This window comes from Simochromis diagramma, unplaced genomic scaffold (assembly GCF_900408965.1).
Source record: "Simochromis diagramma unplaced genomic scaffold, fSimDia1.1 OVJJ01000131.1, whole genome shotgun sequence".
In the NCBI taxonomy this organism is placed as follows: Eukaryota; Metazoa; Chordata; class Actinopteri; order Cichliformes; family Cichlidae; genus Simochromis; species Simochromis diagramma.
The window spans coordinates 2,364,166-2,616,224 of record NW_024387200.1 but is presented as its reverse complement, the minus strand read 5'-3'; the positions used below and the strand labels follow the sequence as shown (position 1 = coordinate 2,616,224).

Below are 252,059 nucleotides of genomic sequence, written 5' to 3'. Positions count from 1 at the left end.
AGTTGCTGACAGTATACACAGTGCCAGGTAGGTTACCACACCTACTTTTCTGGCACTGGGTTGTAAATAGTGGCCCTCTGGCTAATGTGGTTTAAACTGTGAACAAATGGAGAAAACTATGATTACCAACAATAAGGACTGCAACAGGACTGGTTAAATCATTCCTCTTAGTAGAATTTCTGTGTTCAATAATTCGTTCTTTTAGAGGGTGGGATGTTTCTCCTATATATATTTTATTGCATGGGCACTGTATCATGTAGATGAGTTTTTAGTTTTGCAGGTGATAGAGCCTTTTATGTCAATGATGTTGCCACTAATAGGGTCTTTAAAAACCCACATTTGAAATTACCTGGTAGATTATGAGTTATCAAGATTTTTTCTGGAGTTTTAGGGTCCCAGAAAGCTCTAACAAACCTATCTCTAATGTTTTTACTTCTCTTATAAGTTATCATTGGTGGTTCTTTAAAAATCCCTTGTAAATTTGGATCTCTTTGAAGTATTTGCCAAGACAAACGAGCAGCTCACTAGCCGCAGCCACAGACATGCAGCCCACCAGCTGCAGAAGGCTGGAGCGGTCCCTCGGATCCTCCAGCGAAGACAAACGAGCAGCTCACTAGCTGCAAAAACAGACATGCAGCTCACTAGCCGCAAACACAGACATGCAGGGACTCGTGTCCGGGGAACCGCTCCAGTAACAGTGTAAAGGCTGTACAAAAATAGGATTTGATTTAAGTTTTGGAGGTTTTTTAGTTTCTAACTCCTGCTTTTTGAATCCACCTTCTTTTCTGCAGATCTTAGCCAAGCATCTTTACAAGGGAACATGTTCATATTATTTTTTACCACCTGTCATACATTTCACTTCAAAACGTATACAAAATGAGAGAAAAGAAGACTTAAACTTATGAAAAATAACTGACATTACCTTCTTTTGTCATCATCAGTCATCATGTACTAACAGACATTCCCCACCATGCAGAGTCCTCCAAAGTCTTCCAAATGCCAAGAAGAACAGTGGGCACTCAGCCACCTCTTTCAACATTTGGAATAAAGTCATATTACTCAAAGAATATCCCAGCTTTAATTGCTGAGCATATTCACAGTACAACACTTGTCAATGAATTATGAGTGAAGATCCAAATAATAATAATAGTAACAAGAAGTACTCCAAGAGGGCAAATTTCTGCCAAGGCAGCTCAGTATTTACTTTTAAAGGAATTGTGTTTGGGATATTTTAATACAATTTTCTTTATTCTTTTTAAAGATATGTTAAGAAGTCTATAGTGCAGCAAAAATTATAAAAGGGTAGCATAACAGACGTTTACGTGAATTCTAAAAACAACATGCATGTGTAGGTATTGATTATACTGAACATGTTCATATTGCATCACTCACCTGATATACATTTCACTGAAAAAGAAAAGGATGCAAAATGAGAGAAAGGAAAACTAAAAACTTATGACATATAGCTGACATTACTTGAGTTATCATCATCAGTCATCATGCACTGACAGGCATTCCCCACCTTCCAGAGTCCTCCAAAGTGTCAAGAAGAACACTGGGCGCTAAAAGAGAAAGACGAGGTAACCAGTCCAAATACACACACACAAGTGCCGATGGATGACAGACGTTCCCCATCTACGCCATTATTGACAAGCTGTGACAGGCTAATGCGATTGAGTAGCTTTCTGACATTGTTGTTATGATGCCAGCCTTTGATGAATCCTGTTGGTGATCATGAACGATGGAGGGGAGTACTGTTTCCTATCTAGATGCACGTGCCTTACCAATAATTTTAATGTCAGTATTAATTCATGGTGGAGGCAAGTAACTCTGTTATTAATGGAAGAGTAGGATCTTAATCTGGTTTTAGAAATAATTTTATTGCATCCGTGCTCATATAGGAAGGAACTAGACCATTGTTTTTGATCTCTGTCACAGTTCTGATGAATAGTGGTACCAGCATGGAGAGTTTTTAGTAAATTCAGCAAAGGAATCCATCACCGCCTGTTGTCTTGCCATTAAGCTTTTGGTTTAAGGCATAGTGTAACTCATTAGTAGATAAAGATGAGACTATAGATGAATGAGATAAATGAAGTTTAAGTTATTTAAGTTGAATATCATCTGTATTGCATTTTTACAATACTAGCTATAAATGATATGATTAATTTGTATCATTGTGATTGTGTGTGTGTTGCCCAGCCAGATCTCTTATTATTATGAGTCGTGTATGTATGTGGTAATTTGTGTTATGATCACTGCACAATCATTACGCAAGCCTGTGCCTTGCATCACCTATTAGTAGATAAGACACGCATACGACATGCAAAACAAAAAGTGCCTCGATGTTGCATGCATCTGCACAAGCGCACACAAGAACAGCAGGGTTTGAGTAAAGAAAAAGAGAGATGTCTTTGAATTCATTTTAAGGGTGTATCTTTAGAAACACACAGGCACGCATACACTTATTTAGTGCACACATACACCCACATTCCATGCTCGGCCATGTCATTATGTCAATCACTTCCTGCTTGAGTGGTACCATCTGCCCTCTTATAAAGCCACACACCATGTGGATCACTGTACAAAGCCCCTGCTTAGCCCAGTTACATAGCACATTGCCCAGAGTTAAGACTCCCTGGTTAAAATTACATTTGTTGCTTTTTATATATCCCCCTCTGCTTATCCTTAGATGCTTAGCCTTTTACTTCACAAAGAAAGAATTCTATTCTTTGCATGTGTGTGTAAGATTTTGTAGATTTTTCAATATTTTTATGCTCAGATAAGCATGTGTAACAATGTTCTTAGCATGCATAATCCTAAACTGTAATTCACATCTCTTAGATTTTAATTCTGTGTTTTCCATGGGATGTTCTCCTTTCTTTAGGGCTGTTGAAACAACAACCAGCCTTTTACTTGATTGAGAAATTATACAGCGGTGGATTCATCCCCTGAGCTGAGGATTTGAATCTATTTACTATCTATTTAGAGGAAGTTGGAGTATTATCATGGAAGAGTGCAGCCACATTTGTCAATGTATAGTGAGCATACAGAATGATGACTCAGTTAGATACACATGCACACAAAAAGCCTGCGGCAGTTTATGAAATAGCCACATAATTGAATCCATTGGTTTATGAACACAAGTATTCCATAATTTTAAACCCATTAATTAAGAAAGCTGGAATAATTTAATTTTAACACTTTTGTTTTAAATATGCGCTTTAATTAGGCTTTAAACAATCAAAATATTCAATTGGCCCCAGGCATCAAAACTACTTGGTGAAATTTACGAAATATGGTGTATTATGGGTTGCATCTAAAGCACACTGAGTGGTCAATAAGTCGAGAAAAACACTAGATAAGATCGTGGATAGTGGTTCAAATAGAATCTTACACAGCGTTTGTCACACAGAAAGCTATTAGGATGCCCGAGCAACATTTCCAGCCTAGCTGTTCTGAGTTGAATTATGTGGGATGTCTTGTAGTTTTTCCATAGTTCCTCCCAATCCTTTCAACATTTTGAATCTTGTTTAAAACAAGAACTCTGTCTTTTGCTTGTATAGCAATATTTTTAGTAGTGTCTACTTCTTGCTGAGAAACACATTTTTGGAAGCTGCTTGATCACCAAACCTTACATTAATTAAAATATTTGTGTTTTCTATCAAGATATTCACAGTTCAATATCAGAGAGTCACTATGTAGAGTTCTTTATATTGATCCGTGGCCTGTATATACTGATCAACCAGAACAAAACTGGTAATGTGAATAATATCTATCATCTTATAACAAAGCAGTGTTCAGCCTGTCATTAATGTGTAAGCTATTTTGACATGCCGTGCTCCTCTTACTGTTAACTGTAGAGGCCTATGTCAGAAGACATATGGAAACATCACAGAGTTGTGTTTTTTCAGTTAAATTAAATTAAATTAAATTTTATTTATACAGCGCCAAATCACAACAACAGTCGCTTCAAGGCACTTTATATTGTAAGGTAGACCCTACAATAAAACATACAGAGAAAAACCCAACAATCATATGACCCCCTATGAGCAAGCGCTTTGGTGACAGTGGGAAGGAAAAACTGCCTTTTAACAGGAAGAAACCACCAGCAGAACCAGGCTCAGGGAGGGGCGGGGCCATCTGCCGTGACCAGTTGGCGTAAGAGATGGAAGACAGGACAAAAGACATGCTGTGGAAGAGAGACGGGGATTAATAACAAGTATGATTTAATGCAGAGAGGCCTATCAACACAAATTACCACATACATACACGACTCATAATAATAAGAGATTTGGCTGGGTAACACACCCACAATCAATGGTACAAATTAATCATACCATTTATAGATGAGTGAGAAAGGTGACTGAGAAGAAAAACTCAAAGCATCGTGGGAATCCCCCAGCAGCCTATGCCTATTGCAGCATAACTAAGGAGGATTCAGGGTCACCTGATCCAGAAAGGAAAGTTTTAAGCCTAATCTTAAAAGTAGAGATAGTGTCCATCTCCTGATTCAAAACTGGAAGAGGAACCAAGTAATTTAGTTTAGTTTAAGTATTAAGTAAGTATTTCGTACTTTTTGTTATCTTGTTACTACAGTAAATCTGTTTTTGCAATGTATTCATGGAATCTCCACATGAACCAGTTGTCATTATGTTCCTTCTTGATACGCCTCGTGCGTTCTTGTAGCTCCTCGTCTTGTTTCTTTTCATTTTTCCCTTTTTTCAATTTTCATGTTTAAATTTACACATGACTTTTTTGTGAAACACTAACACTACTAAAACGCTACAAAAAGAACTCACAGAATATTTAATAATAACAGTTTTCAGGTTAAAGGGGAGACTTCTTTAGGCAGTGTGCATATACACATTTTGAAATATACATCTCTGCTTGTTAATGTAATGACAATCATGACTTTATTATTTCCACCCCTGCTTGAGGCACATGTACTCCACTCTTTTTATACTTTGGCTCTGACTGCTTGTCAGTGTTACATTTCATTACAAACTGAAGAGACTGACAGGACAGATGGCATGTTTAATGTATATGTCTTTTCCAAGCAACTCACGATTTACCCTCAAGCTGCTTCTTCAGGAAGCACACTGGAGGTGTCTAGGTGTGGTCAAGGAAAAAGTGGACATGACTCTTAATGCTGTCCACCAATCTGGCATAAAAGAATGCGGCTTCACAAAATGAGAATCAATAAGGGGATATTTGTCCATTCTAAATGCAGTTTTATGAAATTACAGGGGAAATTAATAAAATGATGATCTTGTGTTATAAGAAGTGACAGACTTCAGAGCTGGTTTAAAAGCACTACACTGCAAAATATGATATTTAAATGAATTTTAACCCTAAATTACGACAAAAATTACTAAACTAAACTTAAACCATGTAATGTAAAGTGATGCCCACTGAGAAGTCAAAATATCATGTATTTCTTTTACAAGATTCATTTAAAAAAAAAGACAAAAAACATTGTGGAAGCATATCACACTTCCTATCATAACAGACTTAATATTTTATCTCTGAAAGCTAATTAATCAAACCTGACACGTTGTTCCTTGAAGCTCAGCTTGCACTTTAATACAAGCATGACAAAAATGCTTTCTTGCTTGATTTGCTTGACTGCATTTTGTGTTGTTCTCTGAGGGTTATTGGAAACATAACCTCTTCAGCAAATATCAACTACACTATATGAATAATGACAGGCGACAGGCGAAAAAAATGATCATTATAATTAGACAGACAATCTGAGATACTAATCTATAACTTATGCTTGCTCAAAGCTCGAGATGTTATTACAGTCAAACAGGTGGGAAATTATTTTTGGCACTACATAATGGAAAACAATAAAATAAAAGGTTAGCAACATCAGGATCTGAGAGCTGATTAGGTTAAAACATGATATATTTCATATGTGACCATAAAAAGGTCTTCAATACTGTGTCTCATTTTTGTTTGATCAGCTTTTTGTTTATTAGTGTGCTTTGCTTTTCCTGTTTTTTATAGGTTACTGAAAACCTACATTTGGAAGGGGGTAAAATAAAACTGAGGGGGCAAAACAAGATCTGACTTAAGTTGAATATTAGTAGTTCAGACGGTGCCATTTTTGTGGCTTGTGCAGTGATGATAGAGAATTTAAAATGAAGTGGGCAGGGCAGGCAAAATGGTGATCAAAATAAGAAGGCCTGAATATGTGAAAGGTAAGTCCAGGGTTTTCCTACTGGCTATGATGTGGAGAGTGCCTTCTTTTTGATGTGATCTGCAACATAAAATTCAGGTTGATTCCTCATAGCTCCTGGGTGAAAGTGAAAATATGTAAAGAGCAGTTGGCCAGTGTGAGGCAAAACCTCAGCTGCGACATTTCATGTAAAATATCTCACTTGAAAAGAAAACACCCACTCTTTTTGGGGATCGAGATTGCCTTGTAACCAACAAATTGAGCGCAGCTAAAAGGGTCAACACTATAGAGCCAAAGACAGAGGATTAAAAAGAGCCCAGGGCAACGTTGCACATGGAAATGGGCTGTTTGCAGTTTGTCAAGGTCATTGGGCAAAATCATTATCAACACAGATGAGCTCCACTTTGTTTCTTATTTTTCAGCTTCATATCAGAGTGTTGAGGATGTTAACAGTACCCTCACTTCTGAAAATGCTTGTAGGTGTTATGCAAAAGCTTGCAGTGTTTTATATGTGGGAAGTCTTTTATCCAAACCATATCATATTTTGCTGCTTTCCTCTTGACATTTAGAAATATTTTATTATATGGAGCATGGGTTTAAATCTGAAGCACTATTTCATTACTTTGATTTTTTTTCTTTCTGTATTTTACACCCATTTCAGATGGATTTAATGTAGTTCCTGAAGCACAGCATTCCAAAAACTTTGTTGGAAATGTATTCCTTATAACTTTTTCATGTATTTTTTAGTCTCTTCTTTAGCTAAAAGTGGAGAATAAAGATATTAAATATGACACCACATGATAAATTTACAGGTTTTTTTTTACCATGAAAACAGAAGCATCCTACATGACCTTTCAAAGACATGTGTTAAATGAGTGAAGGGGCATTCATTAATCACACTGGCCTCTTGAACCCTTTAGAGTGCTTCTTTACAAATTCAAATGTAACACTTTGAGCAAAGACTGTGAAATGTTCTTATCTTTGACATGGCTGGACATGACGAAAATGTAGAGAGGAACCCTTTAGCTGTGGAAACTGTTGAGGTCAAGTTAAAAACTCTGGTTTTAAACATTTGTTTTTTTTGACTGCCACAGTGGAAACAATATGGCCAGATACATTGTTGTCCATATGAGTGTGCTTTCACCCATTACAAATCTAGAACTTCATTCAATTGTGGGTTGAAATTGTTTTCCAAAATTCCACTAAGGCATAATAGTGGGCTCTATGGGGGTGGCAATAATTTCAAATGCATAATCTATAAGTCAGAGCATGAGCCCACTGGTGCAATTGATCTTTGAAACTTTTAATTCCAAGAACGTGTTCCAAATGAGCATGAGTGTGAATTCTGTTCTGTAGTGAAATGATGTTAAACAGTTGATGTAGTTGTGGCAAACAAGCATAATGGGTTCTGAATTTCTGTAAGAACATGGTGTAAAATGACATCCTAATGCCATTATTTAGTTCATTTTTAACATTATCCGCATGTTTTAAAACCTCTGAAAACCACTTCCATTTTTATTTTAACATAACTGTTATAAGGATGATAGATAAATGTTTATTTGAAAATTTAAAAGCTGGTTTTATGTATAGTTTGTGTATTTTAGTGTGTTGCATCTGCTGCAAAACCCTGCACCCGAGGCTCTTTGTTGCTTTACCATTACCATTTATACTCCCTCTGCAAAATAATTGCTGCAGGTATTAAACTCAGGCTAATCAGTAGTGAGCTACGGTCAATCAGAAAGTTTAGAAAAATTAACTTTGAAAATGCCACCACTACTTTGTTTTGGTTGTTTGCTAGTTTTTAGATTAGACATAACCTTTAAAAAGAGAAATTAACACACAACAGTTATCACCTAAGGTTAGCAGTGGATTGCTAGCTTGTTAGCAAGGCGTATCAATAATTCAGTATGATTTTAGTTGGGATGTTAAGCTAAAAATATATCTCCCTCTCACTCCTGTTCCTCAGGCTTGGGTCCTCTACCAGAGGTCTGGGAGTTTGAGGGCTTATAGGAGTATCTTAGCTGTTCCTAGGACTGTGATCATCTGAATAGAGACTTCTGTTATGCCTGGAATTTACTGGAGCCACTTCAGGGTTACAGATCCTAATCCTACTATACCACTGGGGCCACTTTACCCTTCACATCTGCTCCAGTTATTCCTTCAGCTCTTAGTACTTTTGCATTTTCTCTGTCCTTCTTCCTGATGTCACTCTCTACTGCCACATATATCAAAACTGTGTTCTTCTGCTCCTTGGCTCAGCCACCACTATGTCTGGTTGAAACTCGAAGTCCTAAAGGACCTTAGCCCTGTTTTTCTCAACTACTTTTGGTGGTGTCTTTTATCAGTTTTGGGAGACTTCTAGTCCATATGCAGCACAGATGTTCCTGTTCACTATCCCAGCCACTTGGTTGGGCTTGTCAGTGTAGACAGTTCCAGTTTTCATCTTACATCTACAGAGACCAAAAGACTATAGACGCATAGACGTGTTTCTGCTGTAAAGTCTTCATTTTGTACAGAGATCTCACAAAAGTTTTACATTTGGGAGATCTCACAAAAGTAACTCGGGATCTTGCAAAAGTTGTGTGAGATCTCGCAAAAGTTCATCCTTATTTATTTTTTTTCTCCAATGTCCCTTGTTATGGACATTTTGACATGGGTGACTGTGGGGACTAACCTCTAGGAGAAAACTCCATGGGGTCATGTGAGAAACTCTTTGATTTAGATAGGTCAATATTCTCTTTCCAGTTCATCATTTGTCATCAAATATTATTCATTAATTGAGTGGATAAATAACATACCTACTTTAAACAACTGCAATCCGCATCATTATATGGCTCAACAATGTTTTTCATGTTTGAAATCATCAGATTCTGCTGCACACTGTATATTTCATCTCTTCTTTCAGTATCAGATTTCAACTCTGTGGTTGCTGAGTTGATCGCACAACTTTAGAGACTTGCTACTTTTCCATCCAACAATCAAACCATCAGGGACTAATATACAAGAGGTGAATGCAAGGTGAAATCCAATAACTGCATTTAAATGTAATTAAGCATACTTACGCGGCATTAATCAGCTATCAGAAGCATGTTGTTCAACTCACAAACCCTAACAAAACATTTTGCACCGCAAAGGTAAACAGAGAAAAAAAGCACAAGACAGAGAGTTAAACTCTGTAGAACCTGATTTAAAGCTAAAAGATACCTCTTAGGAGAAGGATAAATATAATCAGTTCAATTTCATTTATATACCGGGAATTCAGAACAACAGTTACTTCAAGAAGCTTTATACAGTACGATAAAGACCATGCAATATTATAAAGAAACTCCAACAACTATACAATATCCTAGAAGCAAGCACTTGGTGACAGTGGGAACTAATAACTGCCTTTTTTACAGGAAGAAACTTCCAGCAGAACCAGACTCACAGGGGGGCAGGCAAAAAACAAACTAGAGAGTTTAATAATTGATTTACTTATGATTAAATGCAGTAAACTCATCTCTTTTCACTCTATCAGAGAGTGAAAAGAGATGAGTAAAGAAGAAAAACGCTCACTGAATCATGAGAAGCTGCCACAACAGCATAAGCCTTTTGCAGCATAACAAAGCGATGGTTAAATGTTACCTGATCCAGAGAGGTTTATCAAGAAGGAAAGCTTTAAGCCAAATCTTAAAATGAGAGAGAGTGTTTGTCTCCAAAATCCAAACTTGGAGCTGGTTCCATAGTAAAGAGGCCTGAAAGCTCTGCTTCCCATTCAGACAACTGCAAAGAGGCATGTCGAACCAGATTCCCTATATTGCTTCCCAATAGTGTACAGTCCAGTACTTATCCAGCCAAACACAGTATAGACACTTCAGCACTAGTTCTCACAGAAGGTAAACAAATCACCCAAATCACAACAACAGTCACCTCAAGGCGCTTTATGTTGTAAGGTAGACCCTACAATAATACATAGGGGAAAAACCCAACAATCATATGATCCCCTATGAGCAAGCACTTTGGTGACAGTGGGAAGGAAAAACTGCCTTTTAACAGGAAGAAACCTCCAGCAGAACCAGGCTCAGGGAGAGGCGGGGCCATCTGCTGCAACAGGTTGGGGTGAAAGAAGAACACACTGCACGCAGCCAATCTCCAGTCTCAAAGTTTAGTGCCATTTGAACTAGGCTTCTGTTTTGGCTGCCATGACTGCCCTTCACCATCAGGTCTGTTTACTCTGATGTCAGCAACATGTTCACTGGAACCAGGTATGCTGTTTGTACCAAAGTAACCAAGACAACCACTTACTGGCTTACTTGCAACAAACACTGGTTAAAGAATGGAATGCCATCCCACAGCAATGTGAGACCAAGTTGGAGACCAGCATGTGGAGGAGGTGCCAGGCTGCTGTGGCTGTGTATGATTCTTCCACATGCTACTGAGGCCCCTATTTGTTATGAATACATTTTTAAGTTGCCAATATGTCTTCTTTCTTCAGATTCCAATCATTCAGCAGGATTAGTTGTTTATTTACTGTCAGAGAACATTTGGCAAGTTTTCATGGGTGCAACCCAGATAGTCCACTGTGCTGCTTATACTACAGGTGCATTTTAATTGTAAATGAGAGAGAATTTAAAGGGTAATAAACAGTCTCTCTAGTGGTATAAGACTTATTGCCATGAAGCATTGTTACAACAAAGAAATAAACGACCAAACACACATTTCTTTACTTTCTGTGTAAAGTTTAGTTTTTTGGAGTTTTGTTGTATTTTCATGCTTTCTGTGTGCAGCATCTTTTGTTTAACTGAGTCAGGAGTAAAGTCTATTTTTACCATCTGGTCATCAGTTTTGTGTCAGCCATTGGGTCAGGACTAAGAACTTTGCCCTTAAGTTGACATAATTAGGTCATTCAGATGACAATTCGAATTTTAAGGGAGGTGAACAGCAGTGCAATATTCATGCAGCTCTTCTCAACAAGGGACTTCAATTTTGTGTTACTCTTTGTTTAAACATCCACTTTCTTACAGCAATGACTGACATGTGAAAGTGCACCTTAGACTCTTATGCATAACTCTTTGTTCCTTTATTTCTATTTTGCAATAAAGAACAGATGAAAGGTTATAATGATAAAAGCATCATAATGTATTTTTTTTTTTTTCATATCAAATCAACTAAACCATCAGTTTTTGGTGGTCTGAGAGAGAACGGGTGTTTACCTATGGTAATATTAGGCTGGGCATGCATAAAGGCATGGAGGTAGTTTCAGCTTTTTCTTTTATGTCCAGTGACTTTCTTTTCCTCTTTGAAGTCTGAAATTACTGATCATATCCAATGTAGAGGCTCCTGAGTAAAAGCTCACCTCAAGCTGACAAACAATTTGTGCCATTCCCTTAAGTGTGATCACTGCATTCAATTCAGGGTCCGTTTTTTTTTAAACTGAGGGGAAACATGACCCATATACCAGAGCTGTGATCAAACTGAAATCTGTAAAAAAAATAAATATTTAAAAATTAAATAAAAAGCTGGAATTTAAACTCTGAAGATAGGGATAAAAGGATGTGACTCCTATCAAAGATTAACATTGTTACAAAAGCCAAAATACCAATGACTACTTATGTATGTTGTGTGCATTTGGCTGTGAGGAACAGAACAAAAGCTGTGCCTGTTCTGGATTCATTTGTCCAGTTCATATATTTTCATGGTAATTTATTGCATATTTCTTATTTCTTTGTTCATATTTCGCACACTTTCTGTCATTAACTCTGTGAGTGGTAGTGGCTGTGTGTACCAGTTTGCTCACATTATCATAATGAATATTAAGCAGATGCAGTGTTTACCATATTCACAATTACAAAATCAAGATGTACCTTTTATTCTAAAGGTAAGCAAGCTTTTCTATCTTTAAATACCTTATTTAAAGCAAATTTCATAGATTAGATTTGACTTGCATTAATAAGCAAAAAACATGAACTTAATTTAACATTTCATCCTTTTGTCAATCTCCAAAATAATGCAATTTATGAAAAGGTTTATTGGGAACCTTTGGTCAGATACAGGCATTAATTGTCCCAGTCTTAATAGCCTGTATGATGATTTCTGTCCACATCCATCTTTATTCTCCTTATTTCCTATCCATGTACACTCACACTTCTAATCCACTATTTAGTAAAAACATATGTATGTTCGCTATCCATTTAAAAAATGGGCTTTAATGTTTTCTTTTAGCTGTTTGAATACTGACCAACAAATTAAAGTTGCCCCCAACCTGCCCCCAAAGACTGAAACCTAGTTCAAATGGCACTAAACTAATTAGTATGGATGTATTGAGTTCTGAGGTTTTAACAAGCTAATAGATTTTATCATTACTGTTGCCTCACAGCAACAAAGTTATAAAGTAAATACTTTGTAGATAAACCCTTTGCATCCCTACGATAAATGAAAGGGTATCCTGTAGGTGATGGAAGAACAAATAGACCGTCAGGACTTCTGAACGTGGACAACAGCTTTTAAAAGGCAGCCTCGTAGCTGTAAAAATCCAACAGATGATTAACGAATTCAACAAGACCTAATATTAATAACTCAGCTTGTAAATTGCCCTGTGTGTGTGTGTGTGCGTGTGTGTGTGTGTGTGTGTGTGTGTGTGTGTGTGTGTGTGTGTGTGTGTGTGCGCGCATGTGTGTGTGTAAATGTAATCCTTCAAATTACTGCCACGAGCTATAATAAAATAACATCAAATAAGTTCAGTTGGCCTTCCTTGGTCAATATCAAGAGAATAATAAATGAGCTTTCTAACTCTAATGTCAGTGCAACATAAGCTGCATTAATAGCAACGTTAATGATGTCTTGGGGCCTAACGTGAGTCATACTGTTTGCTCTTTTTTTTTCTTCTCTTTTCCATCAATCTATTCTTGCAGAGCAAACAAGACAAAAACTTGAATAAATAAAGTCAGTGGACTTCAGTGGTATTCTTAAGGGCAGGTGCTTCGTCATATTTCACACTTTTAGATGTCAGATGCAAACTTCACACAAACAGCATGAACTTATCACTTAAATTTTTTATTGACTTTTTTTTTCCTCTTATGAACAGTAGAACAAACCCAAATGCTGCACAAAAAACACAAACTTTATATCAAGGCCTGCAAATGTATTTTTTCTTTGACATTCAGTTGAACAGCAGAAACTAAATCATTTTTGAAAGGGTAGAAAACTTTTATAAACTTTACTGTACAAATTATACAAATGAAGTTCCATTACAAGCTTGAATGATAGATAGGCTCTTTTGAATGAGGACAACATTATGTGTTTTTGCTGATGTTGTTATGAGGATGATAACGCTGATGACCACAAACAACATGACGGTGACTTTGATGATGAAAAAATGTATGATTTCTCTTTTTTTTTCATAATCAAAATCAGAAATCTGGAGGGGGGGGGCATCAAAGTGTTGCATTATGACAGTTGCAGCCAAGCATTTTAAGGTAATGATGGCAACAAAAGAAGCAAAAAAGATATGTTTTACAGTGAGATGAGGCCTGGACAAAAATAATACTCATATACAACAAACAGTATCCACTCAAATGCTAAAGACAGATTCAGAGTACATTTGAATCAGCAGTATGAGCAGTTGTCATCAGAAAGGAGGTTGTTGTGTAAATTCAGGATAATATGTTCTCTCCTTTTGGAAAAGCTGCTTGTATTTGACATCATCCTGTACATTCTCAAGTTTGACTCATTTGATGACAGATAGTTGAGTTTAAATCTTTCCAAACAAAACTCTGGGAAAAAAATGACAGAAGTATTGTAAGAAGCCCTTTCAATGCACTCCCTGGTATAACAGTCAGATTGAAACACTTTCATGGTGTTTCTCAGCATTCCCCATCACACTACAAGGCTGCATCATTCTCACATGTTTAGCCTACACATCAGCCTCATATGTATCCAGAGTTCCACCTCTCTGAGCCTGCCTTGTTTGTCTGTCCTCGATGCTCTCGACAGTGAACCATGAACAGTTCTCAGCAGGAAAAGAATCACCTTCTCATTTTCTCAACTGCATGTACTCATCTGTATTTGTCATGGAAAGTGGGTTTACATGGATCACTGTGTTTTGGGTCACCTGAAAATATTTCATTGATCAATTAGGCATGCAGAGGAGCTGAGAACACCTCATTTTGCAGTCTGGTGCTGCCTTTCTTCTTCTGTGAATCATTTTTTGAAGCCCTGCCACAGTGTTTGATCTCCACGGTGCCCTATTAGCCAAGTGCATGTAGGAAGATTAAGAGGAACTGCTGAGAAATAGGTCTAATGGTGGTTGTCCTCTGACCACATTGTGTACACTCACACAGGATGCAGAATACTTCATTGTCTGAAAAGCACTGTGCTAAATCAGCTTCCCCCAGCTAGGACTTTCAGACTTCTCACTAGTGTGGCTGATGTTCGCTTCACAATTCAAATTAATACCAAAGACATGGTGGAGATGTTTACATGAAAAATGGAAAGTATATAAATTGGTCTTTTTTAAAATCTTGGATTATTAAATAAAACTATTACCACAAGATAGGGAAGTGAGACTTGAACTAACAAGTATTTTATTTCTTGGAAATTCTTGATTGCTAGAAAAATAGACTCACCATATACATCCTTTAATGCCAGGACACACATGGAACAGAAAAGTTGTCATTTCTTTAAGCGATCCTGTTCCAGGTGTAAAACTAAGGCAGTAAAAAGGCAGTACAACTTCAGGCAGGATGCACATAACATAAGAGCTTGTTTGTGTCTCTTGGTTGCCACTGCCTCAAGCTTTTTAGTGGAGCATACTGAAAAGAAAAAAAAACAAACCAAACCAACAAAAAAAAACTTTCCCCTTTTATGTTCAGCCATCATTTCACTTTAACACACACACACACACACAAACATAATACATCAATCACAAAAAAGATTTCATTAATTGGGGAGGGGTGGGGGTGCTGTCACAGTATGAAACCACGTCAAAGGCTTAATCAGGCTCATGCTTTGCTCACATTATTGGTAATCATGGCATTATTGTGTGCATATAAAAGTAGCCATTCAAACAAACAACTGCAAAGCAATTTCAGGCAGAACAATTCTAATTCATTTTGTCCAAGGACGGACATGTTTACATTTGAATTCTTTGCAAAGGGAACAATAGAGCACTATGCCATATTTAGCTATGTTGTGGCCATGAACTGAGCAGTACAGCGCCAATCCTTAAAAGTATTCTGCAGGCAGCCTCTGTAGACACTTATATGTTTCTAGTAGTGAAGCTTATGGTGGATGTGGCTTTAAGTGTTCTCACTAAAGAGTGCACAGGGAGGTCACTGAAAGCTCCATCTTAATTAGCAAAACATCATCCTTTGAGGATATGTCTCAAATTTTCTGCACTATGAAAAAAAGTGACACCATCCATCAGTTCTATGTAAATGTTACAGGTGTACTCAAAGACAAAAGTTGACTCTGACTGCTAAATAAATACAAAACACAAAACTGTCACTGATGATTATTTATGTCCATTGCTTTCATTGCATAGCTGTGAGGTCATTAGACACCTGCATGTGTGGGGAAAGTTTCAAATATTGTCTTGTCTTTCATAAACACAAATATAAATATTCTGTCCAAATAGCACATTTTTTGTCTCTGTAATTTGCTCACATAGCATGTACACAGCTTCAAAAAACATTTCTCATCACTCACAGATTCTAATATTGTAGAAGCAAATCTCTCAGAGAAAAGCAAAAACTCGCATTCATTTCACTGGATGTGAATATCAGCAGAGGTATTTTAACATTCGTCTCGTGGGTATGGAGTTTTTGGAATTCATTCCATTCTTCTTCACTCACTTGGAAGAGATTAATTTGTCACTCCAGACAAATGGGTGTGTCGATTTCCAAGTTAGTAGACCATGTAATGGAATCAATTAAACTGAGATGCTCTCATTGGAAGGTTTGATTCCCTCCACCAGCACTGCACCTCTCCATTTTTTTTTTTCAAAAGCAGTGACTTGTTCAAGCTTGCCTGGTAAATTTGAAAATCTTGGATTAGATTTTGAAATGCAAAGCTTTCTTTCAATCTATAATTTCTCTGTGCAAGAAGAGAAATAGAAACTGTCTGATGCGATGATTTCTGGTTTGTACAACCAGTAAAGTTCTCACATTTGGATTCAGATAGAAATGCCGAAAATCAACTGGGACAATATGAGTGACAAAAAAAAGAGTCACCTTTTTGCTTTGCTAACCCCTGCTGCTGAGATGTCCTTGAAAAAGGCACTTGACCTCCCAACTGCACAGATACAGCTGCTTAGTGGCCACAAGTTGTGTGCAGAATGTTCAGACGTTTGATGTTAAGAATCACATCAACCCAGCCTCTTAGAAATTTTACATATGGGAACTTATGAAACATGATCACTGCCTTTCTTGAAGCCTGCGTACAGGCAATGTCAAGTGTATGACGCACTACATTTTGTAGTAGTGCAACATGTATGTACTGGCATAATATGCAAGTGCTGTATGGCTGGGGTTGATGGTGGGTTTTGTTCTATAATTTATATTGCAGTTGTGATGCCAAAGGCAAGCATTTCCATCTGTATTTTAGCGGTGACAGCATGTGTGGTTAAATAAGAGCAGACCTTACAGTGGTTTTTTAAGACATTTTGCCCTTAAATTAAAACAAAACAGCGATCTTTTTTTCTTTAAACACTGACTAAAGCTTTGTGTCATACTACATCTGAGTTATTCATTTGCTGCAGACATTCTATTTCATCGTTCTCAGTATGTTTTATAGAAATGCATTTTTTGTGGCAAGTTTGAAACATGTTATTGGTATTTCTAGAGGCCAAGTTTGTTAGCTTAACTGTGGGACTATTACTGGTTACAAGCACAGAAATCCAGAAAAAAATGAAAAATCAAGTGGTGCAGTGGAAATTATACATAATTTGGGTAGGGTTAGGGCCTTCAAAAATGATTTACAAATCAGTTTAAAGTGTCAGAAATATCAAAACAAAACAAACAACAACAACAACAAAAAACAACTTGCAAAATGAAATGTTGCAGTTAACAATTTTGTAGCGAGCTGCCGTGAAAATGTCCCCCAAGAGCAAAGCTTAAAAAGCTAAGAAGGATATGTTGCACAGTCATGATACTGGAGAACATACTTGCAGCTGAAAATGAGTTGCAACGTAGCATGAATGGTGGTGTATGGATTGTTGAAAGTGTTCAACAGAAAGACACAGGGTGTTTTAGGGAAGGGCTTCAGGCATAGAGCGGAGAAAGGCCTCTCTGTTTGAAAGTCTGCGGTGTGTTTTGTCACCCACTCTGGGAAAGTGGGCCAATACTGACCGCTAAAGGGTCCATTCAGGCATGAGGGGGAACGTGTAAGAGCTGGAGCAAGAAGAAGGAGCAGGAAAGGTGGGGGTTGTGGAAGCAAGGTGGGACAAGATAGGGTGGGTAGGTGGGTGGCAGGCAGGCAGGCGGTGGAGCAGATGTGAGCAGAGCTGAGGACGAGCTTCACACAAAGACACTGTCCCATCGATGTCTCCATTACAGCCTGGAGCAGGAAGGGGAAGGAAAACAAAAACAAGATTAAATTCTCCGTCTTAACACACAGCACCACAGGAGTCCACACTGTTAGATGTCTAACTGCTGTCATCTAACAATGCAGAACACATGGAAATCAAATTAAACACATCCTAGAACTGTATTCCAAAGAGTCTCTTTCAAATTGTCACATACTGGCACTTTTCAGAATTGGTGTAAGTCTTCAGATCTTGATGCACTGTCAAGATGTGAAGGGTGTGCCTTCAGACTTGTAGCAGATTTAAAGCAGTCATTTCTATATGTTGTGCAGATAAGACATCCAAACTTTGCGTCCATGAAAGTGACAATGGATCTTTGTGAGAAGCACTGTTGTTACACATTATCAGCCAGATGGGCCAGCATAGGGCCTGCTGGAGGGGAAGACAGGGTCACATCCTCCATCCTTTGGATTATGTAAGATTTATTTTTGGGATCTACAGTTCAACCAGTGTGGGTTTGCCAAGTGGATGTCAGGCAGTGAACCACTCTCAGGCTCTTGAGCATGATGTGAAATTACCACAGTTTGACCACCAAAAACTTCTTCCCCAAACATGTCACACAGACTACCCTGCTGGTTGCAATTATTTAACATTTTCACCTCATTTGATGGGAATATTTATGATAGAAGTTTTAAGTTTATTTCCCTACTGAATGAGTCCCACTTTTGCATGGGATTTAGTGCTTACAGGTGTTGCCAGTCTATTTTGTCTTGGGGGGGGGGGGGTTAAGCTTCAAAGCTTAATGAGTATTTTCTAACTGGCACGACTTTTGGCTCAGGCAAGCTAAACCTTTAGGACATCCCCATTGTATGGCACACTTTGTAGCTCTTCTGCTCTCTCTTTCTGTTTGACTTCCAAACCCCTGATCTAATGAAATACATCTCCAGCATAATAAACCATGTGGGTGTCTTTAAATGAATAAAGAGAGCCCTGCAGTCCTTGGAGGCTGTGTGACAGAGCTAATCTAAATTTGCTATTTTCGAAATATTTATGCTGTGTGTTTTTGTAGACCTATATTATATTTGCAAAGGTGAGCACAGAGTTGGCATAATTAGACTCATTAAGCCAATGAAGTGCCAAGAAGAACATTACATGACAAATAGGCTTTGACGCAACTATGTTTGCACGTTTAGGTGCAACGCAACTGGTGGCTGGATCAATTTCAGTGGCAATATTTTTACTTTTTTACCCCTATTTTTAATGATTGAATGGGAAGAGTTTGGGGTGGATCGTATACCATATGTGACTATGTTTAGCCAAGAATGGCACGTTGGTTGAGGTTATGGAGAAATTGTTCTTGGGGCTAAATATAAATAAACACATTTTGCAAATAACTTTGGATTTCTTCTGCATTAACCCATACCACAGTTTTTCTGTATCCTTCTATGATAGCCAATCATTTAGGGAGAAAAATTGTTTTAGCTTATACACCAAAAGAGCAGCTACCTTTGCAGTGATTTTTGTGTCATTTTGAAACACATTCAATTCTCATAATACATCTTTAGTTACACCCTCTAAATCACTCTGCAATTAAACTTTATTGAAATTCTGCTGAGAATATAGTGTATAATTTTCCATTCCCTTTATTATAGTGCATGGTTCCTGTTTTGTGCTGCCATGAGGACCATCAATATTCCGTATATGGAAAGCATTTTTTAGTTTTATTACCTGCAGCCGTGTTGCTCTTACAGTATATTTTCCTTATGATTAGCTCTGAAAGTACAACGATCTCAAAATGGAATAAATAAAAAATGAAGATGATGGACAAAATATTACGAAGACATGATCAAAGGTATCAACCCAATGCAAACATCAGAAAAACATTTTATTTTAAATGAAATAACTTTACATTTATAACAGGAAAGTGATTTTCTTTTCCAATAATAATGAATAATTTCCTAATTGAATTAAATTAAAATTATTATTTTAATATAAAAGCATCCACTTGCTTTTATACAGTCTTGACAATAACTTTTTCAAACCTCAATTTTTTCAAATCTTATTTATGAAACGTTGAGCGCAGAAAGAATTACAACTTAGTATTTGCAAGAACTTGCGTATCACTTTAGAAAGCTGTTAAGCCTGCAAATCCATTGTTCCTTTAGGTTTTTTTAAGGAGCTGTGTTATTATTGTTTCTTTTTTTAATTAGGATTTTACTATGATAGCCATCAAGTGGATTATCCATAATAATCACAGCAAAGGAACATATTTACTTTAATGACCTTGTGAATCCCTGTTGTTTTTATTTTTGCTTCTTATGTCAGTATATACTATAACAAGAAATGCACTGAACCTTATCGGGTTTTAACACTTTTAAGAATGTCGACAGAAACCAAACATTCATGCTCTGGTGGGCTTCAGGCCTTCCTGAGATTGGGTGATGTGGATTTTTTACACTTCGGTGACTGAGGCTGGACTTTAATGTTGGATGTAGAGGAGGAGGGCTGGTTGTCCACCTATCTATCATTTCATTTTTCTGCTCCATGCCCTCACTAACTCATTCTGTCTATTCAACCAGTGAGTCACAGGTCTGACACTGTATGACACAGATACTTGCACACACATGCACACACTATCATCAGTATGCCAGTTTGTGCACGAAAGACTGGAAATAAATGAAAGAATTTTTGTACTATTGGAACAGCTTCACTGACGTGAATGCCACGATACATGTTCAAAGTAATTCTGATGTATATAAGGTTGATATATTCAATATCCTTGGTTTCCTTATGTTTGTCTAAAATGTGCTATGAATAAGCTTCCAACCAAGGTACACAAAAAAGTATCACAGATACTCATGTATATAAGTTTAGAGTTGTGAAAAGTTAAGATAAATGTTCATTGAAATCAATGACCCCATTTTTGCACATCGCGCATTGTTATATGATCATTATCTTGATATCTTCATCAAGTATTGTTGAAGTCAGATGTTAGTGCCCATGGGGATCTTTCATCATTACCTTCCTACAGCCTTTGAAATAAATGGTTTCTTTTCATTTTAGGGGACAAAAGACTTCAAGACAAGGACAAACTGATACAGTCTACTGTCCTTTCCCAAAAAACCCTCATATTTCATTCACAGTAGATTATAGAAAACATCAAATATTTCAGCTGAGAAAATGCACCAATTTAAGAAAAATATTAGCTCAATTTAAATTTAATGTCAACCCTACATCTCAAAAAAGTCAGGATAGGAGAACAAAGCACTGGAAAGGTAAGTGGTACTAAAAAAGAAACAGCTGTAGCAACATTTTGCAACTAATAAGGTTAATTGGCAACAGAATGATGTGCCATCTTCGAGAAGAAAAGTTTCTCAGATGTAAAAACAGGCAGAAGTTCACCTATCTGCAAAAAAAAGAAAAAAGAAACAAACAAAACCCAACCCCAAACTGCATTACAAATTCTGGAACAATTTCAGAAAACTGTTCCTCAACATAAACTTGCAATGACTGTAAATCATAACCTACAGTACATAATGTCACCGAAAGATTCTGAGGATCGGGATAAATCTATGTGTACATGGGATAAGGGACAAATTAATACCAAATGCTCTTGAGTTTCAGTTCCTCAGTGGCACTGCATTAAAAACAGGCATAAGCCTGTCATGAAAATCATTGCATGGGCTCAGGAACACATCCAGAAAACACTGTTTGTGAACACAGTTCGACATGGCACCTGTAAATGTTAAGCTTCATCATGCACAGAAGAAGCCATATGTGAACATCATCCAGCAACACTGGTATCTTCTCTGGGCCATATATGCTTGTTTAAAATGGACCGCAGCTAAGAGGAAAATTGTTCTGTGGTCAGACAAATCCAAATTTGAAATTAGTTTTGGTAAGCATAGACACTGCATCGTCTGGACTGCAGAGGAGAGGTATCATCTGACTTATTATCAGCACTCAGTTCAAAAGTCTGCGTCTCTGATAGTATTGGTGTGTGTTAGTGCCTGCCTGCTGTCCACACATTTCACTAACTGAAAACATTTGGTGCATTATGAAACACAAATACAAAAAAAGACCTAGGACTGCTGAATAGCTTGAATCCTAAGACATATAGGACAGCATTCCTCACCCAAAATTCCAACAATTAGTCCGTTCACAGATGTTTATGGCTGTTAGGGGATGGCAAACATGACCAAATCCCAGCTTTTTTGAGATGTGCTGCTGCCATGAAATTTAAATTGGAGTTTATGAAATTTGCAGATCACTGCAGTTTCCTTTTATTTTTACTTATCTGAGCTCATTTAGAGTTGGGGTTGTACATTATTTAATAATGGATTGCATTTATATAGCGCTTTACAATTCCACTATTCATTCACTCACTGGTGCAGGCAAATCACAGCTGTAGCCAAGGCTGCCCTGGGGCAGACTGACAGACGCGAGGCTGCCATATCGCGCCATCAGCCCCTCTGGCCAACACCAGTAGGCAGTAGTTGAAGTGTCTTGCCCAAGGACACAACGACCAGGACAGAGAGAGCTGGGGGATCGAACCAGGACTTTTAATGAATTACCCATTTATTTTTGATTTTCTAAAAAGGGCAATGGATTGTGTTATCTTACTGCATGCAGGCTGAGGCATTTCCACATGACAGACCCAGCTAAACTTAGTTTATGGGTGTCATGGAAACAGTTCACTGGTAGAAAAAGTAGAAATAAACCTGTAGATTTCAACTGATGTCTTTAACCTCTTAAAATAATGGCTCATTTAATAGATCTTGTTGTGGATGTGAAGTTGGTTTTAGCCTATTCTTACAAGATTTTCTTGAAAGAATATCACTTTAAATTGCTTTTCACTCCAATTGTGTGCTGCTGATTGCTTCAGTTAATTTTTTTTCCAAAGGATGGACAGCTGGGAATATTCAACAACTAGAGAATTCATTTAGCTTGTGAGCACCTGCAGAGTGGCTGCGTGCTTTGGCACTATCTGACTGCACAGCATCTTACAATAAAAAACAGGATGTTAAGAGTTGCGATGGTTCATTGGTATTTTATCTTCATCTCTGTATTATTTTTCCACCATAGAAACAGCACATTGACTAAAGCTACTGTTCTATGTGACTAACAGCCATCTTATAAGCCTGCAAATTATATAAAATAGATATTTCAATTTTATTGTGACAGTTTATTAGAATTTGAGAGCAGATCATTGAAATCTACATTTTACTTTTACTATATATGACTGAATTTTAGGAAGTGCATTTGTTTGTGAAGATGTGTTAAAAAATTGAACCAACATAAAATATGGATAAGGGTCGACTAAGATAAAAGATGTCATAAAAGAAAGAGAAAACGTCCAAAATGAAAACATCTTTTTATTGTCATACACTTTTTAAAGGATGAGTGCAAATAAAAGAGCTTGTGATCAAAATCTACTCATCACTAAGCCATGGACCATAAGGCATCATTAAATACAAGCTTTTTGGAGCTATCATCTACATTACAGGGACGGAATCAAGGAAAAGAAACAACACAGCATCAATGCTTATGCAATTAGAAGGAAAATGAAGGAAATAAATTAAAATGAACAGATAACAAAGGCAACAAAAAACACAACACAATTTATACATTCAAAAGAAAAAGTTCAAAAAGTTCACAAGGAATATTATTATCACGGCAAGTGACGATAAAACATTGTCTACAATCTGTTATGTACACTTGGCACTAATGTTATATCTTTGATTGTTGTCCAGTCGGTTTGTTGTCAACTTTAGCATGTGCACAGGTTGTAACTTTTTAAATTTTAATTCTAGTATAATCATTTATATAATCTATAAATATGCTGCAACAATCATTCTCTCGAACAAAGCTGTTGAAAAGTTTTGCAAAGCCTGATGTAAAATTTGAGATCAAACTGCTCAATGGACAACAGGTCATCAGAAAAATGCTCACATACTTTTTATATATAGTATTGAAGGATTTTTTTTTCTTAACAAGAATCAATCTTTGATAGTCCATCTCATGCACTTTAAAGTTGTAAACAGTACAAATATAAATGATCCACTTACAATATTTGAATCTGAGCAATTCCAAAATAGACAGACAGACTCCCAAAAACAGCAGCAGATTGTTTGTATGCATTTTCCAACACTGGCAGATGTGTATATAATGAGGTGAAAATGGCTATTTAACATGACTGGATTGTCTCCATCTATTCAACGTGGCTAGACAGAATCAAGCAGTGTACAGCTCAAATTATGCCACAGCTTCCAATTTCATGGTGATATGACTTAGCTAGTTCTCTATAACATACATTTAAAATATATTTTGATATACAGTATGAAGTAGAAAAATGGCCAGGGGTGGTCTTCAGCATCCTGATATGTTTTATTTATTTTTTTCCTGATATGTTAAAGGGAAAATTCAGCCAGATTTAAGTTACATGATTGCAAGTTTCAGATTATTTTTAAATGTGCTCCACAGTCAGCTTTATACCAGTGTTGTTGTCAAAAATAACCCATTCAAAGCCATCATTGTAGACACAGATGGAAAAGCTGTTGTGTCTAATTAAACAATAAACCTGGCAAAGAAGTTAACACTATCAAATCTTGCCAATTATCACAGCAAATAAAGACATATATTCATTTTCTACTGCTCCAGTTTTTCTTATCCTTTAGAACTTTTATAGCATCTGATGGCAGGTATATTTAAAACAACATCTAAGGGCAAACAAAGATTTTTAAGTCACCATCAGAGAGGAACATTACATTTTATCTGCTTGCATTCACAAGGAATGCCATATTTCTGTTATATTCATAAGGAGCAGGTAGCTAAAAAAAATCACACTGACTCTGTATACCAGCTGAGAATTAACTAAAATCTTACAAATGATAATTTTTTTTAGCAATGCAAAGAGTGGTGCAACCATAACTTACGGTGGCTGACATTAGCAAAAAGCAGATTTACCAATTTATGCAATACTGGAAGAAGTAGCTTTAGCATTATCTCGTAACTCCTTAACAACAGTTGCAAAGTCCTGCTTTAATTACCTACATCTTACAAGAATGTATCATTTGTATGCATCTCTTCTCAGATATGAATGCAGTCAAGCTGCCTGTAAAATTCATTTTGAACACACAGCTGATTACAAGATTATTTATGCAGCTTGGAAGAGCAGATCTTAAAACCTGCCATCCAAGAACAGTGCAGAGGGAGGGATTTCAATAAATATTTAAGATTAGGAAGAATTTATTTGAAGCGTTCAGTTTCAAAGTGACTGCAACACTGCTTTTAAGAAACTTTGTAACCTTTTTTAAATTTTATTTTGCTATTCAGAAGCCACATTTTTCTCAATCCATGTCCAACAGTCACTTCAGTGCAGAGATAGGGATTTTAAGCTCTTTAAATCTTTTCCATTGGATACACATATTGAGAAAACTAATGTGTAACTTGTAAAACTTTGTGATTAGGGTCTACAACTTTAAAATAACTTAAAATTACTGTACCGACTACACTGTAACAAGCTTTGGATCTATATTATACTGTTATCTGCCATTATCTATTTAAAGAAAAATAATATACAATGATTTATGGGAACTGGGGAATGGTTTTTTTTGGGGGGGGGGGGGGGGGGGGGGGGCTCAGTGATAGCACTACCGAAAGGTAATTAGTTCAGCTGACGAAAACTACATTTCAAGTGTCAGCAATTTCACAGAACATCGTCAAGTAGGGGATTCCTGGTCTGACCGGTGGCTTTTTTTTTTCTTTTTCTTTTTTTTCCCAAAGGCTGTTATTGTTCAAACATCTAGCTTATGTTCACAGGCAATATTCAAAGCACAGGCTGATCAGAGAACAGTCTCCCATCAAAGAACTGGGCCAACACATCCCCACACAAACAGGGATGCTGGCTTCTTCACATTCAAATGGTACGGTGTAAATAAAAGGGCATTTTCAGTTAGACAAAACATTTGAGACAAAGATGAAACCTGGACATCCACACATGAGACAATGAGGTAACGCTGACAAAATGGTCTACACATTTGACAGACATAAGGAATGGCAACATAATGTTATGAATATATACAATATGTGATGTACAACGTTTACACTCATTCGAACCAAATGAGAATAAAACATGGAAAAAAAACACAAAAAACAACATTTGTTCAAAACTTTTTTTTAAGTCCAGGATGACGTGATCTGTTTGAAATTACAAGCAAGATACAGCCAAGAAATAAATATAATGACGGGAACAAGTCAATAGTAAAAGACAAAAAGATAAAGGAAATATATCCAGTATGGTGTGAATCAAACCAAAGAAAATATGAGTCCCGACTGCTTTGAGAAACTGGACAGTCAACGTATCTGTACACACACATGCCAACATTCCATGAAAATACACACAGCACGGGCAGTTTTCATCACTGGGCTGGCTTTTGGATTCAGTGCATTCTTTAAGGAGGTGGGTTATTTATGTGGAGTTATGGCGGCTGCTTTTTTATACTTGCTGATTGTTTGCCGTTTTATGTCCCTAACTTATTTGACATACTCAGCTGACTTCCAGAAGTGCCCTGGGTGGGAAAGGCGGCGGTTCCTTTTTGGCAACTTTTCCAGTAAATCTACCAGCTTGGAGAAGCTGGGTCGCTCCTCTGGCTTGTACGCCCAGCAGAGGAGCAGAATATCCTGGAAAGCAAAGACGCAGAAAAAAAACTAATTATTTGATCTTATTCAGATGCTTATGTGATGAAAGAAACAGGTGTGTCCAGGTTGTCTAAAAACTTCATGAAGCTAGTTGGTGTAATTTGGCCTGATTATCTGATAGTGAACTGTAACACAAGCAGACCCAGCAATGGTTTTGACTTACATTTCATACATGCAAACAAGGCTGGCTGGCATATGAGCTAAACCAAGAAGATTGAAATTTGTTCCTTAAGCTGGGCTACACAACCTAAGTGTGCAATCTGTAAAGAAATATTTTAGTTCAAATGGCATTTGACAAACTTTACAACCACATAAGGGACTATCAAGACGAATGCAAAGACAAAGCCAAATAAAATCTTCAAACAAAGACGGACAGTGTTTCCAAGCAGACTGTGAAATCTGACTTGACACCCTTAAAATATTAGCACACTGTCATCTTTACAGAGATTTTTCAATTTCAATTAAAAGCATTCTTCAAATACCTTTTGTTGGAGTCATGTGAAAATCTACTTCAGGTGAATCCAACCTGCGATTGCTTGAGCAGTTTCTACACATAAACTCATTACAATGTGAGGAGAATCAGGACACTGTCTCTGGTCGCCTTTCTCACATTACTGTAAACCCAAATAAGATGACTGAACTCAGACAAGTTAAAGCAAATGATTGCCTTTAATTTTTCAAGTTGATGAACTTGAAAGTCAAGTGTTTATGCTACATGTAGTATTTAATTACCGTTTAATTTAAGTATTTACAAAGTCATAAGCTCTTGTCGAGCCCAACATATAACATTTCTCCCACATTTTGCAGATGGGAGAAATGTGCCTTTTAACATATGCTTTATATATGCTGGGAAAGACCCGAGTCTTAATTTATTGACTAAAACCTAACAAAATAGCATCAGAAAAAGCAAAAGTAAAATAAAATGCAAAAAAGAGGGGAAAAAAAGAATAAGTCATCCCAGTTGGGACTCAAACTCTGATTTAAAGCCCATGTGATTAAAGTATCTGCCACCTCACCTGCCTCCTGAGGCAATGTTATGACAAGTTTAGATTTCCCTCACATTGGAATACTAAATGGATATCCCTAATCATGGAAATTGGCTAGCAGCTTTCTAACAAAGTGTCCATACATGCTAAGCTGGGAGTCAGAATGTCATGGAAGTCAACATTAATATACTCAAGTCAATAAAAAAAAAATATATATATGTGTGTGTGTGTGTGTACACATATAAATATATACACATACAAATATATACACATACACACATATGTGTGTGTGTCTTTATTTTCTTTCTTTTTCTTTTTTATCTATTTAGTTTTTTACACTAAAACAATGTAATATTACAATTTCACTGCTTTAGGTAGACAAAAGTAATGTTAACTAATTAACTTCCTAATAAAATATTTAAAAAGATGTATTAGTCCTTTGACTGGCATGAAACTTTAATGGTAAGTGATGACTCATGCTTGACAAACATCAGCACAGCAGTTTAAGGTTCACTTCACAGGTCTTCATTTTAGCACTGAGCAGGGTATCACTCTGTACATTAGTGACTGTGCTAACATGGGGACCGTAATTAACCCAACAGCTCACTTCATTCATGCTACCACAGCATCACTATTCTAACAGGAAGAACTAAAAAACACAATTATGCAAATGAACTGTAAATATACTTTGCTCCGTTACAACAGAACATCTACTCAGGAAAATCTATTATTAAGAGACAAGTGCGGACTAGCAGACAGATAGCAGAAATGGTACAGTAAAATGAAGTTATACTTGGAGTTTACTTAATCTGCAAAATCACAAGTTCATTTACTTAACAACAACAGAAAAAGTGACAAAAACGTAATAATTAAATTCAAAGAATGTTTTGAAAATTTTCACACTACTTAATCTTTTTACTAATTTAAACATTTTGGTTTACAATAGCACACAGCAGGAGAATTTTCACACCAAATGCATTCTCTGAAAATAGTCAGTTTGGCTAAGGCAGGGGTGCTTCATGGGGAGACAATTACACTAGACAGCTACTTGCTCTCATGGGATCAATCACGCATTGCACAAACTTTGCAACTGGGAGCCAGAGGAGTAAAGACATCTACACTTTTACATAAAGCTCTGACAGATGATGTACCGCATGTGTGAAAATGACCTTCCTGTCTTTATCAGGCAAGGTAATCTTTCAATGAGTGCTTAAACACGAAAATTATAAAGTAGCTAATTTTGAAGGAAAAGGTGATTCATAAATAGTGAAAAGTTAAAAAGAAAAAAAAGAAGCTCTTACTAATATCTCCTTCCCCATGCCAGTTTGTGCAAGATTGGGTTTCATCCCACTGCCGATCTGCCATATGATCACCTCTGCTGGTTGACTCTTGTAAGGCCATTCACGTGCGTGTAACTCGTACCAGATGGTGCTGAGAAGACAAAGAAGCAAAGTGGATCAGTGTTTTAAACTATCTGGTCATAAGAATAACAGCGTCTTCAAAAAACACCTATGGAGGATTCTTATCCAGGCAAGAGCAAGCAAAACTATAAACTGACAAACTTTATTTTTACAGTTGAATAAGCAGCTGTAGATGATGCATAATTGGATCGTGATACGTGCAAAAGCATGATTTTGTGGAGGACTTTTTGTCAGTTTAAATTTTTGAAAAACAATTAAGCTAAAAAACAGTACATTTTTAATTACTACTCATGGAAAATTAGCATTCACTACCTTCCCTGTGCAAATAAGGTGTTTTCATTCTGCTCCTACGTGTCGAGTTTGAGTAGAATAAAAATAGCTCTTTGCCAGGAGTAAGGGGAAAAAGATGATGGCTGATTGGTGATGAATATGCAAAAAAGCCATGAGGGTCACCTCTAGGTAACACAAATGCTAACAGAGCAGCTGGACATGGTGCACCAGTGTTGCACTCTTCTTCCCTTTAGAATAATATAGTGATGAGACCTCCATATGGGGAACCATCTGAGAAAGCAATTGTGTTAGGAGTCAACAGAGCAGGGTCCACCCCCTCAAATGAAGCAGTAATGTCACTGGAGAAAGAATAGGAGCCAGGGGGGCTTTTTTAATCAAGTTAGGATGAATTTAAAATCGGGCTTCAGAGGAGGAGCTGGAGGACACCTTGGCTTGAGAAACCAGAGTGACACTCAGACAGGAAATCTGTATGTAATAATGGAAAAAATCAGTGAGATGTTTTCGACCAAAAGGAGCGCATGGAAAAATGCATCATGCGTCTGAGCACACCTTCAGTCACAAAACTTGTTTAGTTTCTCTTCTATTCAGTCCTCCTGCTTAGACGACTCCTTTAGTTTCTCACCATCACTATTGCAATTATTCAACCTGCAATTATTCAATCACTTTTGCACATGTGCAAAGGCAACCCCCTCTTGGTTCGCATTATTTGCTCAAATAAGATTTTAACACACACGGGTGCACCAGTCGCTAATCAGTGTGCATTTTATACTCCAATTAGTTTTCCCAGTGTTCTGCTGTCTTTCAGCTGCTATTGCTTATTTGTGCATTACCCTAGCCCATCTTTATCATAAATATAGATCCAATCACTCAGTATTTCAGTCAAATCACATAGATTAAGTGTTTATTAATCAGGTGAGCAATGCCAAGTGGAGTCTATGCCAAAATCATAATTTTACATAATTAGGTTTTAACACTGTTAATCCCATTTTCAGTAAATGCTTATGAAATGGATGTATAAAGACTGGAAATAGCATAAAAAATTTTCATTTATTATATCAGATTACTATATTATACATGTCTTTGTACACTAGTCTTTGTACAGCAGTAAAAAATCTCTATCTATAATGAGATCTTAAAAGTGTTAATGAGAGTTGCCTCATGTGGTGCAGAGTATTTATTAAGTTCACACACATATTTGGAGTTTGTAAACCCTCTTTGTCAACAGTCTGCTATAATCCTCCAGGCTCGGATGCCGTCTGGACAAACAAACTAGGGGGCATCTGGTAAGAGGACTCTCACCCAAAAGCAAAGACATCTGACTGCTTGGAGAAAGGAAGCTTGTCCTCTTCTGTTTCTGGAGAGAGCTGCTGGATGATTTCAGGGGCTAGGTGGCACAACCAGCCGTTGGGGATCCTCAGTTTATCTTCTCTGCGGCTGTAGAGAGAGAAAATGTGCAGATGGAGACTTGTCAGGGCTTATTGATCTACTGTATCATGCTGCCAAGCTATTACACTGATTCATTTTCATTATAGTACACTGTAGATACAAAAACCACCAATAAGATGAATCTGTAATGCTTTTCAATTAGTGTTTCATATAGCTATGAGCGTTATTGTTGCTGTTGCATTACTGGTAAGTTGATGTAATTGCCATTCTATTTTATAAACATCATCTTTTATTTTTCTGTTTAACTGTTACAGTGGTTTTATCTTTGAAATAAATTGGTGATGTGTAAATGACAGTTTTCAAAGTTTTTGCAAGTCACACTGCAGGAAATTAAGTCTTGATCACAATCTGTGTTAAAGTTTTGAAGCGCATCAGATTGTGGATTTAAAATCCACTGAATTGCAACGCTACAATATAAAAACAAGAAAAGGAGATAAACAAAGACTTATCATTGTCTTACTCTCAATGTACAGTTCTTATGTTTTAACAACACAACCAAAATACTCACAGCTCTTACCTTATTGGCGTCACTTGAATTCGTGAAACTTGTTATGATTAGTGTGTGCGTTACCCATGCTAAGATGGTACACTTATGTTACGCTGATAATGGCAATATATCCAAATCTCAGCAGATGTTGTTAGAATGCTAGTGGGTGAAATTTGATCATTATTCATAGTCACAGTGGTCAAGACTACATAAAGTGCTCTGGCTAGTATTTATCATAATTGTCCAAACAGATCAGCCAGCTGTGAGGGTGACAATTTAATAAAATCACTGCTTCAAAACAAGTGACAGGGAAATAATCTTACTTCTTTTCACCAGTATTTAACTGAGAGCCATGCTAGGTTCAGTGAGACTCTGCTGACCCTGCCCCGCGGTCATGTAGGCTCTCCACAAGCTTGGTTTTCTGTTCTTTGTGTGTTTGGATTAAAAAATGTTAGCTACCGCTCACCACTCGTCTGCAGGCTTTATTTAAATGGAAAACTTCCACAACACCATGAAGATCTTTCATCACAAAAAAGCTCTAATTACCTTCGTATAAAACAAGATTAGAGGTATTTGGGGGTGTTTGTTAACTTTGGGAATGACCAGCTTTCTCCAGTTTATGCCAAACTAAGCAGCTACAGATCATAGCTTCATATTTATAATGCAGATGTCATAATGACATCATTTTGCTTCAAATGAGATGCCAAATAAGCTTATTTTTTCAAACAGAAAATGTTGATGTTGTTGCTGTTAATATATTGGCATTTGGTCTGCTTTTAAAAACACTAAATGTAACCACAGATTAAAAATAACTTATCCCTTTCAACTAGTGCAATTACTACAAGTGCAGTACGTCGTCGAAGTTTTGAACACCATGTCTGTTTTAATGATAATATCTCGCAGTAAGCTTCCAGTGTTTATGCTATACAAAACTCATTAACACTTGGCTCTAGTGTCATGATGAATTGCAGATTTGAGAGAGATGAACATGCAAAAATCAATATGAATAAAATGCTTTCGTACACTCAGGTGTACGAGGTGGACTGGGAAGTTTTGCATAAACTTCTGCATAAACTCTGCTGTGATCAAATGTGCTCTACACATAAGTTGTGTTAGAACAGAATAATTTTTCATAAATTTAAAACTGGTTTTTTTTCACTAACTACCCTTGAAACTTGGGTTCTCTTTCAGAGGCCTGGGAACATGAGGGTCCTTTGCAGCATTGCTGTTCCTAGGACTGTGCTCTTCTGGACAGAGATCTCAGATGTCATTCCTGATACCTGTGTGAGCCACTTGCCCAATTTGGAGGCCACTGCTTTGGGTGTTCTGAGTACCATGAATACTACTGTTGATTTTACCCTCCTCATTTCCTCTAGCTCCTCTCTGTGGTATTTCTCAAGCTTCTTGTTGATTTTATGTTCCTTCTTCCTGGTATAGTAATCATTTGGTATAGCAATATCTATCTACCATGTCCAGTTCGTTAGTATCACCTGTTTGTCCGTCTGTATCTGAAAGTCCCACAAGATTTTAGCTCAGACATTCTTAACTACCCTAGGGGGCATATCCCATTTTGATTTAGGGACTTGTCACAGATGTTTTTGTATAATATTCCAGCCTGGTGGTCTTGCCTGGTGTGGTAGACCCCAGCCTTTATTGATCTAGTGCTTAGAGCTTGTTCCTGCACTGCAATAATTATTTTTCTCAATTTTCTGCTGGGTGAGGTATTCACTAGGCACATAATCAGGTGTGGCCATTTTCCTGATTAACTCATAGATATATGTTGTTTCATCATGGATAGTGGCCCTAAGACTTTCTCTAGTCCTTGGCCTTCTTCTTTCTGCTTAGCCTTAGTCTCAGAGTTGAGGGGTGACAGCTTCCTTGGAGTTTTCTTGTCTTGATGTCAGTGGCTTCTATCTGCTGCTTTGGCTAGCAGGGTATCTGATCACTGGCACTGCTGATTGCCCAAATCTTGTTCTTCCCATTCAGCTAACTCCTTAGGACTTGCCTTACTCATGGGAGATATTTGGTAATTGCGGCTTTCCTAGCAGGCTCTTCATGACTCCCATTTGCTTGTGGGATTCCCAGGTACTTGTAGCTGTCTTCAGTGTCTGCAATGTTCCCTTCTGGTAGTGCAATCGCCTCCATTCTGATTGCATTTCCTCTTTTTGTTACCATCCAACTACACTTCTCCAGTTCAACTGTAGATAAAGTATTGCAATTTCAGGAGCAGGAACACGCCTCCAAACATGCTCCTTCCAGTTCTCATCTATATAGGTTCCCTCAGTTCTACAAGCTGTTCATTCTCGTTTACGTGCCTCACCCTCCCTCCCCTTTTCAATCCTTTAACTTCTTCACTTCTATTTAGTACATGGGGATCTGCCAGGCCCTGGAGCCGCCGCCAGTCCCCTTCAAGGCCTTTCCCAAACCGCAGCTCAATTCATGCCCAAGCCATTCAACTTTACCTACTAAAACGTTATCAAACCTAAAATGAGGACATGGGCCCAGCTAGTGAAATGGCAGCCCGAATTCTGTAGATCCTAGTCGTGTGCATCGGTGGTATAGAGCTTGATGTCATCGATATAGAGGAGAAGGCTGACATTTGCGCTATGCTGTAGTCAGTATCCTAGTTAATGATTTATCTGAGGTTATTTAAATCTATGCAGAACAACAATGGTGACAAAATATAAACACACTTATGCAACTAGCTTAAGGTTTACCTCCAGTGTTTTCCACATCCCCCACTGAATTCCTGTTGAAGGCTCTTAGGGTCCTGTTGATCAGTTCTAAGCATTCCAGGATCCATGTGTGAGACACTGAGTCATAGGCATTCTTGTAGTCAATCCAGGCAGTCCACAGGTTGGTCAGTCTGGTTTTACAGTCTCAAATGACTGATCTGCTACCAGTAGTTGGTGCTATGCTGATTCCTTTCCAGCCCAAACTGATGAACTGAGCCATGTGCTTGTTCATCTCAGCCACTATGATGCCTGACAAGGCACTAATGCAGATTATCGGCTAGTAGTTGGATGGAACTAGGCCCTTCTGGGGATCCTTGACTATCAGGACTGGTTTTCAGTTAGCCATTCCAGGTGGGTCTCATCCATTAGCAGCGGCCAGATGTTCATGGACCACAGTTAGTTTCTTTAGTCAGTAGGTGTGAATCATATCAGGTCCTGGTACTATCAAGCTTCACGCTTGAAGTTGTTTCTTTTATATCTGCCACTCTCATGGTTACTGGGTCCTGTTCAAGGAAGTTGCTGTGACCTTCTCTTAGATTTGCAAGCCACTGAGCATTGTTGTAACGTGTTGCAATATTCTCCCATATGCTCTTCCAGTATTGCTCTGTGTTCAGCCTTGGTGGGGTTGCTCTCCTATTGTCCTCTACCACTGAGAGTACACCTTGGATGGTTCAATGGAGAACAGCTAGTTTATTCTTCCGGCTTCTATCCCTCTGGTATAACTGAAGATGTGCAGAGGTCAGTCTTTGGTTGGGCGTTTCTAAGGCCTAGGGTATGAGCAGGTTGTTGCACTTCTCAGGTAACCCTTTCTTCATCACACTTTTACTATAGTTTTAATAATTTTGCTAACTTCCCTTTACTACCTTGAGCTTATAGCAAAGCAAGGATCACTGTTGGGATATATCAACTAGTTGGTTTTAGTGATGGTCGCAGTAGGGATTGTCTATAATGCTGCATTCACATCTCTTAGTAGATTTTCAGAGGGTACTTCATGTAGTCATGTAGTCAGACTCCAGGTTTCCAGCTTAGCCATGATCTTCTCTTTTAGGTCAGCTCCATTAACACCTCCAACCCACCAGTTCTTCTTGGGGCTCTGTACCTAATTTTGGAGGGTGGTAATGATGATATCTCCCCCTGGATCTGATGTCCTGGCTCACCATTGCTGTAGTATAGTATGTGTAGTAGTATGTGTTGTACCTTGTCAATCTCTAGTTACAATGCAATTGTTTCTTACAGATGTTGAAACACTGAGCTACTAGTTGTTTCGATGTTAGTCTAGATGTTGGGTGTCATACATATATATTTTTTCATTGGCATGGGAAATAATTTTGAGCATTTTAACCATTGCTGATGATTCACAGAACAAATAGTTCTGCTGTACTGTTTGTAAGGGCAAATTTATCCAGCCATTATTGAATTTATTTGCTCCTCCTTGACCTGGTTACTCATGTTTTCTTTATATCTTGGACATTTCTGTTTAACACTGTTTGAGTTTTTGAGGGGACAAGTGTGAAGCTTTTATGGGAACTGTAATTACTTACAGAAAAAAAAACAGTTTTCAATTATTTGCGCATGAATGTAATCTTAATGACAACCGTTATGTAAATTAGACATGTTGGAACAGAGGTTTTCAAAAACAGAAAAGGAAGCATCACCATTCATTATAATTGAACAGTGTTAAAAAATGTATGCAGTAATAATAAAAAAGTAGGGTTTAAATACATAACAAGATGACATTTTCATCACACAAATGTGCAGCGTATCCACTGCATGGACCAAAGGTTTTGTTGTCTCTGCACTACACGTGTCAGAACTTTCAGTTTCTCTCCAAGACTAATTCATGTATTGCAAATGCTAACGAAAGCGTTCCTGTCCCATAAGTGTATTGAACATAATTACCTGCCAGCCTGCAGAACTCCAGATATGGTGAAGAGCCCAAAGTCAGTGATGACGACTTTGCCATTGTCATAAAACACATTCTTGGACTTCATGTCTTTGTGTAAGATCCCCTTTGCGTGGAGGTAGCCCATCCCCTGAGGACAGAGAGAGGGAGGGAGGGTGGGACACCTTGTAATACGTGGCATTCTGCTGAAGTGTTTTGGAAAAATCAGTGCAGAGTTATTTTACCTTGACCATCTCTTGCGCAATCTGTCGTGTCTTGTTAACATCCAGGACAACTTTGGCATCTCGCACTACAGAATAAAGTGTCCTGCCTTTACAAAAGCTGGAAAAGACAGTAAAATTCAGGGTTTACATCAATGCCAATAGGTAATACAAATTTGATAAAATCACTACATTATTTAGATGTTACAAGTCAATCTTAAAAAATTCCTTTCGAAACTTTTAAATGAGTATTTTCAGCTTAGTTTGTCACTGGTTTCCTGTCATTCCAATATGTCTCAATCATGCTTTGTACATCAAAGTTGCAAAGAGAAGTGATTCATGAAGCTTGTAGAAAGCAACTGATAAGTGGAGGGCTAAAACCTCGTATACAAAGAAGTTAAAATAAAGGACTCCTGTACTGCTCTCCTAAGAATAAAAGAAAAAAATTCATACAAGATAAGTGAATATGGTAAATGGACTGATACTTATATATTGCTTCTAACAGAGAATTCAAAATTGTTTTGAAATCATATTTTAAATGAAATGGAGCAAAGAAGCAGAAGAAGCAGGGAACTCGAGCTGCACTGTTTTACACACATATCGTGCCTTTCTGTCCTCATTTCATATACCAAACATGGCCTCCCATTTTGGTGGTCTAGTTAAGCTACAAAAAATCTCCAATGTGTCCCTCTTACATGTCAATGTCCACTACTCAGCATTGCAGCCTACTATTTAAACCCCTCCACTGCCCCAGTATCCACCTGTAAACTCAGGGGAATAGTTAATTATAAACCCCCAATTTTACTTACATATTGATGAGTGGTGAGCTGGGTGCCTAGACTGTGAACACACACTATGCTGTGCTGCTGTAATTAATCATCAAAGTATCAACAAGCGCCTGACATGTCTGAACAATGTGATGTAAACTTAACTGCAGGCTTGAATGAGTCTCTTTGTCATCCCTAATAAAAACAAATACATAAGAAATGAGACCAATACTGAAACAGTCCACAAAATGGTTAACTGTTAGAGTGCTCAATTTTCACCTCTCTCCACTTCATCTAATCCTCATCTTTTAAATGTTCAGTGTTACATAAAAAGAAAAAATACTTGTCTAGAAGTTCACAAGTGTGAATGCATTACTGGAGTTTGAGACACTGTTAGAGGATAAAATGCCATCCTATGAACTAAAAGGGAAGTTCACTGTAAGCCAGAATGGAGCTAGACTGTATTTCAGCTAGACAGTGTGATATTTCTGGAGGGGTGCCATCAAAATGGCATTTTAATAGGCAGCTCAACAAACACCCCCTGCCTCACACTTGAAGCCCTCAACCCCGACTGTGCCATGCAGGTGACCAACAAAGGACCCGAAGCTAACAGCTCATACATATTCATTCCTGAAACAATCTCATGACAGCCTCATTTTTTATATTTAAAACCTCTCTTTACACATCTTTTATTAAACACAGAAATCTAACTAACAAATGCTGGCTGGTTAAATCTAAAGCCAGTTGAAATTTTTATGCAGACATTATGTTTTATGACAGTTACTTTTATACCTACGGCAAATATGATATGGATAATCTAGTCTAAGAAGAAAGGGTGTATTTAATGGAAGACAAGATGATGGAAAACTAATGAGTCCACCTTAACATTCTGAAAATCACCTTTGTGCTTCAAAATGAATTATGCAATTTACATGAATAAAATCCAGCAGTAATATCACTGTATCCTCTATGCCCAACAAAATCAACCAACATAAAGGAAAAAGTTAAAGGAAAACATTTCAATCAATATTTATGTTCCTATTAATGCAGCCTGAAATCTTTAATAAACCAGTGTGCTTCGTTTTGCACTTTGGTCTACATGATTAATATGAAGACTATTTTGTAGTAACTTTTTTTATCCTTGTGGTGTGAGAAGCAGAGTATTAGTGGATAACAAAGCCACCTGTTGCACTGACATTCGCTATTATTTTCAGCAATCACCAGCGAGGATTTCTGAGAAGCAGCCAGCTCACCTGTTAGCTCCCCTGTGCATACAGCAATTTCAACTGGCATCAGATGCAATATCTCAGAAATCATACAACTGGTCATTTAAAACAGTAAATATGATGGAAGGGATTAGTGCATTTGTGCTAAAGCATATTTAAAGTTGTACATTTAGTAAGAGATGGACAGTCCCTTCAAAACAAATATATGCAGAGACAATGTATAAAAATTGCAAGACTTCCTTGTTGTTCACAGCCTATGTAGATGACAATAGGACGGGCAATAATTTCCTTCTGAACGTCATTAGCTCTGCTAATTAATTAAATGAGAGTACTTCTCGTGATGTTCTTTAACAAGAAAACAACCTTTCTCTTAATTGTTATAAGTGGCAAAATACTTACAGTACTTAAATCTGCCTAAATGTAAACACTAATACATGAAATAATTAAAGAGAGAGAAATCTTCACGTCCACTCTAACCTCATATTATCTGCTGTTGCACTGTAGTGAAGACAAATGCACTATTGCTATGGTGAGTGGTTGGTTCATCTATTCAGCAACAGCAGCAGCCTGCTCTAATCATAACCTCTCCACATCCCATTGTCAGACACTCTAAACTCATATTTCTAAAGGAGGGAAGGTCTGTGGCTGATCTAGAATGAATGCTAGGTGACCAGGACTGACTGTCAAAGCCATAAAATGGTCATTCTCTCAAGTTCAGAAGCAGACCAAACTACACATTTTAGAGCTGTGAAAATGATGAATGGATGGATGGATGGACGGACGGACAGACAGACAGTTACCCTGGTTAGAGTTGTATAATTTTTTTCCTACAGATAACCCATATGAACATTTCTGCATTTTATCTGCGATGATCCATTTATGGAGTCTCATTATATTGCTTTTTATAATTGCACTGTACTTTCATTTGTTTTATGGTCAGCATTCTTTTCATTGCCATCTGTATATTATTTTTGCAGCCTGCTCAAACATGAAAGCTCAAATGAACCATTGTGTACTATAACATATTCTAATATAGGGCTATTGATGGACACCATTATGACTGCAATTATAAAGAACAATAGAGGTCGTTTTAAAAAGTTCTTCAAACTCAACTTGTATTATTTTAAAGTGGCACTTTAACTGACCTTTTAGGCCATGCAAATATTGTAGTTTCCTTATTATTCAATATTATTTCTTGACATTAAACTGTAAGACATGACGTGTTTACAAGTTAATTCTTTAAGGTACTCAGATTACTTTCTCGTTAATTCTGAAATTCAAGTCATTTTTTATTTAGTTTCTAAATTAAGTAATCTGTTGCTGGTAAACTGTTTGCTTGTATCCCTTTTTCTTTGCTGCCACGTAACAAAACAAAATATAAAATCCTCAGTGCATTTGTTCATGTTTCTCTCCTAGTCCTTAACAGGTACAGTACCTACATTCAAGTGTTCATTAGCTGCTTTTTGTAGTGAAGCTCAGCTTGTGAGCCGGTAGAGAGGACAATCACACAATATAGCAAACAGTACTTAAGTGTTATCAATGTCTGTCAGAGGTGTAGAGCTTTATCAAGAACACCTTAATTCAAACTTAGATCTTTATCCTTACCTGGTAATGATGGCCAGATGTGGTGGGCTCATGCAGGCCCCCATAAAGAGCACCACATTTTCATGGCGAGTGTTTCGGTAGGCCATCACCTCACGTTTGAAGGCCTTCAGCTGGTCTTCGTTATCACGCTCAATGTCAATTAAGCGAATGGCGACCTCGCCATGCCATCGTCCATGGAAAACCTTTCCAAAGCGACCCTTACCAATCATCTCCCCAATCTCTAGTTGCTCAAAGGGGATGTCCCATTCCTGCAGGAAGATACTGGTCTGACTGGCCTTACGTGGGAAGTTTCGAGCCGACAGGAGCGACAAGTTCATCTCCTCAAACTCATCACCAGAGTCCTCATCATTGCCTTCCTCATTCTGTGATAAAGCAAAATTGAACTGTGGGTAGCTTGAATTTCCTACACATGTATGGAATCAAAATGCCATTATACACAAAAAGATAGTGTTAAATCATTCCAGCAAGATAGCAGATGGATGTTTTATTATTTTTTTTATACAAATGCCATTTAAGAGAAGCATAATTATCGGCAAAAAGCTTCTCCAACCCACCAAGCTTTAGATGTAGCAAAAGCTCTGTATTCCCAGGATGAACAGTTTTTTATCAGATGGTAATGTCAATTTTTCATTTTATACATACATACATACATAAATAAATCATCTTTCCTTGTAACAATATATATTTTACAATGAGTATAGCATATGATGTGATATATTTTAGCTTATAAGTAAATGTATTGAGTACTATTTTACTTATAAACAGGATTGTATATGAAAAAAAACAAACACATACTGTATGTCTGTGTTGCCTCTCTATATAATGATTTTTCTGTGGCTGTTTGCACTTGAAATACTGACTGTTTAGACTGTTACCAATAAAAAATAGACTGATAAAAAAAGGGAAAACAACCACAGGGAAAAGTGGTTGATTTACTCTGATTTGATTTTAAATATAATGCACCGCAAGAGAGAAAATGACCTACTCCAAGGCGCCTGCTGGAATATCATTCAACGCAATCTGCATCACATTTTCTCAAATTATATCATTGTTATAGAAATAGCAATGACGAGCAGCGAAGATGTCTTTTCCTTCTTGTTGCTTTTGACGCATAACTTACCTAAAGGCTCCTCACAGAGCTGAGACAAATTATGCTAAATGAGAGAACAACGCAAATGACTGTGACAAGTGTTGGTGAGAGTGGTATTTAGTCTTCATTCGCATTCACCAGCAATTACACACTGATATTACTGGCATAATTGTCAGTACTATCAGCAATGCAAGGACTGAACAAAACTAGATCCGCACACGCTGAAAGCACAACAAAGGTCATACTCACGTCTGATGTAGGTTCAACTTCGATTTGAAGCAAAGGGTTGCCCTCATTGCTAAAATAAAAAGGAGGAAGAGAAGAAATATATTCATAAGGAAAAATATCTTTGCAGGTTTTAAATTCTTTATTGAGTGTATACGTTGATTGTGTAGTATTAGTATTAGTATAAGCATGTTCTAAAGCCATCTATATGTATGTGCATCTGAAACCAAAGTATTTCCATGTAAAACGCTTTGAGATTCAGTGCTATATAAAGAAAACTGAACTGAACTGAGTTAGTACTGCTGTAATATTTGTATGTTTCAAATAGTTATTATATTAAATAGTTTTCATGCGTGCTGGGAGCAGAGATGGTTTTGCGGTAGATATCAGTAATGTAGCCTCTACACAGAGATGTGGTACTCACACGTATGATCAGTCAGGCTGATTTTTATCTGGACGACTATTGTGTGTGCACTGATGTGTGTCATTCCATATGATGTGTCACCACTATAACCTCTAAATCATTTCACAAGCAGATAATGAATATGTCTGAATACCATCTGTGGATGGCAATATACTAACGCCTGTGTCATATTAAGTCATGACAAATGTTTAGGTTCTCACAATAGTTTCCAACTATCGAGGAAGCAGAAAAGTAAACACAAAAAAGAATCAAAGATCACTACAAAAACTACAACAAGAACTGCTGTTGCAGTTTTTTGTCTCTATACCCAGTTGAACTGATTGCACCTGCACCTGATATATTCTAATTGGCAATAGATAACTTCTCTTGACACCCTTTCCCCTGTGTGTCTGTCACAAAGACTGAATTGCGCTCTGTTTTACAACACCTGGTTGTCTCTGACTAAAAAGTAGGAATTTTCTTTGCTTTGTTTTTTGCTTTTTGTTTTTAAAGTTGCTATTAAAGTAGAAATGACTGAATGTCATTTGTGATGCCTTTTGGGTGCTGGAGCCCTCTCCATCGATTAAAATGCTTGTCCAGGGTTCACTGCTGTTTTGTTTTGTTTGTACTTCTTTGTACCACTTTCACAACATTTTTTTTTTCTTTTACAAAATGTGTTACTTTGCTGTCAGTCGATTCGACTTCCTACAGAATAACAGCAATAGATCAGTCTCGTGTTCCTGAGAGATTTTGTAGAGGCAAATGTGCATATCAGAACCAGTGATTTTGGCCAGTGTTAAACCGATCTCGGTACTTAGCATGAGAATGGCACATGAATATTTTTAAAAAGGTCTGAACCCAGAATCATTAAGCACCAATGAAGCTCTGAAGGTCTGAAATATTTGGTTTTAGTGATACTTTTTGTGCACTTTTAAACAATGCAATAAATATCTGCAGGCAGCTCTGAGACCTGCAATTTAAAAGCTGCATGCCACCTTATTTTCTGAGCCGGTAACCTTTCTATTGTGCTTTTACCTAGACACCAAAGAAGAGACATGCTGTAGATTCAGAATCCCATTATAACACATAAGGTCTTTTATAGAGGCCATTTCAATGACTATGAGATGAGCTGGTCTTTGTGAATAGATATTTTGTTATTAGATTTGTCTTATTTTAAACATTAAAAACCAATATTTCTTTTCTGATATTTCTAAATACTAGATACAGATTTTTTTTTTTTTTTTTTTTACCTCTCGCAGCTAGTCTATCTCCAGTGTTTACTTTATTATTAATCGTGTTTCCTTTTGTCAGTGTGTTTTTCAGGAGTTACATTTTATTTTTGTATTTTTTTTTTCATTCTTTAGCATAATTTTTCTTGGCAATGTGTCTTTTTTCATCAAAAAAAGCTATTATTTTTATTTTTGCACACATTACAATAAAAAGAATTACTGAACCACAGGCTTTTATGCTGTGAATCATCTGCAATGTCTCAGGTGGCAAAAACACAATGATACTGAGACCATTTAATAGATAAATAACTACAATGTGAACAGGGGGAAATGTAAGAGAGAGGTCTTCTCATTAGTGGCAGCCTTTTTCTGACCCTAATTTTTATTTTCACATTCATTTTACAAGTTTTTAAGTGCATTTGCACCCTGTGCCCTTATTAATTTCTGACCCAGGCGCGTACATTGTCACCTACAGCCACTCACATGACATAAATGAACCCGTTTCCCTTATTCCACTCAACCCCCACTGTCCACATAATCGTCTGTGTAACATCAGTGTATAACTCCCCACATTCTATGGTATATTAACACTTGTTCGCAGAGCAACCCTTGACTGAAAAGACCATAGGTGAGGCAGCATATAAAATAATGTGATTCCTGTGGCGCCAAGGGCTGCTACCACCGGTTCGATCTCTGCTCTAATGAGGGAATCCTGCAGGGCGTTCGGGTCTAAAACAGGCCCTCATTAACCCTGAGATGAAGCTATTAAGGGCAAAGAAATCTGCCAGCTGCCACTGTAAGAGCATACAAAGAAGGGACAGGAGGGGCGATAGCATTAATTAAATCAGAAGAATGTGGGTTTTATAACCACGCTTGTGCATTCCCATTTGTCAAAAAGGCAGGGAACGATGAACGGGAGTGAGAAAGGGGAAAATGGAGAAAAGGTGCCAAAGATATGGGTTTTTAAATGAGTTTTCTCTTGCTCTTTTCTCAAGAGATTCATGATTCCTAAATATTTAGCTGTATGTGAATGCCCAAATCAAGAATAAATACAGATATATTATATGTTAAGAATCCAAGGTAAATTATGATGCATTTATTGACTGAAACTAATGGAGAATTGTTTTGGGGGGCATTCAGGTCAGAGTGTGCAGCCTTATGAGTCAGCTAGCATTTCTCAGTAGTAGTTGTACATTTTGTTTTCTTAATTTACTGTAGTTCATGCCTTTTCATAACTTCCTACAAGCTGGCTCTGGTAGAATTTGTTCCCAAGTTATGAACACATTTCTATGAAAAGCAAAAATAAAATACAATGTCTCAAACCTTGAATGGTTAATATTGGGAGAACAGGTAATGACTCTTATCTATTTCCCCAAGAGAGAGTACAAGGGGCTTTTCTTTGTCATTTAATTAGTGTTTTATATACAGTCTCCTGCTGCTCTGATTTCAATAAATGTTAAAACACCATTTTTCTTGTTGACAAACTAATATCAAGTCTTTTAGTTCTTAGCTGTCACAGTCACATGGGTGTTGTTAATTGTTAAAAGCCTAATAACAAAATAGTTGGCTTTTCATTGTGGGTTGTACACATTTTCCTTTCCTGTATACCCTTTTGGCTGTGAATAAATTCAGTCTATTAGTCTCAATAAAAATGAATATTTTGTCCTCAGTGAGATGACAAAATTTGCCAGCTGCAACTCATTCACAATCAGCCCCGGAGTGTACACAGAGACCAGTATAACAACAAAACAAAACTCATATGCATGCATTTGGAGCACCTTGTGAAAAACTGACAGTGAAGCTTTACAGCTCAACGCCTGAATGTGGTTTCAAGATACAGAAAACAATATTTCGCGTCACATTATAATGATTATGGTAATGAATGTAATGCTAAATGCTAAACTATCCCACACATGGAGTCTATTGTTATGTATGCATGCCATTATTTTTGTATGATTCCTATTATTTCCAGACTTTGCCTGCCTGTTTTTTAACCTCAAATATGGCAGCTGCTATATAAATGAGGACATGACGACATCAAAGACAGCTTGTACATGTACAGCCCCGTACCTCAGTGTAAAAGTCATACTTTCGATTTTTTCCCAGTCTTACTACCATGTTGATTTTTTTAAAATAAAATTATTTGTTCTTGATGAATCTACTCCAGTCTTTCAGCATGACCTGTATTTCATTACAACTGATCATCTTCCTATAGATTCTTGCCCCGTTTCATGCGATATATTGAGATCTGATTTAATTAACATCTGGGTCGAGAGGCATCTCATCACTAATCCTTCTCTTCCGGTTGTCTTCCTATGACCACTGGCTTCCTCAAAGAGCTAGTGAAAATCCACTTGGCATCCCAAGTGTAGCGTGAACTAAAGGCCATGCTAACATTAGTCTCTGAGTAATCATCATGTCGTCCCTCGCATTGAAATTGCCACCCAAATATCTGTGCTCCAATAAGTTCAACTTGGCCTCTGACCAACTACCCCAGAGAGAAAGGGGGAAGAGGGGAGGAGGAGAAGGAGAGAAAGCATGCAGATGAGGAAAAGGCTGACTGACAGAGAGAAAAGATGATCGGTAGTACTTTCTTTCTTTAAATGCATTCATGTGGTTCTACTGAACTATTTCTGTCATTGATTTTACTTACCCTGGTTCAGAAAGAACGGGATGCAGAATGACCTGCGGAGCTCGGCTGGGAGGAGCCTCGGGAGCAACATCTGGAAGCATTCGAGTTACAACACATCAAATTAACGAATTGAAACAAAACTGCATTCATTAAAAGTCATTTTTAACATTGGTGGTGCTGCTTATCATGTAATAGAAAAGCTAGGGAACACCAGAGCCACAGTGGTGACCGAAATACCAGCTGTGTCAAAACTGTGATACTATTACACAAGGCAAGAGTTTTTCTTTCCCAGTAAAATGCAGTAGTAGCAATGCTATCATCATTGTAAGCCTTCTGTTTTCAGCTATCATTGCTAACTATCATAATGGAAGAAGGAATACTATTATTCCAACTGTTGTTGTGATTTGGCGCTATATAAATAAAACTGAATTGAATTGAATTATGGTGTAATATCCTACTTAATGACACAAGGTAACTCTTCCTACTGCACTTTGGAAAAAATAATTAAAGCATGATGTCATCTACCATAGGGCTAATCCTGTGGCATTGCTATGAATAGGTGAAATCTGATGCCAAATTATAAATTAACTCCCATTAACCTCTCCCATTAAACAGGATTTGAAGACTTCCAGGGTGCCTGTGAGTACATGGAAATTTTCAAACACACTTGGCGTCTACAATACTTATTCACACAATGAAATTATGACCTTCATTATGTCAACAAAGAGACTGACTGCCATTCTGTTTAAAGAGCACCTAAAAAAACTATGACTTTATAGATTCTAAATGTTTACACAGAATTTTTTCTTTGTGTGTAAAAGCTGTCTATAATGATATGCAGTGAATTGTGACACAAATTATGAAAGGCAACACGCATTCTGAAACTCTCACATAAATACATTCTCCTTTTACATGCTCGCACTGTCATTTTTATATCATTTTCTTTTTAATTCTCACATTCACCCCTTTTACTTATATATTTCAATGCACATATTCATACATTTTTATTCTGACATTTTTATATTTTTCCTCATATGTAGTTCTCATGCACATTCATTTAATATGCATTTAATTCTATAAAGGATATGTGGACGTAAGAAGAAAAAGTGTCATTTATTTGTGTCTAACAAAAGAATACACTAGATGCTTAAAAGCACTGGACCACCTACATATGACATCGACAGGAATTGCCTAGTCATGCAAATGCATATTTAGTCAGCAGAGCTTGGCGAGATTGGAATGTAACTTTACGTGATCTATCACTTCTTGGCTAGGTTCCTATAGTTCCTAAATGCTTTGCAATAATACCACTTATAGTTCCAAATGGAAGAAAATTCATGAACTGACTTCTTGCTCAAATTCAACACAATCTTTAGAATCTTTATTAGACCCATTCTTCTGTTTGCAAAGGCAGATTGTATGACTAGGTGCTCGGTTTTATACACCTGTGGAAACTGGGGACTCCAAACACAAGAAACAAGGAATACAGTGGAAATGGCATGCAGGTCATCCAATAAGAATTTACAGATTAAAAGATGAGCTGAGTGTAGATCGGTTATCACGTTGAGTTATTTTTTTACTCTAGGTGATCGGTTGCTACATTGGCCTAAGCAAAGCTGACTTATTTTATTTTAGGTTCTTCATATATAAGATGTATTTTTTTGCAGGCATATGTTTGTCCTCCTACAATAAGAAAAAAAACTATGTGATCAGCTAATGAAAATTACATGTTCTCTAACTATAGCTAAATAAGCAATACTGTGATAAACAAAACAGCAGTAAAGACATTTTTTAACATTTACACTTACATTTTATTATATCCAGGCTACTGACTATAAGGACAACACAGGTTCAGTGGGGCATGTGCAGAAGATTGACACTCATATCCATCTTCAGACAGTTTCACCACTTCAACAGCTGCCTTCCTACCAGACTGTACTCCAGATTGTGGTTACTCCTCATCACTTGAGTGTGAGAGTTATTCATTCAAACTTCTGCCTTGAACCATCAAAGCTGTATCTCACCCAAATACAGCAGGACTTACAAAGCAGGTTCCTTTAGCCAGCAGCTAGTATGCTCATTGGAAATCAGCCCTTCTAGTTTCCAGCCTTCGATGTCATCATTTGGATGTACAACTTCAGTAGTTTTAACTCTGGCACTCACATCTCAAACTAGCTCAAGTTCACACTGCCAGACTCCATTAAATAAAATTGCTTTGACAGTTTGATTTTTAAAATCAAGGATAATTTTTTAAGATGCATTATTAAACTTCATTGCAGTATTTTTCATCATAAAAAAGCTTCCCACCATAAATTTGTAGGGAATTTGCATGTATTTATTGTTAACATATGACTACAGGAATAAAATTATTTTTCCCCACATTAATGGTGTAGATTTAATTGCAATGTTTGATTTGTCATCATTATGCTGTAATGTTTAGCAGTCAAATATGACTATTTTACTGCTGCAAAAGCCTTTAGGCAGATACTTCATGATACTGAAAACCATAATCAAAGGCATTAGAATATTTTTGGAGGAAGCAGTATACTTACGATAAACACAAATAGAGCAACAAAAAATACATTTGTGTATAAAATAAAATGAAGTCATAAATGGCTTACAGAATTAAAAAGATAAATCCCCAAACATATATTCCTATCACAACTTTAAAGTACCATAAAATTGATGACAATCTTTGAATAATGAAAAATCAAGCTGCATCTAAGATCTGGATCTTTGTCTGGTTTTCAGAAGTCACTAGAAAATGAATTCATCTAAGCATAGGGCCCTAATGTATTGATAGCGTCTGTATTTCTTGAACCATGAGATTCTCTGGGAATATGTAGCACCTATCTGCTCAATACATTTTAATACATGAATGTAATTTCAGTTGCTACTTAATTCCTGTCAGAGACCTGTATGTGTTAAATTGAATGTATGTATCTGAGAACAAAGAATGTATAAGGATGGAAGTCCAAAGACTCATACGTAAGAGGTAAAACTATGTATGTATTGAAATGAGAAATATATATATACACATATATATATATATATGTAATTATGAGTCAAAATATATGCATGTGAAAGGAGATTGAAAGTAGCTACAAGCAGAATCTACACATACAATATGTAAACGGAGAATGTGTGTATGTAAGTGTGACAATTTATAAATATGAAAGGGAAATGGAAATATGTGCGAGTGAAGATTTATGCATGTGAAAAGAGAATATCTTGATGTGAGAGCATCAGAATGGCTTATATGGGCTCTTGTATCAAATGCTGTATCTAAAGTTATATCCAGCATTTATTTTTCAACTCATCTGCTGTTTTCACTTAAATGCTTCGAAGATAGCTCTACAACCAAACTTTCTGACATTCTAATAGTGGTGATAACACCATATTCTGCTGTATGAAGCACATAGAAAATAGTTTGCATAACGTGTTATACTGGTGGAGATGCGAACAGGTTGGATTCTCCCAACTATTTTTTGCAAGCATTGATCTTCAACATGCAAGACAGAGTAAGGTCAGCTGTGCTGTTGTATCCACCTCTGAAAGACATCAGAGGATTCACTGCTAGACTTGTTGTCTGTATTGGCACACTTTGACTTTTTTTTTTAATGCAAAAACACAAAGAGTGAGCCACAGAAACTGTTCTCTTTGTAGCATGGTGCATTATAAGCTGGCACCATCTCCTCACAGCGAGGGACATGTTTTTATTTTCTGTGTGGAGTCTGCACTGATGTTGTTGTGGATTTGCTCCAAAGACCTGCAAGCCAACAGGGCTGAAAGCTCTAAACTGTCCAGTGTTGGGAATCGGAGGCCCTCATATAATGATATCGGTGATCCATTTGATATAATGTCAAATTTTGTGTATCCCATGCCAGCAGAATCTCTGCAGATATATACTCAACCCCACCAAAGTGAACACTTGTATGAAGACCACATATTACTACATTTTTGTAGTCTTTTCAGAATAAGAGAGAGCAGTAAATTTGAGATGACTAAGACATTACATCCATGTATAGATTTTTTTGATTGATGGTGAACAGTAAGAAGTTGATGTGTTGTTACATAGTTTATAAAGGTAGCTGAAGTAAAGAGCATGTGTGGCAACAATAATCAGAACATGCTGCAGCTTGCTGAGCACTATAATTATGCATTTCCAAAAATCTGTCTCTTCAGATTTCACTCTTTACCTAACACCACTCCAGCTTGTCTCAGCTATAATAACCTGCCAAATGAGCAAAGACTGTATGGTACCAGTGTGGGCAAGAGCAAAGCGTCTGGATATTGACAAATCATTAGGAAGCCCAAATGAGACAGCATGAGTGGGTGTAGAGATTTTTCAAGCAGGCCAAGGTGAGGGGATGAAAACCACCAACAACATCAAAAGGGCCCTCCTTACTCATCCTTGGCTGGATGCAATGCATTATAGGAAGGGGAAATAATCAATTTTGAGGTACTTACCGGGGAATATGAACTGTTGCTTGTATTTGAAATAACTGGAGGCTGTGGAAGGCAACAAGAAGAGCTAGAGTTTGATAAAAGTTGGGTAGACTGTCCAAGTTCACATGGCAATTTGTTAGTTTAATATTCAAAGTCAAATTAGTTTGAACCAATCTATGTCGCAATATCTATTTATTTGAGTTCATAATTTCAACTCAAGGTTCGGTTCTCAATCCCTTCTTTGGCATTTTATTTACTTTTAGCAAAGGAAAATGCTTCTATGAGAAAAAGAAATTAGCTCACAGTTGCAATTACTTAATTTTGCTTCAGCTCTGACATTCACTTCAGTCATTAGCATAATTCTTGCATTGCCCAATGCTAAGCTAAAAGAGCCAACATACCTTCTTTTAGCATTGTTATTGTGGGCATGCACCAAATGCACCAAACTTTTAGAGGGGAATAGGAATTATATGTGTATTAAATAAAATACCTGTTAAGTTGAACTGTTTCTGTTGCCTTGCTGACTGTGGGGAGGGGTGCAGAGGGGAGGGTGGCGTGGCACTGCTGGGCAATGGAGGAGCTGGGGAGGAAGGGGTGGAGGAGGTGGTGGATGAGGGGTTACTGCTGGAGTCCGGTTGGTATGGGACTGGGATGTGATCCTGAGAAGAGACAGAACAGATAAAGATAAGCATAGGCTTTATTCAGACTTAAGTATTTGTAATTTTAAGGTGAATTTATAGAGTCAAATTTACTAAGTGGGGGCAAATTAGCGTGAGGCTGCAATCGCTAAAAATGCCCCCATGAGAGACGATAGCTCTGTGGTTGCTCTACGAACAATGAGCTCATTTAAACCACAGTTGAGGTAATGACCAATGTAATCTACCAAGAGCAGCAAAAATTAATGGAACAAAAATGAGCAGAGCCGATGAGGGAAAGAGTAATGTACTAACCAAAATAATATAGTGTGAGTGCAGGTTGCACACGTGTTTCTCTCTGGAAACAGCATGGCAATTAAGATAAACAAGAGGCAGTTGAAGAGGAATCAATGTTTTTGGCAAACTCTGTGGTTAGAAGTTTCCAGGGACAGTATGAGTGTATATATGTGTGTCATCTCTGGGTAAATCTGACAACTCGGGTGAAGCACACGATTTATCAAGTGCATCGCTGCCTTACCGCAAACTCTTCTACTTAAAAAAATTGAAATGTGTGTGTTTGTGTGTGCGTGACTTGGGTGCATATTAAAGAAGTTGCTGTTTCATGCATCGTTTTTGTTTTCTCTACACAGCCAACTTAAAATTTTGTAAGATTAGACATTCATATAACACACGTAAGTCCCTTTCAGCCCCATTAACTGTTGTTTGGCATTAATTGTAGACATGCAATAGATCCCATGAAGATCTAAAACAACACGTGGCTATAAGTGTGTGCGATGCAGAGAAATACAACACACACAGAAACTGTTTTTATTGTGAGTTTCTCTCCAGAAATGTGACCTAAATCTCCAAAACTGCAATGTACAATGTTGCAATCTGCAATGAGGCTGTCCACACCTTTCAGTTGCACAATTGACACTGCACATATTTAATAAACATCAACTGTAGCTTTTAAAATCACTAAAAGAGAGTTTTATACTGACACAGTTACCAAATCTGGCCCTCAGTTTGTTAATTGTAAAAGGCTCTCACTCTGCTTTATTGTTGAACTCTCTCTCCATCTAACTTGGAGCCTCTAGACTGATTTTCTACCTTCAAGGCAGAACTTTTTATTCATTTCAGTACAAAGTAAACATCAGAGACTTGGAACTTGCCTAACAGATGTAATCCATCACAATGAGCAATGTAGTCAACTTTACTTTTCTGCAAAATGTTTCTCATCTTCTCATCTTATTTTCATCACATCAGATCAGTTCTTCAGCCGAAGATTTTGCAAAAATCATTTCAGATCTAGATGACAGCCCCTGACTAGACTCCATCTAGTTTAAATTCAAATAGTTACTTAATATAATCATTTCATACTGAAGTCTAGTCATCCCATCCCATCACAAATAATTCAATTTATTTCATTTTCAGTGAAGTTCCTCCTGACTTTACAGACTTAAAATCAATTTATAAATTAAACAATTTGGAAATTTAATCCAGAAAACAAGTAAAAAAAAAAAGAAAAAAAGAAGAAGTACCTGATATTGATGAAAAATAGATATTTTTTTGCTCAGCAGCCAACTGTTAAATCGCAGGTGCCCTTGAAATGCACCAACACGTAGAGATTTCAAACTGTTATCCAAAGAGAATACACCAGACAAAAATTAGGCTTTTCAATATGATGGCTCATCTTCCTCAAGCAAATTTATATAGTTTCTGCTACTTGATTTTGAAAGCGCACTGGATAGAGAGAAATCAATGGCTGCCTGGAAGGTGGTAAAGCAACCTGAAGAGTTAGGGAATACTTTGTAAAAACAAAAAGAAAAATAAATCAGAGCATCTGTAGTTTGTAACAAATTATCAAAGTCTATTGTATAAGAAATATAACAATCAATCAAATGCAGGTTAGACTTTAGCAAGATATCATCATCTCCTACAGAAAAAGATCAACTCTGAAAAATTACATTAAAAAGTAAAGATTGTATCAATGTGGTATGTGCAGCTCGACTGGTGCACAGCAGATTGTGCACTTCCATATATTTTGATACCTAACATCATTAATTTAAACTATGATAGAACCACAGTTTGAATTTGCAATTTGAAAGAAACATACAAACACAAGAAAACTAAATGAATTTAGTTTCTAATTCTTTAAGTAATTATGATACGAACATGAAATAAAATCCAGGGGTTAAATGGTTATTTTTTAATTATAATCACTCCACAAGATAATTGTTCCTAATTATACTTTAAACTTTAAATTACATTCATCACATCTGAAGAAATTAACAGAATTTAGTGATACCACCATTTTACTTTACTTAATAATATTTCAAAGTTTATAACCAAGATTTGAGTTTTGGAAAAGTGAATCCATGAGAAACACAAAACATATGTGCGTTGACAAAACGAACACACTCCAGTTTCTGAAAACCTGAAACTGTTAGACAAAGGCATACATAAAAGTTGTGGCTTACTCACATGTTCACACCTGCCCATTATTTCCTAACAAGCGTGTTTGTTTCACAGTCTTTCCAGCATGGTGTTACCACCATGGGAATTTAGTGATAAACTTTTTTCTCTGGAACTGAGCTGAATTTGATAGATGTGCTGGCTGTAAAATATCCAGTGTAGGAAAACAAATCCATCTGTGTAAACATCAATATTGCTGAAGATATTTTCGTAAGGTTTCCTGATTCCAAATACACAATGACTCACAAAGCTCCCAAAAATAAATGAAAGCGATATGTAGGACAAGAAATACGCAGATTGTAATACACGGTTTATTTTTTACCCTTACCTTGTTGATTTTGTTGGTTTTGGGGAGCGTCTGACTGATGTGCAGGTCTGTGTACCTGAGCGGGTTGTTGATGTCACATGGCACTGATTCAGTCCGTACCAGACGAGCTACTGCAGAAAGAAAAAAGCATAAAGGAACAATGAAGCACTACGAGAGATTGACATTAAACAATAATTGCCTAACAGCTCTAGGAAAATTAGACAAATTCTTTATCAGACACAGCTTTTAATGTGAAAAAAATGAACAAACTGCCTCTCCTTTAACACTATCCATCTTTTATCACACACACACTCTTAAAACAAATTTCCTTAAGCAAACTATGTCATTAATAAACTGTCATTTTCTCTTACGAAGGCAGAGAAGACATCTAATTAGTGCTCTTTACCTTGAGTTGTTCCTTGATGATCTTATTTTGAGAAGAAGGAAAGGGGGAAGGCAGAGAGAGGACAAAAGAAAAAAAGAATCTTAATTCTCATTGCAGATAATAGGAATTTCTTCAGTGCTGTCTGTGTCAGTATAAACAGCTTGTGACGCACATTTGTCAAACCTATATGGCTTAATTAATCAGGAGATAGCCTATACCTGCAGAAGCAGTTTCACTTTTACAAATGAAAGCTGAAAAAAAATATAACTTCATTTGCTCAATGGAATCAGATATGTCCAAATTTAGTTAATCACGAGAGCTGTAGAGCCATGCCTTTGGGTTGCCTAAAACAAGCGAGAGCTGGATAGCTTCACAAGGCTCGACAAAGGCATTAATCCTGGCCGAGCGGGCTAATAGTTAGGCCTCCCGTACTCTCACACAACGGTTTTAGAAGTCTTGTTAACCATTTATTTATTGCTTAATTATCTGTTAAACATAATAAAATAAAAACTAATAGTCAACAAGTGTAAAATAATGTCTTGATGCACGCTCAATCATCCAGATAAGTAAATCCCAAAAAGTTGATTCTGTTCATCTGGACGTCACGTTTTCAGTGGGACAAATGTTTCGTCACTCATCCAAGTGACTTCTTCAGTCTCAGCTGACTGCAGGTTTCCCCAACCTTATAATAGTACACTGCACAATTACTGAAACCAGCCCACTGAATGAACGATTGGCTGTAAAGTCAGTTCCTTGATCATTAATATGCAAATTCTCATGGCCGTTGGTCAACAACTACTGATCAAAGCCCATTGATCAATGGCCATGACTACCATTCACAGAGAGTTGGGGAATGGCTGCAATCACAGCATTGTAAGATGGCAAAAGATGTACCCTTAGGCCCCCTCCTGGATTCAGAGATGGTCCTTCCATTTTCACATAAATGGCCTCCTTGACTCCGCGCTCAAACCTGGAACGCTTTCGCCATCTTGCAATGCTGACAACTCTCTTTAAATGGTACTCAATTATGGCCATTGATCAGTGGTTTTTGATCAATGATCATCAAAATGTGAAAGTCCGTCAATTTTGTATAAACATAATATCAACATTGGAAATTACATCAAAAAATACCTTTGAGGGATTCCCGTCCGCCTCGCTGAATGATCAGTAAATGGCAAGGTGGGGCTTCTTTGGTGCATTTGTTGTGGCACTTCAGCCTGAGTATGCCCGAAACAGAAACTTGATTAGTGTGCGTTTTGTTGTTATGTGGTGTTTATTACACAGCAATAACACCTATGCAAAGTGGGTGGAAAAAGAGACAGATGCAAATTGGAAATTTATTCAAGTAAGCTGAAAACAAAAGGGGTCACTGATGTGTGTCATGTCGAAAAACAATCAAAAGAGACAAAGAGATATAATTGAAAAACAAGCGGGATGGCACACTAATTAAACAAAGTAATGACAGGAATATAAGCGAATGTGTGGGATTAGATATTAATTACTAATGTGGACACTGACAACAATGGGTACTCAGCACTGACCAGTACTGATACCTACTTGCAGTTTTTACATTTCAGTCCAAACAACATTCCCTTTCCACATACTATGCATGTCTGGGACATCCAGTATTTCGTGGAAAACCTACAAGCCAAAAGAAGAGAAAGTGAGATTCCGAAAAAGGGCATCGATTTTTCACTTGTTGCACATCTATATGACATGAAGGAGCTGAGGATTACAATGAGAGGAACACGGGTTCTGACCTTTTGCCTTTCATAACGTTCTCTCATTCTGACAGAAGGCTTTTGGCAAACATATCTCATTCCCTGCCTAACCTTTCTGCAAGGATAATAGATGCCTGAAGAAGCTACTCCTCTGAAAGTGTTTACCTTCCTAATCTCCCTCACCTCCTGATTTAATTTGTGGCCATTTCATTTTCATCTTCCACTGACACTGTGCGAACGAATAGGCTGTATGGTTTTTACATCAATATAACAATCAGTTTGAGTAACGGGGGTTCACAGGCCTGTGTCGCTGCTGAGAATTCCAACACAGTCTCTTCTAAAATAAACAAATCCACAATGTACTTTGGTACCAACAACCAATTCCCTTCACACACTAAGTGGTCTGAGCACATATGTGACTATTGGCTGATGCAATGCCAGCAGTGTGGCTGGCTAATGGCAGGTGACTAATGTAGTCTGACAGAATCAAAATCTCTTTATTATGCCAATCTTTTTCATCAACTGAAAGGCACAACTTACTCCAACCAACTCCACCTGACTGATTTCTTTAGTAGGCTGTCAACTATGAGTGATAATATGAAATTAAGAGCCGATTCTGCTTAAAAAAAATTATCTTTCAGCACAGGAGAGGCTCTAAAGTGGTGGGTTATTCACTACTTTCCTAAATACATTTATCATAACATGCCAACAATATGATCAAGGGCACACTTCTGAAAACTGCAAACTGACATCAAGGAGGCTGCTGGATGGAATAATGGTATTTCTTAAAACCATTAATCACCTTAATCTTCAAATAACAGCTATATACATTACATTTGTGCTCAGTTTGGCTCCGTATAAAGATGCTTAGAGCTCCTCTTTCCACCTCACAGACTTTCAACAGGAAAAACACCCACGATCTCGAGGTTGCTAAAATCCTCCAACTAATACTGTAGCTATTGTTTTACTTTTTAGATCATAAGCACCCTGCTTGGAGTCAAGCAGGGTGAGAGTGAGAAAGAAAACTGAGTAAGTTACACAAGAAGCCCTTTTTAATTGGACTGCCATTCTATCACAGATGTGAGCATATGCACAGAAGGAACCTCATCCACACTCACCCACATATTTTCCTTTAGGCCTACCTGTGTTTTATTGAGTTTCCCAGATCTCTTCGGGGAATCTGTGGGGACCAGCGAGGCACTGAGAGAGTGTCTGGAGATAGAGTGGAAAGGAGAGGGCAGAGGCATGGTTTTTACTTTTTTAAGTCTGTCAGTATGTCTTTCAGAATTGACTAAATGTCTGGTATTGTGTATCACATTTAGCATGTATGGCATTTCAAGGAATAGACTGTTTTTGTAGCAACAAACTGATATTTTGGTGTCAGCTTTAATTAGCTGTAGAGAGTCAGGTTTAACGAAATGCTGTCCTTGTTATCAAGATAGAGTAGGTAGGTAGGTAGTAGAGGCAGAGGGAAAAAATCAATAGAGTATAGCGTCATGATATTTTGCATGGCAATATCTTATCGATATACTGACACAAAAAAATCCATATCTTATTATATAAATTGCAAATACAATTTGTTAGTACAAATGCTACAGAATGCTACTCTTGGCTGCTCCCTTATTCACAAGGGGTTATCACAGCAGGTAGTGATGCATGTTTGATTTAACAGAGTTTTACAATGGATGCTCTTAATGACACAATCCCAAATAAATTTGTGTCTCTTCCTGGGGGGCGTTCGCTTGTTAGGATAAATATAGTATTTAAACCACTACACCATAGATTAATAAAATCAATTAAAGTCCACCGGATGGCACTGTTAACTTTTTTCTATTAAGGTTAGCAGAGGTGACAATGTGCCGGATGAAGTTGGTAAAACAATATTATAGATTGGAGAAAGCCAAGGAAGCACCATCCATGCTTTAACAGGGACGAGACAAAGACGATGGATATGACACATCGCATTTACAAAGTCAAATCTCCCACACCACCATCATATGATAACAATAGCCAAGGACACCAAAGCAAACTTTAAATCAGCTCAAGAAATATGCAGTGAGTATTAAATGAAAACTAGTTTCTACAAAACCTCCTTAGTCTAATAAGGATCTCACTTTTTCCATAAAAAAGGAAAACCTTATTGTATCAGTGGATAATTAGCGGGAAAACCTGGATTCAAAGCAGAAGAACAGCTGTGTAAATAAATGATAATCTGATTGTTCTACCAGTTTTCCAGACAATTTAAAAACAGGCAGAATGCTGATGGGGCACCATCTTTGTGTATGGGTGTAACAACAACTGATTTCCAAATACCTGTGTCTCTCAGATCCTTCATCATTATTGTGCCTATACCAAAAAACATCACTAACTCTGGAATGTTGCAATAATTTAATAGTTTTGAGAACCTCTAATCCTGAAAAATACCCAAATTTAAAGTCTGTTTGATCTGAGCGCATACTGATGTCACTGACTGAAAATCCCTGAACAATCGTGGCTACTGAAATAGAGGTTAATAGACTGCATTACTTTTACCAAACTATGTATTAAGTTTCCATTTATTTGAATTTTGAAGGGTTTTTTTTCTTGACAATATCATCCTGTCATTTTATTTAACTGATCCCAATTTTACTTTGAGTTGCCTTCTCCTTTTTTTTTTTAAATTAAAGAAATCGGGCTTTTCCTTGCAACTCCTTTCTCTCTCCTGTAGCTGTTGTAACCAGCCACATTTATTGCAGCACTGGCGCTATTTTCATTAATCCAGGTCTCATATAAACATAGGAAGTCCAAATAGGGGCTGGGGATGATAAACTCCCCCACTTTTACACTTTATGCTAGTTATATTCAGATTCTTCCTGAAAGATCCTGCGGCTTAGCTTTAGAGCCGCAAATAACTTTGGAAAAATTTTTCTACTAGCAGTATTAACAATCCATGGTTTACTGATGCCTGGAGCTGGCTTTGAATCTTGACTTCTGAAACCAGAAAAAGTTGAACAATGATGTTTTAACATCATCTTCAAATTCACTGGAGTTTGCAATTGGCATTTGAACACTGTTTGACACCGTGCTGACCTCCTTATTTTTGAGTGGCTGCTTTTCACTGGAAATTCTTCATCCTCAAAGGCCACCTCCAGTCCTGCCACAGAGTTAATCAAGTCAACACCACACAGGTGAGCCAGGTTATACGCCGGCCGCTCCATTTGTGCTCCCTCTTCTCCAATAGCTTATTCTTAAGCGGTCCAGGATATGGATAGATATCCCCAGGGAATAGCAAGCAGATTGTAATGATCAGCACATTGCTCTGATGCACTTTGTGTTATATTTTAGCATATTACTTTTTCCCGTTGTTTATGGAAAACAAAGGTTTGTGGCCAAGGCATGCTCTCCATATCCAACACTCTTAGCTCCTTTTAATTGATGGTCGACTGTACTAAGTATATAACAGCTGTAACCACATGAAAAAGTATTACCGCAAACTTGAAATTGTTGTAATAGATTAAAACATACTGATGATTAAAAATAAACCAGTAGAATCACAACCAGAACTGATCCCCCTGTAACAATCTTAACATCTGTGCTGCACTGTGCTGAGATTTTTAACTGTCTTGAACGTTTTCCATGTGTGAATAATCTCTTGTAGAGGGGTGGACTTCAAATTGCTTGGTTTTATAATCCTTCTCAGACTGAGAAGCAGCAATAATTGCTTCATTGATCAGAAACCATTGCTGATACAGTTCCTCCTTAGCTTCACAGGCATCTGAATGCTCCTCGACATCCTCCAGCAGTGCCTCCACATGTCTGCATTCAGTGAAATTAGACTAGACTAATGCAAACACTTTAGTTTGTCAGTCACATGAATAGGTATAAATAATAAGTATTGTATGAAACGAGCGAGACTACACAATGTAATACATAATAAAAAACTTCTCTCTAATGCCCGTTGCAACCTTTTGGGATGAAAAAAGAATAAGCTGAATCAGTACCACCTGTTTGAATTGTTTGCTGTAGATATCCCTTGATAACCAAGCTACTTTAGTGTTATCTGTAATCTATTATAAAGAATTCTGGCTTAAAAAAGATTTTTACCACGAAAACCTTTCACATGGTCCATTAGTGCTTTCAGTAACTGAGCAGCCCGATTCATTCATAAGCCACCTCTTAATACCAGGTGAAAACAGCATCCAACACTGAATTGCCTGTGAAGGCGGCTGGATGTGGTAGATATGCATTGAGATGATATCAGACTCTAAAGACGTGCTGGCTGCAATAATTCAGTAAGAAAAGAGCAATGCTGAAAAATGCTGACATAGTCAAGGGTCATGGTGGAAAAACCCATAATAAAAGCTCATTTTTGTGTGTTATTTCAATTTCTGCAGAAACTGCACTACCACAAGTCCACAAGTAATTTTCAGTTACACTTTTACCAAAAAAATAAAGAGGAAAACATATCAAAAAAGCCATTATAACACTTACATATTTCTCAGAAGAGTATTTTTTTTTTATTAAAGATGTTATGTATGTTATGATAGGAATGCTAGCTAGAGCAGTCTAAAGCAGACAATAAGGAGCAGGCTGCAGATAGAAGGATGCATTTCTAATAATTATTTCTAATTTTCAATATTATTTTCACACTTGGCTCTAATAATTCAGCAATTATAAACAGAAATCTGTCATAATGTGTCACAAATGTACATGTCCCACATTGGGAGAATAAATTTGTTTCATGAAAACACCACAACTGTATATATGCAGTATTTTGAGATTGTCAGTATACACCAAAACACACTCCCATCTTTCATAATGATTAAATAATATTTTACACAAATGTAAAATACATATATTTTTCAAAGAGTCTTTATACATGTATTCATGATTACTCTCTTTCCTGTGCAATACAGAAGACAGTTAAATCAAATAGGCTGAATGGAAGGAAATAAGCTCGGTTGGTTGCAGTATAATTTTTAACTCATATGTATACTACTAAAAATAATCAAGTTTTCATCTTTTACACCCCAAAATTAAATATTTGTAACAACATGATGGGAAAAGAGTAATTGTTTCGTCAATCTGACAGGCGTACACCAAATCCCAAAAATATATGTCCTTTTTTACATAAGCCACTGATTTTCTATTCTAAAATCTTAGGCTGCCTATAAAATATATATTTAGATACAATGTTTCCTAATAGTATCATGATATTTCCCATTAGTCCTGTTATGACGCCTCCAGCTGAGCATTGTTTTTGTTTCCATCTTGGTATTGTAAAACCAAAGCAATATATTGCTTTGACACACACTCAGTGCTTAGTCAATGAGAATACCCTAGATAATCCACCTTTTTTGACTCTAAAAACAACCACAATTCATGAAAGTTTTATTTAAAATGACTCCCAGAAACTTTTGCACAACTGCAAATGCTTGTGCCACCAGAGCACGATGAATGCGAGTTTCAAAGCACTTCCATCTTTTATACAATTTATAGTTTCAATGCTCAACTTTTTATGCTCAACTGACTACCAGAATACACATAGTATTTATAGTTTCATAAAGATTTGGGTATCTACTATATAGCTAAGTTCATCCAGTCTTGCTAATAACACTTGCTAGCATTAGCGGATAACATAGCCCTACACCATCTCAGTCAAATACGGTCACTTTTGGCTTAAATAAAACCAACGTGGTGGTAATCAAATTTCTAACATTAAGGCATCCACATGCAGTTTTACAAAACTCTGTCCTTACCCATTCAAATCTAGTAAGGGTTTAAACATATTGGCATAAGCCTGATACCCAAGTCATTGGCATTGAAGCAAATTAAAGTAAAAAGAAGAAGAAAGTTTTATATTATGTTATTTTTTATAATGATTTATATTTACTAAATTACTAGGTTTTCTTTAAGTACATTAACAATTTTCTTAGATTTTTGTTACTCGAACAAGGCGTTTATCACACAAGTTTCTAAATGGCCTAATGTACTTTTAGTAACACTTTTTCAGCACGAGCGACTGGTGTTTGAAGTTTTAATAACTGCAAGTAAGAAAGATAAGGAATCTTATTTTTTTCATCTGTTGAAAGGCACAGTCAGTTCTATTAATTCATTACAAGGCAGCAAGTAATCAGCAGCTGTCGACAGTGCTAATGTCATGGCCCTGGTGCCTTGAGCATTTCCTGGTTCCTGAAACACCCTTCCTCCACTCCTCCTCCACTCTCTCCAGGGGCTTGGTATCTTCTCTCCACACTCCGATGCATTGCTCAATTACACTCAATCAACCTGATAACTCAATATAAAGGGAACTGACATCATCTGCTTCTTGTCCCCTTTGTTGGCAACTGGCAGATGATTGGGCTTGTCAGTGGTGGGGCCAGAGAGGTTTGTGTGTGGTTTTAACAGCGATGATTTTCTTTAACAAAAAATCTTCTATGATCCTGGGACTCTGACAAGAGCAGGTAATGAGCATTTATGTCAAGAGAACACAATGAAGGCAGTCAAGTAAAAGCATAAGCTTAAGACATGACAGAATATTCTGTTTCGAATATGCTTTGCCCTCGACGAGCTGGTGCAGTTGGCTTGTGTCTACTAATGTTATAATTTTTCAGTTTCACATTTGATTGTGATAAAATTAGGTATATATTAGATACAGATTAACTACATTAGCTTGAAATCCACAGGAACTGTCTCATGATAACAGCCCCCCCTTTTACTGTTCAGAAGCTGATCATTTTAAAGGCAGATGCCCTGTTGGTGCTGCTTCAAATTCAACAAAATCTTTAATTACACAAAAATCAGTGGAAAAGCTTGACTCTTATATTCATTTTTGTTTATTAATGTTAAGAAATACATGGAATAAACATGACATGAGCCTCAGCAATGAACTACAGGTGGTTGGGTACACACCTTCATCTCTTTAACAAGGTAAACAGCTTTACTGACCCCTGCTGCTGGGTGGAATCGACAGGTGGCATGTGCAGCATGAGGTCGTCGTGTGGCTGCTATCACTTGTCTGGCTTCTTTCATACGACAATATGAGGTTGCTTGACTGTACTGTTATATATCAAATATATCAGCTGCTCTTGTATTGCTCCATAAGGACTTGCTATACCATTAAGTGTACTAACTTGCACCATGCCTGAGAACCATTATCTGCAACACTACTCCCCTGCTGCAGTTACAATGTCCTAATGATCCAGGTCGTAATAACCTAAAGTTTGTTTCAGCATTACAGTTTTTGTCCGGGTCTAATGTCACAACTAAACACGCATTTGTTACACTTAGAAGTAGTCGTGCTATCTCACTACGAATGAAGGTGAAATAAATGCAGTGGAGTTTTAAAGACTCACACACAAACAGAACACTTGATCAGTAAACAGAAAATTAAACTAATTAAAAACTGAAATTGAGCATCTGCGGAGGTGCCACCATATCGGTTTAACAGTCCGGGGAGGAACAACAAAGTTGAAGCAATTTGACAGGGGTAAAAGAGCACATGTCTGCGTACGTGGTCACACATGGGTGACATCTAGTCACCTGCCGAAACTATCAAAACTTTGAAAAATCCAAAACCATCATAGAAATATAAACTAGGGTCCATTCTTTCTAAGTGTTTGCTTGTGTGTGCTTGTGTGTGTGACAGATGAGCCTCCAGGAGCTGACAAACCCCAAGGCGCCAGACAACAGTGTCCTCCTCCATCTTCTCTTATTGGCCTCAGCCTAATTAAGCTGAGGCCTTCCGTCCCCCTCCTCCACTTGCTTGTCATATGACACGCGTCAGGCCATGGGGTTGAGCGTGTGTGTGTGTGTGTGAGAGAGAGAGTGGATGTGTATGTGTGTGTCTATTTTTATGAAAGTTAAAAAGAAAAATCTAACTACACAGAGTCGCAGGGATACGCGTTTCTCTTTGTCCGTGGGTTAAACAGATGGGGCGGGTGTGTGCATGTGTGCAGAGATAAAGAGACTGCTCAAGTCTAGGAGCCTACTTACAGCCAAATATAGTTTATTTGACGTTAGACTGAGATGCCTCTCTACCTGATTGACTGAACGCTAAACACTATTCTCCATAGAGAAGAAATTTGTACTGCGGGTAGAGGAGAGAAAAGTGAAGCGAGCGACAATTGAAAAACACAGAACACAAACAACATGAAAAAAAAAAATCAGACACAAATTCTAATCATTCTCATTGTCAATGCTATTACCAAATCATCTCACCCACACCTACTCTCATCATTTTCAGAATTATCAAGGTCGAAGAGCTCAATGGACAGATTGCAGCACTTTGGCAGTTTGGATAAAAGCTTCAATCAAATGGTTGAATGCAATCAACGGCACACATAACTGGCACAGTACAATCAAGAGATAATCAATAGCTTACGTCTGGAATACCAAACAAATACAGCAGAAAACACCATTAGAGCAGACAGTTTCTATGAGAATGTGAAGCATGTTTAACAAGATAAGGGTCTGACATGAGGGTATACATACAACGGACTGGGCAGAGCAGCAGAAAAAGTCAACGGGACTGTAAAACTGTGTGGGTGTTTGCTGCATAATGTGCTGCATTATTGTACATGAGTGTTATAGGAGTGACATGTTGCACACTCCATCTTATTATTCTTATTGTTCCCCAAAAATTACACAGTTGAACAAAGTATTGTATTTGTTTGTGGAATAGCACAAGACATAAATGAAGGAAGGGGTGATATTTTTTTTTTCCTTTTCTATTCCCATGTGACAAAAAAAAAAAAAAAAAAACGAGGAACAGGAGAAAAGCAAGGTTGCACAGTTGCTATGACAACAGCAACACGCCGATCTGGCTTTTTTTTTCTTTGCAAAAAAAACCCATACATATACATATATATATATGAGTGTGTGTGTTAACATCTTTGATAAACAAGAACACATAGATACATAACTGCAAATAGCATATATGCACATGCACAAAAGCTGTGATACACTGACAATAGCAATCACAGCGCTGGAAAAACAGCAATTATCTTGAATGAAACAAGTATCTCAACACTGCCTTATAGATGGTGGGAGTCTTTTAAGATTGCCGGTTTAAGCATGCCAGTGAGGCAGAGGGAGGAGGGATGGGAGAACAGATGATGCCTGGAGGTCTTATGGCTCGGTAAAGACTTCCTCAGTTGGAGAACTCGAGCTTCTTGGAGCATGCAGACAAGCAACCCAACCAACAGGCACAGCATGTTTTAGTAGTGAGGCAAATCTTAGCCAACAAAAGGCTTTCAGGTTCCACCTTATGTCCCTATGCACACATGTTAAGGCCCATTGCTTTTGGAAAACACTGACAGCAACAGCTATTTATTGGAGTAAATACAAAAATTTGCTGAGCAAAGTGAGCCCTTATGCCCCCCCACGTGCCACTCCATCTTATATAAAACTGAATAAACAAAGTAAATTAGGGGAATGCTTCTGTGGTGCACATATCACTCTGTAACTTAGGATAACTTTAGAGGCTTTTGTCAATTTCTCAAAATCTGTTGTTTTTGTTACATTATCCTGCTGGCTAGTTGTCTATTAAACCATTTTGTTTAGATTAGCTGAGCAGTCAGTGGGATCTTTTGTACACACAGTGTTAAGAAAGACTCCTCTGGCTTGTGGCATTTCTTTCTAACACCTTTGAGCTAATATAAAGCAAGGATCAGTCTGACACTAACTAACCAGTGTTTATGGACCCATCTTCAGAGTTTCAGGGTAAGACCTCGATGAGAAAGTTTTAAGCCAGATTGAAAGTAAATTAGGTCCTGCTAACAAACTTTTACAGTCTGGAAAGCAGTTTTCTTACTTAGTAGTCTGATGGTACAGGACAAGACAATTAAATGAAAAGTTATTACATAGTTTTAAACAACAAACAAACAAATAACAACAAACAGTAGGGGAGCATTGATTGAGAGGCCAAAAACAGATACACATCCACACTTACAGCAAATTTTAGAATTGCCAGTTAACCTTGCATGTCTGCAGACTGTCAAAGAGAACATACACATGCAAAGGGGAAAAATTGCAGTCAGGGAAACAAATATGTATTAGGGCAAAGGGCAGTGCACTACTCTACCTTCTTTCAATGCTGTATTTATTTTTTTTATTAAAATATTCTGATTTTGTGGTTTTGATCAAGAATAAGAACAATTGTTATAAAAATGTGGTTTAGTAAGTTTTACTAGCCACAAAGCAACAAAGTGATGACTCTCCAAGCCTGAGCCATCATGTCAACATCTGTCTTTTCGGTTTCATGTACTAATGGCTGTGTATCTTTCCTAGAATACTGAACTGAGACCGACTAAACCGTTCTTCTTAGATAGCCAGTTTTCCTCACGCTGTTTTAATTTCAGTGGTTATTTAGAGCCCTTATCTATTTGCCAATTCTCAAAGGGACCTCCATTGTGGTACCACATTTGGTTGCTAGGAGATCTGTGACGCAACACGCAACTGCAAAGCATCTATGCAAGGTTAGGCAGAGTGGGTGACGTCACTGGCAAACATGTAGAATTAAAAAGAGTGAGTTGTGTACCAAGCACATGAACATTTAAGCCATTTATATCCACAAGCACACACTCTCAGACTCCCACACTCTCCATCCCTCCCTCTCTCGTTCCATCTTACTCACGCACAAATACACACATCAGTTTTGCAGCAGGCGTGTGTTTTGGTCCGTTGCCAGCGCTTGTACTGGATCTCCAAGTGGACACAAGGCATCATCACAAGCTAGGGAGTCTATCTAAGCCAACTGTGTGAACTCAAAACAGCCTGAGGCACTAGAGGTGAGCTGCCCATACAAAAATGTCCCTCTGTGGCTATCATAACTTTTCAGATTGGACAAACAATGACTTATCATACCACCTGGAGCAAGAACGAGAGCTCAAGAAAACGAACTCTCACTGGCATAGCCATTCTAATGTTTATTGCGTGTAGGTGTTTGGTTATATGTGGTGTACGTGTCAAAACGTCAGTAAATAGTTTCACTTTTTAGAAGCAAGAATTTTCCCCTTTTTTTTCTTGTTTCTCTGTTTTTTTGAAGGGACATCGGTGGATAATGAAGTTGCAGAAACCTGGGCACAAATGTTTGCTTGGCAAGAGCCACTTGCTTTTCAGTAATTAGACATAATTTCGAACAGGATAAACTAGTTCATCATCAAATCATTATAGAGAGCAATTTACCTCACCGGATAATGAAAAGAACCCATCACAATACAACTTCAAATGAAAAATAAAGCAGACTTTTATCTTTTTTTTTTTCCCCATCAGGAAAACTTTCTGCAACAAGATAAAAAAAAATAAAGTTCTTTAAACCAGCAATCACACTTACACTGTGTTCTCCGGGTCCAAAGAAGCAACATTACACTTTCACAGCTGTTTGTTATGTTGGCAGTTCAGCTATCCTGGCGATAATGTGAGGTTAAAGGAGTTTATGCGCTAATAGAGCTTTTTCACAGCAGACATTTTGGCATACCATAGCATGAAAAGCACAGCTGTGATTAATACTATAAATGATGAGTGCATTCCATTTAGGTGAGCCAATTCCAGAGTCCTAATAATGACCATGTTGGCATTGCTTTCTGACTCAGTTACTAAAACCCGACTGCTTTAAAAAAAAAAACATTTCACCTGCCATATTCATGCTCTGATGAGTCAAAATAGCTCCTCTTAGAGTACTGTGCAGTATCAAGCCATCCCTCATTTCTTTATGTTTTACATAAATATAAATACAGTATATAAGGCAAAAACAGTTTGCACAATTATAAAAAGCTTGAATGTCATTATTTAATTCTTCAACAAAGCCTGAACTCTCTTAGGTAAGCCGGTTTGTAATTTCTTTAAGTCGTCTTCGGGACTAGTTCTCCAGGCTTCTACAAAGCTATTCTTTGCATGTTGGCTGCCTTTTGTTCTGTTCTCTGTCAAGGTGATCCCACATTGCTTCAGTGTTGATGTCCAGGCTGTGAGGAGGCCAGTCCATGACTGATAGTGTTCCATTGTGTGTTTGTCTGACTAGGTATGCTATTACTGTATTGGCAGTCTGTTTGGGATCCTTGTCATGCTTAAAAAAAATGAAGCCGCTGCCAATCAGATGCTTTCCAGATGTTATTGCATGGCAGGAGAAAATATGATGGTACTTTTCTGTGTTTATAATCCCATAAACTTTGATGAGATCTCAGCACCGCTGGCTGAAATTCAGGCACAAACCATTACAGAGCCTCAACCGATGGTGGTAGACTCACACTATTATACTCCCTCCTTGCTAGATTTTTGCCTTTTTTTTTTTATTATGTGACTTTTAGATACTGTATATTTGCTCTAGATCATTTTTTAGGCCTCTTACTTCTTCTTTATCCTCCACTTAGTCAGTTTCCAAAAGTGTTTTAACCTCCTAAGACCCGAACTCTTCCACAGCATGCATTTTAAATCTCTCTTTGATATTTGGGCTGATTGGGGCCCGGTGAGTGTAAAAACAAAGAATTACCAGATTTTTTTTTTACCTGATTTTTGTTTCTAAGAAAAATGAAAGCCACATATGAGGATATTCATTTAAAATTTTGATAGAACAGTAGCAGTATAATGTCCTCGTAAGTGGATATCAGGCCCTTGTAGAGCAAAATCCAGTATTTTGGTCTAAATAACCCAAAATGTGATGTCCACATATGTGGACACCAGGTCCTAGGCGGTTAAGGACATACCACATGCTATACTGAGATGCCACGATTTTTTCTAATAGTTCTTTGGGAATCAACTTTTTTGTGCAAAAATACTGTGTTATCTTTGGCATTTTTCCGAGATTCAACTGAAGAAACTGGAGCATATTATGTGTTTATTATGTGCTTTTGTGGCAGGCTGCTAGGAAACAAAAACAAATCCTAAAATTAAGTTCAAACACATTTCTCTAAAAATGCACACGTACAAGGACCACACTAAAAATAAATGAAAAAGCTGCCAATGTCTGAAGAAAAAGTCCTTCAGAAGAACTATTGCTCAAGGCCTCCTAAAAATGAGAAGGAAAGTCCAGCACCTAGGAAGCAAAATATAAAGAAATTAGGTCTGACTGAAGATTTTTGCACAGTTCTGCATGCGATACACCAACGTGTACATGTAAGCTAAATCAATTTTATCGCATTTAGGACAGTCATTTAATTTCCCAGCCAAGTGTGGATTTACCATGTGCAGTGCATTTGAAGTGCATAGCATGATGGTATTATTTTTACTGGGGCTTTTTAACTCAAATAGCTCCATTAAAAACTCAGCTTACAAATATCCTCCCTTAGATGTGATGCATCAATTGGAATCATCCAGTAGGAATGGTAGAAATGTCAAAATGCAAGCGACAGATGATTAATAGATATAATATGATAGAATAATAGACTTATTATTTCAAATTGAATAAAGATCAACACATACAATAACCAGTAGCTGCAGATTAAATGAGAAGCTATCTGCAGCTTGTCTCCAGAACCTAACAATGTGCCAAGGAGTGCCTGAGCCGAAATACACCACTGTAATGGAATTATATTTGTAATCATAACCAGCTTCTCAAGGTGGAAAGCCAAACAAACTGCTGACGTCTCAGCTTCAACTGGGCACTGACTCATCCCTGGCAGACAGCGTTTGGTCCTGGTTACCTCAGCCAGTCTCGTAGCTCCTCCGCATGTTTTGATTCAAACGACTTGCAAGATAAGTAATAACACTGCTGGCTGGAGGGCCCTGACGTATGAGATGGCTGTGATACCATAAACCCAAACATAGACACGGGATGGATGTTTAGCCTGGCTGACCTGGCAGTCGCATACTTGCCCAAATGCTCACACAAGCGTTCACACACACAAACAGATTGCTGAACTACTATTCCTCTGGGCAACTTTGTAAATATTTGTTTTTTCTCTGCTCTGTTATTTATAATGAAACACAATGAGCAAATAGTGATCTGATGATTCACGCTGTCTTTTTTCGTTAAGCACAATTTTGCCATGCCGGTCATTGTGTCAGCTATTGTGTAAAATTTTGTTTGTTATTTTATCAAACAAGTACATTTTTCCACCTGGTTATCAATATGATAAAATAGATTAAGCAGATTTTGTAAAAGCTTACAGTTAATTTAACACAGATAGACGTACTCCCTTTTTTTCTTTTGCAGTCAGTGCTCGAGTTGTAAATAAATAAATAAAGTTCCACATAAAAACAGAACTTGGATGTTGCCCTTCAGCATTTAGTGTAATTGACACCGGCACAAACAGTCTTTCTAACAGTCAGCTGTACTGAGGAAAACTGCAAAGCATGCCTCAAGGAAATAGCTCACATTAAAGTGAGAAATCACAGGTGATATTTCAGAGCGAGCAAGCTCAATGACTCCTCCCAAAGAGCCTTAAGGGTGTATGAAGCTGTACGACTCCTTCAAACTTGTCCACAGTAGAGCGCTTATTTTGGATTGCGGGTATAAAGGCAGGTTTCCAAACCAAGCTGTGATACCCACCGTGTCTAATAATGCTTTCTAGTACAACAGGATAAAAAAAGGCAATGTGTACTTCCTCCAACTCCAAAACTCTTTATCTACGTAAGAAGTTTATTTGTGCTATAGCCTAGAGCAGACCGTGTTAACTTGGACGATGCAGTTTGGTGGTTTTTCAGTTCGCACTCCCACGACACATACGGGAGGGGACATATAGAAGTATTTTCAATGAGAATAAAACAGTAAATCCATTCTCTGATCGATTTGTGTTGTGTTTTTACGAACCGTGCTCACCTTACAGAAGCCACCACTTCTTATTTGGTCAAGCTTAAAGCTCACGTTGCAAGTTCTGATTTGCACAGTGTGAAAAAAGATACTTTTATTGTGGGTATTCACAGTCGTTTACAGCATGCTCACTTTAATGTTCTCCAGCTGCATAAAAGGATGTGCTGTGAGAGCAGATCTGTTGCTCAGGTAGCATGATGAGTTGACTGGAATCATCATCAGGACAAACCTACTCTTCAACATGGTGAGATAATTACTTATTTACTTAGAAAGAAACACTGCATCTTTTATATATTGTCTGTAGGTATAAGCCAGCATCTCTGGCTTAAAATATCTGTAAATAACTCACAATGGAGGCACCAGTTTTTCCATCTCTTATTAAGCTAATGGAAAAACAAATCTGAATTAGAAATAATTGTAAAACATACTTATTAATATTTTATTAATAATTTTCTATCAGAAATCAAGTATGAACCTCCTTAAACCAGAGATTTTTACAAGCTTCGTCCTTTTTATGTTATTAAATAACTGATAGCATTTGAGACTATGCCATTAAATTCACATATATCAATTTCCCCTTTCACCTCCTTTTTTTCTTTTTCTAAATGTGTGATTATTCCATGTCATGCCTCAACCAACAAGTATGCACAGCTTTGTCCCTTATACCAGTTAGTGAAGTTTTGCATGGATTCCGAACACTGAGTGTTATCCATTCATCACCCGTTTCATTGACAAGACTTCCATTACTTTGTTTCCCTGCATTTCCCCCATCCCCATCTCCTCCTCAATCTAATGGCTTCCGCAGAATGTCTTAATGTATCAGCCAATAAGGCTGCCAGTGTGCAGCAACACACAACCTCCGGTCATTATTGTCACGACCTGATTGTCTATTTATTGCATTTACCAGCAGAGCTGTACTTAAGCATTTTTTAACAAAAATAATTACTTTCAGCAGTTAAGTAAGAGCAGTTAAAGCAAGTGGTTTCTGCAGGTGGCAAGGCATAGTGACAAAAAACTGATGAACCAACTGAGACTTGACCCAACTAAAAGCAGAGCAACATCCCAGGAATGAAACATTGCCAGAGAACTAAATAATCAGAGTAGCAGTAGAGTAGATTATGAAAGGGATACGTTCAAAGTATTAAGAAAAATGTAATTTCATTTAAAAAAATCAGTGTGCGATATTTAAAAAAAAGATGTTCACTTACTTGCAGAGGGTGTTTCGGCATGAACAGGTGGTGTAGAAGGGATGAAAGAGGGGAAGAAGAAGGATCGCAGAGATCGTTCAGTGTGGAGGGGTGAGCGCTGTGTGGGCAGGTTCTCACAGCTGCCCACACTGCTGTGGATCTTAAGGTTCAAGGGCTTGGTCTTCTTCTTGGCTCTGGTGGACAACAGACAAGAGAAAAATATAAAATTGAGACATTAGAGGTGAGTGCAGCAAAACTAAACAAGAAACCAACATGTTCAAATGATATTTACTATAATTAAACAGTCTGGACTATTTGTTTTTGCAAAAACGCACAACTTCAAAGCTGGACAGGAAGGCTGCACAGTTTTTGGGGTATAGCTATTCCTGTAGTCACAACCAAGGTACAAACACTGCAGTCACCATCATATAGAAGAGAAAACAGAATTCTACACCAGAATAGTTCACATATGGAGAACATAATACAGTTTAGTGGCAAGAAATATTGCATATTAAGTAAGGGAAATGAAAATGTACCTATCAGTCACCATCATTATTATTCTCACACCTATATATAATGTACACCCTACACCTGAACGTAACAAGAATGCAGGTGGACAAGTACAAATAAGGCATATATATTAGTTTACGTTGCATATTGTGTATTATGCATTAGAGTAATATCAATAATGTACTTATAACACCGAATAACAAACACTTAGAACTTCACTGTATGTTCATTGTACTCCAGAATTTGGAGAATATTTTTTCTCCGCATCACAAATCTGCTAACTTAACAGAACTCGGTGCAAAGTACCAAATATATGTATTTTCTGCACAATCACATAAACAAACAAAGAGGTGCGACGACATCTTGAGCCACAGCAAGTATGGTGTACCGAAATGCCAGATCAGCATCATTAAGGGCTCTAGTATTAATGATAAAGTCAGGAAAGCTGGGAGTCATTTTCATAGCATGATAGCACAGCCATCGCTGTCATGCTAGAAGAAAACACACTGCTGTCGGGGTCAGAAAAGCAAGTAGGATCGAGGAACAGAAGATTAAACAAGACACTAATAAGAAAAAGAAAAACAGCTTTTTTTACTGCGATTTTATTCCAAAGTTTGGCGCCGACTCAACCATTTGTGGATGTTGGAAAACCCTATGGTACTGCTTTTTAAAGTTGCACACCTCCATATGGACACTTGCCACGTAAGTATGTAAGTGTGTTCAAACTCATGTGAAGTATCTTCATGCAATGCAATAAAAGTTACCATCTTGGCTATAGAAGAAGGGGTGGGATGAGCCGATAAATATAGGTTACAGACAGAAACCTGTAAGGTGCTTGAAAGACATCCTTTTTTAATTGACTAGTATTGAGTATCAAGTCAAAGTGAAAATCACCAAAATTTTCCCATGATCACTTCTGTTTGCCAGCCTGCTTCCACTGTGGAAGCTTGTCATTTCAGAGCTGAGGTCTGAATAATTAAGCTTGTAGAGCAATTTGTCTTTGTCAGCTGTCAATATGATTTTTTTCTAACAAAACTTTTGTGTATTTCAATAAGGTATTCCTTGTAAGTACACAATTCCCTGAAATATGAAAGACAGACAGCTGTGAACTGAGTAAACTAAGAGACAAGCTACACAGTTTGGGCTAATTACAAGAAAAGTGTGTAATTTAACTATAAATATCTCAAGTGACTTGCAGAACAGACTGTTCTAGCTACTGGTATATCTGGGTTTTAAAGTGGAGCCACTGGAAAGTCTGGAGCCATTGCTCATATTAAAGCATGGTTCACGGTTAACCTGCACTAGAACTTCAAACGATCACATTAGCCTCTTATCTAATGTACTCAGTCAGGCTGATAAAATGAACCATTATTCCTACAGGATCCTAAATACACTAACTTATGTTATTATTGCAGCTCAGGAGAACACGAGGTGACTTTGTGGGGATAATTGGAAATAAAAGTCGTCCTTCATTAGAGAAAATAATCCACAGACTGTTAATTACTTCCCTGTAAATTAGAAATGCAAACATTCGCTGTGATAGACATTATCGGCCATATTTTCTCATTTTAATTTCTCTACTTTTTTTGATGTGAGGCTAAATTTACTCAGGCTATGGAAAAGATTTTGCCCGTTTTGCAAGAATATACTGTACTGTGCAAATGTCTTTACATTTTTGTTCAGTGAGCCAGGAATTCTTGTACTTTCTCCAAATGGTATTGAGCAATAGTTGTCCAGGCTTTGTGAAAGTCTTTCATAGTTTTTCTTTGGGCACTGGCTACTTTTTCCACCCAAACTCTTAGACAAGTCTGTTTACCTGACCATTTTTAGAGAAACGTGTTTGGAGTTTATTTAGTTTGCTTGTTTGTCAATGCTGACCTATGAATCATTCATGTGTCATAACAGAACAGACAACTTAACAGAAAACCAATTTTATATTGTATATTTGTCACAGAAATAGCAGAAATTTGACCCGAAGATAAACTCAAAATACACATTTTAATGATGGTAGAAAAGTCTTTTTAAAAGTACAAAGTGCATGAAGCAAAACAACAAAGAAAATCCAACTCCAAATGGCAGGCAGTCACGAGGGAAGCATTCAGACAAAGACCAAAAGACTAGAGCAAGTCTATAAACACACACTTGAACAGACTGAGGGCTAATCGGAGGAATGAGACACAGCAGGGGAAATGAAGCACAGGTGAAACTAATTAAGCCAATGACAGGAAATAAAATTAAATGCAAGACCCAGAAGATACATGATTACCAAAACAATACAGGAAAATAATAACTGGAAGACTGGACACAGGAGAACTTGACACAGTAGGAAAAGGGGGGAGGGGGGGATCCAAAAACCCTGACAAAAGAACCGAGAGGTAAATCAGGCCCTTTAAGCTTCTGATCTTTCTGAGTTAGCTTTGATATTTTGATACTTCCAAACCATCAACATTTCTGTTAGACCTCATTCTTAAAAGACTGCTCAAAGAAGTCCTACTATTAATAATTCTTTGATCTTAGGTATGATCAAACCATATGTCTTTGAGGTGGTGGTAATTAAACCATTACTTAGAAACCATCACTTGACCCAACTGTCTTAGCCAATTATTGACCAATCATCACATTTTTTTAATTTCTGAAAGAGTAGTAGTAAAACAGCTAACGAGTCATCTTCATACGAATGTTTTATTTCCATCATCACATCATAGAAACAGTAAATATAAAGCAAAATGAAGAATTTTGCACAGCACTGTAATGTACTTTCAATATTTGGGATTACTATACAGCAGCTTTAGAATTTCTTGGTCTACTTTATTTGTTTAGTCATATTATATAAAAAAGTCATTATACTACATATTCCATTTACCTTAATATAACAGCTGCCTTTAGGCAACTGCTGTGATTCCATGCTATATAAATGAAACTGAACTTAATTTAAGTGAACTGAAATGCAAATGTTTGTTACTGAATTAGTCAAATTTCTTCATAGTTCATCTCATATTATGAAAGAACGAGAACTTTTCACTTTCATATGAACAACCTCATTGGTGTACAGTAAAGCAAGCCATATGTTAATGCCAGGTACCTGCTAACATAAGAAGGCAGAGTAACACCCCCACCCCCTGGTACCCCACTGTGCCCCCTCCAAAAGGAGTGCACAATGTCCCCTCGTTGCTAATTTTGGAGTAATAATTACTGCTCCAGTTTCAATTACTCTTTTTTCCTATTTTTTTCCCCCCAATCTGTCATTTAAATATTGTCTAGTAGACATTCTTATATTTGTAGGTGGATCAAAAAAAAAAAATAGCAGAAAATTAGAAAAAGACAAAAATGATTCTGAAAATGCCAACACTGGCATGTAGGTGTGTTTGGGAAACCACTCTTATTATAATTAAAGCCAGCAGAAGCAGAGACATCTTTGGTGCTACTATTCTTTTAAGTACTGAGTCTAACTAGTGAGAGTTTTTTCATATTTTTAATAAGCACCATTAAAAGAATGCCATATTAGCTATTAGCAGTTCCTGACTGCAAAGTACCCACTGCTGTACAAACAACAATCCCTGGATTACTTTAACAATGTGACAAGTGCCAGGCAGGTTCAACAAAGACTTTTTTTCCCTAAAATTCTTAAGCCGATTTATCGGTCACAATGAAGTTTGGAGATAATGATATCCAAAGGAAGAGGAAATAACACCAAATGGCATGAATATGAGATTTATGTTTGTGTGTCAGGGCTTAAGAACTGCATCGGCAGTGGGTTAAAGACTGCACCAGTCCTTCTCTATGTAGATGTAATTTACTTTAATTTGCTGCCAATACTCTTAAGCCCCTTGATGCTATGTACCACAGTTCTCTTCAATGTATCACTGAGGACAGTTTCAGCACCCTTCATTGTATTCTCCATGCAACAAGAACTGTCTTTTTTTAATTTACTAGGCTATTTTAAATAAACTGTCATGTTATTCATCATCCACCTTGTATGGGTTGCAGAATATACAAAAATGCATTATCTTTAATGGCCAATTTATTACAAAAAAACAAGGGAAACTGCAGTCTGCTGTTATGCATCTCATAGGATGAAGTGTTAGTTTAAAAACGTATTACTCCAGGGTAATTTCAGCTTCTGTTGGTTGATGTTTTATATAATAAATGTCCCTGCTTTTTGTAACTGTTTTTACTCTAGTATCCATCCATTCATTCATCCAAAGAACAAGGGAAATATGTGATTCTTTATATCCTCAAGTAATGTTAATCCTGTTTTAGAACTGCAGAACTTGAGCTGACGTAAATGAAACAGTCATGTAAAAATAAACAACTAATCTCCATCCATATAAATCCCTGCAGAAACATAAATAACCACACTGTAACCGGACATATCCTCAGGAATTTTACTTTAGCGACATTGGATTCACAATTGTAAAAAATTTGATGTAAGACTGAGATTTAGGATTTTAAGTGACACCGAGACTGAAGTTGCAGACTGATGAGCAAACGCAACCAACAAAAACAAAACAAAAGAGTTGCACTTGCACATAGAAGACAATGAATTTTAAGTGTCCAAACAAACACAGACCACAAGGAGACAGGTGAGAAAAGGAGACATGAGGAGAGTCTATCTGTGAAAAACTGACTTGTAAAAGTAGTAAAATGAATGCTGAGTTCTGACTTATCATGGAAAGTGTTAAATCCCACAGGAATATTTCCTCCCATGTCAGTCTCCCACTCCCTACACTGAGTCATGCAATTAGACCTGTAAACCAGCCCGGCACTTCACTCCCATCTCCTGCAATAAGGAAGCAGCCTGCAGGTTATCACTTCTTCGTCACAGAGCTTTTGTCAGCTATTCCGATTAGCCCACTTTATGCAATTTGAATCTAAATTAAACCATTCATCTCCCTGCATGCATGCCTTTATCCTCTCCCCGAAGATGTAGATGTTCAGTGAGGGAAAAGTGAAAATGAATGTGAGGAGTAGGGAGAGGATTCCCAATTTTCATTTTGAAAACGTTTGTCAGTGAAGGCAGGCGGGCGAGAAGGAGGGGGAGGAATTTAACTCTACGGTGGTTAATGCATCTATTCAGACGCCTCACATATGAAAAGTTCAAGAAAGGAGAAACTTAAAGAAAGAATACACAAAACAGAGAAGAAGGAGGAGGTGGGTTACTTGTCAACTGTCAAGAGAAATCAGCCACAGTGTGAATAGTTGAGATGTCTTTTGATCTTCTCGACAATTGTACATAGTGACGCATAACTCACAGATGGAAATCACTGCGTGTTTGTGTCACATTTCAGGTAGCATTTCTGAGTCTCTTAATCCTCCTAGATGCGCCGTACTGACAAAACAGGAACGCCAAAGCTTTTTTTTTCCCAAGTACCATTCAGTCAATTCGCCTAAAATATTGTAGTGAATAAGTTATCGTCTGTGTCATGTTTATTACCTGCTAATTTCTTATTCACACACTTTTTTCCAGTTACATCCTGTTATTATCCATCCCTGGGATCATTAAAAGGTCATTTGCATGTGTTTTGAAGTGAGTGAACGCGCAATCGTAAGCTTCCCTAACATATTAATAAAGACATCACAAATTATGATACTGAAATTGTACGCAATGGGGTTTTTTTTGCTTATACTATGCATGGAATGGACTTTGTCATCATATCTATAAAGGGAGTTAAAGTAATCAAGTAACATTTGGAGTACACAGAGTAAAAAAGAAAGTAAATTCATCAGTACAACATATCCAACATGTACTTTGGCCATACTTTAACTTTTTGTTTTTATGAAATTCACTTTAAATTTCCCTGATTGCTTACACGTTTTAGAAATGTGATTTGCTCTTCATAATATGAAAGCTATGGGAAAAAATAATCTGACATTCATGCACACGCATTCATCCACCCACACCCTCCACAGTCCCTTTCCCCACACTTGCAGAGATGCTAATTACAGTGACACCTTTAAGCAAAAGTTCCATTTGATCAAGGACAGAGGTGAGAGCAGGAGAGCAGTGATCCATCAAATGGCACGTTTCCTTTATATTCTGACATATCAAGAGGGCTTTAAAAATGCAGAATATTGCAGAGCTATCTGCCTAACTAGCTAGCAGTTGTTCACTATACAAATTATATATCTAAGTGATGCTGTGATCCTGCAATTCATTTGAGCTCTATCTAATTAACACTTGTGTCCATCTAGAGGGGTAATTTACTTGCAGGGTTCCGTCTGCATACCTACACTTTATTCATCAGAAATATGCAAGGGAGCTCTGCCGAGACTCATACGACACCCTGTTGCTTTTTATGCAAATGGAGCTGTGGAATAATATCTGTGGCAACCACTGCTCTTTGCTGCTTTAATAAAGTTGGTGGAAAATGAAATAAAGGTGGCTAGAATAATGATTGCAACAGAGAATTACTGTGAGCCCTTAGAGTCATCCTAAGAAGGCTGTATTGTTTTCAGACGTCTGCAGAGTCAGGCTTGTGTGGAATAAAAGCAGGCAGTCTGGCATGATATTTTTTAAAAGAAATGTTGCAAAGCCAATGTCCAAACTTAGCAGAACAAAGATTTACAGTTATTATACAACAAAGTGTGACGTAGGAAACATTCTATTATAATAATGCATTTTGAAAACAGTAAAGACTTAAATTCGTGTGATTAAACACCACGTACACGAAGGATTTAAATGATCTCAACACCAAAAGACATAAAGTGATGCACAAATTTCAGTTACACTTTAAAGTATGCATGTTACTTATTTTGTATATTAGGGATTTATTTGATTTTAGAGTATAAGTACAGGGGAAACAAAGCAGCCTTCGTGATATTCAACACAGACTTTGTTTTGCTTTTTCGAAAGGGAGGAGGTAGGATTTCACATCAACAAGAGTTCACAAAGTTTAAGCTGTGCGAATGTAACAAACAGCTAAAAATAACTGAGATAATGAAAAAAAAATCAAGCGGTGAAATGATCAGATGGGTGGTAAATAATATCCCCAGGTTAGCTAAACTTATGTGGAAGAGAAAACAAAAGTGAACTGCATTACTACATTATTATCCAAACTCTTGCACTGTTATTGAACATACCCTGTGTGCATACCCAAAAAGTTTTACTACAACAGTTCCAAGAGAACCGTGTTCAATTTTAATAACCCAAAATCAATGCTAGTGAGAACAAGTGGACATGTTCTTAATATACAATTAGAAAAGAACAACACTAAATGATAATTGTTTTCCAAATTCACAATATTGGTTGGTTATTAAAGCAGAAGCTGGACGTAAGACACTAATGTTACAGTAATTTAAAGTAATTTAAAGAAAACTCTCCTTAAGAACAATCTCAGCTTCAAATGTGAGGTGGCAAAACCTTCTCTCAAAGATGATCAACAACTGTGCTACCACTATTGAAGAAATCTCTAGACACTCGTGTGGTCTCATTTCAGACATTATTATTAAACTTAACAAATGTTAAGACAAGTCTTTCAAGGACAAAAAGAAGCTATGAGTGTGTTTGTGTGTGTGCACGGATGCGTGTAGTTGTGCATGACCACAAATTATGTTCTAGTTACCTGATAATATCTGTTGAAATGGTTGGTTGATGATAGCGCACAAGTGTTTGAAATCCCTCTCTTGTTATGTCCACATTAACTGCCAGCATCTCCTGCTAAGATATGGGAGGGGGTGTCATTTCACTGTCAAAGGCCAGGGAAAGCACAGTGCTCTCAGGACAGAAAGGTCATGTGTGTGGTCTGGGTTGGAACGTGAACATGAAGCTGAAGAGACAGCAAGACACCCAAGGCGAAAAAGGCGGAAAGAAACAAGGGGTCGTAAAAAGAGCAAGCCCGTGTGAAGGACAGAAAATGAGCAGGAGGAAGAGAGAATTCAGGAGCCAGTTGCCAAATGACAAGAGAGAAAAGCTGACAGGAAGGTGGACCGTGAGATTGTCTTCTCAGCAGCTCATCAGGAATGCATTTTGGTACACAATGACAGAGCAGATATTTTCTGGTTAAAATGTGCTATTTCTGCATGTGGTAGTATCACGAGAGCATGATATTAAATGTTGCTTATTTTTCCTTATACAAGCTTATCTGCTGCCATACCAGTTAAACAAAAGTTTGTCTGCATTAATAATCTAACATCTCTGTAAGCATAACAGGTGGTCATGGCATGATGCCTCTTTCTTCTTTCTGCTGGTTCTTTTAGGGATCACCACAGTGGATCATTTGTCTCCATCTCACCCTATTCATGCATCTTCCTCAGTCACACCAACCCTCCTTCACTACATCCATAAATCTTCTCTGTGGTCCACCTCATTTCCTCCAGCGTGGTAGCTTCATATTCAGCATCCATTGATGAATATATGAACTATCCTTCCTCTACACATGTCCAGACTATATCAGCCTTGCCTCTCTAAGTTTGCCTCCAGACTGTTGTCCATATAGTTGTTTCAAAGTAGCTCGCTGTTCCTTTTTCTAAGCTAGGGGCAGGATATTTTCCCTAAACCTGGCATCTTTCATTCCATTTAATTTCTGCAATCTTCAAGTGGTTTCTATCCCTTTCTTTTAACATTACTAGTACTCTATAACATCCATTTTTCAAGGCCAAGTCTTAGCAGTGTCATCCTGTCTCTATAACAATAGAAAAAAGCCTCTCGATCTTACTGTAACACTCATTGTTGCTCTTTGTAGGATGCACTAAAATACAGTTCCAACTAATGGCACAGAAGACCAAGTATAAAAATACAGGAAGGAGAAGAAGAGACAAAGAACATAGGTGATCACAGTGGACAAAGTTTTTCAATAAGATGAAACTGAGAGACTTTCAGTTTTCTAGTTGTGAAGTTTTTTTTTTTTTCTCAAAACAGCTACGTGGCAATAGTACGTGATGTACAAATTATTTAAATCTTCAATTTAGCATTACTTTTTCAACCATCGCTTGTCTGACACCTGGAAATAATTTGCTGCTTCAAGAGACATTTTGTGGTTCTACAAAAGAGCCTATATTGAACAGATAGAACAGCTCAGAATGACAAAAACCAAACAGTAATTCTCATGTGCTGAAAGTTTCATGATTCAATTCTAATTAAATATTCCTGGCGCTCAACTTTTGGATGTTTTCCACTAATGGCCTGGATTCAAAAACTGTCCTCCTGTCTTTTGTACATCCAAATTCTCTCTAAGTGTGTCTCATTTGCCACCAAATTGTTTGGGATAAATAGAAATGAAATGCAACTTTATTCTCTGGAGCTGTAGGATGTAAACAGGTGTACAAGCTGTCCTCAAAAAGTAATCACAGTTTTATATTGCTGGAATATTTCCTGTCTGATTTGCAAGCACGTCTTTGATTTGCACACAACAGAAATTACAACACTTTCTGTGTATCCTGCATTTTCACAACTCAAAGAAACTGCAATCTTATGTAATTAGAATTGTTCATGGCACTGTTGTAGTATGTCATATTTCCCTGAGGTAATATATTTAAAAAGAACTGCATACATGTCTATTAGCCATTATGCAGATGACAATCAGCTATAATTATCTATGCAGCCGGATGAAACAAATGACTTGTTTGAACTTAAAGCCTTAAAACCCTTAAGTTGGATTTGGCTATGAAAACCTCAGAAACAAATTGACTAGACCTACAGGAATCTTTGAGTAATTTTAGTGTACACTAATATCATTAAAATCACACATTCTCCTCATGCAGGTGAAAGCCTGCCTTCTTTCACCTAGTCTAGTTTTAAAAACTCTAAGGTGATGGTAATAAAGACTAGGAGTTCTTATTTTTGTCTTCATTGTCTCCCTATTAAATTCCTAATCCTTCACATCATGTAAAGCCTTAAACAATCATGCCCTATCATATCTTAAAGACCTCATAGTGCCTTTCATCATATGTTAGAAGTACAATAGGAGGCAGAGCCTTCAGCATAGACACCTTTAAACTTTAGCTTAAAATATGCATTTCTTTTTATAGCTAGGTCTGGCTCTGAAATATAATTTTAATGCTATGGACTTGTGATGCACTGATCACCTCTCTTTCAAATCTTCTCCCTTTCCCCCTCACTTATATGCCAATCGGTTCTCACTTTGTCTTTTCTTAAAAGGGAGGGTTTTTTTCCTACTGTCCATGTAGTACTTGCTCAAAGTAAGCAAATTTTGTGTTTCTGTTTAAAGTATAGTAAGGACCTTTTCTGTGAATTGGCACATAAAAAGTTGATCTGAACAAATTTTTAGAATTCAAATGCACAGAATGACTGATTGAAAAATAACATCAGTAAATAATTTTATGATTAATAACATTTTTTCATTAATGCAATGCAATTAGATCACTTTGTTGTTAGCAGTTTATGAAGCCTTTTAAAGTATACTCATTTTCATGTCAGTGGTGGCAGAGCAGCAGAGGCAGTATCTCTCATTGCACTGTGCTTCCTGAGATGTAATGGAAGAAATATAGACATAATTTCCTCGCAGAACTTCAGAGTTTAATTCTGTTAATGATTACTATAACAGTTTCACCTCATTTTTCATCTTGGGAGAACTGTCTTGACATATTTTTCATTGCTCACACATTCAGAAAACTTACAGTCAACTGCTTTATTTCATCTAACTTGGGTCTGAACTTTAAATAACTTTAATAAAGTGTAAATGTTTTGTTTTTTTAATATAGTGAAAACTACTGACATGACACCTACAAAAAGGCAACAACTTTTCCGTGAGAAGTCAGGACAGTGTTCTATTCTCCTCCTCATTACCTGCTCGCCAACAGGGCTGTGTGTGTGTGTGTGTGTGTGTGTAAGCATGCTGTGTATATTTATTTCAGCTTTAAATTTAATCAGAATTTATTTTCTTAATTCAGACAAAATGAAACCATAGATCAAACTCTAAACTTTGTGATACAGGTATGAAAGAAACAGTGCAAGATGCACGACAGCTGGACGACAGCTGGACAACAGCTGTGCAGGTTAAGTGGTATTTCTGAAAAACAGAGAGCTGTAAAGGGCAGCAACACTAAAAAGTAAGAGGGGTCAAGGGCAATGTGGGACCTGCAGCAGATATTATCTGTTTCGTCTTTAACATCAGAGAGCAAAACTGATATGAAAGCCTTCACTTGATGGTTAGAATGATAAATGATGGTAATAACTTCCTTTATGGTTGTTGGGCACTAAAGCAGTCATACTCTGCTATTTAATAAATCAGCAAGCAGCTGTCAATTCACCCTGCACTAGTTGCTTTGTCTCTGTCAGAGTGATGTTTGACATAATTTCCGCACAACAAACTTAGTATTAGATCTTCCCATATAACAGATTGAAATGAGACTTTAATGATCATGTCAGGAAACTTCATGTAATGAAAGGAAAAGCGAAACAAGATTCCCACAAAATTAACTAAATGCCTTGAGCACAGCGCAACTGCAATAAATCTTTCCTTTGTTACAATGAGGTAATTTCTAACATATGATTTTTCCTCTTCTTAGAAAAGAATTACTTTTAAGGATAACTTCTAATTGCCTACTTCAATCCTGTTATCCGCCCCAACAAGCTCCCACACGTTCACAAATCGCCACAGAAAAACTATCAGCCTAAATAAATCCATTTTCCACAAGCAACGGTGGCATTTAGGCTCACCTCCACTCCTAAACACTCATATAAATTCATAATCATGACTCCAATTTCTGGCCGCTGGGCGAGGCTGGGGTGAGCACTCATTATTGCCAATAGACGTGCGAATGGATGGAAGGGATAGGTGGGGGCGTCTAGCTTTTAACAGCTTGGTGGTGACATCCCCTCTCACCTGAATTATCATTAATGGCCAAGGGGCCAAAGACCTGATTAACATGGATGAGGTTTTGTCCACAGAGAAAAGCATCTTCACCCTTATTCCACACACATACATATTTTATTTCACAGCAGTGACATATATATAGCCTTGTGGAGTACACTTGACACCACAGTGAACGTCACTCGCCGGAGAAAATGCAGGGCCAATAATCCTCCGGGGTCAGAGGTTATTGGCTATTGCTGTGTTCTGGATTTCTTATTGGATCACGTGGAGAGCAGCTGCATTGATTCGATCCGAGCTTAAGTTTCAGGGAACACTCCAAAATGTATTCTTAAAGTAAAAGCAATAAAATTGTCTTCATTGTAATAGATCGACCCATGAAACAAAGCAGTAACGGGGGGGTAATTTCACTTCAATTACCAAAGCAGTAAGGTTTCTGCCTTAATTGTGAGGTGCTGTACTTTTTGTACCACTGGAGTTGCTGCTGCAGTAAGAGTGTTGTGGTTTAACATGTGAACAGACAAATCCAAAATTCCTAACAGACCATATAATTACATCATAGCTACATACCATACACTTTTGTTCCTGATTGGTTGTCTAATCCCATATTGGACAGTTCAAGCACAGTTCTAGTCAGTGGTATAACCTCCATTTCAGATCAGTGCACAAGATGTATTAAACTACAGGTAACCATAAAAAGTGGCACTTCTGCCTCAATCTGTATTACCAGATTAGCCTGGTTCCAGACCTCTGAACCATCACCCACATTTACGGTTCGTGTAGCAGCTCTGATGTTGTGCCCAACGACGGCTCTTTCATTCGGAGAATCAGCTGACCAGTCACAGCTTAGCAGGCAAAGATTGCGAATGGAAGTGTCACTTTGCTGGGTAGCAAGCAAGAGATTAACAAAGCAATATAAATTGGCTTTGTTAATCCAACTTCCAGGTATACCAACTCTGGAAACTTAGTTGATTTCGTTTTTTAATGACTGAACTCATGGATTGTTCCCATTTAATTGACAATGGTTTATATGAACTCTCAGCATGAAAGCAGATCTGAGATTTTAGATTTGTTGTCATTGTATTTCAGAGAATTCAGCTGAGCAAAACTTAAATTTGGGGACGGATGCTATAAAAAAAGACAAAAACAATCACTATATTAACATCAAAGTTCATGCACTGGCACGTTCCAGCTGTTTTAATGGTAAACGACAAAGGCAGGGTGCAATTTGTGGGGAGAAAAAAAGCATCAGAGACGGGAATATTTTTAAAACTTTCCTCCATCAGAACGATTCAGGAACCATAGTGGTCCTACAGATTATGATGCCTGCAAGTGGGATGAATAATGTTGCTCCTGTCATTAAAAGAATTTAGATATAAAAGTCAAGGCACTATTACCGAAAAAAGGTGAAGCAAACAAAAAGCAAGTAAAATAGCTAAGCTGGGTTAGAACGGACTAACAGAACAGCCTGATGGAGGCTACAAGCACCATGTGGGAGCACACAGAGATAGAACAGAGGGAGATATACACAAGAGGAGATACGGCAGAATGGACACAACTGGGGAACACAGCACAACACACAAAACACACATTCTGAGGAATAGAATTTGACGGACGAGACAGGGGAAGCAAAACTGAACATCGCACGCATGAAACAGACTATCAAAATAAAACGGGAAGTAACACATTCACTGAGGCCCACACTAAGACATGTCAGGATAAAAAACAGAAGGAATAAACACAGGGACCAGAACTAGAGATGACTGAATTTGACAAGACAGGGAAACCAGACAACCACGGAAACAGAGACAGAAGGTAAACAAATATGGAGACACTGATGACAGGACATGGAAATGAAACAATGGCAACAAAACACCATATCATAATCAAGCAATAAACCAAGAACTATATATATCAATAATAAAACTACATGGCTCTAAAAAATACTAAACTCAAGCAACTACATAACATAAACACTTAAATCCAAAAGAACGAAACATTACCAAAAACAAAATTCAAAATACAGGATCAGAGAGCTTGGAGCATGACAATTTCTGTAAAAGTATTTTAAATGTAATAATTTAATTTGCAAGAATATTTGACCTGTTTTAAATGTAACTAATTAATTTGTGCGCTATTCTCAGTCCAGTTTGTCATTTCCTCTTAATGTGGGTACAAGGAAACACATCAATTTAAATGTTTTAATGCCATTTCAACCCTTGGTTTTCCACTGCACCTTTCCATAATGTAAGCCACTTAACTTCAATATTATAAAATAATCTCAAAATCCAATAGCGCATGATGTTGGCCTGACTTCATAAATAATAAATGAATTAATAAAGAGTGTAGGTTTTCTGTCAATGAAGTTCCATTCTATGAATATCATTCTGACTTTAAATCCATTAAATTGCAACCACACCAGAGGAGATCATAATGTTTTGGCTCAGGTAATACAATTGAGGTTCACTCAGTTGTATAACCTGAGCCTGACCTGAATATCAGTTTGAAAGAAAGATTATATTTGAGCCCTCTGCAGGGGTTATTTGTTCACAGAGCTGGTGGTGCCGCAAATAAGAGCTTAAATGTCCAACTCAGCTGCTCTGGACATTAAAAAATCCTACCAGTTTACCAGAATAGAGTCTGTGAAATGCCCAGTATAGAAGCCAGGGTAGAATATAACAGTTACGTGAGTGAGTGAGTGAGTGAGTGAGTAGTACATGTCTTTTCTCCTGCATGCCTTACCTAGGTGGCATCTTCATGTACATTAGGCTTTCTAGATCTCATCTCTGCCGTTACCCAAGGTAGTGTGCAACAAGTGAGAAAGGACAACTTTGGACACATCCCCTCCTAATTCTCATAACATTTTCAGGAGTTCATGAATGAAAAAAGCTTTTAATGTTCAACACTTGATCCATCACAACTATACTACAGTTTTCTTTGAACTGCAGATAGAACTCAACCCAATAAAACATTATTTTGTGACAGGATTGGTACATGTTATGGATGGCTGAAAAATAACACATTGACAGCGGTTCAAAAGGGAACCATAATGAAAGGGGTGAAGAGAGAAAGAAAAGGAAACAGAGAACGAAAGGGGAAAGGAAAGGGGAGCGAAATATATGGTGTGTACACCAGTTCAGTGAAAGCAAACAGCTAAATTAGTCATGGAAAGGATGCAAATTTGCTTCCCCTGAGTGTTGCATGGTAGAATTACCCTGAGAGAAGCAGAGGGTGAATCATGCCAACCCCCGGCACCATGTGATTTATTAGCAAACATCCAATTCAATAAGAAAGTGCTTAACATTCAAAAAGCTGTGGAAGTCTCATAAGGTGGCATTAACTATAGGATATTACCATTTCTACTGGCAGTGGGAAGGCAAGACAAGAGACATTGGAAAAAACAAACACACCCACTTTCCAGAGTGATCTTAGTATGACGCGCCAAGTGGGACTGTGACAGACGAACAACTCACTTGGCCTTTTCCACGCACGAATGTTACTACTCATTAACATAGACAACGAGGTTCATTAATTGACACTCCAGCCCAAAGAGCCTCTCTGCTTTGAAAGGGCATGGAGAGGGGGGGGAGAGAGGGAGAGGGGGGATGCTGTAAAATAACTGTGAGGAGAGGAAGAGAGATAGACAGGGTGCTACATAAGCAAAATGAAATTGCTGTTGCACTCCTGCATAGAAATTAAAGTTTAAGTGGTCCTGGATATCCGGCACACTTATGTTTTCTAAGTAAAACTATTAACAAGTCTCAAAGAACTCTCAAAAAAGTATTCCACGAGCACGTACATTTACGTGGTGAGATATAAACAATTTCTTTCAGGAGGTGTTTTGTAAGAAAGTGTATTTTCCTCTCAACTGGTACTTTCATTGTTTACCAAAGGATTTGCAGACATGAATAATTAGAACCCTAGACAAAAAAAAACCAACATAATTTGGCAAAAAGTAAGAAACTACTTTTTAAGGTGTTTTGTAATCTCTCAAGTCTCTCTCAATGCTCCCAAGACACTATCTTTTCAACAACAACAAAAAAAAACCCTGTCAGAGCAGGAACCCAAGAACTCTTACAGAATCTCAGAAACTTTTTATATGTATTTCACAAACAGTAAGGGAGATAAATAAGAATAAATAAGAATAAGTCATTTGCTCTTGGACCCAAAATAATTCCTGTTCTGGCCTTAATGATTGAAACAACACTATTAAAGTGGTCAAACACTGGCATCAAGACTGTTGAAACCTTCATACAGTAGAAGCAAAATACTTTAGTCGACTTACTCAATAGCTGAAAAAGACTTTTGAAAAAGCTCAAGCAAAACTGTAATGATCTTCACATAACATTTTAGCAGAAATTTAGGTCGGGCTCTAATAACAGCTCATGGTCATACACTCGACAACAAACTTTGTTAGGTACAACGACCTCCTGAACTTCAAATCAAGTATCAGAATGGGTAAGAGGTTTATTTCAGTTACTTTGAACGTGGCGTGCTTGACGTGCTGCTCTGAGTAGCTGCTCTGAGTAGCTACTCAGTAGCTGAGTAGAAGCCGCTGAGGTTGTGGGATTTGTCCACACAACTGTCATACTGGTCGCTGAACCTAAAGAACAAAAACAGACTTCAAGATATAGTTACAATGTATCGTAAAATCGCACATGTGAACCTGAATGATCTTCCTCATCTGTACAAGGCTGACACCTTGAAGAAGGTCCATTGTTTCTGGCTTTCCTAGGCACCCTTGTAAAAAAAAACAAAAAAACAAACAAACAAAAAAACCTTTTCCTTCCACCTTGTTGCAGATACTTGTATGCCAATGCACAGGACAGACTCAAAAGCTCATTTGTCCCAACTTCCAAAGTTACTTGAATAACTCATTATGTTCTCAATATTAATGTTGTTTTTTTGTCTATATTTACCACTTGTTTATTGCATTTTGCTTGATGTGTGTGTGATCTGGGTGTATAAAGAATTCCTCCTTGACAGATATCCTTGAACCATCTCTAGGGTTTACAGAGAATGGTCTAAAAAAGAGAAAGCATCCAGTGAGCAGCAGTACTCTGGGCAAAAATGTGTCTGTTGATGCCAGACACTAGGGAGAAATGGTCAAACTGCTTCAAGCTGATAGGTAGGCAACAGCAAATCAACTAGCCACTTAATGTAAAACCAAGGTTTGCAGAAGAGGATCTGTGAATGCACGACACATGGAAGCAGATGGGCTACAGCAGTAGAATATCACATGAGTTCAGCTAACAGCAGGAAACTAGGCTACAATTCATAATAATCAAAACTGGACAATACACATGGGAAAAAATTGATGAGCCTCAATTTCTGCTGCAAAATTCATATGGTAGGTTCAATATTTGTGTGTGTGTATCTATCCTGCCTTGCTCAAGCTGCTGATGGTGGAGTATTGTTGTGGGAGATGTTTTCTTGGCACACTTTGGGACCCTTAATGCCAACAGAACACTGGTTAAATGCCAGAGTCTTCAGGAATATTGTTATAGACCAGTTCCATCATTTTATGACCACAGTGGACCCAACCAATGTACCACATCACAAAGCTTAAATCATCTCTGAGTCATTTCACTATATTGAATAGTGACAATTTAGTTTACTGTAGTGAAATGGCCTCTACAGTCACTAGATGTCAGTCCAGTAAAGCAGCGGTCCCCAACCACTTTTGCGCCACAGACCATTTTATGTCCGAGAATATTTTCACAGATCAGCCTTTAAGGTGTCGCGGATTAATGCAACAAAGTAAAACTACCAAAAAAAGAAGATTTATTCATAACACACGGGAAAAGACCCAAGGAAACCGAGTTAACGATAAAACACAATAACAAAATAACAATACAAACCCTGAAAACCATAAATTTCACACCGGAGCCTCAACTCTCGTGACCCAGTACCAAATGATTCACGGACCGGTACCGGTCCATGGGCCGGGGGGTGGGGTCTGCTGCAGCAACACAGTGAAACAGGAGACTGGCATCATGGATGCACAGCCAAACACATATCAATCAACTCTGTGATGTTAACATACCAGTATGGATGAAAATCTCTGAGAACTGTTTACTGTGACTTGTTGAATCTCTGTCACAAAGAACTGAGCAGTTCTGAAGGCAAAAAAGGGTATTTTCCCACATTCCCCCTTTTATCCAGTATCTCTTTGTAATAAATGCAAAGATACTATAAAATATAATCTATATTATCTTTAAATCATTATTATTTGATAGCGGTAACAATTTAGGTGTCTCAATTTAACAGTGACAACAAGAAGATCCAGGTAAAAGACATTAAATAGTGATTAGAACACTTGAGATGTGTGTGTAAGCATCACCTACAATGTTTGTGGAAGTCTGTGTTTTCAGTCAGGTCAGTAGAAACTGATTGTAAAAACCAGCTCTCACATTTCAAAGTCAGATTTGTATATGAAGGGGCAAATGATGGAGTCATTAAAAATGATTACCTAGCTGACAAGATGTTAAGTATGCTACCACGAAAAATGTAATTATCTATGTCTGTCTCTCAAGGATATATGTGCACGACGAGGCCGATTGAAAAAGAAAATTCAGAAACCTCTGGTGAGCCACTCTTTTTGATATGTAATTTAAAATTGATTTTGATGCTGCACATATTCAATCATGTCACGTAAGGTTAACAGTGGTTTGATGGCAATTTACCAGCAACACTAGGAGTCATTTCAGTTATCACAGCAAAACAAACAGTAATATTGCCACTGTATTGATACAGCGGTGCTCTTTAACCCTCTCCGTGGAAAATTCTGTCTTGAAAAATGGGTTTCCAAGCTGCATGTGTTGACATCAAGTACACATTATTTGACAGACAGGCAGCATATTATGGTTTCTACAACCCCAAAGCTAAAAAAAAAAAAAAAAAAAAAGAAGTTAGGGCATGAAGAACAATGTCAATAAAAACAGAATGAAATGATTTACAAACCTCATAAACTCATATTTTAAACATAAAGGAACACAGAATACATTAAATGTTTAAACTGAGACATTTTACTCTTTCATTAAAAATATTAGCACATATTGAAATTGAAGAGAGCGATACGTCTCAAACACATTGGGGCCCTCAGGGTGCACTGCATAAAAATGGGCACGGTTCTGTCATGGAAATCAGTGGATAGGCTCAGGAGCTCTTCCAAAAATCATCACTGCTGAAAGTTATATACAGGTTTTACAGCAACATATGCTTTAATCCAGATAGTAGGGGGAAGGCCTTGCATAACATACTGTATGTCTTGCATGTTTCAGCAGGACAATGCTAAACCACATACTACATCTATTACAACAGCATGGCTTAATAGTGGAAGGGTCCACATGCTAAAATGGTCTGCTTGCAGTCCAAACCTTTTACCAAATTAAAACTGTTTGCACATCACAAAACAAAAAATACAGCAAAGAAGACTCAGGACTGAGCAGTGAAAATTCTCTATCAGTAAAGAATGGGATAATATTCCTTTCGCAAAAGTCCACTGGTCTCTTCATATCCCAGATGTTCAAACAATCTGAAAGAACAGAGGATGCTACATTGCTGTGCCCAAGAACAGCAAACCCTCATCCCTGAACGATTACCGGCCAGTTGCACTGACCTCGGTAGTAATGAAGGTGTTTGAGAGGCTGCTGAAGAACATCATCTCCTCCTCCATCCCAGACACCACAGATCCGCTGCAGTTCGCCTACAGATCCAACAGATCCACAGAGGATGCCATCGCCCACGTCCTACACACCACTCTCAGCCATGTGGACAAGAAACAGGGTAACTATGTGCGAATGCTGTTTGTTGATTACAGTTCAGCGTTTAACACAATAGTGCCCTGCAGACTGTTCACAAAGCTGAGGGATCTGGGACTTAACAGCCGTCTGTGTGCATGGGTGTTGGACTTCCTCACTCGCAGAACTCAGGTGGTGAGGGTGGGCAGGTGCTTCTCCAACAGCATCACCATCAACACAGGAGCACCTCAGGGATGTGTCCTCTCGCCACTGCTCTACTCCCTCTACACTTCAGACTGTGTGGCCACCCATGGCTCCAACACCATTGTGAAGTTTACTGACGACACAGTGGTGTTGGGTGCCATCTCCAACAACGATGAGACGGCCTACATGGATGAAGTGAAGAATCTGGCATCATGGTGCCAGGACAATCACCTCCAGCTGAACGTCAGCAAGACCAAGGAGCTGGTGGTGGACTTCAGAAGGAGTCAGCACAGAGACTACAAGCCCATTATCATCAATGGAGCTCCAGTGGAGAGGGTGCAGTCCTTCAAGTATCTTGGTGTCCACATCTCCTCAGACCTGACATGGGCTGCCCACATTCAGGTCCAGACCAAAAAGGCTAGGCAGCGCCTGTATCACCTACGACAACTGAGGAAGTTCAGGGTCTCTCCAAAGATCCTCAGGATTTTCTATACAGGCGCTGTGGAGAGCATCCTCACACAGAACATGACATCGTGGTTTGGGAACAGCTGTGTGAAGGACCAAAAAGCTCTCCAGAGAGTGATCCGTACAGCAGAACGCTGCTGCAGGATTGCTCTCCCCCCGCTTCAGGACACCTACACCAGGAGATGCCGGACTAGAGCAGCGCAGATACTGAAGGACCCGTCCCATCCTGGCAACAAACTGTTCCAACTTCTGCAATCTGGTAGAAGGTTCCGCATCATCCGGGCAAGGACAGAGAGACTCAAGAGGAGCTTCTATCCCCAAGCCATCCGTGCCCTAAACACACACACCCGCCCTCTCACATCATCTATAATTGACTGAGACAGGACTCTTCCAGACACTAAACCAAGGCACAATGTACATTTCAAATTCCTTTTTTTTTTTTTAAACATGTTTATATTGTCTATCCTGTAAAATAGTCAGATGTCTATTCATATTAATGTACAGAATCCACCTGCTTGCTGCTACTACTGCACATTCACCCAATGTATATACTATATATATATATATATATATATATATATATATATAATGTTCTTCCTCTACACCCCCCCCCAATTTTTTGCACATGTCGAGGAGCGTGTCAGGCTACATTTCACTGTGTGTTATACTTGTATAACTATGCATGTGACAAATAAAGAACCTTGAACCTTGAACCTTGAATAGGTGTAAATATGGCCATGACCCAACTTTTTGCAGATGTGTTACTTCCATTGATTTCAAAATGTCTTGCTGGACTGTCTCACTGACATAAAATTGTGGATGCTGTTACATTTTTTAAATGTGGATCAGTGAAAAACAGAAGGGGTACTCTATTCAGACCTTCTGAACTTCACTCGTTGTTTAAAGATCTTGACCCTCTGGAAAATTCCCAAACATCCTTGCAAGGGTGTGAGGCTGCTTTTTCACAGCAGTTTCACATTTGAAAAACAAAGAAATGCTGTTTAATATAAATTGTGAAGGATAAGAAGTTTCTCTCCTCTGCTTACTTCACTTCATCCACCCTTGCTTATTGGAATAGCCTCTTGTCCACAGTTTGCTCAAAATGTGGCAGCTCGACTCCTGACAGCCACAGGCAAACAATACAATATTTTGGCCCTTTTACACTGGCTCCCAGTGTGTTTTTGAATAGATTTTAACATTTTTTAAGTGACTAAATGGGTTAGCATCTCCCCATCATTCTGATCTTTTAACCAAGTGTGCTCCTTTAAATTAGGACCTTACATCTTCAAAACTATTTTTTTGAACATAGAACATGGGTTTATGAGATATGCAAATCACTGCATTGTTCAGTTTTTATTTACATTTTACACAAGTCCCAAAGTTTTTAAACTGGTAATGTATTTAGCTGGGAGGTTAATTCATTTTGTATTTTGATCATTTATTTATTTATGTCATGTATAAAGCAAGAAACTTGCAAGGAAACATCTGCTCGTGATGATAAAAAGCAGCATAACAAATGAAAATTAATATTAGCACTGTATTCTTCTACTCTATATGCATATTTATTGTACACTATTGTACATAGTGTACACTGAATGACTCCGACAAATTTCAAACTAATTACTTCCCTAATTCCCCTAAACTTGGCACCATCCCTGGACTCAGCATATTTTTTTATGCTAAGAATAAACTCATTAATTATTGGAGAGGGAATACGTTTTGCTACTTTGTAGTCATCACAAATTAATATAGAAGAGAAAAAAAAAGCTGTAAACAGGAGAGTTTACTGTAAAACTAATATATCTACTTGAACTCTTCTTGCTCCGGGCGATTGTTTTCAGCTTGAACAACTGTTTTGGTTTGCTCACTAAGATATCTGTTTTCAAAAAGTGAAACAAATGCAAAAAATGTTTTAGGGCTAAATATGATGTCAATGTAGATCTGAACTTTTTCACAGTAATAGAAAGGTCACTTCTTTTTAAGTACCATGCTTATCATGCATTAACTGTCATGATTATTCTACTTGTTAAATTCATGCCTGAAGATCTATTTGTACATTACACTGATAAAACAGAGCCGTAGCCGTAGATACAAAAAAAGAAAAGGTATCTGTTCAACATCTGTCTCCAAAGATGTGAAGAGACATTACAAGATTTTCATTGTGTCTTCATTTTCCATTAAAGCAGTGTTTCTCAAATGGGAGTAACATACAGTCTATTTGGGCTGCTGGTACCACTCAGCACCCCCTATTTTATGAAAAATACTGAAAAAAAATCAAACATACATAGTCCTAAAATATTCAAACTTTAATTTGTTCAACCAGTCCCTGGTTTCAATTCAACTCTTAGGTCTCATAATCTGTCATTTACTAAAAAACCTCGAAGAAGAAAAACATGAGCAAGTCACTTTTTAGTATTTAATCACCACAGTAATTGAATTTTCATTCAAACGAAGCAGCAATACAGGTGAAAATACAAAGAAGTAATCCACATCTGTGTCCTTTTCCCTACCCTGTGCCTGGAAAAGAGTTTGATCGCTCAGTTACCTCCCTGCCGTAGACTGTGACAAAATTAGTTTGAAACATGGGCTTTTGCTTCACTGCAGATCTGATACAAAATCTTTGGGCACCTGACTGAAGGTCAGACAGACCGAAACGTAATTTAATTAATACTCTTGCAGTAAGCGAGACAGTGTGTGGGAGTTCCGTTTGATTGCTTTTATGAAGTGCAACTTATCGGAAAGACTTATTTAAATGCAACTACAATGTCATCTTAGTGTCACTGCATGATGCCAAAAGACTGGTTTGAACTGAATTTAGTGATGTATTTTAAACATTTTCAATGCAGCATTTAATTGGGGTTTTTTTTTTGTGCTTGTTTGTTTGTTTGTTTTAAATAAATAATATAAAGGCTTTTTTTCTCAAAAAAGCTTTAGTAGTTGGAGGAAGTTCTTTGTATTCACAGAACAATTATTAAATGTCTGTGAGCAGTGCCTCCCTAGTCTTTTATTTGCATAATGAAATTATTACCTTAATTAAGACGTGTTTCTATTTAGCTTGATATCATTTACACATTAACACATCTGCCTGTTTTTGATACACGCTTTTTCATTTTGTGGCTTCCTTTTGCAAAACAAAGGTCTCTTCTTGGAGACAACAGCTGCAGCCATATTTAAAGACACAACATTGTTGTTTGTCCATGAACGGCACACATTTTTTGATCTAATGGCCTATTAACTGAAAAACTGTCTGCGGAATGCAAAAGTGTTGAATCTGTTAAAATGCAAAACACTTATTTTCCATCCTTAATTCTTCTTGGAAGGTAATGTTTATATCACTGTTGAGTCATACCTCTTAGCAAAACGATTCTCTGTAATGTTAATGAGTTGGTTTTCTAATAATTCTGCTTTGAATCGACACCTCATTAGCATCCTTAGAGCTTTCTGTTTTTTAAGCTGCCAAAAATGACCTTATTGCCAGTTGAAAACGCCTACAAGTAAAGGCAGTGAGCAGCTAGCAAGCTATCTGCATCAAGAGACACAGGACAAAATCACTTCTACACAAGACTGAATATATTTGGACTAGCACTTGACAGGTGGTGAGAAAGAAGACTCCAATTTCCCCAAAAGGAGAAAGTTTCCCTCTCTTATGCATTATGACTTGCAAAATTGGCAGCGGTTTCATTCCAGGGTGAGAGTTTCTTGAATTCATAGATACACATCGGTAAGGAGGCAATTTGCTCATTATTTCTATGGAGGGATAGAAACCATCCTGTGGTTCACTGCAAGCTGAAAGGAAAACACATTATCACACAGACAAACACATTAAACCAAGAAGGACAAAGCTATCAAGCAGAAGACGAGCGTCCACACCAGCAGGCCACAGTATTTGCTGAGCTTTTCGATGAAAAAAAGCATTCGGAATCAATTTTCAAGCCATGATTGCAAAAATGTCAGTATCTCAAACCTATCGTGTGAAAAAATAAAAAACGTGGAAATGGAGGCTAATATACATTAGAAAGGATATCAAGATGCTTCGAAAGCCAACTTTAGAGAACGTGTACAATGCAAAAACATTTCTAAATGATTTTAGATGATATATATGCCAAAAAAGAATAACACTAAACATATCTTGAAATTGAAAGCACTCAGATATTAATAAAACTTTGCTTTCACACTGTGATGACGACAACACACCATGAACATGAGAGGAAAAATGCTGAAAGCCGAATATGATTACTTTCCATTCATATCCATGTTTTATCTCCTTTTTAAAATCTTTATCTCTGAGTTAATGGTTATAGTTGATTGCATCCAAGATAAGAAAAAAGATAGCAAGAGGAACCCTTCACATTTTCACACATTGAAATCCCCCTTATCTATCATATCATATCTGTCAAAACCAAACTCGAGTTTTCTTTCAACAAAGTATGGGGGGGGCAGTCTTGCACATTCAGCTGCACTGTCTTTGTGCAGTGATAATCAGAAATTAGATAATGAGAAATTAGCCCATATCTCATTAAGATGAAGGGAGAATAATGTCTCTTGGGGTCAGAGGGTAATCCCTGCCTATTGCGTCCTGGCCACATTGCCAGGCAATTAAGCACAAGAAAATGAGAACCCAAGGAGCACTATGCACTTATTAAAATCCTAGTAACAGGGGGAAATGTGGGAAGTATGGAAAGAGCATAGCAAAAAGATTTTTTTTTAAAGATTTTAAAGCTTTTTATTTAGCTTCAAAAAAAAGCAAAAACTTGTGTGATATTTTACGTATTTTTATCAAGGTTTTTCCCTCTGGTGGAATATTTGTAAGATTCTCATCTTCCCAAATCTTTAAGTGAAAAACCACATGACGAATCGTGATGCAGCATTTAAGAAATAATCAAACTGTATGATTCAGTCTTCAGTCTCCTTTGCATCAAGGAAGAGAAAAACAAACTGATACCTACTACTTCCTTGCACAGACATAGAAGAAACAAGAGACGCCAGAGACGAAAAACCAACCTGATGCTTGCCAGCACCATTCTGCATCCAATTATGATGTATTAGGAGAGGTACTAAGCTATCAGAGAAGCCAGCAAATCTGCCCTGTCTCAATGAGTTGCAACATTTCCAGGCATACATTTTCCATTGATTAGAGTAGCTCAATTCACAGTCTGCAGTTTATCACTGCTTTGGGACCGGTAATCAATTCTCTAATGCCGTTTGAGCCTATTCACTGGAGCTATGATCCAGTCGTCACCAAGCAGATACACACATACACACAGCCATGCCCACTGATATTGTGGATGTAGCCCTGTGTACATCCAGGCCCACACCACATATAACCCAGATGGCCATCATAAAAGCAGAGGACAGCTCTAAAATATTAACTTACCAAGTGTAGCAGTGATGGGGCACTGTCATCTAATGGTATTATCAAAATGAGTGCAGCTCTCCTGAGGCAGACTCTGGTTCCTGATTACCAAGCAGTGGTGGACCCTGTTTGTGACCAAATCTGATCAGCATAGCACCAGACATAGGGAAGGCCAGTCAGGAACTCAGCCCGAAGGCCCCTTATCTCTACCGACAGGCCGTTGGTCCTTTATAGGCAATGATGTCCTCCCAGGAATTAATCTGATTGGGGTCTGGTGGAAGATTAAGTTCCAGTAAAACTGCTAAAGGAAAGGTATGGTCCTAACCTCCCTTCTAAGCCATTCCTTTCTTGGATCAGATGGAATTACATTTTGAGACTTTGTACAGAGCAGAGGGAGGACAGGACTGCATCTCTGAATGTTTGCTTCAGGCAGGGCTTCAACTGAAATTAACTGACCACCGCTACCTTAGACTATTATCACTGAGATCATTTTTACACTGAAATAATTTGGTGAAATAGGAGCCATGAAGCTTCAAACCTAAATTAAAACAAAGCCTTACCTAATTCTGCATTTGATCCATCATCATCTGCCTTGCAAACAAAATATAATATTAACATTCCTCTCCTGGTACTGATTAAATCCCTAAAACCCTATCACAGGTTTTCACATTTGTGAAAATAAATACTTTTAAATGGCTTAGATGTAACACTGCCCCTCTGCCTTTATCAGTTTAAGTAGATGTGTGAATATGCAACATTATCAATTCTTTTATCCCCTATGGTATCATACAGCTTCAAATTTTGACTGTCTATAAAACAGCATAATATAGTTTTGAAACCCATATCATTTGTATCTGTGAATTATATCTGACAATCAAGAAATCACTGAAATAGGACCAAGTGAAGTAGACTAAAAGATACTCAAAAGCCAGACATTATGGCAGGGTCAAAGGAAATTCAGGAAGAAATGAGAGATACAATAATTTACAGCAATTCTGCAAAGATGAGTGGGCCAAAATTCCTCCACAGCGCTGTAAAAGACTCATTGTCAGTTCTTGCAAACAAAGGGCCATGTAGGTTTGGATTTATTTCCCCCCTTACTAAATAAACGTCTTCATTTAGAAACTGCATTTTGTGTTTACTCGTGTTATCTTTGTATAATATTTACATTTGTTTGATTATTTGAAACATTTAAGTCTGACAAACATACAAAAAAAAATACTGAAAACACTTCAGGTGCCATATAATGACACATGTAGGATCTTGGTCAGGCTTTCAAGATAGACAGCTGCAATCCATATGTTTTTGACTAGTAAGCTTAGTATATAGGTTTGGATGCACCAACTGTGACTTCACCACAGCCTCATAAGCATTTAAACTGGCGCACAGGGCACACTGGACTCTTCCCCTGAATGATTAATGTTGCGACTCGGAAACAAAAAATAGCAGCAGAAGAAGTCAACACAAAGCAAAGCAAGTCATAGACTCATATTGCTTCATGAAGGTAACAAAAATCAAGAAGTGCATGACAAACCAAAACAACACCAAAATGCAGTGTGCACCAGCTGCAAGTGTATACTAGGTGTAAAGTCCCTTCTTTTCATGCTGTGCTGAAAACTGTTGTGTAAAAGTTTCAATTACCGTATTTTCCGCACTATAAGGCGCACTTAAAATCCTTTAATTTTCTCAACAACAAAAGATCGACAGTGCACCTTATAATCCGGTGAGCCTTATGTATGAATTCTGTGCTTACAGACCTCGAACCGATTTTATGTGGTACACGGCGCTTAAAATTCTGTCAAAAAATGTTTTAGTGTGACTTTGGGAAGCTACGAAGCTGCACCGCTTGATGGATTGTCGGAGCATTACGGCTCCATAGTCAAGAGCCTCGCAGAGTAATCTGGGTCCAAAACTCAGTCTGCTTCAGGTCCCAAAGTTAAACGAGCAGTGCGGCATCACTGAGAGTTAAATACTGTCTAAATTATTTCATCTTTAATAAAATGATCAGTGTTGCTGCTTTACCAGGTGTAACAATGAAGTTTAACATCCAGGCATCCAACAGAATTTATTAAATTTAACGGAGTTAGAAGTTAGCAGAAAGTTAACTCGCTAGTTTCCACCTAAACATGATCTGACTGAGAGATTTCTGAAAAAATTAAAACGTACAGCTCTGCTATCACTTCCAACATAAATGAAGACAGAAAACTAAACAGCAGTGGCGTTTGTAGGGTTACTGAAGTTGGACTAGCTGGTATATAATGATGTGCTACATGATCGCTCGCACACAGCTATGTTAGCATAACATAAACAGTGAAGCTGGAGGAATAATGCTAACTTTTTTCCACTCAATAAAAGTTAACGTGAGGGTTCCCGATGGTCAGGAACAAATGCAATCGCATGGCAGGATGCTGTAAACGGACCAAACTTCAGTCAAGAGAACAAGTGAGATAATCCATCCACAATACGAGGTTAGTCATAATGTACTGCAACAACATGGGAATAGAGCAGCTGCGAGAGAATTCAACATTAATGAATCAATGGTACGGAAGTGGAGGGAGCAAGAAGAATGAGTTGAGTAAAATTTGACTTATCTGACTGTTTTGTTTCGCTTAATGTGCCTTATAATGCGGTGCGCCTTATGTATGAAAACAGTGCGTCTTCTAATCCAGTGCGCCTTATGGTCCGAAAAATACAGTGATTCATTCCATAAATGTGGTAATAATAGCTCATAAAGGAATTGCCTATTTGTGTTTTAATCACAGATGGTTACATTTTGTTGTTGTCTTTATGTTGTTTCTGCTACTTTCTTATTTTTATTAGGGTAAACTATAGTGTCTAAAGTAAAGTCACAGGCAAAAATTATATATTTAATAATACTTTCATTCAGTGGATTAACTTGACATAAATCAGCCCTTAATTGTTTATTGTTTAGTCACAGAATTCTTTAAATGATATTTAATCCTTGGTTCTGATGCCCAAAACTTCCATATAGAGGCTCATTTGCAAACATTCCAAAAAAACACTTTGGAATACATTAATAAAATTTAATTTGTTTTCTCCCATGGTTTGGGAATGATAAACGTAAATACCAACTTCTGAAGCCTAGAAGTAAAATAACCTCTGTATTCACTCAAAAACACACACAGTGCTCCAAAATGGCTGCCACTATTTGCCATTAAAAATCCAGAGAAGCACAAAACTTACTTTGGTGTCTGTGTGTCATCCAAGCGGTTCCCCAGCTGGAACTCATGGGATTTGCTGCGGTGCAGAGCGGTGAAGCCTGGCAAAAGATGGATAAGTTTGCGGCTTGGCGGAGGTGGTGTTCCTGGGGCCTTCACCTTATTCCTTCGCCGCATGGGAGGAGTGCCAGGTGGGGTCATGGTGTTGACCACCAAATGAGTCCGAGGAGGGGTGTGACCAAAATGCCTCTGGCGGGGTGATGGGGGCAGGGAGCGATGACCAGAGTCCAAGGGAGGGAAAAGCCCTGAAGAGGGGCTGTCGACAGTGAGTCGATCGGCATACAAAGGGGGGGCCAGGGCCTGTGGGCTGTGGCACATGTGCTGGTTGTACTTGGACTGGACTTTGGGGCTTTGAGAGAGCTGGAACCGAATCCACTGACTGGCCTCTGGCTGGCACACCGGAGTGTTTTCTTTGCCAGATTCTGATGTGGGCCACTGAATGGACCAGTCTTGTTTGGTCTGGCTCCCTGTTGAAAGTCCACAAAGACAGAGACAAACATCTGGTTGTAACATGTTGCTAAAATACATTTTTCACAATTTTACAAAAATAACAAAATAACATATTTTAGCTGCACGTAGTGGTTTCAACTCATGCAAATAGTTTTGGTTTAGTTTGTCCAGGTGTGGAGATATCCGTCTACAATTCAATATCCACCTACAGTACTGTACGAAAGTCTTGAGCCGTCCCTCAATTCTTTATTTTTTGCTGGGAAAAAGTGGAATAGGTGCAGTGATTCATTGACTCATCCAACAACGAACATCAAAAGATATAAGGCAAAAACAGAGTTTGTACAAATAAAACAAGCTTCATGTTCATTCTTCAACCCAGCCTGAACTCTCTTAAGCAGTTAGTCTTCAGGAATAGTTCTCCAGGCTTCTTGAAGGACATTCAAAGCTCTTCTGTGGATGGTGACTGCTTTTTGCTCCACTCTCACACTTCTTCAGTAATGTTGAGCTCTGGGCTCTGGAGAGGCCAATCCATGTCTGATAATGTTCCATTGTGTGTATTTCTATCCAGGTATGCTTTTACTGCTTCGGCAGTATGTTTGGGATCACTGTTATGATGAAAAATAAAGCTGATATATAACAGCTCTAAGGCCATGTTCAGAAGGTACTGCATGTTGGCTCAAAATCTGAATGTACTTTCCGCATTCATAATTCCAAAAAACATTACATACACCACTGGCTGAAACGCAGCCCCAAACCATGACAGAGTCTCCAACATGTTTATAGACGGCTGTAGACACTCACTCTTGTACCTCTTTCTCGACTCGCTCTGTACCTCTAACAATTTGAGTTAACGTGTTCAAATTCTGACTCATGACTGTATATGACCTGTTGCCACTGAACTGATGACTCTGTCAGGTCTTGTGCCTTGCTGGATTTCTTCCTATTTCCTTACATGACTGTATGTACTTTTGTGTACTTAAGTACAAGAACTTCACTGAAAATGAGTGAAAAAAACAGCCAATTTAAAGATCTTAAAAAAAAAAACAAACCCTGAATAACTATAGCTTAAGACCATTCTTAAAAATCACTAAAAACTCCTTGGAAAAAAACAAAGGTTTGAGGGGTGACTCGTGACTTTTGCATAGTACTGTGTGCAATATATTTTACATGGAATAATAAATGGAATTCTGTTCATGTTTCTCACAGCTTTGTAAAAGACTACCCATGAAAAACTAAAATACAACATTGCTCTGCAAAACAAAAAATACTTACATTTTTTTTTTAAATGAACCCAAAACAAAAACTGTCTGTATATCAAGACACAACTTAGATTAAAGGAAGAAGTTATTTTTTTGTAATTTGAGCATTTTGCAATAAAATGGTGCAGTTAAACTAAGCACGTTCTTCGTGTGTGTGTAATACTAAAATATCCATAAGCATTTTTTGTCTTAATTGAAGCATTTGATGAAGTCCTAGAGCAAAGAATATATTTACAACAAGTTAACTGCATTAATCTGAGCAATGAAAAATACATTTTTTCCATTATCTGATGTGAGCACACGAGCAGCAGTGGTGTTCAAATATGCTGGCGTGGAGCAGATTAAGCATCGCTTGATGGAGGAAGAGAATGAGAAATGGAAAAGTGCTCAAAAACAGAACAGGGCAAAGCTGCATGAGTTAAAACACAAGCTGACTTTTACTAAAACTAAACTTTCAGCTGAATGACAGAGAAAGATCAACAGAGAAAAAAATACTTGAAAGTGAGCAGCCAAAATGAGTGTTTTTGAGTTCAGATGACAATACTTTACCTCCATTATTGTGCAATTTATCCTCCTCAAGTTGTTCTTCAGAAAGAAACAAAAAAGGAATGTGTTTATTGATCTGGAAGAGAAACGACTGAAATAGTGTGCAGTATTCTATCCGTCTATCTACACAACCAAATGCACAACCAAAAGGCTATTTAGAAAAATAAAACATAAAGTACAATTGATCCTGGGTACATCAAAGCAGATGCAGCATCTCATGCATGACTGAGTGTGCACAAACTTGACCTCACAGTTTAAAAAAAAATGTTTTTGACCGTCAAGCCACCATTAATGCAAATTTTCTGTCAACAACCCCATACTCTCTTCTTTTTGTGTGCCATTATTTTTTTTCTTCCATCTGACATTGTCTCTAAGGAACTATAAGCAATGCAAATGCACACACTTTCACAATGGCAACATCAAATGAACCACGAAAATATCAGCAATAAAAAGTCCCAGAAGAATTGCAAAAGTTAGAGGAGGGTGGGGGCGATGGGGGTAGTGAGCAGCTTTTCTATAATGTTATGAAGAAGATGCTGGAAGAAATGATGAGTTATGGGAAGAGACAACTGAAGACACAAGAGTCCTAATATATGGCAAGTTTCAAGGGTGTCTTTTTTTTTCTTTAAATATTTTCATTTGTTCTGCATCTGAGAATTTTTAATAGTTGCTAACACATCACCACCCTACAGAGAGCTGGTTCCACAGGAGAGGGATCTGGAAGATAAAGGCTCTTCCTCCTATTCAACTCTTAAATACCAGTACCCAAGAAACGGCAAGTAAACCAGCAGCGATCCAGAGTAAAAATCTGGTTAGATAAGATTTTTAGGGGTGAGTACAATAACCTCAGTTTTATCTAAATTTAGAAGCAGAAAAATTAGAGGTCATCCAGGTCTTCATGTCTTTAAGACATCCCTGCAGTTTAATAAATTGAGGTGTGTTATCTGGCTTCATAGATAGATAAAGTTAGATGTCATCTGCATAGCAGTGAAAATGTATGCTATGGCTTTTAATGACGGTATCAAAGGAAAGCATGTATGATGTAAAAAGAATAGGTCCCAGTACAGAACCCTATGGAGCTCTATAGTTAACCTTTGTGTGTGAAGAGTGTGTTAGATAGATATGATTCAAACCACAGCATCACTGTGCCTATAATCCCCATGCCGTTAATGCCGTTTCCCTATTGTAATGAGCTGTGAACCCTGATTGAAACCCCCCCCCCCCCCCAAAAAAAAACTCCCCTGATCAGACAAAAGCAGATTTTCTGGGAATACTGTTAACTTTTCAGTTTCTATGCCATATCTCAGAACAAGATCTAGAGCGGGATTAAAGTTATGGGTGGCTTCTTTTAAATTTTGAAAGATGACTATCTAGATGGATGTTAAAATCACAGACAATAATGTGTTTATCTGAGCTGACCCCTAAATCAGATAAAAACTCTGAGAAATCAGATAGAAACTCTGAGTAAGCACCAGGTCAACAATACATAACAACAAATAAAACTGTTTTTTAAGTTTTCCAGTTACAGTGGACAAGGCTCAAAGTCAGGCTTTCAAATGAATTAAAACTCTGTCGGGTCTTTGGTTGATTAATAAGTTAGAGTGAATGATTGCTGCCATGCCTCTGGTATGAAAACCTTTGGACCAAAAGTCCAGTTAATTACATTTTGAGCATGATTATCTTCTAGATTAGTGACCAACAGGTATTAAATCGCTGACCAATCAAATCGCTGTAAAATAGCTTCACCATTCGAGGAAAATCCCTTGGACTTCTATGTATGGACAGCCGGAAAGTTTTTTAATAGCACCCAAAGTCTTTATGTTTCCCTAATGAACTTTGGTGATAAATATAGCTGAAACTGTTTTTTACTGTTAACTGTAAACAACTTTATAAAAATTGTATTGTTCTATAAAGATTCACCTTTGGTCCTAAAACAGGACACCTATATGTACTTGCTGATCTTACATCAAATTTACATTGAGACTAAGGAAACATTTGAATTCTGTTTTTTAGATTTATTGTTTTACTTTCTCTCGAACTGTTAAACACCACCAAAGCTGCAGGTGAAAAAAAACAAAACAATTTTCTCCTGTGTTTGAATGATAATACTGTGATATTGATACAGTAAGTCTGTTAAATAACCAGCCAGCCTTTTTCTTGGCTTTGAATGGGCTAGACTTTACTATAGTAGATCTTTAGCGGTCGTACTGAAGAAAACACATTCTTGCAGCACTTTTAACAGTAAACTGCTGCACACATTCATGCCACTGCTTTGTCTGCAGGAGCTGTGTTGCTTTCCATCTATATTATTTGTGTTATCTTTTCATATTTTTCATACAACATAGTTTTATCTTCTTCTGCAAAATCAGCTGATTTGATAAAAATATAGATTTACATTTGTATGGATTGGTCAGATGCCACCAGTGCCACTTCTTTCATGTTACCACGCACTGAGGTGCCTTTTTAGAAATATAACTACATGTCATGGAGAGGCGGATGGAAATAACAGTTATTGGTTGTATCTTGCTTGTTCACAATACAAAGTTCAAGGTTCTTTATTTGCCATTTGTGCATAAAACCCTCAGTCAAGGCAAATGGAATTCTTGTGTAGATCGCTCTCAGTCTGTATAGTATAAACACAATAGCCATGTTACACATATATAGTTTTCTTTTTCAGTTTCAGAGTTTTGACAATCCTTGCATAGACTGAATCAGTTCTAAAGATCTCTCTTTTACTTTTTATTGGTCAATATTTTTTTAGCCGTTGCGTGCTTTACTACTACTGCTATTTAGACACTCAGCATAGTGCTTTAAATCAAAAGAACTAAAATTCTGCACAGAAAAAATAACCTGGATTGTTACTGTTCTGGTTCATTCATAGTTATTTTAACCAATTAAACTGGAGATAACAGAAGGTAAAGGCTAAACAACCAGTAATATGAATATATATATATATATAATAAATAATAATTTTATATTATATAAAAAAAAAAAACAGTGTCCCTGATTAGTTCCTGCTCTCTGGCTGACAATTATAATCAGGGAACCTGGTATTGTCTTGGTTGTCATAGAAACCAATTGGTTGTCAGCACTGCCTGGCACGTGGTTATGCATCTCCTGCACAGAATATGTTTCCGAGAACAATGGCAAATCCAAAACTATGATCAGAATATTTATCATGCTGTAGCTGCCTTTCTGCCCTCAGTGAGGCTGCCTGAAGATCACGCTTACATATATCTAAAGCCACAATTCATAGCTGCAAAATCCTTTAGAAAGACAGGCTGTAAAGGAGTGCTCATCCACAGATGTTCCTCAATCATCCCTTCTTTATTAGCAGAAATAAAACCATGACAAGCCACTCAGAAGTGTAAAAATTCTGCTTGACCCAACATGAATAATCAAAGACCACCGATAGGTTTTATAGCTTACGGGTGAGAGACATTAGATAGCAGACTGGGGCTGATTGAAGGGTGTTTAATACCTTCGGACTGTCCAATTACCAAATAGGTAGCTTTTGGATATGCCAACATCGATGATTTAAATTACAATATTCCTTTTGGCAGTTATACTCTTGTATAAGCCTGCCTCACTTAAAAAATACTTTTGACAGTGTTTATTAAGCTGATACCCAGTGAAATTTCTCTGCATGAGAAGCAATGAACTTGAATCACACTAATAAAACTGTTGCTTCAAGTCCTGATTCAGTCCATGAAGCACACTAGTATCTTAGCAACAGCTTTAGCAAAATAGTAACAGGAGCTGACTGATGAATTTCTTGTTTCAGATCATCTCACCTAAGCAAAAGCCTGAGGCAAATCAAAAACAGCTCGCTGCTAAATTAGATGAAGAACACATACTGAGCGTAACCCCTTTGAGATCTGTGATTTAAGTTAATTTGTGTGTCTTGTGCTCGTTAGACAGTACATTTTTGAAGTTGCATTTCATGGAGAGTTTTGATATTAAAAATGCTCTTTATATAATGTGTAATTAATAATTTAAATAACCCTAACTTCATGGGGCAAAAGGCATATCAACAAGACAATAACCTGCTGACATCAATGCTTTGCTATTCAATCGTTTTTCTGCTGAGGCTTTCTTCCAGTGCCCTTAAAACTGCATTATTTTATGGGTTTTTTATTATTTTATTACTAAACAAAACTATATTAACTGTGTGAAACTGTAAAATGATCAAAATATACTTTGAGCCACTTTTGATTCCCAATTGATGAAAATGAATTGATGATGATGATCTGAGCAATAAATCAGTGTCCAATTCTTAAGCCATCATATAATATGAGAGACAGTCCTGGTTGATTTCTGCTTTCATTAGCTCTGAATGTCATAATGAGATCAGATATTCTCTTTCATTTGAGGCAAAAAAAAAAACAGGGTAAGTTTTAAATGTGATTTGATTGGAAACTGTAAAGCTAATTAATAATTCTCTTCCTGGTTCTTTTGTTTTTACATGGTGCACATTCTCGCACTGTAATAATACTAAGGAGAGTGTAGACTTATAAGTGCGGGTTGTTAGTGGCACTAGATGATAAGATTATACAGTGTGAGCAAAAAAATGTTTTACCATAGAATAAAAAGGGTTTTTTATTTTAAGAATTATAGCAATTTCTAGTACACATGGCTCCGTTTTCTCCATTTTGCTCAAAATTAACTGGACAAGCTTACTGGACAAATTTAAACTCAAGAATTGTTTTTGATACATGGATGAAAATCCCTAGCAATCCATGGACACCCCTAAATGCTCTGTTTCATTTCTTGAGATGTTGCTCTCTTCCCCTCATTCTGGTACAAGTCAATCTTGGTCCTTCAAATTATTTTTTCAAAACTGTGCAGGTCTTTTTCGATGCTTTCTGATAAAATCTGATCTTTTTCTTGGGTGGTCTTCTTGTTCTTTGCACCTTGTAGCAAACTATTTGTAATTACATTCATGAAGACATCTCTTGATTGTTGATTGTTATAGTGACAAGCCAGCCTCTTCAAGCATGTGCTTTACTTGGTTAGACGTTGTGAATAATTCTGTCATTATGCACTTTAGCTGTCTTCAATGGTCTTTCAGGCCTTTCACTGTTGTAGAGTTGGCCAGTTTATTATTTTTTAAGACTGTCTTATACTGTTGATTTGGCCACTGCTTTGATACATCTGACAGGTTTATTTTGTTTTATCAGCCTCTGACTCTTTATATCTTATATTTAAAATTCCAATGAAAAGCTACAGATTAAAGTCTTTAAATCAAGCTCAGATTTTGTTAATTGAACACTGCCAATCGGCCAGTGCTCATCAGACCCAGTACCTGTCATGATGCTGGATCTGTAACCCGGTGGTTCAGTATTTGGACAGTTTGAATCTGGTTGAAGTTGTGAATTCTGAGTTTAGTTATACTCTGAGTGACTTATGTTTAGTTTTCTTGTGCTTACAAGCTCTGATTAGATCGTTTAGGTCCTTTTGCATTTCCACTTTGATGTCTCTCTGTCTCCTTCCTGCGTTCTTTGTATTTGGTCTGTCATGTCTATCATGTAGGATAAGTTCGGTCTGAATGTTTATTCATCCGTGTTCCAGTCGTGTCTCTCGCTCCCTCTATTCCTTGTATTCTGTCAGTTCGTGTCTCATGTTTCCGGTTTTATTTTGATAGTCCCTTGTCTCGTGTTCAGTGTATTCAGTTTTTCTTCCTCCCTTTCTCGTTATATCTTGCCTCAGAATTGCTATTTATAGATAACAAATTCCTAAAAGGTGTATGTAAATGCATAAAAAGACAAAAGGCTCTTCCATAAGATTCCATAACCTTCTCGGGTTTAAAAACAAAAACAAACAAACAAAAAACAAAACTTTCTTTATGGTCAGGCCTTTAGTTTAATGAGCCCTTTCTGTGTTTCACCCCTTTTATTAGCAGATGTTGGCCATGTTTATGCATAACTTCAGATGTAATTCTGGAGCCACATCATCATCAATCTTCCACTCTCTGCTCTCACCTGAATAACCCTGCATCTCCACATCAACTGTCGAGAAACTGCAGTGATTAATGCAAATAGCACGCCCCAACACCATTAATGGTGCGAGCTTAACACGTGGCGAGGCTTTGAGAAATGCAGATAACAACCTCATAATTGGACTAATTACCTCTAAATGTGTTGCTTCTTTAGGCTAAATGGCAATGAAATGCCACTGGGACAGTAGCTGGTCTATCTCACCGCCACTGTAAACAGGATTTGGTGAAAAGGGCAATGGCTGAGTTCAATATATGCAGTCTCCCTTTTTAATCTTGACTCTTTTGAATTGGGGGTTTGTGGATGTTCTTGCAGTGTAATCAGTGGGACTCAAAGTTAGAGTCTGCTAATTAGTTAACAGCCAATAGGGACCACCTATGGGTGTGCAGGAAGACAGGTGTTGGGGGTGGGGGGTTGCATCTTCTGGTCGCTTTCCTTTCCCGATGCGTCTGCTTTTTTTCTTCGCAACATGAAGACGCTTCTTCTTCACCTCCCGTTGTCATCACCTATGTCTCGCCCTAATTTTCTCTCCTGATATTGCGCGCGCACCCCCATCCCCATACATACCCTCTTCACTTTCCTGTCCACCTCCGATTCCTTATCTCGCATCTTCTGTGCCTCCCTATCCACTGCTTTTACTCATCTCTTTTTCTTGCTGATGGCATTTGAAGCCAATTAGGTGTTTTTATGCATGTAAAGCTGTCTGAAGACAGGGCATGAGGACATTCCTTTCAGATGTCAAAGATTACAGAGAAAAAGCACAGAGGAAACCTGTCGTGCTGAGCAAAGATCAGCAGTATAGCTGCTCAACACAAGGACACGAATTCAAAAAAAAATATTCTTCACGTGTACGAGAGTTTGTGTGTGTGTGTGGACTTGTCTGGAGGGGTGGGCTGGATAATGTGTGTATATTGCAGCACAAACGACTGACCGGCTGCCTTCAAATTGTATGACTCATCCTCATTGCAGCTCGTGGACTGCAATCCCAAGAGCCAGTAGTGAAATATTCTATTAACTTGCATTAGTTTCCTTCCTTCAACACCACATTGCAGAGGAACATACATTCACTTGGTATGTTTTGTACTTGTATGGTTATGTGATATATAAGCTGGCAAGACTGTAAAGTATATTAATGTCCGTGCCTGCCAATTTTAACATAATTCCTGATGACTCACAAACTGGAGCAACATTTTTTTTTTTTCTGCTTTCATTCATGGCAGTTGAATAAATATATATATTTATATGGATTTTTGCAACAGCCTACAGATTTTTAGAAGAAATATATAACTATTAAAAAACACGTAAGAGCATCCTCCACTTCTTGCCTCGTGTGCTAAATGTTCTCATGGGGCTCATTAACCCTTAAAAAGCTTTTGCATGTGCTCTATTTATACAGATGTTCTGACAAACAGGTACTTGCACAATACCATTAAAATACAGAAACAAATACAGATGCGCAAATGTAGCAGTGTTCTGAAGCTATGACACATCTCCTTCTCTCAGCTCGTATTCTCAGCAAGAATATGAAGAACGCTTGTGTAAAACCAGGTTTTTCTCTCAGCCCAAAGTGCCTCTCACCACTTTGTGTGGTAGTGGTGGTGGAGTTGCTGCTGCGCATTCACACATCTTTAGCTTGCCCCCCTGTTAGAGAGTCCATTAGTGGCTCTGTGTGGCCAGAGCTTGTCTTTGGAGAGCCAGGGAGAGGCAGTGGGGGAAGTGGAGGGAGGTGGAAGCAATGGACTAAATAAAAAAAAACAGAAAAAGGCAAAGAAAAGAATGAGGATAAAATATGGAAGACAAAGGAAAAGATGTTGACGATATAAACAAAGATCATCTAAATCGTCATAATAGACTTTGGTCATGTGACATCTGGTGGGGAAATTTCTATCAGTGCTCAAAGATTTGCTCGGGTTTTCAGGTTTAGTGCTTCTGCTTTTGAAACTGGTATTACATTTTATATGAGAAAAATAAGACTGAACCTATCATACCATTTTTTAAAGTTATGCACCAATTTTATTTTCTCTGTTGAAATAATATTAGTCGGATAAAGTTAAATCAATGACATTCCTGGTTTCATTTTTTTAAGCTGTAAAAAAAAAAAAAGAAAAAGAAAAAGCTACATCCAGATGAACAGAATCAACTTTTTGAGGTGTTTTTTGTTATCATTTAGTGGAACTCCCAGTTTTAGGTTTGTTTGGGTAAAACAAATAAAAAAAGTTGGAGACAAGTTTCCTGTGAAAGAGTTCCAAAACACAAAAAGAAAGGCCAGAAGAGATACTGATAAATCAGTGGGAAACACTATAATTATCCCAGCGACACCAGGGTGTTTTAGTCAAACTTTGTACAAACCATTTAAGACATTAAGGGGACTACTGGTACAAAGCAACACCCTCAGTAGAGAGGAGCAGCAGCTGTACTGAATACTTCATGTGTGACCAGACAAAGAAGACAGCCGACCTTCAATTAAGGATGTTTTCTGTTATGGCTTCGTTTGATTTTTTTCAAAAGCAGGTTTTTATTCAAAGATTTCTCAAAGAAAGTAAATGTGTAAAAACATTGTTGTTAGGTTACACTATTCCCCAGTTATAACATTTTATGTGGAAATCGTCATTGAATTGTGTTATCATCAATGTTCCACATGTATCCTGGCTATGAATGCAGCCCAGCTTCCTCAACTTTTGCATTTATTCAAAATCAGATTGAAGGAAGTGTCATAGACAGTTATGACAAAGGTGAGTTGGTCTCCATGGTCTCCAGTGATGTTTAATATAGCCTTGTCGGTGTGAACCGTGAAGGACTGAGGCATCGCTGAGTGGAACCCCCTGATGGATTCTGCCATCAGGCGGTTCCACTGCTCTGAAACTGGAGTTGACAGTCTTCAAGTAAAATATGTAATGGTCTACAGCACAAACTCTAGTTTTGGTGCCTAAACCTAAATGAAGAAAGAGTTAAAGTCAAAGTCGGCATAAACATACCAAAAAGAAAAAGGCAAAAAAAAATTGACATAGCTAACAAAAACTAATTTAAACACATAAAAACGAAGCAACATCTAGTAATGGGACTTTAAATGTAACACTCGGGAATCATGTGACACTGCAACCAGCTAATAGAAAACAACAGGCCAGAAAACACAAGTTACAATTTATCAGCCTTTATGGAAAATTCACATGTTTTGCAGTGTGGTACAGCATAGGCATTACTGCTTGCTATGAGACGGGGTTGGCCTGTTTGCCTTTCTGGATATTATCTTTCCCGGTACCCAGTCGAACTGATGAGGGAAAAAGAGAAGTTTGAGAAGCACACAGGAAGGTGGGCAAGAGCAGCAGACTGACTGAAAAACAAGCAGAGAGCATGAATATTTCGAGAGGACAGCCGAGCACCAGCAGCCTAACAAAGAGCCTGATTTTCAGACTGTGCAGTAAAAGACCTGTTCGTCTGAATGTCAACAGCAACTGAATGTTACACCTCCTCTAATAAAACGCTCTTTTAATGAAGTACAGTTTTGCTTAGGGCACACTGAAGTAAAACTACTCATCAAGTTAATTTGCTTAATTATTCAGCAGAGTCTTCTGTCTGAAAGGACATCTGTTACAAAACAGAGTGTGTGTGTGTGTGTGCGCGCGCGTATGTTCTTACTGGTATGTGGGTGTATGTGTGGGTGTGTGTGGCTCTGTGTGTGAGTGGGAGTCGAAGAGAACCAGATATGCTATGTTAACGGGTGTACTAAAGGTTGTTACTAAAACGTCCACCCTAATTTTAGTGATACTCTACTGCCCCCTTCTGGTTCAGCTGAATCATTGCAAAAGTCATAGTTATGACTGAAAACAAAATGTGGTCCGTTTATGCCATCTGGGGGCCAACCATGTAACAAACCAAACACACTTGTTGCATCACAGCACATACCTATGCATGTAATTCTGTTACCAACAGCCACATTTGATTTTAAAATAAATAAAATAAAATAAATAAATAAATAAATAAAAAGGGGGGAGAAAAATATAGAATCAGTTTATTTTACTGAGACAACTACAATTTTTACAAAATGTCTCTCCAAAATGGGAGATTAAAAAAATATTCTTTTAAAAATATCTTTATAATTTTAACCATAATTGCATAGATTTATCATTGTTAAAGGTATGTGAGGCCGCAGTAATAATGTAATGCACAAAATGACATTTAATACAAGGGTTTGACTTTGAGATTTCATTTTTCTATTGCTCAGCTGGAGGCAATATGCTATCACAATATGCTCTGCTAAGAAATATGCACTTCCATTTCTAATAACAAATTAGAACAAGTGGATGAACCATGGGAACCAGTTCTTAAAAACAGCTATTTTAAACAAATGCATCAGTGCAGTAATTTTGCATATTTACCGACAGTGTATGATATGTTAATACCACAAAGCAATGATACACATCTGACTTCCTGTTTCATTTTTGACAGTCTGGCCCCGCTGAGAACAGAAAATAAAGACATAAGCATTTTACCAAATTAATGTTGCACATGACTAAAGGACAAGAACACACTGCTCTCTGTATTGATAATTTACAGGAATACCATATTGTTTATACATTTCAGAAAAAGTGTTATTCTAAATATTTTGAGTCAGAATGTCTTATCATATTATCTATCATGTCTTTCTGAAAACATGGTAAATGGCCTGTATTTGTATAGCGCTTTACTAGTCCCTAAGGACTAAGGACCCAAAGCGCTTTACACATCCAGTCACACACACATTCACACACACATTCACACACTGGATGTAGCATAGAAGCAGGGATGGTGTTGTATTGTATATGTAGTGTTTTAGTTCATTGTGCTATGAATAAATTAAGAAGAGGCTGAGAGGAAAGGCAGATCTGTTGGTAGTGAACAAAAGAAAACAGCACCACCTATAGAAACAACAGCAATTTCACTAAACATATTGAGGCTTGAATGTCACTTCATAAGTGAGTTTACTTTTAATAAGTAATACGTTTCCCATTCACAAAAACAGCTTTTTATCATCACCCCATGAAACACCTCACTACCCAGGATATTAAGTTCAATACAAATAAACTAAATTACAACGATATGTGAAAATGTATTATATTCAATGGAAATACTAATAAAAACTATACTTAAAAATGAAATAATACTGGGTGTTGGCAAAAATAAAAATAAAACATACAGTAAACCTTTCCATTGTTATTTAAGTGAAATTTGTCAACACAACCAATCTGAGGAAGCTTTGGTGAATATTTTTACTGTCTTAATAATGTTTGTATTATAATACCTGTTCTGACCTTCTTATGTTTTGCTGCTTGACAGTTAACATACAAAAACTAACGTTTGAAACTGATGACAACTGAGAATATGGAATGAAAGATTAAAAAAAATTAATGTGAAAATCTGTTTTGGAAAAAAATATATAAATGGGAAAAAATATAAAAACAAATCTTAAAAAACAACAACAACAAAAAAAAACTGTAACAGATTTTTTTTATTCAGTGAATAAATGATTACAAATTACCATATTGTCTTATCTTTATCTCATGTAATTTGCAATCATTTAATTAATTCATTAAAATCTCTTAATATTTAACCCCATAAATCCTAAATGTCAGTAAAAGCATCAGAATTTTATGGTCAGCGTGAACAACATTTGCATTCTTTGGATAAATGTCCTCATCATTATCAGTCCAAAGTGAGATTTGAAAAAAAATAACTCCTAATCTACACTGCAAATAAAAGCGTAAATTGCAGCCATGAGCCATTTAGTCAGCAAATGCTGATTATAATAACATTGCTCTAATAATTGTGCACAAAAGCTCTGGTTTGTCACTTCAGGCATTGCCCCTATCCTTGATAACCTTAAAAACAATGGGTCCTCCAGGGTGGAACAGATTGACCTAATAACACCAGTATAGGTTTATAGATCAATATCAATAATTTTAGAAGTCAGCAATTCAGTACTGTAAGTGATATGTCGTAATTTGTGTAGTGAGAGCACATTAAAAGTAGTTTTTATTGATCTGTTATATGTCTGAGAAAAGTCATGAATTTACTGTAAAATCAACAGTCTATTGTGAATGTGGACAAGTATTATTATGTATGTCACCCCCTCTCTATGTGCCTAACGCCCTCTATAATGCACGAGTTCCTAACAAACCAATCAACAAGCAATTCAACATAACTAAAGGTGAACATTTGCTCCCCAAGATGTATCATCCAACTCAAGCAAATCACAAATCAAGTTCTCCAGACAACTCTTTTTGTCTGGAAAACTGGAAAACAGAAATATATGCTCGGAGAGTATATAAAAAGAATATTTAATCTGGGTGTAGTTATAAAAGCTATAAAAAAAAAATTGAAATTTTTTTAAAAATACCATATATTCAGTATGCACCCATACAGTCTGAACGCACTATAAGTGAACTTTCTTAGTGTGCACAGAAAATAATTCATAGTTTATTTCATTGGTTAGACACAAATATCCTAATTTCTAGTGAACACAAACAGTGATAACGTTATATAAAGATTAGTATTTTCCATGTGTGTGAGCGTATGAGCTCATCTGTGAGTGTTTTGAGTGGACTCTCACCGAGCTGGTGGGCCTTTCTGAGGCAGGAGAGGGAAGCGTTGAGACGGGCACACTCCTCTTCACTGGCACCAAACTTTTGCAGCAGCTCACACACCTGCTCCTCGCTCATCTCCAGCAAGCCCTCCAGGGTCACCTCACCTGGACTCATTTCCTATCAAATATACACATGCAACATGCATGCAGCTTAAAGACCACCACAAATACACATCTAGCTCAAAAACCTAGATATTTAGATATACATTTAATGGAATAAGTTACAGTAATAGATAATTTTCTTTATTATACAGTGTAACAACATTAAGGATGATCAGGATTTTCTATAATGAGGCCATCAAACTTACAAGTAATCCCTGTAAACCAAATCCTCATGAAACAATTGATCTATATCAGCTCAACATCAGTTGTTTCCACTCATGACTCTCCACGATGTCAATCACAGTGCATATGTTTATATGGACATCTCCGTCACCGCACATACTGCTAAAACCTCCTGCTTAAAGCAATAAAGAAAGGGGCTAAAATAGCTCCTTTCTGCCAGTGGGTGAGCTGAGGTGATACACAAAGGCCCAGTATGAGATGCATAGAGACTCCACTAGTACACGAAAACTTCGAAACTCAGTGCTATGGCATTTACAGCATTTTAGTAAGCTTTTAGCCAGAGGGTGATATGAGCTGTCAGATTTTGCTCTCAGTCACCAGTATGGAAACCTCAACTGCTAAAAGCTACAATCTGATAGTGACAGTGAAATGTTTAAATGTTAAGTATAAAAACTTTATTCAAATCTGTACAAAACATATTTTTTTTTAAAAAGAGAGAAAGCAGAAAAAGGCAATGTGTTAAAAAGTTCTTGGAACAGTTTGTCAAATACACAAATCAGAAAAATATCATCTGAAATTTTGACTTTGAAGCAACGATCATGAGATGTATTTTGAGTGTAAAAAATGGTTACTACGTGGTATCACGGCTTACCTGTGTGACCTCTTTCCTCAAGTTGACAATGCGGAACCAGTGGCCGAGGCGAGGAAAGTCCTCCAGCTCGGCACTGCGTTCCTCTAAGGCCACTTTGCACTTACAGGACAGCTGGCGGCTGAAGTACTTTACCAACTTCCCCTAGGAGGAAGAAAGACAAAAACAGTGAGACGATGCTTCTCCTGACCAAACTACTTTCACATTTTTAAACATATCTACATACAAAAGTAATTCTCTGTGCTGAAAAAGTACGTTTCACCTCTCGGTTTCTCTTTCCTTTGTTTTCTATAAAATTCCTTTAAAACTGAAGCACAAATAAAACAATGGAAATTGTTTTAATATTACTCCGACACCACTGGAAGAGTGGAACCTACCTCAGCTGTAATGGGGTTAAAGGCAAGGTATATCCTGAACAGGTCAACAGTTTGTGTCAGTTTTGCAAAACTCCTGCCCGGTGTAGTGCTTTATAAAAAAAAAAGCAAACTTTACATTTTAAAAACAAATCATGTGTTTTTAAATCCTATTAAATAATCCTAATATGTTTAAATGTGCAGGAAAAAAAGATTTCAATTATATTTTTAGCCTGTTGTTGAAAAATCCCAGAAATCAAAGCAGTCACATAAGGTCATGCCAGTACCATAGTCATGGTAATATCCTATCAGTCAGTTAGGAAGAGCCTCTGGTGTCACAGAAATTCCAGGACAGCCTGGTTAATCAGCTCAGGCAAAGCAAATGAAACACTGTTTCATCATTTAACCCCTCTTCAACTCGCTGCTGAGTGCTTATTGGTTGAAAGCTGTGATTATATCAGAAACCTCCTCTAAACTGAAAAATGGTGCTGATACAAAGACACATACAAGTGGGCAGATGCATGCAGGCTTTTCCTTTGTTAGAAGTCATTCTTCCTGCCACAGACACGTGGCTTGTTAGTGAAGGAGGATGTCATTTGCAAAAATAATAAATCATCAATTGGCGATAGCGCTGCAATAAATTGTAATAACTTTGCATGTGATGTTGTATATTTTTGCAAGACAACATACAGCAAAAAAACAAAAAACAAAAAAAATAATACAGTTCGTTTTTTGTTTTTGTTTGTTTTTTTTTTGTTTTTTTTTTTTAAATTGTATAATTTAAATTGACTGTTTATCAAAATAGAAGTCTGCATTTTCTCCCTGTGCTTGTGTGGGATCTCTCCGGGTACTCCCGCTTCCTCCCACAGACCAAAGATATGTAATTGGTGGGGTTAGGTTAATTGGAGAATCTACATTGCCCATAAGTGTGAATGTGAGTGGTTGTCTGCCTCTCTGTGTCAGGCTGGCGACCTGTCCGCGGTGTGCCCCACCTCTTGCCTTATGGTATCTGGGATGGGCTCCAGCCCCCCGCAACCCCGAAAAGGATAAGCGGAAGAGAATGGTTGGATGGATGTTTATCAAATTTATTTACAGTTTGATTCCAAGTGAATTCTGTAGCTCACTCTCACACCATAAATTTATATCAATATCTACACAAATCTAAATCTAAAATAGCTATAAATAAATAAGTAAATATTATACTGGTTGATTTTTTAATTGTTACATTTTTAGCTGTGTAGTTTTTAGCCAATTTTACAGGTTCACCTAACATATCAAATGCACCTGATGACAAACAGGTAGCTCTATTCACACCTTGCTCCTGATTTCATATTACTCCACTCAAAACCAGTGGTCAACACCAAACAGCCAACAAAGAAGTTGTGGCAATGTAAAGAACAGCAGTGCCAGTGTTATGTTTGCCATGTCTGCCAGTATACCACAATCCACTTGGGTCCGAGTGACCTACAATTTGTCATCAAACGGTGAGCCAAAAGTTCTCTGTGCAAACATTCACACACATGAAACACTATAACATGCTAGCCATGTATATAGGCTCCAAGCAGGCTCCAAGCAAACTTGTGGGGGGAATAAATGCAGCTACTTGTCTGTGGTCTCATTAATCCAACTTACAGTAAATAACACTAAAAAGCAAAATTTTGACTGAACTATTCTATTTTTCTAAAAATGTTTTACAAATGCTCAATCAAGAAGCAGTTTTATATTTAAGAGCCTATGTATTTGCAAGTAAGCATAACATTTATTCAATACATTGGTGACAGTATTCACTTTAAAACATCCTTATTTACTTACTTATTATTAACTAAACTACACTGCTAAGTTGAGTGCTTGTCCAAATTAAAGCAGTTTACAGTCATGTATACAGAGTGCCCTCTCCCTGCAGGGAACTCTACACTGAAAATATTATTTAACACAAGTTCACTCATGGGTCAGATGCACGCATGTTATTTAGCGACAGCAAGAAATTTGCATCCATAGTGAGTTCCGTCTGTCATTTTGAAAGTTGTGTGATTTATCACAGTTAGATCACTACACTTTTATTTTAGCTGTGCACACAAATCTCTAAGATATACAGGCAACTATTCAAAAAGCTGGCTCTATAGTTTTGTGGTTTACTCATTATTTTTATTTTTTTTAATTTTTTTTTTTTAAAAACAGCAAAAATATAAATACATTTTTTCCAAACGTAACAGTATAAAAGCGCAGTCGAAGGAAGCGTTGCATAATTCTTGTAAAAAAATCGGAATACATATTTGATAAACTATTTGTCAAATACATGCTTTTTCTTCATATATGACAGATATGTTCAAATGTTCTAATATTATTTCTGGTTTTCAATCAATTTTACATTAAAAAAAATGAACAAAACAACATTCATTTAGATACTTAAAACTAAAGTTCTGTATAATATACTGGGATCATCTTATCACTAAGATGTAGCTGTGCTGGTGACTCCAAAAATACTACATATCAGGAAGTTACAGTGAAGTCGTGATATTGGGTATATGTCCATCATTTGCTACTTCCATGTTTCTGTTTAAAACAAAACCTAAACAAACATCTTATTTTTTTAGATGTGTAATATTTAAAATATTCAAAACACCTTTGCAGATTAATGAAATATCTGAAAATGGTTACCATCAGAATGTTTACATTTGGACTAATTACCAACAAATTACAATAAAAGTAATACCTCTGAAAAATATATTTCCAGTGTGATATGCACTCACCAGCCACTTTATTAAGTACACCCATTGAGTTGATCAATAACACAGACATTTATTCAGCCAATTACATGACAGCAGTGCATGTAGCCAAGCAGACATGGCCATGAATACTTGAAATTCAAACCGACCATCAGAATGGGCAAGAAAGCTGATTTAAATGATCTTGAATGTGGCATGATGTTGATGCCAGATGGGCTGTATAAGTATTTCAGAAAATGCTGTTCTACTGAGATATTCCCACACAATCATCTCTAGGGCTTACAGAGATAGATCTGAAGAAGAGGAAATATCATGTGAGTGTCAGTTCTTTAGGTGAAAATGCTTAAAGTGACAGAGGCCAGAGGAGAATGGTCAGACTGCTTCACGTTGACAGCAAAGCAATAGAAACTCTAATAAACACCCAAATTAGGCAGAAGAGCATCTGTGAATCCACAAGAACATTGAAGCAGATGAGGTACAACAGCAGAAGACCACACTGGGTACCACTCTTATCAGGAGAAAGATGTTAGTAAGATGTTAAACCATCATGTCAATATGGACCAAATCTCTGAGGAATTTTTCTTCCACCTTGTTGTATCTGTGCCTGAAGAGTTAGTGCGTTTCTGAGGGCAAAAGAGTCCAACCTCGTACTAGCAAGATGTAACTAAAGTGGCTGGTGACTGTTTGACCCACATGTGATTTTTCCATTACCCAAGATGCTAAAAGATGCAAAGGAAGTAGATCAATACATTCATTATATTCAACATTTTTATGATTAAAAAAAAAAAATATGACAGTGTCACATATAGAAACATAAGACTCGGGGATATATATCACCCTACTTGGTCACTTGAAGGTTAAAGGAAAGTGCAAAATAAAGAAAAGGATAATCATTTAGATGCAAACATCTCTGGAATGAGATATTTTCCCTCATTCCAGACTCTGCTGTGAGACACTTTGTTCTGACTCTATCGGGCTGCATAAAGCCTCACACCACTGAAAGCGGGACATACAAGCATCTTTGTTACTACGCAGTTTCGAGCTGAAACAGTGGGTGACGTGATGCTTGAAGACTTAAGGGTGATGCATGTAGATGGCCCCATTCCAAAAGTACACCTACAAAATGACTGCTAGAAATTAGAGAGTTCTGTCCTACATCAGTGCATACCAAAGTAGAAACCAGTGGAGGAGGGACCAGCAAGTCACCTCTGAATGCAGAAAACCCTACAGCAGCTGCCCACGGCTGCTAACACTGCCTGATAAAGAAACTGAACAGTCCACACTTACAAAGAAACACACATGTACCCTGGCTAAATCAGTTAATAGTTTACTGTATGTCAGAAAATATATCAATAAGTTGGTAAGCTTATTTTTGAACAACATACAGCAGCGTTAAGTAACCAATGAACCAGCACAATTTAAAAAAAAAAAAAAAGGGGGGGGGGGGGGGGGGGGCAAACAGGCCTAGGTGTGCCAGAGAATCACATAGGACAGACAGAATCAATAAAACTGAGATCAACGTGCATATCATTGAAAACATTATCCCATGTGTTGGAATCTTGAATGCGAGTTTGTTGAGCTGTCATTCATTTCCACTTTGACCTAGGCTGAGAAATTTCTGTGAATAATAGATGTATTATTTATTTATTAATTGTTCCATTGTTCCCCTTGGGATGCAGTATAGGCTATACTCTGCTGTGATCAATATTTTGGTTGTAAACACATGCTAATCTAATAACATCCCATCAGCTTTACCCGAACTTTGCTTTTTAAATAATCTCTTTAAACAGATATTATATGATTAATACTCAACACTGATATATCTCATTATTAATCTAAAATTAAGGTTTGACTTGAACCAGCTTCTTCTTTTGACTGCTCCCTTTAGGGCCACCACACCCGATCATTTGCTTCCATCTTCTCCTATCTCTAGCATCCTCCTCTGTCACGCCAACCTGTGCGTGTTCGACTTCACACAATCCACAAATCTTCTCTGTGGTCTTCCTCTTTTCCTGCCTGGGAGTGTCATCTTCAACATCCTTTGTCCAACACATCAGCTGCCTCTCCTCTGCACATGTCAAAATCATCTCAGCCTTGCCTCTAATTTTGTCTCCAAAACATTCAAGCTGGGCCGTCTCTCTGATATATTTATCCCTAATTTTGTCCAATCTGAGACCAGAAACAAGTATATCAGATGGACTGGAAGTATAATGTAACGTGACTTCTTTTAGGTAATGTACACAAACTCTAGGCAATGTCAGGAAAATCAAGTCAGAGCATTGCATGAAATTACCCTTTCTCGCATGTGTAGCAGGATGATTTAAGCCTGCTCTCGATGATTAATTATGCCCGTTTTGAATCTGCTGATTTATTGCTGGCAGTGCCGCTGTATATAAGGAGGCTCTGTCACCTGCTTGTTTATGGTCCACCGATGGTCACATTACCTGGCGTCTTTGTCCGCCTGCTGCATGTGTATAAGTCCACTGATGCAGCATGTACATTCTGCCTGTTCCACAGAAGCTGTGGACTTAAAAGCCTCTTGCTTGTGGTGTGAAGTTTACCACTACTCCCCAGGCAAGCATAATATAGTGTTGGTAGTTTTTTGGTCCAAAAACTACCAACATTTCAAAGTACTGCTTGCACGGTAGAAGTTACTGGGATGTTGTGCCATCTGTTGCCACTGGGTCAGGAAGTGCTCCTCTCCTGTCAAGGTGGAGTAGTTCAGCAGGTCTGGTATATAAGCTGCCCTTTCCTCTGCATTTGGCTTTGAATTTAAATTGCCGATTTATTAAAAGCAATTTGTCATTTTTCAGATAAGCTGGTGCCGCTCTGTGGGATGCCCTGCTATTTTGTTTCTCTGTTTTGTTCATTGGCATCGTTTGGGTCAGCTGCATTCAGCGTTGCTTTGCGCACCGCTTTGCAACTCCTTAATTGGGGCCCTAATAATTTTAATGTGTGTGTACATGTCTGAAGTGGGGTTAGCTTTGGATTATGTTTATTTGATCCTGCATTATTTAACTTGTGTATTTTTTGTTTTGTTGTTAAAACATTTTGCTTATTTAAAGTTACTTTAACCTCCTGGGACCTGGCGTCCACCTATGTGGACATCACATTTTGGGTTATTTAGACCAAAATACTCAATTTTGCTCTGATTTCATTCCCTTTGTGTCCAGGCTGAGAGCTGAAGATGATGGAGGGGCTTGTTCCTGTGTTGTGTGTGGTTGGTGCGGGTTCCCTTCACGATTGACTGCATGTTCACAAGTGCCTGAGGTGATCCACTTATGTTCATTTTTATTTGTTGAGTCTGTCTCCCCTTCATGTTGACTATTCTCCTCTGTTGGTGAGCCTCATTCCTGAACACTCCTAACCCTGATTCCCTGCATGGTTGAATGTGTAGAATTTTAAAAATGTCTTTTTTCCTTTTTAAAGAAAAAATAAATGGAAAGTTTTGAATTGTGGAACCACGTCTCCTGTCTCCTCTTTAGTGGAATGAACCCGTGTACCTCACTGGTGTTTTTACTCATTTCCTTGGGTGAAAATCCCAAGGTGGTGTTGGTGACAACTTTTGGCTGCCCTAACTATAGTGGGAATAGTGAGTTTAAGGGCCAAAGCACTAATTAAACTATTTCATAACCTTGTGCTGTCACAAATGCTGTCAAATGCATTATCACCACTAGAAATACTCAGTTTGATTTTGGTGAGGGGTACTGGTTGTTAGTGAATCCACATACAGCTAGGTAACAAAACAGTAAGAGAAAATATAACTATTTAACTCTACAGTGTAAGATTTATTGTTCAAAATGAAGAGTTTTGTTTAGTTTGTGCATTCAAGCAGGACCCTCAATACACCTTGTTACATCTCTTTAATGTTTCTGGCTTATTATTTAAAATATTACAAAGACTCATAACTATCATAAAGTCGCAGTCTGAGCACATTTGGCAAACTAAACTAATAACAAGAATGGACAGCATACTGTACAGCAGGTGCACAAGCATAAGCTACTTGGTCTAGCGGACTAACAATAGCACGCCACAAACTGAAAATTATCTTGGATTTTAACACTTCTCTTTTTCCCTCCCTTCTGTCTGCTTTCTGCACATATTGCTAAACAAGTTTAAATCTTCTGTTAGTGCTGCTTATATTTTCAAAGTACCTGGACATCAGTGCATCGCTAAGGCTCAGATTGGAAAGGTCATAAGGTTTACAATAGCTACCATCAGCTTTACTGAATTCGTTTCTGAAGTGAAGCAAGCTGCTCGCATTAGCATAAACTAACATTCTTTAAGCTTCATAAAGCTGGCGGGGGTTTTTTTCTTTTCTTTTCTCTCTTTTTATTTATTTATTTATTTAAACACTAGCTGATATATGATAGCACCAGATAGCTGCACAGCAGAGGCCTCTAAACTATAATGATCAGCTGTGGTAAAACAGAATTTTTCGAAAGCAATATAATTTTGGCTAAAACGACTAAACCAACATAGCTGCTAAAATGAAGTGCTCTTTAATCAGATGAGCCTATATCATGCCATTCCCATTAGAGACATGAGCTGCACTGATCTCTTCACAACTGCTATACCGTTAATCCAGATGAACTAGAACACTTGATGAAGTTACAGCAGAGTGTAACTTCCACACCAGCTTTATCTAATCTCCTTAACTAGAGTCCAGTACTTTCCAGCATTATAAATGCCAAGCACTATAATTTAAGCATATTCAACTGCATAAGAAAGAGTGGTGCAATTTCAGACTTTTTTTTTTTTTTTTTTTTTTTAAATGCAAAATTGCTGAACTTGTAATGCTGAATTTAGCCCACTGGCAAACTGTAGTACATTTTCAACCATTCTATGTCTAAGGAAAAATATATATATACATAAAAAAATAAATTATATGAATAGAGCCATTCTTGTTGTATTAACAGACAGTGAAAAAACAGGAACACAAATGAAGGATATTAAAACAGACTATAGTGATTACTTTTTTTGGGGGGGGGGGGTCGTGCACACCAAAAAGGGAGTGTTGCATCCCTAAAAAGAGGCTAGGGGATGAGTTGAGTAACAAAAAATAAAAAAGAGAATTTTCAAATATGAGTTTTTTGTTTTTTGGGGGGTTTTTTTTAAAGAAAAGAAAGAAAGCTATTGAAAGATGACACTAGCTACTTACCAGTAGGTCAAGCACACCACTAAACTGACAAATACTGTTAAAGCACACGATCCTCTGCCATCCAAGAAACACAGCTATTCACTAGCAGTTCTAGCCTGTCCTGTCCACACCACACCACTGAAACTGGCCTAGACTGAGCCTGAGTAGCGCTACACCTGCTTTTATACTGTGGTGAGGCTAATTCCTGAGTAGAGACAGCTGTGCACTGGCACCTCAAGAGAAATGGGTGGCAGTTGAATGTGTGGGGCAAACAGGACATACCCACACAACATGCGGGCTGTAACAGTGAGCTTAAACTGCAGAAGTCTATGTGGTAGATGCAGGTGAAAAGAAAGATTTCTCCAAATTGAAAAAAAATGTATACAAGCATCTTTTTGCAACTGTGGACATACAAGTTTGAATTATCACCTTAAAAGATAATAACATCTCTGACAGACTGTCCTCCTTTTCCTTTTGTTTGGCAGCATTAAGTGGAAATACAGTTTGACACGGTAAAAAGAGTCTTCTGTGGTCATTTGCAACAGGTATAAATACTCATTCTGTTGCGCCTGGTCAACACTTGGTGTGACACAGTTTGCTTCAAGCATAATGACGTCTTTATCCTTCTAAGCTACAGTGCTTGAACTGTTCTTCATATTATTTAATCATCTGACTCTATAAAAACACCATGGTTCCACCTCTGAAGGAAAAAAAAATAAACAGCTGATGCTACATTTCATGTTCAGACAAACAAGTTAAAATGTTTTTTTTCATCTGGTACATTTGAACATTGATGGATAACACTAGTGACCTAATTTCTACTAGTTGAAATGCAAAATGTAATTGTGTGGCATGCTAACAAGCGTGCATCACCCTTCATTTTAAAAAGTAGAAAATAGAGCCTTGCTGAAAAATTACTTGGCTGATATTATTAGTCAGTATTGTCATATGTTGGGTTATGTATATTATATTAATAATAATATATATATAATTAATATTATACATAATGACCATGTCCCAAGGTATAAAAAAACAACATTTTTTAGAATATGAAGCAAGAATATATGATCAGTGTATTTGAGAAATGGCGTCATCACATAGTTTGCACTACAATAAATGAGTCTCAACAAGTGATGGTATACAGGGTTAAAGCTTTATGTTTCTAACGATGTGATGGAAAATCAAAACGTTGTTGAAGATTCTTGCCTATGTACAGACCAAACTTACTTTCATATGACTGAAATAGATTTATTCTCAGAATATCTCAGGAAGCTCACACAGTTCTCACTTCACTAACTTCACTAACTTCACTTCACTAACTTTCTGAAATAACACAACAAAAAGTGTGTTTCCCTTTATTTGCAATAATTTCTTACTGATGATAAAGTCTTTCTTTCTAATTCATTCAATTTCTGTTAAAACAACAACAACATTAAACCAAAATATCTACACAGACTTACAACTCGTGGCTGTCAAACTGCTGAATTTGTACTATACTACTTACTTTAACCGATTCATTTAAAGCTTCCAGACATCACCACTATCGAGTTCTATGACTTAATATGGAAAAAGAGAAAACAACCCTAAACTAAGACTAGATTGAACCTGGCATCAGAGCTCTTACTTAAAAATCAGTTATGTACTACAGGTCACAGTATAATGTTAAACTTTTGAAAACATAGCCAAATAACAACCCAAATTTTTGTCCTATAGAGGACATACACATGATCTCTAATCTTTCCCTATCAAAAGCTACAGGTCACATTGATATTTTTCTTCTATCTCCTACATACAACAAGGCTGTTGTACAAGAACTTATGAAAAAATACTTTTGGTTACTTTTTATTATCCACTTATCCTGATTAAAGTCAGTGACATAATTTTTTGTTAACTATATCAAAATTGGTGAATTTAGGAACAGTAATGACTATCATGTGATTGCAGAAAAGCATTAGTTTGTAATGTGTTACTTCCATCAGTAATTGATGAACCATCTACGAGACTAACTTTTTATTGCTGGACAACAGGAAAACTTGATCCATAATCATACTGTACATTAACCAAAGATGTATGTGTGACATTCTGGCTGTAGCAAACAAGGGAGTGACAACAACCACTGATAGTTGAGTGTAATGAGCTAAAGAAGTAGAAATTCTTTCTCCGAAGTTGATGTATACAGACAGAGCTTTAATGGACTGAAAAGGCTATCAATGTTACTTTAATCAATAATAATTTCCCTATAATTCTGCTGAGCAATTTAAATATGACTCAGGTTTAAAAACTTTATAAAGTCAGCAACCATGATTTCCTATGTTCCAATGTTCATCCTAGTTTTGAATGATAAAAAACTGATAGCGACTTCCTTTTATTCAAAGCTTTTGCTGAAAATTCAAAATGCTAACTCTGATTGGCTTATTCCATTGAAGCTAGTAAAGGGTATTAGGTGTTCAGTAAAATTGTGAAGAAATGTTTCCACAGACCAATGTTTGCTTCAAAGTTCAAACAGAATAATAAGTCATGAATGTTTTGAACCTGCACCTAACCACCTTCTTGTCTTTTTTTTTTTTTTTTTAGCCTAAATTTACCTTGGATTACAACGCCATGCAGAAATGGCTTACACTATCCCCTGTTGCTTGTTGCATTCCTGTTGAGTAGAACAAGTGATACAAATTACACTAACAAAGCAACAGCATGAAAACAGTGTGTAGCACTAGTAATGTTTAAAAATTTGCAAGATCCCTTTAAGGTGGGAATGTAAGTTTGTGCGTGCTTTACAGCAAGCTGCACTTTGAAAACTCTTGTTTTAAAGGATAATGTCTCTCAAATTCAGTGTCAATATGAAAAACCTCTGTCTTTGTAATGTAACAACCTGTCTAACAACCTGTGGAAGACTGAAGTTAAGCATAATTTTAAAATGACAGAGAAAGCGGTGCTCCTCGCACTCCAAATACAATCCTTTAACTCAGCTACTGAGAGAAGATTATTTTTCCTTCAACCAACGTGTCCGTTTTATACAGGTATTAGCCATGCAGCACAGTTGCTACAAACATGCTAATAATGTATGTCAAAATTTTCTGAAAAGAACTGAACACATAGCTTGGGTATATCCTAACTTTTGGTTTAGGCAAATTAAAAGGATATCCCTACCCTTCTTAAGTTTGGAGAAATAGGTCAAACTATGACACAATCAATAAAACCATTCTGATAAATCCATTCACAAAAATTTGTCAGGCTAATTTTACTGGTGAAATAAAAATAATACCCCCATAATGCTTATAACTAGTAATCCAAAACGCCTTGCAAAGCATGCAGGGAACATAGTGAACATTTATCTTCACAGTGTAGCCTGCTCATTGCTGGCAGAGCATTTGCACTTTATATATTTAGTTATCTCTTCACTTGGATTACATTCCTGTCCCCTGTCCAGCACTTGCAAACTCCGTTTAACAGCTCAGACATCAATACTTTGCAATATGTTTATGTGTTATGCACAGTCTCATATTCCTGTGGGGATGAGATTATGTGCCACTCACAAGTGATTTCTTGGTATTTTGTTAACATAGTATCTTAATTATTTTCCCACTAGGACTTAAAGTCTGTTGATGGCGCACACAAAGACTCAGTGGTGAGTTTATGGAGACCTTATCACTTAATGGTATTTGTTTCAATCTCATGAGACATCACAATAACATTCTTACAGGCCCTAAATGCCGTGCTGTGTCTGCAGTGCTCAAAAGGCTATAGTGAGTTTTCAGTGAGCTTATCGCACTTTATTGTATCTTTATGTCCTGTAACAGGGGTTTGTTCGACTGGTCTAAGTAGTCTCAAAAAGGGCAGCCTAATATCTCAACACACAACATGACCATTACGTAACGCAATTTACGGAATACCCCACGGGCCAATTAACGGATAACGATATTTTGTAACAATTTCAGTAATCTGCCAGCCTTGCATAACGGCAGGGCCTGGCTGCGAGAACAGATGCGCAGGCTGGCATATTGCTAATGGATTGTAAACACGGGCTGCCTATAGGCCTCGGCTGCCTCAGATATTATTCTGGTGGAGAAGAGCCACCTTCTCTCCCCGCCACCTGCAGAATGCGCAAGTCTATAACAGCCCACTGCAGCCCCGTGGCCTCTTGATTTATTGCACTGCACAAAACAGATAGCAGTGGGCTTTAGCTGAAATCATTATATATTTATGCAGTGGCAGCAGAAAAGCAGTCTGCCGTAGAAAAGACACATAAAAATTATGCATAGTGGCCTTGAAATAAATAACAAACGGCGGCAGCCCCCCACCCCCCCCGTATTGATTTGAATGTAGATGCACAGCAGAAATCCGATGATTCCGCTCAAAGGGTGCTTACCTCAAGCGTTCGTATCTCTTTTTGTGTCAAGTCGTTGGATGTGGCACATTTGGTCCGTAAACCCTCCAAACTAGAAATGCTTATGTCTATCATATTTTGCACCAACTCGCACTGCTGCAAGGCTTTCTGCAAACTAAGATGCTGCTCCTCGCTTTTTGTCATCTCCTCGTTCATAGTTTTGTGAACAGTGGACGTTATTTTTCCGTTGCACTTAACAAAAAAGGAATGAATTAATTCAAAAACAAGGGAGTAAAAATATTGATGATTATTCAGGAAAAGAGCGTGGTGAAACCCACGGAACGGAGCAACCTGCAAAACGCCATGAAACGAGATGTTGAAGGTTTAGAGACGGGCTTTGAGCCGTGAGAGAATCGACTCCATTGCAACAACAGTCCTCGTAGTTCCTGCTGTTTCATCAAGGTGTCTCTGGTTGTGGGCTAAATCAAACACAGTATGAAGATACCAAGCGGGACTACGCGGTCTGCATCCATTGGATTCCACTTCTTTCAAATGTATGTTTGGGGGGGAAAAAAAGAAAAGAACAAGAAGAAGCTGTTCAGCGCACCATAAGTAGACGCATCGGGGAAAAGCCTGCTGGTTTTAAAGGTGCTGATGTGCGGACTGGATGCAGGTACTCCCTGTCTCCCTAGGCAGCAGCTGCATCCCGGTTCTCTCCCACCACACCGACATGTTTCCTGTCAATCAAACCCACAGCAACAGCATCGCATCGCCCAGGCACCACCGTGAGGGGCCGTTCTCGCGAGATTACAGAGCAGAGCGGAGAGCTTACTATGCTTGAAACGCCAGGCTAGAGTTAGAGACAAAACTATCTCTTTTTACATGTTTGAAACAAAAATGTCCTTTTACTGAATATGTATGATATCTATTAGTTTACTACAGGCTCATGCTGTGTGCACACTTATATAGCCTGCAGTCCACAGCCACACACACCCCTTCAAAATATTTCTAGAGAATGATTTAAATATGCTTTAAAGTTAAATGGAAAAACAAATATTCTTTTCCACTGATTCATGTGAGACATTTAATTTTGGCCTAGTGAGACAACTCTGTACTATGCCTGTTGATGTTTGTATGTGAGTGGAATCTTCTGTTTTTTATTGTGTGCCTTATCTCATTTCTTCTTCCTCTGTGCTCAGGTTTAATTTGCAGAAGAGATCTTGATCACAGTGAGGCTCCTCAGTTAGAATATAGGTTATAACGCAGACATTACAAATAGAAACTGGATTGTTCAAAAACAGCAGTTGCAGGAAAAAAAATATAAACCAAACATTAAGGATTGAATGCTGTCAAAATGCAGGCTGTGATATTAAATTGTTATCCTTGACTGATGCAGTATAATGCAGCCTGGGAATCAGGATGCTTTGGAGGTTGCCAGCAACAAATCTGAGAAGTCAAGATGATTAAAGAGATAGGAGATGGTAAGCAAAATCTTGTGTACTTTACTGCTCACAACTTTTTTTCACTAACCTATGATGATCAAGAAAATGTTTCAGAGAAACCTGTCGTGTAAAGTATAGGTTAGGTGATATTTCAAATTCAGGCTCTAGATAAATATATGGGCACACTGCACTTTTTGACATATGGACAGATATGTGTATTTTATTGTCAGCACCATTACCAGAACAGAAAATAAATGCAAAAACATGTAGAAAACATTTGTGACACTCTTTGTCATGTGTTAAGATGCTTAAATATTAACACTTACAAAGATAAACTATAATGAGATTAAGATGTCAGTGCCGTATAAAAGTGAACAAACTACATCTAAGAAGGAAAGGTGTAGACTTTCTTTTTTTAAAATTTAACAAGATGTTTAGTGACACGTGACTTTTATTTAAAAAATCAAGATAGCCAGAACACTTTTTTTCTTTTATTTTGGTGATTAGGACTTTAAAGACTTGTAGTTCTTGCTGTTGGGAAAAAAACCTACTCCTGAGTTTGATTTTAATTTTCACTGATTAGGGAAAGGAATTGTTCAAAATGGGAGAGACAATATTTAAAAATGAAAGAGGAGATATATATCTTCGTTGTTATGATGTTTGATATTGTGTATCTTTTATTGTTACAATTTCTAAATCCCGTTATTATTATTTTTTTACAGCAGAGAACAAGTCACCGATACTCCGCCCATGAAAATGACAATGTGATTCCATTGGTTGTACGTGGTGACGTGTGACGTACGTTTTGTTTGCGGAGCGCGCCAAACAGGGCTATCAACAGTAGTAATCGCAGTGGCTTAAACTCTGGAACCCTTTTGCTCAGCTTGGTGTAATATTCATGCTTGGTAGGATACATGGCTTCTACAAGTAAAGCGCCGCTACAGACCAGAAATTTACCATGGTGAGCTGAAAGTCGCTGTTTATCACAGAATGGTTCAAAAAGTTATTGCTAGCTAGCTAACATGCCTACTGTCAAGCTAGCTGCTCGCTGCACTGAGTAGACTGATGCATTCTGTGAATTGCTAGCTTTATATACATTTAGAAATGACGTTAGTTATTACGCATAGTTGTAACATGGAAGGAAATTAGCTTGTCTTCAGTTCGGCTTACGTAAATCTTATCAGTCCATCAAGCATTAACATGGTGCCACTTCAGCAACAGGTTAACCGAAAACCTGCAGCTTTCTGACTGCGGTGAAAGTACTGTAAGGTTGACGTTTTGTTTATAATAAAGGGTGATGTTACGAAAAAAAATATGGATGCGGAACTAAAAAGTGGCCATATGTAATGTGATATGTCAACGTTTGTCAGCGCTTATCATATGTGTCCGTAAACGTTTCAATAATTTTCTTTAAAATTCTTTCGAGGTTGCTTATTTGCCTTGCTGTAAACGCAGTAGTTATTGCAAATATGAATGCGTGTGTGTGCGTTTTCCTGTTTCAGGGTTGAAAAATACAGACCACAGACACTTGATGATCTGATTTCACACAAAGATATTCTGAGCACTAGTAAGTATGTGGACTGCCAGAATAACAATACTATAAAACTGTATAACATGACACTTATGGATAATCAAACTACTTTTAAAACGTAATAAACTGATAAACTCAATGCTATCTGCCAGTGTTTTTGACTCTTGAGCTTGTTTACTGTGGTTATACCGTCACTGTCATTAATGAGTCATGGTACTGAGTCAGCTGGCTTAAAACTTTTATGTTTCAAACTATTCAAGGGGGATGCATATGTGGATTGTTATAGAAATGTTGGTTACTTGTATTTAAACTGATTTTCATTTGTTCTTTTTATTTCCAGTCCAGAGGTTTATCAGTGAGGACAAGCTTCCACACCTTTTGTTCTATGGCCCACCTGGAACAGGAAAAACCTCAACCATACTCGCTTCTGCCAGGCAGCTGTACAAAGAGAAGGAGTTCAACTCTATGGTGTTGGAGGTATGTTACAACTCCTCATTAGAAGATTTGGGTTTGCTGAATTGTAAAGGTTTTTTTAACTTCTAACTCTGCCATTTTACGTTAAAATATAACTAATTTTGGTTTATAGCTCAATGCATCTGATGACAGAGGTATTGATGTAGTACGAGGTCCCATTTTGAGTTTTGCCAGCACCAGGACCATCTTCAAGTAAGACTAAAACACTTACACTTGTAGAGATTTTGACCAGAAATAAGTGTTCTCAATACTTTTATGTGCAGTTAAGAAGTGCAATGGAAATGTAAGCTGCTGCCTTTGCTTTTTTATATATCTTGTCCTTCAGGAAGGGCTTCAAGTTGGTGATACTGGACGAGGCCGATGCCATGACCCAGGATGCCCAGAATGCATTGCGTCGAGGTAAGCCATCTGTTCGTTCAGGCATTACCCACTGTGAGGCACACGGCTCAGTGAGCAGGCAATTTGGCTGCTGCTGACTTACAGTGTATCTACTTTTAAACCTGGATATTTATTTAAAAAGCTTTACTTTGCAGAAGAGTGGAAATAATTATTGAATTTAACTGTGAGATATTTTGTAAATTTAGTCCAACCTGTGTTTTTCTAATAATGTTTCCATATTTCATTTATAAAGCATCTATTGCTGCTCAGTGCCGTTTTATATTTCTAAATAGATGCATGGTGAAGGAAGAGTGGATGATATTATTGGTATATTACTGCCAATTCTAAATTCTCAGTGAGGTGGTTTACAATCTTAGCAACATTAAGCAAGTCCTTAGGATAGATTATTCAAAAAAGTGGAGGTTTTTTTTTTATTTACTAAGATGTTGCCAGAATTTACATTTTAAATTTGTTTCCCTGCTTTCATCCCACCCTTGCTCTCTGTCTCAGTCATTGAGAAGTTCACAGAAAACACTCGATTCTGTCTCATTTGCAACTACCTTTCCAAGATCATCCCCGCCCTGCAATCTCGCTGCACCAGGTTCCGCTTTGGTCCGCTTTCGCCAGACCAGATGATCCCTCGGTTGGAGCACGTTATCCAGCAGGAGAAGTGAGTTAATGTGTGAATGCTTTCTCTCCACTTACTGTTGTTGTTGTTGTTGTTGTTGTTTTTTTACATCTCATTGAATTATTCCCAGAATTGCTAATGAACTTGCCAAATGTATTTGTACCTGTTGGCCTCCCTGAGCTCCGCTAATTTGCGTATAGTGAGAGAAATAACTATTTGATCCCCTGCTGAATTTACAAGTTTGTTCATTTCCTTGTAAGTGAGCATTCTCTAATTTTTATGGTAGTTTAATTTTAATAGAGACAAACATAATACCAACCACATTAAAGATTGTTTAAAATCCAGAGTCTTTGTTCTTATGTTACGTTTCTGTTGGGTAATGTTTAGAAGTTTAGGGCTTCTGTGTGTGTTTGAAAACAGTTTAAATCAGGGGGCAACATCAACCCTGGCCTCTCAACTGTACCAGGCCCTGAAAAACCAACAAATACCACAATAGGAAATGAATGTTCTCATTGTTTCACATTTATTGCTACATGCAACCTGTGATGGAAGAAATTAATGAATGGACTTGGAATTCTTTTTGATCGCTCTATTTATTAAATGTCATCAGTTATGTGTTCATGTCGCAAGTTTTAATTTAACGTTGATATGATTTTAAAAATAGTTGATTATGTCATTACTTTTTGTGACAGTATTGACATCACGCCAGATGGAATGAAGGCTATCGTGACCTTATCAACAGGTGACATGAGAAGATCGCTCAACATACTCCAGGTATGGCCAGAAGTTCATCATCAGCGTTGTTTAAGATGTGGATGTCATATTCAGTGTGGCCGTTTTTAAACAGCGAAAATATAGCCACTGGCCACTTCGTTAGTTGCGTCCCCCCTTTTGCTTTCAGAGCTGCCTTATTTCTTTGTACCATTCCTTTGAGGTGTTGATCCATATTGAGATGATTGAATCACACAGTTGCTTCAGATTTTTCTGCTCCACATTCAGGATGTAAATCTCCACTACATTTCGCATCCAATATATCCCAAAGGCTCTATTGGATTGAGATTTGGTGAGTGTGGAGGCCATTTAGATACAATAAATTTATTGTCATGTTCAGGAAACCAGTCTGAGATGATTTGAGCTTTGTGACACAGAGTGTACCAAGAAAATATCTCCCACACATTACACCATCGCCAGCCTGAACTGTTGATACAAAGCAGAATAAATCCATGCTTTCAATGTGTTCAAGGCAGATTCTGACCCTGTCATCACAGTGTTACAGCACAAATTGCCTTCCGTTAAGCTGCATGTTCTCCTCTAACATCCAACAGCGCATTTTCTCCCATTTTCTCCTTTTTTTGTTTTTTGCACCATTCTCTGTAAACCCTAGAGACAATTGTGTGGGAAAGTCCCAGTAGACCAGCAGTTTCTGGTTACGTTTCTTCCCCATTCTGATGCTCCGTTTGAACTTCTTCAGGTTGTCTTGACCATGTCTACATGCCGTAATGCATTGAGTTGCTAGCATGTGATTGTATTTGCATTAACAAGAATTCAAACAGGCATATCTAATGAAGTGGCCAATGAGTAGTATATGTTATATATCCAAACTGCAGATGGGTAAACTGTACTGCATGTCATCCATCTCTGTGATTTCAGAGCACCAGTATGGCCTATGGGAAGGTCACAGAAGACACAGTGTACACCTGCACAGGGCACCCCCTCCGCTCAGATATAGCCAACATCCTCGACTGGTGCCTCAACAAAGACTTTACTTCAGCGTACAACCGTATCCTAGATTTAAGTTCTATGAAAGCTGCACATTTCTTGTTTTTGACTATGCCATTTTATACTTTGAAAATTTCTTATGAAGTTTAGCATATTCCATATTCCAAGAAAGAACATTTCTTTCTTGCAAATAAAACTTTAGGTTAATAGAAGCTAGCTGTACCTAAATGCTTTGCAAATGTTTTTAAAGATTCGGTGACTTTTTTTTTGAATGGTGGGTTAACGAACAAAAATTCATATTAGTAGTACAGTTTATGATCTTGCATTTCTTTAACACATGGATGAAAGAAATCCTTGAGCTGAAGACTCTGAAAGGTTTGGCTTTGCATGATATTCTCACTGAGGTTCATCTGCTTGTACACAGAGGTAAGGAACATGCAAGGGGGGGAGAAATCACATGTTTTTATTTCTTTCTTTAATTTAAGCACCCCAGCACAAAAGCCACCCTCCTTTTATGCCAACATTTGATTGGCTGCCTCTCGCAAACATAAGGTTTGAACAGGTGGATGGGGTTGCTGTGCTCACAGACCAGCCCTAACCATAAAGTATTTGGAGCAGTCTTTGGCCACGTGTAACATGAGTGTCAACCATAGTAACAGCACATGTTAAAGAAAACACGCAATGGGGCCACTTTAAAACCCACTGAAAGGTTGGCGGTTAGTGACGTGTTCAGTGTTAAAGTTTTAAGCTCACAAGTTTGTGCATTAATGAAATTTTTTCTGTTTTTACTATCAAAAGCAAAGTATCTAATTTTTAAAAATGTTTTTTCTTTAAAGTGGATTTTCCTCCCGCTATTCGGATTAGTCTGCTCATCAAGTTGGCCGACGTAGAGTAAGTGTGATGCTTTTTCAAAAAATATTTACAATGTAACAAGTCATGTTAATATAATAAAGACGCCAACATGTTGATTTCCACACGTTGTGGCAAATTTTTTTTATTTCCATTATTGCTCATGTTTCATCTCCTCAGACATCGGCTTGCATCGGGAACCAGCGAGAAGATCCAGCTGAGCTCCATGGTTGCAGCTTTCCAGGCAGTGAGAGAGCTCGTGGTCAGCGAAGCACCGTAGATACAGTAATGCAACGATGGTCTTTTTCCACAGTGGGGGGGGCGCGCATCAGGATAAAAAGGATAACCAGTTATTTGTTTATTTGGGAAGAAAACTGTGTCCAGTGCATAATTGCTCACCATACTGAACCTGCTGTACAGTGTAAAAGATGTCTGGAACAATGCTAGCAGCTATCTGACTCACTCACATCTGCACACAGAACCAAGATGGAAGTCGATCAGCACAGTGAAAAAAACAAAACAAAAGATCCTTTTGGCACTTTTGGTTAAAAGGTGGACTTGGAAAATCCTATTTTCAGTTTAGTATCACTGCAACCAGGTAATCAGTTCATTGTCCAAAAAAAAAAAAAGTCATTGAACATGTGTATGTTTTAATCAGTTTAATAAAACCCTTTCTTATAAGTCCAGTTGCTGTAATATTAATGTGCCAGTACATTAGCAGTGCATATAATGGTAAACACAGGAATTAGAAATTATATATATCTGATATTTACACAATAAATTAATAGTATAAAACTGTTATTCAAGTCAACAATGTGAACACTGAATGTATGCTTTGTAGTACCGCAGTAGTGCAATAAATGAAATCTTAGTGCAGGAATGTTGCATCTAAAGTATCTTAAAATATGCTTAATCTGCTTCATCAAGCTTTCAAAGCATTTGTTATCAGAAAATACAAGGCGTTTTTAGGATCATAGTTAATCGCTGAAAATGTCAGTTATTTATTTTTAAAGTTCCTATTTAACTTTCCCACTCCTCTTCATCTGAGGAGCAGCAGGACTTGAGGCGTTCGGGGATGTTTTTGTATGTGAGGTACTCGAGGATCCTCTTGGGGAGGGGCAGCGCCTCAATCTGGTGCGTGGAGATAGAGTGGCGCAGGATAGATCGACACAGGTGGCACAAGCTGGGCACCGCACTGGGTGCCCTCCAGAACCTCACGTGGCCATCTCTGGTTCTGCCAAAAGAGACACATTTGCATGTTTATTCAGGGGCCAGTTTTCACAAAGATACTTTAGACTGGTGTGTTCAGGGATGGTCCTAATTTTGCTTGTAGATTTAATGCGTCTAATGCAAATCAGATGGTGTCAATAATGTAAAGACAGGTCTCATTTTCACCTTTAAATGAATCAAACTTCCATACTATCTCGAGCCTAAGATTGATGTTACCATGGTACCGACAAGTAGCTTTGACTATTAGTACTCGAAAAGACAAAATCGTTGCTTGTAATTTACCAACATTATGTATTAGAACAGAGTTTTAGATACTGAATTGCTTTCAGCCACTTTTGTATTTTCAAAGGAGCCACTGCACTAGATGGATCTGCATATCTGATCCCCCCACCAATATATTATATTTAACAGCTTAATAACTGGGTTTTTTTCTTGACTAAAAATGAATGATATGAGAGCCTAATTTCATGGATAACTTTAGCTGTATAAATATACTTTATAAAAAAATAAAATAAATAAAGCTAGGAAGTGGGGTAAACTGAATTTTGGCACATAATGTCTATCGACCACCCTCTAATATTGTGAATCTATGCTGAAATGAAAGCATCCTTACCCCGTAGCAACAACTCCCCCTTGTGGATGGTACTTGCAGCACAGTCCATTAGAGTCTCTGTCTTTTTTCGTCTCCATCACCATCCCTTTCTCCCCCAGCTCCCAAATCCTAAGAGCTCTGCAAACGCAACACATCTGTCTGAAAGCATCTTTCCAGTGTGTAAAACATTTAAGTTATATAATATAGCATTTTCAGATAACTGACCTGTCGTCTGTCACAAGTGTCAAGTGCAGACCGTTTGGAGAGAACTGTATTGCTGATATTTGGTTTTGCCCATAATCTTCAAAGTAGTCACTGTGCAGAAGAGAAAGAGCGATGACTTTGAACTGCACCAAGTCAAAGTCAGACGCTCCACATAGTATACATAGAAAACAGATTGCAAAAGACAAGGACACTAGGACATACTTTCACACGCCGTGTCATACGCAAACAGAGATAATGACAGTGTGGGCTGTTTGGTTCACAGATTTAAGCTTCTGTACTTAAACTCAGTGGTAACAACCCGTTTATTTGAGTAATTTGCGGTCTTCTTATGTAACTCATAGAATGGAGTCTTTGTGCACAATTTTAACCCTCAAAGTTGTACAAACTCACGCCAGAGTGGCCAGTTTCTCTGCTGTGTATGGGTCCCAGAGGTCGATCCACCAACTGGAGCCACTGAAGGCTGCAGTGGCGAGAATTGCCCCGTCAGGAGAGAAGTCACAAGAAGACAGGAGGTACACGGTCTTGTGGGCCCCTCCTGTCAGGTTCCTGATGAATGTATATGAACGTAGACTCCACAGACACACCATCTGATCAAAGTATAATCATGCAGGGTTAATGAGACTTTATACCTTGCTGGAAGGGCTGTTTTTAATTTGGAAAATTAATGTGGGTTTAGTCGACGCTCAAAGTAGCTTGTCCCTGGGGTAATTAATTGCTGCAGAACTGAAAAAATGTTTTTACAAAAGCTAGTAATTTGTCAGTGATGTACTTGCTTGGTGTCAGCAGGACACCCTGAACCACGCAGCAGCGAGTGACTATGCTCTTAAAGTCTAATATTACACAACGTTATGCTGTCTGCTTTCCTTTGAAAATGAGAATATGTGAAATTGCCAGTTTGACTGGAGTGTTAAGACTTCCTGGTGCTCCAGAAGTTTCTAGAAAATGCTAAATGGCCTAAAAACATTTTAATAGCAGGAGCAGGTAAAACAGTCAGACCACTACAATAGATATTCAGAAGCACCCACTAGCAGATAATTTCACTGAAAATGGATATCTCCTATAGGTGTTTAACTGGGTTGGTGTCAGCTGACTAAAGACATAAAATATAAGTCTCTGTATTTTCATACTCAAACCAACCAGAGCCTTTAGATAGTGATATTGTCATCCTGTGAGAGACCACCCCCATGAGGACAGAACTGTTTCATCACCAGATAAAGATGATTACTCAAAACAACATGTCCTAAAATAGCCCCACAGCATAACAGAGCCACGCTCAGTGGAGAGATCAAGCATTCAGGTTTTTCCCTATAATTTGTCCAGGATGTATGCAACTCATATCCATCAATACTGGTAGCTGTCAAAAGAAAACACCACTAAAATAACTGAAGTTTGCAGAAGATTAAATACTTTACATAAGCAAATATCAACAAACTTGTTAGGAGCAAGAATTCAAATAGGAAAATACTTGAATATACCTTCAAACTAATTTCATTGTCCTAGAAAAATTAACGTGATGCAGGATTGCATTTAAAGCTGCCCTTTTAGACAATTTGTATCACACACTTTGAGCCATTCTCCTGATTAGACTTGTGGACAAACAACATTAAATTTGACACAGAGTTGAATGAACAGGGTCGCCCAAATCCATGTTGATAATGTTCATTAAAAACTGATAAAAAGAAGGACAAAAGGACACATTCAGCAAGCTTAGAGACATTAAGCATTTACAAGTGTTTGAGTTTTACATGCACAAACAAATTACTTAAGTTATCTTTTACAGTGCTCAGTACTTGATGAATATGACCTAATACGGTACTTTTGCAATGAAACACCTCACCCTGTCAAATCTCCCGACAGATGCAATCATGCTACAGTCAGATGATACGCAGCAGGAACTAATCCAGTCTTTATGGCCATAAAGCACCTGCACCTTTTTCCCTAAAACAGACAGGAAAAACATGGACGTAAATGTAGACGAGAGACTACAAAGCCTCATTATTTTTATTTTATTTTTTTAAAATGACAGTACATCTCAGCTCCTGATTCCTGAATGTGTAAGCACAGCCATCTGCTAGCTTTAACCTCTTACATTAGAACAGAAGGTTTATTTCAGCTGAGTTTCACAAGATTAAACAGGGGTGAAGTAATGAATAGACAGCTTCAGTCATTAAGACCCTGTCTGCAAAGCCTCCAGAGTTGTTTGGTGACACGTGACAGTTAATATTTAACAGTTTTTTTTTAAATGGGTGATCAGGCAAGCTCGAGGTGTACTTTGACATTTGAAAATTCAGCTGAAAAGCCTTGCAGTTCTAAGGTTATCTGCAAGAAAACAATTTGAGCCCAAGTAAAAAGGACGCACCAAATATGTAGATTAGATTTTGTCCAAAACATTTTTTAAAAATAAGACAGTTGTGACTGCTACTCACAGGTATTTCTCATAAATATCTGAAAAATACCTTTATGAGCCAGGTCCCATATCCTCAAAGTTTTGTCCCGAGAGGATGATATGAGTGTGAGCGTCCCATTCTGAGGAAACACCAGGTCCCTTACAACCCCTTCGTGGCCGTGGAGATCAAAAACAGCACTGCCTAAAGGAAAGGAAAAGAAAAAACAAGCGATTTGAAAATCCATTTAATTCAGCCAAGCAAAACTAACAGTCACAGAAAAATAAAAATCTCACCCGTTAAAACGTTCCAGATTTTGATCACCCCGTTCTCCAAGCCCGTGGCCAGAAGCAGGCTGTTTTTCCCTTCTGATCGTGCTTTAGCCGGACACGCTGTTGCATTTGATTTTGGAGGTCTGGGCCCGAAGGCGAGCCCCCACACTGGGTGACCACAACTGAAGCTTTTGTCTCCTCTGTCAGTCTCTCCATTTTGACTTTCTCTGTGGGTGAGAGGAGCACCAAGAGTGCAGATGCCATAAAAAACTCCAGTGTAGGCGGTGTGAAGCTAGAGTTGGTGATGAAATGATGCAGCTTTCAAGTGTTGCTGGTCACAGCAGATCTAAACAACTAAACGGTAAACTGAGAGCTGAAATTTGAGTCTTCATGTTTTGCTTTTTTCTTTCACGTTAATCTAAAATAATAGCTGGAATGAATACATCCACTTGCATTCTTCTGCCTCCTTCCATATGTTTTATCAAATGTACCAACAAAATCTACTGAGTATTTAAAGTTGTAAGTCACATTTTTTGCCTTATTTAATTATTTAGGCAAATTCAAACATTGTTCATGGAGCAACAATTCTTTACTGCAACAAAAATATAAAGAAAAAAAAAAAAAAAGAGTACTGTTTTGTTATTTTGTGTGGTATTGGCAGCAGTGCTGAGCATTTTTCAAACAAATTGGCACTAATGAACACTGCTGAGCCAAAGGGAAATTCTTTGTGGGCACTAGACAGAAAAATACTATAATTTCAGGGGCCTAATTTAGAGGTAGGGGGGTGGGGGTGTAGGGCATAACAGCAGGACCCAAAAGTTTAATATTAAATACAGAAAAATTAGAATTTTTAATAAATAAATAAATGAAAAAAGGAATAAATGACATTACTTAAAGCTATTTTTAAAATCTATATCTGGTCTTACTTTAAACAATAGATGCTTTTAATGCTTATTTTCTGGAGTTTTTATCGCATTCATGCCTTATTTCCAAAATACTGCTCAGTTGCATGAGGATATTTTCACATACTGGGATTAACTTTCATAACCACACATAACACTAAACACTGGATCTTTATAATACAAAAGCCAGTGCAGAAATGGACTGTGATCATTATTGTGGAGTTGTGCAAGACAGAGACGGGTTATAGTAAGCCAAAAGATATTATCATAAGGTTACATTTTAACTGTTTACTCGATCTAGCCGAACATGAAGTAATACTTTTTCCCAGGTGGCTTGATTTCTTACATAAATACAGGCGTGTATTAAAAGAGAAAACAAGGGGTTAAATCTGATTGTCCACCACCATCCCCACCCCACCCCACCCCTGCCACTGTTAATCTTACAAAGCCCAGCGTCATTGTATAAGAGCAGTTTGGACATTTACTCGAGTACACTTTTAATGTACCTATGTTATTCGTCTTTTTGATGCGAGTATAGTACTTGTTTTAACGCTTCAGTTATTTATTTTGTAGATTTTGTAGAGTAACTGACACATATTGTTCGGTATTACTACAGATAAAACTACACACATTTTACTTTAGGTAAAAATAAAATATATTTTTAATACTATTAGACTTACCGATATATTTTGGATTAAGTAAAGATTCCGTCACTTTGCATAACAGTTACTGTATATAAAAAGATGTTTACACTTTTTGTGTAGTAGCCTCTGTAGAAGGAACAGGGCTGCACTTGAGTGTCCCCGGTATTTCCGTCACTGTATTCATTTCGAATCAAGTGTTCTTGTTACCTGCGGGCGCCTCTGTGCCACAATTAATCAAAAGTAAAAAATAAAAAAATCAATAAATCATTCGAAAAGCCCGTGCAGGACCTGCCACCACCACCTTCCACCTGACACGGAAACCAGAATCTTCGAGGGCGACCTGAATGCATCACGTGCGGATTAAATATACAGTAAAACCTACTCGGAGTCGAGAGGCCAGGCGACGACCCAGACGATCCCGTGTCCCATGGACCAGGCGAACCAAGCTCCATCCGGAGAGAAGTCAACACTCCAGGTTTCACGTCCAGCTCTCTCCACCAAGGACGGAGGTCGCCTGGTCTTCAGCTCCAGGAGAAGAGCCGGGTCGGACGCTGAAGGAGGATAGAAAGACACCACATAATCAACGTTTGGCACGTTCATCCTCTGACAGCGCTTGCAACTCTTAACCCACCAGCGTCCCCTGCTCGGTTGTATACGGTGCCTCTGGAGGTTTAAGGCCATCTCCAAGTAACCGCTGCCTAGTTTCTGATCGTTGCGATGACAACGTACTCACCGAGCTCGGACGACAGTCGCAAATATTCACTTACATGTCGGCTGCAGCTCTGGGTTGTTTTCCGTGGAGCACATCCTTTCGCTTTTCACATTCTTCGCTTTGTGACCGACTTCCTGAACGTGTCCTCCCCGGTTGACCGCAGCATTTAAACTAAAGGAGCTCACACTTTGTACGTCCGCAGAGAGCAGAGGCTCGGCGACAGAGTGCTGTCTGTCAGAGATAACGTGACAAGAAGAAACGAAATGTTCAGTGAGTTCCTGTTATCTGACTCATTTGTACCATTGCCCAACGTGATCACGTCTCCTTTCATGACGTAACCTTATTATAACCCTTAAACCACACCCCCCATGAGATTAAACAACAATCCAGCTTGTTCCTTACACCGTATCCACTCGTTATAACGAGAGTTGGCTTTATTATACCCAAAGTCAGTGATTCAGGGACGTGGAGCGACTTTTTTTTGTTAGTGGGGTCTCTCTCTCTCTTACACACACACACTGACACACACACACTGACACGCCCCTCTTATGATAGTGGAAAATACCCTGGTACCTTTGGTCAACTGTTTGGGTTGAAGTTCACATTTAATATGAACATTTCTCACTAAAATATTCATAAACAATGTTTAGTTTTTTTTATTTCACTCAGAGCAACAGAAAATGTGCAAAACTACAAAGTGAAAAAGCTGTGAAAACTAAGCCTTCATGTTTAGTTCATTTGCAAGCTTTGCTCTCTTGCATCATGCATGATTATTTTTGGCCTACTGTACTTTGGCCTACTGTACTTTGCTTGCTTGTTTTTTTCCCTCGCTGTGATGAACAATATTATCATTATTAGTTGAGATCACTCTGAATATTTTTGACTTTTTAAGGACATAAAATTTTTCAAACTGAATTACAGGGAATGAGTATTTTTATTTATTAATTTTTTTAGAAAGAGGGGCAATACATATTAATGAACATTTTAACAAATGTAAATATGCCAGATTATAGCCTTGGGCTAATTTCCATCTGCAGACCCTCTGGCAGGTTGGTGTTAAACACAAGTTAGTAAAAACATACAGAGACACTATTTACACGTCATCTGACAAGGACAAAAACAGTGATCACATTATACTAGAACAAACAATGACAAGGAGAGTGGACACAGAGGACAGTATAGATAACAATAACGGAAGCACATCAATTATATTGCACAAACCCCAGTATTGTACATGCCCTGACCATCGTGATATTGCGTTCACCCATTGCACTAACAGTTGTTTCCCTTTTTGTAATATACTAACTCTTTTTCCCGTCCAATATAAAACATGATTATTAAACATGATTACATGTTTGTGTGTCCCTCAGCCGCCCTTTTAAGTGACTCTTAAAGATGGGTAGACTTGTACTTTCCCTCACTGACAGTGGAAGACTATTCCAGAAGCTCACTCCCTGATATGACAGAGCATTCTGTGAAAAGGTGGTCCGCCTGAATGCCAGTTCACAATCACCTCTAACAGTGGCTCGAGTCAGTCGAGACCCGGCAACACTGCTAGACTTTTGTTTAATAAAATCACTCATTGGTGGAGGCGCCAGACCATGTATAACTTTGTATATTGATCTAGTATTAGTATTAGTCTATTGATCTAGTAACAACAGGGACTTCTACTAAATTTGTGAATTAATTTGTGCCATTGAGAAATACAATTTGTGGGTTATTTCTTGTTCATGTAGATTGTGTTTTATCTATTCCTTTTTGAAAATGAGTCTCTTTAGGATACAGTGATCGCCTTTGGGTGTTTGGGTGCAAAAATCTTTAAAGAAAGAATTTTGCACCCAAATTTTATACTAGAGTAAAATGTTTCTCACTGATATAGAGGAGTACAGTCATGTAATATTTCTGTAGACGTACACAAATATTCACAAAATATTTGCTTATATTTTTATCCTTTATTTCCCCTTTTGGTTCTGCCCTGCAAATCATGTATCAAATATCTGTACAATAACAAAAAAAAAAAAAAAACCCTTTCAGAACAACTTTCTATACAAAGTGCATGAAAACAGTTTAAATACCTGATGATCCATAACATTTTTTTTTATATACATGTTCATTTCATGTCGCATTGTCTGTTGTTTTTCTAACCGGTAAATTCTTCTTCAGTTGGTGTCCATGTGTGACTATTAAGGTTTGTTTTAATGTAAAAGAAAAATATACAAATTTGATGTGATCATAGCCGTAGAATAACATTATAGCTGCCTCAAAAGCAGTGAAAAAGTCTCTGTACTGTGTACACATCATCTTAAATATGTACCATGAATTATTAATATATCAGAGCACCTATTTCCAGACAGTTACGTGTGAGGCTGGATCTCCCTTTAACAGCCTAATGCATTATTAAAGCCTGCAGACTGTTTGGATTTAAAGTGCCATTCAAATGATCCATCTGTCTCCTTTAAAAGAAACACAACAGCATTACATTTTTATATGATTTTGATGGTTTTACACAGTGAATTATTTAGACTATTAATTATCCAGTAAAATCTTCTTTATAAAAACTGAGGTGACTTGAGAGACTCAATTGTACTTTTGCATTCAAAGGATACTAATAATAAATTCTAATAATATTGAATAATTTTGTTTAAAATCAACAAATTTTTTGTCAAACCCTTTAGAGTGTTTAATTTCAGTTTTCCCTCTCACGTAGATCTCGTGTAAATATTTTCAAGTGAGTGAGTCAAGTTTGTTTCACACGTAGCATGAATCTCAGATGAGTGACGAACTGACTCTGCTGCATTTAAAAAAAAAAAAGAAAAAGTTCTGAGCGAGTCGCTTCTGACCGAGTAGTCAAGGTCGCATCGTTGCTTATAGCATACGTGCCTATCATTTTTTGTGTTTTCGGAAACAAGAAAAACTATGTCTACAGAGAATTGTTTTTTCTTGTTTTCCGAACACAAAAAATGATTAGGCACTAGGGAAAACACCTGTTAAAAAACCTACAAAATACTCATAAAAACATGCAAAGAATATTTGTTCAAACACATTTACTGTATTACATTTATTTATTTTTACATACTGTATAAACAAATCAATCAAAATAAATTTACAAAAAATATAGAATCTTAAAAAAAAAAAAAAAAAAAAAAAAAAAAAAAAAAAAAAAATAGAAAGGAAGGACAAAAAGGTTTCTGCCACCGATTCTGTTCACATTCTCTTCAGGAGTAAATTTACCTAAAACTAAACATTGCTCTAAAAAAAAAAATCCCCAATACCTAAAATTCTACAAGTTGCATTGACTCTTCCGTCTGTACGGTATCCTCCTGCTGCTGTGGACTTGTGTCAGCAGTTTCTGCATCCTCGTGATCACCTGAATAAAAGAGGGACATTTTTATATTACAAAATATTTTTACACTGAAATTAGAAAACTTATAAATTGCTGTGATGAAGTCCTACTCGATGGGATTCGATGTATCTGCACAAGTGTTGTGTGATGTCCGTTGGTTATTGGAGGCAGCCGGGGAACTGCATCTTGGAAGACTTGTTCGTCATCCGACTCCACCAGACTCAGAACGTCTCCACTGTCGTCATCCGCTTGCCTGCAGAGGTGAGAATAGTATGACACGGGCGCACACGTGCAGCCAGATCTTTAAAACTGATCTTCGCCAAGTATTTGTTAGACAGTTTTGTTCAGTCCACATTCCAGAGATGGCTTTGACCAAAACCAAAGTCACCATTTTGGAATTTTTGGCCACTAAAAGTCCTTTGGAGAAATGTGTTTAATGTGAATGATCATCATAAAGACCACAAGCTAAAATTCTTCAGTTTAGCAAATTAAGTTTTATATGTGCTAGTCCTCCAACTAAACAACTGTGACAATTTAGCTGAAAAACTTGTTTTACGCAGTTCTGCCATGTAAGGTGAAGAGTTTTAAAGAAGCATTTTGTTTTTAAACAAGATTGAAAGTGTGCTCCGCTTCTGGCGCCTCAATCACAAAACTGGAGTTTGATCCCCTCTGTGCAAGCTAAAATGTGTGGGCAGACATCAGTGACAGCAAAAATCAGTTAGAAGCTCTATGAAATGGAGCAGCTGCAGTAGAGGTGAGTTGCAAAGCAGCTTGTAAAAGCAGCAGCAAGTGTGTGCAGGCTGAGCATGGTATCAAGATATCGTCTACTGCTCAGAGGTGGAATTACTCTTAAGGGTGCTGAAGATGTATAGATGGTAGGATTTACTTTTTGTCCTTTCTCTGAGATCCTTCCATATTTGTAAAAGCACAGATGCTCATAATTTTAGATTCCTTGTAATCTAACTTAAAAAGAAAATAATGGTAAGATTTTTAATAGATACATCCATGGTATCAACTTCAAAATCCTACATTGCCTCGTGCTCGAGTTATTACAATTACAAGATTGACCTCTGACCTTGACCTGAGAATGAGGTCACTGAGATTGGAACTTGTCTGAAACTTTTAGTAGATACACCTATGGTATGAACTCGATACTCCTATTTCGCGTCGTTCTCGAGTTATCACATTCATAAAGTTGGGTGTACAAATGACCTGCCCACCTTCCCATCAGGCAGTGTGACCACAACATCCCAACTGCCTTTTACAACCGAGGGGTAAAAAGAACTCCTAGAAAATAATGGTACTACTTGATGATTGGCTTGCTTTTAAATGGAAAAAAACAATGCATTTCAAATGCAACACAGATGTGCATAAAGTACTTTAACTCAATCTATATGGACTGTGCAACTAAAGTAAGCATTTAGTATATATGACAAAAGCAAATATGAAATACTCACCCAAAGCCACCTATTGACACAAAAACACAAACACAAAGAATGGCATCAGTATTAGTAGATTTTCATGTTTAATACAGTTCCTATGAATTTAAAATGTAGATACAGCATGTGGATTGTTATGGATCAGAGGCTGACGCTATTATTGATGCAAAATTTATTTATGAAAAGAAAAAAAAATTACCCAGGCAAATCCGGTCTCTGCTGTTGTAGACAATTTTGGCTATGATGACAGCTGACCCCATAATCAGTGCTGCTATAAATATGCCGATGACCGCTCCTGTGTATGCGGAAGAGGCTGCTGAAACCAAAAAAGGCAACAGGAGAAGCTTATGAAGTACAAAAAAGGGTGGAGCAGCAGGTTTATCTGGATTCCAGAGGCGGAGTCAACACCTGTAGTGACTAGCATGCTGTTTACACTTCTGCTTAATGTCTATTCGTTATCTCACGCAGACATTGAAAAAAAAAATGCAAAGACATGCAAATGATCTATTCTGTAAAACTACTAATGCCAGGATATTCCTCTTATTCAAAACTCAACTCTTCACAGTGAGCTCCACTTCCAGCTCGCGTAGTCCGAGCGGGTTCTCACTGTGGCAGAAATAGAAGCCATCGTCCTCCTTAGTGACGTTTACTATGGTCAGCTTGAAGACCGGGCCTTCCAAAGACAGGATGTATTTTGATCCAGATTCAATGTAGTCCAGTTGTAATCCCTTTCTCCATGTGGTAATTGCAGGGGGCTTGGACGTGGTCTCAGTGCATGTGAGTGTTACGGTGCTTGCCTCCAGAGCAGAGACCATTGGTTCGCCTTCAGGGAAGGGAAGCTCTGACAGAGTGAGAGAGGAGGGAAAAAATAAAAAAAATAAAAAAATCAGATACTTTATCATTTCAGTCAGATATTTTTAAAAAAAGTCAAATGTATTTACATTTACAAAACTTGATTTATGTGGGATATAAAGCATATGAGGAATCTTACTTGAAAAGTATTTGCCCTACTCCCAAATTCCTATTTTTTGCACATTTGTCACACTTAAATGTTTCAGATCATCAAACAAGTTTTGATATTAGACAAAGATAACAACTGCACTTTACTTGGGTTAAATAATTTCCAAGCCGACCTGGCCTATGTGGAAAAAGTAATCGCTCCCCAAACCTAACTGTTTCTACTACCCTTGGATGCAAGAACTGTAACTGATTGCATTGCTGTGGAGGAATTCTAGCCCACTCTCCTTTCCAGAATAGTTTTAATTGAGCCACATCGAGCACGAACGGCCTTTTTAAGGTCTTGCCAAAGCATCTCAATCTGATTCAAGTCTAAAAACCTTCATTTTGCCTTTACTGAACCATTCAGAGATGGACTTGCTGGTGTGTTTCAGATCATTTTCCTGCTGCATAATCAGAGTACGCTTGAACTTCAGTGTACGACCCAAGGCTGGACATTCTTCTTCACAATTTTCTGGTAGCAGAATTCATGCTTCCATTAATTACACCAAGTTGTCTAGCCACTGAAGCACCATCGCACTACCATCAATATGTTTGTCTGCAGGTACGATGTCCTTTATATGAATGCAAGATGTAATGGGACACAAGCCTTGCAGAAAGTTAAACTTTTGTCTCATCAGTCCACAGAATATTTCTTTCTCTTTCTTATTGTTGAATCATGAACACCTCTGCTGAACCTAAGTGAGGCGAGTAAGGCTTGTAGTTCTTTAGATGTTGTTCTGTGTTATTTTGTAACTTCCCGTTGAGTCATCAGTGTGTTCTTTGAGTAATTTTGGTATGCCAACCACTCCTGGGAAAGGTTCACCACTCTTCCAAGTTTTCTCCATTTGCACTTAATAGCTGCAACTGTGGTTCACCGAACTCCCAAAGCCTTAGAAATAGCCCTTTAACCCTTTCCAGACTTTCAATAACTTTGTTTTTCATCTGTTCTTGAGTTTCTTTGGATCATGACATGATGTGTTGCTCTTTAAGATCTTTTAGTCTACTTCACTATGTCAGACAAGCTCTGTTTGGTGATTTAGGTTTGGCAGTAATGAGGAATGGTTGTGTAATGAAATTGAACTCAGCTTTCCCTCCAAAAAAATGTGGTTAATCAAAGTTAATTTGTGATTTAACAACTTTTTCACAATAGCCAGGTAGTTTGGATAGGTTTTTAGCTTCATCCTTGAGTTATCACATTCACAAACTTGGGTGTCCACATCACCCAAGTTTTAAGGCCGAGGAGTGAAAGCTGCACTTTGTATTTACCTGGGTTTCTGATCTGAAACATGTAAGTGTGATAAATATGCAAAAAAAAGAAGAATAACAATCAAGACGGGACAAATATTTCTGAGCAGAAAACGCCAAGTTGTGGCCAGGAAACATTTCAGCACAACATTAACACTGTAAATGAAAATGAAGACCAAAAACCAGGCCTGACCACACTTAAAAACAATTTCAAAACTAGCATTTTGTGGTTTACTGAGGTTTGAGCCAAGATCGATAAATAAACACTGGAAATAAGCCGTCTTCTTGCAGAAACCTTACATATACTGTACAGACATGAAAGCTGTTGATCTTCTCGTCTTCTTATCCAACTCTTACCAAGAGAGCAAAAGAGCTTATGATCATACTGATCATATGTTTTCAGTAAAAACAAAAATGCTGCTTTAAAAAAAAAAAAAAAAGAAATTAACACAATATGTTTGGGGTTTTTTGGTCTGTTATTAAGACCAAACAGTCCCTTTCTATGAGTCATGCTGGCTGATGAGAACAAAAATATACCAAAATAGCTTGCTACATGGCTAAGCTCAGAAGTGGAATTTTATAGCTTCTTCTTCCCCTCTGGTGACAGTTTTGGTACTGCAATAATATCACTGTGTTGTTTTCATGCAAAAGCTGAAGGTTTGTTTGTATTTTGGATGAATTCCAACTTCAAAATAAATGTGTTTTCAGTATTTTGACACTTTTCCCACACCTTTTCTTGTTTTTAAATGTTAGTTTTTTACATTTTAAAAAACACTAATATCCGCTATTTGATATATCAACCAATCACTGCAGCTCTAAACCTGACACTGTTCATACTTTTTCATGACCTCCAAACTGGTTGGACTATTGCTTTGTTTGTTCAGTAAATATCAATTGCAATTTGTAAATAAATAAGAATATTTTGGAATTTTACTCATTTTGTTTGACAAAATGTCATTTTTGTTCAGTGTTTCTGATTCACAGAAGAAGGCTGATCAGAGAACAGCAACTCACATCCTGTTGCATCAACTCATTGTTTGAATAAGGCATTCATGTGATGATAACCTTTACACAACTGGGTGACTCACTAACTGCCCACATGCCCTGCGTTGTGTTCTCATGAGCACACTGCTAAGTGTTATTCTTGTCAGGGCTGGAAAGCTTAATCGAATAAATATTATGGTACTTCATATGAATATTAAAAACAATACCCAATAATTAGGATTAGTCCTAATCAAGTTACTTTTACATTTATGACGAGTATGGCAATGTTAGCCATATTTCTGGAGTAATGCTAAACATAATCAGTTTTCCTGGGTTGTGACTCTCTCACATTGTGACCAGAAATTTTTGACCTGTTGGCTTCAAGGGAGGGCGCCATCATTCTCTAAGTCAAATAAGCATTGCTCACATAGTTCCTACTCCTGCAGCACATATTTTTCCTCACATACGTCACATGATATCTGATCATGCGGATGGTTTCAGTTTACTGTGACATTTTTACAGAAACTCTGTCCCTGAAGGAAAAACTGTATGTTAGACAAAAGTGACATTGTGTGTGATATCTTCTAAGACTTTTTTCACACGCTCTTATTTTGAAAATATTATTAAATTATAGGTAATGTTCCTGTTAAGAACCATGTAATTTTATAGGGCTGTACCATATAGCTGTTTCATCAGATTTAATTGGATTTTTAAACTGAAAGATCATCTGACAAAATACCCACAATGCATTTTACAATTTTAAAAAACTTGAGACAAAATAATCTGGGTGTAGACCTGCACTAATTTGTTTTTTGTTTTTAATTTGAGGAGTCTGTGGTGGCCAGTGCCATCCACTGGTGTGCTGGTGCAGCAGAGGGTGGTGTACACCAACAGGCTCACACTGATCTGGAAGGCTGGTGACGTTGTGGGTGTGGAGCTTCACTCTGTGAAGTCAGTGTGAGAAAGGAGGATGGTGTTCAAGTTATGGACGAATCCTATGACTAATCAGTGATTACAGACCGATGCCGGAATTATTTTCACTCGTCATCATCTAGTAAATGTTGCACGTGATATTGTTTAACTTTTATTTTGCTTTGAGTGTATATTTTTTAAATACTACAGTGTTTATTTATTTTTATTTGTACTTCATGCACTATTCTTTTTCATAGTTTGTTCTTCGTCCAAAGGGAGAGAGTATGTAATTGATTCTATTTGTTTGTTTGTTTGTTAGCATTATAGTGTCCACAGTTTTCAAGCTATCATGTTGAAATTTTGTGTGATAGTAGATACCAGTAACAGCTTGAGCTGATTTGATTTTGGTGTCAATTGAGTCAAGGTCACACTTTTTGCGCTCTCTGAGTGGCCTTTTTTTTTTTTTTATTGTCACAAAGTAACTTCCTCGCTGAGAATAATAAACTATTGTGATTCTGAGTAATCAAATATACTACCTGCACAGAAGCTCAACCATGACATAAATGTGATGTCAGAACTATAAACAGCGATTGACAGCAGCGAGTGTCACTGTGGCTTCTTAAGTCAAAAGTACATTAAAGATTCAGCAGTTGCACATCTCAGGATCGTTAAGAGGCTCATTTCCCTACAACAAGCTTACCGAGGGTAAACGAACACGACTTCTCTTTTTCTGGGCCGAGGTGCTGGGGCTGGGCTGTGCAGTTCACGGTCTGCCCGTCTGACAGCGTGGAGCGGCTCATCGTAACATTGAGGCTGTCCGCCACCTGGAATGGTCCCATATCCCAACGTAGGTTTGGGGTGGGATAAACTTCCAACCAAGTGCAGGTGAACTGGACTAGAGAGATGTTCTGTGTCAGTGTCCATTTACACTCAGGGTGTCTGTCTGAGACATCTAATTAGGAGAAAAAGAAATAAAAATAAAAGCATCAGTAATGAGCAGTAGGAATGCACTCCTGTATGTTCAGGAAAGGATATTCAGATCATTTCAGTTCCATTTTATTTATGTGGAGCCAAATCACAATAACAGTCACCTCAAGCTGCTTAAAGCAAAACTCAAATTAAGAGCAAATTTTAATTGAGATTTTTCTGTTAGACCTTTACCTTTAAGTGTTTTTTAATGTTTTATTTACTAAAAATATTTTGTTACATATAACAATATTACATACGTCGCTTAAGAATTCCCTCGCATTGGGTTTGCCTTGTTTTCCTTAACAAAAGCTGCACTTGAGCTTCATGAATGTGTTAACCCACAATGTGTTATCAAAGTCCAAAGACATCCAAAGATGTCGGGAATGTTATGCCAGGAATGCTTGGCTTAATCAGGCCTCAAGATCCCCCATAAAGGGTTAATCACAGGTCACTGCGTGGTACGTCTATGCCAGTTAGTGTTCTTTGATGTTCAAATCGTTTTTGGAAAAGCTTTGAGGTGTTAGCACGAAGTGTTAGCTTGTTTCTGCTCTGAAAAGCTGCTTTAGAGACTACAAGCTATCAAGTTCTGCACTTCTATCATTCAGTTAACACGTTTTTAATGTATCGATCATTCGATCATGGGCTCACTTTTGGTCTGCCTGATCCTGTTACGAATTCTGTAAAGTGTTTAGAGTGCCATTGCACATTCAATCTATCCATGATTTTGTACTAAGACAGCTTAACTTTTCTTAGAATAACAATTTCACTTTTGATACTTCACTCTTATGTCTGGGGTTGATCTAGGGTCAACCGAAACAACAGACAGTGCGCGAGATAGGGAATAGAGAGAGTAGGCAGGGTGGAGTGGGTAAAAACGAGTGTCGGGAGGGGGGGGGGGGGGGAAATCTGATAGAAGGAGTGAAAGGGAAGATTTACAAGATAATAGTAAGACCCGATGAGATGTATGGTATGGAGATAGTGGCTCTAACAAAAAGACTGGACGTCGAGCTGGAGTTGGCAGAGTTGTTGAGAGTGACCAGGAGGAACAGGATTAGAAAGGAGTACATCAGACAGCCCAGGTTGAGCAGTTTGGAGACAGCATTAGAGAGGCAAGGCTGAGACAGTTTAGATATCTGCCAAAGAATGAGAACAGATATACTGGATAAAGGATGTTTAAGATGGAGTTGCCAGACAGGAGGATAAGAGGAAGAAAACAGAGGAGATTCATGCAAGTAGTGAAGGAGGACATGCAGAGGGTTGGTGTGACAGAGGAGAATGATAGAGATGGGATAAGATTGGAAGTAGATGCCTAAAGGGAGCAGCTGAATAAAGAAGAAACCCATCTCTGATGCCATATTTTCCACTAATTACTAAATGTTCTGGTGAAACTTAAAGCATCTGAGTGGCCGTTCCTCCCTGAGCCTGCTTCTGCTGGAGGTTTCTTCCTGTCACAAGGGAGTTTTTCCTTCCCACTGTGACCAAAGTGCTTGCTCATAGGTGGTCACATGATTGTTGGGGGTTTCTCTGTATTTTTGTAGGGACATTACCTTACAATATAAAGCACCTTGAGGCAACTTTTGTTGTTATTTGACACTATAAGTAGGAAGAAGAGGGAAAGCTGTTTGAGTTTAGTTATCCTGTGTAACCTTGATATAAAGCAGAGTAAGTAATCATTTATTATGATTTCATTAATGAAAATTTCTTCTTTCAAACACAGCATAAAAAAACCTGTAAACATTTGCATACTGTCGAGCAAAGACTGAAATAATTTGCTTAAATGGATGTATATTAGTTAACCTCTGTCTGTGCTGTCAACACATTTACATAACAATTGTGCTCAAACAAATTTTAAGAAAACACTGGAACTGTAAAACAAAGTGTTACCTGACATATAAAACAAGCCTATTATTTCCAAACATTCAGTAAAAATGGATTTGATTTTTCCGTGTTGAAAAGCGAGCTACAGGAAGTCAGCGAAAACAGGGAACAAGCTGCGTGCAAACATTTCAGGAAGTCAATTCAATGTATTGTTATCGCAGTGACTCAATAAACCGCCACAGCCTCCTTACCCTGCACATAATATAGTATTTTTTTTTTCCTCGTAACAGAAGCCACATAGATAAAATCATTCCACAGTTACGCCACGATTAATCATGACATTCACAGTGTTTGAGTGTAATATTTTCAGTGAGGCCTGGATAGCATGTTTTGACCTTTCCTGGCATTCATTTTCCCTCATCTCAGATGCTGGTGGGTACTGACTCAGCTTTTTTTCAGCCCATCAAAACATCTCTCAGTATGCATTTTTTGTTCCCTCCACAGCCTTGCTTGCCCTCTATCATATTCTCTCTTGTAGTACAGCAAGAGGTTAAGAGGGAAAAAGTAGTCCCCACGCCACTCTGAACTGGACTGGATTATCTTTTAATGCTTAGCTAGCAGTTTTACTAATAAAACTGTGAACAACTAAATATTTTATTCAGCTTTTCTGTCCAGGAATGTCTCCGTGCAAACATTTCAACATGTCTACAGTTTTGTAGCTTACTGACTAACATTCATTATAAACCTAAAACACTGTACTAAGTTTCTTTTTGTGGATTTGACCTCAAGTTGTACTTGAAGAGCCATTTAGTTTTTTTTATTCCCACTGAGTGAATTATAAACAAAAATGTATCTAAAACACACATTAAAAATTTAAATTATGAAATGTTTTCTGCTTTTAAGCAATATAACCCATTAATGTATAAGAAAACAGGTTTTGGTGAAGCTTACAGCACCCAGGAGTGTTTCAGCTCCACTCTCTGGCTAAATTGTCACATGCAATCTTTAAGATTTTCCTTTTGTTTCCTCTGCTAAATAATGTCACCACTTTATAGGTAGGCATGCTAAAGTGAAGGATGTGGTTTTTAAATGAAAGGGGAGAATGCATAAACAGTGGGTGTGTTTATATGAAAATTATCACATTAATATCAGCACTAAAACTCAGGCCTGCATGTCAACAAACTTAAAGTTATACAGTATTCAGCCCTGCTGCAGTCTTTGCCATTAAACCAAAGCTCAGTCTTTGATTCAAACATACATAAACATGCATAAAATCCCACTTTACACTGTCAAGCTTACAGTCACAGCAGATTATCCTGTTTGTGATACTTACAGTACACTAGCAGCTCCGTGCGACTGATTACTGTCACATTTGAAACAGGGTTGTGGGCCCTGCAGCTGTAAACTCCTTGAGCGCTGGGCTGAATGTTTTGTATGGTGAATTCCAGGGACGATCCAGAGCCTGAAACCAGCGAGTCGTTGCTTGACGAGTCACCGCTGAAGGCCCAGGTCAGGTGCTGAGATGGGTAGGAGGAGCCGGAGCACTTTAAAGTAACGGATGAACCCCGATCTGTGTAAAGGGTCCCATTGGACAGTGCAGTGGCAGGACTGATGGATGTAGACACATTTTCTGGTCCATCTGAGAGAAATGCATACAGTGCATTAAAACTTAGTATAACCTCACTCAGAGTAACTTCTGAATTTATGAGATCAGTAAATACTGTAAGCAACTTTAAAGATATGTTTGTAGAGAAAAATATAACAAGTGTCATTATGAACCAATAAAAGCAGGAAAAACACATTCAGTGGATCTGTCTGTCTTATTATACAGTGTGTTCTGAGGTTGTCTTTGGCATATAAAACAAAAATACTCAAGCTAATTTCAGATTTTGATCCGAGTCATTCTGCAGCACATTTACTTTGATGTTTCAGTTTAATGTCCCGCTGTAGAAAGGTGCAGACACCTTGAAATTATCCTGCAAGATTCCTTGATAAACACATTTTGCCCGCCAAAACTATTCAGGAGAGAAGCAGCAAAAACAACAACCAATCACACTTCACCTTTTGGATGATGTTTTCATGCTGGTGCCCAAGACACACAAAGTGGATGTTATTTCTGAATAATTGAGCTTCACTTTGTTCACAAAACATTTTCCCGGCAGAAGAGTGGAGTGTCAAGGTTCTCTTTAGCAAACTTGTCCTGCAGTGGTTTCATTTGGTATTAGAAAGAAAACCTACCCTTATTTTCAATTTTAGCCTAGAGCAGTACCGTTTAAATATGGATTTTAGGTTTGCAATAAATTATGAAAACCAGAAAATCAAGATAAAACAATGACTGTTACAGTCTGTTTCACAGAGAATCTCTTGTACTTTGTGTTACACCTCCACCACACCCCTTGTCTTTAACATTTGTACACACCCATTCCTTAAAGTCCAAACTTACTCCTCATAAGGCTGTGAAAGGAGTGTTTTCTCAGACAGATATGGAAAACCAAACAACTCAACAAGTAATCATATTAAATAAACTACATTTGCCAAACTCAGCATGATGACGATTCTCTTCCATAATCAAGTAGCCTGATGTCCAACCATGATTCTATCTAGTAAGCTTCAGAGCACAGATGTTAACTGGCTCCCATTACTACTTAACACTTCAGCTGTTACTCTCTTTTCTGAATGATATCACACTCTTGAAATTTCTAATATATCGACGCGTGATCACAGAACCATCAAATGTTTTGTTGCCAATAGCCAACAGTGTCAAAAGAAACCTGAGAAAAACTAATTGCTAATTAACTGCGAATCAAACGCTGACCTGCCAGAAACCAATCATCCACCACTGCTGTCCATAACAGCAACCAGTGTTGGTCAAGTTACTTGAAAAAAGTAATCAGTAACTAATTACTGATTACTTCCCGAAAAAAGTAATCCTGTTACTTTACTGATTACTTATTTTCAGAAGTAATTAGTTACTTAGTTACTTTTTTAAAACATGATTTATCCCCTAAATAGGTAATAAAGCGATAGATCTTTCAGCCCAATTCTACTTTTTCTGCATAATCCATCATATAAAATGTAATCAAATGAAAAAGTCTCTTTTTAAAACTTTTATTAGTTTTAATCTTTTAACTTCTGTGTTTTACGTGCATCTATTTGAAAGGTGAGTGTAAACACAAAAAACTATTTTATTTTATATGCTGGAATATGCAGAAAATAGGTTTAAATGTTAAACAAATTTCTTCCAGTCAGAGAATGTTGCATATAATTTAATATTTGCCTCATGCGTGCAGTTAAAAGATTAAAGCTAATAAAACTAGTTTCAAAAAGAGACTTTTTCATTTGATTACATTTTATATGATGGATTATGCAGAAAAAATAGAATTGGGCTGAAAGATCTATCGCTTTATTACCTACTCAGGTTGTAAATCTTTTTTTTTTAAAAGTAACTAAGTAACTAATTACTTTTGAAAATACTTTTTGGGGAAGTAATCAGTAATTAGTTACTGATTGCTTTTTTCAAGTAACTTGACCAACACTGGTCATGAGACACTCTCGCAAAAAAAAAAAAAAAAGAAAATCACGGTTTTAGTAACGGAGTAACGCAGCGTGCTTACGGGAAAGTAACAGTAATCTAATTACCTTTTTTTGTAATAGTAATCCCTTACTTTACTCGTTACTCAAAAATGTAATCGGATTATAGTAACGCATTACTTGTAACTGCCCATCTCTGACTGCAACCTACATATACCCAGAAGTACAAGGTATTCAGTGTATTCAGGACCAAGAAATATCTCAAGACAGATTTTTGAGCTTTTTGTGGACCAATGAGATGGTGTGTGACTCTTGATGGACTAGATGAGCGAGCCACAGCTGGACCAGTAACAGCTCCACTTTGAATCAGGCACCAGGAACCTGCAGGTAGGGTACTGGTGTGGGCTGATGTTTTAAAGGCGAGCTAGTTGGATCTTTTTTCTTTTTTTTTTGGATGAAAATGGACTTGAAATGAGCACCCACGCCTACTGAAAGTTTTCAGAATCTTTCTTCAAGCAGCGATAGAGGAAAAAGTCTGCACTTTTCAAGAATGTCGTGGGCGACCGTGGCTCAGGGGGGTTGGGAAGCGTATCTGTAACCGGAAGGTCGCCGGTTCGATCCCCGGGCTCTCTGTCCTGTTCGTTGTGTCCTTGGGCAAGACACTTTACCCTACCGCCTACTGGTGTTGGCCAGAGGGGCCGATGGCGCAATATGGCAGCCTCGCTTCTGTCAGTCTGCCCCAGGGCAGCTGTGGCTACAACTGTAGCTGCCTCCACCAGTGTGTGAATGCGAGAGTGAATGAATAGTGGCATTGTAAAGCACTTTGGGTGCCTTGAAAAGCGCTATATAAATCCAATCCATCATTATTATTATTATTATTATTAAGAAGACTGATCAGGTATTGCAGTACTCCACTGAGTGGTTAGCTGATAAAGACCTTAAAGATCAAAGAACAATGACCATAGCCGCCTTCTCAAAGTGTAGCTATAAGCGCTTTACAAATAGACCCATCCATCTTCTTAACCTCAAATTCAGGGTCACAGGGCCGTGGGAAACAGTCTCATTTGTCGCTGTCCATAAGGCCAGGTACACCCCTGACACGTCAGCAGTACATGACAGGGCAAACACATGAAGACACACTTACATTCATGTTCACTTACATTCACACCTATGGCTAATTTAGACACACTAAGTAAACAGTATGTATGTCTTTGGACTGTGGAAGGAAGCTAGAATATTCTGAGAGAAGCATGCAGCAAAGTGAAGGCCTGGCAAACTCCACATAGCACATTTAGACCCATCTACAAAAGTCAGCCGCTGTCGAGAACTGGCCCACATGTTATGTAGATGAACCAGTTTGCATTTGCTAGAAATGTTCCAAGAATTCAGGCAAGCAACACCTACATTACCTCACCGTGAAGAGCTCATTGTTCAAAATGTGCGCATACACTTACTTGTTACTTGAAGCAGCACACGTGCCAGGAAGGAGCTGTTGTCAGATAGTGTGGAGTTGCACAGGTAAATCCCCTCATCTCCAGGCATCGTCGCGCTGATGTTCAAACTCCCATCAGGGTTCACGATGAGGCGCCGAGTGGGATCTCCGCTTGTAACGATTTCCCGTCCATTTTTGGTCCATGTCGTTACCACGGGTGTTACTTTACCTGCTGAGTAACACGGAAGTACAACGATGTCACCCGGTGAAGCTGACAGGGCCGTTTCGCTTGAGACATTACCCGAAACTTCCGCTGTAACGAGATCAGCTGAAAGGAAAAGAAAAAAAAAAGAAGATTGAAGCGGGGTTTTTACACTCACCTGTGTTTTCCGAGTCGATCCGAACTCACCTGTTGCGGAAATATACAACTGCAGAAGCGCTAACGTTGCTACTACCTTCATGATAACTTTCCTACATTGCCTTCAGAAATGAGTGAACAGTTGCGACTTCTAGGTCAAACCTGTCTGACTAGTCCACCTGCGGGAGCACCTCGGTGACACGCAGCAACACACCGGGCACCGGGCTGCCCATTATACACCACAGCACACGGAACCCAGTGTCGGCAGATGGCAGCGGTCTGACATGATCCGACTTCTGTCCTTCTCTTAGGCTTCACCAAGATTTGGTAGAGGTGCTCTGTTTACATGAGCATGCCAAGCCGGAAACTTTACCAGGACAGAAACCACACCCTGAGCTCACCTTCTTAAAGGTGCAGTAACACCACAGCCATTTGTTTTACTTTTCTTTTTTCTTATCGCAGGTAATAAATTAGCTCCTTTTCTTGCCTTTTTTAAAGGTAGTAAAAGAGATTGTAGTCAGAAAAGATGGGTGTCAGGCTGTTATTGTAACAAACGGACATTATAAATAGGGCTAAGATAATACTAAAAACATAGATATCACTGATAGATATCATAGATATCAGTTGTCAACCATTTATTTGGTTAAAATTCTGTATTTTTAGGAAACAATGTATCTATTTCTACTTCTTTCTCTTAAAAATTCAGTTTTCAGTTGTTTTTATAATCTTATTAGGTAATTACTATTTTAAAAATACATCTGTTTTCATGAAATGTTTTTCATAAGCCAAGCCTTTGCATTTATGATGGCCTTTGATTTCATTTCCATTCAGTTCCCCGAGTAACTCCACGAGCAACCAAAATGATGCCTCAAACTCCACAAATACACAACAAAGTATGCTTCTCTCTGCATGAATCATCTGAAGGGGGCGAGCTGCCAATGTTGTGCCTTTTTCCAATATTAATAATATTAATAATATAGGGCAGAGTTCATTCTCCTAATGACTTTATGGATAAGCAAAATTTGTTGGATTCGTGAAAACACTACACAGCCTTATTGTATATTGTAACTACTTTATGTGATTACAGTCCCAGATTTTTTATTCTAGGCAGATTGTGGTTCTCAGTAGGACTACTATCTGGTGCAGCTGTAATGTCACACAGACTAAAATAACAACCTAATTACAATCATGAGCTTGCATAAGGATACTAAAAAAAGTTTGGCCTGCAGGAATAGGAGTATTGCCTGTGAAGAAAGGGAGAGAGAGCTTTCACGGGAGTCTTACACCTCACAAATCAACACAGCCTAAGCTACAACCATACTCTAACCTAATTTAAAATTGTCTGGAGTCAGAAGGCTAAGCATTTAACATATGCTTACTCATTGTTTCAGTGTGTTTCATTTTCATTTTTTTCTTTTCATTTATTAAACTCATTTAATCTGAAATGCACTTTCCTACCCTTTACAAATACTAGGACTGGACTGTCAGACTGTGGTTAAAGTCAATGCATGCTCTGTTTTTTTGTCATTTTCTGTAGGCTGCTATAATTTTAAGGAGGGCTGACTGTAGGATGTGCTTATTCCTGAAAAGACAAAAAAACCAAAAAAAAACCCCCACAACAACAACAACAACAACAACATACCAAAAACAAAACATACCCTCCTACCACTACCCATAACTTTAATAATAATAATAATAATAATAATGATGATAATAATAATCATTTCTTTCTTTTGCTCAATTGCTCAAGTGTCTTGAGAAAACGTTAACGCCCATTGCTTAAAACAGTGTATAATGTCAACGTTTTAAAGATGGAAAAGTCTGGAAACATTAAGTTTGTTAATGGAGCACGTAAGGTGGAGAAGGGAGGAGCTCAGGACGGGTGATGTGATTGACGGAAACTTTAGCAAATCACAATCCACAAAAGAGTAACGGGGACTGCGCCCTCTGGCGGCGTTTCCTGTAGGTTTTTGTTTGTGCCCTTCAAATTGGAATCAGATTACTGGGAAAACCATGATTCATCATGAAGAGCCAAATATAGAAAATAATAATAATATGTTAATTCACGCCTCAAATAACGGCCATATGCTGGAGAAATGCCGGCATTGAGCACCATATATTTATCAATAGTATGTGCAAATGGGCAACATTTTTCATAATATTAAAGTACCAATGCCAGGAGCTAATAGAAAAGGATGATTGACAAAAGAGTACAGTAATTATAGTAATTATAGTTTTTGAAATTTTTGTTTGTTAAGGGTTATTTCAAATTTTTAAAAACGGAATATTTTTCTTTTTGAACTATTTAAGTGTTTTGTTTTGTTTTTTATTCTAACTCTTAAACACGCGGAGTCGTTCCATGTCGCACATCTTCTGCTGGTCCATGAATGCAGCACCGTTGGCAGTTCTCGTACATCTGCAAGTAGCGTTTCAGTTTGAATCGTCTGCAAAGCAAACGCCTCAAAATGCCTGTAGATTTGAGCCAGTGGACCGGGTCTCTTGCCCTGCAGGAGGTCGAGGAAAAGCCTGCAAAGCCCCTGACTGTAAAATACGGATCTGTGGAAATAGATGAGCTGGGGAAAGTGCTTACTCCAACACAGGTTTGTCAGCTAACCACTGTCTGTTAGCAAGTGTAGCTACTAGCGTCGCTTCTTGGTGATGCGTTTAAATGCTGTTTAAAGTACTGTACTGCATTTCTCTAAACTAACACTGCATTATAAATGATTACATGGGGTTGGTAAGATTAGTAAGTATTGTAACAGTCTACCACAAATTAATTGGGTTACATAATGCTCCCTGGTAGTATGCCCTTAGTCGATGGCTTTTAGCGCCCCCAAACGGCCTCAAACTCCGGCATAAAAGTGAAAGTTGACGCACTTTTGTCCGCGTGTTGCTGCAGGTGCAGAATCGACCCACCTGCATCGAATGGGAAGGATGTGACTCCAGTAAACTGTACACTTTGGCCTTGACCGACCCTGACGCTCCCAGCAGGAAGAACCCCAAATTCAGGTGAAAGGAGCATGTTAATGGAGCACAGACAGGACCTACTGGGAGGCCACTGAAATGGGCCTAGGCTTTTCATTTGTGCCGCTTACATTTGACTCTTGATCATGTTCAAAAACACAGTTTCATAGCTACATTTTTTTTGCACGAGGGTAATGACAGCTCGAACAGTTTCTGTACAGTTCAGATTTTCAATATCAAACTGATTATCTTTTCTTTCACTAAAGGGAGTGGCACCACTTTCTGGTAGTCAACATGAAAGGAAACGACGTGTCCTCTGGCTGCGTCAAGTCTGACTATGTGGGCTCTGGTCCTCCTAATGGCACAGGTAAGAATGAATGAATGAATGAATGAAGTTTTACTCTAATAAACCTTTGGACAGTGCTGGGAGAATCCAAGTTTCCCAGGTGGCAACTGCCACAAAAACGTCCATTAATATTCAATCTGACTCGCTCTTAAATTTTAGCAGAAGGCTCATGGCTGTGGTGCATGTGTGAAATTAGATTTCAAAACACCAATGATGCCCTGATGCACATGCACTGTGATAACAGAAATGACACAAATGGAAATTAATAAATAAGTAAACGGAACACATGAACAAGTGGAGTCTATAGGTAATTTGTAGAGCTCGTCTTGTATAAGCAAAATGTGTTTGGCACAATTTTGCATACAGATCACAATTCTTACTGGTAAAAGCTGCCAGGCAGGAGAGGGCTTTGGGCATAAAACAAAGTTAATGTTCTCTTGTGTGAAATGTGGGGAAAAGGTTTAGACTTGCAATTTTCTTTTCATGGTATCTGCTGCTCACGCTTTTTGGAGTTTAAAATAAACTAAGATTTTTTCTTTCTTAGTGTGTAATTCAACGTTTAAAATCCTGTGTGCTTGTCCGACTCAGGTCTCCATAGGTATGTGTGGCTGGTGTATGAGCAGTCAGGCACCCTGTCCTGCAGCGAGCCTGACCTCACCAACCGCTGCGGAGACAACCGCGGCAAATTCAAGATCCAGAGCTTCAGGGAGAAATACAGCCTGGGAGCACCAGTGGCAGGAACTTGCTACCAGGCTGAGTGGGATGACTATGTCCCTAAACTGTACGAGCAACTGTCTGGAAAATAAAAAAAACAAAAAGGACTCAACAGAATCACCCCAGCAGCATTAATAAAAACTATTATTTTCCCACTGTTGCCTAATCATGCTGTGAAAAAAATAAACAACTCCTTGGCATAAACCTGACCTGTACTCAGCTGCAATAAATCTGATGGACAAAAAATGGTTGTGTTCCTTGGAGAAATGTTTTCTGTGAGATCTAGAACACCTTGCTGTCTGTCAGTCAGCGAGATTATGCCAAAACTACCAGGACAAATTTCAGAGGAAGCTCTCAAATCTTTACAGCTGATTTAAGGGAGCCATTTTTTTTTTTTAGCTAAAGGGGCAGCAGAGGGCGCCACCAAGAAAAGGAATGAATTGATAAAATCATTCCTACTTCTAACCAAAAAAAAAAAAAAAGACCTTTAGATTTTGAAAATACAATATTGATATTTCTAAGCTGAAATAAAATATTTTGACCATGCCCACAAAATGCCTCTACTAATAATTTGGTTTGTGCCAGGAATGTAAGGCTTGGGTAAAGGATGCATTTCTGTTCGAACATTTTTTTTAAATGTAAATGCAATAAATCATTTTAGGAATTTTCCTTTGAGACCTAAAGTGTTCTATAAAAGTTTCATTTTGAGAGGTTAACTATATTTAGTAATTTATTTACAGCGAGGAGAAAGTGATTACCATGAATTTTGAAAAAAAAACAAAACAAAAAAAAAAGATCACCAGGCTTTTAGTGACCTTTGTCCATGTAAACAACTACAGTAGTAGTTCCCGCTGGACCATGCAGATGAAGCTTAAGGTAGAATATTAAAGTTGTAGACATGGTTGGTTTAATTCAGCCCAACTTGGTTTTTTAAGGCCTGAGATTTGAGTTCAAATCTTCAGTGCACTTCTCAGGTAAAACGCCAAACGTCCAGGTGGTTGCAAAATTAAACAATATGATTAAACTGAGTTTTTTCCACATCTAATCTTTTTTCCACAGGTTTTCACAGTAAATTCCCAGACTTTACCTTAGACATGTAAAACACCTTTTCAGTTTGTGTGATGAGCACTTTATTTACAAATATAATTAAAAGCTCTGACAGATTCATGCCTTTATTTTAACCTGGAAAAAAAAAATTAAAGTGCATGCAATAATAAAGCATCATACTGGTCTGGTTTATAAGAAACTACACAGCTCTAGAGTTGTGTAAAGCAAGAAGTGGGGGGAAAAATGAACTGAAAAATCCATTGATAGATACCTGGATTTGGAATACTATCTGAAGAGAGGGGGAGGGGGGAAAAAAGCGCTTTTAAAAATTATTTTTCTGATTTAAGTGACAGTTAAAATACAATACGAAAATAAGTAAAAGCTCTCCATAAATCCTTCTATACACAAAGTACAAGTCCCCCTGCCCTCCCCATGAAGCCCTTTGTGCTAGCTGGGAGTTCACATCTCACGTGTATTATATTTCACATTGGCTGCCAGTGCAGAGAAATCAGTACAATACACATGTTGAGTACCATGATTCACCCACCCTGCAGTAATCACATGAAGGAATCACATATACTATAAGTGTACCTGTATGCACATTGTGAGTTTTCCGTCAATGTATCAAATTATTTAAATTGGTCCTAAAAATGTCTGCGTGAATAAATACCAAAGAAGCAGCCCAGACGAACAGCTTCGGAAGGATCGGTTTGATTTTTCGCTTTGAGAGATTATTTTTTTGCGCTGCTCGAGACCAAAAAACAAAGTAACAAATATATTTATCGCCTCTGACAAAGCATGGTTTTGAAGCGATTTTTGCTCATCCTACGACCTTCAATTTTGTCTCCCTCCTTTTTCTCAATTTCCACTTTTAGTCACACCAAAAGTGTCATCATTGCACAAGAAACAAGAAACACTGTGACTATGTTATTCTTACAAAAACATGACAACCACAGGAAGTTATCCAGCATATTTTTTTGTCATCTTGTGACACCACAGAGGCAAGGAGGGGGAGGGAGTATAAGTTGGTTTGTCAGGGAAGGGTGGGGGGGGACACTCAAACCTGCCATCGACCCTGACTGACTGGCCCAGAGAACACACCAGAGCTGATCTCGAAGCAGTTTCTTTCTTTCTTTTTTTTCTCTTTTCATTTTTTAAAGTGTGTTTGAGGAAGGGCATCAGCAGCTGTGAACACCTGCACTGTCAGGTCAGGTCAAAGGAGAGGTGGGGTGTTCTGAGGCAGACGGTTGCCCCAGGGGGACTACATGAAGATGGCGGCGGCAGAAACAACGGCCCCTCATCTGTAGTCGTCCTTGGGAAAGTCCAAGGTGCCCAGGTTGTTGAAGCCCAGACGCATGCTTTCCATGTCAAAAGTGTCGATCTCCCGCTCCTGGCGTTCCAGCAGGTGTTTGATGCGGTCGGTTCGCTCCTTCTGAAGGGAAACCAGCTCCTCTTCAATCTGCAGGTGACATGGGAACAAGAAATATTCAAAGTTAAATGTAGTTTACTCATTTCTAAGATACATTTGTCTGTTCTTGATGATCATTTGGTTTTGATTTTCCCCTCCAGTTTAAATATTAAAAACTTTTTTGTAAGCCTGAAACAGATATAAAGCATCTTCAACACTGCACTTTAAAAAAAACAACAAAAAACAAAAACAAATACAACTTTGAATGTTCAGTGCTTTAGAAAATAATAGAGGGCAATGCGGGATGGCCGTGGCTGAGGAGGTAGATAGGGTCAACTACTAATCAGAAGGGTGATGGGTTCAATCCAACCCACATATCAGCAAGTGTCCTTGGGCAAAATGCTCGACTGATACTCCAAACAGCGTATCAGGTGCCCGATGCATTCATCAGTGTGAGAGTTGAAGCGATATATGACACATTGCATGGATGTGTGTGACTGAGGGGGTAATGCTTGTAGTAAAAATCTCTTTGAGTGCTTAATTTACCAACATATACAATTAAAATATAAATATAATAAACATACTCCAGTGATTATTTTCAGGCAAGGAAAAACCTAAACTGGGTGACACTATAAAACGTGACCTATGCACCTTAGTTATTCATTAAAAAAAAAATCAGTTTTTCTTTAAGTATAGTGTATTTGAGTTTTGTCATAGCTCGACTTGTAAAAGCAGAAATGGCGTGGAAGCATTAATGACATCAATAATGCCTGTTCGCAGAGCTGAGAATAGTTTTCTGGTGATGTAATGCAGGACCTCTGAGTAACTGGTGAAACCAGTTAATTTATGCAAGAAAAGCAGAGATTTGCAACAATATTTTTCAACATTATTCTTGGGTTATTTTTTATTGTTAGATTGTTCACTACTCGGTCACTGGGGCAGACCTTTTTGTTTTTAGTTGATATTTTTAATATGCATACCCAAGATTCTTTTTTTTAAGTCTAGACAGTGAGCATGAGGTACTTTGCTTCCTTGATCAAATGTGTCTTAAGTGCGAATGACAACTGCAGAGCTGTTCATGCTGGGCATTTTTTTTTATAAATATCCTCACAACATTACAATGAGTATAACTGCAGGCACACTTCATGAACTGCTTTCGTTACCTCAAAGGTGCAAGTCTGTCAAGTTGTACTCACCACAAACACAACTCAGCACACACGTCCACAGGTGAGGACAAAGCAGTGTGTGGCGCAATACGGCAATCTTGCCAACTACTGAGCATGCACAGAAAACTCCAGACTCTGACCATGAACCGAACCGGAGGACAATAGTGCTTCTAAAACCATGACATCATCCGTCTCGGAGTGCAGATCTGGATGCTGCCAGGAGATGGCAACAGACCACCACAGCCTGCACCGGCTACACTGGATGGCAGGCGGCATTTCGAAGGTCCCTTTCTTTGTTGTCGGAGTGCTGTCTACTAGACTGTATCGATGACGTAGGCCACTTTTGAAGGAGGCATACTCTCATCTTATTACATGTCATTGCTATACCATACAGGTTGTATAAAGGCTCACGTTAAAGACAGCAGATGTCTATCAGGAGTGTCTTGCATCACATTACGGGACAAAGACTGGTACAACTATCAAATGTTTGGAAAATTATAACAAAGGTGATAAAGCCCCATGACAGCTGCTGATATCACAGGTGAGAGCAGGTTGCACACGTTTTAGGCACTTTAGACTGAACGCATACAGCAACCTATCATGAACAAGCTTAATAATAAGCTACACCACATAAACTGTTAGCTGTTAAAAATAGAGGATGATGCTGTAATAAGGGCTCAATACTGTTGTCTAGAGATTTCACCATCATTACGAGTGTGTGGGAAAGAAATGGTTGTCCGCGCCCCGCAGGAAGCCATGCCACTGTCATCTATGGTGAGGGAAATCTGTGTGTCCGTGTGAACTTGTGTATGTCTGTCGGGGTCACCTTTAATGCCCATGCTGCTTGCTGATGTGGATGCAAATGAATACCCCAATCTGTTTGCTTAAGCTTCAGGTGAACTAGTTGCTTTTCAACAGATTATCGCCTCTAGACGAAGCTTTAAAAAGTCTCCTTCCTTCATGGATTAATAGGAGTGATGTCAAAGAAGGATGTAGAAAAAATTTATTCAAAACTTAAAAGCAATGCAGTATCAGTCAAAGAAACGGACTTCTGTTTGCTTTATATCTTATTTTTTCATGTTTTGTTCCTTCTAATAAAAGACGGCATGCTACGCTGCATATCAGATTAGGCTGTATATAAAAGATGGACACAGAGTTTCTTGATTTGCAAAGTCAGGTCTTTGAAGTTTGAAACAGAGATTTTTTGTTGCTTTCTCATGTTTGAAACTAGGTGTGACGCATTAGAAAAACTGCTAATACCAACTTGGATCATAATTAGAAAAATGAACCTTATATTTTATTAAACAACATTTAAAACTATTGATTGAGATACTATTTTTGCCAGTATGAGTAGTTGCCCCCTATTGGCAATGAGAAAGAATAACGAATTAAAGCGCTTCTGCACTGGCTTCAATTTTCAGACCTGGAATCTTTTATATAATGTCTATGGAAAAGTTAGATGATGTCTGGGCAATCATCTCTATTTAGGTCTTTAAAAGATTTTACAGGAGAAATAGCGATAAGAGCAAAAACTTTTTTTTTCCAATTTAAAAGGCACTTAATACAGTGCAAAACATTTGAACTATGGCGGGCTCCAACTAACTTGAAACATCATACTTTTAATCTGCATTAACCCAACTGTATTTTTAATTCTTTTGTTCTGAAGCCTTATGTTGCACTGGAGCAGTTGTTGTCTTACAGGCTGTCAGTAATACAACTTCTCTTTTGTTCTAGTCTTGCTTATGTTCCAGCTCTGTACTGAAAAAGCACATTAGGTAAGCTGTATTTTCTTTGATGAAGAAAGTCACAGATTTAATTAAATTGATGCAAATATTCTGTTTGTTAAATCAGTGGGGATACTTTAAGTTGATCAATAGACTGAGGCCAAAAGCTAATTTGTTCTAAATGTGAGGGGAAATAGCACATCCCTATTGCCATGTCAGTAATGGTGTTTTATTTATTAGAGTTTGTCTTGAAGTGTTTGAAGAATTCATTCTGTTTTAAAGACAGTACAAAAGATGTTCTCCTTGTGCGTTTCATTTATGGTTACTAAACTGACCAATTATGAATGAACAGGATTATAAAGAATGCTCTATGAAGGCTTGAAAAACCCCAAATGTACAGCTCTCATTTAAAAGAAAGTGTTTATTTCACAACACCTTTTGTTCCAGGTGTGCTCGGCGCAGTGACACCTTCTGCTCCAGCTTCTGCTGCTCACGCTCATGCTGTGCCTCGGTCTGCATCTTGATCTTGCTCTGGTAGGCATTGAGCAGCTCCATCTCCTGCTGCAGCTGCTGCCTCAGGGCCTGGCACTCCGCTTCCTGGGCCTCATCCAGACGCAGCTGACACAGCCGACCATGGGCGGCAACACGGGAGAGAGAGGTACAAAGACACAGAGAGAGAGAGAAGTTGGGGGCGGGGGTTACACAGACAAGGAACACACAAGGAGAGTAGAGAGAGAGCGGGGAAAGAAGACACAGAGATGAAATGAGGCGGGGAGGTGGTGACGGAGGGATGGAAGATAGTAGAAGGGCAATGGGGACAGACAGGGCAAGGAAAGCCAGTGGAAAGGGGCGGGAGGAGGGAAGGTTCGAGTAAGACATGAAGGGAGATAGTAAAGGAGTAAAAAAAAAAAAAAAAAGGGGTGTGATACAACAGATAAAGACAAAACACGAGACAAACAGGAGAAAAATACAAGAACATAAGCAACAGGTGGAAAGAAAGGCTTCATATACTTCATTCATTTAACGTGACCACCTGCACTTTAGTAAAGAGAAATTCTTGTTTAGCAAATATGATGAAATATGAAATGAACATCTCTCTGCTCACCGCCTGCGAAGCCATCATTTCGTTGATGCTCTGCTCATACTGCTCAGCCAGAATGGCCAGCTTGCGTGTCTGCTCATCCTTCAGGGCCTTGAGCACAGTCTTGTGCTCGGCCTTAGGCGTAACTTCCATCTGGTGGTGGCGTAGGGCTTTGTACTGTTTGGTCTGCACCTTACATGTGTCCTGAAACTGCTTCTTGATCTGCAGCTCCAAAACCTGAAGGATGGGCCAGAAAAACGGTGACAGTGAGAATGAAATCAAGAGTTAAATAGAGCACATTTTTGAAAGGTTAGAGGTCTAATGTCCCAATCAAAAGGCGCAGTTCGAGGCTTTGATACCTTAAAGGCAAATTAAAAGAAATTCATAGGTGACATATTTTGGATATTCTTACACCATTTTCCCCAAATTAATTAATTTGTTACATTCATATTGCATCACAGTTTTATCAAAAACTAGATGTTGCTCATCACTTGCGCAATCATAGAAGTGGATCCCAAAGGCAAGGGATTTTTTTCCTTTTAAGGATGATGGGAAAAAGGGATTTGAAATATTTCAAGCACTTATACATCAATCCATCAAACAATATTTAAAATATTAGATCGACTGGTCTCTGCGCTGACTCACTTTGAGATTCTTGGGTTGCTGCCGGAGCTCCAACACATGCTTGCGATGAAGTTCACGCTCACGTCTGTTGTTGTACTCAATCTGGTTCTCCAGCTCCGTCTGGTGCTGCAGGCGGATGAGGTCCATACGCAGCTTCTGCAGGGTCTTCAGCTGCCTCTGCTCCAGTTCCTGCGTGGACTCATCGTGGCGGATCAGCATGGCATGCTCCATCTCTTTCTGGGTCTTCTTCTTGTTCAGCTCCTAGGTGGGCCACGAGGAGACATGGAGGTTACAGCAAGGGAATAGAAGGATGAATCTCAGCAAGTACTATTGATGAGCATCAATTTGACATCAACATATTCCCTTGCAGAAATCAATTTTACTGTTGTGTGCTTACAGCATTGATTGCAACTAGTAACAGCTGAGAGGAAAAAGGAAGAAAAAAAAATCAATAAACATCACATATTTACTTTCCCCCCCTCTTGCTTCTAGTTTAATCACATTGATTTTGGAGCATTTTCCCACAGAAAGTTTTTGGATTTCCTTAAACACACTCAACAGCTTTTCAGATTATGGCATTGTTGGCTTGTTTTGTTGTGGATTAATCCTGCTTACAGTTAATATAAAACACCTGACAGATCTAAATAACACACTACTGTCTGCTGTGAAAACATTTGTGGGACTTTTGTACACCAAGATCATAAACACTAAACAAGGGTTTAGTATTCAAACTCGTGATGTGGGCATATATGGTTTGATCAATTCAGTCAGAAGTTTACAGTAGTAAAATTATCCAAAAGCAAAACATTTATAGATTTACAACTTGCACACGAGTTTTAGAAACTTGTATGTCCTCCACACCTCTCTGATCTGTTCCTGTTCCAAATCGTGCCTCTTGATCATGACTTTGCGCTTGAAGGCGCGGCAGTTCCTGTCGTAAAAGACCCTCTGCTGGGACAGCAGATGGGCCTCCTCCTCGGCCTGGGAATGTTGCATGTTCTCCTTGTGCTTGGACAGACGCTCCTGTTTCTCCTTCTTGGGTGTGCTGTGGTCCTCGTTCATCTCCTGATGAGAGGTGGAAATTCCAAGTAGAAGGGGGAATAGAGAAAGGAGATTGTGTTAACATACACAAGACAGAAGATAGAAGTATTACTAGTAAAGCCTTCATTGTAAGCAGTCAGTGGTGAACTGTGTAGTTTGGGATGTTAATGGATATGTGAAAAACAAATGTTGCCTAAACAAGCTATTTGTAAGCCATTTTTTGCTGGGGAATAAAATAGAACCTCTATTCAAATCAACTTCATCAAATATTTTTTGTAAGACCATTTGGTCAACTGAAGGTGACCTTTTATTTTGAACAACAGCTTACTTTTGAAGCCAAAGGAAGAAAAAGAAAATCTTTTTCTTCTAAATAAAGGAATTTTCTTTCTCTTTCATGAGCAATCTACAACTCGCGCTAATGCACTTAACACATGAGCCTGATCCCTGCTCTCTGTGGTGTCTAATTCCGTTATAGCCCTCAGTTGGTGGGAAATATCTCTCTCTGCCAGCGATGCTTTCTCCTAACTGTGCTGACCTAATTTTGGTCACTTATCATGTAACTGAAAACACAGTGTATCACACTGCCAGCCCACAAGAGTATTCTCTGGATTCTTTTACAAGGTTGTGGTGGTTCACAAGTGCTCCGGTGAGCGTATGGATTTCTGACTTTTCTTGTTTGTGTGTACATACATGTGTAGGTACACAGTTGGTAGGCTGAGTGACTCAACACAACTTCCAAAAGACCATGCTGAAGTGGAAGTGTATGTTTGTGTGTGGGAGCCTGATTCTTCAGCACAGAGCGCAGAAGGTCACGTGTCACCCATGAGAAGGCGTGCGAAGGAGCGCGCCTGAGAAGAAAAGAGGAAACCAACGAGCCCAGCATACCTCCTTAATCTTCTCCTTGCAGAGTTTGTACTGCTTTTTCTGATTATCAAGAAATGTGGTTAGCTCCTTCTTCTGCTGGGCCACGATCTGCTGCTGGAACTTCTTCTCATCTGCCAGCGCCGTCTTCATCTGGACAGAATAGACAGGGACAAGAGCATGGTTAGATGCCCCTGACCAGCAACAGACAACACGCCACCAAACTGTGGACAAATACATTCATGCACAAACCTATATAAGAACATTAAAGTATATTAACATATATTAACTAAAGTATATTTGAAGAAAATAAGTTGGTTGATTAAAATTCTAACACAAACAATGTCCTGCTTAATTATAATATGATCAGTTAAAAATTCTAGTCTGCACTTCAATTCTAAATCAGATGTTATAATTCAGATAAAATTACCATAACATTTGTTCTTCTAGATGATAAAACAACCTTCTTTTTTTTTTTTTTAAAGAAAAGAGACATTGCAGTTATAGTTATAGAATTCTATGTAAATATCTAGTAACATGTTGGTTTGTGACAGCCACATGTCACCTATTCATGACACCGTTTAGATGTACAGACTCGTCTATATAAACAGATAAACTATCTCCTTGACTGTTGCAGCACGCACACTGGGTGCTAATCACAAAGATATACAACGTGTTTTTCAGAGCGTGACACTCTGTGACCCAGTTCTGCCCCTGTGTTTCATCACATGTATCATTGGGTGGCAGCAGTGGGTTAAGTTCTAACAAAAACATCCTCATTACTCATTGCAACACTGAACAGCTTTAAAATAGCAACACTTTAGAAAAGAATAGAACTTTTTGACGTGTTTTTCTTCAGCAGCATTAGAAATGTCACAGCTTCAATATTATTCCCATTTTTTCAAAGCTGACCAGGTCCACCAGCCAACTGTTGCATCGTACATGTAAGTCAGTGTGATCATTTGTGAAATAACCTAACAGTTACTGCACTTTTTCAAATGTAACCCCATCAAAAGTCCCACCTCTTTCTCAGAATGCACAGCATGCCGTTTTGCCAGCTTCTCCAGTTCAATGTAGGCGTTGTTGGCCTGCGTCTCCACCTCTTTCTGCAGCTTGAGCCGATGCTCGTCCATCTCGGCCTTTAGCTTGTTCTCCAGGGCGATCAGCTGCTTCTGGTGCTGCCGCCGCATGCGCTTGTAGCCGGACATCTGTTCTCGCAGCTCACTTTCCTGCTCATGCTCATGAATCTGTTTGGTCACCTGTGGTGAGAGAAAAGTTAGAAGATGCAAATCAAATTACTTCACAAAAAAACCAAAAAAAACCCCAAAACAGTAATGCCTAACTGATTAATTCGATATGATCAAAGTATCTCGGTTCATTTACGAGAAGAACCTCAAACAAAAACGTTACAAAACAAAACAGTTCACCTGTTGTAATCAGACTACATTACTTGCTAGTTTTACATGTACAAGAAAGAATCTTCAACATGCGATATGAAAATAATGACATTAAGAAGCAAATAATTTGAAATCCACCACTTCAGCTGAACAAAAGCTCTTTCATCTGACAATCTCAGATTCGCAGACACTGCACAGAATAGCCGACTTCAAAGTTCCTCAAATGTATTTAAGTCAGAGCGTGGGAAAGAAAACAAAAATGCTGTAAAGACAATAATAAACATCTACTGTATGACTAAATTTAACCTGAGGCAATGACCTTACTGGTATTTCTTAACACTTTCATTTATTCTTGCTTTTAACCCAAACCTTGACCTGACCCACCAACCTGAGGACAAAAAGGGTTCTCCACATCTAGGTAGTACTCGCTCCGCATCTTCTCATAACTTCCACCTGAACTCCTCAGGCCAAACATGATGGCAACTTTAGCCAAGTGCACCAGCATCCAGGAACCTTGTGCAGCATCCTATGCCCGACAGAACCCTGCCTGAGCTCCGATGCCACCCTGAGACCCCCCCCCCCCCCCACGACACACTTTACTGGACGTTGAGCCCCCTCCCTCTCCTTGGTTCGCGCCCTGGGCACGCAGCGGCCAAGGCAGACGTGTGAACTGTGAATGAGGCAGTTGGACACCACGGGCCAACAAGAGCACAGAGCGGCTCTTTAGTCAGGCTAACGCTAAGCGGCGGACAGCAGGTGGGTCACATGAATACCTCATTGAGAAAGACTGAGAGAAGTTGGAGGGGGGTGTTAGAGAGGAGCAGGCCGAGATGAGGGGAGGGAGGGTGATTGCAAAGGAGAAACAGCAGATGGAGAGTGGCTGGGAGAGAGTTAAACAGGAAAAATAGAAATAATCAGCAGTAAAATAAGAGCATCTACATGGAGGAGAAAAAAAAAAAAAAAAAAAAAAAAAAAAAGACAGGGTGGGGGGAAATGGGGTGGAAATATGTGGAGGCTGAGCTCCCCTTCTCCTTAATCTGCTCTGAATCAATACCTCTACTGTAATAGAACCTCCCAATCCTAGTCACTTGCTTCGCTGCCACCATGCATACAGCCACAAAGGGCCAAGTCAAGTCATGTGACGGCTTCTTTCACACAAGGCTTTGGGACTGGAAAGGAGATCATATTCAGGGAGAGGAGGGAGGGAAGGCATGCAGGCTAAAGGTGAATGTTCGAGTGAGTGAGAATTAAGCGCCCAAACTTTAATTTTTGCTTATTTTGCAGTTCAAGATGATCAGTCTTCACAGAGTTTAACTTGTGTGAATGTGCAAGCCTACTTAAATAGAATTATTGCTGGTGGTGACTGATGCATTTTTGTTTGCAATAAATTAACTACAACAGTCCACTTAGTTTGATCTCTGTGTTTGCAAGGCATTTAGCGTCAGTGAATATGCAATATCACAATTGTGACTTTATGATAACACAACATCGAGGGCAAGAGCCAGACCTGCATTGATATCAAGAGCCTCAGAACGCCGAAATCCAAGTAAATATTAATGCTCCTGGTAGTTAACAGAAGAAGACTATCCCCTTGTCAAACCTCCATGATTCTTCTTTATCGCTTCCTTATTACATTAAGGAAAACACATTTCAACCCTGGTAGGTACCACATAGAAAAAGCATGGTTGTAGTTTGAATGTTACTGCAGATGTATAGTAGCATATAGCAAAGACATCTGGTTTACAGGAGGAAGCAAAAGGCCTCGGACCTTTGTATAGCATGCCTTTTTCCTGTCAAATGTGAGGAGATCTCCCTTCTCAAGTCTGATCACAAAAATAGGACTCAAATGCAAAAGATGTCCTCCTAGCTTATTCAATTCTGACACTGACCTGTAAAGAACAAACATTTTAATATATATAACTGCATAACATGAAAGTTAACAAGTACAACCTTAATTCTGCAAGTTGCAAGAAAACTGATGGGGGAGGAGCACATTTTGATATGCCTTACACTACACTTTAATTTCCCATCAGCGTTTATGCTGTCAGGTTGCAAACTGCAACCAGCAGCTAAAGAATAGATGAAGTGAAATATTTTACAACAATGTTGTCTCTCACACCAGCTTACACGTCAGTCAGTGGCTTCATCTAACCTATAATAACCCCTGCCCTCGCTCTCACTCACTGTCTCACATTCGTTCACCTTCTCACTTTGCATCCATGTCTTTCCAGTTTTCCTGTCCCCTCATCGTTTTTCCTTTTCCACACATGTCCCTGGATAATTTTACATCCTGCTCTCCTTCACCTTCTTTTCATGCCTTTTCCACAATACCTCTCATGTCTTCGGTTTTACCCCTTTCTTCTCTTGTTTCCCCACTGCTACATTTGTTCAGACTCCACACTTCATTTCACCAGTAAATGTGATATTCTTTGGGGGTTTTTTTTGTCAGTTAAGAGCAGTGCTGATTGAAATCTTAAGTCTCACCTTTGTTTTTCTATCCTTTTCTCTGCCCTTCTTATCTCCCCAATATCTGCCATCAGTGTCCTCTAAGATGCCTTTACTTTCTCTTTCAGTTCACTAAATCTTTAATCTCTTGCCTTTTCCCTCAAATCACCATGACTTTTCTTTTCAAAATAATAGTTTATAATTATTTTTATTTTAGCTAATAATTCCCCCCTATTTAAGCCATTCTTAATTGTTTATGTTTTCTCACTTGTGTTCCTCTCCATCTTCCTATCTGGCTATCAATTACCTCTTGCCATCTGGACCCCCCATACTGTCCTACCTCTCCCTCTTTGTCTACCTGCTTCCAGTCTCAGTGAGTCGAGGCCAATGTGAGGATGTCTGTGCTTGGAAGAAAAAGATGATGTAATCTCTTCCAGTGCCGGTGGGCAGGACCGGCACTGTTACGCTACAGAGAGGCTGCCTTTTTTCAGTTACACAATGTGTAATCTCAGCTGCCATTATCTAAAAGTTTAATCCACTGCAATATGCATTAGATCAAAAGTATTTTCAAGTATGATTAGAAGTGTTTCTTTAAAGGATAAATGGGAGAAAAACAATTAACAAAGAGTTAAGGTGAGGAAGGAATACTTTCTTTCCCTTTTATGGTAAATTTAAGTGAGAAATGATCCAGGATACACTTTTCCATCTTTTGTGGCTAAGAACAAATATCTATAAACTCTACAATCCCTGTTTTCTGATGAAAAAGGCATCTCATCATTTTGTGAGGAGGTAAAAAAACAAAAAAACAGCAGGCTTATTGCCACTGTAATCTTTCATGTCAGTGGGAGAACATGTGAGGTTGTTTACGTATACATCAACTTCTTTCCCTAAGTGCCATAAAGGGAGGACTTTAAAAAAGTGTTTTTTTTTAATTGTTTTTTTTTTGTTTTTAAATTATATGTGATTAAATGATATTAAGCAAGTCATGATCAGTTTGTAAATCACATTGTTATACTTCCTTCTAATGCAGTACTGTAGGGGTTTCCTAAATTCAGAAATCTCTTGTGACAATAACTCTTTCCAAGCAACTCTCTTTGGTTTTAAAAAGGTAAAAACAGCAGACCTAAACAGTTGATGATGCATTTTTCCTAGGCTGAAACGTCACCCAAATACTGCGATCCATGGTCAGCAGCAGTCGGAAGACTACATCAGTTCACAGTTATGCGAGAGGGTTTTCAAACTACAGTTCCCAACTGCAGTCTTACATATACCATGTATCATTATTATCTGTTAATCATCTGCAAATCAACAGAGCCCATAAACATATGATATAGAAAAAAAAAATCAAAAACAAAATCATGTAACCTTCAGTGCCGGGGAACTACGGTTGCGGTCAACAGAAAACACACACAGCATCGGGCGGTCACTGGTTCGTGCTCTCTTCAAGGACAATATGAGGACACACAGTTGCTTGTGCACACAAACACAAACACACACACACTTCTTTGCTTACATTCTCTTGTATGTGACAAGATTTCTGGTTTAAGACCTGGCAGCAGAGGGGTACTCACAATTAAAACCAGTGGGTCATGGTTGGGTAAACACACACACACACACAAACCACCACAACTACTTTCTAGTTACTAGAGCCGGTTTCCATGACAACAGACAGGGAGGGAGAGAGAAAGAGAGTCATAGAAAGAAAGAAAGCGCAAGAGAGAGAAAAAGAGAGAGAGATGGAGAGAGAGAGTATTCCACCCCCTTCAACTCAGAATATTGAGTCAGATCTGAGAATGATGTATTATCAAATGGAGGCCAGGAAGAAATAAAGGAGAGGGTGGGAGGATGGGAGTGGTAATGCGAGGCGTAGTACAAGAGGAGAAAACAAAAGGAGTGGGGTGAATGAATGGAAAAAACAGCAGAGAAATAATATAGTAGACAACGATCCAAACAAAGTGAAGACCAAAAGATGGGAAATAAATATTTCAAAAACATCTAAACATGGAGACATACAATAACATTACACCCACTGAGACTGGGGTCATTCACGCACCACATTCACAGTAAGCTTTTTAACAAAGACAAACAAAAAAATGCCCTTTAATGCCCTCATAGTGCTGTGGTGTGAACATGAAACAGAGATTTGAGCTTCTTCAAGAAGTAATTTTTTTAAAATTTGTTTGGCCTTCCAAACAGCGCAACTTTTAAGTCAAATAAGTAGAACAAATTAATGACACTGAAACATTTACAGCATGCAGAAAACATGCTTTAGGACCTTGAAAAGAAAACACCAATAGAAGGAAGAACGTTTTAGGTTCTTACCAGTGAGGCAGACTTAATGGTGGCAAAGCGGCCCTGGTTTTTGTAGTTTTGAGCCTGGCTGCTCTTATCAAAGGAAGCTGGCGTCGGCTCTGGCCGATGGTCCCTGTGGATCCCGTCATCCCAGTTGTATTGATGGTCCTGTTTGAAAACAAAGGAGAGAAATTTAGGACTGGTAAATACTAAAAGAAAACAGAATAAATAACAACCAAGTGATCAAAGTTAAAAAAAAAAAATGATAGTGTAAACTATGCTGCACTGCAGGGCACTCAACTTTTTTTTTTTTTTTTTTTAACTTATTAAAACTGTGCCAGTATTGAAATTCGTCACCATAATTCTGTGACTTACAAAAGAAATACTCCCCACTGATTTAACCCATACAACTTCTACACTTCACAAAGATTCTTCATCATTTGATAAAACTGTGTCAACTGTAAGCTTGCATGTCATGATGAAACATCAACACCCAGCACCCCCAATAAAATCTGACTGACAAACATGCAGGGAGGCCCAGGGACCAACGAGTGCTTTTATGCGTGGAGGGAAATTCACCGCCATCAGAAAACAATGTGTGTCATTTTTAATTGTTCTCATCACAGCCCCTGAACTTGAAACAGCACACTGGTTGTCTGTTCATAAAGTGACAACCTTATTCAAGCTCTGTCAAAATACAAAGAGCAAATGAAGAAAGAGAATAACAGAAGTGACAGCCCTCTCTTCACAGAGTTGATTTCCAATGAGAATGTAAAGCACTGTATTGACCTGTGTGTGTGTGTGTGTGTGTGTGTGTGTGTGTGTGTGTGTGTGTGTGTGTGTGTGTGTGTGTGTGTGTGTGTACAGGATGCCACATGTGCAAGGGGAATTTGCGCTGCTGCTAGTTCTGCTAGTTCACATGTATACACGGCCTTTGTTCTCAAAGTGTGAACGGTGTCAGTGATGAACTTGAAGCAATCTGCAAACAGTGACGACTGTCAATGGCTTCCATGGTTTTGGGGGGAGGGGTTTATGCATACTCTTGAACGGTGCGAGACACCAAAGGATGTTTGCACAGAGCCATGTTTCCTTTTCATCTGTTAAGTGAGACAGTTATCAACCCAGAAAAGAAGTGAGTCAACCACTAACATGGCATTTGTTGATTACGATTGCTGTCTTTGTTTCTTCTTCCATGCACTGAACTCTGGGAAAAGTGTTTAAGACTGTTTACTAATACCATTTCAAAAGACAGGAAAAATGTTAGGTACAAAGTTGTCCTTGTGCTTAATTCCACTTGGCTTGACTTTTTTGTCTCTCTTTCAGTGGGGCATCTCAGAAAACAGACTACAAATCTGATTTGACCTTTGTTGTGACTTGGATTTCTCAGACTTTATAATCTTCTTTATTTTGTAGCAGTAAAACGATAACTCTGAAGTACTGTACAGGTATCAATGACTTACGCAAGAGATATTGTAGAAGGAAGAGACATGTCTCTAAAACTAAATGTTGCAGTTTTGTTACCCTTGCCCCCAAAATCCATGAAATAAAAAACATACTCATCAAGTTAAAGCGGTGTGGTGGCAGGAATAGCTCTCTAATCAATACCCAAAGCAAAGGTGTGGCTATGTGTAATTTATAAACTTGGCTTGCTGAGTTCATATTTGTTTGTTCCTCCCATTGGAAGAGTGCACTAGGATGATGTTTATGTCAGCACTCTGGATTGAGCAATTAATGGAGCTGTAATGTTGTGACATATGTGCATACACAGCTGAAGTAACTTGTAGATTAAAGAAAACTTTAGCTAAAATAAGCTAAAATGATGGCAAGTTTCCAAAAGTTTTAACTTTTTTTTTTTTAATTAAATTGATGGTGATGCTATAGATTTTCTTTTTTATGTCTCGGTGACCACTGAAATGAAAGCCATGGCTCTCTTTCCATTCATTTAAATAGGGGCCTCAAGATAACCCCTAATCAATTCCAAGATGGCTGTCAAGTTGTAACACTCTCCATCTAGATTTAAAGTGATGAACACTTTGTAGTCGACAACTGGTTGTATGGCACATTTCAGGGTCTGTTTGTACACGACAACAACTTGCACTACATATTTCCCACTTGGTTATATATGAATCGAGTATCCTTCACACCCTCTGGTTGTCACTGCAGTAGCTGGTCTTAGATGAACTCAGTATTTCAGTGGTTGTTTGGACGGTTGTTGCTAGTAGTTGTTGAAATTACTCTTTAATTATTTCATAGTCTCCGGCTGTCACAAAACTGTCTCCAGTTTTATATATTTTTTAATTAATTAATATTTTAAATTGTATTTAGTTTAAAAAAAAATGAGATTAACACTGTTTGAGTATGATGGCTGATGCTCAGTTAAAAGGCTTTGGGAACAATAAGAACTCCCAATAGTGGTTTCGAACTTTCAGCCTTAATCACCATCCCGTCTTCACCCTTAATTTTTACCTTCTTGGTGTGTGGGGAGGAGTCCAGGGTGCTGCTGTAGTCTTGGGGATGCATCATGGTCATATCAGAGCAGCTGTCATCCAACACCTCCTGCATGCTGTTCACGCTGCTGCTCTGGCTACCCGTGCTGACCGAGGTGCTGGGAATAGAGTGGTTGCTGCCCAGGCTGTTCATCTTACAGCTGGCTGCCTCGCTGTCCTGCAAGTGCGCACAACATATACACGTGTTCAGAAACATAAATGTACACAAACACTCAAGGAACATGCTACTGAAATATACAAAAGTCACCCGTGACCTTCGCCCAATTATACCCAGGCTTTCTTCAAACTGTACCATTAAATGGAGTTGCCTCAATACAAACGGGGGGGGGGGGGGGGATCACTGATGCCCTATAGATTGCATTAGAGTCAAAGTCATGCTAAATTGCCTATTAACCTCTAATTGTTAAGATGTGTGTGTCTGAGTCATTCAGTAGCGTCTGAGCTTATGTTAATGGACAGTGGTCAGACAGAGGTCTTCAGATTACAAGTCAACTTGAAGGTGTACAAGACAGATACGGGATGAAACTGTGTAGCTTTTAGAAGCAAAAGCCAATTCACTTAGGTCTAAAGCAACAGGACAGGATATTTACTCAGTCTTTCCACATAAAACAAGGATTGGTACATCAGGTTTTTCAGGGTAAGGCTTTCAGCAGTGTCTTGTTGCACTAAGGTCTGGTGGCTGCTGTGAATTGTGTCACATGGTGTAGGATGACATTACTGTCGCTACGAGCTGTCCATAACTGTTCACTTTACTTCAGGCCAGGTCAGCTAAAGGACATTTCATCTCAGGCTACCAAGACTGCATGAGAAAGACTCCCATTTGTTGTGATTTCAAAGTGCTGAAGCAGTACTGACTAGTGTGGAGTCACCATCTCTGAGACTTAAGTGTCATCCTGAGGATGCAGATAAACTATGCTGCCCCTCAACCTTTTGTCTGAAATCATCTGTTGGCCTACAGATAGAGAACTGTGTGAAATAATGAGCTTAAACTCTGTCATTGGTGTCAAGTACAAGCACTTATTTTATGTAGTGGTGATGGAAATTTTAAATATAATAATTATTTCAATTACTTTGCGAAAATACTCTGCAGATTAACTGAATCCAAACCTCATTTTAGTGCAACTCTGCTACTTAAAGACTGTGGCTACATATATGCAATTTTTCATCTTCATATTAACTATTGTTAAGAATTGAAGAACTGTTTCTGGTGCCACTCCCTGTGATCATGCACTCTGCAGAGTTTTTTCTTTTAACATTAATTTGTCTGTTTAATATTTAAGTTTGATGCATAAACTGTTTCCCCATTAACCTCCCTTCTCCCTTTTTTTTTTTTTTTTTTCTTCCTCCCACCTCCTCCTCCTCCTGGCTCTCTCCCATGGGCCCGTTGTGTTTCTCCTGGTATAGGATCTTTTTCATCTTGCGGTACTGCAGATTGTCGAGCTCACGCACTGCATCCTTGGTCCTCTGGATGAGGTCAATGAGAATGCGTGGCGAGCGTTCCCGACGTACAAAATCATGCTGAAGAGAAAAAGACAGACAGTCAGTTACTTCATTCAAGGTTTTAGTCAGACTTTATTACGATACAAGGAGGAAAATACTTGGTTTAGAAACTAAAGCTAATCTTTCTATTAGGGTTATCTTTTTTATTTGCATTTCAATTGCTGTCTTCATGTCATACAGTTTAATTTAAACTGAACATTATGGATGTTTTCTTCCCAGTTTTTCAATAGAAATTCAGAAAGTATTGCCTCAGACTACTTACAATATTGGCAGTAAACATTTATAAGGGAAATAAAATAAGCTGAACCGGAATGAAGATGAAAATTTTATATATTAATTACTTTCTTTTGCATTATCTTAAACATTGGCACCATTTACAGATCTTTTAAGTTGTTCGTAAATATTTGGAAGTCATTTAAACATGTCTAAAATTTTATTTCAACGAGCACCACAACTCTGGCAATCACTAGAGGGCGCCTGTAGGTTGTTCAACCCATTCTGGTCCCAGCACTCAATACGCTCTACGACAGTCTCTGAGAAGGTCCATATAATCGATTTTTATAAATACTCCTAATCCTTCTCATTTCAATAAATACTGTTTGAAATGCATTTGGCCTTGCACCAAGTTAATGAGAACTTTAATTAAATCATGTCATATAACAAAAATCCCACTAAGCATTGATAATTGAGAAATTTTAGTCATTTAATCTGTATCCTTTGCTTTTGTGCTTTTTTTTTTTTTTTTTTTTTTTTTTTAGAATGAGCTACACACATTAACCTCTGTGGAGGAAAAACAAACATACTTAGGAGTTTCTTCTATCAGGGCATAGCAAAGCAAATTGGACCTTGTTATTTACTAAAAGAAAGCAAAATCCTTCTAGAAGAAAAAAAAAAAAATATGTGAAAGGTCAGACTTCCTTTTAAAAATATGATCAGTGAATGATGTAATGGTTTCACACTTCTATGGAGATCATTTAAGTGATTATCATTGCTGAGTCTGTCCAGTGCTAGTGAGATGAACCTCTGTAATCTAATGTAGGTGCAATTTGGTGGAGGTTGGGACATTGTGCATTTATGTAATTATTCAATGAATAACCAACGGGTCAGAGTGGGATTGGTGGGTTGTGGGAGAGAAGGTGGGGGTCGAGTGATAGTGGATGGCTATTTTTAATTTGTGTTTTTTTCATTTGTTTGTTTTTGTTTTGTTTTTACAAACAATTTAGGGGTGTCAAAAAAAAGAATAAAAAAAGCAAAACAAATAAAAACAGAACAGATATTTCTGCCCAGCACTTCCTCCCACTACAACACACAAACATGTTCACACCTCCTCTTAGTCAGTGTCATTCATAAAATATTGGCTGCATAAAAGGCTAAAATGTATTCAACCTAAAGGTACGTGACTAAAATATTATATTCTGCATGAAAAAAATACATATATTTAAGTGTATTTTTAGCCATCACTCTCTGCACACCTTCCTCTCCATGTGACAGATGCCAGTGTAATGGGTTAGTCAGGACACAGAGGAATGACATCACACACTGAAAATAGAGATGAAAGTGATTTGTCCCATTTTCTGATTGACCTACAGCAGAATGTGGGTGGTTGGCCACCCCCATCCCATCATCCAGTGAAGTTATCTCCAGGATTCCTCCTCATTATGAGGTTAGTGTAAAGAAGAAGTGACAGCAAATCTACAGCACCTGGAGTCTTGTCTGGTACATGTATTGTGGCATCACTATTGCCTTCTACCAGAAGTACTCATCCATAATCAGTTTTAGCCTGTTCTTTTAGGATAAATTTGTTTTTGACACATACTATTACTAACTTTTCAGGCTACCGTTACTACTTTAGACCAGTCCACATCTACTACACTGATAGCAATAATAGCCACTAAAGGAAAAGGCAAATATGTTGGATGTATTAAAATAATAGTTCAACATTTTTGGGGAGATTATAATTTTTTGGCTTTCTTGAAAATAATTAGATGAGCACACTAGTAAAAATCTCATATTTGCAGGAAAGTATATGGATGAAGCAAGCAGTCATTTAGTTAAATTTTAGCATAATAACAGGAAACAAAGGGAATTCTGAAAATATTAAACACTTCATGAACACATCATATTGTATGTTGTTTCACATACAAAAGATAAAACAGGTTGAGGTCAGTGGAATTTTGCAAGTTGGGCAAAGTGAGAATTAGTAGACTAAGTAATCTAACCAGCTACTCGCAACACATCTTTGCAAACCTTATCATTTCCTGCTTAGTCTAAGCTACATGTTGCATTGAAAACAATCACAAAATACTCATTCATAAATCGGTTATTGAAATCATGAATTCAAAAAAGCAAACATTTAGATGATTCCATCCATTCAAATATAAGGAACTGATTTTTCTTGTAAACTAGGGCAACTCAATTATGCTATTAGTTTTAGATGATTAGTCAAACACAAAATTAAATTTGAAGACTTCCTTTCATGCTCTGGGAAGTTGCTGTTGTGCTGTAAATATCTGTGGTTAGTAAGTAAATTTATACAGCTGAAAAACTCAGAGTTAGTTTCAACTATTCAAGTGAGTATGTTCGTTTAAACGAAGTGTACTTACGGGGGGTTGAGGCCACTGAATGGTTACTCTTTTATTTTTCGTAATTACCATTATTCTGAATGAGGTTTTAAAGGACAGAGAGTGAATTTAACCTGAAGCCAGTACACTGGTAGCTCAAGGCCCACAGATTAGTGACCTGATTTTCCCTTTAAAGCGCTTGGAGGGGCGTGTGCCTGTGTGTGTGTGTGTGTGTGTGTGTGTGTGTGTGTGTGTGTGTGTGTGTGTGTGTGTGTGTGTGTGTGTGTGTGTGCTTGCACTAAAATGAAGAGTAAATTTGTGTGCGTCTCAGAAGAGAAAGTGGGGTATTAATCATAAACTAACACCCCAACCCCCAAGCCCTTCACTATAAAGCAGGCCCTTGGACACTGATCCAAAGTCTGTTTGGTACTTATCCCTCTTTAATGGTTTTTTCAGTAAGGATTTGGGTCAGGGGTACTTGGAAGAGTGCATTCCAGTCAAAAGCCCCATCCTATCCAGACAACAGTCCAGATCCCTTTAGTTAACCACTTCCTAACCTCACACCTTCCTCCATAAAGTGAGACAGGTGTGAAAAGTCCTGCTTGGGCTTCAACACCACTGAGCGTGATCACCAAGAACTTAAAACTCTTAGTGCACCAATAGGATTACCTGTTGGTCACACAAACAAAAAGATCATCTCCTCAATCACAGGGAAACACAATGGACATGCATGGATTATCAGCGTGTATGCTCATTGTGGTTTTGGAGATACATATGGGCTGTCACTGGCAGGATGGCTTTAAAAAAAAAAAAAAACAACAACTTGCAGGTTTAAGCGTTAAGTTTTACGAGATTATTTTATCTGTGTTTGACAACAGTAACATTTTGCGTTTTAAGGGGTTAGATGAGTTATATTATATATGAGTTTTAGGGTAAAACAACCATTGCGGTTCCACAACATCAGTACTCAAATGCAATTATTTATGTCCAAAACAATAAATTTATTTTCTTTGTCTTTCTACTCATTTTATCACACCGTATAAAATGTCGCAACAATAAAAGTAATGAGATGCAGCTCTGTGGAGCTCAATTGTCTTCCTGTGTCTTATCCCTTGGCTGTGAGGCAACGGGGGGAATAAAAAAAAAAAATCTCAGTAGGATGCTTGATTCCTGTGCTTGAAGAAGACAGTGTATATATGCTTGCGTATTAGGGAGCCGTGGGTGGATGGGAGTGACTCATCCTCATGACTGACTGAGACAGGAAGTGAGGTCACAGCTAGAAAGATTACTGAGGAAACCCACTCACTCGTAGCAGCTCCCCCGACGAGGGTCTGTCCTGAGGAATTTTCAGCAGGCAATAGTCAACAAAGCTGCGAAAGAGGTCAGACCTAGGTAAAGAGGACAGTGAGAAAGAAGTCAGTCATAGTCCTTCTTGGACTAATATTTTTAAAATTAGAAAAATCTTAAGTAGAAATGACAGTGACAAGCTAAAGAGCCAAGCCATCTGTCCTTTTTGGCAATTAATGACTAATGTACAAGGAGGAGCAATCCACAGCTCTTTGGTGTTTAATATATCAGTGACTTAAGTAGAACAATCTTGCATAATCTCTTAGTGTAGCCCCGAATGGGAACTATATATGGATTATGTAAATATGTGGAGCAATAAAAATATAGGCCAGTGGAGCTGTGGTCTAAATATGTAATCATGGTAATCTAGCAGATATGGTAGATATACCACCATATGTTTTGTTTGCTGTTATGAGTTGTTAAGATAAAATAGACTGGAATGCTCTTTAGGTTTATTAAAATACACACTGAGGGTATACGACTGAGATCTCCCTCAACCTCTACTTCTCTCTCAGTTGCTAGCATAGATCCATGCCTAGTCTTGTAGGTCATGCTAATGTGTTCACAGTCTGGCCTTGTGTTTGTGTATGAAGCCAATGTCTCTACTTGTCTCATCTGGATGTTGCTAATGCCTCGGGCCCCTGGAGCTCCTCCAAAAATACCACAACCCTGTGCTGTCCCACACAATCGCTCACCTAAAGCACGATACTAGAAATCAACACTAATTTTACAACAGATGTCATAGGCAGCAAGTTTTAACTTAAAAGAACTGCCTTGCCTCACGTTTCTCATGACCTGCTCACAATACTCGTGCCTACTTAAAGGTTTAAAAAGAAACATTGTTATTTAATGAACGCTTGTGTGGAACTGATGCACATGTTCTACAGTATGAGACAGGTAAACGGTTGCATTCAGCTACTCCTGAGGAGCTGTGTGACAGAGACAAATTTTCACAACATATTACAAGGAACTCCTGCACGACACTGCATACCTAGGACATCACATGCATACCATGGCAGTCACAACATGGCAGAAGTACACAGGAGTAAATTACAGGGAGAACATCAAGCACAGGGTTAATATTTGATGAGTGCCATTTCCCCAATGACAATCATACCACACATGCTGTGGTTACAGCAACTCAGAGAAGCAGTAGCATATTTGTTCCTTTGCTAAATTCCTGCCAGTGTCTTGCATTTTTTGCTAATTGAGATCACCTAGTTCTCAGCTCATACATGCTGCTGAATATGTATCCGCTTTTCTTCTGTTCCCAAATTATTCCTTTACTACCAAGATTGTGCTAGCCAATACTGAGCCCATTGTTCATACAATAAATATAAAGATATAAAAATATTATATAGCTTATATAGCATTTATTCATTAACCGAGAATAAAAAACATAAAAAGCTAAGCTATGGTGGCTTATGTAGAGTGCTTGGATTATTCTACTAACTAAGCCAACTGTGTATTGAATAAATGATTTCACTTCTTATAGTCCTCCAGATAAAAAAAAATGTATACCTTTTATGATGAGATTTGTTTTTAAACAGTAATTCATTTAAGCTTTTTTCTTGAATTTACAAAAAAGCATATCAGTTTTAAATGCTGTTTCTCAGTTTTTTAGATGACATAAACATTTCATGACAATATCTAGCAGCTCCGCTGGTCTTGTCTGACAATGTGGGATATATTGGTGATGCAAAGAGACAGCAAAGAGCTGTTTAAAACCTGCTGGCCTAAATTAAATTGCTAAAAAATTTTTGATGTCTGAAAGGACATTCCCTAGAGAATCTATTAGCTTCCGCAGTCATGAGCTGTGAGGCTGAAAGCTGCATAAAATAATGCATAAAGCAAGCTGTTTTCCCATATTTAGAACACCTCATACGTGCATGGAGGAACATATTTGTATGTTAGTATGGCAAGCTTAAAGTGTGAGTTAAATTACTTGGAATAGCAGGAGAATAATCGTGCTGTTTTGTTTAGATGCTGCCTTAAAGCTCAGCAGAAATGGTGTGGGTAGCTGCAGTGTATTTCTTTGGTAGCAGTTTCCCAGGTAATTACATAAGAGACTTAGAGTGTGCCCTTGCACATGGCCTGTCGCAGGGATCACAGGTCATGCAGATTAACACAGGGATGTCTTACTCTGGCTGAACCCTGACTGGAATGGACTTTAATGTTCACGGTTAACTGGATGCATTATATCAGTGGTTATACTGGATTTTTTTGGGTGTATGGTAATTTTGTAACATCAAGGTGCTAAAACTTACCACTCATTGGACTGCAGTGTGGGAGAGTCGTTCTGGGCAATGTGATATAAGGCACTCATGGCATTCATGTTGAACAAGGGTGGTTTACGTTCCGCTAAAATGAGAAAGGATGTGAGAATAACATATACAGTGTGCACATTTTCGCATCAGCTTCTCCTTGAATGAGGGAGAAGCTGAAGTCTAAAAAATAAGTAGTACAAACAAATAACTTTTAATCGGCTTAAGTCTGCTGAATTTCAGTCTGAGCCAATAAATGTATTATTTGACCAGTGGGTAGGTGTTTGCTCACCCAGTTCAATACAAGTGATCCCCAGTGACCAGATGTCCACTTTTCCTTCATACTGGCCCTCGTCCATGGCTAGGATCACTTCTGGGGCCATCCTGAATACAAAGGCAGACACACGCACACACGCGTATGCACACACTTTATCAAGTATGGAAAAAATCCATGAAAATGTTATAATCTTCTAAGCTTCTCAGAGTTTTTAAAGACTCTGGTATGCTGTGATAGCAGCTTAGTTTTTGGAATATATGTTTCTATACTTGTGTGACAATTTTTCGTATGCATGACAACTAGTCCACCAGTATATGGGATGCCTTTGTTTACCATTAAAGCTGCTGTGAATATGTGAGTGAATATTTTATTTTAGTGCATAAGCAACTGAAAGCCAATTGCGGAAAACTATCAATATGAATTAAAAAAAAAAAAAAAATCTTGTCAGTTCTTTCTCAAACTGAATTAATAATGACTAACATGTTGCACATGCAGCATGTTAGTCATGTTAGTCACTGCTTCCAATGTAATGAATAAACTTTCTAATGGATTTTATGAGAACTGCTATTTGCTTGTTTAGGCATATAGCCCACATATTAAACTGCTTTCACGTTTATGTGTCTATCTAGGTGCATGACTCTAGAACAACAAACATCTGCCAACAACAATGTCTAAATAAAATTGGCAGAAAAACAGAAAAAAAAGACATAAAATAGCTCATTTGTACTGAACATGTGCAAGATAAAGAAGAAACTTAATCTTCCCTTCTCTGAAGATGAGGTTCCATGTTTGTCTTGTGTGTACTGACCAGTAAGGTGTGCCCACAAAGGAGTTGGCAGGTGAGGCAATGGAGGCGGAGCCAAAGTCAGCCAGTTTGACTTGACCCAGCTCAGTCAGCAGGATATTACCAGCTTTCACATCTCTGGATAAGGGAAAAGAGCATGAAGACAGCAAAGACAGAAAAGAGAAAAAGTCACATTAGCTCCACTTATATATTATGCATATGTGCCAGGTGACTGATATGTGCCAAGTTAGTCCTACCTCCAATGAGCCAGTCCAGTTTTTATTCACTTTTGACCAACACAACAGTGTTGGGTATTTAAAGATGTCATGTTTGATTTGACATTTTAAATCTATGCCCTTTGAAACTTAAAATGATACAGAACAGTAAAACGGATTTATTTGATGTGGTTGTTGGATGCCAATCATATCTTCCCACCTTAAAAGATACAACTGTGTACAGCAATAAGGTGGGAAGGTGATGTCCAAGAGTGAGTAAGTATAGACATGATGTTTTACAACTTAATTCGTAAACACTGCAATAAATGAAGAACGTAACTGTCTTATGTTATCATGTTCCATGTTTTCACTCTATGTTGCCTGTAAGCAAGGAAAGAAATAGACTCACCTGTGAATCATATTATGGGAATGTAGGTAAGCCAGTCCTAGCAAGGCACCATGGGTAATGGCAGCAATTTCCATTTCTTGGAGTGGTTTTTTATGAACTATGGAAGAAATAAGTACAACGAATGGATTGAGCGGAAATAACATGAATGATTCAAATAGTTATTTCTATCCAAGATTGTGGAAGTGCAGACTTCATGTGCTCAGCTCTGGAAAGCACAGTATCATGGCTTTAATAATTAAGACCAACTGTACTGATCTGTCCACACACTGCAGTAATAAAGTAATCCCAGTAAACAGTTGAGTTTCCTAAGCTGGCACCCTGAGTCCTGCTGTTCTAAAAATTGTGCCAAGGCAAAAGGTCACTGCAGAACTACGACTGAGAATTTTTATATAAAGGCTAAACTCCCCAAAACAGTCTGGGAACGACTGTCACAACTGTGTACTCTGTCAGTAGTGAGTATTTGGGTGTTTAAAATAAGTCAGTAGCTTCAAGAGTGGTTAGAGGATGGGGAGTTCAGGGAATTCAAGCTCTTAAAAGTGATATAGATATTTTTTGCCAGGCGCTGAAATCTAAGAAACAAATATGTTTTCCATCTGTGATAAACAGTGGTTTAAAATGTAGTACTATTACAGCAGATTACACATTTACATTACATTATCTTGCTCCAGTATCCAAGGACGCAAATGGGGAGAGTGCCCCTAAGCATACAATCACAGAAAATATTTAGTTAGGCCCACAAAATGAACCAAATAATCACAGAAAATTGGAGAACATGAGGTTTTACAAGTTTTTAAAGATAACTGCAGTTATCTGATAGCAGGCAGTTCCTTATTTTTTGGTAGTCCAAAAAAAAAATCCTCAATAAGGTCAAGCAGTCATAGCCTACTTCTGCTCCTAAAACAGCTTAAATTAGCTAAAGGGCATACTTTACAGTGCACAACCAAGCTAAAAGACCAAAGTTACTTTTCATTAGTTTTGTTTTGACAAGTTTGGGGTTTACAAAAGTTTCAGGAGTGACTTCCTGGAAAAAAAAAATGTTAACACTTCCACCCTGTTACTGACAAAAAAGCCATTATAAAATATCTCAATGTATTGGCATATCAAACACTGATAAACATACCCTCCAGTAAATCTGATGCAGAGCCCAGACAGTACTCCATCACCAGCTGAAAGAGAAAATAGTTAAACCTCAAATAAAATGGAAACTAATCACTCACATGGAATGAGCACCGTCATAAATTTTAATTAAAGCTTTAAGTCAAGTTTGTGAAAAGTCCTAGTCTAAAGAATGTAGAGGAAGTGGGCGTACAACAGTTAGCCACAACATTAAAATCAAACAGAAAAGTGAAGTGACTAACACTTATTATCTTGATGGCAGAGGTCTTGCGTAACAGGACAGTGTGTAGAAATAGCTCAAGCCCTAGCCTCTAAACTCTGCAAATTCAAAACTGGTCAAACATCAGTGGGATCTACCAGAGCAGGCACAACCCGCAGAAGCACCACCCAGCAATCTGCAGCCAATGTTCTTATGACAGACACCAGAAGCCCCAATGGGACAGAGTTGATTTGGCAGTGCACTGTAGGCGGTTTTGATGTTGTGGCTGATCAGTGTACACAAAGAAACATAAGTACACAGTAGGAAAACATACTGAGCAGGACATGAAAACAAAAGAATGTAAGTAAAGAATGAGAGAGAGCAGAAGAGAGAAAGATAAATCAAGTATCCTGCCAGACTTAAAAAAAAAAAAATGAGGAACTTGAACAAAAAAAAAAAAGAGGATGTAGTAAAGGATCTACAAACCCAGGCAGTGTTGTCTTTCAAGTAGCAGCCTTTGTACTCAATTGTGTTTGGGTGTCGCAGCTGTCCCAAAAACTTGACTTCCTTAATGATGTCCTGCCACTTCTGCAAAAGGAAAGAATGATTCCAGCCTTTAGGTACTATTAAACTAACACTTAACTAAGACTTTAAATACAATGCATTAACCAGTGACAGATATTTTACATCTGTATCTCTCTCGCTATTGTCTATTGACAGAAAGGTTTTCTTTAAAGGCACTGCACCAATATAAATAATAAACAAACTGAAAGCTGGCTCCACTTCAACTAGTATGGAAAAGTTTGACAATAGCTTGCAAATGCCTTCACACAAAACCATCACTCACTGTTTTATAAAAAGATACAAGTTGACTAAACCACTGAGATGTGGGCTTGAGTTCAGCCGAAGTACAAGCTGTGATCCCATAGGATGCCTTCTGAAATATGCTTCTGCCTAAACATTTCCAGCAGTTTTCTTGAGGTAGACACGTGTTTGTTCCAAGCTTTGCATCTGGTGTGGGCAATTATCTTCCATTATTTTCACATTATTTCTGTTCCTTCAGAGTAACTAACCACCACATGAGACATCTCACAACTTCACAAGCATAGCATCAAGCTGTGTGAAGTAGCAGAAAATGATGTAATGCTGCTTTTTGCATTCTGAGCTATACCTCCCACATCATAGAAAAAAAAAAAAAAAAAAAGGTTATCTGACCAAACCTAACCAAATGCTCACTTGAGGTTTTTCTTTTTTTGGTCCTTCTGATATGGTTCCACAGACAAAATCATCTAAAACTGGAGCATTCACATTGTATGTGCCATGTCTACATTTTCCAGCATGTATATTTTCTTACTTCAGTAGTCTGCTTGCCATTATAGGACATCTTTTTGATGGCCACCACCTCGTTGGAGTAGGAGTTCCGAGCCTGAGAGAGAAAATAGAAAAGATCACACTCTATTAAGGTCTTTAAACACAAGGTCTAAATGCTTAGGAAAAGACAGCTCACACGAAGACAAATACAGTAAACCTCCCACAGGATATAACAAGGCCTCATGTTTGTTTTTGTCATTTTTTTGTTTGTTTTCGGTACCTTTAGGGTACCTTTTTGGTCCCCTAGCCACAAAGTTATATTGGCATTCTACAACATAAACATACATACAGACTCAAAAGTGATCTTAATGCCCACAGGGTAACCTTTGGTCTTCTATTAAAATGTGAAAGTTAACATCAAAAGGTCACTACATAAATATTATAATTATAGAAAAAATAAAACATAACATGTATTGTACCTAAAAAGCACGAGCTATAGCAGCCTGTTATTGGACAGTGGTACATATTAGTTCAGGGACCAATCTAATGTAAAACATCCAAGTGCAAGTAAAACGAAATATTTACTTTAATCTAAAATAAATATCCATCTGAACAACGTAAATCAGGTGAGGTTTATCTACAGCCACTTTAACTGTTTGAGTTATCTGTCCACATTTACATGTGCATGTTAAACCCATGGTGTTAACCTCTGAGGCACTTTGCCTCAGGGACAGCTAGGCTGTGGCTCAGCCTAAGCCCTTATCTGAGCTTCATCCCACTTACAATTGAATGGGAAATTCATGTTGAGATTCAAATGGAATTACAGTAACAGGAGGCAAGAGAGTATTCCCATTTGACTTTTTTTCAGATTAATTTGATCCCAATGATTGCCTGTCAGTTTATGCATAAGAGCATGCATTCCTCTTATGATAGGATGCAGCTAGATGGCATTACATATGAGGAAACAAAAATCAATCAAAACTAAGAAATTTAAATAGGCTAAGTGTATTGCTAATTGCATTAGAAGGGAATGTATTACTAATTACAAACTCTTTAATTCAGCAACTATTATCAGGGTGTGTGTGAACCCCTTGTTGGTGTTGGGTCTGTGTTCTCAGGAGGTAATTTCCCCTTGTTTCCTTCTGTAATGGGAGTTACTCGTTTGTCTTTACACAAGTACAAAAGCAGTCACAGTTATAGTTAGGGAATTTATGTATTTGACAATGCACATTTACTGTGGTAACTACTGTATTTTTTTCTCCTATAGTCATTACTTATACAGATTCAGACTAACTTCAAAAAGAAAACAAACAAACAAACAAAAGGTGTCCTTTGAGTATCCACTTTCTAAAAATCAGGTGAGAGAAGCTCCGATTAGCTCCGATTAGTAATAGATAACAGCAAGTGACTCACTGATGTACTGATTCATCTCTCAGGCAAAAATTCATACTAACCTGTCTTCAGGTTGGAGTGTATCAGAATGGGTTAAAAAAAAAAAAAACAATAAAAAAAAAACAACCTTACCTGCTTTGAATAGAAAATATTGTGATGTTTAAATAAATACTGTTCTTAAAAGATATAATAAATTAGCATATATGAAAGGAGTAAGTAGTAGTAGTTTTTGTAAAGCTGTAAACATGAGTTGACATTGACAATGACTTTAGAGTATCGTATGTATCGATTTTGTATAACACAATAAAAACTTTTCTTTCTTTTTTTTTTTTAATTATAATGTATCCTTAGTTCAATCACTGAAAAAATAAAGCTATTAACAACATTTACAAAAACTGCCCTTGCTGACAGCAAGCACTGTTGTAATAGGGGTAGTGCAAGTGTGTCAGTGAGCACAAGACTGACATCAGGGCAGGATTTAGACACACACTGGAGATTGTCAGCCAGACGGACATGGGTACTAGGACTACTACTGATGTACTGGTCGTGTGTACGTGTACATGACATGGGATAGTAAAGCCCTGGCAGTCAAGAAAATCCTCCCCCTTCATTGACTACTACTTTGTATTTATATATCAACAGAACAGCTGTCTTGCAAGGCAGGGAGGAGGCTTATCGCCCCTAGTCCTGCATCTGGAGGAAAAGGGAGAAAGGAGGAGAAAAAGGAGAATACAGGATGCTTTTCATTCCCTCCTCCATGCAGCTTTAATATCAAAGCTTGATGAGTAATTAGTGATGATGAGATTAATAAGAAACAGAAAAAGTGCTGCGAGAGGATCTGTCTCCACTTAACTGCTTTCAAAGAGCCATAATGTGGTGCACTACATTTACAGCATACATATTCCTTTATTCAGCAGGAAGTGTAAGTATGTGCGTATGTAACTAGCTAATAACAATGATAAACTGCAATATATAATGTTAGAAGTGCTTTATGCAACTTCTTAAATGATCCAACCACTTTTGCTGTTCTTTCAGATCTGTATCGCTAAAGCTGCAAAACTCAAATTAAGTGCTTTAAATCTATCTCAAAAAGAATAATTTCTAATTTACTTCAAGGCCTTTGAAAGCCAGAGTTACCATAATTGTGAACTGATACTTACAAAGTAGACGGCCCCAAAGCTGCCATGGCCGATCTCATGCAGGTCACAGAAAACGTCCTCTGGGTCATCTTTGAAGAAGAGGTCAGCCAACTCGGGGTCCTTCGGTACTCCTTTCCGTGTGGACGACGGCATTATGTGCTGGACATGGGCTAGGCGCCAGGGACCGCACTCACATACACGCTACTTCTGCTACTACCACCACCAAATATCCACGACGGGTCCGGCATTGGCCAGCTAGACCTGGGAAAAAGAAAGGTCAAGAGAATAGACTATTAGGCTGATATTTACTGCCGTGCACTGGATAACAACACATTTGTTTCCTAGCATATATGCTAAAATTAGATGCATTTACACCCAAGGATGGTTGTTGATACTTGTGAACATCCAGACACAGAATATCCTTATTTCATGTGCAATATGCAGGGCATCTTTGAGTATTTTCATTAGTGCTTCTCATTGACAGCTGATAGGTGATAAGACAGGAAAAAAATTAATAAAAAAATGTTTGCTAATAATGACGACGATAGCAGTCTAGTCCTGCTGCTCATCACACACAGTCACACTTACATACACAGTCACACGCACATGTTTGACAGCAGAAGTTGAGTCACTGATGCATCATTTCCACACATGGACATAGTGCCCGCGCACACACACACAAACACACTAATGCTGACTGTTTTGTATCACAAGGCTGCAGCCAGGCCATCAAGCGTGTATGCATCCTGGACACCCTGCTCCAGTTAGCTTCGTTGAACATGCAACACACATTCACACCCATGCACGCAGGCGCACAGCATCTCTCTGATACCAGTGTCTCTCATTCTCTCCCTCTCTCTTTCTTTCTACCATGAAATCTGTGTGCACATCAGCCAGATGCAGCAAGTAAATCTGGCTCCAAAGGCCAGCCCCACACAGAGAAAGCTGACATACAGGCAGAGGCAGCAAGACACACAGGCACCCAGGCCAAGACACTAAGCATCAGCATCATCCTAATCCTCTGCTCTTAAAGGGATCTAAGCCATTGCACCCACTCCAAAAATATCAGTCTTAAAGGCAAAGTCCTGAGCCCTCTGTGCCATAGCACCAGACGCATAATGATTCCAGCCTTGGGGTTTTGAATATGGACAGAAATATGTGTCACTAGGCTTCGTGTATGTTTTGGTTATTGGAATTTCGTTTGAGAAACATGGATTTTTTTTCCCAAACACATGGCCACAAAAAGCTAAATAACAGCTTTTATTGTACTTTAAACTGTCCACTTGATGTAACCAGGAAGCTACTGTCAGCTTCTTGTGCTACTCTTGATAAGTTTTTCCACAGATATACTGGGCTGATGACACTACCCAATTCAATGTAAAGGATATGAGCTTGGACATAAGTAAGTTTTAAAGACTTTTGAAATATCAAAGTAAGTAAAGTGAGTGGTTTGCAGCAAAAAGACTTGTTGCTGTGCTTCATATTCCAAAATCTAAATATAAATCAAAATATACAGTGACACTGCCCACAGTCTATTTCAGTGAATGTTAGAAATAATGATGAAGAAAACCACAATGACACACATGCTGCTTCTTATGAACTTCTGCATATAGAAAGGTCTCCTGGAGCACTGTGACAGCCTGCTGCCATTTAAAAAGCTGCCGTAACATCTCAGCTTTGGGTAAATCAGTTGTGCTGTAGCTTGACTAAAATCAATTTCATGGCATTTAGCCCTGGCTTCTCTTGAAGAATGCTCCACAACATTCTTGTAAGTAGCCACAGATTTACACATAAACAACGGCCATGGTTCCAGTTTATCAGCCTGTATAAGGTGAGAGATCATACATGCAGGTTTACAAATTAGTTTAAGGCATCTATTGGTCATAGAGGGTTTTTTTTCTCAGAAACAAAACCCTAATATGGCTTCTTCATGACTATAATAAAAATCTTACAGTTGATGAAGTGTGTATAATATAGCAGTGTAGCTGTTTGTACACAAACTTATACTACGCACAGTTACTGGTGCATAATGGTTCAGTAAAAACTTGGTTAAACAGCTCGAAGCTCTTTGTGATCTCATCAAATATCCAATCAATGAGCTTTTTCAATAATGTGGGTTGTAAATTAAACATTAGTACTATTTTATTAATGTGTATGTTATATTTATTCCAACATAAAAGTGCAATAAAAGAATATAAATCAGTTTAAGAAACTTGCATACATCGCCTTATATCTGGATGCATGTGTGTGCAATGTTTATTCTTACATAAACACATATATACAGCAGTAAGTATTTAATTTGTTTTTTCCTAAGTGCACCTACAATATGAACCTGTGTGTGTCCATGTCTGTGTTAGTGACTCTGAAACATTTGTCTGTGTGTCTCCTGGTTGCATCAGCCCCGTCTTTCTCTCATCTCTCCTGCTTAAGCGCTCTAACATAACTACTAGAAAAGGGAAAAAAAAAAAAAAAGGCTGACACAACCTCCATCTCACCTTTCTCCCCACACCCACAGCATATAGTGCACATAAGTACAGATATACATGTACATACCCTCACTATGATGCATTCATTACTTGGTACAGGGTAACAAAAATGAGAGGGGGGAGAAAAAAAGTCCAGGGTAAGTGGGCTTTACCCGAACTCTGAAAGCTGATCTAAGCCACAAAGATGGAAACAGTCAGGAGATTGTTCTAAGAGACAAAAATGAAGCAAATGAACACCGAATTCATGTGATCACTCCAGAGACTGAACACCTCCTTCTCTCGTTCTTTTCCATTCTTCCTCCTCCAGTCTCCCGAAATGTGTGAAGTGATGCAATGTGGCAACAACAGGTTGTAACTCAGGGGGCTTTGTAAAGCTGTTACTAGCCCAGCAAAGCCCAGTGTTTGGACAGTTTGCTCTGTGTGTGTGTGTGTCTGTGTGTGTGTGTGTGTGTGTGTGTGTGTGTGTGTGTGTGTGTGTGTGTGTTAAGGATCTATGAATGGCATTGTTCTGAGAGAGCTGATTAGGCAAATGGCTTAGACAGATTAAATGCTTGTGTGAGTAAATTTTTTACAACATACTCATAGCCACATTTTCAAAGAATGACACTATACATATGCGTAGGTGTGAATCTTTTTGCATGTGCAGAAATAATGTACACCTAGTGTGTAAATGGGATGTGTGTGAGGCGCAGGTGGGTAATTAGGCTACCGGATTTGCTATATACAATAAGCTATACATCATAAATACAAATTATGTGCAAAAGAGATTATGTGATTTATGCTAATTTGACTAGTACTTACACAAACACAGCTTCACTGGAGAATTTAACATGTTTTGAAGAGCAATTAGAAGGATTTTCCACTAAAATTCTTGATAGTGAGTTCATACATGAATTGGCAGTGTTTGGTCCCAAAAAATTCAAAACATACCGTTTCCAGGCAGGGGTTAGCATTGACAAGCTTTTATCAGGTATTACCAGTAAAAATCCTGTCATGATATTTACAAATGTAATGTATTATCTTTCTAGCACACATATTTGTTAAAAAAAAAAAAAAGAAAAAGTTTAAAACAACAACAGTGCTTGTATCTTGATACACTACACCAACAACACATTCTATTCTAATGTCAGTAAACACAATCAAAAAGTATTTATGGGAGTTTAACATTAGGCATATACAAGAAACATACATGCAGAAACAAAGCATATCCATAATACCCTTAGGCCCCCTCTTAGCATTGCTATCACTAATTGATGTGCCAACGTGTTCTTAAGGACCACTCAAGCTGATAGATATGGCTCTATACCATCTGCGGCACTGCAAGTATTTAAATGGGACACCGCAATGTAAATTCTTGGCCAGTTATATGAAAATAAGCTACATACCATAAAATGGTCCAGAAAGCCAATACTGTTCAAATTGAGCATTTAGAAAGGTTTTCAATACAGGATGTGTATTCTTTATTTTTTTAATGATTATATTCTTTTAAACAATACCTGAATAATAGACTGTGCAAGGGCATAAGAATTAACTGGGCTACCACATAGACAGATAAGAGAAAAGAGGAAACAGAATTGTTTTGTATAATTGATATTATTGATAAATGAAAACAGACGACAGCTTCACAGAAATATTGAGTGTCTTCTGTGCAAAAGGTGAGTAAACTAATTCTGAAACCCACTGTATTGTACAGGAGTTATTAAAAAGGTTTCTAAGACCGTTTCAATAATAATCAATAAATGACAGTATCAATAATTGCCTGAAAAAGACAAGCTTGGAGAAAGAAGAACATTTTCTTTGCATGCAGTCATTTACAGTAGGTTCACGTCTATCTAAAGTCATGTGTGCACAAATGAAGTACATGCTTCTGAGGTTGTTTGTGTACATTTACATCACAAATGCAGGTATGCACTAATGTGTGTATGTTTATGTTTACACATGGATAAACAGGGTACTGCACACAAGCATGTATCTGCACCAATACATCAATGAGAGCACACAGTTGCCCATATGTTTCTGTATAGCCAGGGGGGTTTAGCAGCTTACTGGCCCTCCTCCCAGCTTTAGACAGGAACAGGAATTAGACCGACTGTGGGAATTCTTACTGGGATTCAAATCACCAGCTCTAATCAGAAACGGGAAAAAAAAAAAAAGAAGCAGAAAATCCAACAAACTGTACACTGAGGCTAGTCCTATGGTGGGTATGTGTGTGAGAGTGCAAGAATAAGAATTACGTAATAATCCAGTTCTCTCAACTCCTATCATGACATTATAGAAAGCGGGCTTAGAGCCTTAGTAGTGTGTATTAGTGTAGTAGTGTGCGCAGATAGAGCCTCACATCTCACCGGAGTAGGAGAAGGTCCTTGGAGGATACGGCATTTGTGTATGTGACATGTGCATGCATGTGTGTGTGTGTGTGTGTTATGCCTCTGCATGGCATAAAATGGGTCAACCTTGTTATTGTATGAATAATATAAAAGCCTACTTAAATGCACAATCCAAGGTTGTATAGTGATGACAAGCCAAATTAAAGCTACAGATGTGATAACACTCTCTTATTGTGGAAAGTCTGTGAAGTGTATGTTCTGAATCAACACAAATGGCCATTTAAGGATAGACTACATATATCTGGCACAACCTCAATAGTATAATAGCTTAATTTGAATGGTAATTCTCCAGACTGCTGCCTGGCCACTGAGTTCAGGCAGATGTAGTGAACTGATGACTCTAAAGCACAGGCAGTGGTGGAGTCCCCACTGAAGCACAAGCCTGAGGGTCATTTTGACCTGTCCTGAGGTTGAGCAATGATATTAAAATCAGGAACAAGTAGATAAAACTCCAAATGCAAGCATCAAGCAAACTGCCACCATCAACTATTAAGTGCATTATCTTTCTGCAATTTTGTAGACTCCACAAAGATGCACACATGCAACCTGCACCCTTCTCTCATCAAAGGAAGCAAAGTCTACCTGCTTCTATATGCATAATATTAGACAAATCACCCACCATTACATAACATCAATTAATAAAGGATTGGTGGAGAGAGCAATAATAAAAAGGATAGATAACGTATTTGAAGAAATAGGTGTCAGGACTGTCAAAAACAGGTATATCAGTATTATTGGAGCTTTCAGTTTAAGCTCAAGGGTTATTTTTTTGTTTGTTTTTAAGGACAGATTTTGCAGTTTGTAGCTCTTATCTGTGTACTACAAATAACCCATCAAATTAAATTTATTATGGGCATGATATTCAGTCAAACAGAATCTAATATTCTGACACATGGGGTTATCATGCAAGATTAGCAGTCTGTTGGTTTGTTGAACAGAGTGGCCTGGAATGGAGTGAAATTTGAGGCCTAAATTATTGTTGCAGTCTGTCTCTGTTCACAGTTAATTCATCTTCTTTCAAATGGTAGCCACACTCATGAGGACGTATGCAGGAAGCATGAAGAGTTAGGCATATTATATAAAATAAACACAAAAAACCCTTTCATTTCTTTGACAGATAGATTTCCATTCTCATATGAAGCCATGACACAAAGCTGCTAAGGGCATTAACATTTAATCAGGTGGCAGAATCACTTCAGGCTATGTGAGCCCCTGTTTTCCTATGAAGAAAGTGAAGACATGAAACATTTGCAGCTAAAGTCAAAAGTTCACTCCGTTTCATCCTCGACACCTTGCCAGTTACATTTTTAAGCAGTATTTGTGACCTGTCTTATGGACCTGATTGTGAAGCAGCTCTCTAAAGTGTGAACTTAACAGATTCTTTGCCCTTGAGCTCACAAAACTGACAGTGAGGGGAAGTCGAGACATTTCAAATAAGTCTTTATCCTTGCCTAGAGAGGCGTTCTGTAACCAAAATCATTCCTCTCTACCACACCCAATCCCCACAAGCTTTTTTCCTCCCCAATCAGGGTGTGACTCAGCAGCAAGTTTTGCCTACGGCACAGAATGTACACTCACTCACACACGCGCGCTTTCCTTTTCACTGATTCCAATGATGGCTGTGGGCTCTCTGTGTAAAGATGACAAGTTGGCAGAAGGATTTACATTTTTGCCTAATTCATAAAAGACTGCAAACCACAGACAAACCTCAAGTTCTTCAATTGCTACAGCTTAGTGGTGCCCGAGCAAAATGACTTTCTATGGAAAACTGAAAACAACTGTGGTATAACAAAGTAAACAAAACAAAAACGTTCCTTTTAATGCAACCCTTGTCCACCAAATTCAACTGCAGTACTTAATCCGAGTCACTTCAAAAACACAATCACCATGACTATAGAAAAAAAGAACAGTGATGTAGCTGTGACATAACATGAACTTTCATTTTAATTTAAACTGCTGTTAACTTCAAAACTGGTCCAGGCAAGAAAGTTTTTTTGCATGTCACAACCTGAGGAAAAATTCTTGCAAATCAGTGTGAAAGAGAGGTGATTGGCTGTTAAGTACATCAGAGAGCCAGCAGGGCAGAAGCTTTCAATATTGACCCAGTTTGCTTTTGGCTGATCCCTGTGTCGTCTGTCTTAACTGTAACATGAAGGGGATTTCTGACACACAAATGAATTCATTGTATTAAAAATAAAATAAAACAAAAAATAAAAAACTGCTCATAGACAGATCGTCATAATATGCAAAAACAATACATCAAACAGCCTCAGAGAGTCAAATACATAACCTACCTGTAGAAATGTGTTGAGGGGTGTGTAGGTCTAGCCTGTCTTCCCTCTCTCTTCTCGGTTTAAATCCAGTGTTGCATTTTTTCAGATGCCCTCATGACTGGTGGAACACTGCTCCTGGGATTTAAAAAAGAAAAGAAAAAGCAAAAATAAACAAAATTTTGGGTGGGATATTTTAGACACTATGATTATCAATTTGATCTCATATCATTAGCTTCACTCTGAAAGTGCCTACTTTGTCAACCATTTAGTATTTTTTCCCCATTTCACAACATTTTACAGTCTCAACAAGCATCTGAACTACATTTTATATCATCTTCCTTACCCTAGAGTACCAAAGGGTTGTTCATTGGCTCATAAAACAAGAAAGGAGGAAAGTAATATTTACCAGTAAGAACCATAAGGAATTCTTTACAGCCATAGGTGTAGTGCTCACAGAGTGTACGGTAACAAAGGTCACTAAATCATCACCGAGCGTAAATAATCAAAAGTGTCATGTAAAAATTTAATTTCCATTGATTGATTCATCAGGTCAACAGCATATATATGAGATACACTAAATTATAACTGTAACCTTGTCATAGGTGCACTCTGGAACTGAAATAGCATGACACATCTGATAACAGCAGATGGTGAAATGACTCAACAGCCAATGAAAATCTTTTTAGTGATAGATACTTATTATGTTCTCAGTTTCGGGAAAGATGGCAATGTAATTTCCATAACAAAAACAGAAAATTTAGCGGAAATGTAATGTGTGTACATTTTCTCTAAAAGGCGGGCGTAAGATGTTTTTTGCCTTAAAATGCTCATTGGTATAACTTTATTCAGTGCAGCAGTAAAAATACAGGCACCATCTTCATGTATCCACAGTCTACCTTTAAGCAGAATGACAGATACAAAAACCATGTTCATGTTGAGTGATTTTCTACACCCACTTGGCCATTTTCACAGGGAGCTCGAGGTCTATGCCAGACTACAGTCAGCTGACAACATCTCAGGCTAGATATCCGAGCATTTTATATGAAGAAGTGCTTCCTATTTTGCAGACAAATGCATCTTCTTTCAAATACATGAGTTCAAGGACACTACATACTTTGCTTATGGACACAAGCTTTTGCAAGCACACCCACAAGCAAGCATAATATTTTGTTTTCATCCACGTACACACACAGTATTACACATATAGTCGATTCACACATACACATCAAATCTGAGAGAGTTGTTCTGACAGCAGAGCGCTGTCAGCTACTGGCCTTTATTTCGTTCTGACAAGCAGGTGGAACAGCATCAACTACCAGTGAATCCAACCTCACCCACAACTACATAATCGTTTTGAGACGGGCACACAATAAAAATCAATTGTTGTCTCGGACAATCAAGATTTACAGTAGATCTGTTATTTAGGACACAAATGACACTGTGACCTTTTTGTTTGAGCAACCGAATTCCTGTGTCTAATCAAACTGGAATGAGTCCTTTCCTCATCTCCTCCGCCTCCCACATTACAGCCATTTTTACCCTTCTCTCTCTCTCTGTGTCTTATTGGTTAACCCCCACTACTTCCTCCTCTCTCTTTTTGATGGTGCCGAGTGGCAGATTGGACGCTCAAAGGAACCACATTCAATAATAAAACAGGGAGAGGGGATTCAGAGATGAGAGAAGAGAGATAAAAATGTATTGTGCCCCTTCTGAGTGTCCCTGAATGATTTATAACACAACTGACGCTTGCATGAGCCTCTGGGAAAGTTGTGGCTGCACTTCTCCTCCTCCTCCTCGCTTACTCCACCCGGCTTGGCATTTATGACCAAGCAACAATGAAAAGAAAAAGATGTACAGTCTATGTAGTGGGAATAAGTATAACAGTACAGGTTTATTTGCATCTTTTATTTGAGTCTTCGAGTTCTTGATGAGGTCAATTTTATTTGATGGACTGATAAGAACATAAAGGCAGCATTGTGGGTGTTTTAAAGAGGTTTCGATTGTCTTCACTTTGAAATAAAATAATACATTTTACACTGATGTACTGTGTGAGCTATATAAAGGGCTTTTAAAATACACTAATTTGAAATGAGTCAAAATCTTGTTCAGTTAATTATGTGACATGGCTGTACAAATTGTCATAATTTCATTGAAACAATCTTTTATCAAATTGGATTGCTGATTAATTATCTGTTAACTGAGCAATTAGTTAATGGATTAAGGGTTAGAGGTATAAACACAGAAAATGCATGCAGACTGTAAAGATACTTCATTTGAATAAAAAACATGAATTTTTTTATGTACAGTACAAAAATGAAGAATAAATCAGCAGAATGAGTTACAATAGATAAACCATGTTGTCACAAGCGAACATAATCAAGTCTTAAGGCGATTTTGTAAATACTGGTCCTTTACACATTTTATGTGAATGAAACAGAAAAGAGGTCATATTAAATAAAAAAAAATGAAAGTTAAACTGAATGTCTCCTGGCCTGGTGACTTAGAAACATACTGCCGCAATGCCAACCAAATGTTTCAGAGCATTCAGTGTGTGTGCATACATGTGAGTTGTGGTGTTGGAGGAAAAGAGAAGGTTATAAAGGTTAGCGGGCCAGCTGCAGCATGACATGATGAAATGTGCTTTAACAAAGAAAAAAAAACAAAACTGAAAAATGGCTGAGACTAAGGCACAGAGCATGTGGTCATGACTTAAACAGTAAAGTTAAAAAAAAAAAGGGTTAGGGATATTGTGGGTTTGTAGAAGATAAGTTAAAGAGTGGGACAGCCCATGTGAAAAGTTTCTGATTTTAAGGCTCTTAACTAGTCCATGCTCACCATGTACAAACATAAATGAGTGAAATACTAATCAAATTACTTCTTATTCCAAGTTCAGAAGAATTAAGGTAAAGTATGCTCTGAAAAAACATGCATAACACCATCTCTGACATTCTATGTTAACATTCTTTCATAAACTTCATTAGTGTATTGCCTAGAAATCAAAATCCTGAAATCCATCTCTTACTTTCTGTTCCTCCTGTTATGACACACTGTGATATGAATCAGAAATCTTGAGTCACATGTTGTCAATTTCCAAGACACAACTTGGCCAACAAAAACTGCTTCAACCGCCTATCATTGCATTTCTTGTTTTTGGTTGAAAAAAAGAAAAAATAAAACAAAAAAAAGAAAAACTGCTTTCAAGGGGATTGGCCAAACAATTCATCAAGTGAGATGTCAGGGTGTCAAACATGGACTTTGTCCAACTTTAATCCCCTTTTAGTTTCAGTTTTTAGATGTAAAAACAAAATGTCACAAAACTGATTGTAGACGTTATAAACAATGACATCACTTCCTTCATGGAAACCTGGGGAATTTTGTGCAATCTAAGAACTGAAAGCACGAGAAATGGTCTCAGTAGCCAACTTTTGAATTATGTGCATAATTGGAGCACTAAAAACCAGTTAGGCTAGTTTAATAGTTCATCCTTCTTTTTTGAGTGTTGATTTTCCTCAATGTAAATGAATGACACTAATACTCAAAGTTTACAAATGTAATCAATGACTCCCAGTGTGGCTGAGGATGACTGAGGTGGGTTTTTGATGAGTCATTTTGGAGTTGTGCTTAAAATCATGTCCCATAGTGACACACCGCTTTAAATAAAGCCGAGGCAACCAAAATACGAGGCTATTTCAACAACACGAAAAATTCTTCCCGGATGAAAATAAACTAATCCAGCGAGATAGAAAGAAACTAAACATTATGTTCTGATTATTCTGCCAGGGTGGCATGGTGTGGATTTTTATAGCAGTGACTCATTTTCACACAGTGAAGAATACACACATACACATACATAGTTTATGCTGTAAAGCAGGATTTGGAGACTTCAGGGCAGCTCTCATCTCAAGAGCTTAGTGGCACTACTGAGACATGCATGCATACAAACGCACACACGCACACAAGACTGTTACCTTCTCAGATTAGTTTTAAGCCTAATGCCAACATAAATGTAGGCGTTGGTGGATTGAGGGACAAATACTAGACAAATAAGTGGCCCATCCACCGACCTAAACCCTGGGCCAATTCTTACTCATTAGTTTATTTGAAGTGATTCGCTCTTGTTGCCTTAAAGCAACAACAGCTCAGAACCTTACAGTGGGTACTTTATTTGTGCTTTAGATGACTTATGATGAACTCTGCACAGATTACTTTGATGGACCTCTACATTTCTATCTCACTTAAGCATCGTGGGGATGAAGTACAGATTAGAGATGAGCTAGTGTGCCTACGATCGTGACTTAAACTAATGCAGAGACAACAAATGCTTTATCAGCAGAATGTTTTTTTGTTTGTTTGTTTTTGGGGGGTTTCCATTGTGTGAATGGAAAAAAAAAAAATGTGGAAGACTTTTGGTCAGTAATCACATCCTTAAAGAAAAAAGGGAAAAAACTAAGTCCCCACTCTATAAAAAAACTATGTCTGGATCGCCATAACTTTCACAGGAAGCATTTTAAAAATCGTGCATAGAGCTAGAAAAGGCTCTGTGGCATTTGTCAGCTCTAGGTAAGAGTGTCTGTTTACTACTGTGTGAGGGGGAGGGAAAAAAAGAAGAAGTGTTGTTACGCTTCCTATCACTGATTACCCTGAAAATTCACATAATGTAAAATAAGGATGCAAGGATAGGGGAAAAACATCTGCAGAAGTCTTGATTTGACTGGCCAAAAACCCTCACAAAAAAAAAACCCCCAACAAAAAACAAAGGATTCATGTTCCCTGTAACACAAACACTAAATAAGAATGGTGTTAACAGAAGCGCAAGATGAAAACATTTTTAAAGTATACTTCAAATAATATCAGCTGGATGTTCCACAACACTTGTGGATGATATTCTGCAGTCAGATGATTTAAACTATTTAGAGGGGGGCAAAAAGGCATCGCTCAACAACAAAACTGTATTCCAGCTGTGAAACATAGTGGAGGCCAATATCATGGCTTGCTACCCCAAGGCCTGGATGCTTTGCAATAACTGAAGAAACTTTTAATTCAAATCTGAATCAAGAAATTTTACAAAAAAAAATGTCAGGGGAGCAGTCCATGACCCTAAAACATCAGAGAAGGTGAGTGATGCAAGACAATTACCCAAAAACTCAAAAGCAAATGAACAACACGATGATTTAAAGAAAAAGAGAGCACAAGAGAGACAAATGTCTTGTTTACCAATGGCCGCTGTGCCATGACCTGAAGAGAGCTTGTCAATCAAGTCATCCAATAAATAAGCCAAACCCATATTTTACAAAGATGATTTCTCATCAAAACAGCTTGGGTTCACTATATTTTGTTAGTAATCAATGCCAAAAACTGGTTATTCCAAATGGTAAAGGATTCAAAAACTTTTGTTCTTGCAAATGCACTGCCAGAATACATAGCAAACACAGGTTTAAGAACCAGCATTTAGACAGAAGATAATGTCACTGGGTCACTAATGGTGGTGTATAAAGTGCGCAATACTGTGTCTCCAGACAGCTTTTTTGATCATTCAAGACAGAAAAACTTAAATAAATCTCTAATTGTAAAATAATGCCACCCAAATGTTCCCGGTCACTACTGTCATTAACACATGTTGATAATCTTAAATTCTTTCAGCCTTTAAAGATATTCACTGTTAAAATGCATTTTCAAAACAGCCATGAAAGTCCCTGAAAGACAATGCTTCAAAGCGTCAGACTCTGTGCTGTACTCTTAGTGAAGTGAAATTGAAGGCTGATACCCATATCTTCCAAAAGGTCAAAGCGCAAGTATGTGTAAATTGTGTGTGACGTGGGTCCAGTGTTTTGAGTGAGTCTAGTGTATAAGAGATAATGTTACCAGCACATTGCTGCAGCTACTGTGAAGTACATGCCGAAAGGGGTGATTAAGTTACTGTAATCAACCATAAAGTGCCAAGACATGCCAATTCACTGTAACCAAAATAAGGTCCTGGTTCATCCAATATTACCATAGTGTTACCCAGTCCCTCTATTTAAGCAGAATTGGTCAGAACAGAACCTAAGACTTTAGTTATCTACTAGCAACGAATGCTATGAAATTTATTCCATTGCTTCATTTATGTTTATGCTCTTACACAATACTGAAGTTGAAATCCTGCCTCTGAAAGAGGCATATTGTACTTTATATAAGCCTGCAATTATTGCAATTTCAATAATTTTAAAAATTCGGATTCAGGGGCACCTCCAGCAACAATGGCCCTAATGTTACTCGCAATGTCTATTACAGTAGAACGGCTCTCAATAGTCCCAAGTTACACAATGCACACTTGTGACAAAGCAGAGGAGGACGGCCCTTTTGTGTCTTACAGCTTTGTAGGTCAATGGCAATTTTAATCTCCACATTGATGTAGAAAAGCCATTTTCAATTATGTAGACCTACAGAGTGTTATGTAATGAGAATGGAACAAGCACAACCAAGACACATAAAAGCCTTCACACATGAGAATGATTTGGAGGCCTATTATATCTTTGGCTTTGGGCCTCTTAGACTTGAGAGGCCTAAAAACTTAATCTAATCTAAGACGTGGAGAGAGTAGTGATGAAAATTTCAATAAACAAACAGTTAATTCATTTCTAAAGTAACTGAATGAAAAATAAAAAGATTTTCAGATAGAAACATTTTGCATTTAATTCCATGTAAATTTAAATCTTAAATTTAAAAAAAAGTTTAATTTCTGTTTGACAATGTGTATTGGAATAAAAAAGTAAATGCAAGACAAAAAGAGTTCTGTGAAGATAGAAATGTTGGTTTGCTAAAAATAAAGTCATTACTTCTGATTGTTTGCACTGGAAAAACTGCTTCTATCCATCTCGGCACAGTGAAAGATAATGCCAGCAAAATCAAATCACACAGATAATCTAACATAAGTCTCAGCATATACAAGGATCATCTTTGAAATGTTCTTTCCAAGACCTAAACGTTCAGAGGAGATTATTCTGAGTTGCTTTGAAACATTTTTCCATCAAAGAAGCTACAAAAGTATTTTATCCTAATTTGGAGTCTTGTAAAGCAAATTCACAGTACCCAAGCCTCTCTATACGAGTGATTTTCATTTGTACTGAGGTAATGAAGTAGCCAACCTGTGTGGTATCTAAAACATCCCCCAATTAATGCATTGCCAGCATACCTGGTGCGTTGGACACATGTGCACTTGTCTGAAAATGGTAATGAAAGCTAGGCATACTCACACATATGCAGGCACACAAACATACGCACAGCACTGGTCACACTCATTCTGCTGCACAAAGACCATCCTTCATTCACTGTGAAAGCTTTTTCAGAGAAATCCCATGAATACAGAGGGGTCGGTCTGTGTGTCTGTCCCTCTAGAGCAAAGCCTGGAGTTTTCTCATTAAAGCCATTCATCCTCTCTGGCAACTATCTGTGCTAGTGCCTTTTCAGCTGAACATTTTCTTCCAACCCTGTCAATAGTGTGTGTGGTCTACTGTCTTGTTTTTTTCCCCAAACTCACAGTCTCTCTCACACACTGTCTTTTTCCAAACCCCTCCTCCCTAAATAAATACAAACACAGACACACACACACACACACACACACACAATGAAACAAGTAAACACACTAAGAGCAGTGTCACAGAGCCCCATCACCAGGCTGCTAAATTATTCAACAGTCCCTCCCAGCCAATTTTGCACATAAGAGAAAGTAAAAGGTGAAGAGCAGGAGGTTTATCTGTGGGCACGTCTGGCTGGGAGCTGTAGGATCAACAGGTTACAACCACACACACAACAAAGAAAGAAGTAGAGATGACGAGCAGGAGAAGAAAGCATTTAACTACAAAAGCTCCAAATTATTCAAAACAGGGAATGAGATGCTGTTCCACTTGTGATGAGAGTAGGCCAAGTCTCCCTTTACTTTGAGCCTTCTGCAGTCCACTATACACTTAGTACAACAACTGTCAACAATGCATATCAGCCTTAAGTAGCAGAGTCTCTGAAGCAAATTCTTTAAATGTTTAGTGGTTGTTTTTGTTACAGTGCATACATTTGATCTGGTTAGTTTTGGCTTGTCACAACAAACATTCAAGCACAACAAAGAATTCCACATGATGTGCAGTTCCCTGTAACCTATAGCAGTGGTCACAAGTTAACATACATGATAATTTTGGTTTGTAATTATTTTATTGAACTGCTCCTTTTTCCATGATGGAATGATTGTTCAGCATACATCTTTAATGCCTTTAAATAAAATAAATTAATAAACAATTTTGAATATATACAGCCTCAAACACATACCCCCACTAATATTTGGTTATATATCAATTGCAAAAATAACAAGACAGAGAGCAGTTCAATAAAAAAAAAAAAATGTAAAAAAATTAATTAATTAAAAAAAGAAAATAAAATAAAAAAAATCACTGAACGGCCAAATTACCATGACATTCATCTATATGGTGTGTGTGTGTAGACTTGTGACCACAACTCTACATGCGCACATCCCTAGAAAGATGGCCATCCTATGTTGCAAAGGAAGATGCAATTTGTTCTGGGCATATTACCAGTTTGGTGGGCAGCACAGTATTGAAGCTGTATTAATGAAAACAAGAACAGCAATTTAATGCATTTAATTGGCAATTTAAAATGTTGCCTCTCTCTCAGAAATATATGGAAGGTGGTGAGACCACCATTTTCATTGGAACAGGTTTTGTTCTGAACAGATTTCTGGTTTTAAACTTATTCAATCCCAACTGAACAATTCTAAAGTTTGCACCAAAAAAGTAAAGAACCACCCCAGCTGCTTTAAAAAAAAATCCAAGCAAGAGTTAGAAGTTCTGTTTTTATTTTTAATTCCCAACAGAATAAAACATATTTCTAAATGTAAACTGCAGCACAGGATTTTTACTTGTTTTTTTATCTGACAGCTGCAGTCACCACTGTTATCTTGATAGTTTTAAACGTTAACTATGTCATACTGTGAAATATCTGCATAGATAATCTAGAGTTCAATAGTTAATTTTCCAGTTAATGAGGAAAAATATACACAGAAAATCTGATCTCAATATGGTAATAAAAACTTATTAAAGTATCAGAAAATATGTGTGAGAGCTCAGGTAGTATATTCACATTTCTACAAGTGGATAACATAACATTCAGAGGAATGGAAAATTAGGACCAAAATTTGTGACTGCTATGAGGGTAGGGTGACTGCTCCTATAATGCAATGGCCTTGTAAATATTTTACACCTAGACAGACATTCATTTCATAGTTGTGATGCTTTTTGGCCAGTGTAGGCACACAGCAAATCAGTGTACTTGACTTCTTTATGGCACTTTTATGTTTGTCAGACATTCGGTTTGTCTGAGGATCCCACATCAAATATTTCCATGTAAATATTTTATCTACAAACTCTAAATCAGAACATCTGACAACTACTCACCTCACACTGGCTTTAAAAAACTGAACAGGCAGGAAGCTATAGCACATTTTGTTTGTTTGTTTGTTTGTTTTTGGCAAGAACAAATTGCATCTTCCTTTGCAACAGTTTAAGTAAAGGTTTCTATTTACAGTTCAAATAAAACTGATATGAAAAAAGCAAAGGGATTAAAGAGGTTAAAGATGGGCTATTAAAAGAATTGAGAACAAAAAAAAGAAGGACAGGGAAGCATGCAGTCAACAAGGCCAACAAAGCACGAGACAACAGAGTTATTGAACTTTGACATCAAACACAGACACACCTTTGTTCCACTTTAAGGTGGATGAAAACATAACAGGATTTTTATGACTCTTTTCTACACATACAGACAGTGCCTGAGAATGAAGACTGTGTTTTGATATTTATGTTTTTTGAAGTAAAAATCTTCAGCACTTTCAACTTTGTTGTAATTTAATATTGATTTTGGTGTTTAATAAAGTATAGGCTCTAAAATTTTAACTAAAGAGAATAAATCTGTTTCTTTAACTGTTAAGATTCAGTATTAACACAGACATATGTCAAAATATAACCTTTTAAGAACTGGTATTACCATAACCAGTATAAAAATATTTTGAATCTTACCTAATCTCAGAAACAGTTAAGCTCCAGTGTGCTATTTTATGACCCTTACAGCTGCGTCATGGCAGCTTTCTGTTGTATATTTTATCTTCTATGATGTGCCTGCAATTAAAACATGTCTAAATGTGGGAGGTCCATGTTTATGTAATTCCTTTTCTCCTGGGCAATCATTTTGGTCAAACTCTATTTTTTGAAAACCCTCGTAGGCCCTGCACAGGATCAGTTCATTATTTTAAAAGCACGACTCCACCAGCGCCACCTCCTCTAAGCTGACTCACTGAACAAACACCAACATGCACATGTTGGATTTATGCAAATTATATCCAAAACATTCAATTAATCTGAAGCGGTTTGCAGGGTTTGCGCGCACCTTAGCAACAATGACTTACTCATGGTCCCCAGGAGAACGTGATGTTAATAAATAAATATAAATACAATCATAAAATAACACTTGAATTAGCCCCAGGGCTCACACTAACCTAGATATTCTCTTTTTAGTTTGGACAAAATTTGTACGCTGGCTTTGAGCTGTGTGTCAGTATGAGTATGTACAGTATGAGTCAGTAAAAGTACACTTTCCTGTATATGTATACAGACAGAAGTAATATGTGCTAATAATGGGTCTTTTGATTAAAATGAGAGAAAGATTGATGGCAGATATTAAGAGAGGATAAAAGAGGTCTCTGTCTCTAGAGCTCATAATAATGTTTAGTCTTAGTGAAGTAACTGGTGAAATGAAAGTAATTGCATCCTTCTTCAGAAATGAAGAAGCCTCTTGGATAGAGGTGAAACCATTTTTGCAAACCTAAAGTCCATTTGGCTTCTTTTGTAAAGCTCTTAAGACTAATTGCATCTTTATTTGATGGACTGTATTCATCTATGTTTTTACACAGCATTTTGGCTTGAAACCCCTTCAAACAAAACACATTTTAAAAATGTCTCCAAATTATGATTAATTCAAGAACTCTACGACTTGATAACTGTACCTTTGTGGTCTGAAGTCGCAAGTGACTTAATTTATGGCCCAGAGTAATTAGAAAAATGTGCCTCTCAAAAGTATTTGTTTTCCTTTTTTAATCGGCACTTTCCAGACACTAAACAACACAGATCAAATTCCTTTAAAACACCATTGCCTTTTAGGGAAGTTTCAAAAACATCACAAGAGTGAAAGCACAGATGGTATTAAAATGACTGCATCACTTTAAAACTGAAATAAACAACTTTTCACTGATGGGATTAGTTACACCTGTGTTTTTCTTGCTGTGAAGTGTTAGGATGTCCAGGAACAGATAAACACACAACAGCTGTAGTCCAAAACAGTTTCTCCACAAAATTACCACTAGTAGATTGTTGATGAAGCCCTTTATCATTTGCAAATCCTTTCATTTTATCTTTTACTTAGACACTTTTATCTCTTTTAATATGTTTTGTCAGTTGTCTTATACAATTAATTATGTGAACTGAAAAGACTATTTGGTTTGCCTCAGAAGCATTTATATTTCTGTATGAAACTCCTGAGGGTGGAGAGCTGCATCGATCAACTGACAAAGTCCTCCAGCAGCTCTTGTAACTATAATGGGAGCAAAGGATAAAGTAAGGTGACATCATTACAAAGTGATAAAGTGTGGAGTGGGAGTGGTGCTTAAGGTGAACCAATGGCTCGGGCAAAACATTTGACTGTAACATGAGTCTTCTTTCAATCCTGGCAATAATTGTTCAAGTTCAAAGCATGTTTAAGTTCCATAACAGTAACCACATGTCACCATGACCATAAAGGTCAAGGCACAGACAGATGATCGCATCCTGCTGGGGGCATCAGATCAGAAAACAGTTCACTATGTAGCCCAAAAGGGCATGGACTAACAATGGCTTGGTAAGAAGAAAGGGATGGGAATTCATACAAAAGAAAACAAAAACAAATAACACTTATGTCAGCCTACTTGTTGTTGCAAGAGATGTGGATTCCTGCTTAATAAGATTTATGATTTAAGTTCTTTTTCCTTTACTGAGCCATATTTGATTCATGTTGTTAGACAGTTTACAAACAGCAGAAGTCAAAACTCTGTCATAGGTCTTAAATCAAGAATGCTATCCTTTCATTGTTTTGTTTTGTTTAATGGATTTCTGTATCCTGAAATGATCTCCCACTCAATTACATATCAAGATAACAGCATTTTGCAAAACATTTTGCTTCATCTTCAAATTTGTTATGACCTGCTCAGGTGATAGTCCAGCTAGCTAATGGGCCTGCACTATAGATATTAATGACAGGGTTGGGTGACTGAGGCCAGTCAAACAGAGCAACAAGGTGTAACCTGCAATCATCATCCCACAGACAAGCCTAATTTAATCCGTAAAACTCAATTGTGTGTCACCAAGTTTAGAGTATTTGTCAGACTCTGTCTACAGACTGTCAGGTGATGACACCTACTTCCAACTAACAAGCACAATCATAGCTCTCTAACCCCAGCAAATTACTTTTTAAAATTATTAAGGTATTAGTGTCTTTGCATCTTTTACAGTTTTACAATGGAAAAAACCCATCTACGGCCATATTAATAGCTATAATTACCTGGTTGGGATATTCTAAATCTTAATATTGCAAACATTAAATTTTCTACAGTAAAACAGAAACTACAACATTTTTAGCAGCTTCTAAATAAGCCATCAAAACTTTTACATCATTTACGTTTTGAAATTTAAACACTAAATTGATTTATAGATTTTCACAGGCAAAATGTATAATGTGGTAAGTGAGGGTAAGCATAATTTAAGAAAAAAAAAATCCTTCCACATGGGCAACCTGTAATTTCTATGGTTTTGATTCACCTAAGACAGGTCCAAGAAAAATGCCCAAAGACAACCATAAAAAAGGGTATGGAATGATTGCATGCTATGCCAAGGATGATGGCATTTGGTTTTGAACCACACTGAATCAAAATTTTAACTGGTTCTTCTTCTGCACATGCTCCATTCCTCTCCCTAGTTTCAAAAAAAATTGTTTTTATTGTAATCTTTTAATGTATTCTTGCTCATACAAATAGATTGACAAACACATAACTGCATACATATATCTGCCCTGTATCTCACCTTGAAACAAAAAAAGCATGCATTTCAGACGATTTCCACTTCACTAGGCCTCTACTGCTTTTGAATGCTTTAACAAAAGTGGCATAACCAAAAAACTACAGTCACATGAGCAGAGCAAATTATTCTTTCAGAGTATAGTATGAAGGACATTTACTGTAATGATGTCATGACTAAATATATACCCATAGTTTGCCTACGATAATGGGTGGGTGAAAGGCAAATCATGGGGCCCAGCACGTTGATATTTTTCCACCATGTTTTCACACCTAAAGAAATCAACTGAACCAAGACCCATAGTTTTCAATTTACACAAGTCGAAAATGATATTACAGTTACTAGTGTGAAATGCTTAAAATGTTCATTTTAAAAGCCATTTCTGGTGCTAATGTAGTTTAGGTAAGAAAATAGGAAAGTAACAAATTTACTTTGAAGTAAAACCAGGGCCTCGTGTGTCTTTAAATCATTAGGGGGAAAATCCCTTTTTTGATTCACAAAAAAAGGAAAACAATTAGGCGTAAATGCCTTTTGGTCAAAGAGGTCTCAGCATTCAGGTACCAAGCTGTTACTGACACTCTGTGACACACTGAACTGCTTTTGGTTGTAAACTGGTATAAACGTGTGTAACATCCACTGCCATTGGCCATATCTATGCAGGCTCAGCTGGGGCTGGATGACTAGATGGGCCATATCGACTAGGCAATAACCATGGGACTGTTTATGACACTATCAATTCTCAACTGTATTGATTTTCATTGTGGTTGAAAAAATATTCTTCAGTTCCACACATAAACACACAAGAGCTGTGGATAGTTGCTCAGGTGGTAGAGTGGATTGTCCACTAATTATTTGATACCCAGCTCCTTTACATGCCAATGGGCAAGATACTGAACTCAAGATTGCTCCAAATAACAAACCAGAACCTTTCTCTGTTGTCAGTAATGTGTTTCAGTGTTTCAATGAGCAGTCAATAAAGTACTTTCCAGCACTACTAAGGCTAAAATGAAATACATAATTTGCCTTCTGTTGAACACTCTTTGCTCTTTGAGTCTCTTAGCAATAGCCTTCACTAGGCATGTCCTTGAGACCACAGTAACAAGTGGTAATGGTCAGATGCCCGCACCAGACAGTGAATCATCCAACTGCTGTAGCCCCATTCTGCTTTCCCAAAAGGCCATGCAAAATGCATGAGCTTGAACGTATGAGAAAATGCTCACACACAAACACTTTGTACATGAACACAGTCACACAAGAATACACATAGTCACTACATGAAAGTATAGTCACTGAGGAAGGTGCACGAAAACACACAGACAGGGATTTTAACTTGTGGAAGTACACATCAGCTGATCTAGTTTCAAATGTGCGCATGCACATGTATAGTGAAGGGCTGAGTTGAGTGAAGTGCTACTCTAAAGCCCAACAGGATTTTCCAATCAAGCAGCAGAAAGATTAATAGAGGCCTACTGCATGCTTTATGGTGAAAGCCGTGCAAAAGAGAAGTCATTACACTGAGTAGGACATGTAGCCGCTACTTGCTGAGTTTTGTTCATAATGAAATTTTAATAAGAGCAAAATTTAATAGGCAGGTTGAGCTGCCATTAGCTGGGAATGACTGGAGCTCCAGTGCCATCATTGGAACTCAAACTACTACGGTCTTTGCATATGAGCATTTGCCTCCAACAGGGTGAGTGAATCAGATTTCCCTAAATTCTGTAATCTGGTGCAAGAGACTTAGAACAAAGATTCAGATTCCTTGCCTGGAGAAGTATCTTAATCTTTTCAGTGGCCTTCTTTTCTTAATCTGCCGAGCAAGGTTTGTCGAATTCAGAGCAATACTGCCTTCTCTTCAGACAAAGCCAAAGCAATGAACATGAGTCTACACTAAATCTCACAGCTCAGTGAATGGATTCCATTTAAGACTCCTATGTGGGACAGATGAGACGCTCTTTCTGACTTTCTTGAAGGCCGTGTTCTTGGAGGAATAGCGATGATGTCATGCAGTCTTTTGTTGAGGCCTCATGGGATGTTGCATATCACAGTTATACATTAATGGGTAGGTCTCCCAAAGATGTCAGCTTTATAATAGACTGAATAAAGCTGTCCTGCCAGCGCTAGCGTACCACTGCCGTTTTCTAATGGAGCCTGTGTCTGTCAGTTAACCGTGAAAAAACCAAAATAATGATTAAAAAAAAAATTATAAGGAGTAGGGCCATAAGAGGTGTGTGTCAAAGCCTGCATGTTGTTCTAGACAAACACAACAAACTTTGCTTGCTCATGTCACAGTGCCTCAACTGATTTAGTTTTATGTTAATGAGAATCAAAGGGAACATGTATTTTTCTTGATTGATAATCTGTCAAAAGTATGTCTCAGTGCATACAACACATCAGGAGAAACAGAACCTATAACCTTTTTTTCTTTACTCTGCCTTTTAAAAAGAAAAGACAGCATGCTAAAGTAAAATGAAAGAGAAAGATGAAGGGAGGAAATTAAGCAGAGGAAACCCCAAAAAGGAAACATGCATCTAGGCCACTGAGTCATTTCCCGTGTGTTTTGCTTTTTCCTCTTCTTTTTTCAAATATACACTGACAGTATAAATTATGTACATCATCATTGGAGTTTACACAGAGTGGGAGAGGGCCCATGGGTTTTAAGCTTTAGGATTTCAGCTTTTATCCCCTGTAAAGTCTGCCCGCAATTAGTCTGGGAATTAATTCAGGCTCAGAACTTAGCCTCCCCCCTTTCCTCTTTTAGATCTTTACTGATTCATCCAAGCCTCTTTTACTCACACTCAAAAAAAAAAAAAAAAAAAAACGACATGGGGAATAAATGTGATATCTTCCCCATGGAGGCCAGATTTTACCCATACAAATAACTTAAAGGTAGCACCAATGTTATAGAGAATTTTATTTAAAAAGTTAATGATTTGTATTTTTATGCCATGTCGTGATGAGGATGGTTCTGCATATATGTGCATCTGTTAAGGAGATGTGGTTGGTCTGGTCAATTATGAAGAGTAATAAAAAATAAGAAACTACGTAACACTTCCTGCTGCACTTAAATGGAGCATGGGTCAGTGATCCAGCTGCAACAAGTGCTACCAGTAAATATTCTAAGTCGAGATTTTATGAAGTGCCTCGCAGTATTCAAGACTCAACAAGGTAGATGAGATCAGGAGTACAACCAGAACCATGCTCAACAGTTTCATCAACATTCACACGGTTCTGCACTTTGATTCTGTTCCCCAGGGCCAGAATGGCAGTGCTAAGTTTAACTATAATGACCTAAGCCATCCGAGGGAGGAGATTCATTGCAAAAGTCCTAATCTGTTGTATGTATTATTGTGCCAGTGCATGCCCACTCCAAGCTATTTCTATGTGGCTTTTTTTGGCCACACCAGCAAAATTATGACTCCTAATTTGCCCTACATGCCAGAATTGAGTCCAAGTATATTTGTTCTGATTTTTACATAAATTATGTCCACTTATTTCTTTTCAGCTGTCTCTCAGAAATGAAACGACTGCCATTTTGCTGTTCTCAGTTTCACTTTGTATCTCCTCTTCTTGGAGGTGCAGGCACACACAAACACACATAGTGTAACAGAGTGCAGAGGAGAGCAACAAATAAGCAGTCAGATACTCATCACAATAGGGGGCATCAGGTGACTCATAGCCTGTAAAAGCTACCCAGTGTTTGTTTTTTTGGGTTTTTTTTTAAAGGCTAAAAGTGTTAACAATCTTTTCACGCTTGTGTTTCATGTTCAAACAGTAAGGTTGGAAATGAAATGTGAAAGGGGGAAAGGTGTGGCTATATATTCCAGTCTGAGATGGTCATGCTCTAGAGCAGTACTCAGTCGTCCTGAATTTTGTATATAGCACTTCTAAACTTTTATTTTCCGAAGTTATATCTAGAAAAAAATAAGGAAATTCTCCTTTGATTGATGAATTATTTTAACAACTAATGTATTATTAAAATGTTTTTATCATTTAATTTTATGCCCACAGATTTAGTTTTAATTAGCTGTTAACTGACAATCAGGTAGTTCTCGCAGCAAGATCTGTAATACTAACAATCTCAATTTCATTGTACTTTTTATGTGATCCATTATTAGAACCAGATGGAAAAAGCTAAAAACCATTGTGTGCAGCCTAGCTGTATGCAACTATCACAATCACAATTTTGAAGGTATTCAGCCTCATTTCCTGCTCCAGGACACATGTAGAAAAATAGCAGTGCTAGACAGATTTTAAGAACAGTGTCATTAATCAGTAAATTACCCTGAGCTTTTTTTTTTGTAATTATCCTGGTGTTTTCCCATCATTTCTAGCTTTGACTGGTAGTCCAGGTTGCTGCTCCTGGTGGGACCTATTAAGTTCTTCAACGCCTCTGGCACCATGTCACTTTGGAATTGGTAAAGTCTTACTATCCCTGCATCTCTGCTTTAATTGTGCACTGTGATACCACTGGTACACACTGATAGAAGGTCATGAACCATGTGGTCAACAAAACTCTACAGTTCTTTATGTGTTGCCAAATCAATAATTAATCATGTGCGTTTTTGTATTGCAAATATTTTTTGATACAGGGAAGTGGCATAAATAAATAACAGGAACATTTTGTAACAAATAGCCAAATATATCACAGTCAGAGAAAGGATGTTTTCATGTTTGAAGAGGAATAAAAAGGAGTGGCAGACCAACAGAAGCTTTTGGACTTGATGAATATCAAGTACTGACCAATGCAGTGCCTGCAGCTGGTCCTCTGTTTCATTTATTATCAGAGCAGTCATGTGTAATGGAGTACCAATGCTCAGCACAGCTCATTTAATTTCTCTATACAATGAACAGTTTGAAAGCTAATCAATGAATAACTTCTTAATTATACTGTGTATTATAGTAATAACAGTAATATTGGCTTGATACTTCATTCTAAATTGTTTATGAAAGCACAATAGGCTTTCCTATCTGACATGGCTCCTGTATCATACCAGGAAACAATAGCTGGACGCGGGTCAGGCTGGCTACCGTCTATGACAACCCAGTGAGGGTGTGTGCATGTCGGCTTCTTTGATACCCTCTTGGCCTAACAATGCAAGTACTTCCTATCTAGCCGTCTGGGACGATATCATCCTTGCAATTATGCTAAGGTTTGCAGCCTTCTGGGTCATGATGAGAACCTGTGTGTGAGAGAGTGAGTGAGTAAACTATAATGACTGAGGGAAGCAGTGGGGCTGGGTGTTGACTGGTAAGTCGCAGTGTAATTGGACAATTGTTCAGTTTAACTCCAGGCTCTCAGGGTTCATAAAGGCATCAAAAGCTCTCCTGGTAAACACTATTAAGCAAGAAAGGGGTGGCTGAAGTACTTACTTTGGCTGGCCTTACATTTTTTTCCATGAGAAACTCCTATGTTCCTCATTCATTATGACACACAACAGTCCGGTTGATGAATACAGAGATAACACAAAAAGCTTGGCTGGAAAGTAGCAACTATGGGAAGAGACGCAAGTGCAAGAGAAATTCAGTGTTGTTTCTTAGTCCAACCTCCATGCCTTGTTTGTCCTAATGTTTTCTTGCCTTTTAAAGAAGTGCCTGTGAAAGAAGCCAGGCTGAAATACAGAGTTAGCTAAAAATGAAAAATAAAACTCACATTTATCTTGATACACTGTACCGTGCTGTCACCACGGTACAATCTCCCCCAGCTTCATCAGAAATAAATCTCCACTTGACCCAATGGAGGCTGTCCAGTCACAGTATTAGAGCTGCACAGAGCTTGGGCAGAGGCCTAGATTCCCTTGGGACCAGGGCGTTTTTGCCATGCACTTTGGTAGCTCACATGATGAGAAGTTATCAAACATTTACATCATGTTAGGTAGCACTACTGATCCTAGATGCCCTATAGATCTTTCAGAAGTGCTATGGAATAAAAGCTATTATAATGGTCACTGCTGGTCACTGTTGACCACAGCATCCACAATTTTGCCAACATGAAGGTTCTGAACCTTCACACCAATGAAAAGTGCTCTGAAATAAATGAATGAAGTTTTGAGACATGTTAGCAAAAGTGCTGAGTGAAAAATTATGGTGAATAACTGTGTGACACAAAAGCGCTTTGAGCAGCCAAAGGAAGCTCCCAAAATAGATGTGGTGCGGTGTATTACCTCACCCCCACTCACATCAGTAAATGTGTCCATCACATTCATGCATCCTAAGCCCTGCTGACATGCCCCACTCTATGAAGCTCACAGTGCATACTAGAGTTTTCCCAGTTGGCTTGCATGCAGGGGAGAGTCAGCAGAACAGAGGCAAATGGTAGGCCTATGACATGACACTTTCAATTTTTTAAAGACCCATATTACAGTGAACCATGTAGTTCTAAAAATAGTCCAGTCTGAGTCTTTTCCGCCATTCTGCCAGGCTAAATTAAGCCTTAGGCCCAGGAGGGATAGTGGTGGGCAGAGATAAGACAAGTCAGCCATCAGCATTGGTAATGTCTCTTTGGGTGATGGTGATGGCGCCTCATAATTCCTCAGCACTTCAACTTGGCCTAGTCATAGAAGAGCAGGGATAGGCTTGCACATTTCATGAAAAAAAAAAAGGGAGACAGATGTAGTTGGACATAATAGGGGTTGAAAAGAGGGTGGGTGGGGGGGCCTACTCATGGTCACAGCTGCAACCTCGCCAGGGGATTGGATGCGCACTTCTAATAAAGCTCTGTAATCAAGTCACTCGTGCTAACCTCCCACACCCACAGAGGCTAACTTGCCAAAATGCCTATCTTGTGACACAATTTGAAAAAACAAAACAAAACAAAGAAGGAAACAATGGACATGTAGTACATTAGGAAGAATGACGTATTTAACAACCAATATGTGGTGCATAATAGTATGCAGCACATACATTATTGTGCTCAGAGAAGAAATTGAGCCAGATGCTACACTAGTGAAAAGCCTATAAAATCCAATTGGAATTTCCAGATGAATAAGCACACACATACTTAGATCAGAACTGCTGCAATAATTACCTTTTTAGGTGTGCAATATTTTCATTGTGAAAACTTCAGTGGGCGACAGCTGAATACTTCTGCTCAAGATCTAAAGTGGTTGGTCTGACTAATACAGTTTTCAGCTGTGCAAGGTGGCAAGTAAACAGCAGAAGTGGCACACTCACTGGGGAGGCATTTGTTGATGAGACATCTGCTGGGCCGTGGCTTCCCCCCTCTGAGACAGCTTTCAGTAGACCAAGGCCATGACTCAGGTCTGCACCAGCTGCTGGGCCTTGACTAGATCCATTTCACATTTTTCCCCATGATGGTCAGTGGTGCAAATACGCCATTGCCATAAAAATCCAGAAGTGATGCCGATAAAAGAAACTATAAGCTGGACATGAATCAACAGATGGTTTATAAAAAGGGCATTTGCTTTGAGGAACTAACCATCTTCACATTTAATTAAATAGACACTCTTAGTTGGACACAAACACTGCTTTAATGCACACCAAAAGAAGATTTAGGAACGCACCCACTGTGAACATGCACATGTGTACCGTAGGTAGTTCTGACTGGCTAATCAAACAAAGTGCTTCTATAGATTAATCCTGCTAACACATATCTGTGCTGGTACTCTCTCTTGCTGGCTTCACAAGACCATGATCTTGCAGCAGTGCAGAGTTTTGCTGTCAACTGAAATCATCATTAAAAGCAGTACGCATGAACACATCAGTGGTGGGGGTAGAAACGGCATAATTCTCCTTACCATCTGAGACAACATTCCTGTATCAGACATCCTAAACCAGATCACTGCATAACATTAAGCCTGACAGAAGCCCTTTAATATTGATGTGCCCTGCCACTGTAGCATAAACCACCAAACTGCTGTGGCACTGGATAACTGACAATTCTGTAATATAGGTTACAAAAGTCAGCCTTTCATCATGTGAAAGGAAAAAGCTTTTCACTTCAACAGGTTTCACGTAGAAGCAAATTCAGCTCTTTCTCATTGAGGGGTTAAATTGTTGTAAAATATCACAATTGCTGTTTCAAATATGTGGATATGACAATGTCAATAACCTTATTACATAATTGTTTCCAAACTGTAAGAGGCCTACTAGTAGGCTTGTCTAGGTTTTTCAAAAGAACAGGTCAACTCGATAACTTTAACATTCACATAGGGGGACTGGGAGTTTAATTTCTCGATTATAGCTGATACAGTTAAACTCTTCCCATTGATAAGTTTTTGGGTTGTTTTTTTTTTTTTTTAAATCCCAGCTTCTGTAAAGCTAGTAGAGGGCTTCAGTGGCTTCTAGTTTCTCTGAAATAAAACAAATCAGGATTTCACTGAGACAGACAGAGATTGCATTAGACGCTGCAGCATATTACAAGACCTATAAAGGGCACATAGAGGTCAGGACAACTATTATAACTAATGTAGCCTGTTTTATAAGATGGCAGTATCTGTTGCACAGATAATCTGCTGCAGCCCATTGTACATCCCAATGACATGTGGACAGACCCAGAAGAAGCAAGCCCCGTCTGTCATAAAAGATTGGGAACTGTGGTTTCCATTCTGCTGAGTCCATTTCCTCTTTGTGACATTAATGCAATAATTTGAAGATCCCAACAGAATAAATTCTCTCATTAGGATAAGGGATTTGGCTATGGAGTAGAACAACAGAGTCAGAGCACACTAAGCCATCATGTCTCTCACTCTCTCTCTCCAGCATGTTGAATCCTTGCAGGTTTGAATTAGATTGCTAATTTTGAGGCTGTCCTTCCCCACTGTTCTATTTCATGATGCCTTGCCTTCTTGAAAACACTAACTGATTTCCTGAATTCATGAGAATACAGACACACACACACACACACACACACACACGCGCGCGCACACAGACACACACGCACCTCTGTCTCCTCTACATCTGTGCACTGAGTATTTGTTTAAATAGTTTAGATTTTTTTTATCAACAATTAAAAAAAAAAAAAAAAAACAAGATAAAAACAAATAAACATGCAAAAAAAACCAAAAAACAAAACAGGAAAACACTCATTTTGTTAATATACGTACAAGGTAATTCATACCCAAACAACTTTTTTTTTTTTTTAACATTAAAGACAAAACATTCTGTGAACATTGTAAAAATGGGTATAGGATGGCTGTTGCTCACTTCACACTGATTTCCTATTAGATTTTAATATATGTGTTATTCTATCTAGTGGAAGAATTGACATTATTTATCTTATCCTGTGGGTAATATTTGGCCTCTGAGTGTTTCCTCCACCCAAAAAACACATCACAGTTAGCTCTTTGGCATTCAAACAACTGAGGTTCATTAATTGTTCTTCATTTTAATTGTAGTCGTGTCCTCCTGGCTACAAACAGAAAAGAAATAGCTTGAGGTTTAGTGGAATTTCTTTTGAAATCATTTTAGCATATATCACTCCGACCCATTCCAAAAATGTTTTAATCTTTCTACACTGTTACAGTAAAAGCACTTCTTGAGCCTCTTTTAGTGCTTACATAGATCCCTTTTCACTTTGTGGTTTGATCTGAAATGTGAACTAAAATACTATGTCCATCATTATCTGTGCACCATTAAGCTACATGTACCTTTAACATCTAGTCTATGTTGGGACTGGGATTGAAACATTCAGAGAAAATGGCACAATCAAAATCATAAAAGGAGATACCAATAAGGAAGTGTGACACTTTCTGTTCCCTATGTCAGTGGAACTGCGATTGGGTGGTCGATGAACCGATTAGATATGAATGATATGAAAAACGGACAAAACACACTTGCACAACAGTGACGTATTTGCCCTTTGAACAAAACCGAAGTAGGGCAGAGAAACTCGGACATAGCACAGAAAGACAAACTTGACAGATGTTATAAAGGGGAACTGACATCAGTTTTACAATACTCACTTAACATTATCTCAAGATGAGTAAACCACTGTGTAAAACTACAGTGTGCAAAATTGATTCACACAGGGTTTTCATCTACAGTGCATCATTCCTAAGCTAAATGACATAACAGAAAAAAAAGAAAAAAAATACTACAAATCGATGTGAATGGCATGCAGGTGCAGTGTCATAATACGGGATTAAATTCCCGCGATCCATGCCTGAAATTGAGTGGGCAGGCTTCTTAAAATAAATCTTTACAAATGACACAGTTTAGCAGTCAAACACGGGTCTGCTTCCTCTCACTCATGCGCTCTACACACAAGAGATGACATCATATTGGGTCAGCTTGGGTTTTAGTGCTCAGCTTGCTATCTACATCTGCCATTTCGAGCGCGTCGTATTAGCCTACATTTACTTTTAACTACTGCCCATTTAATGGAGCACCGTCTCGTGTGCAGGTGAAGATGTCCGGTACAATTCAAGCCATGAATGACTTATATAATAAAACAATGAATGACGTACCGTTGTTGTCTTTGCATTAAATTAGTGCAGTCTAATCCTACAATCTAAATCCTAAACCCCCCACAAAAACAGAGCAAAACAGGGTGTGCAGATCATGATCGCCTGTGTAAAAAGGCTTCAGATAGACGTAGTAAAAGTATGCGTAGTGTCATGCATAGTGGACGTTACACTGTCTCAACCGAAAGCCATTGTGACCGTGCGTTGATAGTAAAAGCTCACTCACAACAATGTGCAATGGAAGGTACCACAGTCATTTTGGACGTGACAGATTCAAACGGACTGACACTCACACTGCGTGAGACTGCTAAAATAACACCAGGGACAAGTTTATACACCACCCAGCCACCTTGTCTGTTGCAAAAAAAAACCCCCAAATGTTCACTTCACTACAAGCTGTCATTCGTTTGCTCAGCATACTCACCCCCCGAGGAACAAACCAAACAGCAAAGCTTCTTCTTCGTCAGTTCACAGCGTAAAAAAATACCCACAATTCAGCTTAGGCTTAAAAAAGGTGCAATAACGAGCAAACGTGCACACTTCGTTAAAGCCGTTAAAAAGCAAACCTACGCACTTAACCCCAGCGAGCTGATGCTTGTCTCCGTACTCACCACCACTGAGTTGCGTTCAAACAACAAGCCGAACAACGTCGAAAACAGGCGATGATAGTCATTACCAACTTCAGGTGCAACCTAATCGACACTACTACTCCTTTGTATCCACTTTTACCGCTTTGACATTTAGCTACAGTAGCTCAGCCGTTGAGCCAAGAGGAAGTGTCATTTTCAGTTCTCAGCGCGCGAGGCTTTTAGCACGAGCTGTTAACCGTTACAGTGGTTGGGGACAAACGTTGACAGCAGCGCAACAGCAGAGTGAAAATACTACTCACCTTTTGTAAAATTCGTCCTTGGTGAAAACCGTACGCACTTCAGGGTTATTTTGTCCGACTCTAGAGATTTCGCTGTGACTTCTCGAAGTGCTGTCAGTTGGTCTAGACTTCCTGAATGACGGAGCAGCAGGAGCACAACCCCTAGCCCGTGTTTGACAGCCACTCTGACAGACAGGCGGAAATAAAGTTGTCTCGTGTTGGGAACCGACCGCTGGAGGATGTGCGCTCTGCGCACTTGGTATTTTCCACATAATATATATCTGACTGATTGTTTTGCGTGTACTTTATGCTCAGTTGTTTTGTCCGAATTCAATACAAATTTTTAAAGTATGAATCATTCTTACAGTGGCGCAGCATTCAAAAATAAAGATATTAATAAAGAATTTATTAAAAGTGAACGACCAACGATCCTTTACCCAATTTCCTTTGCAAATCATTAAAGATGCATGGACTGAGTCATCCCGATTCTGTTGCAACTTCAGAGATGGCAAGCCAGCTAGTCTGCTAAATATGCTCAGTACGATGATGCCACCTGCTGTTGTACTTTGGAAGTTTAACTGTAAAATTATTGAGTTTATTCTGCATCAGGGCCGTTTCCAGGAGTTTTTGCAATAGGATGACCGGGGGAGCGGGGAGACCAATGAAAACCAGTGGGGGAGTAGGATGGGGCACAGGAAACCACAATATTTGATCCGAAACGAATACCGCGTATTCACTAGCAAGGACCTCAACCTCGGATGCAAATGAAGAATATTTGCTGATAATGATTACTGGGTCCTGGCCTAACAGATTCCACTGATACCTTTTGGATGACAAACAGAGGAAAAATGGGGAGGGAGGGTGCGGCGTGGAAATGAAGACATGTGTAGGCATAGATGTAAGGTGAGGAGAATGTGTGGATTGTAGTTTCACTCCTTAATATGATAATAAAAATGAACTCAAGTATTATAATTTTCAGGCTTATACAGACCTGTTTCCTAATACAGACATTATGCCAGAAGTAGCACTTGAGAGTATAAAAATCTAGATCTGTTTAAATTAATTCCATTCTACTGAATAGCTGTTTTGTAATGCGGAGAAACAAGTATTCAGACCATCAATAAAAAAGTTGTATTCTTACTTATTTTCCCCAATAAATCAAAAGTTTTACTTTTGATTGTTTAAAAGGAACAGTGCATGTTAATGGACATCATATAGACATATAAAATGTAGACATGCCAGATTTTTTACCCAAAACTACTAATTTACATCATTACTACTTGGGCAGGTAACATGAAACTATGGAAAATATTGTAAAAAAATACAAACAGACCTGAAAACACAGATTGTCAAACAATACATCATGTTAAGTTAAAAGCAATCGCAGATATGGTTTGCCATCAGCCATTGCTTGAGTTATGCCCTAAACATAGGATCTTTACAGTGTCTCTTTGTTGTAATTGGTAAACTATTTAAACATTTATTTCTCTTTTCTCTTCTATAAATGGGAAGTGCCTTTCTCTTCCAGAGGTAGGCCTATTAACACTCCCAACATCAATTCTTTGTTAATAAATTCATTTTAAGGCGGAATTAATTTAATTAATGTAAATGTATTTAGCATTACTGCCTATTAGTGCAAGCAAAAGTGCTTGCAGAATCATATGCTTTGTAACACTCATTCACAATTAATGATTTATTATCGTGTCACTTTGGTGTTGATTAATTAATCATATTCTGCTGGGTAACTTTATCTACAGTAGATTTATGTTTAGAAATCTGAAAATATAAAAACTAACTCAAGCTTTAAAATACATTTTATGGAGTAAAAAATACACTATATGTATAAAAGTATTTGGGACACCTCCTAATTGTTCTTAATTCAGATGATTTCAGTCCCATAGCCACAGGTGCACAAAACTCAAGCAGCCACACTGAGTACACACAATGGCACAGCCTGCCTTTACAAATATTTGTGAAAGAATGGGTCATTCAGTAAATTTGAGCATGCCTCTGTGGGAAGTCCATTTGTGAATTTTCTTCCATTCATTTATACCACTAAATGGTGTTGTTGCAAAGCCACACTAGCCACAGTAACTCAACCACACAGCGGTACACCATGTAAAGGTTACAAAGCAGGGTCACAAAGTGCTGAGGCACAGAGTTGCAACTGTCCCTTAGTATTAAAATCAAAACTGTGCATCAGGAATTTCGTGGTATGGATTTCCATGGCCGCTTACCTCCTGCAGGTGCAGGTGGCCCAGTATTTTTGTCCATATAATGTATCATATTTGAATTCAAAATATACTGGAGTAGAGCGTCTCATGCTTTGATAAAGTTAAGTACCAAAGTGCATTACTGAAGTGCAAGCTGTCTTCGAGTAGAACTGGGCATTATATGATTAACAGTATTCTCGTCCACTGGCATCACTGGGGTCAAACTATCACTTTTTATGTCTGTCCAAGTACAACACTGAAGACACCACCTGATAAATTTGCTGTTAAAATGATAACATTTCACCAATTATTTGACAGAATTATTTCACTAATTTAGTCAAATTCATATGTAATGACCAAAACAATGCCAAAATGATACCAAAATTAAGGATGTAAATGTCAATGTTAACCAAAAAACAAAAACAAATTTCCATAGACTGTCAATGAAAGATCGTTACTGAGCATATTCTGCTCATATAAAGTAAACTGCATTTTCCTAAAGTTTAGGTTTTCAACATAATACACTAAATACACCAAAAAAGGTTAATAGTAAACCATACGTTTTTGTTTCTTTGAATGCTTTTGTGATTTTTTTTGTTTTGTTTTATATGTTTTTATTTTATTTTATTTTAAATAAAGCATGCTAAATCTGCTTTTTTAAAGGTTTTGCATACTTGATTTTCCCCCCAGCTTAAGCAGTTGTAAAAATTCGAGATTGTTTTGTTTTTTCTTCAGCTGTCCGTAGATTTTCTGTAAAATTACTATAGAAACACAAACACATTTTGTAGTTCTTTTGGTCACTACTGTTTGAAAATGTTTCTGAGTTAATGTGTGAACACTGGGGCGGGGAAGAGGCAGCTGGCAGGGATCAGCAGTGGCATCAATGAAAAAAACTGGCGTCCACCAATCACCTTCCGATGCTAATCCTTAGAGTAGTGAAAAAAACAAAGAAACTTATTAACTATCCAAATGTGATAGGAAATGTGCCTGTTTAGATGTTTTACCATACATTTCAAATCACTCATAGAAAACTTGGCCTCTATTAATTAGCGGTGACTGTTTCAAAGTTTTTGTGCTAGTTCTATTAAAAACTGCGATTAAATGTTTTATACGATTCGTTTATTATCAAAATTCTACCCAGGCGTATTCTTGGACAGCTTGACACCCGGGGGTCCTACCAGTTGTAGGCGCTCTTCCAAGCAAGCTGCAAAACACAAATCGATTGTTTATTTTATGTTTGTTTACATTTTTCGGAGCGCATAAATGACTTCGACTTTGCTGTCGCCCATGGTGGATTATTACAATGATGAAGAAGAACTCGATAGCGTGGATGACGACGACGATCGGAGTTTCAGGGGGAGAGACTCGGAAGAAGGTAACGTTTTCAACAATATCTTCCCCGATTGTCGGGCTCTGTCTAGTTGTTGGAAAAAACGGAAATGCGCGCTTTATTGTATGAATTTGGATGTGTTTTCTTAAAATGCAGCATTTAAGTCGTTTTCCCCCTTCCAGTGGAAACCGTTTGTCCATGTAGCGTAGTATGCGCAAGTACAAAACAAGTTAAAATGTATTTCTCGCTCCCAAAACTGGAAAGCTACTTCAATGCAGCCACACGTTACTTAGTTAGCTTTCTAGCTACGTTTAGGTACACAGTGCCACGAGCAAAGAGTCTGCCTGGTGAGGAACTGTCTCAGAAGTATGTGATTTAAGCTCAGTAAGCAAAGCAAACCGTTCGGTTTTTTTAGAGTTGGCAGCAAGTCGAGCGAAAGAAATAATCAGTGATAAACACGCTAAGATTGCTAGCATTAATTTTTTAGCGTTATACACAAGAGCATGAAAACACCACTGACCACGGTGCCTTGACGTACATGTGCGCTTAAAACAGTGCTCCCGAAGCACAGCTATAAATTTCAACTATTCGTTTTTTTTTTTCTTAAAAAAAATTATGGCAGTCCAAACGTTAATTAGCCAACTTGCTACGTAACGTTAGCTCCGGGCATTGACAGGTCGGCAGGAAGGCAAGCGAAATCCTGCGTGCTGTGTCCACTGCTCTGCCCTTTTCACACACTTCACTGAGACAGAACGGATTGCAGGGAAAGGGAAAGAAAGACCGGATCAGAGGAAGGCGATGACAACACTGCAAGGTTAGCCAATTCCCTGACATTGACCTCCAAAGCGAACAGCTGGACTTATTTTTCTTCTCCTCTCCGGATATGTTCTTCTAAGCCTAACTACGTAAGCTAGAGTCGGGTTACACTCTTTATCAGCAGGCGCGGCTAACTTATGCTAGCACATTAATGCTAGCCGAAAATGAAAGGTGCTGTGTCAGCTTGAATACAGAGAGGGGCCTTAGTCTTTGCTCGTCTTGACGTTTCAACGTAAAGCCGGTGAATTTTTTTTTCGTCAGACATATGTGGTTATAACTTGGTTCCCGAGCTTCTGACATCAAACCAGATTTGGTGAAACATACTGGCGTTGTTTCGAGAGAGTTGCTGTTGGATTGACAGCACTACCAAGTTAGCCGGGATCTGTACTGGTAATTACACCTTGCGAAAAGTGCTTAAAAATATAGATCATCACTCTTTCTATAAATGTCATCGAGAAAAAAAGCCCAAGGGCAGTTAAGCAGATGTACCCACTTTAGTTTGTTTTAGCTGAGCGTTTTCTGCGGTCGATTCAAGAATACGTAGAGGTATCAGCTGTTATCCTGGCATACGTGGATTTCCCACTGTCTACATTATCAACCCCAGGGCATTCCCAAGCAGGGTGTAGACCATTACTTCATCTGTGCCACGCACGTACTTTCATCTGCAGATATCTCTGCCATCTGTGCATCAAGGTTGTTTTTGAAAACTTATGCCTGTAAACATTCCTGATATGATCACATGTGAAGTATTTGGGGAAAAAATGTTTTCAAATTTTAGCTGAGAAAATCCTTTCTTTTTTCTTCTTGATTTTCCAGACACTGAGGATGCCAGTGAAACTGATCTTGCCAAACATGACGAAGATGACTATGTGGAAATTAAGGAGCAGTAAGTTTCTTGCCAACTGTGGATCAGCAGCTCTAACCTTTCACTGAAAATAATTTTTGGTGATGAAAGTTTTAAGTTACTGTGCTATTGTAAGGGGATTGGGACTTTAGCTTTTCTTTCATTGCAGAATGTATCAAGACAAACTGGCCTCTCTGAAAAGGCAGCTGCAGCAGTTACAAGAAGGTAATCATTTTGACTTATTTTCACATGAATGGAGGTGTCAGGAACTATCCATATTTGAAGGACTGCTGCCTTTTATTGTGTGGTACTGTGTGTGAGCATGAGGATTAATTTTGACTTGTCAAGGGCATAGCCAAAACCTTACTTATTAGTCATGGTGCTTAGTGGTTAGGAATTACATCATCAGGCAGAAGAGCAGTTTAAAAGTGCTCGCTTGTCATTGGCTAAAAAGATAAAACAGTGATGACAAATGGCCCTCTGCCATGAGCTCATTTTTATTGTTAAGACTGTCTGTTGTTTACTAATGCAAACTGCTTCTAAACTGCTGAGTGAGCTGTTTGAAAATACTGTCAGCTATCCCAAAAGGCTTTTACTGCTCATGCTGATGATTGTAGAAACTGCAGAATGATAAGTTTTGTTTTTGTTTTGCAAATCCAAAAGTAATTACAGTGTCAGTGTATTCTAGTCTACCCTGTGGTTCAGTGTAAAAGGTGTGGCAAAAAAAAAATAGTAGTGGGTAGTCTACAATACTGTATGGTGTGTTTTAATGAGTGAACAACGCCCAGCATTAATATCTAAAACACATTTGTCTTTTCAGGCACACTGCAAGAGTATCAGAAGAGGATGAAGAAGTTGGACCAACAGTACAAAGAGAGACTTCGGAATGCAGGCAAGAACATGAAGTGCTTTACTTCTGATGCATCCATGCCAACCAATGTTGGGCACGCTGTTTAGATTTAAGGAAGCTTTCTGCTCTAGTTTGGCTTGTTTATTCAGGGAAAAGCACAGGGCTACAGACGACTGTGTGTACCTGAAAATAAAAATAGCCGCTACCATGGATTTAAGAAGAGAAGTATGGGTAATGAAAGAATCAAGCCAATGTCTTGGTTGGGCTTTTTAAACTGCAATTTTTCCCACACACTTAAATTGACCTTCCCATATAAGGCCTTCTTTTGAGGTGGTCTTCAGTATCATTAAGCTGCTTTGTAAGAATAATAGTAGTCCTTGTTCTGCTCTGGAGATCTGCTGTGAGCTGGATAATATAAACCTGCATCTACTGCAAACTGATCCTACGCTAGGCTTAAAAAGATGACAAGATATAGTTCCAGGTGGTGGAGTTGGGAGTTTTAGCCACATTATCAGAGACTCACTGAAGAGACAGCTGACGATATTGCTCAGTTACTTGTTATAAAAGCTATATATGTATATATTTTAAGTTATTTGGTGGTTGACTTCACACAACATGTGTGCCTTCTTCCGCAGGGCTCCTGCTCACACCCACATGTCCCAAACACATAAATCCATGCGATGCACTTAACTGTATTGGGTGGAATGAAAGCGCATACTGTCTACTCATTTAAACTTACAGGATGCTGTTTTGTAAAAAACTGAGCTTCTTCTCTCTGTTTCCAACCTGTCCTCTAACCATTCGGCTGCTTTAATTATATTGGATACTCTGCTTTTGTTGACTCGGTAGCTTGTCTTGTTTGTGATCAGCTTTCTCCTTTGCTTGCTGTGTGCCAGAATGGAATGTACTTAGTTTTTTGCTGATCAAAATGAGTGTTTATTTAGTTAGGAATGCAGTGCCAAAAGGCTCTGGTAGTACACTCATAATCACTGCAGTGGAGAATAGTAAGTATGTAATTACCAATGATCAGTTAATTTCTAACGCTAAAATGACTAAAAGATAAACAGTCAGTGCCTTATTGTTCTCGGAGTTTTACTTGAACTTCAGTATTTTACTATAAGCTTCTGGTACTTTGTGCTCCTGTGCTATAAGCATTCTCTTTTATGATTTTTGAGGGTAAATAAATTGAATTTAATGACACAGAACAACGGTTTTCTTCATGTGATCAGTTGTGCTTTATTTTTCCCATTTACAGATCTATTTCTCCAGCTTGAGGTAAGTACAACAGTATCTCAGATGGTCTGACGCTAATGTAAAATCAAAATCAGCCATTATTATTATTATTTTTTTTTTTTGTACTTTTTGGACATACAAGCATACATTTCTTCTTGCTTTCTGGCTTTGTACCTTCTGCAGACAGAGCAGGTGGAGAGGAACTACATCAAGGAGAAAAAGGCAGCAGTGAAGGAGTTCGATGATAAAAAGGTTGAGCTAAAGGAAAACCTAATTGCAGAGCTGGAGGAGAAAAAGAAGATGATTGAGAACGAGAAATTAACAATGGAGCTGACAGGCGGTAAGGGAGCCAGAACAGGATTATTAATCAGGGACTTGCTCAGCAAAAGAGAGATGGGGTAAAAAAAAAAAGTATGTGGGTGGCTGTATTTTACTTCTTTCTACATATTTTAATATTAAGTCATCAAATGAAATCTAAATTTTCAGATACAGTTAAGATGCTGATCTCTATTCATCTATGCATCTGGAGCTCACACTCATATTTCTTCTATTCATAGACTCCATGGAGGTAAAGCCTATCATGACCCGGAAGCTGAGGAGACGGCCCAACGATCCAGTCCCAATACCAGACAAGCGACGAAAACCTGCACCAGATATCCTTTACATAAACTTGTGACTGTAAAATATTCCAGATTATTTATACTTGTAGACTTTGTTCTTGAGATACCTTAAAATAAAAAAAATAAAAAAGATTTTGTGTCTTAAAAAAAACCCAAAAAACTTTCTTTGACTCTTCAAACCTCAGCTAAATTATTTGCTAACAGATGAGCAGATAATGGAAGATTTAAGAACACTTAATAAGGTGAGTGCTTCTAAATTTCTAGATGTGATGTGTTTTTGGAAAGCAATATAACTCAGCAATTCCTTGTCATAAATCTTGTCAACCCTGCTTTTTACAGCTGAAATCACCAAAGCGACCAGGTATGATTGCACGTGCCTTCTACTACGGATATTTATAATGAACATTTATGTGTGTACTGAGTTACAGTACAAAAGTAATACCTCTCAGACGAAGAGAGTAGCATTGGTCTTCTGCTAGGAGAAAGGGTCAATAAAATGCATCACAGTAATATTTTGTTTCTTACATGTATATTAGCAGGGGGTATTAATCAGGTGTTTCTCCCTCCCTAGTGTCTCCCTCATCTCCAGAACATGTCCCCTCTGCTCCCATGGAGAGCCCCACCCAGCGTTATGAGGCCCGCATCGAGGATGGAAAACTTTACTATGATAAAAGATGGTGAATTTCAAGTTTTAATCTGTGCATCTCTGACACGATAGCGATTCATACACAGCGTCGCCACTAGATGGCCACATTGTTATGCGTTGGATGTTAGCTTGAGCCTGTAAAGATATTTTACAACCTCTGTGATAGCAGCCTCATTTTTTTTCTGCGCTACAGAAAGAGAGATTGCTTAGGAGCTGCTGAATACTATGCTTAAAGGCACTGTTAAAAATGCATATTTGTAGAATATGTCTGCACAAGAACCAGCAACGCACTCCCTGCTGGTATGCCAAAATAAGAGTGAGAATCCCTGAAGAGACACAGCCCTCCCTTGCCCTTCTATTTCAGAGCTGAGTTGTGAATCAGACACGTCAGAGCATAAGGTCATTTGAAGATGGGTAAAAATAATAGAATTCTGTCCTATTAGCCGCTCATATAGACAAAGTAATTTGAGAAGACAGAGCTATGTGCACTTTTCTTTCAAGGCAAAGTCTCATTTATTGATGGCTAAAGAAGATGCCACCACTGGAAAGCCTTCTCAAAAAGCCACAGGGAGGCACATGCGTCATTATTCTTCAGTGGGCCCTTAATAATGAAGTACCTTCTGTCAGTCTCTTCCTCTAGGTTTGTTCTGTCCTCTATAAGGTTGGAGCTATTAAAAAATAACAGACTTTTTGTTTTGATTTTTCATTCCAATTATCTACTTAGTGCCTTCTCAGGAGTAATGTGGTTTATTCAGCTGGGTAAAATTATTTATAATGAACTTCCCTCCAGTCTGCACTTGTTTGTTTGATGTTTAGTCTGTGTGTGTTTATGCTGACAGGTACCACAAGAGTCAGGCCATCTACCTGGAGTCAAAAGACAACACAAAGATCAGCTGTGTCATCAGCACAGTAGGAACCAATGAGGTGGGTTTTAGTTCTCATTCCAAGCATCAGCATCTCATCCAATTGCGTACAGAACTGTATAATTAATTAAGATTGAAGTATTCTGTGTATATAGTCTTTAAAAAAAATTGTCATTCCTATAAGATGACCAGACAAGAAGACCATAAGCATTGTCCTATCCAATAAGATAGTCTAAGCTCGACATCGTCTGTTTCTCCGTGGCATAGCGCTCAATTGTTTTCCAAAAAAACATTAAAAAGACATCAGCAAGGCACACTGTTGCGCGGGGCAACATATTCCATCATTACCAGACTCTATTCCACATGTACTATCCTGCTGCTGTGACTAGTCACCAGAGCACTAAATGTTTATTGATAAACAGCTGAAAATAGTCTCTGAGTATACAATTCTGTTTGAGGAACATCTGCTAAAAAGTATGGTGCCCAGCTGTTTTAGGATATTAGAAAACAATTTGGGAGGGGGAAAAAAGCAAAGGAAAAATCAAAATGACATTTGAGACCAATTGTGCAGCAGTTGTACTTCTGGGTTTCCACAAGCACATTACAAGCTTGAAAATGCCTTGCTTTTTTCTTTTTTTTTTTCTTTTTTTTAAAGTTAATATATTGTATTGATATCTGATAGGACTTCTGATAGCTTTTACAATTTACTAAAACAACAATAACACATCCTCACATAAGAAAAATGGTACACCCTCTATTAATTCTAAGCTTTTTAAATACAGAGACATTATAAAACTTATGACTCCCTTTCCAGGTTTTAAAAGTTAGATGAACAAAACAGGAATATTGAACAATTTCATTATTTATTTAACAAAAACAAAAACGCACACACCATGATTTACCGTCTTTTAGCAGCAGTGACTTTAAAGGTATAGTAAGTAATTTTTTGCGATTATTTAAGAGAAAAAACAATGTTGTAATAATAAATGTCCATTGATGAGTGTGTAATTGCACTTTTCAAGAAATTAATAATCTCACAAAATACACAGGGGCACACCCTGGTTTGTGAAAGTCACCATGGAAGTTACTGTTTCATTTTTATGTATGTGGGTTGAGACCAGCTACATACATAGTTTGTCTTATAAATTCCTTATAAATTAAAGATCACAAACAACTCTTCCAAACTGTACATGGCCATTAAAATTTCTACATGCATCCTTTTGTCATCTCTTTCTCATTATGCCTTTCTCCTCCCTCATTTCCACCTAATCCTCTTCCTCCACAACTCAGCCCTCATCTCCTGAACTGAAGGCAGGGGGCTAACACACTAAAATGTGCATAAATTAGCTTATTGTTGCAATTTCTTATTGTCAGCAGATTACATATGCGACCCTCTAGACAGCTGACTATGAGCTGGCTAAACAACAACAGCTGGTTGTAACCTAACATTTTGACAGCTAATGTCAGGCTTGAGTGTACTTTAAAAAAAATAAAAATAAAATAAAACTGCACTTTCACTCTGGTAAAAAGTTTGTTTATGTTCTCACATTGTATGAAGGTTTATTTTCCAAGTTTCAGAGTCCAAAAATATTAGATTCAGGGAAATTTCTTTACTAATGCCAGGAAACAGCAGCTAACATCACTAATGACAACAGCACTTACCAATAGAAATGTGCAAGATATGCTCAACAACTCACCTCAGAAATGCTGTGATCAGACACAAGTGAGACTCACTGACTAATCGGTCTGTATCAGACTTCTTTAAAAAAAGCTTTATAGCCTCTTCCAGAGTAAATAGACATGGACACATTATTGAGAGCTAAGGTAAACCGCAAGCTGACTGCCTATACTTCAGTACACATGAAGGGTGACCAGAGTTGTTTGTCCTACTGCGAACGCCGTAGCTCGGATTATGCACCTGAATTAGGAGAGGTAATGCCTGTATTATTCTTCAGTGGGAAATCTACATTGTAACGAAACAGGAAACCCCTTTTAACTCTACGCTCCACCCTTCCATGCCATCAACTCAATGTGTAGTTTCTTTTCTCGACAGGTGCGTGGATGGTCACGGCATAGATTTCCCGCAGTATAAATCAGACTTTAAAACCAGAATTCAGTTAAATGAAATCTACTGACATCTACGTGGTTAGACAGCTCTCTTAAGGTCCCGCCACAGCATTTTAATCAACTTGACTTCTGGAGTTTTAAAAAGAATCAAGGTGTTGCAATGGCCATTCAGTCGTGCTCAGAGGAGTTTATGGTTGACACAATGCCTGTAAGGTGCTCAAGTCCTGTAGGTTCAAAACAAACCCCAATCAAGCCTGTCTGTAGTTCTTGGGGTTTTGGCAGTTTGTCTGAGCACTGTATGGTGGCCTCAGGGTGACTTTGGTGGAACATCTACATTGGAAAAACTGGTAACTGCTTTGTATTTGTGAATAATCTTTCTCATTGTAGAATAATGAACTTCACTTTGTTTGAAAATTGCCTTTTAACTCAGGTAAATGTTACAACTCAATACGGTTTTACCTTTTCAACTAACCTTTCCCTTATGTTCATTAATAACGTTAGACAAAGTTATTCATTATTGATTTTTGAACGAGGGTAACTTCTCCCTCTGGTATAGCCTACATTATTTGTTGTCATGCTTGATGTCTTTGTGCAGCTCCCTTTTTCTGTTTGTGCCATACATTATGCATTATGATGGGTGAATACCATTACATTAATGAAGTGCAACATTAAAGTTTTGCTTGAGTAGTTGAATGAAAACGGATATCATCAACTGTTTCATTGCACAGATTTGACTCATTTTTTTTGATTCGCAAAACAAAATTTATTAAAATGGAAGGAAAACCGTTCATTTTAATGTTAAATGTGAATTTATTCATGAGGAACTTTTCCAGCTTCCTTTTAACGTGCACATGCAGAAGAAAGCAGTTTGGCTGTTTGAGGGTTTCTTCTGTGTGTGATTTCCAGATTTGGGTGAGAAAAACAAGCGACAGCACAAAGATGAGGATCTACCTGGGGCAGCTGCAGAGGGGAGCGTTTGTCATTCGTCGGCGGTCGGCTGCGTGAAACATTACCACACCCAATCCCATCTGTGCGTTTACCCATCCATCCAGCCAGTGGCTCATTCATCCAGTTTTGGAGTCTAACATGTGGCCTCACATTCATATTTCATTATCTTATATACACTACCCCCTAAAACACAAATATACACAGACGAGGTCTTCTGTGGCTATGAATATCTCATCCAGTTTTTTCCACTCATTAACCAAATGCTACTGCAGTGAACATGGCCAGATATCCAACTGTTTTCCAGCCTTATATTTGTCACTATGTGGCATGCATGTAAAACTGGTTTGTGGTCACAAAGTTGACTTGTTTTGATTACAAATCTTTCCAAAGCAATCTTATTTACATTTATCATTAAGTTATTAAGTAGTTCTCAAACAGTCTGATTTGAATAACAGAAAAACTAGCGATGTGTGACCGATCAAGTACTGGAGGGAAAGAAAAAAACTATACAAGCGAGGAACTGCTGCACATTGAACTGAATATAGAAATCTCTCAACTAAAATTACAGTTACTTTATACAGGAAGCAATGCCATTTTCAAGAATATGCCTTTTTTCCCCCAGTATCATTATGAAGTAAAAGTTTCTTCCTATGCTGATTGATGATTTTTTTTTTTTTTTCATTTTTTGTAATTTGTTATTTGAGAAATGTTTTTTGTGACATGACCTTCTCCATATGTGAAACTCCTGGATTAGTTTACCAGTATTTGCATGTGGAGCATTATGTTGTGATTTGTACTGTATTCCATTCTATTAAAGATGTTTTCTGCTTAATTTCAAGCTTCAGTTTTATTGTTTGTTTGTTTTTTGTTTTGTTTTTTTAACTTTAATATGAAAAGCACCAAACCACAGTTGACAATCTAGAAAAAAACAATTCACAACACAAAAACCATTATTTATGGGTATTTAAGACACTTGAATAACACATAGGTCTGTATTTACTGCTGGCATATAAATTAATGACTTGTTAGTTTGGTGTCGCTTCAAACAACTGAAAGTAGCGGTTCTTGGTATGATTTGAGTACTGGCCCTCATCATGAACTGGGAGCCTCTGGCTTTTGGGCTATATTTATTTTGAGAGAAATGTTCAGGTGATTATTTTGTACAGGGACCTCATTGCTGTTATTTATGCAGAGACTAGTTCTTATATAATACTTTTCTAATGCAGCATGTCTCTTTCATACATACATTCAGAGAAGCAATTTTTCCTACGTCTTAAGCACTTTCTAACATTCACAAGCATTCGCATTGTAAAAAAGCATCAGTATTTTCCCCAGGGATACTTTGAGAGACTTGGTAGACTTCCAGCCTTCTGACTAGTAGATGACCTGCTTTACCGCCATAGGCACCCCTCACCATAGTAGCACATGTCTTATACTGGTCCTTTATAGGCCCTTTATGGAATCCTTAAATCCTTACTTCTGATTGGCTTCCCCTCAAAGAACTCTGAACTTCCACTTTCAAAGGGGAACAGTGCAATGAAAATTTATGAAATTAAGTGTAGAAAAATATTTTACTGCAAAAGTGGTTAAGTTGATATTTGTTCTGGAACACTCTTTCAGTTATAAAACATTTACATGCCTAAAAAACCAAACAACAACAACAACAAAATAAAACCCAATGTGAATATCTTGATGCATTAATTAAATATTAAACTTCATCAAACTTGGCACAAAAAGTGAAACATTTGTATTTGATTATTTCTTTGTTACAATAATGCTTGTGGGTAAAAAATAAAATAAAATCTTGCACTCTTGGAAAGCCTGTTTGTTTCCCCATAAATGGTGTCACAGTAGCGAGGAGTTGAGTACGTGGGTTGTGCTCATAAAAAAACGTGTCAAATCTTCACTGCCAATGTCAAACAGCTTGTTCTCTGGGTTGGTGTCATTTTGTCTAAGAAACATGACGTATTGGTAATTTAACAATTAATTAATTAAACAAACAAAGGCCTCATTAGCATGTGGAAGAATCATACACAGTCACAGAACCCTGGCACCTCCTCCTTGGCACACATTCACTTGACACCAATTTTAATTTACAGCACGAAAAAGGTGATGTGTTGATATGCTCCAACAGTCCAAAAAGTTCTGTTGACCTTTCACTTTGTTTTAAAAAATGACCTTAATAATAATTCATAAATTAGATAAATTTAACTTAAAGACTAGTTGCATTTGCTCTGGTGTGTGATGCCTGTAGAACATAAAGTTAACATTATATGAGTGCATCACAAAAAATGAGAATATTGCAAATGCAAAGGACTTTCTTGAGTGTGGAAAAGAGAAGCTGCCAAGAGCTGCAGAGGCATATGCTATTTTTCTGCTGGTTATTAGGAGTGGCCTCTGTCACATGTAAGTAGTTTTTTGATCCGCTGATCATAGCTGCTATAAACGCTCTATTGACTGCAGACAAGACCCCCAGGGGATCCCTGGACCATTTAATGTTTTAACATGTTTAATATTACATTATTCATTAAGCAACATGGTATAGTAAAGACAAGCATTTCAATTGCTGTTTATTTTTCCAAGTCAGCCGAGTCTGTGTTCTGTGTCCAAATCATCTGTCTATTTTTTTCCTGGATATTTTTCCACATCAACTTGCCGATGTATCCAAATAATCAATGTGACCGTGTCACCTCCCGGTTCCAGTCCTCTCACAGAGTGACTCTCAGCCATCCTTACACTTTGTAAACAGCTGAATTATTTGGCATTCAGCACAGATCTCTGTTAGCCAACCAGTCTGCCTCTTCCCTCTTGTGTGTCCTATCACTTTAACCGGATGGCATGTTTCACTTTGCCTGACTTAATGACACTGCCTGACAAGGAGGGCAATTACACTTTTGCCATGCTGCACAAAATGCAAGGCTCATCTGAAAGGGCTTGTTGTCCACAAACCCGTCAGGTGTGATTGCTCAGTCTCTTGCAGGGACATGAAATGAGCTGATAGTGAATGTGATGCCTGTCTGCTCCCTTTATTGCACTGCATGTCTGACTTTTGGTTAAAGCCACAATAACATACACTCAGGCACTTAATGTGAGATTTACAGGGCTTGGGTTTATTTTAAGCGTGGCATCGCATACAGCTCATTTAAAGTGATCAGCAATCAGGGGCAGAGTACATAGCCTTCTTGGTGTATTTGACATTTCCTGTAGTTCTTTTTCAAATATTCATTTTGGTGTCTCACTGTGGGTATTTGCAGACTCCCGTATTGCCAAATAACCTCATCTGAACAACCATCTGTTACACTACGAAGACCTATGTGGCCCCACACTCAGGAAAAGGTCAGCAAGAAATGGTGCAGGGTCAACCAAATTATAAAACCTTGCAAAGGTCAAAAGTGAAGTCCTGCTGCACATATTTCTTCTATAGACACGTCCCTAAAGACAGCTATTACTGTTGTGCGGGGGTGTTAAATACAGGCCCGGGGGCAAAAATCGGCCCAGTAAAGACTACCATCCAGCTCACTGGAAAATGCGAAGGAGGGCATAAGTTTTAGACTAAGTTTTATAAGTGTTTTTTAACGTTTTCCTACCGATAAAGACCTTCCCCATGGGCATTCATACTACATCAAAGTAATTAAGGAATAGGTAAACAATTAAATGACACAAGTGCTCCTGTTTTTTCATCTGCTATCGAAATTTCAGGGTTTTGTTTTTCAGTTTGGTCACAGTAAAAAAAGGTCATAGCTACTATAAAGAATTATTCCATAACTATTCCACTAGTTTACTAGTTTACTGTATGAAAATAAGTGCAGGGTATTTCAGGAGTGGTGTGAGAAATCGGTGTACTCTCTCACAGAGTGTAATTCTAGGGTCACAATCAGGTCAAATCCAGCATTTGTAGCCCAAAACCCTTCTCTCTGATTGACTCCTTTAGAGTTAGGGGCATGAGTGCGTGGATGCTTGCTGTCTAGTGAGGAATTTATATCCATTTATATTGAAATGAAAAAGACCTTCAAGAGGTCCACAAATGCATGCTATGTTCAAGTCCCAGTGGAAATTGGGACATCTGGGCTTCCACACTATTACAGAGTTTTTTCAAATAAAATGGACGTTTCTTTCTTCTAAATAAATAGACTGCACTTCAATCTTGTGGCAAGGTTAAAGTAACTTAAATACCGTGCCTCACTGGGGCACACATTAGTTAGCATATACTTACTTCAGAGGATGTACAGTACAACCATGGTAAGCTACGCACTGACTGACTTTTCAAAGCAGAACAACATACAGCTTGTAGCAGCAGCTTATTTAAACAATGTATTAACCTTAATGGGCTACTCTGTAGTGTTTGTAATTGGTAAATCTATGTTTTTTGGTGAAGTGGTGACAAAATGATCAAATTTTTGAAGTTGAACTTAAAATGTTAGTTATTCAGGTTTGGATGAACGCATTTGTAAAATAGTTTTACATGTGATCAGATTGCTTTGTATTTGTGTGTGGATTGGAGTATGCATTTGTGAGATCTCAAATGGTCCACATAAAATCAGTGTTACATTTTGTTGTACACTTGTAGATCACATCGTAGATATTTTGTAACCATTTTGACTAAGATTTCTAAAACAGCAACATACTGAAGAAAAACCATAAGAAGATAAAACAGAACAAAATAATTGTAATGTAATGAAATCACCACATAAACAATTATGACCTAAAATGACAGTTTCCAATTTATCATATTTAAAATGTGATTATTACTCTGTGTCTGCCTGAACTGATTTTCTTAACTGATCAGAGTAGTTTACTCCAGTGGGTTTTTTTTTTCTTTTTTTTTTGCACATATTCCATGTTAAATAGATTTCACATTTAAGTGATGAGTTGATGGTCCATTCATCTACCTTATAATCTTCATATTTAACCAAGGAGCAGCTCTTACCCCTTCTTGTCCACATTTATGACTTTCAAATTGCTCATCTCTTGCTTTCTGGGAATGTATCAGTCGCAAGCTTTCACTGCAGGTGGCTGTTTATTCTGTTTTAAATCAATATGCTGAGTAAGCAAGGGAACGAGTGGGTGCACTTAAGCACGTAGACACTTCTCCGGTGATGGATCAATTTTCCTCATGTACCCCATCTATTCACCAGAGTGTGTAAAACACCTGCTCACACTCACCATGCACAAAACAAAAGGAATATCTCCAGCTTTCCATGTCCAGAAGCCATTACAACACTAACTGTGGTTAGGGTTTGTTGGTAAGTCTCACTGGAGCTGTAATACTCTTTGGTTGTTATTGCTTGTACCTATGCATGAAAATTCACCTAGGGCATCAATACAAAATCCTCCACGCAATCTCCCACCAGCCCCAGCTTCAGCACCAAATTCCCACTTTTATCCTCTTCCTTCTAATTTGAGCATTTGCTCCACTGCATGTTAGCATTGAGATACATGACTACAGGGAGGAGAGTTTCATCTCGCTCTGCGCTATCTGGTGGGAATTGAGTAGGATCCAGGCAGACTTAGATTTGCCTCCGGTGTTCAGAGGAGAGGACGGTAGGTCCTCAACAACCCTGTATATGTGTGTATATGTGAGTGCGCGTCTATGTCTGTTCCCCCAGTTTATCACTCTCCTGCAGGTCTGCAGTGGGAGCAAAATTCATTTACAGTACAAGCTTCTCATTTGACTGTTGATATTTGACTCCAGGTTATGGGACAGAGTTGGAGCCTCACTGAAGCCTCACTGCATTTCGCAACATTATTCGTTTTAAACACTAAGCGGCTATTGCTCATTTGAAAATCAGGTGATCGGCTGTTTTTACACACAGTTGTGTTTAGCTGCTCTTTTGATATTAGACAAAAAACAAAGTATGTAAGGAAGTGCTGAAAAACACCTTTCTCCAAGGTTAGTGTGTGAGCTTTGGACAGGGTATTCTCCATGTTAGATAAGAAGTTTATGTATTGAGAGGTTCATTAATCTTTTGCCGGTATTACTGTTGGATGTTGCCTGTTTCTTCTACTTATCAGAGTCAGGAAAATTTAATCTTATATAAGATCAAACTTTTCTCTATATTCTTTTCCCTCATGGCCTTCTATTAGCAATGATAGTTTCATTATCGCCTTTTATGCCTATCACTTGTGTCTTGCAGCCTTTTCTTTAATTTTGATAGTGGATTTACTGTTAGAGGTTGAGATAAGATATTTTCTAACACTGCAAAAGGAAATTGCCAAACTGAAAAGTTCAGTGTAGCAACTAATGTATGTAATAGTACAATTTCACCAGTTTAGTACAACTTTATGAAACTCACATTTGAGTGATTATGATTTAAGCACATCATTGATACCCATGAGAAATTTTTCTTTTTATGTCAAAATTTGAATGCAAGACTTTTACTTTTAATGGATTGGAATTGGACCTATGGTCACGAGCTGTGGGTAGTGACCGAAGGAATGAGATCGCGGATACAAGCAGTAGCAATGAGCTTCCTCCAAAAGGTTGCTGGCCTCTACCTTAGAGATAGGGTGAGAACTTCAGCCATCTGGGTGGGGCTTGGAGTAGAGTCGCTGCTCCACATCGAATGTAGCCAGTTGAGGTGGTTCGGGCATTTGACAAGGATGCCTACTGGGCACCTCCTTGGTGAGGTTTTCCGGGCATGTCCCACTGGGAGGAGGCCCCGGGGCAGACCCAGGACACGCTGGAGAGATTATATCTCTCGACTGGTCTGTTCCCCAGGACAAACTGGATGAGGTGGCTGGGGAGAGGGAGGTTTGGGCTTCTCTGCTTAGGCTGCTGCTCCTGCAACCCAGCCCCGGATAAGCGGAAGAAGATGAATGAATGGATGGATATTGCTAATTTATTTCAGTAGAGTAGTTGGATTCATTAGGCACATTCTGAAGAGATATACATTTTTTTGTTTTTAACTTAATCTAACATTTTTCTGAATGTTTTCTTCTGACATTAAAGCGGCTAGTTCAAAAGATTTTTTCACATTGCTGTTACAGCACACGTGCTATATGGCTCTCAATATGTCTATACATTACCCAACAAAGGTGGATGTGCAAAAAAATGCTTCTGATGCACTCAAATCTGACAATAATTGATTATAGCACAGAGAATATCACAGGTTGTTGGGTTAATAGGTGTCATGTTTTTGCACGCTCTACCCATGCATTGCCCCAGCTTAAATAAAAGGAATTATTTTTCTAGTACTAGCAACATGTCTGAATTAAATTATCTCCCACCTGTGTGCTAGATGTGCGAAAACCCCAAGCTGATTCTGACGACATTGTCAGGAGTTCATGTGTGAAAATATCTTTTATAAAGGAGAGGTGGAAACCTCCTGACCTGCTCAGGTTGTTGTCACACTGCATACATAGACAATCAAAGCAGGATGAGTGCAGAAAATAAGTAAAGCCAAGGCCAGAACAGATAGTTTGTACAAAAAAGGTGAAAGAATGACAGGCAATCCCCCATAAGGGAGGTTTTTTCACTGTTGCAGGAACTACCAGTGACAAAATGCAGACAAGCGCTGGAGTGGTCATAATCACTTTAAAGAAATCCCTCCTGGGTTTTTGTTTTTCCCCAGCAATTCAGCTATGCCCTGTGGGAAAAATAAAAATAAAACAAAACAGCAAAGATAAAAAATCAGCACCCTTGATACCATCATAGCTATGTTATTTGTTTATCCATATACTCACTGTTCCTAATCTTAATCTTGGTTTCAGGGCAGGGATAGCTCAGTAGGTAGAGTGGTGGCCTATTCAGATTGCCTACTTTACATTTGGCTGCTGAGTGTCTTTCAACGGCAGTAAAGTGCTAAGATTCTGTATTTTGAAATATGCTCTATAAATAAACTTGATTAGATCAGCTTAGCAACTGATTCTAGCCTTTATAGTCCTGCTTTGTAGGTATTTTCAGCACATCTACAACCAATCGGCTTCCCTTTTACTACCAAAATAAATTACTGAAGACTGTGTGAAGCACAGAGACACTATCATTTTGACTTGAATAATTTAACAGGTGAGAGACTAATAAAAAGTTTAGGAATCAAATGGAAAGGGCATAATATACCCTGTGACAGGAAAATGGAAGTGATGTAATATGTATTTGTTGAAAACGTGTCATGTGTTATGCCTTTAAAACTGATATTCTGAGGTAGACGCTGCTGGAGACAACAAAAAGCTTGTGTGTAAGGACTGTCTAAGGTCGCCTTGACTTTTTGCTATTTCAAGGTCACTTCATGTATGGAGACGTCTGTCAATGATTGGTGTTACTGTATAGATCTGAAATCATTCCTGACACAATTGATAGCAATTTTTTTCCTATTCTATATTGTCCTCACAGCAACCTTGTGAACGGATGCTATTAAAATGTTGCCGTTTCAACAATATGTCTAATAATGGCTTCTCGGCTCTAAGCAACACCCTTCACACCGACTTTGACATTGAAGTTGGAAAAGTGGGATCACTCTTGCATTGATGATATTTTTTTGAAAAGAGTAAGCCATCTCTACACAAGGTCCTTAAAGGAGTCAAAACCTTGCTCCTGCTGTAACCTCTTTAGAAGCATTTCAGCTTTCTTCACATTTTATTCAGAAGCATTCAGACGTAAAGGAAAGCACGGAGGCTGTTATGGACCTCACTGCTATGGATCTCACTGTCATCTGTAAGTATATAACCGTTTTCATGCAATTTTTGCATTCATAGGCTTCCTCAAGGTGCTCCATCACATCAAGTGAGGTCCTTACCTTGAAAAGATAGATTACGCCTTGCCTTGTGGGAGGCAGGTAGGCATATGGAAGATGCTGATGATGTACAATATATCTCCCTTTTGAATGGTGTTTTATTTTTGCTACAGGACTGAAAGGAAAGGACTGAAAACAAACAGGGCTCATCCTTTTCCTGAGGTTTGTTAGGTGTGGATAGAAGTGTCTTCACACCCTTGAAATAAACTTGTTTTTTTGTTCCTGTTCCTTTTCTTTTTTGCAAAGATGAGAACACTGATGCAACTCTGTTTGTTTATTATAAGGCAGATACTAGAAAAATTGAGAAACAGCTAGCACGACTCTGCCCAAAGCAAATACAATTCATCAGCTACCAGCCAGCACTTCTGAAGCTCAATAACTAACTAGCTGTGTCACACATTTGTCGACTTCATACAAAAAAAAAAGAGGATAAAATGAAGTGACTTATCTTTTCTGTTTCTTGGCTAGGTGATTCTGCCTGCAAGAATTTTTTGTTGCTCTTTCTGAGACAAGAAAAAATGGCTGCTGGGTGTAGTATCTTCTTTAAGTAATGTTTGCCTTCATATCTAAGTCTGCCTTTGCTACATTTAATACCATTTTGGTATATTTAGTCAAGCATAGTGAGTATCAACTAAATTTATTTACACTAATAATAGTTAAGGAGGCACTGTAACAAATTTCCCTGTTAAAGTACTATTAAATTTACCAGATCTGAGATATTGCGTTATAGTTTCCAAGTGCTGTCTTCAGTAAATCTTAGTGTATAGTGTAGTGTGCATAATATAGGCTTTATAGTATAGTACCAGCTCTTTTGTTGGGACTGTACTGCTGTTTCTATAAACTGTTTTTTAAAGTGTAAAACTATTTCTTTGAAAGGCGCATTAGTCCTCCTCGCTCATGCACCCACAGCTTCACCACTTATCATCTTTGAGGAAGATGATAATTGGTTAGGAAGAATATCTTAAATGATTGTGGTCAGGACTCACCAAATTGTCTGGTGAAATCAAACTGTAAACAATCAACACAGATGATTGTGGCTTTTTGAACAGTGAAAGTAAAGTTTTGACAAGCAAACCTAAAGAGAACTCAGGCTTTAAGAAAACCACTTAACAGTGAAGCTAATCTGCAAAACAGGGCTTTGTAAGGGAGGATAAAGATGGGACTCTGGAAGTATGGAAACAGATCTGATGAGTCCAGATTTATCCTCTTTCAGAGTGATAGGTGTTTTAGTGTCTAGTTAGGTTTTCTGTATTTTGTAGTTTTCTTTTATTTCTACACTGAAGCACTGTTGAAAATGGCACAGGAAGGAGGAACTCATGATTGATGCACTCATCGTGTGTCTGTTATACAAGCCTATGGAGCCAGTGTTACAATCTGGGGTTGCTTCAGCTGGTCAGGTTTAGTTTTGGCAACATCATGTGTGCAAAAAAAACCAGGTCAGCTGACTGCCCGAATGTGCTGAATGACCAGGTTTTTCCGTCAGTAGATCTTTTTTCTACCGTGATGGCACAGACATATTCCAAAATGACAGAGCCAAGATTCATCTGGCTCAAATTGTGAAAGAGTGGTTCAGGGAGAATGAGTCATCATTTTCACACATGGTTTGGCCACAACAGAGTCCAGACATTAACCCCATTGAGAATCTTTGGGACACGCTGGAGAAAAGTCCAACTTTCTCATTGTGAATGCAAGATGTTGTCAAAAAATTTATTGTGGCTCTGGAGAGAAGTTTTTGGTTAGATAGTGTAACCAATGCAGGGACACCTAGTACAGCAGGATTTTGACTTAACTGAAAAGAGTACAATATAACAAGGGATGGTATCTGGCTATTTACATTGCTCTTAAAAGGAACAGCACTTTAATACCAAAATATAGAAAGAAGAAAGTGTACTTTATTGATCCCCGTGGGGAAATTCCTCTCTGCATTTAACCCATTCACTCAGTGAAGCAGTGGGCAGCTATTGGGCACCCAGGGAGCAGTGTGTAGGATGGTACCTTGCTCAGGAGTACCTCAGGGTAGCTTTTCAGGGAATTGAACCCCCAACCTTCCGATCATGGGGCCACCACTCTACCTGCTGAGCTATCCCTGCCCCCCCCCCCTACAATATTTCTAACAGTGTGTGGCTGTTTTTCTTCAAGGCCTCTGGTTTAAAAATAGCTGATTTTTGTTGTTGTTATTGTGGAGTTTTCTATGTCATGTTGTGCGTTTCCGCTACCTTGGTCAACTGTCTTCCTGGTAAAATGGGGTAAAACATAAAACAAGTAATACAATGGCACACAGCTGCACAGAAACACATGTTTGCTTGGCAATAGCAAAATTGAGGTGTTGTTCTCACCAAATTCAAGATGAGCTTGAGAGTTCAAACAAACTGATCCAATCGCGAAATAAGAAGTGAGCGGTGCAACGGCCCTGAGAAGAAAGCTGAAGCTGAAAACACAGGCAGACATGGCACAGGCAAACAAAGAAAACATCCACACCTCTGCCAACACAGAGCCTTTAAAAATGCTTCAGTGTAGTTGAAAAACCCCTACAAAACACATAAAACAGAATCACACAGTAAAACAGTGTGGTTAGTAGAAACTGTTTGGAATAATAGGATTCAAATATTTAAATCAACACCTTTTCAGATAGTTGACTTCACGTGTCACTTCAGTCTGAGGTGTTTCTGTATTTGCTTGGATTTTCACACTTTGTGGCATTTTTCCTAATTGCCGTCTCTGCACTGTCAGATTAATGACTTGCTTGTACTGTTTTGTGTATTTGCAGTGTGTTAGCCAGTCAAAACAACACTGAAGATACTAACTAATTGTGTGCGATGCAACAAGCCAGGGATATTGGGGCAAACACATGTTCAATTGGAATTCATAAGTGAGCACTAATCAAATGCAGCCCCAGTAACTGAGGAGCACAGATTAAAAATGAATGCGTTTGATTAAGACCATCATGCAGCTTTGTCTCAGCGGTGTGCCATTTTAAAAATGAGCACAATGCTGTGGGGCTGATATTTTAAGCCTTGGGTTGTCATAGTTCTTAGAATTGAAAATGCAGGCGAAGTGGGCTACATAACCAAAAATAAACCTTTAATCAGACAGTAAACAATAGTCCAAAAACAACAGTCAAAGAGAAATACACAAATTGTCATAAGGAGCATAAGCGGGTAAGTTACATAGATGCTAAGATGAAGAGTGAGGGGAAGGTCAGGACTATTTACAGGAAAAAAACAAAACAGAAATTCAGACTTTGATAAATGAAATAAAGATACCAAACTCAAAACATGGTCAAACACGGGGACTGTGACATGGGCAGAGAGTTATTTTAATCGGGAATCTTGTCACTTGCTTTCTTTCTGTCTCTTTTGCTTTCGTTGCCATGGCAAATAGTGGTAATAGTCGAGTCCTTCAGATGCCCAAAATAAGTGGATCCCACATGCTGATACTGAGAGGCTTTAATAAAAATGAAGATGATGCTCAGAACATTTGACTGCAGAAAATATAAATAAAATAAATAATTAGCAAAACCAATATTAAGCAAACCTTAATTTAACCTATTCAGCTCAGCTGGCAGAAGAACAATATTAAAAAGCCTTCTTGTCTCATATCAGTCTCGGTCAGTGCTGTATCATATTTAGATTTAGATTTATTGA

General features: G+C 38.1%; 7 protein-coding genes and 1 long non-coding RNA gene across 18 annotated transcripts; 3 read left to right on the top strand and 5 right to left on the bottom strand.

Moving 5' to 3' along the window:
• Positions 1-14,674: 14,674 nt before the first annotated feature.
• On the bottom strand, positions 14,675-129,822 carry ksr2 (kinase suppressor of ras 2). Of its 3 annotated transcripts, XM_040050631.1 has the most exons (22): positions 128,585-129,822; positions 116,003-116,143; positions 115,033-115,183; positions 102,454-102,489; positions 100,161-100,662; positions 70,933-71,105; positions 56,142-56,211; positions 54,836-54,919; positions 54,410-54,495; positions 53,300-53,320; positions 52,915-53,024; positions 49,967-50,135; positions 49,498-49,539; positions 45,049-45,118; positions 40,788-40,836; positions 39,449-39,810; positions 35,875-35,971; positions 35,647-35,780; positions 30,379-30,513; positions 28,669-28,798; positions 26,230-26,363; positions 14,675-17,713 (listed from the first exon to the last, which is right to left on the bottom strand). In XM_040050631.1, the coding sequence occupies exons 1-22, from the start codon at positions 128,756-128,758 to the stop codon at positions 17,707-17,709; spliced, it is 2,877 nt and encodes a 958-aa protein (XP_039906565.1). In that variant the 5' UTR covers positions 128,759-129,822; the 3' UTR covers positions 14,675-17,706. The 3 variants fall into 3 exon arrangements, with proteins under 3 accessions (XP_039906565.1, XP_039906564.1, XP_039906566.1); XM_040050630.1 differs by lacking the exon at positions 14,675-17,713 and having other exon boundaries at positions 23,037-26,363; XM_040050632.1 differs by lacking the exons at positions 14,675-17,713; positions 102,454-102,489 and having other exon boundaries at positions 23,037-26,363.
• LOC120745629 lies at positions 71,117-80,946 on the bottom strand. Its single transcript, XR_005698677.1, has 3 exons — positions 80,937-80,946; positions 78,751-78,753; positions 71,117-73,957 (listed from the first exon to the last, which is right to left on the bottom strand). It is a non-coding gene; the product is annotated as an uncharacterized LOC120745629 (long non-coding RNA).
• A 928-nt stretch (positions 129,823-130,750) lies between the features above and the next one.
• On the top strand, positions 130,751-136,192 carry rfc5 (replication factor C (activator 1) 5). The gene is made up of 11 exons (XM_040050644.1): positions 130,751-130,945; positions 131,487-131,551; positions 131,856-131,992; positions 132,102-132,181; positions 132,315-132,388; positions 132,878-133,037; positions 133,688-133,769; positions 134,646-134,775; positions 135,063-135,140; positions 135,551-135,605; positions 135,744-136,192. Exons 1-11 carry the CDS (start codon positions 130,899-130,901, stop codon positions 135,841-135,843), a joined length of 1,008 nt encoding a protein of 335 aa, XP_039906578.1. The 5' UTR covers positions 130,751-130,898; the 3' UTR covers positions 135,844-136,192.
• A 15-nt stretch (positions 136,193-136,207) lies between these two features.
• wsb2 (WD repeat and SOCS box containing 2) lies at positions 136,208-142,822 on the bottom strand. Of its 2 annotated transcripts, none has more exons than XM_040050641.1 (9): positions 142,580-142,822; positions 142,195-142,363; positions 140,291-140,493; positions 140,067-140,198; positions 139,448-139,548; positions 138,001-138,197; positions 137,611-137,700; positions 137,407-137,523; positions 136,208-136,797 (listed from the first exon to the last, which is right to left on the bottom strand). In XM_040050641.1, the coding sequence occupies exons 1-9, from the start codon at positions 142,617-142,619 to the stop codon at positions 136,584-136,586; spliced, it is 1,263 nt and encodes a 420-aa protein (XP_039906575.1). In that variant the 5' UTR covers positions 142,620-142,822; the 3' UTR covers positions 136,208-136,583. The 2 variants fall into 2 exon arrangements, with proteins under 2 accessions (XP_039906575.1, XP_039906577.1); XM_040050643.1 differs by lacking the exon at positions 142,580-142,822 and adding an exon at positions 142,444-142,573.
• Positions 142,823-145,660: 2,838 nt separating this feature from the next.
• Positions 145,661-159,963, bottom strand: vsig10 (V-set and immunoglobulin domain containing 10). 2 transcript variants are annotated; one of them, XM_040050640.1, is made up of 9 exons: positions 159,606-159,963; positions 159,219-159,524; positions 155,567-155,872; positions 152,147-152,398; positions 147,863-148,147; positions 147,506-147,619; positions 147,325-147,334; positions 145,978-146,120; positions 145,661-145,891 (listed from the first exon to the last, which is right to left on the bottom strand). In XM_040050640.1, the coding sequence occupies exons 1-9, from the start codon at positions 159,655-159,657 to the stop codon at positions 145,797-145,799; spliced, it is 1,563 nt and encodes a 520-aa protein (XP_039906574.1). In that variant the 5' UTR covers positions 159,658-159,963; the 3' UTR covers positions 145,661-145,796. The 2 variants fall into 2 exon arrangements, with proteins under 2 accessions (XP_039906574.1, XP_039906573.1); XM_040050639.1 differs by having other exon boundaries at positions 145,665-145,891; positions 147,506-147,622; positions 159,606-159,961.
• Positions 159,964-161,933: 1,970 nt separating this feature from the next.
• On the top strand, positions 161,934-163,819 carry pebp1 (phosphatidylethanolamine binding protein 1). The gene is made up of 4 exons (XM_040050649.1): positions 161,934-162,154; positions 162,454-162,563; positions 162,785-162,885; positions 163,453-163,819. The coding sequence occupies exons 1-4, from the start codon at positions 162,020-162,022 to the stop codon at positions 163,668-163,670; spliced, it is 564 nt and encodes a 187-aa protein (XP_039906583.1). The 5' UTR covers positions 161,934-162,019; the 3' UTR covers positions 163,671-163,819.
• An 865-nt stretch (positions 163,820-164,684) lies between these two features.
• Positions 164,685-246,683, bottom strand: taok3a (TAO kinase 3a). Of its 5 annotated transcripts, XM_040050636.1 has the most exons (23): positions 246,672-246,683; positions 235,128-235,134; positions 227,000-227,384; positions 202,853-202,966; positions 195,707-195,946; positions 193,198-193,269; positions 192,330-192,431; positions 191,649-191,694; positions 190,529-190,625; positions 189,929-190,042; positions 189,136-189,227; positions 188,847-188,940; positions 186,539-186,620; positions 182,522-182,689; positions 181,131-181,328; positions 178,695-178,832; positions 173,553-173,789; positions 172,555-172,683; positions 171,490-171,693; positions 170,650-170,889; positions 170,029-170,241; positions 169,359-169,541; positions 164,685-166,084 (listed from the first exon to the last, which is right to left on the bottom strand). In XM_040050636.1, the coding sequence occupies exons 5-23, from the start codon at positions 195,836-195,838 to the stop codon at positions 165,923-165,925; spliced, it is 2,703 nt and encodes a 900-aa protein (XP_039906570.1). In that variant the 5' UTR covers positions 195,839-195,946; positions 202,853-202,966; positions 227,000-227,384; positions 235,128-235,134; positions 246,672-246,683; the 3' UTR covers positions 164,685-165,922. The 5 variants fall into 5 exon arrangements, with proteins under 5 accessions (XP_039906570.1, XP_039906569.1, XP_039906568.1 ...); XM_040050635.1 differs by lacking the exons at positions 235,128-235,134; positions 246,672-246,683 and having other exon boundaries at positions 227,000-227,479; XM_040050634.1 differs by lacking the exons at positions 235,128-235,134; positions 246,672-246,683 and having other exon boundaries at positions 227,278-227,479.
• suds3 (SDS3 homolog, SIN3A corepressor complex component) lies at positions 230,622-240,524 on the top strand. Of its 3 annotated transcripts, none has more exons than XM_040050645.1 (12): positions 230,622-230,844; positions 232,432-232,501; positions 232,629-232,684; positions 233,280-233,351; positions 234,565-234,584; positions 234,726-234,882; positions 235,100-235,195; positions 235,343-235,404; positions 235,502-235,523; positions 235,734-235,839; positions 236,648-236,732; positions 239,645-240,524. In XM_040050645.1, the coding sequence occupies exons 1-12, from the start codon at positions 230,733-230,735 to the stop codon at positions 239,741-239,743; spliced, it is 957 nt and encodes a 318-aa protein (XP_039906579.1). In that variant the 5' UTR covers positions 230,622-230,732; the 3' UTR covers positions 239,744-240,524. The 3 variants fall into 3 exon arrangements, with proteins under 3 accessions (XP_039906579.1, XP_039906580.1, XP_039906582.1); XM_040050646.1 differs by lacking the exon at positions 230,622-230,844 and adding an exon at positions 230,864-231,613; XM_040050648.1 differs by lacking the exon at positions 230,622-230,844 and adding an exon at positions 231,633-232,308.
• Positions 246,684-252,059: the final 5,376 nt, after the last annotated feature.

Excerpts from the sequence above, each read along its gene's own strand:
- ksr2 (XM_040050630.1), bottom strand. The coding sequence starts at position 128,758 with ATGAACGAGGAGATGACAAAAAGCGAGGAGCAGCATCTTAGTTTGCAG. Across the intron at positions 100,663-102,453 it reads TAAATTGCACAATAATGGAG|GGAGCCAGACCAAACAAGAC; the intron begins GTAAAGTATTGT and ends GACTTTCAACAG. Across the intron at positions 40,837-45,048 it reads CCCGTTCTTTCTGAACCAGG|CAATGAGGGCAACCCTTTGC; the intron begins GTAAGTAAAATC and ends TTTTTATTTTAG.
- rfc5 (XM_040050644.1), top strand. The coding sequence starts at position 130,899 with ATGGCTTCTACAAGTAAAGCGCCGCTACAGACCAGAAATTTACCATG. Across the intron at positions 130,946-131,486 it reads CAGACCAGAAATTTACCATG|GGTTGAAAAATACAGACCAC; the intron begins GTGAGCTGAAAG and ends TTCCTGTTTCAG. Across the intron at positions 132,182-132,314 it reads AGCACCAGGACCATCTTCAA|GAAGGGCTTCAAGTTGGTGA; the intron begins GTAAGACTAAAA and ends CTTGTCCTTCAG.
- wsb2 (XM_040050641.1), bottom strand. The coding sequence starts at position 142,619 with ATGTGCTCCACGGAAAACAACCCAGAGCTGCAGCCGACAT. Across the intron at positions 137,701-138,000 it reads GAGAAACTGGCCACTCTGGC|TGACTACTTTGAAGATTATG; the intron begins GTGAGTTTGTAC and ends TCTTCTGCACAG. Across the intron at positions 136,798-137,406 it reads GGGGGAGTTGTTGCTACGGG|AACCAGAGATGGCCACGTGA; the intron begins GTAAGGATGCTT and ends CTCTTTTGGCAG.
- vsig10 (XM_040050639.1), bottom strand. The coding sequence starts at position 159,657 with ATGAAGGTAGTAGCAACGTTAGCGCTTCTGCAGTTGTATATTTCCGCA. Across the intron at positions 155,873-159,218 it reads TGTGCTGCTTCAAGTAACAA|ATGGACCAGAAAATGTGTCT; the intron begins GTAAGTGTATGC and ends CATTTCTCTCAG. Across the intron at positions 148,148-152,146 it reads GTCGTGTTCGTTTACCCTCG|AGCTTCCCTTCCCTGAAGGC; the intron begins GTAAGCTTGTTG and ends TCACTCTGTCAG.
- pebp1 (XM_040050649.1), top strand. The coding sequence starts at position 162,020 with ATGCCTGTAGATTTGAGCCAGTGGACCGGGTCTCTTGCCCTGCAGGAG. Across the intron at positions 162,564-162,784 it reads AGGAAGAACCCCAAATTCAG|GGAGTGGCACCACTTTCTGG; the intron begins GTGAAAGGAGCA and ends CTTTCACTAAAG. Across the intron at positions 162,886-163,452 it reads TGGTCCTCCTAATGGCACAG|GTCTCCATAGGTATGTGTGG; the intron begins GTAAGAATGAAT and ends TGTCCGACTCAG.
- taok3a (XM_040050636.1), bottom strand. The coding sequence starts at position 195,838 with ATGCCGTCGTCCACACGGAAAGGAGTACCGAAGGACCCCGAGTTGGCT. Across the intron at positions 186,621-188,846 it reads ACACTGCAGTCCAATGAGTG|GTCTGACCTCTTTCGCAGCT; the intron begins GTAAGTTTTAGC and ends CTCTTTACCTAG. Across the intron at positions 178,833-181,130 it reads CCTCCCCACACACCAAGAAG|GACCATCAATACAACTGGGA; the intron begins GTAAAAATTAAG and ends GTTTTCAAACAG.
- suds3 (XM_040050645.1), top strand. The coding sequence starts at position 230,733 with ATGACTTCGACTTTGCTGTCGCCCATGGTGGATTATTACAATGATGAA. Across the intron at positions 233,352-234,564 it reads AGAGAGACTTCGGAATGCAG|ATCTATTTCTCCAGCTTGAG; the intron begins GCAAGAACATGA and ends TCCCATTTACAG. Across the intron at positions 235,840-236,647 it reads CTTTACTATGATAAAAGATG|GTACCACAAGAGTCAGGCCA; the intron begins GTGAATTTCAAG and ends TTATGCTGACAG.